Here is a 261,813-nt window from a genome sequence, read left to right on the forward strand (position 1 = left end):
ACTAATTATTTTACAATTATTTATAATTAATACTAAATTATTATTTTAAAAAATTAAAAAACATTATTAATGTATAAAAATTAGAAATTAAATATTATTATTATATTTAAAAATTATTTAATTTAAAAATAAAAATAATATTTTTTAATTCATTATCAAGATTTTATTGGTAAAAAAAAAAAAAAAAAAAAAAGTTTATTAACAAGGATGGTATTAATATATTTTTTTTATTTTCTTGAGAAGATGTTTAGTAGTCTTTTCTTTTCTCTTTTAAAAAAGTTAAGAATTATCTTTAAAAAAATTGATGAATGGACAATGATTATGTCCTAGAAAAAAAAACTTGGTTATTAATGATGAAAATTGGAGTGTTTGACATTTTTTTAATCTTTTTTATTTCCAGTCTTAACATTTATTAGATTTGGGAGAGATAAAATAATTTTTTGGATTAAGTTTGAGAGATAAAAGGTGAAATTTATCCACAACATTCTACTTACAATTTATCAGTATTATCTTAAATTAAAAAAAAAAAACACAAACTCAATAAAAAATACCAACATAATATTCTTGAGAAATAAATAGATCGGTAAAATATTACAAAACAATAAAGCATAGCAACCATACCCATGAAGTGAGCCTGGCACCTGTCGTCCAGGTCGACTTGGGTCAATGAACCAAAAGTTTATAGGCACCAATTTTTTTTATAATAAAAACTTTAATTTTTTTTTTTTTAACATAAAAACATATTTTTAATATCATTGTCTTGATTTTTTATAAATATTTTTTCTCCAATCGGGTTGAATAAATTAGTGGACCGACTTAATCGTATGAAACATAATTCTTAATTGGATAATAGTTATAATCTCAATTTTAAAAAAAAATTTATAAAACAAACTTTTAAAAGTTTTGGTTCAAATTCATTAAAAAAGTATATTAAACAAACGGGTGTTTAAAAAATCGGCTACTTGTAATTAATTCAATAACCGGAATTTTGCATGCTGTAGACACAAATCTCAATCCCTATTTCATATTATAGGAATCATAAAATAGGGAAGTCTGATTTTACATCAACCTTTTGGTACGTCTAGAGTCTTTTTGGTACATAATTAGTCTCACTAAATTTTTTGTAAACTTCTTGTTAAACATACATTTTTTTTAAACATTTAATTTGATACTCAACATACATTCTTGAAGAGTTCAAATATTATTTAAAACATTCATATAATTTTTTTTGAAAAACAATTAAAATATTAATTACAATAATAAATTAATTAAATTAGAAATTAAACAATTTCTTCTCTATAGTGGTTAAAATTTAAACACAACTTCATTAATATAAATGTACAATAATATTTTTGGTAGTAATTAAACTCCTTCATTCAAACACCATTAACATTAAACCACAAATTATTATAAAAAAAAACAGAAATAAATAAATAAAATAATAATAAAATAAATAAATAAAAGTCAAAATCCACAATCAAACCCATCATCGAGCATATCGCCTATCAAAAGGCCACCGACTGCACCTCCAACGAGTCCTGCCCCCAAACCTAACCCCAAACCATTATTACTGCTTTGATGATGTGCTTGCTGACCCGGCGGGTATCCGTAACCCGCTTGAGGCGGCGGCGGTGGGTATCCGTAACCCGGATGCGGCGGCGGCGGCGGGTATCCGTACCCTGCTTGAGCCGGCGGCGGAGGCGGTGGGTATCCATATCCGGCTTGAGGCGGCGGCGGTGGGTATCCATATCCGGCTGGAGGCGGCGGCGGAGGAGGGTATCCGTATCCAGCTTGCGGCGGCGGATAACTATCATACCCGTATCCGGCCGTGGGCGGCGGCGGCTGCGGCTGATAATGATAACCTCCCGGAGGAGCTGCATAGGGAACTTCCGGTGCTGTCCCGCAAGGTTGTGGGTGGTAAGCGGCGGCGCTAGTCCCCGGATGAGCCAATAGCGGATCCGGCAGATTGTAACCCGGTGGAGGAGGAGGAGGTGGGTAAGAGATGTTGGTGGGACCCGACACGGATGGATAAGCCGTTACCGGATCCTCCAGTTTTTCCGGCGCCGGCTGCGGCAACGGAGCAGAGACTTTGTCTCCCCATTTGTAAGAAAAATTAAGTTCGCCTTTTGGCTTCCCAGAGGGCATTCTGACCTGGTAAGTGACGAATTGAGGCTTGTCCTCACCGGCGTGACCGAGAAGATCTGTAATCGGAACGGTTACCTCACCGATTTCTTTGTCCCCGAGGGCCCTATCACATCGGAGTTTAAAAACAAGGCTGAGGAGATTCCGACTGACTGAGGATTCATCGAGGATGAAGTTCATCGGGGAATTCCAGTTGGGATTCGTGTTGCCTTCCCTGTCGACGGGTGTTTTCTGACTGGCGGAGTATGAATCGCCGGCGATTGTTACGTGGACGTAGGCGTCCATCTTGGTTATGAAATTAACATTGTTGAGATGTTTGGCAGATCTTACGTTGATCTCTAACGTTCGGGAACCCATGTTGTTTTTCGATGAAAGAAATTTCTAGAGAGAAAAGGAAAATAGAAAGAAAATGGGGATCTTGATTTTGTTTGTAGAAAGAAGAAGAAGAAGAAAGGGTCAACTTTCTATGGCTGGCTGGCATATTCATTCTGACCAAGTGTGTAACCATATCTATCATAATTAGTGGGCTACACCATTCACATTTTAATTAAATTTAAATAAATAGTTCAAATTTAAATAGTATTTGTATACTTGTCATTTAGAAGCTTTCTTTCTTTTCATATGATGTCAACTTGACACCTACTTTAATAAATTTTATGTACCCTTTATATTTTAATGGTTTCTAATCAAACAAATATTAATTTTAAAAAAATGAAACAATAGACACATCATATTGCTCAATAAAAGATTGCCTTTTTATTTATTTTTTAAAATATTAAATTTTGTATTAATAAAATTTTGAGATTAAAACTTTATGTTATATAAACATTATAAAAGGAAAGAAATTGATTGATCTAATAAGTTATAGTTAAAAGTCATAATCAGAAAGCACAATATAATTTCTAACTTGAAAACCATGTCATATTATCTAAAAAAATATCAACTTACTTTCTTCTTAGCTTAGTTTAAAATTTTATAAAAAGTTTGATAGAATGAAATCAAACATTTTCTATCAAATCAAATACAGATATGATCACTGTGATCTTTTTATTTTGTTTGATAATTTAATAATTATGATTGAATGTTAATGTATTGTTTGATCATCACATTCATATGTTGGGTAATTTTTTTTTACTTTACTTGTTATAATTAAACATGTGTTTTCTTAAATAGAACTGTAAGTCGTTATTACGAGGTATCATTCTAATTTTATACATTAAAATAAAAAACAAATTTGCATACTAGTTTAGATCAATTCAGGTTAACTTTATATATATCAAACACACACAAGTTTAATTATAGTACATTACAAGATAGTTATATTTTTACAAATCTCTAACTCTGAATATATTAATTATTGTTAACGACATATCGCATATGGAACTGAGGAAGGTTTGGTTCGTTGTAGCAGTGCTCCGACCCGAGTGAGAGGCCAACTTCTTCTCAAGAGCCTCTATATGATGTATGATTGAATACTAGTAAAAGAAAAAGAAAAAAACAACTTTATGGTTGATGTAACTATATCAGCATGGTCCAATTTGTTGTCCGGGATTGAAGTGAGACAAATAGATTTTAATTGTATGGTCCTTTGAATGATCATTGTCATTTGCCTTGGACCATTAATTATTTAATTTCTTAGCCAGGTTGGAAATTCATTTTATTACTTTAAATGATGGACCACATGATATAATAACATATATATATCTGAATTTGCATTTGCTTTAGAGAATAAGAACCTACCTAGCGTGATCATCTATCTAATCTCCCAACAATAATATATATATATATATATATATATATATATGATTATGATTTAAAACTGTAAATAAGAAAAGTCTATAAATATATAGCACTTCATCGCATCCAAAATTCATACATTATAACTAAAAATATGAAATAAAATCCTCTTAACTTAAACAAAATATTCACAATTCTAGAATGCCCACTTTAGACCAGGAAAAGTCTGTCACAAATTAAGGAATGAAGAAATTTAGGTGAAAGTTAGTTTAGATTTGATGGTAGGACGGCCTGCTGTTATCAAAGACCCATCAACTAAAGCTTCCATTACTCTTGCAGTTGGAGGACTCCTCCTACCACTCTTCCTCTGCCCACACCATTCTCAATAGCCTGCACCGTCGTCGTCTGCTCCTCCTCATCCGATGGTTTCTTTGGTTCATTACAATCCAAGCCGTCTTCATCCTTCGTCAAAAAAATGCCACATGGATCGAAACCGTCTGGCACTGGAGGAGGATAATTAAGGTCAAACAACACTGGAGGAGGATAATTAAGGTCAAACAATGGACGCGGTTCTTCTGACATCTTCTTCTGTTGTTTCTTAGCAGGCTCAGGCTCAGAACTGCTCCCATCAACCTCCTCTAGAAGGATAGGATCCATTCCGTTTTCAGAATCTATATGATTAATAGTGTCCACCACATTACAAAACAGGCTAATCGAATCATGATTTTCACACTCTTTTAGTGGCTCCTCCTCCTCCTTAACAGCCTCTAGAAGGCTAGGATCCGAGAAAACCTTGTTCAAGACATCCAGAGCTGAATCAAAATAGTGCATTCCTTTTACTAATCCCCCTCTTCTCGAGAACTTTGCAACCCCTGGAACTAAAAATACTAGAGATTCTGTTTTGGTATACCATGATCTCAGCTGTTCCGAATGCCACCCTCGTGCAAGCAAAAGAGGCCAAACAGCTTCCCAAAATAAACCATCATTCTGCGCACCCTTCCTTTTATGGATATCTGATCCACTTAAAAATTCAATAATTTGGGCAGGCGTAAGAGAAGAAAAACATGTTAGTCCATCCGGGAGATCAAGTTTTCTTTTCCGAGGCCCTCTCATCATTCTTGTTAGATCTTTCTTTCCTTTTCCTATCGCCACTGCTTCTACCAAATTCTTCGTACCAGTAATATCTTTTAAGGTTAAGACGAATTCTACCAATGTCATCTTCCTATCTTTGAACAATTTAGAAGCCTGTTGTTTGTTTCACAACCAAAATTAGAAACTAGAATAATCCAATAAAAACAAGCATGAGAATGTAAATATTACCTGGGATATAGATTTTTCACCTTCTTCTGACACATGCGTAGACAAACGATTCAACAGTTCTTCCAATCTGAAGCCGTTGAAAATCCATTTCCCTAAAAATATCGTCCCCTTTACAGCTTTCTTGCAATCTGACCATTTACGATATTCATCGCTCTCATAGAATTTATTTCCATAGTAGAATGAGATTATGTCGCATCCTAGAAACTTCTTTACATGCTTAAAATCTTTCCCAAATATACAGAGACTGAGGAGGAGACTCCCCTTTTCTATTTTTCCTGAAAAACCATCGTTAATTGAGTCCAAATCAAGAACCTTTGTATTAAATTTATTCTTAATTTCACTAATATATTTGGATCGTGATATTAGTGAAGGGATTTCAGTTTGGTAATTATATCCAACTCGAGGAGACTTTTCTTCATGATCAGCAATGATAGTCATGTTGATCTGCAATGATTATGAAAATATCTTAATATTCAATCAATGATAAAATGTGATTAGCATTATATTCTATCAGATGTGACGAAGATGATGATAAAATCTGAAATATTAAAAGATATAGAAATCAGATTGCAGGTAATTGAAAGAGATGATAACACATGCATGAGTTATTGAATTCTTCTAATTATGATCTTCAAAAGTGAGAATAGATTCTACCCATCAAATATTGTAAAGAAGAACCCTGTCCTAAACCCTAACAGCTAAATCCGGCACAAAATGCAGAATCACTTTTCATAGAAAAACCTTTTTTACCAAACAGACAAGAGAATTATCGGATGATACGATCAAACTCGACTAGTACAATTGAAGGAGAATATAAGGATTATATGTGAATTAATGTATTAAAGAAAGATTACATTAGATGTAAGATATACATATATAATTAAATGGGATTAAACCTGATTTAGAAAAGATTTGAATTAACCGTGAACTTGTGAAGAGGGAATATGATACTCTGTCGCTTCTCTCTTTGTTTACTACTAGTCGAGAGGGCAGAGGAGGGATATTGGACCATATATGAATAGATATTTATAATTAACAAAACCCCTTTATTATCTTAGATTTGTTTTATTATTTATACTCAAGGCATACACGGTCTTGTTAGGATTAGGGTTTTAAAAAAAATATGATTATTTAAAATTTGATGATTGGTGATAATTCTAATAATGTAGAGATTTATTTGGTAAAAATACTTAAAATGTATTAATATAAAATAAAAATAATAATTTAAAATAGAAGATTTTAGATGAATTAGAGGGAAAATGAGATAGATGTTTTTGAATTGAGTTATTTAAATAACTCAAAAACCGAAAATGCCCCTGAAACAATAAGCCCTTATTTTTTTTTTATGTACATTCATTCATCCATCAATGGATTAAACATTATAATCATGAAAACTAGAATGCAAAAATGTTGTGATGAATCAAGTAATTGAAATAGGCATCGATCAAATGATTACTGAGGGGTATAAGGAATACCTGATCGATCATCTTCCCAGCAATTTAACAACACGATCCTTATATAGAAATTCTCCATCATCGGATTTATTAATTACAAGATCTATTTTGAATTCAGAATTGAATTGAAAATCCTATTTTGAATTCAGAATTGAATTGAAAATCCTATTTTGAATTCAGAATTGAATTGAAAATCCTAAGGATTGATGGAAAGTCTGTCAACCAGATCTGCAGCAATTAAACAAAAATAATCTAGGATAGTAATTAAATCGAATTGTACCTGTAAGTGATTGGAATTGAATTGTATCGGATTGAAGAAGTTCAATCCCTACAGCACAATCGAATTGGCTGGCCAACCGTAAGCTATCGTTCGTATCCTCCATAATCCTAATCAACATGAGCCAAAGTTCATTGTTCAACTACAACGATGATGAAGATTCACGTATTTAAGCAGCAGCGAGATATCGATTACCTTGTAGAAGAAGATTAAGCCTCCAGACTTGTTGATAATGTAAATAGAAATCTTCTTCTTCTTCTTCTTCTTCGTCTAACACAGAGAAGACAGACCTCAAGATCGTGAAGTCTACTTGTTCCAAACCCTAGCCAACAACTTGTGGGCATGGATAACAGTTATAACCACCGCCGCCATCACTTTCTGGCCGGGAACTAATACAGCCACCACCGCCTCCTCTGCTTCTCCACAAGACCTTCCCCCGACCACTACGGTGCCGGATGAGCGCAGTACCGCCGCCGGTTGGCTTCCACCTCTGCACCTCCTCCGACATCAATTTTCTCTGCCGGAGACACGATCGGAAGGACGAATTGCCGTCTATTTCGCCGTCGAGGAGGAAGAAGAACGGGAGAGTTGGCCGGATTCATCGTCTAAAGAAGGAATGGGGCCGGAATGGGAGAATGAGAATGGATTTTAGTTTTCAGGATTTGACGGTTATAGACGGTAACGTCGTGAAGGTGTGGGGAAGAGGAGCAAATGACATGAGACGCTGTTAATTATTTAATAGTTCCATTCTCCATTTGTGATACCTTAATTTATTAAATTTAATTATTAAGTAGTAGTATTAAGTAATAACACCTTGTAAACAACTTTTATTGCACCAGATTCACAATTGGAATTATGAGCAGTATCAGTTATTTTACTCATTACATTATAATTAATTAATTTTAATTAATTGCACATATAACTAATTAAACCCTTAAATCTCAAATTATGGATGGACCATTTCTAGTTTATGTCATGAAATGCTAATAAAATAAAATAAAAAATAAATTATCTTCATCCCCAGTAGGTTATTGTTTATATAAGCCTAATAAGTTCATGGGCTAGGTAGATTTATCTTAAAATCTATTAAAAATTTGTGTATGGTGTGTTTAGTGAGGAGGAATTGTCATTAGAATTAAAATTGGATGCTATATATACAATAGTTTATTATTTTTATTTTCTTAAAAGGAATGTTTTATTAAAGTTTGCAATAGTTTTATTCTTATGTTTTGCACTTGTAATGCTTACCATCACTCTTTTGTGATCCTATTAGGCTTCATTCCACTCTGTTAAGTAAACAAATCCCGGATGAAAATATCCATCACAAATTTGTCTGTAACCTTGTACATCAAATTTCGATTGCCGCAGTAATTCAGACTTATCTTCTATTCAAAATGACAACTAAAATCCGGGTGATCCGATCAAACTTAACTAGTACAATCGAAGGAGAATACACCGAGGATTCTTAATGTATTAAATAAAGAAAACGCTACACTCAAGACAAGGTAGAGCAGATCTTAAAGCACGTCAAGATACAAATCTGGCTAGAAATTGCTTATATAAGGCTCTCAGTTTGGTTTGAATATTATTTTTATATTTTCTATTATATATATATATATATATATATATATATATATATATAATGTTTTCAAAAGTTCATCTCTTAATTTATTTATTTTTGTATAAACCTTTTTTGGAATTTATTTTTATATAATATATGAATATCTTGCATGCGAGTAAGTGTTATTATTTACCCATTGAAATCATTTTGGTAAATTAGGTTTCTATGTCACTTTTTGTAAAAAAAAAATCTAGGAATTTGGTTCACATGATAATAATAATGGACTATAAAGCTTTCTACAATCTATAACTAGAAAGGAATCTCGAATCCTGTTTTTCAGGAAAAGTATAGGATTTGTGTAGGTGAGGCTCATGTGACCACCTTGCACGGTGAACGACAATCTAGGACAAATGTAAAAATGTTCTACATGTCAAAACAAAGCTCCCTGTGCATTCGGTTTCGGTTTGGTGGTTTGAAACAAAATTGAAAAAATTGGTCGCTAAAATGACGATTACGAGAATTGCATATTTTATTCCAAATCTGTACCCAATTTCGAGTTATAAGAAATAGATCCAAATTGAAAAATGATAATATATTGTCAAGAAAGTTTGAAAATCAAATATGAGAAATTTTTTATTCAAATAATCAACAATGAAATATCATTCTAAAAAAATTAATAATAATTAATTAAGTCAAATTATTAAATATATATTAAAAACATTTTATATAAATATAATTTGAATTGCCTTAATAGTTTTGAAAGTCAAAAGTCTTGCAGATTGAGGGGAAATATTAAAAATAAAATAAAAATCAATTTATATCCTTCCTACCTTTCAAAATTCCAAAAAAATAATTTATCATTCTTTAAAATTGAAACATGTGGTTTAAAAAGACGTTCGTTGTACATCCTGTGACCATGAAGAAGCTCTTTACTCTAGTGTCTTTTACATTTCATCAATATTTATTTTCGAAAAATTCGAGCAATTATTAAAAGATTTTATATCATTCCTTCAAACTATTTTTTTTTTTAAACTTTTTTTTTTTTTGTTAATGGTGGAGCTATTGTGAAACTGAAGGAGGTTTGGATCATCGTCATCGTAGTAGTATTCCCACCCGAGGGATGTCAATTTCTTCGCAAGAACAGAGTATGAAATGATTACTTTATCCGTCGAAATGTGAACAACACTTTCCTCTTCTGCATATACATAATAACCCTAATTTGATTCGTTATCAACTAAATGAATCACTCCATTTTCCAATGAAATGTTTAATAATTAATTAAGTCAAATTATTAAATAAATATATATATATATATATATATATATATATATATAAAACATTTTATATAAATATAATTTGAGTTGCCATAATGGTTTTGAAAGTCAAAAGTCACTTGCAAATTGAGGAAAAATACTTAAAAAAAATAAAAATCAATTTATATATAAATAAATTTTACAACTTAAAAAACAAAATTATCCTTGCCTAAAATTATCCTTGCTACCTTTCAAAATTCCAAAAAGTCAATTTATCATGCTTTAAAAATGAAACAGGTGGTTTATTTAAAAACATATCTCTCATCAGATTATCCTAATTTAAATCATCTTACAAATTATTTAAAATTTATGTCATATAATACAAATAAGAAAAGGATTTTATATATTTAATTAATAAAAATTATTATGAATATTTTTATTTACAAAAATAGTACTAATCTCAATAAAATTTATGTCAAAAATTTTAAATAAGTAATTATTGATCCAAACTGATTATATATAAAAGAACACTTTAAATATTCACTTAAAATAATGAAATGGACAAAAATTAAAATTAAAAAGACCTTTATCAGCTTTTAAATATGTGCCGCAAATATAAATGTTGCAAGATTATTTATCGCCGCATAACTAAAAACAGGTAAAGAACACTTATAAGTGGTAAAATATTTCCAAATGAGCAGTTTTACTATTAAATTTCTTGAGGAATAAATTATAAATTTAACAATTTAATTTTAAATATTATCACTATTTAATTTTCACATTATTCTTTAGTAATTTTATAAAAAATAAAATAAAAATATTTATAATTTAAATACAACTAAAAAATCATAATAGTATTTTAAACACTGAACAATTTAAACATAATCATAAAATAAAGTGTAAAAGTTTATTTACCCTGCTATCTTCCCTGCTATTTTCTTAAAGATTTGTGCCAAATTACTTCCCTTAAAAATGCAGCTACTAGTTCTCTTGAGGGCCTCACTTACACAATTGGTGCAAGCTCCCTTCTCTTGAGGGCTTCACTTACATCGTTAGTGTAGGCCCATGTTAAGACCTGTTCTTCTAGGCTGCATAACTCTTTGCACATCTTAGCTAGTTTTGCACCACTGAAGACTTGACATAACTTCTCGTGGAGTCTAAAACTGCTCCATCTATCAAATGATTCGATCCTCTCTGCAACAACTTCTTCAATGTCCTCCATGATAAGATCGAACAAATTACTTACAAAGGATTTAGATTGAGGTTCAACACCCAAAAATTCTTTCTTGTGGAGCCTAAAACTGCTCCATATATTAAATGATTCGATCCTCTCTACATCAACTTCTTCAACGTCCTCCATGATAAGATCGAACAAATTCCTTACAAAGGATTTAGATTAAGGTTCAACACCCAAGAGTTCTTTCCCTTTACCTGCAACTTCGGTAAGTTTGGCAACGGGAACAAGTTCCGTAAAGATTATTCTTCTAACCGCTTGAAGTTGTCTGTAGACGGCTGCTACCGAGGAGCCAGAGATGGGAGCAACTACTTTAGATTGAACTACAACAACTATCTTTGCGGCAAATGAAATGACAACTTGCACAGCTGCCTCTGCTACTTTCTCAACAGCAGATTCATCAACAGATTGAGCGGCATATGAAATATTTTCAACAACAGGTCTCTCAAATACCTGTTCTACTGTAACTTCTTTCATAGCCTGAGCAACAGATTCCACAACTTGCTCTTGCTCTTCAACAGTTACTCCTGCTAAGTTTATAGTAACAGGCTCCTTAGCAGCCTAAACAACTGGTTCTATAATATTCTGAACTACAGGATTCTGAACAGTTTCGAAAACAAACTTTTCAATTACCTGCTCTACAGCACTAAGGAAGATACCAGAATCTTTCGCAGGTTCATCAGACACAATAAAGTCACATGCCTCAGCTACATGTGTTTCCAAATGTTCCACAATTGGAACTTTAGTAGGCACTACGCCCTCAGGCAATACAGAGGAAGTGAAAAGAGGTACCTCTAGAGTAGGAATGTCTGACAAATTGGTCTTCTTTAAGATGGAAGAGACCTCAGTTGTTTCACCAGGATAGCCATGCTTTTAACTATTGGAGCTAGCACCTAACTCCGTAGTTCCAACCCTTTGGCTTCTAGTTGGGCGTCTAGAGACGAATAGACGTCTAGACTGAGTAATCAATTGGCCACTCGCTTGGGTAGAGGAGACCGAATCAGCTTCTTTTGCAACCTTCATCCGTTTGATATAACTATCGACATTACTATTGGTCATCACCCGACTCGAGTGGATGGTAGCACCATTTCCCATTTCTACTTGCAGATCTTTGAGCAATCTGCTGGGTTAGACCGAGAATCCAATGTGTTATTTATTTGGCATTGTCACTATCGTCGTTAATGTGTAGAACAAAACCGATGACCAGTTGACGATAATTCCTTTGACGATTGAAGCCATTATTTCAAAGCGTTCCCTATGTAGGTGTCGAAAGAATTTACCTTGGCTTGGAGTGATTTTGCGACAATATCACACCACATACAAAACTCTGTCTTAATCAGCTTTTTTTCCCGTGAGTCTTAACGGTAGTGGGAGAATCAGAGAATAAGATCTGTATCTCGGAAATAACTTCATCCGGGATTTGATCAAATGATGTGAGCCCCTCCATCGGAAGCTCAAAAAACTGTGCAAATACGTCTTCAAGACAGAGTTCTCCTTGCCCATCATCTGCGATTGGATGATATCACCATTCATCTTGGCATTATCAAAGAACTCCCAAACCCATTCGTTGTGACATATGAACGGACCGCCTAAGAAATTCCTCAGGCCGGAAGTTTCTAAAAATTTGAATATTTTCACCATCATCGAAAATCTGAAAACATAGACCGATTCAAAATCCACCTACATAATGTTTTAAGCAAACGTATCATTATGATTAGAAGTAGATAACGATTTAGGGTTTTAGATGACGAAGAACGACAAATTTGTTTAGAGAGAAGATAGAGAACTAGTATAAGGTTTTGGTTTAGGGTTTTTAGAAACTCAAAATCTAGAATAAGGATAAAGAGAAAACGCGAAAATATAATGATTTAATTTAAACACATTGGACATGATAATGCCTTTATCTTTCTTTGACGATTGAAGCAATAATTTCAAAGCGTTCCCCTGTGTAGGTGTTGAAGGAACCTACCTTGACTTAGAGTGATTTGGGGACAATATCACACCTCATACAAAACTCCGTCTTAATCAACTTTTTCTTCACATGAGTCTTAATGGGAGTGGGAGAATCGGGGAATATGATTTGTATCTCGGAAATAACTTCGTCCGGGATTTGATCGAATGATGTAAGCCCCGCCGCCGCTGAAGATCAAAAGAATTGTGCAAATACGTCTTCGAAGACAGAGATCTCCTTGCCCATCACCTACGACTGGATAATATCGCCATTCATTTTGGCATTATCAAAGAACTCTCAAACCCCTTCGTCGTGACATATGAACGGACCACCTAAGATATTCCTCAGGCCGAAAGCTTCTAAGGATTTGAATATTTCCACCATCGCCGGAAATCCGGAAGAATAGACCGATTCAAAATTTATCTGCATAGTGTTATGAGCAAACATAGTCATCTTTAGGTTTAGAAATAGAGAATGACGGCTAACGATTTAGGGTTTTAGATGACGAAGAACGACAAATTTGTTTAGAGAGAAGGCATAGAACCATTATAGAGTTTTGGTTTAAGGTTTTTTGGAAAACTCAAAAACTAGAATAAGGATAAAAAAAGCACGAAAATATAATGATTTGATTTAGACGCATTAGACATATTAATGCCTTTATCTTTCTTTGACGATTGAAGCTATTATTTAAAAGCGTTCCTTGTGTAGGTGTCGAAGAAACCTACTTTGGCTTGGAGTGATTTGGCGACAATATCACACCGCATACAAAACTCATTTTTTATCAACTTTTTTCTTCTCATGAGTTTAATGGGAGTGGGAGAATTAGAGAATAAGATTTGTATCTCGGAAATAACTCATCCGGGATTTGATCGAATAATGTGAGCTCCTCCGCCGGAAGCTCAAAGGAACTGTACAAATATGTCTTCGAAGACAGAGATCTCCTTGCCCATCACCTACGACTAGATAATATCGCCATTCAACTTGACATTATCAAAGAACTCTCAAACCCCTTCGTCGTGACATATGAACGGATCACCTAAGATATTCCTCAGGCCGAAAGTTTCTAAGGATTTGAATATTTCCACCATTGCCGGAAATCCGGAAGCATAGATCGATTCAAAATTCACATGCATAGTGTTATGAGCAAACATAGTCATATTTAGGTTTAGAAATAAAGAACGACGGCTAACGATTTAGGGTTTTAAATGACGAAGAACGACAAATTTGTTTAGAGAGAAGGCATAGAACCATTATAGAGTTTTGGTTTAAGGTTTTTGGAAAACTCAAAAACTAGAATAAGGATAAAAAGAAAGCACGAAAATATAATGATTTGATTTAGACGCATTAGACATATTAATGCCTTTATCTTTCTTTGACGATTGAAGCTATTATTTAAAAGCGTTCCCTGTGTAGGTGTCGAAGAAACCTACTTTGGCTTGGAGTGATTTGGGGACAATATCACACCGCATACAAAACTCATTCTTTATCAACTTTTTCTTCCCATGAGTTTAATGGGAGTGGGAGAATCAGAGAATAAGATTTGTATCTCGGAAATAACTCATCCGGGATTTGATCGAATAATGTGAGCTCCTCCGCCGAAAGCTCAAAGGAATTGTACAAATATGTCTTCGAAGACAGAGATCTCCTTGCCCAACACCTGCGACTAGATAATATCGCCATTCAACTTGACATTATCAAAGAACTCTCAAACCCCTTCGTCGTGACATATGAACGGATCACCTAAGATATTCCTCAGGCCGAAAGTTTCTAAGGATTTGAATATTTCCACCATTGCCGGAAATCCGGAAGCATAGATCGATTCAAAATTCACATGCATAGTGTTATGAGCAAACATAGTCATATTTAGGTTTAGAAATAGAGAACGACGGCTAACGATTTAGAGTTTTAAATGACGAAGAATGAAAATTTTGTTTAGAGAGAAGACAAAGAACTAGTATAGGGTTTTGGTTTAGAGCTTTTAGAAAACTCAAAAGCTATAATAAGGATAAAGAGAAAACACGAAAATATAATGATTTGATTTATACGTATTGGACATTTTCATGCCTTTATCTTTTTTGACGATTGAAGCCATTATTTCAAAGCGTTCACCGGTGTAGGTGTCGAAGCAACCTACTTTGACTTGGAGTGATTTGACGACAATATCACACCTCATACAAAACTCCGTCTTAATCAGCTTTTTCTTCCCGTGAGTCTTAACGGGAGTGGGATAATCGGAGAATAAGATCTGTATCTCAGAAATAACTTCATCCGGGAATTGATCAAATGATGTAAGTGAGCCCCTCTACCGAAAGCTCAAAGAACTGTGCAAATATCTCTTCGGAGACAGAGATCTCATTGCCCATCACCTACGATTGGATGATATCGTCATTCATCTTGACATTATCAAAGAACTTCTAAACCCCTTCGTCGTGACATATGAACGGATTGCCTTAGAAATTCCTCATGCCAAAAGCTTCTAAGGATTTGAATATTTCCACCATCGCCGGAAATCCGGAAGCATAGATCGATTCGAAATCCACCTGCATAGTGTTATGAGAAAACATAATTATCTTTAGGTTTAGAAGCTGAGAACGAAGGCTAACGATTTAGAGTTTTAGATGACGAATAACGGAAAATTTGTTTAGAGAGAAGACAAAGAACCAATATAGGGTTTTGGTTTAGAGTTTTTAGAAAACTCAAAAGCTAGAATAAGGATAAAGAGAAAATGCGAAAATATAATGATTTGATTTAGACGCATTGGACATATTCATTCATTTATCTTTCTTTGACGATTGAAGCCATTATTTCAAATTGTTCCCCTGTGTAGGTGTCGAAGGAACCTACCTTGGCTTGGAGTGATTTGGCGACAATATCACATTGCATACAAAACTCCGTCTTAATTAGCTTTTTCTTCCCGTGGGTCTTAGCGAAAGTGGGAGAATCAGAGAATAAGATCTTTATCTCGGAAATAACTTCATCCGGGATTTGATCGAATGATGTGAGCCCCTCCGCCGGAAGCTCAAAGAACTATGCAAATACGTCTTTGAAGATAGAGATCTCCTTGCTCATCACCTGCGATTGAATGATATTTCCATTCATCTTGGCATTATCAAAGAACTCCTGAATCCTTCATCGTGACATATGAACGGACCGCCTAAGAAAAATTCCTCAAGTTGAAAGCTTCTAAAGATTTGAATATTTCCACCATCGCCAGAAATCCGGAAGCATAGACCAATTCAAAATCCACATGCATTATGTTTTGAGCAAACGTAGTCATATTTAGGTTTAGAAGCAGAGAACGAAGAATAATGATTTAGGGTTTTAGATGACGAAAAACGACAAATTTGTTTAGAGAGAAGGTAGAGAACCAATATAGGGTTTTTGTTTAGGTTTTTAAAAAACTCAAAAACTAGAATAAGGATAAAGAGAAAGCGTGAAAATATAATGATTTGATTTAGACGCATTAGACATATCAATGCATTTATCTTTCTTTGACGATTGAAGCCATTATTTCAAAACGTTTCCTGTGTAGGTGTCGAAGGAACCTACCTTGGCTTGGAGTGATTTGGCGACAATATAACACCTCATACAAAACTCTGTCTTAATCAACTTTTTCTTCCCAGAAGTCTTAAAGGGAGTGGGATAATCGGAAAATAATATCTATATCTCGGAAATAACTTTATCCGGGAATTGATCGAATGATGTGAGTGAGCCCCACCGCCGGAAGCTCAAAGAACTGTGCAAATACCTCTTCGGAGATAGAGACATCTTTGTCCATCACCTACGATTGGATGATATTGTCATTCATTTTGGCATTATCAAAGAACTCCCGAACCTCTTTGTCGTGACATATGAACAGACTGCCTAAGAAATTCCTCATGCCGAAAACTTTTAAGAATTTGAATATTTCCACCATCGCCAGAAATCCGGAAGTATAAACCGATTCAAAATCCACCTGCATAGTGTTATGAGCAAACATGGTCATCTTTAGGTTTAGAAGCGGAAAACGAAGGCTAACGATTTAGGGTTTTAGATGATGAAGAACCGAAAATTGCTTAAAGAGAAGGCAAAGAACCAATATAGGGTTTTGGTTTAGTGTTTTTAGAAAACTCAAAAACTATAATAAGGATATAGAGAAAGCGCGAAAATATAATGATTTGATTTAGACACATTGGACATATTCATGCCTTTATCTTTCTTTACCGATTGAAGTCATTATTTCAAAGCGTTCCCCTGTGTAGGTGTTGAAGGAACTTACCTTTGGCTTGGAGTGAATTGGCAACAATATCACACTGCATACAAAACTCCGTTTTAATCAACTTTTTCTTCCCATTAGTCTTAATGGGAGTGGGAGAATCGGAGAATAAGATTTGTATCTCAGAAATAAATTCATCCGGGATTTGATCGAATGATGTGAGCTCCTCCACCGGAAGCTCAAAGAAACTGTGCAAATACGTCTTCGTAGACAGAGATTTCCTTGCCCATCACATACGACTGGATAATATCGCCATTCATCTTGGCATTATCAAAGAACTCTCGAAATCCTTCGTCGTGACATATGAACGGACCACCTAAGATATTCCTCAGGCCGAAAAATTCTAAGGATTTGAATATTTCCACCATCGCCGGAAATCCGGAAGCGTAGACCGATTCAAAATCCACTTGCATAATGTTATAAGCAAACATAGTCATCTTTAGTTTAGAAGTAGAGAACGACGGCTAACAATTTAGGGTTTTAGATGACGAAGAATGAAAAATTTGTTTAGAGAAAAGGCAAAGAACCCTTATAGAGTTTTGGTTTAAAGTTTTAGAAAACTCAAAAACTAGAATAAAGATAAAAAGTAAGGTAAAAAATATAATGATTTGATTTAGACGTATTAGATATATTAATGCCTTTATCTTACTTTGATGATTGAAGACATTATTTAAAAGCTTTTTTTTTCTGTGTAGGTGTCGAAGGAACCTACCTTGGCTTGGAGTGATTTGGCGACAATATCACACCTTATACAAAACTCCGTCTTAATCAACTTTTTCTTCCCGTGAGTCTTAATGGGAGTGGGATAATCGGAGAATAAGATTTGTATCTCAGAAATAACTTCATCCAGGAATTGATCGAATGATGTGAGTGAGCCCCTCTGCCAAAAGCTCAAAGAAATGTGCAAATACCTCTTCAGAGACAGAGATCTCTTTGCCCATCACCTACGATTGGATGATATCGTCAATCATCTTGACATTATCAAAGAACTCCTGAACCCATTCGTCGTGACATATGAACGGACTGCCTAAGAAATTCCTCATGCCGAAAACTTTTAAGGATTTGAATATTTCTACCATTGTCGGAAATCCGGAAGCATAGATCGATTCGAAATCCACCTACATAGTGTTATGAGCAAACATAGTCATCTTTAGGTTTAGAAGTAGAGAACGAAGGCTAACGATTTAAGGTTTAGATGACGAAGAACGGAAAAATTGTTTAGAGAGAAGGCAAAGAACCAGTATAAAGTTTAGGTTTAGAGTTTTTAGAAAACTCAAAAGCTATAATAAGGATAAAGATAAAGCGCGATAATATAATAATTTGATTTAGACGCATTGGACATATTCATGCCTTTATTTTTTATAACGATTGAATCCATTATTTCAAAGCGTTCCCCAGTGTAGGTGTCGAAAGAACCTACCTTGGCTTGGAGTGATTTGGTGACAATATCTCACCGCATACAAAACTCCGTCTTAATCGGCTTTTTCATCTTGTGAGTCTTAATGGGATTGAGAGAATCGGAGAATAAGATATGTATCTCAGAAATAACTTCATCCGGGATTTGATCGAATGATGTGAGACCCTCTACTAGAAAATCAAAGAACTGTGCAAATACGTCTTCGGAGACAGAGATCTCTTTGTCCATCACCTACGATTAGATGATATCATCATTCATCTCGACATTATCAAAGAACTCCTGAACCCCTTCGTCGTGACATATGAACGAACTGCCTTAGAAGTTCCTCATGCCGAAAGCTTCTAAGGATTTGAATATTTCCACCCTCGCCGGAAATCCAGAAGCATGGACCTATTCAAAATCCACATGCATAGTGTTATGAACAAACGTAGTCATCTTTAGGTTTAGAAGCAGAAAACGACAACTAACGATTTAGTGTTTTAGATGACAAAGCACGGAAAATTTTTTTTAGAGATAAGACAGAGAACGGATATAGGGTTTTGGTTTAGAGTTTTTGAAAACTCAAAAACTAGAATAAGGATAAAGAGAAAGCGCGAAAATATAATGATTTGATTTATACGCATTGGACATATTAATGCCTTTATCTTTTTTGACGATTGAGGTCATTATTTCAAAGCGTTCCCCGGTGTAGGTGTCGAAGGAACCTACATTGCCTTGGAGTGATTTGGCGACAATATCACACCGCATACAAAACTTCATCTTAATCAGCTTTTTCTTCCCGTGGTTTTAATGGGAGTGGGAGAATCGGAGAATAAGATCTATATCTCGGAAATAACTTCATCTAGGATTTGATCGAATGATGTGAGCCCCTCCGCCGGAAACTCAAAGAACTGTGCAAATACGTCTTCGAAGATATAGTTCTCCTTGCCCATCATCTGCGACTAGATAATATCGTCATTCATTTTGACATTATCAAAGAACTCCCGAACCCCTTCATCGTGACATATAACAGACCACCTAAGATATTCCTCAGGCCGAAAGCTTCTAAGGATTTGAATATTTCCACAATCGCCGGAAATTCGGAAGCATAGACCGATTCAAAATCCACATGCATTGTGTTTTGAGCAAACGTAGTCATCTTTAAGTTTAGAAGCAGTGAACGACGAATAATGATTTAGGGTTTTAGATGACAAAGAACGACAAATTTGTTTAGAGAGAAGGTAGAGAACCAATATAGGGTTTTTTTATGTTTTAGAAAACTCAAAAACTAGAATAAGGATAAAGAGAAAACGCAAAAATATAATGATTTGATTTAGACGCATTAGACATATTAATGCATTTATCTATCTTTGACGATTGAAGCCATTATTTCAAAGCGTTCAACTATGTAGGTGTCGAATGAACCTACCTTGGCTTGAGTGATTTGGCGACAATATCACACCTCATATAAAACTTTGTCTTAATTAGTTTTTTTCCCGAGAGTCTTAAAGGAAGTGGGATAATCGGATAATAAGATTTGTATCTCGGAAATAACTTCATCCGGGATTTGATCGAATGATGTGAGTGAGCCCCTCCTCCGGAAGCTCAAAGAACTGTGCAAATACCTCTTTGGAGATAGAGATCTCTTTGTCCATCACCTACGATTGGATGATATCGTCATTCATCTTGGCATTATCAAAAACTTCCAAACCCCTTCGTCGTGACATATGAACAGACTGCCTAAGAAATTCCTCAAGCCGAAATCTTTTAAGGATTTGAATATTTCCACCAAAGCCGGAAATCCGGAAGCATTGACCGATTCAAAATCCACTTGCATAGTGTTATGAGCAAACATAGTCATTTTTAGGTTTAGAAGCAGAGAACGAAAGCTAACGATTTAGGGTTTTAGATGACGAAGAACCAAAAATTTGTTTAGAGAGAAGGCAAAGAACTAGTATAAGGTTTTGGTTTAGAGTTTTAGAAAACTCAAAAGATAGAATAAGGATAAAGAGAAAGCACAAAAATATAATAATTTAATTTAGACACATTGGACATTCATGCCTTTATCTTTTTTGATGATTGAAGCCATTATTTCAAAGCGTTCCCCTGTGTAGGTGTCGAAGGAACTTACTTTGGCTTGGAGTGATTTGGCCGACAATATCACACCACATACAAAACTCCCTCTTAATCATCTTTTTCTTCCCATGAGTCTTAACGGGAGTGAGACATTCGGAGAATATGATCTATATCTCGGAAAAAACTTCATCTGGAAATTGATCGAATAATGTGAGTGAGCCCCTCTGCCGGAAGCTCAAAGAATTGTGCAAATACCTCTTCGGAGACAAAGTTCTCTTTGTCCGTCACCTACGATTGGATAATATCGCCATTCATCTTGGCATTATCAAAGAACTCCCGAACCCCTTCATTGTGACATATGAACGGACCACCTAAGATATTCCTCAGGCCGAAAGCTTATAAGGATTTGAATATTTCCACCATCACTGGAAATCCGGAAGCATAGACCGATTCAAAATCCACCTTCATAGTGTTATGAGCAAACATAGTCATATTTAGGTTTAGAAGTTGAGAACAACGGCTAAAGATGTAGGGTTTATATGACAAAAAACGAAAAATTTGTTTAGAGAGAAGGCAAAGAACTAGTATAGGGTTTTGGTTTAGAGTTTTTAGAAAACTGAAAAACTACATAAGGATAAAAAGAAAGTGCGAAAATATAATGATTTGATTTAGACGCATTGGACATATTCATGCTTTTATCTTTTTTGACGATTGAAGTTATTATTTCAAAGCGAAGTTATTATTTCAAAGCGTTCTAATGTGTAGGTGTTGAAGAAACCTACCTTGGCTTGGAGTGATTTGGCAACAATATCACACTGTAGACAAAACTTCGTCTTAATCAACTTTTTCTTCCCGTGAGTCTTAATGGGAGTGAGAGAATCGAAGAATAAGATCTGTATCTCGGAAATAACTTCATCCGGGATTTGATCAAATGATGTGAGACCCTCTGCCGGAAGCTCAAAGAACTGTGCAAATACGTCTTCGGAGACAGAGATCTCCTTGCCCATCACCTACGATTGGATGATATCGTCATTCATCTTGGCATTATCAAATAACTCTTGAACCTCTTCATCGTGACATATGAATAGACCGCCTAAGAAATTTCTTAAGTTGAAAGCTTTTAAGGATTTGAATATTTCCACAATCACCGGAAATCTGGAATCATAGACCTATTCAAAATCCACATGCATAGTGTTATTAGCAAACATAGTCATCTTCAGGTTTAGAAGTAGAGAACGACAACTAACGATTTAGTGTTTTAGATGACAAAGTACGGAAAATTTGTTTAGAGAGAAAGCAAAGAATCAGTATAGGATTTTGGTTTAGAGTTTTTAGAAAACTCAAAAGCTAGAATAAGGATAAAGATAAAGCGCGGAAATATAATGATTTGATTTAGACGCATTGAACATATTCATTCCTTTATCTTTTTTGACGATTGAAACCATTATTTCAAAGTGTTCCCCTGTGTAGGTGTCGAAGGAACCTACCTTGGCTTGGAGTGATTTGACGACAATATCACACCGCATACAAAACTCCGTCTTAATTAGCTTTTTCTTCCTGTAATTCTTAACGAAAGTGGGAGAATCGGAGAATAAGATCTGTATCTCGGAAATAAAGTCATCCGGGATTTGATCGAATGATGTGAGCCCCTCCGCCGGAAGCTCAAAGAACTGTGCAAATACGTCTTCAGAGACAAAGATTTCCTTGCCCATCACCTGCGATTGAATGATATTGTCATTCATCTTGGCATTATCAAAGAACTCCCGAACCCCTTCAACGTGACATATGAACGGACCGCCTAAGAAAAATTCCTCAAGCTGGAAATTTCTAAGGATTTGAATATTTCCACCATCGCCGGAAATTCGGAAGCATAGACCGATTCAAAAACTACTTGCATTGTGTTTTGAGCAAACGTAGTCATCTTTAGATTTAGAAGTAGAGAACGGCGGATAATGATTTAGGGTTTTAGATGACGAAGAACGACAAATTTGTTTAGAGAGAAGGTAGAGAACAAGTATAGGGTTTTTGTTTAGGGTTTTTAGAAAACTCAAAAACTAGAAAAAGGATAAAGAGAAAACGCGAAAATATAATGATTTGATTTAGACGCATTAGACATATCAATGCCTTTTATCTTTTTTTGACGATTGAAGCCATTATTTCAAAACGTTCCTGTGTAGGTGTCGAAGAAACATACCTTGGCTTGAAGTGATTTGGCTACAATATAATACCTTATACAAAACTCTATCTTAATCAGCTTTTTCTTCCCATGAGTCTTAAAGGGAGTGGGATGATCGGAGAATAAGATCTATATCTCGGAAATAACTTTATCCGGAAATTAATTGAATGATGTGAGTGAGCCCCTCCTCCGGAAGCTCAAAAACTGTGTAAATACCTCTTCGGAGACAGAGACCTCTTTGTCCATCATCTACGATTGGATGATATCGTATTTTCATTTTGGCATTATCCGCTTGAAGTTGTTTATAGACGGCTGCTACCGAGGAGCCAGAGATGGGAGCAGTTACTTTATATTGAACTACAACAACTGTCTTTGAGACAGATGAAATGACAGCTTACACAACTGCCTTTACTACTTTCTCAACAACAGATTCATCAACTGATTGAGCGACATATGAAATAGTTTCAACAGCAGGTCTCTCAAATACCTGCTCTACTGTAACTTCTTCTATAGCTTGAGCAGTAGATTCCACAACCTGCTCTTCAACAGTTGCTCTTGCTAAGTTTCCAGTAGAAGGCTCCTCAACATCCAAAACATTCGGTTCTATAATATTCTGAACTGCAGGATTCTCAACAGTTTCGACAACAAGTTTTTCAATTACCTGCTCTACAGCAGCAGAGAAGATACAAGAATCTTTTACAGGTTCATCAGACACAATAAAATCACCTACCTCAACCGTAAGTGTTTCCAAACGTTCCACAACAGGAACTTCAGTAGGCACTACGCCCTCAAGCAATACAGAGGAAGTCAAAAGAGATACCTCTAGAGTAAGAATGTCTGACAGTTTGGTCTTCTTCAAGATGGAAGAGACCTCAGCTGTTTCACTAGGATAGCCACGCTTTTGATTATTGGAGCTAGCACCTGACTCTGTAGTTTCAACCCTTTAGCTTCTGGTTGGGCGTCTAGAGACCGCTGGACGTCTACACTAAGTAATCGACTGGTCACTTCTATGGGTAAAGGAGCCCGACTCGGCTTCTTTTACGGCCTTCAACCGTTTGATGTAACTATCGACATTATTACTGGTCATCACCCGACTTGAGTGGATGGTCGCACCATTTCCCAATTCTACTAGTAGATGTTCGAGCAATTTGCTGGGTTGGACCAAGAATCCAATGTGTTGTTTATTTGGCATTGTCACCATCATCGTTAATGTGTAGAACAGAACCGATGACTAGTTGACGACAATTCTTTTGACGATGGACGTCATTATTTAAAAACGTTCCCCTATGTGGGCTTGGAGTGATTTGACAACAATATCACACCGCATACAAAACTCCGTCTTAATAAGTTTTTTCTTCCCGTGAGTCTTAACAGGAGTGGGAGAATCGAAGAATAAGATCTGCATCTCGGAAATAACTTCATCCGGGATTTGATCGAATGATGTGATCCCCTCCGTCGGAAGCTAAAAAAACAATGCAAATATGTCTTCGAAGGTAGAGATCTCCTTGCCCATCACCTAAGATTGGATGATATCGCCATTCATCTTGGCATTATCAAATAACTCCTGAACCCCTTCGTCGTGACATATGAACGGACCACCTAAGAAATTCTTCAGGCCGGAAGCTTCTAATGATTTGAATATTTCCACCATCGCCGGAAATCGGGAAGCATAGACCGATTCAAAACCCACCTGCATAGTATTATGAGTAAACGTAGTCATCTTTAGGTTTAGAAGTAGAGAACGACAGCTAACGATTTAGGGTTTTAGATGACGAAGAACGGAAAATTTGTTTAGAGAGAAATGATATAGGATTTTGGTTTAGAGTTTTTAGAAAACTCAAAAGCTAGAATAAGGATAAAGAAAAAGTAAGAAAATATAATGATTTTTTGGGGGGAGGGGGGAAACAGCTTAGTGTCATTTCATTAAAAAAACTCAAAAGAGGGGAAAAATACAAAAGTTTAAGATTAGATCTAGACAATTTCTAGATTTGACAATGAAACAATAATTGAATTATAGACAACAACAACAATCAATTAGCGCCTATAACGTTTTTACTTTTATTCTACTTGTGACTTTCTCAAACGAAATATCTCATATCTGGCAGAGCTTTTTATTCTCTTAATTCCTTTAGATTCTCTCCAAGATTGAATGAGTGTATTTCCATCTGAAGTTATATCTCTCCAAATATTTTCAGCGTTTCTACTTCTTCCAATGTGAGTTCTTGAATTTCTTTATTTACAGATATTGTAGATTACTGCTCCAAAGTAGAATTTCAACATACTTACATAGAAGGATCTTCCTTTTGATTTATTCTTCATCCACTCTTGAATTTCTTATCATATTCCTGGAAAGTTGATGATGTTCATGTTTGTAGCATACCTCCTCCAGATTTGTATTACAAAAGAGCATTCCCTAAATAAATGGTTTATGTTTTCCTTAACTCCCAAACATAGGACAAAGTTGATATCAGAAATGTTTATGTATTTTCGAATTCTGTCTTTTGTTGTCAACATTTTCCTGTATATCAGTTAGAGAATAAATTGGTGACGAGGAATAATCTTTGGAGACCATACCATATTATGTCAATTTATCTCCTGTCCTCTTGTTCTAACCATTTCTGTTAGATAAATTAGTAGTAAATAAATATCTAAACAAAATTAACTAAGTTAATTCTTGTGCAGATAAAGAAAAACCAGAAAATGCTCTTAAAGGAAAAATGTTCTGTCTTAAGAGGAAAAATGTTCTGTCTTAAAAGGAAAAATCGGCAAAATAAACTTCCGTATCGGCTTTATATTCAGTTTCATAAAGACGGCGCAAACCGGTAAAATGATCGGCTTTATGTTCGGTCATCGGTTATGAAAAAGACGCATGTATAAACTCTTCGGTTTTTATAAAAGAAGAAAACTTGTTTTATATTTCGGTAGTAAAAAGGCTGCGCGACCGATTTTATCTTCGGTTATATGATCGGTTTTATCCTCGGTTATATAATCGGTATTATCTCCGGTAATATCTTTTCGGTAGTAAAAAGGTTGCGCGACTAGTTTTTATCTTCGGTTATATGATCGGTTATTTAGCGAAATCGATTTTACACTTCGGTCATATCTTCGGCTATTTAGAGCGATTGGTTATATCTTCGGTAATATCTTCGGCTATTTGGTACGATTGGTCATATCTTCGGCTATTTTACACTTTGATCATATCTTCGGCTATTTAGCGCGATCGGTCATATCTTCGGCTATTTAGCGCGATCAGTCATATCTTCGGCTATTTAGCACGATCGGTTATATCTTCGGCCATTCATATGATCGGCTATTTAGCGCGATCGGTTATATCTTCGGTAATATAATTGTGTTATGCTTGGATATTCTTAAGAGGATTTTATTAGTTTGTTTTTTTTTTACTTTTTATCAGTATGAATTCAGGATTCTATGAAGTGTTATTTATAGACTTTTCTAGTTTATAATTTATAATCCTAAAGTATATATGATTTAGTGCAATATGTTTTGATTTGTTTTGCATATTGAAATGACATCTTCTTTTGACACATTTTGATTGGATTTTGCTTCAAGAAGTATTTAAGTTAGAAATAAATGAGCTATTAGCTACATATTTATTTAATTTGTAGTTATGTATAACTGTATAAGTATATAATATTATTTGCTATGTTTTAGTTACTTATCATAAATTTGTGTAACTTTTAGCTAATTTTTAGATTGGTTGAAATCTCAGATATAATTGGTTAATGTTAATTTACAAGAAAAACTTGATTTGCTATGCAATTTATTATATATGCAGGAGGGGTAAATTGAAACTTATCAAATATATTTAATATTTTGTGTTAATTTTAAAGATATGAAATAAATGGAGGTTGAATAGTCCAACACGTTTATTTATAATTAAAAAATTTTGAAAAACTCAACTAGTTGTTCCTATCATTCTTCTTTTTTTTTAAATTGATATTTTCAAAACTATTAATTATTCTTTTATATATATATATATATATATATATATATATATATATATATATATATATATATATATATATATATATATATATATATATATATATATATATATATGAAAAAATAAATTTATAATATATATATTAAACAAAAGACGGGAAATAAGAAAAATGTAAATAAAAATAAATTACAGAATTAAAAGGCTGAAATAAATCAATTAAAAACAATTATATTTAACTAATTTGTTAGTTTTTAAAATTAATGAAAATATTTAATATGTAAAGTTGGTGAAAGATGTACTTAATTTTTTTTCCCTAATTTCCAGTCAGATTATCCTAATTTAAATCATCGTACAAAAAAGTTTATTTAAAATTTATGTTATATAATACAAATATGAAATAAGAAAAGGCTTTTATATATTTAATTAATAAAAGTTATTATGAATATTTTTATTTACAAAAATAGTACTAATCTCATTAAAATTTATGTCAACATTTTTATTATTAATAATTTTTTAAAAATAAATAATTATTGATCCAAACAAATTTTATATAAAAGAACACTTTAAATATTCACTTAAAATAATGAAATTGAAATAAATTATCATTACAAAAAAAATAGTTTTACCTACACATAAAATACCTTATCGGCTAAACTAAAAACAGGTAAACAACACTTATAATTTACTGTTAAATTTCCTGAAGAATAAATTATAAATTTAACAATTTTCATTTTAAATATTATCAATATTTAATTTTAACATTATCCTTTAATATTTTTATAAAAAAATAAAATAAAAAATATTTATAATTTAAATAAAACAAAAATCATAATAGCAATTTTAAACACCGCACAATTTAAACATAAAATAAAAGTGTTGAACTAATCAACATCCATTTATTTTATATATAACTTTAAAATTAATACAAAATATTAAAATATTTGTTCTCAATTTGTCCACGGCATAATAAATTTCAAGTTTTCTTGTAAATTAACATCAACCAAACCAATTGTATACGAGATTTCAACGAATAAAAAAAAGTAGCTAAAAGTTATACAATTTTATGATAAGTAATTAAGGAAATTCAATTGAAAGATTTTTATGATTTGGTTCTAGATCGACCGGCAGTTATCAAAGACCCGTTAGCAAGAGCTTCCAATACCTTTGCGGTTGAAGGACTCTTCCTACTACTCTTCCTCGGGCCGCCACCATTCTCAATAGCCGACGCCACTGTTGTCTGCTCCTCCTCATTCGATGATCCACCATTCTCAATAGCCGACGCCACTGTTGCCTCCTCCTCCTCATTCGATGATTTCTTTGGTTCATTATAATCCAGACCGCCTTCTTCATTCGTCACAAAAAATTCATATGGATCGAAACCGGCTGGCAATGGAGGAGGATAATTAAGGTCAAACAATGGACGCGGTTCTTCTAATATCTTCTTTTGTCGTTTCTTAGTAGGCTCAGAACTGCTCCAATCAGTCTCTTTGGGCTCCTCATCAACCATTCCGTTTTCAGAATCTGTATGACTCGAGTTAATATTATTACTAACTTCTTCCACAGATGAATCAGTTTGTGATGATTCAGATTCACCTGAAAACAATCTCACATCCCGTGTACTAAACGTCTTCCCATTGCTCATCGAATCATGGTTCTCACGCTCTGTTTGCGGCTCCTCCCGAGTAGCAGCCTTTAGAAGGCTAGGATCCGACGAAACCTTGTTCAAGACTTCCGAAATTGAATCAAAATAGTGCATTCCTTTTACTAATCCACCTACTCTTGAGAACTTTGCAACTCCCGGAACTAGAAAGACATGAGATTGTGTTTTGGTATAACATGATCTCGGTTGTTCCAAGTGCCATCCTCGTGCAAGCAAAAGTGGCCAAACAGCTTCCCAGAATAAACTATTATTCGGCACATCCTTTCTCTTATGGATATCTGATCCATTTAGAAAGTCGAGAATTTGGGCAGGCGTGAGAGAAGAATAACATGTTATTCCATTTGAGAGATCTAATTTATTTTTCCGAGTCCCTCTCTTCATTCTCGTTAGATCTTTCTTTCCTTTTCCTATCGCCACTGCTTCTATCAAATTCTTCATACCAGCTATATCTTTTAAGGTTGTGACGAATTCTAACAATGTTATATTCCTATCCTTGAACAATTTAGAAACCTGGTGTATGTTTCATAACCAGAATTAGATACTAGAATAATCCAACAAAAACAAGTATGAGAATGTAAATATTACCTGAGATATAGATTTTTCACCATCTTCTGACATGTGCGTAGACAGACGAGTCAACAATAATTCCAGCCTAAAGCCGTTGAAAATCCATTTTCCTAAAAAAATCTCCCCTTTTTTGGTTTTCTTGCAGTCTAACCATTTACGATATTCATCACTCTTGTAGTATTTATTTTTATAGTAGAATGAGATTACGTCGCATCCTAGAAACTTCTTTATCTGGGTAAAATCTTTCTCAAATATACAGAGACTGAGGAGGAGACTCTCCCTTTCTATTTTGCTTGAAGAATCATCGCTAGTTGAGTCCAAATCAACAACCTTTGTATTAAATTTGTTCTTATTTTCACTAATATATTTGGATCGTGATATTAGTGAAGGAATTTCAATTTGGTACTCATCTCCAACTCGAGGGGACTTTTCTTCAATCATGTTTTCTTCAGAGACGGTCATGATCATCTGAAAACTGGATTATTAAAAGATGTTAAAATTCAATCAAAGAAAATAACAAAGTTGTACCTCTTAAAGGTATTTCAATTAATAATAAAAAAGAAATTGTTGCAATTAAGGTAATGAACAATTCCATTATATTCAATCATATGTAATCGAGAGGATAATGATAAAATCTGAAATAATATAACAGCCAACAACTAATGTTGGATTGGAAGGATAAGAGATAGAAATCAGACAGGAAATTCAAAGAGATGATGAACACATATATGATTTATGCAATTCATATTCTAATTCTGAACTAAACAAGTGATAATTGATTCTACCCATCAAATCTTTTAAAGAAGAACTAAACTTCAACAAAACTCTTAACACTAAATGCAGAATCACTAAAAAAAATTTTTTTTTTTTCAAATAAACAACAAAACTTTTGTAGGATCCGATCAAATTCGACTCGTACAATATTCGAAGTAAAATATGTAGAGAGGATTCTTACATATACGAATATATTAAAAGAAAGAAAACATTAATGGATTGTTAAAGCAAATGTTAAAGCACATGAAGATTATGGATTGCGATTTATGAAATATTTATAATAGATAGATTCATTGATGAGATAAAAGAGATTAAACCTGCTTAATGAAAACTTTGAATTCTTTAAGCTTGAGAAGAATGAATATGAATATGGGTTAATAACACAATTCAAAAAACATTATTTCATTCTCCCCTCATTCCTCACATTATAACTCAATTTAACAATAAAAATATTAAAATATTTTCTAAAATATTTTTATATATTAATATGTATTTTTACCAAAAAAATCTCCACTATTTTAAAATTATTACCAATCACTAATTTTTAAATAATCTAAGTTTTTATTTTTATTTTTATTTTTAAATCTCAATCCGAAAATGACTTTAACAAATTAATTTAGAGAGTAAAAAGAGGGGAGAGGTTAAACAAATATATGAAACTAATTTGTATAAACGAATCTATTTTATTATGATGAATGATAGGGGAGAAAATTTGAGGAAGAAAATGATGTGTCACTACATCATTAGTTGAAAAAAAGATAAAAGGTGAGAGAAAAAAAGAGAATTTTTTTTTTGGCTAATGAAATTGTGCCACATCATTTCTTCCATCAAATTCTCTCTCAATTATTTCTCTTTTATTATTTAGTCAATGCGTGTAAATAGAATCAATAAACAAATGCTCTTATCTAATTTTTTCTTTATAAGGCCCGCTAATATTGTTATTGTTTTCTAAAAGAAAAAATTAATTAAAAAGAGAAAGAAAATTATTTTTTTTTTAAATGGGAAAATTTAGATACATTTATATAGAATGAATAATCACAATTTTATTTTTTGTTAGCCATCCAAAAGAATTCAGAAAAAAAAACTTATATATGGGCCCTAATAATTAATATATTTTTTTATTAACTTTAATGAAATTTGTACTTAAATTAAATTGAAATTTTAAAAAGATAGATAGGGGTTAGAAGAAAAATCCAAAATGTTTGCATATCGAAAATTAATTTACAGATCAACCAAATTAAAACATTTAAATAAAAATATATGTTAAATAATATGACATATTTATAATAATTAAAATTCTAATATGAAAATTAAACAATCTTGTAATTTTTTAGGATAATTCTAAATATATGTAACGATCATTTATGAAGTAGAGTAAATCAATCAATCAGTGGCGGAAGAATCTCTACAAAATATTCTGAAACAGCGTCAAAGAAGGTCATGTCAAGTGATAACTGATCATTTAAATATATGATTTAAAAAATGAAAATTTCGTAGAAATAATGGGAAGGTACATGTAAGAGGGTCTTTGATTGAAATATTTTATTCGGTGACTATTTATTGGAAAAATGAAAAAACAACTCCAGATCCAGTAGCTTCATCTCTTTTATCTCTTTTGTTTTTAAAAAAAGAAAACATGTTATCTCCGATACTAAACAAATAAATCATCGGAAAAGTCAATAAGTGTCTTTTTCAAAAAAATTTAAAACATTTTGATAAAGAAAAAATACAAATTATTTTTAATTTTAATAACATAATCAATTAATACAGTTTTTTTATTACGATTCTAATATATATATATATATATATATATATATATATATATATATATATATATATATATATATATATATATATATATATATATATATATATATATATATATATATATATCTAAATTAAAAATATAACTAAATATCTCAATTAAAAATACAATTAGTTTTTAAAAAAATAAAAATTATTGATCAAAAAACAATGACCTAATTATAGGCTCAAATTTTGAAATGGTCTATTAGATAAGGATAGAACTTTCACACATTTAATTATTTGAGGCTTCGTGTTCATTAAGATTTAAAACTTGTCGTCTATTTTCAGGAAATGTTTGGAACTGAGAACTTTATTAGATAAAACGATTACACTTTTTTCGCCTATGACACGATGCCACCACCTCTTTCATTTTGCCCTCGTTGGGAGAATACCTTTTTCGCCTCCCCATTCATTTATCAAAGTCTAGTACTTATTTATGGCGCAAACCCTTTCAAGTAGAGTAAGGGCTCTGAAAATGGAAGCAATCATAGGGGTTCGAGCTCTCGCTTCTCGGCCCTCCCCGACATAGCATTTCCGTCGGGAGTGCGAATGAGAGAATGGAGGATTGAACTTTTTTATTGAAACTCAAAAGAGTCAAATGGTTAAATATGTGAAAGTGTGAGCCTCACGTGGACAATTTCAAAGTTCGAGCCTCATATGATAAAAACGTTTCAAGTTCGAGTCTCAAATGGTTGGAGAAAATTCGTCGAACCTTTAATAATCGTAGTCGTTCGACTTATATCATTCATAATGCTATTATTACGATGTTTTTTAAGATTCGTACTGAAAAGTTGGTGAAATCGGTCGAAAGTTAATCGTTCTTCTCGAAAACCTACGAGCTCGATAATCTATTAGATAACGTAGTTATATTGTTTTTCATATCATGTTTTTTTCTTTATAGATAAACGATTTTTATCATTTTTAATAAAAATCATTCCTTAAAAAAAATTAATTTAAATATACTTTTTCAATAACATAAATTATCATGAAAAAAAAAATCACTAATATATTTACTCTCTTAATTGTGGTAAAATTGGTTAGTGAAAGATATGATCAACTATATATCACGGGCCCACGCTGGAGACATCTATCTGATTTATTTATATATATTTAATATTTTAACCGTTTAAAAAATAATATAAATATTATTAATGTATTAAATTAAAATAATAATCATATAAAAAATGAGTTTTCAAATAGTCCAAATATCCCTTTTTTTTCTTTTGTACCAGAGCGGACGGGAAATTTGATGGAATAACCCTCATAAGAGGGGAATTTCCACTTCTAACATGTGATTACTAAATTTTTCATTTTTGACCTTTTGCCAATGCAAAAGGTCACTTTTGCCCTTTATTAAAAAAAAAAAAAAAAAAAAAAAAAAAAAAAAAAAATAAATCAGTAAGTGAGTGCGCATTTCAGTTATGAAATGTCACTTTCTTCTCCATTTCCCTCCTCTCCACCAACCGTCCTTTCTCCCCGTCCTTCCTTCATCAAGGTTCTTCATCATCAAGCTTCCTTCATCAAGGTTCTTCATCATCAACCTTCCTTCATCATCAACGGATCCTTCATTCATCATCATCGACGATCGTCTTCAACATTCAGGTTAGACGTTCGTCCTTTTAGGGTTTTGTTGTTTAGAGTCTAGGATGTAGGTTATGTCATGGAATAATGGTTTTAGAGCTTGGCTGATATGTTTTACAGTGAAATATACATCCGAAGAAGGTGACGAAGGCGACAGTGCATCTGTCGCAGACGACAGTGCATCTGTCGCAGGCGACAGTGCATCTGTCGCAGGCGGGAAATGCATCTGGCGCATGCGCCAGTTCATCTGTCGCATGCGACAGATGCATTTCCCGCCTGCGACAGATGCACTGTCGCCTGCGACAGATGCACTGTCGTCTGCGACAGATGCACTGTCGCCTGCGACAGATGCATTTTCCTCCTTGCATTTTCCTCCTTGCATTTTCCTCCTTTACCTGGTCACTGTCACTGACTTCTTTGAATTTTTTTCAATTGCAGATCACATGAGTGTTGGTGTTTTTCTACTCTTTGATGGAGACTGGAAAACTGATGATTGTGGGGTTAGTTCTTTTGTCTCAAGTTCGTGTCGTGGTGTGAATGTACCCCGAAATGCTACATATGAAGAGTTAGCTTCAATTGTCTATAATGCTACATGTGTGGACAAACTAAGATATGACTTAGTGTTCAAGGTAAAGTATAATATGCTAATGATCAATTCTCCTCCTGCAACAATCATTGGAGATAGCGATGTGGCGTTCTATTTACAAGAACTCTCGTCTTCACTGCCCAATCATCGCGCCCCTCTATGTGTCTCCTTAGTAGAGAAGTCAATATCTTCAACTCAACAAAGTGAAAGACCAGAAAATGACATATTTGAGCAGCAAGATATCTTACCAAGGCATCGAGATGTGTTTGAGCAGCAAGATGTATTCCCAAGTCAACAAGATGTATTCCCAAGTCAACAAGATGTATTCCCAAGTCAACAAGATGTATTCCCAAGTCAACAAGATGTATTCCCAAGTCAACAAGATGTATCTGAGCATGTGTTTGAGCAGCAGGATGTGTTTGAGCAGCGAGATATATTTGAGCAGCAAGATGTTTTTGAGCAGAGAGATGTATGTGAGGAGCAAAATGTCTTCCCAAGTCAACCAAGCACTTCCCATGTTAGGAATACATTCAGCCATACTGAGGGAACCAAGCACTACTTCTCATATGAACCACTCGAGATCGAAACTCCTGCTCCATTAATTGAAAATTCATTGGAAGTGGGTACGTTCTTTGATAACAAAAAAGAAATACAATTGAGGTTGCATAGACATGCGATGTCTAATCACTTTGTCCTTAAAGTGGTGAAGTCAACAAAAAATCTTTGGTTTGTAAAATGCATGGCTGAGAACTGCAAGTGGAAATTGCGTGCTATGAAAGGAAAATTCTCGGAGATGTTTGAGATCAGAAAATTTGTAAAAGAACACACATGCTCAATTTTGACGAGACAGGACAATGTGAGGCAAGCACCATCATGGGTAATTGCGGAGTGCATCAAACGTAAATACATGGACCATCACCATGACCACATGCCTAAAAAAATAATGGAAGACATGCATACAAGTTATGGGTTAACTTTGACATATAATAAGGCTTGGAGGTCAAGGGAAAAGGCCTTAATGGCGGTGCGAGGAACTGTGGAGGATTCCTATGGTGAATTGCCATCCTACCTGTTCATGTTGCAGAAGAAGAACCCGGGTACCATAACTGACATCCAGACGGATGAGGAAGGACACTTCAGGTATATGTTCATGTCTTTAGGGGTTTCAATTAGGGGTTTCATAGGATGTTGTCGTCCTGTATTGTGCATCGATGCCAGCTTCCTTAAGCATAAAGTTGGAGGTCAACTACTGGTTGCGATAGCATTGGATGCGAACGAGCAACTATATCCCGTTGCTTTTGGTGTCGTTGATTCAGAGAATAATAACTCTTGGACATATTTCATGCAACAACTAAGGTTGGCAATTGGATCAGTCCCGGATCTCGTCTTCATATCCGATAGACACCCAAGTATTGCCAACGCCTTGTCCGCGGTTTTCCCAGAAGCACATCACGGGGCATGCACATACCACATCAAAATGAATATAATGGCCAAATTTAAAACTGATAACTGTCATGTTGAGTTTGATTTGGCTTCTCGTGCATACACCGAGACCACGTTTCAGAAGCATTTTGACAAGATCAGAACTAAAGACCCTAGGATTGCTCAATATTTGGAACAAATTGGAGTGGAGAGATGGAGTCGTGCTTTTTTCCCCGGTTCGCGATACAATCAAATGACAAGTAATTACGCTGAGAGTTTTAATAGTCAGTGCAGAGAAGCTAGGAAATATCCCATAACAACATTAGCTGACTATTTAAGATTCACAATACAAGATTGGTTTTATCATAGAAGAGAAAAATCATCCAACCACAACGAACATTTATCTCCATATTATGAAAAGTTATTACGTGAGGAAGGTGAAAATGCTAGATTCTACAGTGTTTATCCACTTAATCGATTTCAGTTCCATGTGCATGACGGTGAATTTGATTTTCAAGTTGACGTCAAGGGTCGAACATGTACTTGTAGGGTATTTGATGTATCCGGTCTTCCTTGTACGCATGCCCTAGCTGCTGCCCGTTTCCGGAAATCGGTTCCATATGAGTTGTGCGCAAGGTTAGAGAATTTTTGTTCCATAAGTTATGTTCAATTTATGTTGTGTTGAATATATGTTATGTTGAATTTATGTTATCACTGTATAATTTTGCAGGTTTTACTCAACTGAATCATGGTGCATGGCTTATGCGGAGACATGTTATCCAGTTTTTCAACATAATGAAGCTTGGGACATTCCCGAACATATCAAGAAACGAGTCTGCCTAAAACCCCCCGTGAAGATTAAGAAAGGACGACCAACAACAAAACGTAGATCATCACAAGGTGAGGTTCGTAAAGAACGGAGACGGTGCGGCTCATGTGGCGGTCTAGGTCATAACAGAGCAACATGCTCAGCAGTGATGCCTGCACCATCTACTGCAAGACCTTCACAATCAAGTGCCCAATCTACACAACCTTCACAATCAAGTGCCCAATCTTTGGCATGAAACTGTTTTAGAGTTTTGATCAAACCGTTTTTGTATTGTATGTACATCAAACTGTTTTAGGGTTTTGATCAAACTGTTTTTGGGGTAGGGTTTTGAACATCTGTTTTTGGGGTAGGGTTTTGATCTTCTGTTTTTGGGGTAGGGTGTTGATCAAACTGTTTTTTGGGTAGGGTTTTGATCATCTTCATATTTCATCTGTTTAAGTGTTGTCAAAGAGAAATAGCAGGATTGATTTCAGGAATGCAGGAATGCATCTGTCGCAGGACAAATAGAAGTAGCAGGGATGCATTTGTCGCATGCGACGGTGCATCTGTCGCATGCGACGGTGCATCTGTCGCAGGCGAGAAATGCATCTGGTGCATGCGCCAGATGCATTTCCCGCCTGCGACAGATGCACCGTCGCCTGCGACAGATGCACCGTCGCATGCGACAAATGCATTTCATTTATGTTTTGTGCTTAATTATATATATATATACTATATTATATTTGAATTCAAAATAGCAAACCACATTACATTCAAAAATAAATACATAAGGTTTACATTCAAAAATAAATACATAAGGTTTACATTCAAGTCAGAATAATTAAACTTGACTCTTCATAGCCCTTTCCATAAGACCAAAGTGATTAAACTTGTCCTTGGTCTTTAACAAGCAGGTGCCATCTGCAAAAAATCAATAAGTCAGAATAATGAAAGTAAATACCACTAATTTAAAGGAAATATGACATTTTTCGCAGACGACAGTGCATCTGTCGCAGGCGACAGTGCATCTGTCGCAGACGACAGTGCATCTGTCGCAGACGACAGTGCATCTGTCGTAGACGACAGATGCATCTGTCGCAGGAAGAATACACTATTCTCCTGCGACAGATGCATCTGTCGTCTACGACAGATGCACTGTCGTCTGCGACAGATGCACTGTCGTCTGCGACAGATGCACTGTCGCCTGCGAAAATGCATCGTCGCCATCGACAATAAACCCAAAACCCTGCAACAGCCTTCCAGCATTTTAAACCCAAAACTAAACCTAAACAATAAAACGGAGAACTAGGATAGAAACGGGGAAGATTGTCGGGGGCTCTTGTTTGTCGTCGGAGCTCGTCGGGGTTCGAGGGAGGGTTGAGGGAGAGGACGTCGTCGAAGTTGGAAACGAGAGACGGAGTGAAAGGAGAACTGGGAAAGGAAGACGGGGGAGTGAAAGGAGAACTGGGTTCGAGGGAAAGGAAGACGGGGGAGAATGAAAATCAAATTTTTTTTTTTTTTTTTTTTTAGTAAAGGGCAAAAGTGACCTTTTGCCTTGGCAAAAGGTCAAAAATGAAAAATTTATTAACCACATGTTAAAAGTGGAAATTCCCCTCTTATGAGGGTTATTCCATCAAATTTCCCGAGCGGACGGTGGCGTTGAAGAAGAGAGGACGAAAGACAGAGAAAGCACGAACTTCCTATTCTGCCCTCAAAACCCTTCAATTCGACCACCATCATTCACTGCTACTACATTCCTATTCAGGACCTTAACCTTCTCCTTCTTCAACCTCTGAACCATCATAATTCGCTAGTCATTTTACCGGAACCATTTTTCCAGAGCTCCGTTTCCTAGGGTTTGAAGGAGGGCAAGTGTTATTTGATCTTCATGCTCTCGTGTCGCTTCAATTCCGTGTTTGGATTGTTGGAGATTGTTTCCTGCAATTCAGTACATTTCAGCGCTTGATTATTTTACACTTGATCAGTTAGATACAGCGGTAGCTGTTTTCTTCTACAGCTGGATTCGAAGAGGTGAATTAATCTGAGGTGAAAAGTGGGTCAATTGTGTTTGGATTTGGATTGTAAAGTAATTATCAGGTTTTCAGGTGCTTTTTGGAATTAATTAACTGAAGAATATATTATTTAGCTTTGTGAGAATGGACTTTACTCGACAAACTGGAAACGAAGTGGGGATACCTATAATAATAATCCCAATCCGATTTGTGTGGCCTTATGGCGGAAAAAACATATCTTTGTGCGGATCATTTACTGGGTGAGTCTCAATCTATGAGATTGTTGTGTATATTTTGCATGCAGTGTAATTAGATGCTATATTACCGAATTTGAATTTGAATTTTCTTAAGGTGGTCGGGTCACTACCAGATGATTCCAGCTGAAGGGTGCCCATCAGTGTTTCAGACTACTTGCAACTTGTCTCCTGGCTATCACGAGGTCTGTTTATTCTAGCTTTCTTCAATACCACTGAGTAAGGTGGTTGTCGTGTTTTCAATGTTCGTGAGATTGGAGTGCTCATAAGAGAGTAGGAGAACTAATAAAGCAGAGTAACAATATGCTGCAATCTCTTTCACATTTATAAATGTTAAGAATTTCTACAGCTGTATCACCTTGATCCATTTGGTAGTTTAATTTAGTTTGTATCTAGTTAAGGACCCAATGACTTATATAATTATTAGCCTATTTGGATCAGTTTTCCAAAAAAAAAAAAATAAAAAAAAATTAGCCTATTAGGAAACTTTTATGATGTTTCAATTTCTCAATTTTTTTATGAAAGCTCTAATTTATATTCACTTTATCTGCATCAGCGTTTTCTCAAATCCAAAGTAAGGCACTCATCAGATCAAAATAAAGTTGAGTTTGGTGATTCCTACCCATTTCGAAATAATAGGCTTTGTTTGTAGTTGAACGAGGTGTTCTATCATTAGGGTGAAATTTTCTAAGCTCATTGGTGTCAATACCACTATCTTCTTCTCACACTTATTGCTTTGTTTGATTTGAATTTGAATTTGGAGGTTTTCTCTTTATCCGCATCTATTTGATTTTTTGGTGCCAACTTATAAATTGAATGAATTTGTTGTTATATTACTCATCTGTTACAATCTCCTATTCTTCCTGTTCATCTAGATTCAGATTGTGTCCAAAGCTTAATTTGGGTCTTTAATGTATGCAGTATAAATTCTATGTTGATGGAGAATGGCGCTATGATGAACGTCAACCTTTTGTTAATGGGAACTACGGGACAGTAAACACTGTCCTTTTGGCTAAGGAATCTGATTATGTTACTGCCAATCCTACTTTGCCAATGAGTTCCGGTTCTAGCATGGATGTGGATAATGAAGCCTTTCAGCGTTTGGTATCTAACTGCTAGCATTTTCATTAACTGTTGATTAATTTAGTGAATTTGTATTCATCTTTATTTTCTTTCACTTTCTTGTTTTGAACAACATGCTAGTGCTGCCACTTCTGTTTCCAGTTTTCATTGATGGTCTCCATTATGGAGAGGGCATTATATTGGATGCTATATATACAATAGTTTATTATTTTTTTTTTTTCTTAAAAGGAAAGTTTTAATAAAACCACGATAAACACGGGCATTTGCAATAGTTTTGTTCTCTGACATCACCGCACCTATTTGATACAAACATTTAAATGTTTGGATTGCCATGATCTGAGGTCTTCAACATGTAATTCTTAGGCCTATTTAGAGTAATAATCTCATTTCTGGAAGGCACACTCTGTTTCAAGTCTGTTATGATCTACCATCTATGTTTCATTCTCTTCTCTTATGTAACATAATAATAAACGATGAACTGTTTATATATCACTTCTTCCACCTTTTCAGCTGTAGCATGACTTGTATGGTTTAAAAACAATTACCATATTGATAACATGCCAAATAAGGAGTATACAACAATAATTATGCAAAAAAATCATATGATTACCTAATGATATGTTTTGATGTTAAATAGACTGTGGACATTAACGTTATGTTTTGCACTTGTAATGCTTACCAATCATTATCACTCTTTTGTAATCCTGTTAGGCTTCATTCCACTCTGTTAAGTAAACAAGTCCTGGAAGAAAAGATCCATGACGAATTTATCTTACACCTTGTACATCAATTTTCAATTGCCACAGTTTGGTACTTATCTTCTGTTAAAATGACAACTACAAATTCTACTAACTAGAAGTTATATTAGTTTTCTTGTATTGTTACATATTATCTTCATTATTAGTGGTCCGCTTAACATAACTAGATAGTTATTAGTATAAATATGGAGTTAGCTTACATTAATGTTATGCTTATTGATAGACTATTGCTTCTAAAATCTTATCTATAATATTTTCTAGTTTCTCATCTCCCTTCTTGGTATATGAAACCTTAAGCGTTCCGCCTTATTGGTATCAGAGCATAATCCTCTCCCCTGTGCCCTTTTTATCAATCTATCTTATTTTCAATTCAATCTTATTTTTATATGTATATTATTATTATTATTCAATCCCTTGTCTTCACTCCATCTTCCATAACCTGTTACATCATTATTGGAGTCAATCCTCTACCTTCCCTTTACCATACAAGACCTAGTATGCAACATTAAATGTTTTAATGTTACATACTAGGGCTTCTTTATTAGTGAGATGGACCGGCTAGCCTAATTAGATAGCAATTAGTAAAAATAGAGCAGTTAGCTTATATGTTTATTGATTGACCTTGCTTCTGAACATGTATAATATCTTCTGGTTTCTCATATACCTTATGGAATATGAAACCCTAATCCTAAGGGCTCGCCTCATTTAAACATAGCAGAATGATACACCCCGACTCATTGAATATCCCGTGTTATTGTAAATATGGAAAGAACCTTATTTGGTGAAAAAAGTGAGAGAATTGAGTGTCCTATACTTGGTAAAATTGCAAATCTAACACATTAGAATGGAAAAAGACTGCATCTATTTTGTAATACTGTTAGATTACCCTTGAACCATATGGATTTGAGAATTGGGCTCAAACTATCCTTCTCTATGATGTTAGCATGTTATGTGCATGAGAGTTAGTAGTTTCACATGGTCCATTCTTTGACTAGCTTTTGGTATATATAGTCTTAACAATTTTCTGTATGTTTATTTGATAGTTCAGAATTTGTCATTGAATACATTTTTGCGGTAACTCATAGATTACTATACATGCATGTTATTACTATAATGGATTTACTTTTCCATATGGGGTAAAACAACCTTTTAAGATTTCTGCAAGCCTTGTAGATTTGTTTTGGGACCCATGAATTTATCAATCTCTTGTCTGCATGTGCAGCAGGTTAGAGTTTCACATGGTGCATTTCGTGATATTTTGCCTAGGATTTCAGAAGCTGATTTAGAATCCTCCTGTCGTCGAATATCTGATTTCTTGTCTTCACGAACAGCTTATGAATTGCTTCCTGAGTCAGGCAAGGTTTGATTGATCACCCCTTTCTTCTTTTCTAAATCATGTACTTGAATTTTCATACCCTGTTAGTCTTTAGATGCTTCTTGTTCTCAATTCTCATATCTGTAGACCTGATTCGCAGGTGGTTGCTCTAGATATTGATTTACCTGTGAAACAAGCCTTTCATATCCTGCATGAACAGGTAAATCTTTTTGATTGATGCATAGTTTACCTTATCCTTGAAAGATTGAGTCTGTATAGCTCTATGATAGAATATTAGATTGCACTTGTGGTAAAAGTGTTTTATCTCTTATTTTTTCTTCTCAATTTTGCATTTCCTTGTCATTACACAAAAAATGTCAGTCTCTTGTATCGCTTCGATTGTTCTCACATATAGGCCTTGTTTGATGACTAACACCTTATCCCATTATCAATCAAATCATCAATACTAAAAACTCTTACATTGTTCATAACATTTAAAATATTAAATACAAAGGATGTTTAGTCATTAACCCAAATAATAACTTTTTCATCAAACAAGTTTTTCTCTTCCAATAAATCGGTTTATTTCAGAAAAACCTTACATCATACAAGCTCTTAGTGTCTGTATGGACATTTTCTTATGCATTTTATTTTTTTCTTCATTTACCAGGGAATTTCAGTGGCTCCTCTTTGGGATGTTTCCAAAGGCCAGTTTGTTGGAGTTCTTAGTGCCTTGGATTTTATTTTGATCACAAAAGAGGTGGTGCCTCTGAAGCTCATTTTCTTCTCTTCTCTTCTCTTCTCCCCTTCCCAACCTTTCCCTGTCTTAGTAAAAGGCTTAGGAATCAAGAAATAGAAAAATGAACCTATGCTTGGTAAACAACTTTGCAGCTTGGTAGGCATGGATCTAATCTTACCGAGGAGGAACTTGAGACATATACTATATCTTCATGGAAAGAAGCAAAAGCGAACTCCAAGAGACAGATTGATGGTAATGACGGTAGATCACTAGAAATGCAACTCATACATGTGAGTATTTCTTTGCAGCTTTCTTCTATGTGGCCTTGTTTCTGAATTTGGATTCAGATATAAAAGAGAAACAACATTCAACAAAGTCTTAAATATGAGTCATTTATATTGCACTAAAGTATCAAATAATATTAAAAATCTGAATTTGAGCCGTACTAAATTCAGATACACCTGGATGAGAAATCTTAAATGAATGTTGTTTCCAAATGAAGTTGCTAGTGCTAACGCAATCCATTTGTTTGCAGGCTGGACCAGATGAGAATTTGAAGGATGTTGCCTTAAAGATCATGCGTAGTAGGGTATCTACGGTTCCTATTATTCATTCATCCTCGGGAGATGGAACAGCTCATCAGTTATTACATCTTAGCTCGCTTTCTGGAATTCTAAAATGTAATAAGAGACTTATCTAGTTTGTATTTATTTTATTTTGTTACTGACTAAGGGTTTTATAATTTCAGGTATTTGTAGGTACTTCAGACATTGTTCTGACATATTACCTCTACTCCAATTGCCAATTGGTACAATTCCTCTGGGCACTTGGGTTCCAAAAATCGGAGAACCAAATAGACAACCATTAGCTATGTTGAGACCATCGGCTTCTCTTGGTTCTGCTTTAGATTTGTTAGTTCAAGGTAATAAGCCCACCACAGACATGGATGGACACAGCCTCGAGGGGGTATATATATAGGGGCATCTAGTGGACTCATTTGATACTTTTTTTGTTGTCAAATATCGAGATCCAGATGAGATCACTTTTGAAAACAGGACTTAGTAAGACAGAATAAAAAATTTATAGGCGCTTTCTCATTTTCCAAATGGACCCTACTACCTATTAAGGGCATTTTAACTAAATTTAATTGTTTTGGCTACACCACCATTGATTTGGCTAAATATCTTAATATTTCCTCACATGTTTATTTTTCTCTTTTTTGTTTTTGGTAGCGGAAGTTAGTTCCTTACCCATTGTTGACGACAATGACTCGTTGTTGGACATATATTGTCGAAGGTAAGATCACCCACCGTGTTTATATTCTCTGAGGTGTGTTCAGGACTTTTAGATTTTAGTTGTTTGATGGTGTTTAAGAATGTTTATTTTTCTTCCAGTGATATTACAGCTTTGGCGAAAAACAAAGTTTATATCCATATTAAACTGGAGGAGATGACAATTAATCAAGTAAGCTGTGAAATTATGCAAAATATGAAGTATGAAGTAATTAATTTTAATGTTGAACAAAACAGGTTTTGCAGTTGGGACAAGATTCATCTCATAGCTTCAGTAGTAGAAACCAAAGATGTCACATGTGTTTGCGATCCGATCCACTTCATCATGTTATGGAACGGTTAACAAAACCAGGTCGATTGTCTTCTTCTTCTTCTCTGTTCCCTCTCTTCTTTTAAGAAAATTAAAATAATTTTATATGAAAACCCTCTGTTGTCATTGGTTTTGCACAACAGGAGTGCGACAGCTTATTGTTGTAGAGGCTGGAAGTAAACATGTAGAAGGTATCATAACTTTGAGCGACGTTTTCAGATTCTTACTCGCCTAGACCAGACCAGGCTAGACTAGGCTAGGCTAGACCAGACGTGGGAGAGAAATGGCTGAAGATGATTTGTCAAGATTATTTATTGTTGTACTGGTGGGGTAGTGGATCCACCACCTGCTTGCTTTCTTTCCTGATCTTTTATGATGTTAGGCAGAAGGAAGGAGGAGGAGGTTGGATTAGTTTTCTTTTTTATTTGTTCAAATGTTCTTCTTCTGCCATGTTTATTTATTGGACATCATCATCTAATAATAATGGATATTCTGTATTTCTATTTGCCTCATCTTCTTATTCTGTTTTGTATCAGTAGTAGATATTGTGGATCTATTTATAAATTATTGCATTTGTTTGGTTATATAACTTAGAATGACAACGGGTAGTGAATTATTCGTCGGTTTTTATTTTACTACCCGACCCCGAATTCAACGGGTATCTATCATATTCTCGTTTTGTCGGATACCTGATTTTCAATTGGTATTTTATTACCCGAATAAAATATAAATTTATATTTTTTATTTTTTAAATATACTAAATATTAAAAACATAAATAAAAATATTATTTGTATTGTATACCTATAAAAAAAAAATTGAAAGATTATTGAAGTGAGAAATGAAAGTTAGAGTATTAATGTAATTGTAACCATTTGAATTTGAAAAGTAACTTTAAACTTTTAATATTAATATTACATCGAGTTTTGCACGCTCCTTATTCCTCATCCCCGAACTCAACCATCGAGTTCCCACAAGTATCGAATATATGAGTTTCCCACAAGTATCGAATATACGAGTATTCTTGACATTTAACTTTTATTATATTTTTCTCTAGTGAATATTTTATAATAAAAAATGATTGTGATTAAGTTTTGTAAATTCAAAAAAAAATTAAAAATAAATAAAGGAACGAGAAATGAAGGGAGGAAGGGGTAATAATCACTTTCTTTCTTTCATTCTACACATATATTTTTGGTGAAGACGACGGCGGGTAGAGAGAGAGAAGATGGAAGGATTGACGGAGGAGGAGCGCAAGGCTCTTCGTGGAAGCAAGTTCGCGCCGCTTCCTTCTGCGTCACGCCCTACGCCAAGGTTCATATCTTCTTCTTGCATTCCTATTTATTTATTTATATAACACGTCTCTTAAGTGAATCGATCTGATCATAGTATCGAGAGATTCTTCTTGCTCGATTTATTAACTCCACAACATATGCCAAGAACAGTTGAGAATCTTCTAGTGAATCAATCATAACGATAGCAACCAAATGCGTTATCATTTGATTTACATCTTCTTGAATTTGATCCAAGTTAATTAGTTGTTGGAGCTAGAAAACACTTTAGTTTGACCTAACTAACTAACTAACTGATTTCCTCCTCATCTTCAAAAGGGGGATGTTGTTGTTCTTTGAAAAGATCATGCATCTTTTTTAAGTTACATTCATTCTGTCTGTCATTTAACAGGATTGGATTGTAACCCAACAGTTGTTCTGTCATTTAACTTTGTTCTTTTCAACTTTGATGTGTTGTTGAAATATGTGTATGCTTTTTGTTAGGGTAGCTCATGCTGGTGGACCATTGACAACAAATAAGGCTGCTGCATTAGCAAAGTTTCTTGAAAGAAAACTTCAGGATCCTAATGGATTGGCCTCTTTGAATCCTAAGCTCATTGAAATGGCTGTCAAGCGCGCAAAGAATACTGTTGTTGCGAGTAACCAAGGAGGTTGCTCCCTTTCTTTCTTTCTTTTATATTGAATGCAATTCAAAGATTTTATGTCATTTCCCTTATTTAATGCTGCTATCTGAGGTGTTGGATCTTCATATTCAGGTACAAAAGTGCGACATGTGGACAAGTTTGATGATGTTGAGGTTTGTTAGGTTTCCCTTTGAGTTCAGAACTTCTTTTTTCTTCTTCTTCCTAATAGCTACAAAATCATTCAGGTTAGTCTAGAAGAAGAGGAAGCAGAAACAACCAACCAGACTAAACAAAAGAAGATGAAGAAAAAGAACAAGAACAAGAAGAAGAAAAAAGAAAAGGTTTCATTCTTCATCCCATCTGCATCATCCATATCCACATCCTGATGAGAAATCTGATAGGAAATGTGTTTTTCTTCTTCTTCTTGATCTGCAGCAGGTTCTTGGGGTGGTTCCTGGTGATGCTGTTTGCAAAGTGCCTAAAAAGAAGAAGAAATTATTGTGATCTATTTGACTATATATATAAATATAATGGTATGTAATTCTATTAATTGTAAACATTTTCTTAGATTTGATTAATCTTTTTGAAGGTTGTTCAAACAAATATAGTTTTTAAGCTGAGATTATTACTTCTTCAAACCTTGAAAACTGTTTGTAGTATTAATTGATGATCTGCTTACACCAAATATGTCAATATTTGAAGTTTTAAGTTTTAACGTTAAAAGGAAATGTAGTAAAGGTGCTACTACTATTTATCTATATATACAACAGAAGATATGCTAAAATTGCAACTTCATAACGTTCAGATATTTGTAAAGGAGCCTATTTGAAACTATTATTCTTGCTTAACATAAATTTATGAACTATTTCTTGAATTATTTTTAAATATATCCCATTTTACAAATTATGGGTATATTGATCTTAACCGTTTGGCGATCAAACGAGGATCCCGATTAAATAATCTGTGACTTTTGTCAATAACCTATTGGCCATAATTCTTAATTGAATACAATTCCTGAAATATGATCATTTAAAAATTTTCAGAAACTGACTAATGGTGTTTTTCGATAGTAAAACATAAAAAGACTTCATTTAAGTAACAAATAACTTCAAAAAAAATTGTGCAACACCATAATCCCAATTCTTGGTTGAGATATTCTAAAGTGCATAATATGAACTTAAAGGCAGTTAACCAAAAGAATGAATATGAATTAGTATTAACAGGTTTTAAATATTCAGGAAACAAAATGAGTATAAAGCATAACTAGTATTTGATGCAAATTGAGGAAACAAAATCTAACTCTTGTAAAAAAAATATTTAAAAGGCAAGACAAAAAAATTATGCAAATCTTCAAGGAAAATGAGGATTTTCCACTATCAAATTCCCAAAATTTTCAAAATTACCAGTAAAAATCAATTTCAATCACAATACACAATCTACAAATTTGGAATGCTAACAGAAAAATACATTAAAAAACACTAATTATTCTAAAAAAAACAAGTGAAATTTTGGTAATGATGATGATGAACATAGTATATATTATAAATAAGTATCCAATCCAAATAACCCAAAATCCAAATTATGGTCCAAATTGGAAGCAACCCAAATTTAGAAGAATTGAAAAACTGGAGGAAACCCAAAAACAACAAAAACCTGTGACAGATACCATTTTCATCTCTACGTTATTGATTCATGTACAAAAAAAGAAGATGAAGAGATCAAATGGTTAAAGTGGGTATGAGAGCCAATATTTGGTTTCTGATGATTCCCATGCACTTTTGAATCTCAGAATATACTGGAAGGTTCTGAGAACAACATGGCTGCAAACTAGTAACAGCTGAATCCAATATCTCAGCCACATCAGCAGGTGGAAACTGCCTTTCAGTGCATTTCTGCAAAATTATGTTTTATTAAAAATTAATAATAAAAATATATATATATATATATATATATATATATATATATATATATATATTTGCTTTTTTACCTGAATCATTAGTAGAGTTGCAAGGCAGTGACTAATGAGCTGTGATGGAATTTGAGAATCCTTCTTCTTTTCTTCTTCTTGCATACTATTATTATTATTATTAATATTATGATTATTATTATTATTCAACTTATCTTCATCTATTGTTGTTGTATTGGAATTAGACTGTTCCTGAGAAGAACTTGATCTTCCATTTGTAGTAACATCTACTGGAATAATGGCTCCCGATTCATCCAGTGGAAGACAATTACTTACGTAATCTATCGCTTCTTCAATCCTCTCTATGCTATTATTCTCCCTTCCGTTCAATGATAACATTGCCTGTCATGTATGTATATATATCCCATCATCAACACAAATAATCGTGTTTTATAAACAACCAAATTAGGAACTAAAACCTTTTAGAACTGGGTTATGACAATATGAGAACATCAGATCACAACACATACAGAATATCTACCTTGGTAACTAAAGGGTTGATTGTTATAAAAAGAGATTGTTATTTTGGTTAAATGACCAAAATATCCTTAATATTTTAAAATGTTATAAAGGTTAAATAAGGGTATTTTGGTTGATGATAGGATCGTAAGTTGTTTGGATTTTAAATCCAAGGGCTTTGATGTGAGTTATTTTGAACTATTCTATAGGAAGGTCGCGGGTTCGACCCTTACTTTGCGTGTTTCACTGTTTTATATATATAATGGGCCCATATCTAACAAACCCTGAGCCCCCCAAAAAAAATTAGTAATGATTGTTGTTCTTACCCGAATAGCTGCATCTACCATTGCCCTAGCTTTTTCTCTAGAGCTTTCAACAATGTCCTTAACATGAGATCCAGAGTCCTGTCCAGGGTTGACAGGATTATCACACAAGCTCAAGGAGCCACAAGAGTCCCCTACATTTGCTATGGGATGCGGCCAAACAACTAAAGAGTTGCGCTGATAGGTATTCCTTTGCCTCAAGCAGAAAAGAGCTGAAGATACCTGAAGTAAACTTGAAATATATATATATATAACTGAACTAAAAAAGGCTCACAACGAAACTACTTTCACTTTGAGTTTGAAACATATACCTGTTCATTGATTTCGTTTAGCTGCACTAATACAGCAGCATATTGCTTTTTAAATGTTTCTGAATTCTCCAAAGCATTATCATCATTGCTTCGATTCTCTACTACATCATCGTTCATGAGCCTCAGTTCAGATACCAATGCATCCTGCAAGTTCCAAAAATATATAACGCCTTTTCAGAGATATTTGTTTGCAAAAGTATTAAAGTGCGTATGAAATCCTGTTAAAACCTTTTTGTCAAGAGCACGGGTAAGGTCCGCAAGTGCTTGGACGTCAGCTTCCTTTGCTTGAATCTGCGCAAGTACAGATGGTTGGCTTCCGTTGCTGGTTTCCTTAGATCCTACTTTACCCTCCACATTAACATTTACAAGAGCTCCCTGACAGGAAAAGGATCACATATTGTCACCATCCCGAATTGTGAAACCATCCAAAACCTTTACTATTTCAAACTATGGTCATATCAATATAGACCTATAGTAATAAAGTGCAAACTAAGTGACGGAGCCATTTGGTTTAAAAAAATCACTTTTCTTAGAATGCGTCAAATTATTGTGGAAATTGTCAAACTAAGTTATTTTATTTTATTTTATTTTATTCTAGCTTATTTCTATATATATTAGAATAAAGCAGTTGAGATATTGAATAAATTGTAATATTTTAGGAATTCTGATTTATATTGAGAAAAATCAGCTCCTACAATTGTATAAATAGGTATTACCTATATGAAAACAATATATCAAAACCATATCTTGCTCTACATTCAAAACTTCCATAACTATTATGCACCATAATGCTGTAAAGCTTTTTATTATGAACTATTAAGTGCACAATGCATCAAAGGGTGGTACAAGTCCTTAAGATAGAAAATTAAAAGTACGGAAAACAATGGTCTAAGTTTTGAACTATTACTTGTCTACTCAAACCATGTTGATCAAGTGATCAGGAGCTTTTTGATGTAGTTTTTTTAAAATAAACCAGCTCTTGGAAGAAAAAGAACCTCGTCTAATGAAACTATTTGGAGCTATTTAATATCTTTGTATTTTATATTATAAAAATAAATAAATGAAGGATTTTTTAGTATTTTAGTTGATGATTTAAAAGATTGATTGATGAAGTGATTTATTGATGGGATAAGGGGTTATTTGGATTAAATCATATACACTTCATCAAACAAGGCCCTGGTGTCCAGGCAATCCTGTTATAATTAAAAGAAAGAACAAAAAAAAAATCTCATGACAGGGAAGATTGATGTAGGTTCAAAAAACAAATAACAATAATTCAATAGCTTCATCTAAAGAAACTACATAAATGGTCTTTCAATATCCACAAACTGCAAAATAATTTTTCTCACCTAGAAAAAGCACTAATTGTATAGATACCACAGGAAGCCAACAGATATGGAAGACAAATAAAAGAAGATTGGAAATTGTGGAGTTTGCTGACAATAGAATATATAGACCAGGGTTTATTTCTTAGAGAAGACTACCACAACATCTCACCATCATGACCCTCCACTTCAATTAAGGTGTTTTCAGTGACAATCTAACTTGAGACCTCACATCTCAAGTTCAATATTTTTCTACTTGACCTATCTTGGGACTTGGGAGGGTAAAAAATATAATATATATATATCATGCAATGTAATGAATGCTCTTGAAAAGTTTTCTCAAAAAAAAAAGAAATGTTCTTGAATTTTTTTACAAGAATCGATATACAAACCTTAGATTGCTTCAGATTAATCCCAGCATAGCTTGATAGAGACAGAGAACCACCACCATTTTGTGAATTTTCACCTGAAGAGAACTTCACAATTTGTTCTGGTTTCTGGTCTTTTAGCCAACCAGAGACTTTCAGTTCATTGTAGTTCTCTAGAATTTTATTCATGGGAACTGCAGACCTTGCCATGCCAGCTGGCATATTCTCCAACGGAATCTGTGGCATGCAGTCAATGTCCTGCATTGTTGAAGAATTAAATAAATGGCCACTGAAACAGTAAAGCACACGAAAATCTCTACTTTCCAAATTGACAGAAAAAGAAATGGATATGGCACCAGCAGCAAGGACATCAAATATAGAAACCATACTACTCCTAACATTCTACCACACAAACCAAAACGGAGTATTTTAGATCAGGTTTCTTTCTCTTGAAGGAGGCTGTACAGCACCCCACCGCCATAATCCCCACTAATCAAGGTGATTTCAGTGATAATTGAACCTGAGACCTCAGTCTCTTAGTTCAAGATTACCAATTGAGCTAACTTAGGTGGGTAAACCTACACGGATTTAAGTCACCTATGTCAAAAAGTGATGGAAACAGTCTACCATGTGTTGTGAAATTCACAAAAATCATAACCTATCATGTCTTTATGACATTTAAAAGCAAAGAAGCAAAGACCTAATGTATTTGACTCAACGAATGAAAAATAAAAAAGAAGTAGGGTAAGTATCATGTTGGTGATGAATTGACTCTATTAAAGAAAATGCAACAAACATCAACCATACATGAATAAACTGAGAAATAAATTAACCCAGTACAGAACAAAGATCACAACAAATAAAAACAACAAAGATGACAGTCTCTACAATGTGTGGACAAATACCTATAATACCACTTCTTTTCAACAGTATCCCTTTTTCAGTAAACGCATAATAACATGCATATAATTCAAAAGTTTGTAGTTCTTTCATAAACAACAGATGGAGAAAAACATTACCATGACAAATTCAACCCCTAGTTCAGGTCGGTCAAACTGAACACGACACCTTGCACGATCAACTGTAAGTATACTTCCGTCGTGAATCTCTCTTGTTCTGGGATGAATGGCTGCAACACGTTGCCCAACTGATAAAGGCCTTGCAAGATCTGAAGGAATCCCTTCGGTTGTTCCGGTACGAAACTCTGTATATTGTGTTCTGACAGAATCACGATATTGGTTAAGTTTATCCTTTTCTTCCCTCAGAAACTCCTCTGAGAATCTTCTAGGTTTGCCAAGAGAACTGCACAAATGAAGAATAACAAACAAGCATGTGTATTAGTCTAATGAATGTCTCAGAAAAAACAAAAAATAACAAACTGAGAAAAGTGTATTTGTTTCTTTCTTGCATATCATTCTTGATTCATTTTTGGGTTGGGAAAGGATCTTCTACAGTAGAAAAAGAGATACAACGAGACTAGAAAATTGCCAAAATTAAAATTGAAATTGATTTTTTTTGTTTGGTATGAGAATTTTTCTCGATCATGATCCAAATTATTGTAATTTTTGTAGCTTCATTTTGTATACGAAATTATAGTGTAAACTTTTCAACAGATTATTTTTTACATTAGGAAGCATTATTTTCAAGATAGTGGTTTTTGGCAAACATAACAAATGTCGATTTTTCCAGATCATGATCAACATTATTAATGGTATGCCAAACCAGCCAATATCTGTGCTTCAGAATACAATATAACTTCAACCATAAGTTATCAATCTGAGACTCAACACAACAAACATATGAGAAGATAATGACTCCAATTAATCTGGGTTGATTCAAAAACTAGGCCAATTCATGGAATACTCTTCTCATATGTTTGTTGTGTTGAGTCTCAGATTGATGTCCAATATAGGATAGAATCCAATTAGTAGCCATGCAGGTTTTGGGGTTTATGCTTAGCAAAAGCGTTCGAAAATGTATTTTGAGATGAGGGTAAGATGCGAGTGGACCCCTCCAAACCATAGCTTGTATGTCCAAGATAGGATAGAAATGTATTTTTTTTTACTTGGAGGAAACAAGTGAGAAAGAATCCATACCTTCTTATGACACCCCATTCAACACGTGTCAATCTTGGGACATGACCCAAACCAACATGATTCAAGTATTCAACAAATTCTCTTTTAGAAAACCATGGGTAATCAACTCCACTGTAGAACCACTCCAAAGCACACCATCTCCTTAACTGGTGATTTGACAAGCAATTTGAAAGCTTTTCCTGAAGCAAAAGGCACATTTAGTACCACCAAATCTTACTATAGCTAAGCATACAAAGAAATTGTTAACAAAGACCTTAATATTAAGAGCCTCACTGAGCTCTGGTAGAATGAGCATATTAGATGGATCATTTGAAAGTTCATCAGAATATTTCAGATGAAGTTTTTGTGGTTCCTTTAGTTCTGATTTGCGCCTGCTTCTAACTTTGCTTGTTCGGTAAGCTTGACTTGGCATGTTAATTTGCATAGTTGATAGGGCAGAATCTTCTTTTTCTCCCTTTTGTTCAGTACTTGAAGAAGAATGCTCAGGATACTTAACTGGTTTCCCATGCTTTTGCTGCGAAGAATTATTGGAAGACCATTTACCTTTAATAATGAATTTCTTCCCAGTATCCAAAGCCTAGAAACAAGCAAAAGTGATCAACACCGCAAGATTAGGTTTTATAACAATGCTCAACAGTGTTATCAAGAAAATATGAAAAAAGCAATCAGGCAAGCTACACACTGATAACAGGTCATGTATTTGGCGAATTATGCTAATTGATTCAAATACAGCAAAGGTCAATTTTTTTTCTGAAATAAATGGCTGTCCAAACAATGTTGCTAGCATGTACATTCGACAAACAAGAAGTAGAATGGAAATTCACGTAGAATAATATAAAAGGGCAAAGCAAGCAAGACCTCCGCTTCCCGAGATTCATTAGGATGACTATCAATATCAACTTCATCTGGAGGAGTCTGCAAAATTGAAACTCATTATTAGCTCGTGAAAAGACCTTTATCTAGCACATTGATATATATTTTAGACACATTTATCTAACAATCTGACACATTGTATATGGAATCATAATAATGTAGTGTAGAAACATACTTTAGATGTCATGGCCTTCTGCTTCTTGGAAGCTTTAGAAATAAAATGATGAACTTGACGAACGCTACCAATGTCAGTAACTGGAGATTTTCCAGTTCTAGAATTCTTAGGCCCGGCACTTTCATATCCAGATGTCAACCGGTTTCCTTTCGTCTTAACCCTCGAGGACTTGGACCTCTCTTTCTGGTGTTTGGGAGGCAGAATCTCAGGTGGATTATCAGCTAGATCATCACCATCTTCTTTTACATGAATTGCTGACCATGAAAACAAAAGGACCATGAATTACACACAAACTTTCATCGACAACAAAGAGCAGTAGCAGAGAAGCCGGCTTCATTGTTAATATTTATTTTCATTCTTCAACAGGAATGTGCAATATGGGAACTTCTTCAAGATGGTAAAAGAACTCCAAGCATATAATCATACAGGACTATAATCAGAGTATTTCCTGTCTCTTTTAAATAAAATAAGCTCCCAAAAAGATTAACATAAACAAAGATCTGATTGCACAATCCAGAAGTTCAAATAAATAATGAATTATTTCAACCATAAAATAGATAGAAGAGTAGCAAAAATATCTATTGAAAATAATATTGGAGATTTTGACAGGACACGTCTCACAATGAACTGACAAAAAGGCAACAGGTAGATCAAGAGGCCAAAGCTTTAACAGCAACATCATTTCATTTCTACAGATCTCTAGAGCTTTTCTTACTTTAAAATCTTAGTAAAGCATATTTCTAGAACTTCAGAAAATAATGGGTTGGTTCATGACAAAGCAGGTTCCACAAGACTTGATTTTGGATCACTCTGGAATTGATGAACTTTCTTTAGCTTTTTCCCTTAACTCAAAGTATAGTTCATCTACTGTCATTACATTTGCATCTTCGTAATGCATGTACTATTGCATCTTGCTATAGGAACTAAAACTCTCTTTTTTTCGAGAAAATGAATTTTAACTCATTAATATGGACCATACCTCATTAAGTTCATATAGCGCTTATCGTGGACACCTAAAATGGAAATACATGATATTGAATACCCATGCTCATTTTCGGTTGCATCTAAACAATTTCACATGCTTTGTTTCAAAAAGATTTTGGAAATGCATAAGTTCAACTTTTACCTGTTCTTTTGAAATGACATAAGCAGCAAGTATTATCAATATATGGGAATGAGAGTACAAGGTTTCTTTTTTTCCTTTTTCGTATATAATGCATTTAACTCTAAGGAAGAATGAAGAGTCCAGCAACTCTACAAACCATAGGAACCACCAAATGCCTATGCCATTGTACAATATCATGTGAAGTAATTTACTGTTTAGTATATTTCACGTGACTAAATATGTGAAGCCCAGGAAATAATAAGAAGATAAAAAAAATCCATAGTGCTTACCATTTTCAGTGGCCAAATCAGCCAAAGCTTGCAACGCATCAAATGGAGATCCTTCATCTAAATAATGAAATGCATAAAAGATTATCATGAACACGGAATATGCATCATAAACGAAAAAATGTTACAACAATCAAACAAATCAGCATGTCAACCAAATTTATTTAAAAAAATGTTGGTAATGAATTTATTTATTTTTGAGAAAAAAAATGTATTAAAATTGATTCATAATAGAATAGATCCCTCAATAAAACTCAAATGAAAATGGCACCATCTATCTTAAATCATATCAAAACAACAAAGAGACGTTAGACAAGAATCGTATAGCAAACCTTTTCCAAAAAGAACCTTCTTGCTTTTCTTTTTTGGCATGTGAAAAGAAGATCTTGCAGCTTTTCCTTCTGCAACCCCAGATTCAACTTTTCCCCTAAAGGAACTGAGATTTTGTCCTTCGGTTCCACTGCAAGCTTCCTTGACATCATCCAAACCATCATTTCCACTGCACTCAGCTTCTATATTCTTTTCAAGAATTTTTTTTCCTTTCCTACCATCTGCGTTACGGACATCTCTCAAGTAACTTCTATCCCTGGCAAGATCTCCATTGTCAGCTTCAGTGCTTCCTAAACTTCCTTCTAAAACATCCTCATCTACTTCATTGTCAACTTCTTTACCAGTATGCTATATAAAAGACACATTGACAACTCATTAGTTTGTTCCTTAATGTTATGTATACCAATGCCTCAACAATTATTTGCAGAGATAGACTATTACCATTCTTTTACCCTTCCATGCAGGTGATAACATAATGCTGTCTTTTCCTCTATTTGGTGTACGAGATACTTGAGGAGAACCACCTCTCTGTGAAGCCTCGGCAAGCGCTAATGCTACCTCATGAGCTACATCATCATCTGTGGCATCTACCTTGAATTTGAGTCCCTGCCTAGTCGGGGAGAAAATTTTGTCCCCGTTAATCCTCTCATAAGAATATGAAACAGGGTACCGAGGTGTCCGTTTTCCAACAGCTCGTGGACCACTGCCTAAAAGAACCCAAAGAAAGTGTCAAAATAAATCAAATTATACAATTTAATACAAATGCTACACTTCTCAGCATTAAAATTCATACCATTTGGACGTCCCTTCTTCAAAGTTGACAGGCAGCCAGATGTTGATGTTCCTAGTTGGAGATGTGGAAGAGTACGGCTTTCATTTCCTTTTAAAGTACCAGAATGCAATTTCCCTCGGCTACGCTTTTGAGGTTTCCGAGATATCGCTACTCCGTCATTGCTTTCTTGCTCACTATCACTTCCGTCCTGTCAAAACATGATATATATGTAAACAAGCATTAATTGTAGTACACTAAACAATTGATTCTACAAAACGTAGCAAAGAGCATACATTTGGTATTTAACCAATTATTGATGGTATTCTGCTAACTCAAAACAATTAATTACATGATTTTCACTTTCTGTACATTACCTTACATCAAACACAAACTAATGTTTACCCTTATATAAAAATAAAATAAAATCTGACTATCATGTCAATACCACAGCATGATTTAAAATAAAGGTTAGGATAGTTGAGATTAAAATCAGTGATTTGAGATAATATGTATACCACTATACCCTTAGAAGAAAAAATAAGCTAACATCTCACCATATTACAGTAGTGATCAGTCATCATTGCAATTAGCCCTACTACAGAGGCAGTCCCCTCCGGAAGTGATAAGTAAGCCTGTAGAAAGGTGCTTAAGTTAATTTAGATGTGTATTAAACAGAACATTAATGTACATGTAGATACGACATTTAGTTACCAAAACTCCTACAATCTAGCGTGCTCATTGACCATATTATAAAAGGGATGAATCAGATATTTAACAGCTTGAATATTCAGAAACCAAAGACTTTCAATGTGAGGAAATGAAAGTCTTTGGTTTCTTTCTTTTTTTCTTTAAAAATAAATCAGAGACTTTCATTTCTTCACATTGACATTCTTTTTATATTTAGTGAAATGTTATGTTTCCTAAGACACATTCTTTCTATATGTGTAAATGATATGTTATATTATATTAACACATTTACAACAAGCGTACAAGCTGAAGAGGAGATTGGGGTTACCCTATTCATTGTGTAAAGAGCCTCGACCATTTCCACAGATCGGTTTTTCACTGCAGCAGCTACCTAGAATCATAAGATGTTGAGAAGACTTTAAATTGTAGGTGGTAGATGGAAAAAAGATTATCTAGACTAATTTCATGTAGTGAAACATAAAGCAGCTGCATTCTTGTAACAGAGAGGATATATTAGCACAAAGCTTTAAGAATTTTCAATGTGAAACAGAGATCAAAAATGCATTGCAAGATTGTAAGAAACCTTTTTCCAGTCTTTTCCATGTTTCCGGTATGCATCATAGAAACGTTCAAGCTCTCCCTTTGTCCACTGTGACCCTAACATGTCAGACAATTTCCTTTTCTGCAATATGACAACAATGTAAGTGTAGGATAATTTCCTAATTTGTGGTGTAACATATGAAGTTCAGTTCAAACAAGTCAGCAAAAAGAATTAGGCAAATAAAAGGACAAGTCAGCAAATATAATCTGAAAATTTTGAAACCAAGTACAAAAGAAACTCGCATAAATTAGAACTCAGGTAAAACAATTTTGGAAAAGAATCTCACTTTTATAAAAAAAAAAAAAAGCATGTTGGGAGAGTAAGAACTAACCCGCAGTAAGCTTTTCTTTGTATTATCCCCATCTTTACTAGGAGATGCCTCATCAACCTGAGGTAATTGCTTACTTACACCTCTAGATTTTCTTGTTGGGGCCATAAGTGAACTGAATTCCTCAATCACCTGAAGATTAAGAACCTAGAAAGTAGTTAGCATAATAATAAATTTTCATACATAGTTCCTCGATGCCACACCATTGAAAATTTAGTTCTTAGCACTATTTGGTTCCTTCAGTGTATAAGGAACCATGCCTTCTTCTAGCTACACAGCCTGTATCTAACTCTGAACCCTTGTTTCCAGAAGTTGTTCGGGATAATTCAAATCCCAATCTATCACACTAATATCTATTTTTCCAAATCACATTGTAATTACAAGCGATATGCAAACATCTTAGGATCTATACGCAATGAAATCGATCATAGCAAAAAATTTAAAAATCAACTGTCAAGCACATACTTGATTCCAAAGAATAGACGAATTCAAAGTAAATCCGTGAACATATTGATAGTAAGGACACATGTAGAGTAGCATTTACTTCACATTACAAAAATTAACTCGCAAAAGAAAACAAATGAAAGCAAAGTGATAGATCGATGTTCCGTCCACTGAAACAGGAAATAAATTCAAAAACATCATGGCATGCAAGCACATCAATATGCTAATCTACTGTGACGAGATAGGTTAAAATGAGTGAATACCTGAGAACCTAGATGATCTTACAGTAATTGAGGAGTAAATCAATGATACAACCACCAGAGCTCTCTACCACGCATTGCAAATGCAAACGAGTGTTGTATCAATCTCAGACCTCCGATGTCAGGAAGCTGAGTGATGAACAACTGTATCCAGACAAAGTCCACAACTCCGAGCTAAATCAGCATGAAATCTACAGCTGAAAAGCCAAAATTCTGAAGAGACGATGAGATCAATCAAAATCAGCTGAAAAGAGATAGATCAGCAGAAACGGCTGAGGTAATAATTTGAATCAAAGAAGTAGATGTATTTTGTGGCGAAATCAATCGAACGGAGAATCAAATCGTACACGGAATTGACAAAGGCGATGAAGATGACGACTGAATAAATGGCGCAGGTAGAGAGAGAGAGAGTGTGTGTGGATTCTTGGGGCACAACCGCGAAACTTGAAAACGAAGAAGGCGAAAGGCTAGCGTTTCTGTTTCCGTGCGATAAATCCTTTTTTTTTTCTTTTTTTTAGTTCTTCGCTAAATTGGCATGAGTTATATAAGTTTTGTAACGCCCTAATAATATATTTAAATTTTTATTTCCAATTCAACTTATTAGCATCCTAAGTACTTAAATTAGTTATGGGAAAACTAGTTTAAACTGGTTTTTGATGTCTACAAACTTTTAATTCATAATTTATTGTCGCTAATTAGTTTATTGATGTTTTACCAAAATCGTGAAATCGTAAACAATCTATATTTGGTAAGCAACCATGGATATGGCTTTTAAAAATTTGACATCGGTTAGTACTTTCTTTAATAGTTTGACATTAGTTTCTTATTTTGCTTGTAACTAATTAAGTTATTAAAAGTATTTAAAAAATTACCTTATTTCATCTATTCAAAAGCACATTAAGTAAAACATTAGGTAATTCATTAAAATAGGCAATTACTGTCCTTTCAAACTATGTTCAATTCTCAAACATATTTTAAATTTTAAGTATAAGTATTTACACTTTTTTCTTCTCGTTATTATTTTTAATTTTTTCATATTAATTATCACAATTTCACACCTTTACTATGTATGTAGGTTAGTTCATATATGAAAATAAATTTAAAAATCCTTTTAGAAATTTTCTAAAATAATAAAAAATATAATAGATGAAAAGTCTCAAATTCAGACCCAACCTAAATGAAACCCAACAAGTTAATAATTTAGGGCAGAATGGCAGATTATATTGGTAGCACAAAATGAATAAATAAATAAAATTAGTATATAAAGAAAAGACAGACCAATATCACAAGGCCGGCCCAATAAACCAGCAAGGAAGACCAATTAACAAATGCTCAATAAGATCCATTATTCATAAGTTTTATGAAAATGAGGTTTATTTAACCCAAAAACCCATTATTCATACCAGTTTAATTTTAAAATTAATAATAATTAAAATATATATATATATATTTAAGAGAAAGATTAAAGATATATTTTTTATTAAATGAATAATGTTAGAATAATTTATATATTTATAAAATTAGTATATTTTTTAACAGAAAAGCTAATGACTTTTTTTTAAGTAATAGCTGAAAAGTTAATTTATAGAAAAATATTAATAAAATATATTTAAACTTATTAATTAATTTATATTTTTCTTAATTTTTGTTTGAATTACGACAACTTTAACTAATTGTTTGAAATCTATTCTTAATATTTTATTAATACAGTAAATGCACCAACAAAAAGTTTAGAATAAAAGACTATACTTCTATGGTTATGCATGTTACCATTCTTAATTTATTTATGATCACATATACTAAGAAATTATAAAAATAGTTTAAACACGACAATAAAGTATATAACATATATAATAAATTACAAAAACATGGAAATAAGACAAATGATACCAACAAAAACTTGTATATATAAGTAAACTTTCATTATCTTACAATAATTATCCAAAACATTCAAAATCTCTCAATATCTAGGAGTAAATTAAAAATATAAGAGCTAGCCATGCACTCCAAAAAGAATACAATAAACAACAAATCACAAGACACAAAAATAAGCTCCATTAAGGAGGAAAAGAAGATCACCCACATCAGCCAGTTCTAGACTCATTATTGCAGTACTAGTAGTAAGTACCATAGTTCCCATCATCATAATAATTATTATGATCATCTTCATTCATATGAGAATCCCCCGCCATTGTAGGGCTATTGATCACCGCCGACAGTTCGCAAGAGTAATTCTGATATTGATGATCACTTGATGATGATGATGATCCCCAGTATGATGTTCCATAGTTATAATTACCAAATTCTCCAATATTATTATTATTATCATTCCCCATACTCGAAGAACCAATATTTTCATCTTTGTAATTGGCTGGTGGTACTACATGGGCTGGCCTCAGGCAGCTATCCGGGACTATGCATCCCAGATAGCCAGAATTAGCATTATGATCGACAATATTTTCTGGGAAGAACAAACTGGTCTCATTAGGTGACGAACCGTACGAGGTTTGAGAACACGTGTCACTTTCAGTTTGGTGTTGCCACGTGGGTTGTTTGGTATTCTGGGTAGTAGTAATCAAGAACTCAGTAGTTGGTTGTTGCTGCTGATGGACTAGTTCTGGTTGTACAATATCATAAATATTATTATTAGGATAATTGAATGCTCGGTTTGGTTCAGTGTAAACAAAGTTTGTCCTGGCTTGAATACCCTTCATAGAAAGTGCGGCCCTATCATAAGCAAGGGCAGCTTCATGAGCAGTATCAAATGTTCCTAACCAATGTCTTTCCTTTGTGGTCGGGTCTCTAATTTCGGCGGCATATCTTCCCCACGGTCTCCTCCTTACTCCGAGGAACCGACCTGGTTCTGCCGGATTCCGCCTGCCCCTCCTCTCCCCCGGCTGAGGCGGTGAGTTGTTGCGTTGGAGGAGAGAAAATGTAATTTGAGTAGTATCAGGATTTTTTGAAGTGGACATGATAATTAAGGGAATGTTGAAACTAGCTTATAGCTACACTGTGAACAAAGTGTGTTTTGATGATGGAACTAATTGGAAGACATTTTGAGGTCCTTTTAAAGGCTTACCACATGTATAATGTCTTACATCATATGTTTTTTACACTTTTTCAATGCCTCACTTTACATATTTTAGGCCTTGTTTGATTTGGACCTTATAATATAAATAACCTTGTTCATATATATATTGGGTTATGATAAAGTGAGTTCTTTGACATCCCTCTTTTAGTTAGTCTAGACAAAAATATGTGAATATCTCCCATCTCCGTGAGGTACTAACATATTTGGATAAATTAGTTGAGTGAGTTTGTGAATGATGTGTTTAATTCGTGAAAAAAATAGTGATGATTTTAAATAATTTTGTTTTATGTAACAAAAGAATTTAAGTTATTTTAAATTATCTAAGTAAAATATATAGTATTTAATTAAGGTGATTTATAAGTACTATATATAAATCCAAAAAAAAAGGTTTAAATTGATACCAATATGAGTATAATTAAGGATGTTGTCAATCTAAAACAACATGAACTATATTAAATATAATGTTTTGTTGTAACTAAAAGATTCCCCTACACTAATCAAGAACATGGGACTGTTGTTCCGTGACTACTAGTTTTTATTTCTTAATTTTTTCAATCATCACTTTCATCTAGTTTGAGTAAAGTCCATTTCCATCTTTTTGAGTGGGGAGAGTCTATTTAATAAAATCGTTGAGAAAATATTAAGACGGTTTAAATTGTAACTATTGTTGAAATGAAAAAGTTCTTAAATAGTCTTTGTTTATTGTAAGACGGTTTAAATTGTAACTATTGTTGAAATGAAAAAGTTCTTAAATAGTCTTTGTTTATTGTGAAAGAGAATATAATTAATGTCAATGAATAGGAGTAATAAAGGATAGTCACAACAAGTATTTATTTAATTATGATGATAATGGGTAATTAGAAAACTTAATCATAGAGGGAATATATATAGATATATATTTTTGGGAAGGTTTGTATTGTAGCAAAAAGGGGTTGGGGGAATGTAAGAAGCATGTATATTATCAAATAATAATAATAATACGATTGAATGTTTATAAAGGGATAAGTCATGAAAAAGAAGCTCAATACATTGAAATATTTTTGTCTCCATGTTCCTAGAAAACCACAAATATTTGAATGTGAACAACCTACTGTTAATCCACATAATTATGTCTGGTTTTGCACATGTAAATCCGCATTTTCTGCAAATCTAGAAGAAGAAAAAAAAAAGAATGGCCAAAATAATTTTACTTTCAAACTTCAAAACCAGCTCCATTAGTCCCACCTGTCTATTTCATTTCATGCATTTTCAAAGGGAATGGAGAAAATTTTCAAAATTGAAATGATCAATGCCTTGTTTGAAGCCAGTGAAATTTTGAAAATTAAATATGAAAATAATAACACCCCACAATCATGGCATCTCGTTAAACTGGGACAACAAATTAAACCGAACATATCGTTCTGATGGGCTCGAACTCAAGACCTCAGGCTGAAAATATCTAAGTATGATTGAAGAGGAGATGAAACCAGTTAAATTATTGTCCCCATGACCAGTTTGGGTGGGTTTCAAACCAAACAAGTCCCAAGATTCAAGGTATTATTTGTCTTTGGTCAGCAGTTCCAACAAATGGAACATATCCGTGGCCAACATTTGATTAAATTTCACATGAATACGGCATTGGGAAGTGCATAAAAGTAATAATGATGAAATGGGTCAACCCCTTTTTCTTGTTTTTTTCTCGTTTTTAGCATTTGTGTTAGAGTCCACTGTTATGGTCTAATATTAATCTTTCTTTTTTTAATTTAATGAAATGTGACAGGAAAGGTTGAATATTTGCATTAAATTTCGAGTAATTTGAGTGTGATATGGACTTATAGTCTTCTCCATGACTACCGAGACCCTTGACCCCTACCTAGCTAAAGTTTTATAAAATAAGCAAAATTTGCTTAATAACACCAAATTAAATAGTGTTCAAATTAAATAGACAGACAGATTAATTAGTTAATGTTAGTCTAGTTGCATTAGTTAATGTTAGTCTAGTTGCGAACTATTTACTTTTTTATGTCAATTAATTTAAATTAATCACAACCTCCCTGTGTAAATTAATTCGAGTTTTAGAATAAAAAGTATTTGCAAAATTGGCTCAATAGTACAAATTTATGGGGACTTAAAAAAAATAAGAAACTGGGAAAGTAGGAAGACAAGAAATTCGAACCTTTTTGTTTTTCCCAAAAAAAGGAGCCCCAAAAAATGGCACATCTTTGACTATCATTTTTACAATTTCTTCATTATTTTTTTTTTCATTTTACTAGATTGTGCTCAGTGATTAAATACTAGCAAAAAAAAAATAATAATAAAAAATAATAGTGAGTAAAAAAGGAGGATTTGCTACTAAATATTTCAAATATTTGAATTAACGATCATATATATTAATTCAAATATTTCAGCAACTATCACGTTAATTCAAATATTTTAACCACTACCGAAAAACTCAAACACAACTCGTTAGATCAAATCATTCTTCAAATGTCCATCACACCAAAAAAATCTAAATACTCTTCATCCCCCAATTTGGCCATTACTAGGACAAACCATCATGTTACGGTGATTCAATTAAGTTAAGGTCACCATTTATATTATAACCCTTAGTTTAAGTGACAAAAATTATTTCTAATAAGTAATAGATCATGACTTCGATTTTCACTTAAATTATATTAAATATTAATCCAGAATTTATTTTAAATTACGGTGGATTTAAAAACTTAGAATGGACTTAAAGAAATAAAAGAAAAAAACTAAATAAATATTTCATCAAAAAAAATTTAAAAAATAGAAAACTAAAGAGTAATTTCACTTTATTTTATAAAAAAATTGAAAAAATTGTTGGCTCGAGCCCAATTAATCGTGTAGATCCTCCGGTAAAAAGTTTAGCAAGTGAGAATCATGCTAGGTTTTAACATAAAAATAAAATATAATTATGAAAAAAAGAAAAGAAATATAATTAAAAATTAATTTTAACTTGGTAAGAAAGTTTTATATTTAAATGTTTAATGTACAGTACACTATTTTCTTTTAATTGAACCTAATCTGAGAAACAGATATTTAATTATTAAAACTAATTCAAATTGAAGTGCATCAAATAGTCATAAAATATTTCGAACAAGGATGCAGAGTGTATCATAAGTGAAAAGAAAATTTGATATGACAAAAATATATGTTCTCCACTCAAAATTCACTTAATGAATGAGTTTCGATTTTTTTTTTCAAAAATTATTCTTTTTAAGATAACTTACGTAACTATAACGAACAAAAAATGAGAGAGTGAATCACCCTGTCCCCTTAGGAGCTCTAAAAAAATCCTTTAGAACTTCCATTAACAATGACATAAAACTTAACTAACAAGAGACAAAATCAAATACAACAAATTCATTTCGCACTTATTACCATTATATTCATTACATCAAATAAGAACTCTGAATTAACGTGGTCATAAATTTTTTCAATGTTTAACTTAACAAAAACACATTTGTCATATATTAAATTAGTTGAGTTAATGCACATTGACTATTAATACGACATCATAAATTTGATTTGATTATATTTTATGAACGTCATCTAATTACTATATATGACATTTTTTAACACACACCTCAATCTATTGCCAAATATTTTGCTACAGTTTTATAGAACGACAAAACTAGACTAATAGATATGGACGAATTCAGGAATTCGAGTTGGGTGGGGCTTAAAAAAATTTGGGAGGGACTTAAAAATTAAAAAAAAAAAATTATGAATAAAACGAGAATAGATAAATGTAAGTTTTGTATTATTTTTAATTAAATAAAATAATGTATTAAATTAAAAAATTTAAGTAATAAGGATAATTTCTCATCTGTATCATAAAAATGATATATATATATATATATATTTATTTATTTATTTATTTATTTATTCATTCTCATGAATCAACCCGGTCCCTTTATAGATTCGCCTTGTTAATGGGCCTAAAGTTTTCAACAGTCTCTAGAACTTTACTACTCACCCTCTTGATATAAATTATTATTCTGTTAGGATGTTTAGCCATAAATTTGTAATATTAATATATAAATATATATATATTAATAATAGAATAAGAGTGAAAGTTCTTGTGATTTTTTATTTTTTGTATGGAAGTTTAATTTTGATTTGGCTACACCATCCCACATTCATTATCCTCTTAGAGTTTTTTTTTTCTAAATCAAAATATTTAATCTTAAGAGTAAAACTAGTGACACATTTTTTTATCCTACCTTAAGTGTTAAAATGTTTTAACTAGTAGATGAAACACCTATTAAGTTTAATTTTGACTAAAAATGCAATAATTTTAACAAAAATAAAGGTAGTAAAATCTTAATAAACCTTAAAATCAAAAATCATTTTTTTTTTTTTTGTAAGGTATTAAACTGTAAGATATTTTTAATAATTTACAAATTATATCTTACAATTTTAACTCGTACTAATGAATTATTAAGATTGATAAATTTTAACAATTTCATACTGATACCAAAATTTTGAAATTGTTTTTCAATACATTGCCACTTTTGAAATAAACTTTTTTTTTTCACACTTTTTCTTAAAATTGTGGAACACCTATCATGATTTTGTTTTAGATTGTCATCTTTTAAAAAAATGCATAATTTCTCTTTTATTTATATACAATATTTTTTTATTAAATATTACAAAAATAAATCATGTATTATAAAATTTTAGACTATTTAATTACAACCAAACTAAATATAAAATAAATAAATTCTATTTTTTTTTATGAATGTATCTACTTTTATTATTTTAAAGATATTAAAATAGAAAGTAACCAGATAACTGGCCAAGAAAGAAACAAATGTTTTTTTTATTGCATCTAGTTAATTTTTTATTGACAACTTGATACTTGTCTTTTTTTTTTTTCTTTGTGTCTCTAATATTTGTTTTTAATAATTTGGGTTGTGTATTTATTACATGAAAAAATAATATCTCTTTTCAATTGCTTGTGAAATATAATATTCAATTTTATTTTAAAAACATGAATTATAAGATGCAAGCACAATTAGTTAATTAGTTGTTATTTAACCCTTATAAATTGGACTAGGTGTGGGTAATAATAAAATTTTAAATTTCTTATTAGATTAATTACTAATAATTCATTAATTAATATTATATTTTCAATACTTTAAAATTTAAATATCATTTTAATTGCAAATTAAATTTTAAAAAAAATATTCATTAAAAGAATTGTTATTTAAATGATCAATTAAAATATTAAATAAGGTTTATTTTTTGTTATATTTTTTTTTTCAAAAGAAGAGAAACCCTAGATGCTCTAGTTCTAGCGCTAAAAGGTCCAGGAGATATGGAGCCGAGCATCGAACATCCACAAACCGGCTAGGTTGGGGATGGTAGAGAGCGAGCAAATGAATTGCTGTTATCGGTTCATTTCAACCCAAATCGAGCTGAATCTGAAGATAAACTTGGATCAATTTTTGTTTTTAGCTCAAACTGGCAGTAATTAGTGTCAATGTACAGTGGTTCAGTCGATGGCGAAGGCAATGAATCTGATCTGTTCAGAGGAAGATTCCGCCTGCCTCTTCTATGTTATCGGTTCGAAACTTGAGGAGATTTATTGGATCCAGTGCTGATCTCGGTTCCAAAGCTTTAATAGGTGTGTTTTCTCAAAATTTCATTCGATATCTACATAACTAAAGCATGTTCTTATCGATTTGAATTAGTTTTTTTTTTCAATGACTATTAGATATGCTGTAGATGAATTTGTATGCTGGTCTTTCTCCACTGCTCGAATAGATAAAGAAAGACCAATTTGGTAGGTTACCGTGTACAAAATGTTCTTATTATTGTTGATCTGAGAATGGTACATGAAATTGAACTGTGTTTTAGTGAAGTTAGGTATATCAATTGAAAGTTTATGAAAGATCAGTAGAATTGTGAGTGGATCAAGGGTTTTATTTGGTCTTTATATTGTAGAATCAAAGCTTGATTTCCATGCTTTTTGTGAATTAATATCATTCAAGAATATAGTGTATTATGATCTTGTGCTTTTAAGCTGTTTCAGGAATGAGGAGGATATTGATCTATAGTTTCTGAATCAGTGGTTATTTTTAAGGATGTTTTTGAAGTGATAAAAAAGGATTACTATATTTTGGCATTTCAATTTTTGTTGATTTATATGCTTTGGTTTTGAACTGGGTAAGTCTAAATCAAGCTGAAACTGAATTTCATTGACATCTGCTCAAAGGATATGTGGTGTGTTATCTCAAAATTTCCCATGCTAATTGAACTTGTGATTAATTTTCCAAATGGATTACAGACTTACAGTTTGTTCTTCAAGAATCATCTTCACCAGTACAATAAACCTATGATTTCAGAACATATCTTAATGGGCGGCTGATATTCAAACACTTTTCAGGTCAGATCTTCATTTGTAGTATATCATGTTTTTAGTTTTGTCTTTCTGAACATGGAAGTGAAAGAAGGGGAACATCCAGAAGTTGAGATGTTGCCCGATACATTCTTCCTAGAGAATTACAGCTTCCCTATTTTCCTACTTGTGGTACTTGAAGAAAAACCATAGGTCTCATACTGGGAGATACATGAATTCATAAAAAGTATATCTTGTGGGCCAATTTGAAACCTCCATTCACCATTCATAATTTTTTTAATCTGTTTCAGAGGAAGATCAATTTCCAAATATGATCCCTACATTTGAAATGACGCCAATATTTCTTCTTTTCCCCCAGCTTAGTAAATGACAATACAGCTGTGTTGCATACGAAATGGATAGAAGACATAATGGGGACGAGATTACGGGGCATGGCGAAACAAGCAAGAAGAAAGTGCACATAATAGAGAAACACATTTAGTTAGTTGTATGCTTGCTGAATCTGTTGTATATAAAATAAATCTAACATCTAATTGTAAATTTTTAACTATTGTTAGAGATCTGTAACTTAATTATGAGTTGAGTGCATTTGATCAACATAAAAGCAAAATATAAAGAAATAATATACTTTGTTGCCAGTGTAATCTCATCTGTATGTTGTATGTACTTGCAAAAGTTTTCGTTCACTTAAGAAGAAAAATTAATTATTTTAGCAGAAAATTGAATAAAAATGCAAAATAAACAAATTCATTGTTGGTTGTTTGGTAGAATCTATATGAATTAAGATAAATATAATGAAAACAAAACTAGTTATTTTATAAAATAATAACAATAAAATTATTAACACAAGCTGGAATAGCTCAGTTGGTTAGAGCGTGTGGCTGTTAACCACAAGGTCGGAGGTTCAAGCCCTCCTTCTAGCGATAATTTTTTTTTTTTCTTCTGATTTCAAACAAGGCCATAATTATGTTTCTTTTTCACACAAGAATATAAAAGCCTAAAAATGCATTAAGAAGTAATAAATAAAGATTGGAACTTTTAATTAGTAGTCCATTTATTACCAAAACTTGAGGAGGTTACAACTCAGATATTGATAAAGAGAAAAACAAAGGTGGATTGAGACATTTATTTAAGTTTAGATAGCTATTTATAGCACCCTAAGCAAAAAACCGTGGGAGTGTATAGCTATATATATATTAAGTGCATGCATGCTTTTTTTAATTATATGAAATTATAATATATATGAAAGTATATATAGTATATCTGTATATGTAGCTAGAGCCATAGAGCACCGGCACGTTTGAGCATGGGGATTAAGGCGCGTTTAAGGTGGAGACTCATGATTTCAGAGGCGCCGCCGACAAGCTCTCCACCGATAAAGACTGCGGGAAAGGAAGGGTTGCATCCTAAGCGGGTGAGGGCTTGCTCTATTTCACGTCCACGTGGGATCTCGTCAAGCTCATGGATGGCCGGATTGACACCGAATTCGGAGAGAAGGGTCTTAACGGTGTAGCACATGCAGCAACTGCTCTTGCTGAAGATCACCACCGGCCTCTCCGCCACCATCTTGGTCACTCTTTCCATAATGAATTATTGATGGAGTTGGTTTTCCTTTGAATGTTTGGTTGGTTGGTTGGGTTGATTGTGAATTGTGATGAAATTGGGTGCATGTGAATTGGGTTTATATAGAAACGGGGGCATGCAATTGGATTGGATGGAGAATAATAATGTACAAGTGGACCACATGAGCAATATGGCATGTAGGATCGTACGTACAGATTGAGATGAGAATTAAGAAATTCGATGATCAATATGTTGATTTGGAAAGATCATCAAGTAGTAGTAGTAGAAGTGAAGTGTACAAGTACGGAGGAGGATCGAATTATTCATGATTAATGGAGAATGAATTAATTAGTAATTATATATTAAGACACCCTTTAAATTTTTTGATTTCGGTGGAGGATAAGATGATATTACAGTTCCATTCATCTCAAGTCTCATCACTCACTTCATGGATCATGACACAGAATCTTAATTTGCATACCCAAAAAAAAAAAAAAAAAAAAAGAAGAAGAAAAGAAAAAAGTCAATGTATGGTTTCTGCCTTCATGTTTTAAGTTTTAATTTGTTTCGTTATGTTATTTTTTTTTTTAAATGATCAATGTTATTTTTTATATCATATTTGTTAGTATTTTTTCTATGATGTTTGAGTTGGACATGATCAGATATGAACTCATGATTTAGAGGTAGAGTAGCTTTAAAAAAAATTAAGGTGGACTTAAATAAATAACGAATTTTTTTTTGAATAAAATGAATAAATAAAGATAAATTTTATCATTTTTTTAATAATAAGATAAACAAAATAGTAAATTATATTAAATTTAAAAAAAAAATTAAGGAGTAATGTAACATTTATACCGTAAAAAACAAATTAAATTTTGAGAAAGATTTCAGCCACTCAAGTCTTTCCTATATCACCCCTGGTCATGATCCTCTATCACAAAATAATATCATAACTTAACTTGAAATAAACTGTTTTTTTATAAACTTTTTAAAAATAGTTTATAATTTTTTATAAAATAGAAAATATTTTGTAAATTAATGCTAACTTTCACCTCCTTTAACAAAAATATATATATATTTTATTTGTGATATCCACAAAATTAAAGGCTATATCTATTTTATGTTTTCTAGAGAGGGCATCTGATGAGCTGTGAGAAACAAGGATTTATCCAGCCGGGACCTCAATATTCATGAGAATCCAATTCACTAAATTAAATGTAAACAATTATTAAATTTGACGTATATATATATATATATATATTAAAAAAAAAAAAAGAAGAAAAGAGAAAGTGGAAGTGAGAATGTGGATAAAATACTGCTTTCATGATTTGTTAATCATTTCAAACATGTTAAAATCGATCGGTACTGTTCTAGAATAATCTTATGATTTTAATTAATTTCATATATATTATCTCATTAATTTAATCATGAGGTCGACACAACACTAACGTATGCATCCATTACATAAGCTATTTATTTATAATTCCATGCATGCATCAAATCACTTCAAGGAATCTTTATATATTTTGGCATATATACTATCGTTCAGCTAATTAAGTTAAGGTTGAAATATTTGATACATTTAACAGTTTTATTTTATTTATTTTCGATGATTTAACTTATTCACTAAACTTTTATGTACATTTGATTTTGTTTATTCGCGATAACTTATTTAGCAATTATGATTTCTTATCCCAAATCAAGTTACTTTTTTTCAAGTCTATATATATGTAGATGAATAATTAACATAAAAATAATCTATAGATAGATCAGTTGAAACAACACAGGTTCGAAAGATCTAACAATCACAATTAGTTTTGTCGAAGTGATTTTAATGAGTTGCAATCTAGAGCATCGTTCTAACTATGAAAAAAAAAATCATTGATTGAGAAAATTAATAATTTAACTAAAATTTTAACATTTAAAAGAATTTGGCTGGAATATAATATATGGATGATACTCCAAATTGTGCATACAAAAGTCAAAAGTAAGTGAAAATTTCAGTAAATATTGAACTTTTGATAAGAATATGATTAATAGAATATATTTTTTTTTCTTGATTAAGTGACATTTTGATTTCTTTGTTATTTGACTTGTCACATTTAAACTGAATTATGTTCTATTTAATCTACCTTTTAATATAAGGTTTATGGAATTTTATATTTATTTTTCACTTTCAAATCGGTAATCTTAATTAACTTGTACTTTTGAGTATTTTATTTAAAAATAAGGTTGATTATTTAATATTTAAAAAAATTATACTAAATAAATATGATAATTAGTTATTTTAGTTTATTATTTGAACAATAAATTAAAACTGAAAAATAATCGTAAATGAATTTGATTTCAAATAATTCACATAAAAGACGGTATATTTAAATAAAAATAATAATGTTATATATATATAAGCAGCGTCGAGAAAAACCTAGCAAGAGTTATCAAGAACAAAAGTAAGCCTACTTTTCTATAGTATAGGCTTGTCGTCAACAAAGATTCGGTCGAATCTTCAGAAAACTGTTGCATTAAACAATTTATATATACTATTTTTATTTGTTTTTTTTGGACAATTAATAATGTTCTGTCTCATTGATTTAAAATATTTTAAAAGTAGTTAGTATCTTATTTTAAGAAAATTAAATATATTTATGTTTATATATAAAAAAATAATAATTTTTTTTATGACTTTTTTCAATATAGGTTATTTAAATAACCATAATCCAAAAATATTATATATTTCTTTCATTATATTACTTAATTTATTATTCAAAATATTCAAAATATTATTTATTTAATTTAACTTAATATTTTTTATTTAACCAATTATTATTTTCTAAATAACCCGATTATTTGAATAACTAGTGATCCAAACTAGCCCTAAAAATTAATTTTTAGAAAGATAGTAATTATTTTTTTCTTTCATTTATAAATTCAGGCTACTAAATAGTAAAATTGATTGCAATAAGTATAAAGACTAATATTAAAAAAAGAATAAAGTTGAGTAAAATATGGACCACAAAATAAACTGATTAAAATAGTTATAAGAAAACAATATATTAGGACTATGTTGTCATTTATGTATTGACTTTTTTTTTCTTTTTAAAATTTAATTATTTTTAATTATGAATAATAATAATAATAATAATAACAATAATAATAATTGTATTGAGAAAGTAGAAAGTGTATATATTTTAATTATTTATATATTAGAAAGTTAGAACATCATGCCATACATTATTGGCCTTCCTTCAAGTCGAAAGGCTGGTTTTACACTTGAATTAATTGCCTCTTTTTTTTTTTCTTTTTTTTCTTTCTTGATAAGAGTATATATTGTATCAGTCTTATCATTCTGCCCAAGATAAGAGCTAAACTATAGATACCTTTTTATTTATTCCAATTTATTAACACAATTTTATAAAAAATAAAAATAACTGCCATATTCAATTATTCATAATCGAGTCTTGACAAGGGAATGGAGTTGGGAACGATAAGAATATGATTGTCACGGATAAAGGAGAGAGAAATTGAAAAAAAAAAATTGAAAACATAGTTTTTTTTTTCTTTCTCAAATTATCATGTTTGAGACAAAAATATTGGTCATGCCCAAAACAAAAATAATGTTCAGTACAAAAAACCTTCTAACATGATAATGTTCGGGACATTTGTCCTGAACGTTATAATATTTTCGAAAAAAAAAAATTTCCCTCTTCTGTACATGGTCATGTTCGGGACAAAAATTTCTCGAACATGGTCATTTTTCCAAAAAAAATTGTTTTTTTTTTCCTCCTACATATATGATATGCCACGTCAAATTCGTGATCTTTTTTTCGTTATAATTGTTACTCAAAACATTTCTCATATTTATATTTATTATCGTATCATTATATATATATATATATATATATATATATATATATATATATATATATATATATATATATATATTTCCTTTTCCTTTTCCTTGATTTTCATGGTATTTTGGAGCTCTATATGTAATTATTAGTCTATTATAATTATAATTTGATTGATCTTGACCCATTAAGACTATAATTTGATTCATCTTAACCCATTAAGATAGAAAAAAGTTGGTTATGCTTTGTTGGATGTGATTAAATGATTTTTTTCAATTTTAATATACATTAATCATTTTAGAAAAGATAGTTAAGTTGTGTTTAAACGATTAAGAGTCATGATAAATTAAATTAAATAAAACAACTTAAATTTATATAGATGTACATTAATGAGTAATGAGATATGATCAGAAGAACCAATCCTTGTAAAAAAACAAATATTAGAGCTGAAGTTTCAAATAAATTGAATTGGTCAAACATTATGATTTTACCAACAACATTAATAATATAATAATTAAATAAAAAAAATATTATTATCATGAAAATCATATAATTTGTATTAAATATTATTATAATTTGATAATTATAATAGGTATAAAATTTAAACTGAATTAGTTCAAATAGTAAGATAAAAAAGATAAAGAGTTTGTTCGATTACCATGTCTCAAATATTAGGGACCGATCTTTGTATTTATTATTTTTTTTAAGTACAAATGTGACATTCACATAATTTTTTAAAATTTTAATTTAATGCTATATTTTATCTAATTTTATTTAGAAAAAAAGACAAAACTTACTTTTATCTATTCTCGTTTTATTCATAACTTTTTCTCATTATATTTTGAAGTTCACACTAATTTTTTCCTTTAAAATCACTCTAAGTAGATACAACAATTGAGAAGAGAATATCGTAAATAAATAAATATTATAAAAAAGTTATATTTTTTGAAAAAGTATTTTTTCTAAATATATTAGCCAATTAGGAAATGAGAGCATCAGATAAAGAAGAACGCGAGGGCGGTTCATGGCATATGTACTTGATGCTAAGGAATTAATTTACAAGGGATATGTGATTTAATTTAAATAATTTAATAATCTTACAAATCTAGGCCCAAATCTATTGGGCCCAATATACTAGGGGATCACTATTGTACATAAGAAACACAGACTATAGAGTAAATTGATCACAATCAATTATTTTTCGGCCCAATAGTATTAATTATTTCTCAGTATATTATCAGACTATTTAAATAATATAATTAAAAAATTATTTCAATTATTCTCTCATTTTGTACATGATTCAATTTATTAAAAAAATTATTAAAATACATTTTATTTTAAATTATTAATTTTATCTTTATATATTAATATTTTAACTTTTTTTCCCTACGAAATATCATATTTTATCAAAATAATTTTCAATAATTTATTTTTAAATATGTCAATTTATTTAAAAAATAAATTGAAAAAGTCTCATGATTTGACATTCTCTATTTAAAGTATAAATTAAGAGTATATTTATTTATGAGTGGTACGTACTATATGATCTTCTTTCGGCCATATAATTTCTCTTTATATACAGTTAATTAGATTCTGAAAAAACACGAAACAATTAATTAAACATGTGTTAATTAATTAAGTTTAATTAAATTAGAGAATATGTGGTGCGCTATATTTCATCACTCTCTCACTATATAAATTCAAATATATATATATATATATATATATATATCAGATCAAAAACCTCAATCGTCTTAATTAATTCCATCAATTTACTCACTTTTATTGATTCTGTAACATTATTATATTATTATTATTATCAATTAAATGCATGTAATTGATTGTAAACATAGATAATTAGTGTATCATTCATCACAATTAAGCTAAGTATGTGCCGATCGACTTAAATGAAGATTTGAGTTAATGGATATGATCAACTAAGAAGTTGATGTTGTTGATACACGAGACTTGGATAATTGATGAAAAATTTAGACAAATTCACGGCATATTTGAGTCACTATCCGTAGATTACCTTGTTGAAGATAAATTTTTGAGCTTTTAACGACAATAATTATTTTACGTATCATTTATAATGTTATTATTATCGTTTTATGAGGTTCATTTTAGAAAGTCGATGGAATCAGTCGAAGATTTTGTTAATCGCTTCTCGAAAACCTACGATTTCACTTATTAAGTAACGTGGTTGTACTCTACTTTTTTTTTTCAATGTCATGTTTTTTCGTGGTACTAGCACAATTTTATTATTTTAGTTTAAACAACCATTTGAAAAAATGATGTTGCAAGGTTATAAAATTCAACTAGAGCTCTTGTATCGTACATTGCATGTGCCATGCATTAAGAAGGAAGACCCAAAAATGGTTATCTGAATAAAAACACATTATAAAATAAAATAAATTTGTCTGACTTTAGCTAATAAACTATAAATAACTAAATATAATTATGGTTTGGTTGTTGAAATTGTTGTATAAGATATGGGTATTTTTGACTTTTTACATATATTGGAGTGTTGGTTCTTCTAACACTTATTCTATTACTTAAATTATATCAAATAATTTTATTTTATCACCTAAGTTTCTAATTTCTTTGCTTAATCTAATCTAGTTGTTTCTATTCCTGATATTTGAAAACGATTTCCTAACCTACATCATTATTAAATTTGGTTAATAAAAAATTCCCTATATAAATAAGAAATAATAATCTCTTACAATATTTTTGTGCATTTTAAAAATATAAAGGTGTATTTGAATTGAAACAAAGGCAATAGAAACTAGGTCAAAAGAACCTGTCATCTAATGATGACTTTTAAGAAAAAATGATTCTAAACGTGGAACTTATGTTATGAGTGAGTTCTCTAACTAATTTTATTTCTTATTTAAAAATAAAAATTGTTTAGGTTGTATTTAATTGATTTAGTGATAATTATAATACATAATAAATCAAAATAGTACGGGATTATATCAATGATGTGTCGCTACAGTCTAAGTCAAAAATAAATGAAGAACATAAAAAATAAATCACTTCACATAACATGTATTTTTTTAATAGTTTTTAAGATTATGATCTTACAATTTGAACTAAATTTTCATATATTTTTTTTTTTTATCTTTTCTTTTGGGATATTTAAATCAAAAGGAGATATAATAATTTGGGCTTTCAAATTTTCACTGTGGAGATAGTCTAAACTCTAAAAGTCCATCAATGTCAACAATTCAGTCAATGTCGGTTACATATATAATATATTTTATTTATTTTTAACTTTTGGATTTAATAATTTAGTATATATACCAAAATAATAATTGAGAGTAAAGCACTCTATATTTGACCTAAATCACTTTTTTTTCCCTCTAACTTAAAGGCCATCCCCTTGATTTAAGCCCCTTGCTTGTCATTCTTTTTATTTTTTATTCTTAAATGGTAACATAAAAAAGCCATATTTTAAATAATATTATCCATTACTTGTTATGCTCCATCTATTTCAATTTCAACTTCTAATTGTCTCTAGGCATCTGGGATCTTAAAAAAAATAGAAGAAAGAACATAAAACCGAGATCTAATCTACTCGAAGAGATAATTGAGAACACTTTTTAAAATTAATATGCATTTACGTTTAAACGAGAAAATATCAATAAATTTATAAATATTATTTCATAATTAAAGCAACATAAATTACATATGAGATATTTAATAAAGAATTTCATCAACATTTTCTAGTTTAAATTAAAACTCATTCTTGAATTTAGCTCAAGAAATTGTTTTAAAAATTTTCATTAAATTTATGAATAGTTCATCTATAATCACTTAATTTTAATTCTGAAAAACACAAAGTAATAAATAAAATATCAAATTAAATGATTATAATATAATGAAGAAGAAATTTGGATAAATATTTTATTATTACATTTTTCCATTTGAAAATGAACCAAATTAAGTAATCAGTTATCATTAATCATACTTTTAAATATATTTGATCAAAATTAATGTCAATGGAGACATCGAGTCAAAGATCAATCCTAGATTATGTCACTTTACATTTAAACCCTCATTTGACCATGTTTGATTTATTAAACATAAAATGATTAATTTGTTTGGTACATGGTAATATTAATCTTAAATATAATTAAGAATATATATATATATATATATATATATATATTTTTAATCATTTTGTTATTTATTACCTTTAATTCATATATTTAATCCTGGATTTTTTGTATTCAAATATTAAAATAATTTGTATGCACAAAGTTATATATATATAAATAATGGGTTGAGAAAAAAGGAAAATCCTCATCACACCAAGTTACATTATTGAAATGATAATGTATATGATCAAATTTAGAAGTAATTATTATTCTTGTTATTTACATACATTTGAAAGTTTAAGAATTCTATTAAAAAAAATTCTCTAATAAATTTACATGTCATGATTATGTTGGGTTTCAACCATATTATTATTATTATTGTTTTTTTATTATACCTAAATTATTTTTTAAAAGTATTAATATGAGTCATCTCTAAACATATAAACATTATATACATAATTTTAAAACAGTTGACAATAATTTTACTTAAGAAATTAAATATTAAGAATTTTATTTTTATTAAAAAATATTTTAAGTTGATGTGAGATACTAATTGAAAATGTTATTTTAATTGTTAGTAAAATTTTGTTTGTTATTATATATTTTATTTTGTATAAGATGTTTAATATTTTCCCTTAAATTAGTACTCACTAAGATAGTTACTTGTGTGATTTTTAAGAGATTAAATGTTATATATATTCAATTTTTTACTTAATTACCAAGGATAAGTATTTGTTATTATAATATCTCTTAGTCTGTTGTGGTTTAAGAAAACAAAATTAGTTTACTATTTGCTTGATAACTTAAATAAAAAATTATAATTATAATCATTTTTAAAATTTGTGATTTCATCCATCTTATTTCAAAATTATAATTATTATATAATTTTAGTTTTGAAACCAGAGATTATTCATTGACCACACTTTAATTTAATGTTTTTAATAGAAAATGAATATAAAATTATTATTTTTTTTATACATAATCTTATAATTCAATGAAGCAAGTCCACTCCAATGATAGTATTGTAAAAGCATTTGTTTGAGTTTGAACTTTGAAGTCATGAATTTAACTTTAATACCAAAAAAATGAAGATTATAGTGTTAATAAATCTGACATTAATTATGAAAAGATTTCATACATCTGAAACAAAACAAGATTTGATAAATCAAATTGAATAAATGATCTAAGTAATCTGAAACAAAACTATTTTCCCACCATAATAATAATAATAATATGATATTAAGCTTTAGAGTTTGTCTTATTGTTTTTACAAAAAAAAAAACGTGGGTTAAGAATGTCCATCAATGGTGTTGAAGCAGCATCAGAGAGTGGGACCCTCAGTCCGACATTATGATGATTCTTACGCAAAGCCGTAAACTTTAGAGAGAGAAACGAATTACCCACAAAAACAAAAGTAAAGCGCCATTAACGTAGATTCCCAGAAGATTACGTTTTACTGATTCATGTAATTACCATGAATTCTTCTTCTCTTCTTCTGTTGAAAAATATATAACACTGACAGCTATTTCTTCCTTCCTTCCTTCCTTCCTTCCTTCCTTCCCTTTTTACCTCATCATCCCTCTAAATTCGTTAGTAGAAGATTTGCCCTGTTTCTTCTTTAATTTGGTGATCTGCTCTCTTTCTCTCTCTTTCTCTGTGAGCCAATTGGGTTTTCTCCAGTAAAGCAAAAGAGTAGTAGTTAGTATAGTAGTGGTTGGAGGAGGAGGAGAATTCGTACTGGGGTTTTTAGAGAGAGTGATTGAATTTAGGGTTTTTTTTTTAAAAAAAATTAACTTGTTTTATGAAGATGTACAGTTAGGTGATGATGTTAATCGACTTTTGAAGGGTTTCGATTTGAGTCGCCGTCTATTGGGTTTCATCATTTTGAGTCGATTTGACATGGGTGGGTGTTTTCCGTGTTTTGGATCATTATCATCATCAGCAGCAGCAGTAGCAGATAAACAAGGAAATGGCGTGAAGGCAGTTGGGAAGACGGCTACTGATTCATTGAAGGAAAGTTCAACTCCTCATTCTCGTCCTGTTAGTCGAACCACTTCAGGTAACAAAAAGCTCACGTTTGATTCTTTCTATATATGGTGATTACATCTTTACTTCAGTTAGTCTGATCTGATGATGATTATTGAGTTATATGAATTTTCTTGTTTATTGAGTTATATCAGACACCCTAGTTAGGTTGATTAATAATGTGGTTGATATCTATCTATCTGGGTAATAAGATTTTCATATATATCTCATTGTTACCCTAAGCAAGGTCTTAGGTTTGATTCTCATTGATTATGATTGAGAGGTCATGATGGTGAGTTGTTGTTGTTACAGAAACAAGATTCATATGATATATATTGACAATTTATTGCGTTTGATTGATTTCCTTGGTAAATGTTTGGCTTTTGTAGAAAAATCTAGATCTCGTAATAGTTCTGATTCTAAGAAAGATCCCAAGAAGGAAGTAGTAGTAATTCCAAAAGAAGGAGCCTCTGCACATATTGCAGCTCAGACCTTCGCATTTCGAGAGCTTGCTGCTGCCACAAAGAACTTTAGGCCCGAGAGCCTTTTAGGAGAAGGTGGTTTTGGACGTGTTTATAAGGGTCGTTTGGAGAGTACTGGACAAGTAAGTATTCGTCTGTAATAATGTTTCTTTTGGTTGGTATTCACCTTTGTTTGAGAAAACCTTTCCTTTTTTTCTTTTGAATGTTGTTGTAGGTTGTTGCTGTGAAACAGCTTGATAGAAATGGTCTTCAAGGAAACAGAGAGTTTCTCGTGGAGGTTCTCATGCTAAGCCTTTTGCATCACGAGAATCTAGTGAATTTGATAGGTTATTGTGCTGATGGAGACCAACGCCTCCTTGTTTACGAGTTTATGCCACTTGGATCATTGGAGGATCATTTACATGGTGCAACTACAATCTAATGTTTTTTAAATTTTATATGACAGCTGATTTGCCCTAAGATAAGATTAAATAACATGTGTAAAATGTTTTGTAAGTTTCAGATCTAGCACCAAATAAAGAAGCTTTAGACTGGAATACCCGAATGAAAATAGCAGCAGGAGCTGCGAAAGGATTGGAGTATTTACACGACAAGGCAAACCCACCAGTTATATATAGAGATTTGAAGTCATCCAATATCCTTCTGGACGAGGGATATCACCCGAAGTTGTCTGATTTCGGGCTTGCAAAACTTGGTCCAGTTGGTGATAAGACTCACGTCTCCACTAGAGTGATGGGAACTTACGGTTACTGTGCTCCTGAATACGCCATGACAGGACAACTCACACTTAAATCTGATGTCTATAGTTTTGGAGTCGTCTTTCTTGAAATTATTACAGGACGAAAGGCGATAGACAACACCCGACCCCAAGGAGAGCATAATCTCGTTGCTTGGGTAAGTAACAGTAGTAGTAATTCCCGCAAATCTGTTTAGTTCTTTCTGATTTATTTATTTATTTAATTTTTGTAAATGGCAGGCGAGGCCACTTTTCAGAGACAGGAGGAAATTTCCAAAAATGGCGGATCCCCTATTGCAAGGGAGATACCCGATGAGAGGCCTTTATCAAGCACTTGCGGTTGCAGCCATGTGTCTGCAGGAACAGGCTGCGACCAGGCCTTTGATAGGAGATGTAGTAACTGCTTTGACATACTTAGCCTCTCAAACGTTTGATCCAAACGCGGTCTCGTCTCATCAGAGCAATAATAATAACAGGGTTGGTCCATCTACACCTAGACATAGGGAGAGGCATATGTCGGATGGAGTGGATGGATCTCCTTCCAATAATTACAAGAACTCTCCTGATTTTAGAAAACGAGAATCATTTGGTGCCTCGGAGTTAAGGAGGATAGATACTGGTGGGAGCGGGTCAGGAAGGAAATGGAGTAATGCAGATGAAATGGAGGACCTTCAGGATTCTTCGAGAATGAGAGACAGCCCTGCAAGTGCTGGGAGAGCGAGGAATCAAAATCAGCAGCAGCAGAGAGATCTCGATAGAGAAAGAGCAGTGGCGGAGGCCAAAGTGTGGGGGGAGAATTGGAGGGAGAAGAAACGAGGGAATAGTATAATGGGCAGCTTTGACAGCACAAATGGATGATGAAAGGTTCGGAATTGTCTCAGCTCTATTGGTTTTGATGTCTGTTGGTATATATTATAATAGTCTCTTTTCTTATGTATGGATTCCAAAAGAGATGGTTTGGTTTTATGTTTTCGGCTTATTGTATTTATAATACAAGAGGGTTTTTGGTTCAAGTCTAAATTGTATTCAAAGATGAAGAAACAAAAGTGGAATAGGATTTGGTTGAAAAGATCATCCATCTAAAATGTTTTTCAAATCCTAAATGTGACAATATATTATATAAAAATTGTTTCAGAGTTTCAGTTGGACACTTGCTTCCTCTTCTTCTTTGTTGGCGGGCTATCAGCAGCTGATGGTCGTTTTGAAGACGTCGAGCTCTGAAAATGAAACAAGAGGAACACTATTTAGAGAGACTGATTAACTTTTTCTTACCAAAAAAACAAAACTACGACCTTTTTATCTCTGCGTGATTGTCTATCTCGATCATCAATTTCTTGGTTTTCCTTCTCCACTAATCGAATAAGGGTATCGCATCTCCTTGCAAGCTCTTGTGTGGAGCGAGACTTTATGAACCAATCGAAATGAAACAATGGGGCTTTCCTTAGTGCTGTCTTTAGCTCTTCCCAGTTTCCATACCCTAGCTTTCGAACCATGCAAATCTGCACCACCATTTATTTATCTAATGCAACAGACAGACAGCAGCCTAATTACGCATATCATTCAATTTTTTAAGTTACCATGAAACGGTCACATTCTTCGTTATAAAGCTTCCCTTTATTCTGACCATACTGAATCTTCAATTCCAGCCAAGGGTTCTTATAGCGATCCATCTTCTTCTTAATTGCTTTAACTATTTCATCTTTACGAGAAATTCTAGCCTCCCCTCTTTCTATGTTCTTCGTTATCCTATCATAATCTGTAAGCATGTAACAAGACATTCATTAGGTCTCTCTCAAGTCTCATGGCTTTTACAATGTCTGACCGAAACTTCTTACCATTCAACTCTGTGTACCGTTCTTTAAATGCTTGAGCATATCTTTTAACTTCCTCTTCTGATTTTCCATCAATTTCAGAAGCTATGCTTTTTATATCATTTCGTCCATACTTCTCGCAACCTCTAATGAAAGAGTTGAAGTCCCTTTTGCTCCATGTAGAAAATCCCTGCAGTGTCAATAACACCAACCTTGTATATAAATACAGTAAATAACTAAAAAATGGTGAAATAGCATTTATGTTAGTTTTATATACAAACCTCTTCTAGTAGGCTCTCCTTCTCATCCTGTTCTTCAGCAGTCAGGGGGGCTCCTAAAGCTGCACAGGCAATTGTCAGTGGGAACAAAGAACACAGCTCTGAAGGAAAAGCATAAAAAAAGTATACCTTCCGACTCATCATCCATTTCAATACTGTCCTTTGATTGATCCCTTTGATATATTTGCTGCCATTAGTTAAAAGACAACCAATTGGTAAGTAAAAAAATACTTCGTGCCAAGGAAAATGGAAAAGAGATGACATGTCTCACGCACCATGAGGTACCGAACTTCTTTCTCAAACAGCTCACGTAGCCTTTGTAGATTGAAAAACTGGAAATCGTGTCTGGAAAAAGTAAAATCAGGATCAGAACGACAGTTCGGTATAATACATCTTTGCAAGCAAACAGATTAATTAAGATCCTTACAATTGAGGCATCCTTGGAATTCGAGCCTCTTTTATTTTGGGAGGGCCACTTGGGCGCAAAGTTTGTTTAAAGTACTCTGCCTCTGAATAACTAGTGGGAGAGCATGGAAGAACAAACGGTTAGTAAGAAAAACAAGCAAATGGAAAAGCATGAAGATAGAATTTTCAAGAATGAAAATTACTTGCGCTTTCTCTCCCTTTTTGGAGGTTCAATCCAGTTCTCACTCACAATTTTCTTCAGGTCCAACTTGTTTTCATCCTTCATAAAAAGAGACAGCTTTATGTTATTTAATTAATCAGGATGGAGGAAAATTATCAAACAGACATAATAATGCCCACTACCTTTTCATCATCAAAATCATACAACTCAGCAGCTGCAAAATGAAGACATGGTTATAGTTAAACCATAATTAATTGCACTGGTCAAGCAAGAAGGAGATCACAAATTGGCATAGTATTACATACTGTCATTCATTTTAAATTTAATGGCATCTTCAGTGAACTTTTTCATCTTGGCATCAAGTTCAGCTGTTGCCTCTTCTCCTTTAGCAATAATTCTATCTATATCTTCATCAGTAATTGTGCTATCCTTGGCACTAAAAACCATTTCAGCACCAAATCGAACCATTTGAAGTAGCTCATCTTTATTAACAGCTGCACCAGATTAGAGAGGAAGACAAAAAAATAATGAGATACAATCCATATGCTGATGATTCTAATAATGGAAATATAGGAAAAGCCACACAAACTTTTTTGTTCTGCCAGTCGTCCTTGTTGGATCACCAGGGCATCAAGAGCAAGCTTTTTATATGCCCTTTCAATAACCTTTTCCTCAATGGTGTACTATAAACAGTCAATGTACAAAAGACATTACCATTAACAAGAAGCAACTTTAAATAGACTATAATCTTGTAATCCAACAAGAACAAGCATACCTCAGTACAGAAACGGAAGACTTGAACTTCTTTCTTCTGCCCAATCCTGTGAGCACGGTCCTGCGCCTGTAAATCCACTTGCGGGTTCCTGCAACATGACAATAGAAAAGTTTGTCCAGCATTGTAACACTAAAATCTTGAGCACCATCTAGTCTGAAAAAGGAAACAGAAAGAACTATAGAGTCCTGACCAGTCACTATCATAAAGGATGACAACATCAGCAGTAGCAAGATTGATTCCAAGCCCTCCAGCTCTAGTTGAAAGCAAGAAAACAAATTTCTCACTTCCTGGTTTATTAAATACTTCAATCGAAGCATCACGATCATCTCCTCCAGTGTTTCCATCTATGCGACAATATTGGTGTCCACGATAGAGTAAATAATCTTCCAGAATATCCAGCAACCTTGTCATCTGAATATACCAAAAATAAGAACATCTTCACATTATCAATCACAGTATAGAGAGGAAAATATTAATTGCCGAAGAATACATGAATGACAATTAAAAGATGAAAATAAGAATACAGACAAATTAAGCACAACGAACAAATTTACCTGTGAAAATATTAGGACTCTGGAATCACGTTCTTTTAGTTTGGGAAGCAGTTTGTCCAGAAGAACCATTTTTCCTGAATTTATAACACTTAAAAATCAAAATTTCATTGTAAAAAACTGTATACTTTTGAATGTATTTAATAGAAAGAGACTTACCAGCACTAGTAATAATATGCTCTCCCGTAGTATAAGGAGGGCCAGGTTCAGCACCTTGAAAGAGATAAGGGTGGTTGCAGCATTTACGCAGTTGCATTGCAATATTCAAAAGACGCTTGCGCTCCCCACCAGCATTTACTACCTCCAGATCTTTCTGCAACAGACCTTTGTAAAACTGTTTCTGAATCTGGGACATACCAACCTTGAGTATTGTTTCTTTCTTAGGAGGCAAACCCTTCTCAACATCTGATTTCAATCTCCTTATAAGGAATGGCCGGAGAACCTAAAAAGCCCACAAGATATAAAGTTTTGAGAAAGCAAAAATAAAAATTAAAAGCAACAATTTAGTTTCAGGATTTTACTAATTTACCTTGTGAAGTTGCTGAACAACCTCTTGCTGATCGTTATCAGCAGATATCTGGAACCACTCGTCAAACGTCTCCGATGAACTAAATATCTCTGGCAGAAGGAAGTTCAGAAGAGACCAGAGTTCATGAAGATTGTTCTGCAAATTCAACTCTGCAGTTAGTAGAACTCTTAAAAAAATAAGCCATTGGATAAAATCCAATAGCAACAAGCAACATAACTCGATGCTAACAAGAGGATACTTTTTTATGGGAAAATACCAAGAGGATACTTGATACATACCTGGAGAGGTGTACCAGTGATAAGAAGACGGTAGTTAGTCTTGTAAAGCCTCATTGTTTTAGAGAGAAGTGAATTCTCATTCTTGATTCTGTGTGCTTCATCAATGATAATGTAGCGCCAGCTAAACTGCCTCAAGGTAGCTTTCTCCTTAATTGCCATTTCAAAGCTAGTGACACATACATCAAACTTCCCCGCAACTAAAAGATTCTCTCTTATATGTTTCTGTTCATAAGAATCATGTACAGGAAAAATAAAAGCAATTAGTAACATGCGGTAACGGATATCAGCTGGAAAAAAACTAGAGGACTTAAAGATAATCTCACTCTTTCATCAGGATTTCCTAGAAACTTGATAGCTCGGAGAACTGGGCAAAAACGTTTTATTTCTTTCATCCAATTGCCAAGTGTAGATTTGGGAGAAACTACCATATGAGGGCCAGTTATCCCTCTGAACTCATGTAGGTAGCCCAACAAGGAGATTGTTTGTAATGTCTTTCCTAAACCCTGCATGTAGAAAATGGCAATTCAAAATTCGAGAATCAAAACACTGTGTAACAGGAAAAATACACTCAAGTGCAACAATTATCTAATAAATTAGATCACACACCATTTCATCTGCAAGTATTCCATTTATGCCATTTTCATATAGTCGAATCAGCCAATTAAGACCTGCCAGTTGGTAGTCCCTCATCTTTCCTTGAATGCCTACAAAATGAATGAGACAAATCCGTCACGATATAAAGAGTAGTCTAGGATTAGCAGTATTCTTGTAAATATCAGTAGAGGACAAAATTGTAAATATTGTGTAAGTAGGTATATAAATAAATAGTGTTGTGGACTTGTATCAGATGGTGTTGAACGAAATGAAAAACTGACTCTGTTCCTCGATCTTCCTGCTTCTCTTCTCCTATCAACTTTAAAAACCCTAAGCTTCTTCCTTTTTTTTCCTCTCTGATACTCAACACTAAATTGCTGGTCTGCTACAAAATTATGCTTATTTTGAACGTTATTCCTAATTACTATTGATGCTACCCCTCATAATAGTGATTGGAAGGATGGTCATATTCCATGGAAAGGGAACCACAAACAATTTAATGGAAATAATGCTGCAGTAGAAAATTGGGATGATAAAAAATGCCTTACATACAATGATAAAAGCTGTAATGATTACTGAATCAAAGACGCACAAAAGAATGGAATCCATTTTATTTTCTTTATGACGTGAACCAAGAAAGGAGAAGTAAATTTTTTAACTGATGTGCATGGGAAGATGTGAAGAAGGTGACACTTAAAAAGTGAAGCATATACAATTCAAGTCAACGCCTGAAACACGTGTAAAAGCACACAGACATTTGCAAGTGATCAATAAAGGGATGCAAAAAGAAACATACAAGATGGTTGAGAGACCAGTCTAGTACTGTTTGTTCCAGACAGACCGTCTTCTTCGTCCTTTAAGCACTCTTCATCCTCTTCTTCTTCAGTCCTCTTTGATGCATGCCGGCCCCTGAATGTTGTTTAACATTGGTTTAAAACAATATGATCTCCAAATATTGGTTTAGCAACATACGGAATTAGAATTTTAAGCCCAGTCCTATCAAGAACATTGCATAGGTCAATAGAGAACAGTTAAATAATTCTCAATTTTCTAGGAAAGAAAAATTCACCAAGATGTGTGAACGAAAACAAAACTGTCAATTTACATGAAAGTAAAATAAACATTTCTTGTTTATTCCCTAACTGTACTTGGTTTCTCTTATCACCAAAGAGATGATACAGTTTTTTACTATATTCATTGATGAAAAAAGTAAGAAAAATAGGCCAGTTCCCTACCGGTAATGCTGTTTCCTGTGCTGAGTTTCCCATCACTAGTTACCATAAAAAATCGCATAAAAGACACATGAAAATTACCTTTGTAAAATGACTAAAGCTGCAAAAGACCCGTGACCAACAGTTCGGTCATGAGTATAAGCTTTCATATAAGTATGTTTTCTGTAAGTGCATGCATGCTAAATTGACCAAATCAGGCAGAAACTTATGCACGGATCTCCAGTGCATACAAAACTTTTTCAGTAAATAATAACGTGTTACCCCCAAAAGAGCATTGTATCCTACCTTCCTCTAGACTTTTTCTGGGAAGCAGCTTGACCACTTTTAGCAAAATGAGCAAATATTTCTGTCTGTTGGAGAAGATATTTCAGGCGACCATTTCCTTTATTGTTCTGACATTAAAAGAACAATTAGTTAGCCCTCTGGATCCTTATCAAACAATATGATTATTCAAAAGTATATATAGAAATATCTTCTCTGTAAAACAGACCATGTCAGCATCAATGGACGAATTTTGAGCATCCAGTATTTCTTGAATCTTCTGTTTCTTTAGATTCTCCATTTCTTTTAGTCTTGCCTTCTCACGCTTCCCAACTTCTGCATTAGCCAAACCATTATCCTCCTGACAATACACAAGAACAGCAAGAATTGTTACAAAAGATCTCAACTAATACCATAGATGTATGTGTAGATATTAGTCACCATCCAGCAGATGTGACCAGATTACACATTCTCCACTTACAGTTTGACTATGTTACTAGTAAGTTGCCTTCTCTAATTGAGTGTGTGTACAGGTCATACACATAAAAAAACCTGCTTTAAGTTATACTATTGGATCAGATATGGTAATATGCATTTATCTAGGACTAGGAGGAAACACTTAGTGTTATCCATCTGAATATGTCCTTTTTTTAGAGTTAGGAAACACAGGTCTATAAACTGTGAAAAACTAGCACCCATGCTACATGAGTTGATTGATGCTACATCAGTGCATATCCAGCCTTAATCCAACTTTGGCCAGCAGACAACTTGATATAAGTAACCATTTCTAGTTTGGAATCAAACTTCTCTCTAATCAGTTATTCAGTGATAAGAAGGCTCCCAACTCATGATCAACGAAGTCATATAATGGTCCATTAATTGAGTATTCTAAAATCTAAAAAACGGAAGTGAGACAGTCAAACAAATACAGCTTAGTGTTATGTTTATTCAAGCATGTCTATAACACTACAACAAAGCCATGTAAACATAATATGTCAAAAGCTGCAACATTAATTAGAAAGAAGGCATGTCTAATACAATGAACTAAATAAAAGATCTGGTAATTGAGAAAAGTTCTAGAAAATGATCAATGCATTAAAGTTCTCAGGAATGGGTTCACAACAATGAGTACAATTAATCTAAATCCTCCAATTCATAAGATCCGTATGATCTTGTAATGTTCATCTCCTAAACGATTTTGATGGTGAAAAATGCATCTAAATAACCTGTAAATATCACAGTTGGAATTTTATATAAAATGCAATTTTGGCTCATATTCTATGGTTTAATCGTGTCAGTGTCAAAGCTAACAGAGAAAGCCACAATTTCATGCTAAATAACCTAAATATTGGTCCGTGTCCGTAGACACATTGAACTAAAGGACAAGAACTCTTGGTCATCTTGAGTAACTTATGACAAATAATCTCATAACTTGATTTGTATGTTTTTCACAATGTCCCAATTTTCATGACGAAGTACTGATTAATAAAATCAAGAATAAAAGATGTAACTAGAGCAGAATGACGCCCTAAGAGAACCGATAAAAGTAAACGTATTCGACAAGCAACACAAACCAACAAATCATACAGATATATCGCCTTGAATCAAACAGCAACTAACCTCTTCGGTTTCTTCTTCCTCTTGTTGATGTCCGGGATCATCATCCGTCGACAGCGACTTATCTCCAGTTTCATCCGAATCAGCCGGTCTATCAACGGCCTCAATCTCCTCATCCTCATCAGCCGACTCGTTAATCTGATCCTGTTGCTCATCATTCTCCTCTTCGTCAGACGACTCGTTAGTCTGCTCCTGTTGCTCCTCATCGTCAACCGATTCGTTAATCTGCTCTTCCTCTGAATTAGATCCGCTTGAAAGATCCTCTTCGGATGAAACCTGCGAATTCGACGGCTTCCCCATAGATTCAGCAGCGAGGGTTTGCACAAGATGGAGGCAATGAAGAGTCGAAAGATTCGGCTGTTTATGTATTATGTAATGCAGAAAATAACAATGAACTACTGCCCAGATATTTATAGGTTTACAGATTTGTTTACAAAAAAATAGGGTATTTTTTTTTTGTGAAATAAAATATATTTTTTTTAACGAACTGAAGCTATTTTCCCGCCAGTGTTAAATATGCAGTTGCGAAATTGGCCCAATTAACAGTAGATGCTAATAGTCCACTGCCAACCGAGTCAGTCATCAAAAAAATTGGAATACTAATTATATTTATTGACTAAAGATCACTTTTTTTTCATTAATTATTTTTTTATATTTCTTTTATTTATTAATTTTTAAATATATATTTTATATTAACTAATGTATTTTGTAGAATAATTGGTATAGTGCATGCATAAATAAATTAACAAATATATATTAAATTATAAATAAATCTATATATAAATAGGGTAGGATTGAACATGAAAAAATCATGTTAGGATCATGTATTTTTTGTTCGGTTCAAAATCAGATCTTGTTTAACCTAATTAATAAATAGGTCAAAATTGGATCGACCTGAAATGACTAAAAGTATATCCAATAATTCATTTACAAGTTTTTTTTTTTTTTTTATTGAGTCTTGTGTTATTCTTTCATATTAACTCACTTATTTTTTATTTTTTTTTATTTTTCTTATAAGTGAATTTTTGATTTAGCTTAATTCTTATTTTGTGTTGATGCCATTTTAATTTGAAACATAAAGATGTGAATTAATTACATCGGGTTTAGTTCGAATTGAGTTAGGTAAATCAGATCAAACGAGTTAGATTTAGGTCAATCATATTAAACAGGTTATGTTCAGGTTAGAGATTTTGACCCAAATTATTAAACAGATCAAATTCAGGTTAGTATTGTTCAACCCGTTCACTTATCAAGCCAAACCCACCAACCTGAAATTGAGCAAAGAAAATCAAATATTAAATATAAAAATTAATATTTGTTTTTTATTCTAATTAGATTTTTTTTTATTCTCTTATTTATTAATTTTTAAATATATATAATATATTTTGATTTAATTAATTAAATTATTTATATATTTTTAAAATAAATAATAATGAAAAGTGTGGATAAATAAAATTAATAAAATATATAATATATATTTTTAAATGTATATATTATTTAATATATAAATTAAATTATAAATAAATATATAAAGAGAATAAAAATATATATATTCCAAGAATTGTTCTCTCCTTTTGCTCTCTATTAATTGTTTTCTTATTTTATTCTCTTACAAATGGTTCGTCTCTTTTATTAGTTAACGACCCCGGTTATACAATAGTCGGATTCAAGTTCAGATATTTAAAATTGTTAAAATTGTGGTCGAGAATGAGAAGTGAAAATGATTACCAAATCAGATTTGGAGTCGAGATAAGTAGTATGTGGTACTCAAAATATATATATATATATATATTATATATATATATTTCTTAAAATTTAAAATGTCTTTTCAAATTCCATTATTATTATTCAATGTCATTGTCATTTTAATTTCTTTTCCCATTATTCTTAATTTTTAATTTATTTAATAAAAAAATATTTTATCTTTCTACACCTTCATTTCTTATTTCAAGTTTAACGTTCATTAAAATTCTTTAACTTCTCTCTAATTTTTCAAATTTAAATTCATTTAACTTTCTTAACCTCTATCCGGTTTATATTGAACTTTAAACAACAAAGTTGTTATATTTTTACAATATAACGATACAAGTAAGTAATATTTTTATTTCTGTTTTTAATATCTACTCTTTAGAAAACAATAAATATAAATTTATATTTTCATCGAGTAATGGGTCGGGATCAGGTACCCAATAAATCGGGAATGAAGATACAACTAGAGATACATGTCGAGTTCAGGGTCGGGTAATAAAATTAAAAAGGTTCGAGAATGTGTACTTAACTACCCAACAAGTAGGGTACCATTGTCATTGTTGCCATCCTTGGTCCTATCTAAATTTTTTTGCCTAATTTTTTTTTTTTTTTTTTTGATAAAAACATAATTTTTTGTGAGATTAGAATTCATGACAAAATAATAATTTTAAATTTTCATCATAAACATAAGATTTTTTATTTTTATATATCATTTGTTTGATTAAATGGACTCTCCTAGGCCTAGCTTGTAAGCTCGTTGAACTTATCATAAGGCTCTATGATAATTTAAGGTAACTAATTAAATCTGATTTTCCCTATTTAATTAGGGATCAAAACGGATCGGAAAAAAATCAAAAGATGCTAAGAGGAGATCGGGACGAAGATGGTAGTGACAAGTATTAACTTCCATTTCTGCCCCGAATTCTTAAAAATTACAATAATGTCATTCTTTATATATAATAATTTTATTTAAATATAGCATAATCTTATTATTTTAAAAGGAAAAAGTTACGGTAAATTACAAGATAAAAATCGTATCTGAATAAAATCGTATCTTAAATATACGGAGAGAAGATACAAAGTTAATCATACACCTCTATATAATAATCACCATATTTCTTTTCTATATCATTCTATTCTATGTTGTCCCTCTATATGCCTTAATTTTATTTATCTATAGTAACTTTCTCCATCCTTCTCCTTTATCCTACTTTTACACTGTTCCATTAAATTGTGTCTCGCTTCCATAGAGCAGTCGCATATCGAGAGGCTATACTTCAATAGCGACGGTATATTTTGAGTGCCGGTCATAAATTCCATCTCTGATCGGACGGGATGATACATTATAAAAATTATCATTCGGGGATCGGGGATCTTGTTGGAGTGACAGATGTCCGGAGGAATCATAGCAGAGTTTCTATTCTTCGATTCCGAACAGCTCCATTACCATTTTAACTATTTCATTTAATTTTTTATTATATATTTTGAATATTAGTATTTGATGGTTTAAATTTTATATTTGTAAGGTTATATATATAATATAAAATTAAAGAGAGAAAAATTGTTAAACATAAATATATTTGTAGGACATTGTATATGTCACCCTACTAATATATGGTTAACAATTTTTCTATCTTTAATTTTGTATTTCATAGGTCACTTTACAAATAATTAATTTCTTTTTTTACAAATTTTTTATTAAATTATTTAATATTTTTAATAAAAAACACAAAAACAATATTATCTTTTAAACTTATTTGTAAGGTGAGATATACAATACAAAATTGAAGAGAGAAAAATTGTTACACATAAATATATTTGTAAAACATTATACAAGTCACCCTACAAATATAGGCTTAACAATTTTTCTCTTTTTAATTTTGCATTTTACTTATCACATTATAAATAATCAATTTATATTTTTATAATCTTTTTAATTAAATTATTTATTCTTTTAAATAAAAAATACAAAAACATTATTCTCTCTTAAAATTTTAATTATTAAAATATCTTAATTTTTTAATTATATACATAATTAAATTAAAATATATATACATGTAACATTTTAAAATTATTAAAATGTTATATATATATACAGTATTGATTTAAATTTATTATTATATATATATTAAGTTTGTTATATATATAAAACTTTATTAAAATTTTAAAAATGTTAAATATATATATTTAAAAAAGATATAAAAATTATTAAATATTTTTCTTCTTTTCCCTAATAACTTATTCTCTTATTTATTAAAAAGACCAAAAAAGTGAAATTACAATAAGCATCTCCCCGGCTAAAGTTATTGACTACTTTGGGACCAAAACCAAATGTTGCATTTGCTTCTACACGGTTAGCTACCAGTCTTCCAATAGTATGTTTAAAGTCATTTCTGTTTGTCTTAGTATTTCTTTTTATGTCTTAGTGCTGATCATGATGTTATATATAATGTTGCGATGATCAGACGGAGGGAAGTGATGTTGGATTAGTACTCAAACTCGAGAAATAATACATCTATATCTATTGGTATGGAATGAGCCTATTTGAAAACCGATAATTTCTTAACTAGAATCATCATCATCTAGATTATAATGTGATATTTTTACTTGCTATACAAATAATTTTTATAGGTTAAGTTTTGCTTCAATTGATATAGTGATTCATGATGTCTTTTTGGTGTATTTACTGTTTCCTCTTAATTATTACTATTATTGCGTTTTGTAATTAATTTGTATATTTATTTGAGATATATTTTTCATAATGCAGTTTTTGAAGGAGAATATGACCAATTATTCATCTTTTATGCAAACGGAAGGCATAACCGATGATTTTGGATTTGGTGGGAGTAAATTTTTGTTAATATAATTTTGTTTGCGAACATTTTTTCTGCTTAGGAATTGGAAAAGACAGAAGGATTCTCCATAACTGGAGGATTAAGGTTTTGATGGTGTAAATGTAGCAAATGAATGATGATGGTGTCTAGCTATTTATCTTAATTTTTTATTTATTGGCATTATATAAAATATTGTTATATTCATATTGACTTGTGAATTGCATAAATTAATGTCCTCAATGTTTTTTTAAATAGTCTTGATTTTAAGAATAGAATCACGACTTTGAGCACACAAGTAACCATGATTTTTAAATTTATTTAGCCGAAATCCCACTACTGAAGCTGGTCATGAAGCGATGAAAAATCAATTGAAACATTAATCCAGTTCTTACATGTATAGGGGGAAATTCTACGAAATGACCTATTAATTCATTTGTTTGACTTTTTTATTTTTAAAATAAAAAGTTTTTTTTTCTTTCGATTTTACCCATGTCGCGAGACGGAACCGGCATTCGCGAGACGAATTTTTTTTCTTTCAAAAAAATAAAAAATAACAAATTTTCACATGGCATCCGGTTGTGTCTTACAACGGACACATTTTCGTCTTAAAAAAAGTGTCACCAACACATTTATTTTATGCGCTGAAAAAAAGTCAAATAAGCTGATCTTCATGGTGAATTATATTTAAATAATTTATTACAATTTTATTTACAATAATATTTATCAATTTTTAAATTTTTTTTATAAGAAATTAATTTTCATTAAATTTATATAGGAGTTACATATGATAAATTAATTATTTTATTTATTTTTATTAATGAATTAGTTTTTCATTATTTATATTATATTTTTATATTTTTTTCTTAATTCTTCAACTATTAAACTAATTAACATACTAATGCACACTTGAGAAAGGTGGTTATTTTGAATAAATAATACCACAAACAAATATCTGATAAAAGTTTTGTATTTAAAATGATATATTGTGATTTGAGCTATAAAAGTAACAAATTACGAAATCAAATAGGACAATATATATATATATATTTTAAAATAAATGAGAATTAGCATTGTATCCCATATCCATAACCCGTTTAAATTCATGATATTTTAGTCTAAGCCGATGTTACTTTTATATATATATATATATATTTAAAGAAGAAGAAAGAAGAATTATTTTATACATTTAAAGAAGAAGAAGAGAGAAGGATTATTTGAAAAGGCATCCTTGAATACTACTTCTACATGAAATGGTATGAAAAGATAGTACAGTAGAACAATAAGAGTAAATGGCAAAGACAAGCAGGCAGGTATATATCAACTTCTATGTAAAGTTTTGGCAGTCAGGAATCTTAATCTGGATGATACATTACAATAGGATATTAAACGTCTTCATCATCTTCATCTTCATCACCATCAAGCACAAAACGTACCAAGCAAATACCAGTAGGGCGACAAAGTGATGGTGTTATATTCAAGTGAGTGAGCGTATTATGTAAATTAACCAGAAGTTTCCCTCTCCCTTTTGTTTTCTAATGGTTTCCATCTCTCTGTCATCAATCCAGGTATTCTTCTCCAAGCTGCTATTATCAGTCGCCTTCGTCGTCCTCTCCACAACTTATCATCTATCATCTATTTAAAATTCCTTTCTAATTATTCCATCTATTTCATTTCAATTTACCAGCCTTCCGTCGCCGCCGCCGCCGTCAATTTCACGTCCGGATGCTATCTTCTCTTCTCCGACCTCGTCGGTGCGTTTTTACTCCTAATTCCTATTTTATGAAGAATATTAGGTCATTATTGTTCAATGCGCTATCTCTTAATATTGCATTTCTCGCAGATCATGAAGGAGATGAGATGGATCAAGATAGTCGTTTTTATGACTTTCTTCATTTTAGCTGCCGGCAGAGGTAATTTTTATGCAATTTTTGTTTGTTTGATTGAACAAGGACATCTGTAAGTTGTGCATTACTGAAATTATGTTTTGGATTAAAAGATGAAAGGCTTGGATTAACAGGAAACAATGTTTTTATCATTTGAATGTGTTAAAAGTTTCCTTAATTTGGCTTCAACTGACCCCCTCTCCTAAAAAAAGAGTTACTATCATGTTCTTCATTTGGAAATGTGTTGCAGCTTCTAAACTCAACTGTCCAAAACTCAAGATCAAGCAACCGGATCACTCCGATGTCTACAACCACACTCTTGCGACAATAATAGCTGAATATGCGTCTGCAGTAAGTCCTGTTCACGATTCAGTAGAAACATTGTGCTTAGTTGTTCATGAATTATGTGCCCCTCAATTCTCCTAACTCTGCTAATGGATAATCAATTTCTCATAATCCACAATGTATCTCTTTTTTACACGTGTCTAATGAATAAATAAGGGACAGCCTTTTCAATCATGGCAGGTTTACCTCACAGACTTAACAGCACTATTTACATGGACATGTTCGAGATGCAATGGCTTGACCAAGGTATGGTATGATAATGTGTATTTCATTTGTTTGACGCAGTCACCGAAGGGCTTCTTTGGTTAGTGTTAAAAGATTTGACAAGGTGTTAGACTAATTTGTGAACTGATACCGTCACCTCCTTATAAATTACTCTGAAGTTTGTCCGGGATAAAAAAGAGCTTTAGCCTTATAAAAGATGGATTAGGGGAATTAGACACGGGTTGCATCATTAGTTTAATTCCTAGCTGGTCTTGGTAACTGTCTCTATACATTTGGACTTTGGAACAGGGGTTTGAAGTTATTGAGTTGATCGTTGATGTTAAGCATTGCTTACAGGTTCATCTCACTTCCACCATTTTTTGTATCTTTTCAGGATAAACTCTTACAGCATTGTTCCAAGATTGTGATATTTATTATGAATATGCTGTGCAGGCATATGTAGGATTTGCAAAGAATTTGAATGCTGCTGTTGTAGCTTTTAGAGGAACTCAGTGGAATAGGTTGCTAACTTTTGACTTTTGTTGTGTAGATTTAATGTTACTTTCATAACTTGATTAGTTTTCTGCATTCAAGTCATGTCTACGAATGACTTTTTAATGGATGAAGGTGCCTGCATACAGCGTACAGAATTGGGTTCAAGATCTATACTGGACGCAGCTCGACTTACCTTACCCTGACATGTCTAGTGCAATGGTATCGAAACTTTTTCCCCCCTTCTTCCATTTGGTCAAATATTAAGCAATAAGGGTAGAAGATGAAGACGAGAACATGTATAAATCAATGTATGTATATTTATTCTATTGCTGCTTCAGGTGCACCATGGGTTTTATTTCGCTTATCACAATACAACTGTACGCCCTGCGGTTATAAATGCCATCAAAAGAGCAAAGGAGCTATATGGGAACATTGATGTTGTGGTTGCAGGCCATTCAATGGGAGGAGCCATGGCTGCCTTTTGCGCACTGGATCTTACGGTATTCATAATTTTGATAATGCTGCATTGTAATTCAAGTGTCCAATTCTTAAAAGATGAATGAATCTTGATCATGACTGAATGAATTGACTTGTAAATTGCTCTTCATATCCGATTGCATTATTGAATCATTTAACCCTATCCTCAGATCAGCGGAGTAGCTACAGATATTCAAGTGATGACATTTGGACAACCTAGAATAGGAAACTCTGCGTTTGTAGCTCACTATAGCCAACGTGTGCCAAGAACAATAAGGGTCACACATGAACATGATATTGTGCCTCATTTACCTCCATATTATCACTATTTTTCTCAAAAGACGTATCATCACTTTCCAAGAGAGGTATATATATATAAACAAATAGGTCTGTCTGTCTGTAATAATAATAATAAATCTTGTGTATGAACCCCATTGTGTAGGTATGGATTCATTCAATCGATGATGGTTGCTTAATTTACACACTTGAGGAGCTATGTGATACTTCGGGTGAAGACCCTTCTTGTAGCAAGTAAGTAGTGGTGATGCTTGTTCTCAATTTGAAGTGTTTTTATTAGTTGATAAGAACATATAAATGGTATTTTGATTACAGATCTGTGCTAGGACACAGCATTTCAGACCATTTGAGATATTATGGGCTGGATATGGGATGTTATGATCTACGGACTTGCAAGATCGTGGTTGATCCTGGTCTGGATGCATTCAGCACGCGAGATAGTGATGGAAATTTGATATTCTCAAGGGATCCTATTATTCCTTTTTCAAAATTTGAATCCAATATTGGCGGTTTAAGTGACTTGAGATAGATTTGAATTCCAATGGTTTTTAAGTTATACACAATTCTTTGTCTTGTAACCAAAGATGAATAAGTGAGATCTAGATTCGTTGAGCAGATCATCATGGCTTAGCAGTCTTAGGATTCCAAATATATATAACATGTATTTGAATGTACATAATATTCATATATTCATTTGTGTAAAGTACATTTATCTAATTAAATTAATAAATAAAAAGTAACATTTACTCACATGAGCCAATTTGTTTTTGCTTCATCTCCTCTAGTACTCTTCTTCCTCTATCTTTATTCTTTTTAATTTATATATTCTATTGGAAATACATTAATAGGTATTTGTGATTTTTTTTTTAAAAAAAATTCAAAATAACACCTTGAAAACTGACAATAATTAATTTATTCTTCTAACAAACTCATTGTTAACCATATGATTTTCATTATTAGATTTTCATTTTTTGCATTTGTTATTTTGGTTGTTTAATATTCAGAATAAATGATAAAAACAATAAAAGGTCTAAGATAAACTAATGAAACAAAGTTTCATTTTCCTTTTTATTAATCATACTTCATAGAGATATGATTCATAAAATTCGTAAACCAATATAAGAAAACACGCAAATGACACAATAATGTAAATCAATAACTAAATATTCTCTTACTTACAAACTCAAATAATTATTTAAAATATTGTCGAAATGAGCTAAATTTGAATTTTGATAATGAATTAGGTTCAAATCCAAATTAAAATACGAGTGTTAATCCGTTTTCAACTCAACACATAGACTCGTAAAGTTAAACCTTACATTTCTAATCATGTTAATGTTCTTTTATGTTATTTGGTTGTAGTATATTTGAGTTTGGACTCATTTACATTCTAAGTTTTCCTTTCATCTGTTTGACATGTTTTATTGTAAGATTATTTTTCATATTATTATTCATAGACAATTAAAAAATAAAATAAAATCAATACTGTGTGTAATACGTAGATAAAAACTAATTAGATTCCAAACAATACTTAATTAAGTAGTATACTTAACTTTAACGTAAAAATAATTTAATAACTGCCTCCTCACGCAAGCTTCCATTCTTTTAATTCTCTACCCATGACGTCATATATATAAAGAGTTTTATTTATTTTCATATTTTAAACTATTCTATATTATTCTGCATGAAAAAAAATTAAAACCACTATTTTTTTTTTCGCATCTTCACATTCAAAACATAATTTTTAGTACTAATTATTTATATGAGTTTGAATTGTTTCCAAATTTGATGTAATTATTATTTATATTTTAAAAACAGTCGTCACAGTCACAGAATAATAATAATAGTAATAAGTCATTTTTAAGACTCAAAAGATTTTAATCTATACATGCACTCATTTTGCGTGACAGATAATAAAGAAAAGAAAGCCTAATACTAAATTATTAAGAAAAAAATAATAAAGGTTTGACTTTAAACCTATATTTATTATACAGTATTTAGCACAAGTGTAAAAATTACAAAAGTGGTTTATCACTCTTCAACTATACAATAACTATTTACTTCTCTCATTTTCTCAAAATAAAAATAAACTTTCTACTTCAATCTACCTCAATAAAATATCTCTCTTTTTCTCAAAATAAAATTAAACCTTGTACTTCAATCTACCTCAATAAAATGTCTCTTTTCTTAAAAAATAAAAATAAAAATAAACTTTCTACTTCAGTCTCCCTCAACAAAATACCTCCAATTGGTATTTACTATGCGTCTATGCCAATGTTTATTGTAAGGTTAAAACGACCCATATACAATATTTATTCCACTGTAACTATTTTATTAAATTTTAATTAATAATATATTTTGAGTTGACTATATATATATATATACCAGTAATAAAATTATTCAGGTGAATAATAAAAATATTTTATTTCGTTTAAATTTTTTATAACTCTAAGTAATAAAATCTTAAAAGGTAAGAAACTCATATTTTAATTTGGTCAAACTAATAAATTGGAGCTCCTTCTTGAGTATAATTGTGATTTTGATTTTTTTTTTTTTAAACTTTATAATTTGGAATCTTCTTGTTAAAATTAAAAAAAAAAACGACATTTTTTCTTTAACGGTTTTAAATGTCGTTAACTTATTATCCACTTGACATTTATAAATAAAATATTTATGTCACTAATTTAACTATCGAGTTATAGGTTTTGATTACATATTTTTTAAAATTCGATAGTCAAAATTCTTAATTTGCTGAAATTCGATAGTTAAATTAGAAACATTAATTTTTTTATTTATTTATAAATGTCACGTAAATAATAAGTTAACGATGTCTTAAATCATTAAGATAAAACCTCATTTATTTTGTATAACTTTAATAGTAAATAGCTTCAAATTATAAGGTTTAAAAGAAAATATTCGAAATCCAACTCAATAAAAAGCCATAATTTTACAATTTGATTATCACCTAAAATAATAAAATTGACCAATTTGTCAAATTAGGATCCTTATAAGGGTCAATTGAAATTCAAACATATTCTAAACCTTATCATTTATGACATATTAGTGTTAAAGTTATACTAAACGAGATTTTGTATTAACCGTTTTGAACACCGTTAACTTATTATTTACGTGCTATTTAACTACCGAATTTTAACAAATAAAACTAAATTCGATGAAATCTTTTAAATATATATATATATATATATTTTATTTATTTATTTATAAATATCACGTAAATTATAAGTTAATAACATTTCAAATTGTTAAGACAAAATCCCGTTAATAATAAGATGCCATAAATGATAGAATTTGATAAAAGATTTGCGAAATAACGATGCATACCGATAAAAATCCTAATTTCACAATTCTAATTATAAGTCAAATTCATATAAGAAAAAGAAATATAAGTCTTAAAAAAAGATAAATTAATTTAATTTAGTTTATTTTGCAAATGATAAATACTACTAGTTCATTACACATCACGCCTCAACTGCATTCTAATCCGGACAGAGTACACGTCATCAACATTTCAACATCGAAAATACCTACCACACACTTCATTTCCCGCGCCACGGCTCCATCGTAATTACGGAAATACCCTTAACAGAATGAAAAGAAGGGCCTTGTTTGTTTCCAGTATATTATTTAAAGTTGTTTACGTGATTTGCTAATTTATTTATTTAAACTGGAAACGACTGTAGTAGAGAAGGAGGGAAGGAGGAGCTCTGGAGTTCATCTCTCTTTCCATTGCGAATTCTCATAGTCTGGATTTGGTTCGTATTGATAATCGATAGAACTTGTTTAATTCTTGCTTTATCCTACTGTCTCCATTAATTATGTAGATTGTGAAAATGATTCTTTGTTTGTTTATAGTTTTGCATCTGCTGTTTCGCTGATTATGGATAAGAAACAGCTGATGAAGGCGTCGTTGTTGATCATTTTGTTTGCGTTATCCATCTGTACAGGTAAGGAATATGGAGTGTTAGTAATCATGTTTGTGTTTTTGGAGACTGTAGTGATGAATGAGGCCAAATCTTTAGCAATCAGCAGTACTGGAGTCACTATACAGTTTACTTCATTCCAAATTACATTAAAGAAATAGTTTAATCTATATATAGGATTACCTTATGCAAGTTAACTCTTATTAAATAGTATCTTAAAATGAAAATGTTCTACTTTTATTTAGTGTTTTACTCTTTGTTTTTGATATTTTTGTATCTTAGGAAAGGTAATTCAAAATTGTTAGATTCTAGATATGGAAAGAAGGTTTTGAGTCAATTGTAATGAAAATGTCATGGGAATTTGTACTTTGCTGTGACATTAAAGTTGCAGCAATGTTCCTTGGTGACATGCCTAGGTTGAGCCCAATTATTTGCAGGTAGAAATAATTGGTAAATGGAACCAGGCTTATTTGAAATTTAACTAGGAGAAGAGGTCATATGTCGATGATTATATGGGAATGTTGTCTGGTTAAATGTCTCAACATTTAATCGTTGAGGATTTGTTTACCGTGTCGAATTCATATCTAAGATTTTTAACTGGTCAAACAGCATATGTTTTTTCATTCCTCCGGGTATTTGTTTGTTGTCTGCTAATTGTGATAACAAAAGGTCTTAGTGTAAGTTGACCACATTTGGCTGAATGAATGTCCATTCTTGCATGTTTGGAAAATCTTTCGACGTAAACTTTCTTTCGACATGGGTGGGACACCATAGAAATGTTATAACTTTCAAATATTTGGCAGCTTGTAAGGCGAGCGATAAAAGACACAGGATCAAGGACAGGGGTCTCTCTGGTGTTTACAATCACACCCTTGCTAAAATATTAGCACAATATGCTTCTGCAGTAAGTCATGCTCTCAACTTAAGAATATCGATATTAATTGATTTCAAAGTCTGTGCCATCAAATTCTCGGGATGAAGGATAATACTACTAATATACATCTAGATTATAATTTTAATGCTTCAGATGTATATTTCTTTTCAAGTCACCAAATGATAAAATATAGGCAAATAGTACTTCTGATAGAATGCATCAACAAGCTATCCAGGCTAACTTCAATTAGGTGACACCAAGTTGTGTATTTGATAAGTCAACCCATATCTCATTTGATTTCTTTAATTGTGTCAGTATGAAATTTCATACAGGAGACTGACTACCTTTCTATTGAAGTAATCTATTTAGGGAATTAATTATTTTTTTCACTCTCGGCAGGCATACCTTGAAGAAACGACAGAACTATTTAGTTGGACATGTTCACGATGTAATGGCTTGACCATGGTATGGCTGCATCTACTTGACTTTTGATCCAGGAGAGAGCTTTTAATATGAAATGAATCATTTTATAAGATATGATCTTTGTTGGATGCAGGGATTTGAGATTGTTGAGCTGATTATTGATGTTGAGCACTGCCTGCAGGTGCATATAATTGGTCCTTCATGGATCTAGTAGTTGAAACAATTAAAATGGGAGGTAAAGGAAAATAAAATAAAGCTTATGGATTTGCTTTGCAGGCATATGTTGGGTTTGCAAACAACTTGAATTCTTTTGTTATTGCATTCAGAGGAACTCAAGGGAACAGGTTGGTTTTGTAAATAATATGAAAGTAAGAACATATAATATGTATTGAAGATTCGAAATACAGCATACAGAATTGGGTTGCAGATTTATACTATAAAAGGCTGGATTTACATTACCCTGACATGCCTGGTGCCATGGTATGCATAATATTAGTGAATTATATATCCTTATTAACCCAAAATAATGTATGATTGATTAGATTTTCTGCATGGTTGATCAGGTGCATCGTGGATTTTATTCTTCTTATCACAATACAACAATGCAACCTGCAGTCTTAAATGCTATTAAAAGGGCGAAGAAGGTTTATGGAAACGTTAGTATTATAGTAACTGGTCATTCATTGGGAGGAGCATTGGCTTCATTTTGTGCAATGGATCTCAAGATTAGAGGTGAAGCTAAGAACATTCAAGCTATCACATTTGGATTACCTCGAATTGGAAATGCCAAGTTTGCATCTTACTACGGTCGACTTATTCCTCAAACGATAAGGGTAGCCAATGGCCATGATATTGTACCTCATCTTCCTCCACACTATCGTTTTCTTCCTCGTAAAGCATATCATCATTTCCCAAGAGAGGTAATCAATCATGCATATTTTGTTAAATGAATTAAGTCCATGATTGATCATGATGGATTGATAAAAAAAAATGATAGATATGGATTCATAGCGTTCATAATGGCTGCTTAGTACACACAAAAGAGGAAGTCTGCGATGGATCTGGTGAAGACCCTCGTTGCAGTAGGTAATGAATTAAGTTGGTATTCTTTTCTTGTTTAAGTTTGTGATTTCAAATGATCAACTAATTATGATTTTGCATGGTGTTAAATGTTATTAATTGTAGATCTGTGATGGGGTACAGTATAGCGGACCATTTGACGTATTATGGACAAGAAATGGCTTATTATGATTCAGGCAAATGTTACATTGTGGTTGATCCTCATTTCGCACAATTTGCCAATCAAGATAGCCGCGGAAATCTAGTCTTATCTCGAAGACTCCCTTCTTCTCCTATACATCCTTAGCATTTATTATAAGTAATTTAGTGCTCTAATCATCATGTAGCTGTTGGACCTAATAATTATTTTTTCACGTTTATACTATAAAATGAAAGTATTTAAAACTGGAGTGTCGAAATTCTAATCATAACAAAGTTTTATGGCAAAATTATAATGTTTTCTTTTGGTGGTGACTTTGTGACTGGTGCATTAACATTTAACAGTCACATGTGGGCCTTAAAATACGGGCAGATAGATAGATAGATGTTAATTTTATAATAAAGTTAATAATAACTATTAACCACTCTTTTCTGGTCTTGGCGTGATATTTGAGAAAGATAAAAAAGAAAAATAAAAATAAAGGGAAGATCCCATTTATTGTATCAAGACCCATATGAAAAATAATCAATAAATATATATATTCAGTCATTGGCTTGTTTGAATATTTTTAATAATAAGGTATGTGGGTTGAGTTTTGACAGTAATTTGTAAGTAAATAAAGAAAAAAGTAATATTTAATTGCGGCAGACAAAAGCAAAGAAAGCTCTGGTTAGTTACTTAGGTCTGGTCATACCTTCCAACTGTTTGTGTAAATGCCAAAGAAAGGTTGCTTCTTTGGTGGGGGTTAATAATTTTATCTTTTTAGTTATCCATTTTTTTTTATGTTTCACTTTCATAGCCATTCCCATTTCAACCAACCTTATCCATTTCCTTTCTTTATTCTTTCCATTATTATTATTATTATGGCTACAAAATCAAGAAATATATATAATATATATTCGATCAGCAGTACATCTCTACCCTACCCACTTGATACACACTATTTTCACTCCTTCCTGGATATCTTCTTCTGCATCTCCCCAAATCAAGTTCCATCTTCCTCTTTCCTTTTTTCTGGTAAATGGAGGCCTCCAAGAACGAACGTCTTGATTTTGGGAAGATGGGTTATGGGTATCTCTTCTCTTCTATTATCCTATTTCTATTATCCCACTTTCAAGCTTTGATCTTTTTAAGTTTTGAAACCATGGGTTTTGTTTTGTTTTTTGTAGCTGCAAGCATTATAGAAGGAGATGCAGGATTAGAGCTCCCTGTTGTAACGAAGTTTACGATTGTCGCCACTGTCACAATGAAGAAGCGGTAGTTGTCTCCCTCAATTCATTCTTACTTACTTTTGATTTCTAATTCTACCCAACAACTGATCATTCACTTTTCTCTTCAATGGAATCTCAGAGTCTGTTGAAGTACTACGCCGATCGCCATGAAGTTAACAGATATGACGTCGACCGTGTATGCTATTTTTTTAATGAAAATCTAGATTCAGATTGATTTTGACTACTGTTCATCCGTTTTCCTTTTTTGTTTCAGATCATTTGTTCAGTCTGTGATACAGAGCAGCCGGTATATATTATGTTGAATGTTCTTCTGCTTTGAATTATGACCAATTCAATTCAATTCTGATGTCTAAACAAACCTACATGTATGTTGATTGATACAGGTCGCCCATGTCTGCACCAACTGTGGAGTTAGAATGGGAGAATACTTCTGTGATATCTGCAAGTTTTATGATGATGATGTAATTCTTTCAGATCATCATTTGTTTGTTTCTTTGTTTGTTTGCTTCATGATTTTCAATTCCAATTTTATGTTTTATGGGCAGATTGAGAAAGAACAGTTCCATTGCAATGAGTGTGGAATCTGCAGGTTTCATGTTTCTTTCAAGATCATCACATTTTTTCTTTCAATTCAAAGTTCAAGTTCTTATCAAAGTATGGTTAATTTTGCTTGCAAACAGGGTTGGTGGTCGAGACAACTATTTCCACTGCAAAAAATGCGGTATTATTCAGTTGATTGAAAATTTCACCACAAATTTTGTTTTAATTTTGATTGATTGAATGAATGAATGATGAACAGGATCGTGTTATTCGGTGGGATTGTTGGGCAACCACTCGTGTGTTGAAGATTCAATGAGGCACCACTGTCCAATATGCTACGAGGTTTGTTGTTTTTTTATTGCATTCTCGTTTAGATTTCATTAATTCATAATAATAATGCAATTTCGCTGTTTGTTTTTGGCAGTATCTCTTTGATTCGTTGAAAGACACAACTGTAATGAGATGTGGGCATACAATGCATTACGAATGTTATCTGGAGATGATAAAACGAGACAAGTGAGTGAGCGATATAATGAAACTCTCAAATTCATTCATTCATTCATATGGCAATTTAGAAATTTATTTTGTTTGATTTTTGCAGTTACTGCTGTCCTATTTGCTCGAAATCGGTTCTTGACATGTCAAAAACCTGGAAAAGGATAGACGAGGAGGTGATTAAAAAGTGCCATAGCTTATAAGATTTTTTTGAAATTTGAATTATCTTACAATTTTACTCTTCTTTTTCTTAGATTGAAGCAACTGTCATGCCTGATGATTATCGCGATAAAAAGGTATTAATTTCTTCTTTTTTGACTAGATTGAAAGCTGAAACAGCAGCGAGTAATGTTTTGGTTGTTAGGTGTGGGTTTTGTGCAACGATTGTAACGACACGACGCAAGTAATGTTCCACATAATCGGGCACAAATGCGGTCACTGCAAATCCTACAATACGAGGACAATCGAACCTCCTGTCCTTCCCCAATGATTACAAAACAAAACATACAAAGATTGTTTTGTTTTGTTGTTTAAAAACATCATATCTCTAATGAGGAGAGAATTCCTTGTTTGCATTTTACTACTCCAATTATTATTATTATTGGTATAGAATTGAACTTTGTTATATTTATTCCAAGCTTGAATGTAATTTGTTGTATCAGTATTTTGAAATTTCCAATGTTATTTGTAAATGTCTATTAAATTCTCTATATTACAATTTTTATTTTTAACAGCCATACCTCAAGCCCCTCAATTGCTTTCAATTCTAATTAAATGGTTGCACAATATACATAATTATTCAAGCTATCAAATTTTAATAATTATTTAATTAAAATCGTAACCTTATTTCTTCTTTATTCACAATAATCAAACAAGGCTGAACTCATTTGCCTCGCTCGGCCCGGCCCACAATTATATAATGGGCTAAAGAAAGAACACTTTTTTTCAAAAAAAAAAAATCTGTTTATGAGTCGCTTAGTAATGGTGGTGCTGAAAGAGAAAGAACAAAAAAAACCGTTTCGATGAATCAATCGGAGGGTTTCCTTTTATCATTGCCGGATGATATTGTGCTGAAAATCGTGAATTTGCTTCAGGTTTCTTGCCGGTTTTTTCTTTCGATTATCATTTACGTTGTTGATTACTTTTCTTTGTTTTTGTTTTTGTAGTTTTCGGATGTTTGTTCTCTAAGCAGTTGCTGTCGAGCGTTGAAAAACCTGTGCGGTTTGGATTCTGTGTGGTTGGATCTATGTAATGATAGATGGCCAAACCTAGAAATTGTCCAAAACACTTTAGGATCTCTCAATAATGGTGAATTACCTGTGATTATTTCGGCGGATGATGCTGTCTTGAAGGTAATCCTTCTTTTTCAATTGTTTTCGATAAATTAGAAATCGATCAATCAATGAATTGTAGTGTATTTTGAAGGGATGGAAGGAATTTTATATATACAAACACATGGAGATAAGTATGCAATCACAAATTGTGATTGGATCTATGAAGTATGATTCTAATGAATTTGTCAAGGTCAAGCATTATCAAACTACTATGGAGAAACTGTGGCGATTCGAGTTTGAATTCAAAGATGTGGAGATATTCTTTTTCAAACCAAATTTAAGTGGGATCATTAATTTGGTTGGATTACATTACTGCATTGATTGTCTTGAAATACCTGTAAGTATTATCTTCCTAATTGAGAGTCATTTCATACTCTACAATTCCATTTGAATTGCGATGATCATTTGTTGTTATTGTTGTTGTTGTTGACAGTGTGATGAATTGATTGAAGCACTTAGCCGCAACAAGATTATAGACAGGGATGTGATTGCTAGATGGTGGAAATATGGAGAACATTTTCAAGACATTTTGGAGGGGTTTGATAATGAGTTTTATTTTCATGGGGTGTCATTGGAGGATATCGCATTGAGTGAAGTAGATTTATTTATGGATCTTGTTCGAACTCGAAACAGCTCGCTAACTATTCGTCTTTCTTCTTGTTCAGATATTTGATTTTCGGTTTATTTAGATTCATGAATATATTAGGAAGTTTTAGTATTTATCATATTCTTTTCAACTTATTAATTATTACCTTATTTTGTAAGTATGCAAATGGGTAAAATTGACTCTACAACAGTTCTAGTTTGGATTTAAAAATGTCTTTTTTAAGAACTAATCAACCACTTGGGTATTAAGTCTTGAGTCTGGATTCAACTAAGTGGGTGCATATATTCATTTTTAAACAAGATGTGAATGTGACATATTTGATTTTTCACTCAAAAGATATTTCATAAATTTATATTTAAGAAAATTAGAAACTTGAGTAATAATCACAATATTCTTAAAAATTCATCAAGATAGTCTAGTGGTAAAAGTTGATTTAAACGTTTATCAAAGACTTCGTATTAGGTGTATTAGGTAAAGAAGATAAAATTACGGAGTTCTTTTTCTTCACATGTTTGAATTTCCAAAATTACTCAAAATCAAAAATTTATTAAAATGGTAGGCCATTTCTATGAAATGAAATAGTAAGAGTTTAGGGAAATGAAATAAAATAAGAAAAGAAAAGAAGTGTTATTTCTTTGAAAGGGTGAAGTCAAAAGAAGAAGGGAGAAGGATAATGAAGAGGTTTCAGATAACTTTGTCTGTTTCTTGTGTTCTGCTAACGGACAAATCTGTAACGTCTGTTGTTTTCCAAGAATGACGGGCACCACACCGATCAATTCGTGGAGTAAAGATTGACATAGACACTGCTAACAAGCAAGAAAGAACACCACAGAAAGTCTACTGACAGTTCTGCACCAGATTCACATGTAAATTACAAACTCATATTTTTATTCCTTTTCCATTGATAATTAATCATCAATTCATAACCAGAGATGAATCAATCGGACCCATGTTTCCTTACCTCCTTGCCGGATGATATTGCCCACAAAATCGTCTTCTTGCTTCAGGTTTCTTAACTTTTACATTCGAAACATACCCATCGTCTTCTTAACTTGTTCCTGTTTTTTGCAGGCACCGGACGTGTCTTCTCTAGGTAGTTGCTCTCGCACTTTTCGAGACCTGTGCGGTTTGGATTCTGTGTGGTTGGGTCTATGTAGAGATAGATGGCCATCACAGGAAATCGTCCAAGATTCTCTCAAGGTATGCCGGGTTTGATTATTATTTTTGGTTTCCTTAATTGGTTTGTGGGTTTTTGAGTTAATTCAATTTTGGTGACACAATTGAAGGGATGGAAGGGATCTTACATAAACAAGCACATGGAGATGACTGAAAAAGCAAAAATTGTGGTTAAGTTCGTTGATCAATGTTTCTCTAACGAATCAATCGAAGTTGGGTATTATCTAGCCGCTATTGAGAACCTGAGGATGTTCAGGTTTGGATTCAAAGATGTGGAGATATTGTTTTTCAAACCAGATATGAATGTGATTCTTAATTTGGTTGGTTTACATTATTGCATTGGTTGGCTTGGAGTACCTGTAAGTTTCTCATCATTAGAGTTTAATTAAATTCAATACAATTGAAATTCAATACAATTGAAATTTAATCGTTTGAATTGCTGTTGTTGATGGTAGGTTGAGGATGTGATTGAAGCGCTTAGGTGCACCAAGATTCCAGACAGGGAAGTTTGTGTTCGATGGTGGAAGCTTGGGAGATGGTTTTATGGATTTCGTATGCATGATGAATCTCGGTTTCGTCAGATCTCATTGAAGGATCTCATAAAGGGTGGAGAAGATGAAGTTATGAGAGTTCTTCACCGTGGTGCTCTTCATGAAGTCATGCGTGTACAGATTTCAGTTACTAAACTCATTCCAGTTTCATCTTGGGCAACATACTAATATGAACAACTTAATAATATTGAATAAATTGTAAATTTGTGTGTGTATGTATATTCTCATTCAGTCATTCATTTCTTTCATTGAACTTGAAATTGCTTGCGTGTACAGAAAACTTGAAATGAAACCGTATTTGTCTTGTAAATTGATTGATTGATAATAATATACATGATGAATGATTTGGGTATATCAAGAAAATACCTTTTGCATTAGAAATTTTGAATCTTTAACAAAAGAGTATAGCCCTTCTTCTTGGCTGTTGTTGTGGCTTGATGCAGGTTAAGAGGAAGACTAAGGCGATGACAAGGGCCATGAGGAAGCCGGACAGGTCTATACTTAGACCGTCGTCTGATTCCGAAGAACAGCACATCTTTCCCATGGCAAATTGCTGATGATTGTGAGTTGAGAATTATAGTTCTTCTTCTTCTCTGTTTTATAAGGTTGTTCTCAAACATAAACATTATATTATTAAGAAACAAGTTGACTTAGTCTATTACAATTTGTTTGGTCAGTATGAATATAAGACAATTGGTGGGCAGGTAGCTTCAACTAATCCTCATTAAAATTATGTTTTTGTTTCATTATTGTGTTTTTTTATAACAAGTCTTTTTTTTTATTCATTATAAAAAACCCATAAAAGATAAAAGAAAGGATTCCATTCTTAGCTCAAGAAATATAAAAAAATTTGTTCTTTACAGAGCTGAGAACTCTTTTCATTCGAGCCCGCCTCTCTCCCCTTCTCCATAAAGAACTTGTATTTCTCTCTCTATATGTTTCTTCTTTTACTTGTTCTAATATCAAAGTGTTGGTTTGTTTCATCTTCGTCCTCACAGATCAACCAGAAGAAGAACCATCGGGGAAGAAGAAGAAAGGAAGACGGCTGCTTGATTCCGGTTAGTTTCCTTGTTCAGCCTCTGCTAATCCATGGGGTCTATGTGGGCTTTATGTAAAAAGCTAGTAAATGGGCATGGAATCTTCGTTACACAGATTAGGGTTAGGGTTAGGGTTTTTTCAGCATCATACTCAACTGAGCAATGTAACAGTGATTCAAAACAATCATTTACAGAGTCTTATCTAATGTCAAATTTTGGGTTATCTTCAAAAGAAGCTCAATCTATATCTCGAAAGGTACAATTCCAATCAGAAAACCTACCAAATTCCGTCACTGTACTTCTTAGAAGCCATGGATTTACAGACACCCATATCCTCAAACTCGTCAAGACATGTCCTGAGCTTTTCAATTGGACCGAGAAAACCATTTTACCCAAATTAAATTTCTTTACTTCATTAGGAGTATCAAGTATAAAACTCCCATCTTTCTTGTCTTCCAATCCAAATGTGCTGAAAATGAGCGTCGAGAAACGTCTTCTCCCTTTTCATGAATTCCTTAAAGACGAATTTGGATTAGATGATTTGAAAATCGCAGGAACAATTAAAGGAGCAGCATGGGCAACTCGCAAAGACAGTATCAAAATTCTTGCAACCAATATTGCACTTCTGAATGAACATGATGTACCAAAATCCAATTGGGTAAATCTTGTTTCGAATTCAACTGCAGTACTTCTGAGGAAACCCGATCTTTTCGTAGAGAAAGTTAACGAGGTTATTCGAATGGGATTCGATACCAAGAAAGTATCTTTTTGCGATGCATTGCGAATCTTATCTCAATTGAGTAAGGACAAATGGGAAAATAAGGTTAGAACTTATTCAAAGTATGGATGGTCTGAAAACATGTTTCAAATGGCTTTCAAGAAGAATCCACTTTGTATGGGGATATCAGAGAAGAACATAAGCAGAAAGATGGAATTTTTGGTGAACAAAGTGGGGGTAAATCCGGTAGAGATATCAAGGTGTCCGACAGTTCTTCTATTCAGTATGGAGAAAAGGGTAATTCCTAGATGTTCGGTTGTGAAAGTTCTGATGTTGAAAGGATTGTTGGAGAAAGATTTTGCAATTTCCTATGTGTTGACACCTACAGACAAGGCCTTTGTAAACAGGTTTATTGACAAGTACGAGGAAGATGTTCCTGAATTAGTCAATGTTTTTCATGGCAAAATTCAATTTTCTGAAATTCCCAGATTCATCACTGGGTGACTTCACTTTACAAGGAGTTTTTGCTTTACAACCATTAGATTTTCACATGGAACAAGAGTATTTCATTAAGTTTTATTTAGATTTTTTGTGTTTTTTTCTATGAAATTGTGTCATTTTTTACAGTTAATGTGTCATCTTATTCTTATCAAGTTTGAAAAAGAAATTGATAATCAGTTAAAGAAGGTTGCTTTTACTTAAAAGTACATCAACAACAAGAAGATCATACATGATTAGAAAAAAACGGTTATCCTTTTATAGTCAAAAAGTTAATTGCTTATTAGTTTCACCTAACAATGCTACCAATCAAGCTAATACTATGTTTAACCTCAGAATGGGATTACCTAACTTAACTACTAAACAGTAGTGTTACATTAAACTTGTGCATCTTTCCGGAAGAATGAAAACTCGGAAAATACAAGGCGGGACTTGAGTTTGAAGATTATACGGAGAAAGAAATAAAATATAGATAGAATTATTTTAGCCGTAAATAAATTTTGGCTATTTTGCTTGATGAGAATGTGTGGTTACAATACATGATTAAATACATAATATAATGATCAATAAATATACATACATTAATCAATGCGACCTTTGATATACTCAAGTAAGTAACTACAGATAAATTAACTCTTGTGATTAATTTCTGTTGTTGATACCGATGAAGAGTTTTGTTGTTTAACATCCTCCCGCAAGCGAAACGGTGTTGCACAGACTGTGAGCTTGTCACGAAAAAGTGAAAAGCATTTAGATGAAAGACCTTTAGTAAGGATATCTGCAATCTGATCACGAGTTGATATGTATTGAATGATAAGTGTCTTACGAGCAACACGTTCACGAACAAAATGAAAATCAATCTCAATGTGTTTGGTACGAGCATGAAAGACAGGGTTTGCAGAGAGAAATGCAGCACCAATGTTGTCACACCATAGAATAGGAGGACGATTCAGAGTGACGTGAAGTTCTCCTAGAAGAGATTGGAGCCAACAAAGTTCAGCAGTAGCATGAGCCAAGGCACGATATTCAGACTCTGTACTAGAACGAGCAACAACCTGTTGCTTTTTGGAATTTCAGGAAATGAGATTGTCTCCAAGAAATACACAATATCCAGTGGTGGATCGACGATCATCAGGACATCCGGCCCAATCAGCATCAGAATATGCTGTAAGAGAAAGTTGTGACGATGACCGAATTTGTAATCCATGATACGGTGTATGCCGAAGATAACGTAATATTCGTTTTACAGCTGCCCAATGAGTAGTGGTGGGAGAGTGCATAAACTGACACGCTCGATTAACTGCAAAGGCGAGCTCAGGACGTGTGAGAGTAAGATATTGAAGAGCGCCAACAATGCTTCGATAGAGAAGTGGGTCACTCAAGGGTTCACCATCATGTTTGGAAAGAGAAGACCCAGTGTGAAGTGGCTTTGCATCCACCATATTAGCTCTCTTAAGGATTGTGGAAATATAATTAACTTGACTAAGAAACAAACCGGTGGGAGTTCGAGTAGCTTCAACTCCAAGAAAATAATGAATATCACCCATGTCTTTAATAGGAAATAGTTTACACAATTTAGATATCGTAGACATAAGATGGGGTGAAGAGTTTCCCGTAAATATAATATCATCCACATAAACTAGTAGATAAGCCAAAATATCGCCTTTGTGATAAATAAAAAGCGATGTATCGGATTTGGATTCAATAAAGCCAATGGATAATAAAGCCTTACATAATGTGGAGTGCCAAGTACGCGGGGCTTGCTTTAGTCCATAAATGGCCTTTTGTAGACGACATACATGATGTGGAAAATCAGGATGTATAAATCCAGGCGGTTGAGCCATATAAACTTCTTCAAGTAATGTGCCATGAAGAAAAGCATTACTCACATCAAGTTGGTGGATAGGCCACTGTCGTGTAACAGCGAGTGAGAGAATGGTTCGGATAGTAGTTGGTTTGACAACCGGACTAAAGGTTTCCTCATAATCAATTCCAGATTGTTGATGAAAACCTTTTGCAACAAGTCGTGCTTTGTGTCGTTCAATTGACCCATCAATTTTCCGTTTAAGTTTAAAAACCCATTTGCATCCAACCACATTGCGAGCCTGAGTTCGCGGAACAAGAGTCCATGTGTTGTTCTGTAGTAGTGAATTATACTCAGATGTCATGGCAGCCCTCCAAGCAGGGTCTTTATTAGCCGATGAAACACATGTAGGTTCAACACTAAAGGCAAAGTTAATATTTAAGGAATGAATCCGGTTTTTGGCTCGAGTGACCATGGGATGAATGGAGCATGTAGGGGCACGAACAGGTGAAGTACGAGGAAGAGGATTTCTAGGAATAGGTGTGGATTCAACCAATGTAGGAGTAGATGAGTTAGAAAAAGATTGAGGTGGGGTAGTGATTGGATTAATTGGATTATTAGGAGGGATAGATGTGGTAGGTGTGGTAGGTGTGGTAGGTGTGGTTGGTTGTGCAGTAATAACGGTTGAGGTTGTAGATGGAACAGAATATGTGAGGATAGATAACGATGGTTGTTGGGTTGTGTGAGTAGGTGCCGAAGGTGATATTGTAGAAAAGGGAAATATTTGTTCATTGAAGGTAACATGTCGAGAGATGTATATACGACCGGTTGGTAGGTGGAGACATTTATAGCCTTTGTGAACCGAGCTATACCCAAGAAAAATACATCGGGTGGACCGAAAATCTATCTTGTGTTGGTTGTAGGGTCTTATAAGAGGGTAACAAGCACACCCAAAAGTCTTCAAAGAAATATAGTCAGGCACACACCGAAATAATATTTCATATGGAGAGCGATGATCTAAAGAAGGTGATGGTTGTCGGTTGATAAGATATATTGCAGTGAGAGACGCATCATCCCAATATTGAGGAGGTACTGATGCATGTGCCCTTAAGGTGAGGCTAATCTCAGTGATATGCCGTAATTTCCGTTCAGCAACTCCATTTTGTTCGCTCGTATATGGGCACGAGAGTCGGTGCTGTATACCATGAAGTTCTGTCAATGAGCCAAGATTACGATATTCTCCACCCCAATCAGTCTGAAGCATTTTTATACTCCGGTTGAATTGGTTTTCAACAAGTGCCTTAAATTTCACAAATATAGATAACACATCCGATTTCTTTTGAAGTGGGTATAACCACGTATACCGACTATAATCATCAACAAAAATAACCATATAACGAAAACCATTTGTAGAGAAAACGGGAGCCGGTCCCCAAACATCAGAATGAATTAAATCAAGTGGAGCAAAAGTTTTTGATATAGAAATTGGAAAAGGTAATTTGTGAGCTTTTCCAATCTGACATTCTTCACAAACATTAAAGTTCTTGTTTCCTAACATAGGTAACTGAAAATGAGAAATAACATAAGATGTGGTGGCAGCACAAGGGTGTCCAAAACGATGATGCCAAGTAGACGCTGAAGCTCGAGAGGTTGTAAGAGCATGTTTAGGGATTGTTGATGGAGAAATATAGTATAACCCGTCTTTAAGTCTGCCTCGAAGAACTTCCATCTTCGTAGAGCGATCCTTTACCAAACAGTAAGAAGGATGAAATTCAAAGAATACATTATTATCAGCGGTAAATCGAGCAACACTCATCAAATTCTTGACAATTTGTGGAACATGCAAAATATTTCGTAGATGTAGAGTTTGATTTCCACTATTAATAATAGAATTGCCAATGTGAGATATGGATAGAGGGTTACCGTTACCAACTGAAATCCGTTCAGTACCTTGATATGCCGAGTGAGTTTGGAGATTTTCTAAGTCAGCCGTAATATGATCAGTAGCACCCGAGTCTGGATACCAAGCAGGATCTGAGATCACTGATGGGCTGGCCATCATAGCTGCAGGCGGAGCCGAAGGTTGAAAGTTATGATCAAACCTACGCCGACAAGTATTGACAAGATGCCCAATACCATTACAAAGTTGACATTGTTGGTGAGAGCGACAATTATCCGATGAATGTCCAATTCGATCACAATTGGTACATTTCGGACGTTGATTACCACCATTATTATTTCTACGACGGTTCCCGTCACGAGAAAATAAATTGTTTCCAAATTGAAGATTATTGGGCCCATAATTCGATCCAACTCGACTCGAATTATTATTTATGTTATTGTTGGACCTATATAAAGGCGTCCCGCTCCAGCATCCACCGGACTCGGACTCAGGTCCATTGACATAAGAATTTTTAGCCATATAATATTCAGAGGATCCTGAATTTGATCCCCTTCCTCGCGGCGATGGATTCCCGCGAGAGTTTCTTCCACCTCCTCTATGTCGTCCGAAAGCAATATTGGCTGAGGCATTGTTGGCAACAGAATGTGCCAGTTCTAGCCGTTGTTCGTGGTTGAGCAGAAGTCCAGTGAGTTCCTCGACACTCACCGGTTCGAAACGGGTGGTTACAGCAACCACTAAGGCCTCGTATTCTGGTCCAAGGCCACTCAAGGTATGAGTGAACAAATCGAGTTCAGAAACTCTCTCACCAATTGCTGCAAGCGAATCTGCTATAGATTTTATAGATTGAAGGTATTCATTCATTGATTTATTACCTTTCTTCTAAGTCTGGAGTTGTAGTCGCAACTGAACCAAACGAGCTCTAGATTGTGTTGCGAACATTCTTTCAAGTGTAGCCCAAAGACGCGAAGAGGTCTCACATGCGTCGCCAACAACTTGAGCAAGAATGGAATCTGATAAGGTAGAGAGGAGCCAACTTATGATTCGCTGATCTTTCTCCTCCCATGCTTCAAACTCAGGATTTGCGACGACGGTGGGTTTCTCTTCGTCATCGTCAACAACAGTTTCATCGTCCTGTACAGAAGTAATCGTTGCACAGGGGGCTGGGTGGGATTCAGTAACAAATCGGAAAAGACGGTTGCCTTTAAGAACCGGTATAACTTGACTTTTCCAGATTACAAAGTTGTGCTGATCAAGTTTAACAGAGATCGATTGAAGAAAGTTAGGAAACAACTGATTTTTGTTTGAATCAGCCATAGGATCGAAAAAGAAAGGAGTAGTCCAAGAGATGCTCTGATACCAAGAAAGAAATAAAATATAGATAGAATTATTTTAGCCGTAAATAAATTTTGGCTATTTTCCTTGATGAGAATGTGTGGTTACAATACATGATTAAATACATAATATAATGATCAATAAATATACATACATTAATCAATGCGACCTTTGATATACTCAAGTAAAGTAACTACAGATAAATTAACTCTTGTGATTAATTTCTGTTGTTGATACCGATGAAGAGTTTTGTTGTTTAACATACGGGTAATAGTCAAAATAGATTGAAAATAAATTGAATGTTGTGTCATAATTCGAACAAAATAGTATTCAAATATGATGTTGAACATTAAGAAGAAGACACAATGGCAATTCCACTTGTATTTGTGGTCCATCTCTCCTTCATTGTTTATCAAACCCCAAGAGACTCAACACTTGTCTTAGTTTGGTATGTGTGTATATGTTTAATAATTGAATTGTGATTTTGTGGCACCATAATATTAATAATGCATTTTCTTTATAAGAGAATAATTGAATTTACTATTAAATAATTGAACATGTGACCTCTCAACTCAATCTCTTTTATCAATCTATCCTCAACTCAATCTCTTTTATCAATCTATCCTCACTTGAAAGTTTAGATCTGAATAATAAAAAAAGAAAAGAAAAAGAATGGTCCAAATCTCAATAAATAGTGGTTTGAATCAAAGGGGAAAAAAAAAATCCAAAACAGTCACTAATAAATTAGGAGGGGCAAAGGACAATGAGAGATTTTTGTTATTCATTATTATCAACAAAATGAAGGCAACAAAAATCCTCACATCTCAACATTCAAAAATTGGTCCAAATTAATCATGGATGGGATACTCCGATCTTCATTTACTACTTCTCTTTTGGTCTACTTTTGGTCCCCAAATTAGCAAAATCTTCTAGTATTTCAAAGACTCCGATTTCAAATATATTTTTATTTGTTTATGTTTTTTCTTTTTAAATAAAGGAGTATTAGCATGACACTATCACAATCATGGCCACCGCTTAAATTTTTTAAGAATTAAAAGAGAACTAGAATGACACCCCACAACTATAGTCTCCACTTAAACTCAAAGCGCTTCCAGATGAAATCGAACCTGTAACATTTTGGTCTCTTAAACCGACTCTTACCACTGAACAGGATCTCTGTTTAAATTTTATTTGTTTATCTTTTAAAATATAAAAATTCAAAAACTTGAACTCATCAACTTAAATCAATTTGCATTCGATGATATTCAAAATAACTAAAATGTTATCAATTTTTTTAATAGTAAATATATTATTATTGTGGTATAACAAAATCATAATAGGTTTCAACATAAAATCATGTCTCATATCAAACAATAATATATTATACTACCTAATGAAGTTAATTATTAATGCTTAGCTCAAGCATTAATTTTGCTTAGCAAAATAAATATCTTGTATTCAATTATTAATTAAAGACACATCAAATCAAGATGAAGAGTAATAATTATAAAGATATTATTAACCTTCTATCTAATAATTTTTTCTAAATAATTCATTTTGTTGGGTGCATGTTTTTGTCAATATAATTAAACTCTTATAATATCATTTAAAAAAAAAACTATGGCTTAAAATTGTAAAATATGGGTTTTATTCAATGGTTTATTAATTTTGAAATAAAAAAATGAAATGGGTATTTATGAAGTGTCAGGATATGAATGGTTGTAGTTGTAAAATTTTCTTGTGAATGAAAAAGAAAAAGGAAAGAAAGGTCCGTTTGTACACTCTCTCTTGCTCTGCGCACAGACAAAAAAGATAGCAGCAAGCAGCAGCTCAGAGAGAGAGAGAGAGAGAGAGAGAAAAAGACTCTTCTTTTCTTCTTCTTCTCTTTCTCTTCTCATATGGGTCTTCAATCTTTCTCTCCATCTCTTTCTAAAATCCCAACTTTCTGATTCAGGAGTCAAAAAAGTGTGCTTTTATTAAGAACATTCAACATAACCATGTAAAATCTTCAACTTTATAGAGTAAGTTAGTTCATCTCAACTTAATCTTGAGTCATCATCAACAATCAGCACCATTAACACCAGCAAAACACATAAGATTAAGAAATAACAATTATTTTTCTTTATATTTATTGATTTTCTTCTATAGTTGATTTCTGAATCTTGTTGTGACCCTTGTTCAGCTAATGCTATTAGGGTTCTTTTAGATTTTGAACATTTTGATTGATGAATGCTTCTTATCTACATTTCAGGGTTCATGTTTTTGTAAGTGAAAAATGGGGTGTGTAGTTGGGAAAGAGAAGAGGCCATTGAGCTCCGAGAAGAAGAAGAATAAGAAGGATTTACCTGTTTCTTCTTCAATAGTGGGTAGAAAAGAGAAAGTTCAGAATGATGATGAAGATCAATATCAGAAAGATGATTCAACAACAAAAGAAGACGGAACTATGCAGCCAAGGAGATTTAAACCCAATCCAAGAAATAGTAACCCGCCAAACAATATTCACGGCGAGCAAGTCGCCGCCGGTTGGCCTTCTTGGCTATCTGAAGTCGCCGGCGAAGCAATCAACGGTTTAACGCCTCGAAGAGCAGATACTTTCGAGAAACTTGATAAGGTAAGTAGTGCGGATTCAATCTCTATTTCTTTCTTTATTTGGATTGTTGATTTGTTTGATTGGTTTGAACCAGATTGGGCAAGGAACCTATAGTAATGTGTATAAAGCTAGAGACAATATAACTGGAAAAATTGTAGCTCTGAAAAAGGTTCGATTTGATAATGCTGAACCGGAAAGTGTAAGATTCATGGCTCGTGAGATTCTGATTCTTCGAAGGTTAGATCATCCGAATGTCGTCAAATTGGAAGGATTAGTCACTTCCAGAATGTCCTGTAGTTTATACCTTGTTTTCGAATATATGGAACACGATTTAGCTGGACTTGCATCAAACTCAGCTATCAAATTCACAGAATCTCAGGTGGGTAACTCCTGTTTCGTCGATTTTGTTGGGGTTATGTTGAATTTGATCATGTTTCTTCACTGTTTTAATGCAGGTGAAGTGTTACATGAATCAGCTATTGTCTGGGCTGGAACATTGCCACAAACGATACGTTCTTCATCGCGATATTAAAGGATCGAATCTACTAATTGATAACGATGGTGTTCTTAAGATTGCGGATTTTGGGCTGGCCACTTATTTCGATCCTCATCATCGACAGCCAATGACGAGTAGAGTTGTTACTCTGTGGTATCGCCCGCCGGAGCTTCTCTTGGGGGCTACTGAATATGGTGTTGGTGTGGACTTATGGAGCTCCGGTTGCATTCTCGCCGAGCTTTTGGCTCGTAAACCTATCTTGCCCGGTCGAACTGAGGTTAATTTCTTGAAAAAGTTTCGTGCATGAACATGAGAAAGTTTAAGATTAAAGAGTTTTTTCTTTTAATGTTGTTTAGGTCGAACAGCTGCACAAGATATTCAAGCTTTGTGGGTCGCCTTCTGAAGAATACTGGAAAAAGTCGAAACTGCCACACGCAACCATATTCAAGCCTCAACATGCGTACAAACGATGCATTTCCGAGATGTTTAAGGATTTTCCATCATCGTCATTGTCGTTAATCGATACCCTTCTCTCGATTGATCCTTCTGATCGTCGAACAGCCTCAGCAGCTTTGAGGAGCGAAGTGAGTTTTCTTTATTAAATATAAATAGTCTGTTTTTTTCTCATCATTTTGTTGTACGATGATTGTTGCAGTTTTTCACTACTAAACCGCATGCTTGCGATCCATCCACGCTTCCAAAGTACCCTCCTTGTAAGGAAATGGATGCTAAACGGCGAGAGGAAGAAGCAAGAAGGTATGTAATAAACAGTTCGCGAATTCTTGAAAAGTAATGAAACAAAACTGTGTTCATTTTTTAGGTTAAGAGCTGCCGGAAAAGTCCTTGGTGGTGATGTGGCAAAGAAAAACAGAAACCGCGATCGATCAGCTGCTGCAAAAGCGGTTCCTGCTCCGGAAGCCAATGCCGAGTTACAAGCCAATATAGATGTAATGTTCCTTATTAGCACATTTGGTTCTATTGGCCATACTTTTTGTGTTCTGATAATAAACCTAAACCGTGTTAAATGAAAACAGAAACGGCGAATGATAACACACTCAAATGCGAAGAGCAAGAGCGAAAAGTTCCCTCCTCCACACGAGGATGGAAAGCTTGGATATCCTATAGAAGATTCAAACAAAATTGAGGTGCCTATTGTATCGTTCAGCTCGACAAACTTCTCGCTGACAAAAGCCTCGGTTCAGACTTGGTCTGGTCCTTTGATGGATCCTGGAGCAATAGGGGCTCCGAAAAGGAAGAAACATAAGGAGAAGAACTCGGCTCGGATAAGGGATAAAGACATCTCATAAGCTGCTGCACGAAATCGAGTGGATCCATCCAATGTTGTTTTTGTTATATTGCAATTTTCATTCCATTAGAAGAAGAATAGAATTCATTTGTTCAGTAATAAATAATAATAGTGTATTTTTGATTGACATTATTTCTATCTCTTTTGTTATTTTCATCATTATTGAGACTCAAAACTTTATTATTATTATTATTGCTTTCTTTCTATTCTATTGTGGTGGCCCAACTTAATTCAATCTTGTCTCTTTTCAACCTATGAATCATGATCTATTGATCACTGTCAAGTTAAAGTGGGATCCGCTCTTAACCACTCCCAAATAACAATTTCAATCTGTCCCATGGAATCAATCGAACTGTTTTGGGTGGATTTAAACGGTTTATGGGCTGTTTTCAGAAGAAGATAACTGTCATGTATTTGTCTGATAATGAGACCAGATGTCTCCCTTCATCTATTGTTTGAGAAGAGCTGGATCTATTTGTCTGATCTGATAATGAGGGATGGTGATATTTTGATGTTACTCATATTTCAATTACATTTAATTTGTTTAGGATTATTTCTTTTGTCAATTATTTAACATATATATATATATTTTAACATTTTAATTATTAATTTTTATAGAAATATCCACGAGAACATAAGAATTCATTTATTCTATCAAGGCATTAGTACCCTAAATTTTGGGATACCAAGGAAAATAAATAAATTTGTTATTTTTTTATTTGATTATATGCATTTTAAGTTATATCGAATAATAAATACAATAATTTTGTATTATGATTAATAAAATTATCCTAACTAGTTGATAAATATCATGTTAATATATAGTATTGTTCATGAAATGTCATGATCTGATTTTCGAATTATTATCGCTTTAAGAAAAGAAAAAGGAGAAAAAGTTGATTAATAATGTTTTCTAATTTGATCCTTAAATCTAACAGAAAAATGTGCTTAAAAATAAAGTCATAGGTGTTGTTTTCATGTTCATAATGATTTTATATTTGTTATACCCAACAACTCAAAACAATAATAGTGACTATAAAAATTATAGAAAATGTAAAAAATAATTTAGATTTTCCATTTTGACCAGTAACAAATTACTCATTTTCCAAATAGGTTAATTATTATATGATACAAAGAGTATGGCTACAGCCTGCATATGTGCTTTGCTTCTTCTGGTCTCCCAAAACCCCATTACCATAATAATAATAAGAAGAATAAGAATAAAAGCATGCATTAATAATTAATGCAACCATATATAGATGGACCCTGATCAATTTACACCGCATCTCTTGCCTTGATATCCTGTCAATTAAAGCATATAATTAGACAAGATAAACAATCATGTGATCAATCTTCTATTATTAATTCTTAAACTTACTGTATAAATGAATTAGACCAAAAACAACATAATCAGAACCTGCAAAAATTACTGCGTAGTTCATATCATTCACAAGCAATCTTGGTGTCAAAGCTGGTGAGTGAAATCGCAAATGCCTGAAATGCTGAAATTGGGTATCTGTAATCCATGGTGAAAACGTCCTTCCCAACTTTTCCAAACTGAAGTATAACTTCCTCTTGTTGTTGTTGTGGACCATTATTCTCATCGACTGAAGCCACCAACTGAAAATTTTTCACCGAAGCAACAGTTACCCTTCCGTGAAAATTCAAACACCAACATTGAAGCTGTTCATGCCATCTTGGAGACTTGTTTTTCAAAACAAGTGGTTTCTTGTCTCCTAGAAGATGTCCACCAGAAGAGTAGTTGTAGTTCTCCATTGAGCTTGACTTTGTTAAGGAAAACGGTAATGGCAGCGAATCAATTGCAGCAGCAGTAGCAGAAGAAGAAGCAGGAATAGAATCCATCACACAGTTCATTTTTCTTGGACCCCTATTATATAATAACAACACAGACAAGAATATGGGTAAAGGTAAAAGGAAAAAATAGTGTACATGTTTCTTGTTTTACCTTGAACCTAACATATTCAACTCATAGGAGATGTGAGCCACTTGATAGTTGCCTCCTCCTGCAGGTGGAGTTCTAGGGGACACTTGTTTTAAACCTACAAGTCTAGCCGAGCAACTCTTTGACATTTTCGCTCCAATATGAGGTGGAGTAATATTATTGCCATCATATATAGTGAACTTGGTTCCCAAGAAATTTGTTCTAACAAAAAGAAAAATCAAATCTAAGAAAGGCCAAACCAATGATGAACATGATTGAAGATATACCTTATTTTCCCAACATAAGTACTACTTCCTCTTGACATATCCTCGCTATGGAGAGATATCATGTAATCTGTGCAGGTGGCATGTCTGAATTTTCGAGAAGCAAGAAGGAACTTCCCATCATCTGCAAGTGCTGTCAAACAGAGGAAAATAAACTTCCTTCATTTTTTGTCTTTTAGAAACACCAGCATGTGTAAATTGTAATCAATCACCTTGAGTTAAATTAAGGTAAAGACGGTATGTTTGTGCAGATGGATTTCGTCTTATAAAACACTGAAGGATTGATTCTCTTGGACCGGGCTGAAAATCAAATTAAATCAAATCAATTCATTAAAGGGCACAAACTTGAAATAAAAATCTTACACAGGTTCATTCATAAGATTAAGCTAAGCTTTGAAAGAAAATTCATGGTATTGTCAGTCCATGATTGTTCATAATATTAAGCCAGATTATGAAGTTATCATCCATAAATCTAACCCATACATCCTTGGTTCATTGAATTTTGTCAGTTAGCCTTCAAATATTGGCTAAAAACCTTTCAATCTCATATGATATTAAAGTATCTCAAATGGTTAGGATTTTGACATTTCAAATAAGGTTCAAAATGCGAAGACTCGAACCTATAATCTTTACTAGTTTCCCTCCCTCGTGTGATTAACGAGAGAATGAATATCATAAACCAATTCACGCTAAACAAGTCCAATAACTGATAAGATAAAGATAACAAAATGCATAAATTTCAAACGAATAGCCAAGAATTTGACCTGTTTAACGGAAATTGGGAAGGTTAACTTTCCACAGATCTCCGGCATCCTCACAATCTCTTTCATAATCCCTCTCCAATTCCGGCACACTCCTGCACAGGCCACCACATTCTTTCTCAAAGGCCAACTGCTTTCCGAAGCCTCGATCCTCACTAACACCTCTCTCAACAGCTCCTGCGGAATATTCGACCAACAACAGCTCTTCCTCATCCAGTCCTTCTCCTCCTCCTTCAGAGTTGATGATAACGGACAATCCTGAACTACCTTGATTGAGTTCGACCTATATCTAAAATCAAATTTCATATTCCAATTTCCTTACGAACAAAGAATCATCATCAAACTTCACCAAATCTTGTAAACTCTAGTCTCGTAAATCATAAACGATGCGATTCTAAACGAAAATAGACAACAGAGTCAGATAATTTACTATTTACAGTGACAATTCATACAAAAACAAGTATAGAATCATAATAACCTGAATCGATAACAACGAACGAGAAGAATACGAAGCAGATGAAGAACAGTTTTCAGTCTTGAGATGATAATTTAATGGAGTTTACAGTAGACAGCAGCGCCTCCATGGACCCTGAATCATGAGAACCAAACGATAGAAATCTTCTTCTTGGATTTATTTAGTTTGTTTGTTTAGAATAACTGCAATCAGTTTCATAAACTGTTATTTACCAAAATTTAAATTTGTTCAAATTTCTAATCACAAGTAGATTCCAAACAAGCCCGAGAAATTAGTTGGAATTCTTAACGACAAATTGAACCATGTGGTTTGTTTGGTTGATTAGATCAATTTGTTTTTCTTAAAATATATATATATATATATATATATTTTTAAATAATTCATCCAAATCAATACATAAAATACCACATTAAAATTATTAAAATTAAGGAAATGTGATTCAACCACTTATTATAGTCTTACAAGATAAAGGATGGTTACTTCTTCTATTAATAGTTTTTTTATTTATTTAGTTTTTTATGAAAATTTTCTTTTATCTCATTACTATTATTTTAATTATCAAATCATTTATAATATTTTTATTAAATTTAAATTTTAAATATAAAAAAAATGATCAACTAAGTAACATAAAACTTTAGAAAATAAGTTTTTTTAATAAAAAAATTCTTAAAGATTAGATCAACCCGGTTCTAAAAGATACACAAAAAAATCTCATAAATTCAAAAATAAAATAATTATTTGAAATCATCTTTTAAATAATGGCAAATAAAATAATAGATTTTAAGGCAACTAGCATGTATCCCGTGCATTTGCACGAATAATAATATAAAAAACCATGAAAAAAATATTACGGTAAAAATTTTATGGGCGGATCAACCCACAATCCGACCCAAATATCAATTTACTCTCACATATATTCAAATTAACCACAGCTCTCGACTCGACAATCCGGACACTTTAAAAATTAAACATCATTATATATATATATAGATTAATTAGTTAAAAAGTTGAACTTATATTGTTAAAATGTCACGCGTTTATCAAATTTTAGGTTGAATTTAAAATATAAAGTATTATTAGCCGAGTTGGTTAAAAGGTTGTATTTGTTTTGTTAGGTTGCAAGTTCGAACCATACCTATTTACTCTCACATATATCTAAATTAACCACAACTCTCGACCCGACAATCCGGACACTTTAAAAATTAAACATCATATTATATATATATATATTATAAGTGTATATATCTCATTAGTATTAATAATTGAATATCATTTAAAAAGAAGAAGAAAAATCAATTAAAAGACATAACATGTAAAATTAAAAATACAAAATTAAAATAGAGGAATCTCTCCCCACTATCGTGGCTGTCAGGTGTCAACAACAGAATGCTTAGCTGGTTTCTATGTGGGTCCCATGCTTTTGCTACCTATCATTATATACGTGTCAATCTGTTTTATAAATATTTTATTGAATTTAAAACAAGTTTACTTTTACATGTTAAACTGGAAATATATATGAAAGTAAAAATAATAGTACGATGGTTTTACTTTTTCTTTTAAATAGTTACAATAGTATTTTTCATTAAATTATTTTTTAAAATCAGTTCACAAACCAAACAAGGCAAATAAAACTCATATCCAAATGATTAGAAGCAAATCCTTATCTTCTCCACGCACACAAGTATGTTGAAATTAATTAGGGACTGTTTGGCAAAAAGCTACTGTCAGCATAAAAGTTGTAATCCGCTCAACCATAAAATAATCAAATAATATTCTAGTGCTGAAACATCTATATTACATTGATACTTTATTTTGGATGAGCATAACCAAACCTCAATTCGAAAAATATGAAAAAAAAAAAGAAAAAAGAAAGCTGATATAAGCACAAGGCACTTCAAAAATAGTTATTAATCCAAACAAGGCCTTACAAGTCATCGTAATGGGCCTTCACTATTTAGCCCATACAAATTGTCTCACAAGTCACTAAAAGTGGGCCTTAAAATACTAAAATGTGTAATTTAATGAGATTAGTTACACCTTGATCTTATTTTATTATTGAATTACACTTCAATTTGACAAATGAAATTATGAAACTATATTTAAATTATGATCTCATCTTTTCAACAAACATGCATTATATTTGCTTGGTAAACAATTATATTGTTTTTTTAGTACAATTATAAACTAAATAAATTGAATAAGATAAGGTATCAAAATTCAGTAAAGCTTTCATCTTATTTTAAGAAATCCTTCCAATTTTATTGTTAAAATTGTATGGAAAAACTATTCAAAAACACAGACAAAAAAAAATAGAGGGGGATAGATTACAATAATACTAAAAAGATATTTTAATAAGTCAAAATAACTTAAATATATAATTGTATATGAATTTTTCAGGTTTAAGAATTAGGATTGTCATCATTTTGATTAGTGGAGGAATGAAATCACATCTTCTGATTTCTGGCGAAATCTTTTCTTCATTTATCTTCTTGCACCAATTATTTTCAATGCCGGGTATGCATATCAATATTGGGTTAATTCAAGAACAAGGAGTAGCACTTCTGAAAGCTATTGTCTTATGCATTGATAATAAACATGAGAAGAATATTTGCATTTGAGTACATATTTCCTATATTTTATTGTTTGTTCATCAGATTCCAGGTGAAAGAAGCAATTTATATGGAAAAAGGGGGATTATGGACTTATAGTTAATATTTATATTCTCATTTTTTGCTGCAATTGGAGCAATATTTTCAGCTACAGATTCAGTTTGAACTTTGCAGGTACCAATTTTTGTTTCTATGATCTTCCATGACTAAAGTTGATCTGAATATGTTAAATTTGTTTTAAGTAGTTCTAATCCTGCCCTTTACCGTCTTGTAATTTTGAGAAGGGGTTGTGAATGATGCAACATCCGTCGTTCTTTTCAATACAATTCAGAACTTTGACCTAACTCATATAGACTCGAGCATCCTTTTGCAATTTGCGTCAAACATTTTATACTTGTTTCTCGCAAGCACTGCTCTCGGGGTTATTGTAAGCTCTATTTCTCTCTTTAAATTTGTCACATATTTGTTATTTCTTAGACAGGATTACTTAGTGCATACATCATTAAGAAGCTCTATTTTGGAAGGTTTGTAAAATGACCCAAGTTTTATATATGGTTCAAGCTTTTTTCCTTTTCAATAATTACAATATCTGAAACGGGCAGGCATTCTACTGACCGCAAAGTTGGTCTTATGATGCTAATGGCTTAGCTTTCATAAAAGGTCTCAGAGTTGGGTTTTGACTAAAAATTGTATTTTCAAATAAGTTTTCAAGGGCAGGACAAACACAATTATGATCAAACCGTGCATCAGTTGCAATAAGATTTAGGGTTTGGGGACTGAAAACGATGCAATGTTATTCGGATGATAGCCTTTCACATGGAGGGAAATGTCGCTAATGTTGAAATTTCAGGGAGAAAGAAAGGCGGGAAACCTCACTAAATGAAATTTACATCTTAATTTTGAAAATATTTAAATTTTTTCAAATTATCCGCCAAGATATATAATTTCATTGACTGAATTTGTTTTCAAATTTAATGTTAGAAATTAACAAAACTCAGTAGCTGAAATTTCAAAGATTTGAATTTTTTAGTTATAAAAACATTAAAAAATGCAATATCGTGCAAAACTCCTCCAATATTAAACTTTTGTTAAATTATGTTATAATTAATCAAAATTAATATTTTAATATTCATATATCTAGTAAATTTAACTTTTGTTTTTTCAGACACAACTTATATATATATATATATATTTTTTTTTTTAAATGAGATGTAATTATTTAAAAATTCCTTATTTATAATTGATTTAATTATTTTTATACAATCATATTGTCAATTAGCTCATCTGATTTAAGGTTTTTAGAAAAACACTTGGTTGATTTTTTTTTATATATATTACTTAATACCCTTATATTTTTTTTAATGAATTGTACTATTTGATTTTATAGTTGAGTTTTTGGATAAAATTCTCAAATAATATACTGTGTGAGAGTATTTTTAAAAGTTAATTAGCTTAAATCCAATATAAATTAATTATTAAAAAAATCAGATATTTAAATAAAATATTGTAAAAACTTGTTAAAACAATTTTCTGTTTCATCTGTTGAAATCAAACAGAGCCTTGGGGTGAGCGGAGTTTAAGCGTGATGTCCATTTGAGGCCATTTCGGAAGAGAGAGAGAGAGAGGGGATCAGAAAAAGGGGTTTTTTTTGGATTCAATTTGACGAGCCGCCTAGAGCCATTTTGGGGGCGGTGGTTCTTCGGCCGCAAGAACCAGGAGCCCTTAGAAGGGGACCCATCCAGTTTTCGTGTTTTAGGGTAGACTAGCCGGAGTGGAAGAACACAGCTGAAACATTCCTCCGTTCTCAGGTACATACTCTTCCTTCTGTTGCTAGATTATTATTGAACTTTAGTTCATAAACATTTTGTCTGATATTTGTTTGATTCCTTTTGATGTTGGATTAAAATCTCTTGACTTTGTTTTGGAATTTGAAACTGTTGGATTAAATCCCTAATGAAATTAGAACATTGTTGGTTTCTATTTGATTGCATGATAATCTGGGATCTGGTAAATATGATTTGTTTTATGAATAAATTAAACTTTGAGGCTAAATAACATTTGGGCATCTGTTTTCTGCAAATATATATATATGTTATTAACGACAGTAGAAAATGATTCCTTTTCTGTAGGAGGGTTATTTAGGGTTTTCTATTTCAGACATGGAGTGCAATAAGCAAGAAGCGATTAGGGCAAAAGAGATTGCAGAGAAAAAGATGCAATTGAAGGATTATAGTAGTGCCCATAAGTTTGCTTTGAAGGCTCAAGTTCTCTATCCTGATCTAGAGAACATTTCTCAGATCATAACTGTTTGTGAAGTACACTGCTCTTCCGAAAAAAATATTTTTGGAAACGAAAAGGATTGGTATAGTATTCTAAAGATTGAACACACAGCAGACGAAACTTCGATTAAGAAGCAATATAAGAAATTGGCCCTGCTTCTTCATCCTGACAAGAACAACTTTGCTGGTGCGACTGATGCTTTCAAGTTAATTGGCGAAGCTCAGAGAGTCTTGTTAGACTCTGAGAAACGTAAGTCTCATGACTTCAAACATAGAGCTTCGAGAAGTTTTGTACCAATCCGGCCTCAACATCAACATCCTAACAATAACTCAAATGCTGCTGCTTCAATGAATAGAACGAATGCAAATGTTTCGTTTTCTCAAGGCCAACAACAAACAACTTCATCTGTCTTTAAAGAGACATTTTGGACGGCCTGCCCTTTTTGTTGTATACGCTACCAATATTACAAAGATCTGGTCAACAGACTTCTACAATGCCAACAGTGCAAAAAATCTTTCACAGCATTAGAGGTCAAGGGTCGCACAGCACCATCAGAAGCCAATCAGACTCGGATGTCGGATTATCTCAAGAAGGAAAACACTTCTAATCCTAAAACTGAAGCCGCCAATTCCAAAGTCCAACCCAAAAGAAAAAATGTCAGTCAAAACGGAACGACATCAAGCCAGACTAAATCTAGTAAAGCCAAAAAACCGGTTGGGAGTCCGAAGAAAGAAGATAAAGCTGCTGGTAAGAGTAAAACTGAATCCAGCGGCACTACTGAGTCTGAAAGCAGTGCTGATTCAGTAGAAACACTTGAAGACGATTTGTCAAAGCAAAATGTTGAAGACGATCCGCTCTCTCGGAGGAGATCATCTCGATCTAAAAGTAACATTTCATACAAGGTTGATATTAGTGATGATGATGATGATTACGAAGGGGGTCCTAGAAAAAAGATGAAACAGCAACCCCAACCAGAAGAGGATGGGAGCCACCCGATCGAAAATCTAAGCTCAGAGGAAAGCCAACAATCGAAAAAATCGGTTGATTCAGAAGAGAATGCGAGCCAGACTGTGAAGGAAGATAATGATGGGAAAGACTCTACAGAAACGAGCTCCGATGAGATGGAGGATCCACAAGTGTATACGTGTCCCGATCCAGAATTCAACGACTTTGACAGTATTCGTAAGGAAGATTGCTTTGCAGTTGGGCAACTGTGGGCTTGTTATGACGATGTTGATGCGATGCCTCGGTTTTACTGTCGTATCGCCAAAGTTATCTCCCCTGGGTTTAAGGTGAGGATAATGTGGTTAGAACCAGATTCTTCGCATGATGAAGGAAATCCGGGTAACGATGAGTTGCCCGTTTCTTGTGGAATGTTCAAACGAGGTAATTACGAATTCACAGAAGAACTTTTTATGTTCTCTCATTTGATTCACATAGAAAAGGGTAGCAGAAGTGACAGATATAAGGTATACCCAAGGAAAGGCGAAACTTGGGCGTTGTTCAAGAACTGGGAACCAAATACTATTGTTACTGGAAACAAGTTCGAGTATGAATTCGTTGAAGTTTTGTCGGATTATGATAGAGAGTCTGGCGTTTCTGTGGCACCTTTGGAAAAGGTGCAAGGATTTACATGTCTGTTTAATCGCACAACAACAACGAATGAAGGATCAAATTCGTTTCAGGTAGTTCCTAGTGAGTTATACAGATTCTCCCATATGGTTCCTTCGTTTAAAATGAACGGTACAGAGCGGGAAGATGTCCCGAATGGATCTTTTGAACTTGACCCTGCATCACTTTCCACCACCCGCGAAGAGGATGTTTCTTGAGGAAGGAGAGGGGTGAGCTGTGAAACATCCTGGTTTTGAATTATAGATAGAAAATGCAGCTTTGACCATTTAAAAGTTTTTCTATATTTTTCTGTAACTTTGAAAAGACTGAATGGAATTAAAAGGGTGATATTGTTAGATGGAACTTGTACTTTGTTGTCTAACTTGTAGTAGTAGTTGTAGGAAAGGAAGTAGTACTGTATGTTTCTTATCTTGGATGCTGGTTAACGGTTATCAATGGCATTTGCTGTCCTTTTCATCTTCAAAATCTTTGTTTTGTTTTCCTTTTATGTTCTGTTCTGTTCTGTCTTCATTATGGAAACATCATGTTTTCTTACATTTCTGCAAATAGGATTACATTATTGATTATATCTGGAATCTTAAAGTAGTTTGCTAATGTTAATTATTATTTGAGGGGATTTATTATTTTCCCTATATGGTTAGTGCACAAACCCCACCTCATTGAAATTTTAGTGTAATTAGTGTCAATTATAAGATGTTAATTATTGTTTGATTCTTTCATACAGTATTACAGTTCTTATGCAATAAAAGAATCAATAATTTATCATATAACTTTATATTTTAGTGAAACATTCTATTATTTGATTGAGTTTTTATGAGGTTAGCTAATCTGACTTCATTTTCACAACCTAATTTAAAGTAAAATATTCTTAGTAAAAATTAAATTAAAGTATTTTTGTAAGCAAAAGTGCAATATACTAAGGTGTAAGTAAATTGAACCAAAACCATGAAACCAAATCAAACTAATCTAAATGGTTTTGAACCAAATCAAACTAATCTAAACATCAAACCTACCAAAACCGAATTCATTAAGGTTTTTCTTTTATCAAACCGATCTCAACCGTTCGACAAAGTTTGTCGGTTAAGTGACACTGAAACCGTTCAAATATTTAAATAAGACGGAAATAATAATCAAACCTTATAATGATAATAATAAATAATCTATTATAACTATTAGATCATAAAACACTTTTAAAGTAATACTAATGAGAAAATATTATGAACCTAAAAACTAGACTATCAAATATATTAACTATTATTAATATTATATTAATTTAATTTCAAAATTATTGATTCATTTTTAGTGTAATGTTTAGTTAAAAAAAGTTCTTAATGCAATGAATTTGTGTTTTTGAAAATTATATTATCGGATCTAATTCATATTATATGTATTTGTTCATTTATATGAAAAAAATTGTATGAGTTATTATTAATATATATATTTAATCTATTTTAATAAATTTGTAAATGAATCAAAAATTTAATAAACCGACGTCAATTATTTGAATATACATATTGGTCAAGAAACCGACCAAATCGAACTGTTTACGTCCTTATAATATAGTTCTTATTATAGATAAAAAAATATTTTTTTTTTAGCACATCCTTACTTTATCAAATAAAATGAAGAAAAAAATTAGGTATATTTAGGGTGTTGGATAAGTCAATTTAAATATGACCCTATTATTATAATGGTCGACATTTAACAATAAATCTTTATTGAATGTTCTTCTACATTTAACAACTTTTCATCTTTTCCTCTTCTTTCCCATTCCAGGAAGAAGAGGAGAAGGAAATTCATCAGGAATTACGATTAATTTGCAATGATGATGGGTAAGGAGATACTGCGGCGACCGCAGGATTGTCGTCTGATCAAACGGACTGTATTTTCTCCGGCGGTCATTCATCATCGTAAGAGGGGATGTTATAGAAACCCTAGATTCATCGGTAACAAGAAATCGCCGGCAAATGAGAGGAGATTCGAGAACGGTGTAAAGAACAGTAATGATCTCGTGATCGGACGGGTTAGGATTCTGAAGAGAGGCGAATCGCCGCAGACGAAGGCCGCGGTAGAAATTGAGCGGAAGGCAAGGAGGATCTCTGCCGACGATGTAATTACGTCTAGGATCAATAGGGTAGGTTCAGATACGTTGATGATGGAGGACGACGACGACGGCGGCGTTGGCGGCGGCGTAGAAATGAATATGTATGCCGGATCTGCGTTCTCGATGTCACCGTCGCCGAAATCTCTTCCTCTTCCATCGTTTTTTAATAAGACAGTCGACGATTCCGCCACCAGAGGTCTCCGGCGATTGTTGCGATTGGATTAATTACAACCCAACTACCGTCTTTAAACCTAAACGCTGCGTTTATTATCATCGCAGAAAGAATAACATTTTTCTATCAATTTTCCACCTGAATTACTGTGTATCTATTTATATTAAATTAAATAGTACAATTTAATCTAATATTTGGGATTAATCTTATTTTTTAAAACTGAAAAAAATACAAATATCACGTCAATTAATTAGTTATTAATAAACTGTAATATTAGTTTTTACAAATAACTTGTCCAATATAAAAAATTAAATTTAAATATACACAAACTTGTATGTAATACCAGCCTAAAAAAAATCAATATTATTATTTTAAATGGTTCATTTATATTAAATATAATAAGATCGTTTAAGCATGACGACAAAATATGAAATAGAAAAAAAAATTACTTAATTGGTTATCGAGCTCGTATATTTTCGATAAACCTATTAAATCTTCCATCGATTTTACCGGCCTTTCAAAAACAAATCTCGGAAAGCGTCATAATAATAACATTATGAATGGTACGAATAAGACGACTACAATTATTAAAAACTTGACAATTCCTTTTCAACCAAATAGTATACCAAAAAACAATTTAGATGATAACCCAATTATGTAACATATAAACCACACTAACATGTATCAATCCAAATTTATTATTATTATTATTATTATTATTATTATTATTATAATTAATATAATCTAATTAAATCTTTGTAGAGTATGTTTTTTGTGGTGACCTGCAAAAAGGCAGCTACTCTAGGGTCGGCCTTTTGTCACGGTCCATTGGTATGGGGTGCACATGTCAAGCCCTCAAGGTGCATTTTTCTAGAATATTCTAGGTTTTGTGGTCATTTCTGGAACTCTCTAGAATCCTCTAGGAGTTCCTGGATTTTGGTTGGTCATTAAACTCTCTAGATTTCTCTAGGAGTTCCCTTTTATGAGTGAGGTCATGGAACTCTCTAGAATTCTCTAGGAGTTCCTCTTTTTGTAAGTAGGGTCATGGAACTTTCTAGAATTCTCTAGGAAGTCCCTTTTGTATGTAAGGTGGGAGAACTCTCTAAAATTCTCTAGGAGTTCTCATGTATAGGTGCTAGTACAATTCTCTAGAAACCTCTAAGAATTCTTAGGATTAGATTAATAATAAAAGAGTATAGAAATGTCTAGGACAAGGAAGATCTAGAATGATCTTCTCACTTGTATATAAACAAGTCTAGGTCATAACACTCAACTCAACCGATGTTAAAAACACTCAACACTTGTAATACCTCACTCTTGTAAGTAATAAACAAGATATTCTCCAAACTCTTTCTCTCTCAAGTACTATTCCATCTTCTTGTATCTTTTAGAAAGCTGACTAGCTAGGATTGTGGCAATCTAGTCTAATACCGCGCGGGAGGAGAGAATATTCGGTGACCGAGTTTCTGCCCATAACACTTTGCTCTGAATCAACTAGTCCGATATGAATAAAATCAAAAAGTATTACCATTATAATTTCTTGGACAGGGTTTTCCCAAATAAAGCAAGCCTTATTAATAAATAATTTCTTACTTTTACTGAATTTAATATGTAAATTAAATAAATAAGATAAAGTCATGTATTCTTTTTGAAAACAAAATTATTATTAATTTAACTTATTTTACAATGACACAAACATTTACACTAATAAAAGCAAACCCTTACATCCAATTCAATTCAAAATAAAATCAGCAACACAAATCTTAATTTTTTTTAAACAAATCACTTGCTAGTAGAAGGGTACCCTATCCCATTGCGTTCATTAGGAAAAACAACAAAAACAAATCCAGAAAGAGCACCTATCACAGGAGGAAGTGCCTTAAGTATCTTCTCCCCATCAACCTCAAAGGTCGGATAAAAACACCTAACAACATTCGGATTCAAGAGAGCCAAGACAGCAAACACAGCCAATGCCAACGAGGCACGAACAATATCCCCAATCCTCATCTTATAATCCTCCATCTTCACCGAGTCGTCTTCCTTAGATGGAGTTGGCCAAAGTCCATTGCAAGTAACAAAGGCGTAGTGTGTTTTTCCGTCTTTTCCTTTGTAGCTGTCCGTGAAGGAGGAGATTAAACAAGAAAGGCCACAAAGTGCGATGAGGATTGAAGTGAGGTACTTATGGACAAGGCGACACCTACCATCGTTTGATAAGACAGGATTGAGAAACTCAAAAGTAAAGACCGTGCCGGTTGGGAGGAGCTTTAGGAGGCTCCCGAGTCCAGCCAGTGTGGTTTCTTTAGCTTGGGCCATTTTATTTTAGATACGAGTTAGGCTTCTTAATTAATTTAAACGGGACTTTGCCATTTTTGTTTAGGGTATATATAGAGGAAAAACAAAGGAGAATCACTCATTTTTTATTTGAAAACCAATAATGGTTGTGGACTCAATAATTATCTCAAACATTATCCTATTATTCACATATATATATATATATATATATATATATATATATATATATATATATATATATATATATATATATATATATTGACTAAGAAACAAAATTAATACGTAATCAAGTTTGGTGGCTAAATGTCCAATTGACTCAAGTCAAGAGAAAAAATTGTTATCGGAGAAATTAATGTCATTTATGATGATATTATATTGGTAGGTCTAATCGTTTAATTTTCAAACCAAACCAGTTAAATATATTATTAATATTGGGATTTACCAATAAGACTTTTGTTTTCTTTAGATGATTTTTTACATTTTATCCTATTATTTATTGACTAATTAAGGGCCAAATTCCAAATCTGATTTTAGTGGCTAATTAATTAATGTACAATTTGAGTATGAGCTGTTCATATACCATGGTCTATTTTTCAATTAAAATGGTCCCTTGAGGGGGGAATTTGAGCAAATGGCCCTAAAAAGGGCCTAAATGCATACGGTGTAGGCCACTAAATTTAATAGCGTTGATGACCCCTTTTTTTTTGACGAAAATGTCCCTACTGCGTCACGCATCCTCAGGTTGCGTGACACAATTTTTTATTTTTCAAAAAATTTTAATTATGAAATTTTTTGACGAAAATGCCCAGATGCGTCACGCAACCCCAGTTGCGTTACGCAATCGCGTCACGCACCCCAGTTGCGTTACGCAATCGCGTCACGCAACCCCCGATGCGTCACGCACCCGCGAGACAAAAAAAAAAAAAAATCAATTGCGTCACGCAACTGGAGTTGAGTTACGCAAGGGTACAATTGTCATTAAAAAAAAAATAGGATCACCAGCGCTATTTAAATTAGTGACACACCATATGCATTTAGGCCCCTTTTTAGGGCCATTTGCTCAAATTTCCCCCTTGAGGTCCTTGACATGTTTTTATTTATTTATTTATGTACCATGATTGTTTGGTAATAAGTGACAAAATTAATTTTGTGACAGACTGTCTAACCATTTGTAAGTTATTTTATTTTGTAAAATAAACTTTTTTAAAACTAGACAACATGTGAATATATATTACATGATTATTTAATAATTGTGTATATATTTATAGCTATTACAACTGTTTTTGACAAATGACATATTTTTGCTTATATAGTAAGTAAACCATGATTTAACAAATTAACTAACACCAAATTTCAATACATCTAATTACTTACCCTAGGTGGTTGGTATTATCGGAGAACTTGTTTGAATTAGAAGGGTACCCTATACCTTGTCGGTTCTTAGGAAATAAAACAGCTAAAATGATTGCGGAAGACGCTCCAATGACGGGAGGCAGTGCCATGAGTAACTTCTTCTGGTTCGACCGAAAGCTCGGATATAAACATCCTACCGTATTCGAGTCCAAGAGAGCCAAGACAGCGAAAACAGTCAACGAGAAAAAGGCGTGAAAAAAATCCACAAACTTGATTTTGTAACTGGCTGAATTTATAGCAATATCTTGAGGAGAAGGCCAAATTCCTTTGAAAGTTGCAAAGACATAATGGATTTTACCATTGCTTAATTTGTAACTGTCGGTGAAAGTTGAGATGAAACAAAAGAGACCGAAGAGGGTAATGAAGACGACAATGAAGTATTTTTGGAGGGGACGACAGTTTCCATTGTTGGAAAGGACGGGGCTTAGTGACTCGAAGGCGATGACGGTTCCGGTCGGGAGGAGCTTGAGCAAGTTGCCGACACTACCAAATGTGATTTCCATCTTGCTTCTTTTGCTTATATGGATAATGTTAGCCATATTTTTTTTTATATAGTTTTACTAATTTCTTAACATAATTAAATACTATGTAGGTATATATATATATAGAGGAAATGAGAACTTATAAAAAAGAGAGAACATTATTCCAAACGTTAGTCTTAACTTATCCAACACTTATTTTTTATGTCATGCATGGCTAATTAATTACTTAGACGTTTTCTCTACCTATATATATATATATATATATATGCACTTAAACAATTCTTTTTTTTAAGATTTATCTTAAAAATATTATTGTATTAAAAAATTTGAGACATATTTTACTTTTGTTGGGTTTAAACCTAATACATTTTTGTATAGATCCGTAGTAGATTCATGCATGGTGTCATGACTTCATACTTTTAAAACTTACAACATATTTTGAACATTAATTATTTGGCTAAATCAATGATTTTGTAACATTTTTTTTGTCTCAATGGTCACCTTAATATTTCTATGTTTATAGTTATGTATTTACATACATAAACATCCTTTATTGACTTATAATATATATTATATAAGTACTAAAATAAAATTCACTAGGTAATTAATTAGCTATATGTCTCAAAAGTTAGATATTGATGACCTATACAATTTTTTATAAAGTTTTTTACAATAATATAGAGATTTATAGTAGTTTGATGTTAAACTAATAAAATAATTTAGTTTAGTTGATGATTACAAGTGAATCGATTCAAATCTTAGGACAAATATTTTTTTTAAGTGACTTCCTGAGGGATGGTTTTATGCAAATGCATATGTTATACGTTGTATCATATAATTAGGGGTGGAATGGATGGAGATTAACTCAAATAACAAGAGTTGATGTTTAAGAGATAAAAATCACGAATTCACTCTAGGTGGACCTATGCAAATGAATATGTTACATCACTTTAAGATTGGAGTAACTCAAATGACCAGAGTCCGTGTCTAAAAAATCAGATGTCGACGAACTTGACAGAGGGATCCAGAATAGTCGGAAGCGACTGGGCTAAACTAAACTGCTAGCTGATCTTTTGGGACGGTGGTTTACCCTGTCGGCTGATGCTCGACAACTCATGACGTTGACAGTGAAAGAAACGTTTATCACGTCGTTCAATAACACCGCGGACACCGTGTCATCGCTTTAAGATAAAAGGATGAATTTGCTCCAAGCACCTAAAAAAGAGTATATTTTTTTTTATGTTGGAGTGGAATAGTCAAGTTTACTGTTTAAGAAAAAAATCAAATTAAATATTGACTTTAATATATTAAATTGAGCTGTTTGAAATTGTTGGGCCCAGGAGTTAAATTTAACGTTAATGCTGGCCTGGGCTGTGAAAATGGAACCGTGTGGGGCCGAATCAGTATGACACAAATGCCCACCTTTTTTTATATACATAATAATTGTTTTAGTATATATTAATTTAATGCTAAATAAATTACATCTTTTATTCATTTGATATATGTTTTGATCATGTATTTCAGTTAAAACCTTCTAATAATTACAAATCCATTCAAATTATTACATTTATACTTAATATAAAATATATTTATTTATATTATAAAATGGACAATTTGATAAAAAAAAAAAAATACTATTTCATTTCCAAATTACAATAGACTAGGTAAGTACACTTTAAAAATATATATATAAACAAATGTATTTAAATATATATTTTAAAATTAAAATACATTAAACAAATTGTAGGAGGTTAAGTGTATTTTACTTTTGTCTGACCTAAAAGCCGATTGTAAGATTTTGGGCCTTTATAACCCATTAAACCGTGAGGCCCTTGAACAATGTCTGAACGTGAGGCCCTTTTATCACATCAAAATAACCGTCGCTATTGATATTTTTATACCGTAGTTAAAAGTACCCATTGCTTTTTATATGTAATGATGAATTAGTTATCTTTTGCCGTATCATATAATTTTACTTTTTTTAAAAAAAAAAATATTATAAACACTTTTTATAATTTTATAAAGACGAGAAAAAACAAAACTATACTTTACAAAGTTAAAAGAGAAACAAATAATTAAAAAAAACATGAAAAATGAAGTTAAAAATTTATAAGGAAACGGTTGAACACTAAAATCAGTCAAAAGAAAACTCGAACAAGTTGACATTTTTGAACTTTTAATTGAACACAATCAAATATTCGAAATTCGTGTGATCGATTTAGTTGTGATCAAATTGTTAAATTTAACTATTCTTAGTTTGATTTTAGATAATGATCAATAAATATTTAAAATATAGATAATGATAGTAGATTTTTTTAAAATGTAAAAAATTAATTGTATGCTAAACCAATTTATATTTTTTTTAATTATAATTTTTGTTGTTACTTTAGAAAAACAAAATTTATGTTATTTAATAGTTTATGGTACAAACAAAATCAGTTGAAAACGACGATCTGTTTATATATATTGCTGGACAAATCGAACTGACCAGTGAATCCAATGAATTTGATAAAAATAACCAATAAACAAGATAAAAAATTCAATTAATAAACCGATATATTTGAATAATTAATAAAGAAAGTTTAGAACTGGTTGATTTACAACAATTGATAATGCATGGTTTATATAGATAGATATTTAGGTTTTATTAATAACATTGGTAACAGAGGAGGAGGAATTAGCTGCAGCAGGATAGCCTATGCCATGGCGGTTGTTAGGGAAAACCGCGAAAATGAAGCCTGAAAGCGCTCCGATAACCGGAGGCAAAGCCATCATCAACTTCTTCCCATTTGATTGAAAACTTGGATAAAAACAAGCCACTGTATTTGAATCCAAGAGAGCCAACACTGCAAAGATTGACACCGCCAACAAAGCGTGAACAAAATCCCCAATCTTGATCTTATACTTTGACGAATCCACCTCAGAATCCTGTTGGTTAAAGTGTTACTTATATTGTTATGTTTGCAAATTTTATATATGACTAAAACAAAAACAAAACAAAAAACCTGGTCGGCAGAAGGCCAAAAGCCTTTGAAGGTGGCAAAAACATAGCGAATTTTGCCATCTTTGGTTTTGTAACTGTCGGTGAAAGAGGAAAAGAAACAGGATAAGCCACAAATGGCGATGAGGATGGAAGTGAGATATTTGTAGACGGGGCTACTAGTGCTGCAGGTTCCATTGTTGGAAAGAACCGGGTTTAGGAACTCGAATGTGAACACGGTTCCTGTTGGGAGAAGCTTCAACAAGCTCCCAATCCCAGCCATGGTGTTTTCCTTGGTGCTGGTCGAGGTTTTTGTGCTAATCATGTTTGACATGTTTTTTTTGGTAATTGGTTTCTTTTCTTACCTTATTCTCTCATCCTACATATATATACATGGATAAGGGGTGTTGAGATAGATCTTTGATTATTTGAAACGTTAGCCATAACTTATTGAACATGTTTTCATTTGTCACCTGTCAATAAAGGTTGCCCATGAAACCTCTAAAATACCAGTAAAAAGAGTAAAAGTACAAAACTGAAACACACTGATAACAACTGGAAAGATGCAAACTCTTCTTTAGTAGTTTCTTTTCACATGTTCTTTTAAATAATGTTTTTTTTACTACTTTTCTTAATTTGAAAGTTATTTGGGATTTAATAATAATAATTTTATTTTTTGTCATCTTGGATTAATTATATTTTTTTAAAAGGATTTATACATTTTTGAAAGGGGTATAAATTATATTGATCAATAGATAAGATTAGTCATAATGATTACTTATAAAATTAATGAATATGAAGTGTGTAAAAATCAATTAGGATTAATTGAATAATTTTTTTAAAATTTCTTAGCATTTATTAATTTCACACATATTTTAAAAGGAATTATACATTTTTGAAAGGGGTATAAATTATATTGATCTATAGATAAGATTAGTCATAATGATTACTTATAAAATTAATTAATATAGTGTGTAAAAATCAATTAGGATTAATTTGATATATTTTTTAAAAAAAAAATTAGTAAAGTTTAGCTAAATCATTCATTTGATACATATTTTATATTTTAAGATAGAAAACTAGTCAAACACATGATATCCATTTCAAATTAAGACGTTCTAAATGAGAATTTAATTAACATTTTTATTATATTTAGAATAATAGTATTTATTAACATTTTTAAAAGAAAAATAATAAAGTTGTTATATGTGTGGACACACAAATTGCAACTTGATTGTACTTAATTAGAACGTGTATTGCAATATATCCATTTTAACTAAGTTAAGAAGAATTGACGACCAATTTGGCAAACCAATTATTCTTTTCAATGTGTGACTGGTAGGCAAGAATATATAAGTCAATATGTATGAATTCAACATGATATCATCAGAACTCATTATTATAAATTTGTAACCCAATGCTTATTTGAAATGGTCAGTCTTACCTTTTAAAAACGAGAATTGATGACATTGAGTTATTGTGCTACCATACTTCTTAGATTAGTTGGAGGTTTGCGAAAAATTAGATCATACACTTTAGTAAAAAATATAGCGCACTAAAGTTTATTATCGGGAGACAATGATAAAGAGTAGCCTTGTTTATATATGAAAAATAGAAATTAGCTTAATTTTGAAATTGAAAAAAGTCTAAATTATAATGCCTAATACGTAGATTCATTAGTTGATCATATGTTGAATTAAGGATGGAATTGCAGGTGAGAATTATAGTTTTTTTTTTATATAATTAAACTCAATTGGAATATATGAAGGAAGAAAAAACATGACTTAGTTTGATTATTATTTATACGAATTGAATGAGATGTTATCTTAGGATTTAAATATTTTATTTTAATTGGTCAAAATAACTATAAACATTCAAAATGAATCATTTACTAGATTTAAATATGTGGGGAAGTGATTGATTTAAATAGAAAATGTTGATTTGTCACTATCATCCTCCTCCTCCTGCTGATTTATAATATAGAGAACCCATTAGAAGTTTTTATCTGGGGAAGGAATATCTAGTAAAAAAAAGTGACGTTATATAGAAAATTTGAGAAAAGTGATTTATTTTTAGTGGATAAAAATAATATTTATTAATTTGTTTGTGTAACGCCACAATATGATGAGACAAAGAAGGTAACAAAAAGCGTGATAAATATTTCTTTTTATTTGATTCATCTCAACTCAAGACTCAAAGTGCAGTACTAATGTATTATTAACGTGCACTCAAAACATGTACATTATTTACCCAGATTAACACTTCATTCAGTTTAAATAAACTCTATTGAAAATATTAAGCCATTAGTCATTACAACAAACAATATAAATGAAGAACGAGAGCTTATTTCGGCTTCATGAAAACATCAATTTGGATTTGGATATAGACGACATCTCTTTATTCTTCGTGATATTGACTACATATCTTATCCATATTTGCATAATTTTAGTAAGTTGGTCTGGGTAGCTTACTTAATGAAATAAAAATATTATATCAAGAATCCATACAAAAGATTGAGAATAGTATATATATATTTAGTCAAGTTATGTCATTTCTTATATATATTTGATTTCCCTAACCTAACTTAGTATAGTTTTCCTAAAAAAAAACTCAATTGATATTTACTAATTTGTAGCTTTTTTTCTACACGGGATTATTTCCAGAGTGACTAGCATGAACAAATGTCATATATCCTTTTAGATCAGAATCGAACATGGAACCTACTAGTTTGTACTTTAATCGTGTTCTAAAGAATATTTGTGAAATTTTGTTTGATTTGTATCTACAGTAAGTAAGTACTTGGGACCTAACAGAAATTCAAACAACAAACATATAAGAGCTATTTTTCTTTTCTTAAATTGGTGCATCGGACGATTATGGAGTGTTCTTAGTGGTATGGAACTTGAGATTTGGACCAAGGGGTTTGGCTACCCTCAAGTAACAAATTTGATTATTATTTAAAGGTTACAAAAATAGAAGAAAAAAAAGTAGGAATGAAACATGTGACCTCAAATCCTAGATGGGTCAAACTCATAATAGCTAATGTGTGTGTGTGTTTAATAACATAAAGTGGAAAAAAAAGAAGAAAAATAATATCATTTTTATTAAAAACCAGTTTATAGAACAACCTGGACACAACCATGTTTTGAATGAAGAAAAGCAACATGAAGTATATTTGAAAGACTCCTCTTTTCATCCATGTTAATCAAAAGAGCATTATTTTAGCACACTGCAGCAAGACTTAGAAGCAAAATCAAGATTATATATATATAAAGGGTGTTTGGTGGTTAAGTATGAGCAAAACGTACAGAAATCCGTTGCTGAATGGGGCTCCTGCAGGAAGGGCATTCATTCATTCCTTGCTTTTTGTGGAGTTCATTACATGTTGCGCACACTACTTGATGAGCACACGGAAGAAAGACCACTACCATTTCCTCGCAAAGGCACATTACGCATTCTCTGTCCCTTTCCACACCACCTCCAGTACTGTATTCCTCTTCATGATCTTGATCATCTTCCTCCAACAACTGCATCATCCCAATCCCCGATGATAACAAATCCACCATTTCATATTGTTCCTTGGAAACTACTGACTTACTTCCATCTATGCCCCTTCTTAAAGCTTCTATTTTTGATGAATTACTCTTCAACCTCAGTTGTGATATTTCTTTCTCAAGCTCTTCAGTCTCTTCTTTGTACTTTTGCATATTGTTAGCTATTTTCAAATTCATCTCATCTTCCTTCAATCTAAACAATCTTCTTGCTTCCTCTATTTCTTTTCTAGTTGAACTGACATGGCTGAGTAATTCTTCATTTGTCTGCTCTTCCTGTTTCCATCGTGCCTATAGTATTTCAAATGCCCATGAAACTCATATTTTTATTAATATCAAATTATTGGAGAACTCATTTATCAAAAAGTATAAAAATAAAGCATTATCTCATTTTCCAGTAGTTGTTGTCTTGTCTCTAAAGATCAAATAACTCAAGTGATGATTGGAAACCTATACCCCTCATAATGTGGTGGACAATTTGGAAAGAAAGAAATAGAATAACATTCCAAGAGAAAAGTTTTGGAGCTGAAAGAATCAAAGGCTTTATGCTCCACGCGTTTGCTTCTATTCGTAAAAATGGATTTTGTACGGGTTGACAATTTTTTGAACTTATTGGCATTTAGTCTTTTTCTTCTCCTTCTGTTCTTCTGTTTTTGTTTCTCTTCTCCCTCTCGTTTGTAATTCACTAAACGCATCTTGCGTTTTACTTTCAATGAAAAGTTGACCTTTTTCAAAAAATAGATCAAATAACTCAAGTTTAAATAAATTTTGATATATCTACATACATACCTCATGTTTATCTTGGTCTTCTTTAGCTTGTTCAACTTTTCGTAGAAGTTGAGCCAACTTGTGCTTATCAGTTGTAAGTTCTTCATGAAGCAAGGTCCTTTGCTTATCACGTGCTTGAAATTTCAGCAGTGCCGTTTTCTCCCTCTTTAATAACTCTATATAGCTCGTAGCACAGTCTGCAGCTTGCAGTTTAGCAGCCTCCATGTTCCGCATCAAAGCTGCATTTTGAATTTCAAGTCTCCGAACAGTAGCATTAACTCTTTCTACCTGTCCATCAGCTTTTCCTAATGCTTTCTCCATTTCAGGGAACTTCTTCATTGTGTTTTCCTCCAAAGTTTGCTTCTCTTTCTTATGTCTCTCCACTTCTTCTTTCTCTTGCCTTAGTGTTTTGAACTCTGCTTTATCTTTACCCAACCTACGAGTCACCTGCATAACCTTCTGATTGGCCCATTCTGTCCATTCCTGGAGCTGATTTTGCAGTTCCCTGACTTTTGGAATCAACTTAAAAATCATCTCATCCTTCTTGCCATGTTCTATCCAGTTTTTGATGCTCTGCTCATTAGGAAACCCAGAATTTCCATTTCCATGTGTATAGTTTCCCATAGGTAATGAAAGTGAAAGGTCTGTAATGGCTAATGGTAAAGAAGTTGTGCTGCTAGTAGTTAAAGGTGCAAACAATGGTATATTCGAACTACTATATGAGGTAGAAACGACTTTAACTGCTTCTGGACTATTAAATGTTGCAGATAAGTTGTGGGGTTTGTTATCCTGAAGGGCATCAACCCCAACTGTCTTGATTGCATTTAATGATGCGTGTTTCAGGTTATGAGATGTAGAATCTAACAAAGGCTTCACTTTCTTATCCAAAATCGAACCTCCAAAACCATGTGCCTTCCTTGAACCGCTACTCCCTTTAGAACTATATGTACGACTGTTTTTTTCCATATGAAGTGATTTTTGCCGAAGTATATGATCTCTCTTAGAAATACCCGAAGTTTTTCTACTACTAGTTGCAATCTTTTGACCGGGGGCAGTATCGCCAGAAACAAAGGATTTATCCATGCCATCAAAAGAACTCTTAGGTGCTACAAAGTCTGGAGCAGAAAGAACACCGGGATAAGAATTATCAACTATAGGAGTTGAAGAACATGTCATGGCAGACTCACACTGACAAGTAACATTGCCAACAAATGAAGGATTTTTTGAACATTCTGAGACTCCCATGACTTCACTTCCCAATTGAGACTGAATAGGAGGAGTAGAGTCACATTGATTTGGTTCAACATTAGTGACTAAACTATTTGATGTTTCAATATCCATTGCACAAGCCTGTGAAACATTCATGTCACAGATTAACAAGCACCACAAGGCATTCCCAATGCTGTAGGAAGGTTTGACCTCGCGTATAATACAGACCAGTTCAGCCAATGTATACTTCTCCATTTGTTCTAAAGAATCAAAGTAGTGATCTCTAGTTGGATCAATTACCTGGCCATTTTGAAGGAATGTTACAGTATTCTCAACTATATTCGAGACAGTGTCTTTACATCCATAGTATATGCCAGACCTCAATACAGCTTTTGTAGAAACTTCTTTGTTGTAACCAAAAGCGATTATCTTCTTGATTGCACTCTTGAACATGCTGTCAAGGTTAATCAAGACAAGCTCTTCGAGTTGTGATTCTGTAAGATCACTCCAATCAGTAATACCATGTAGCTCATCATATGCCTCTATTTCATCTCTGGGTGGGTTTGTAGTTGTACTAACCTCAAACGATCCAAGGTTTAATTTCAAAGCATCTGAATGGTCATGAATAATGCCACACCCATCACATCCATTGGTATACCCACCTTGGTTTTGGGTTATCTCCATTTTGTTAGCTGAGAACTCATAACTCGGCCACTCAGATACAGGAGCCACTGCCTTATTCAGGTCTCCAGAAGAAGTATCAGGCTGAAATTTTCGCTTATTCCTTGTTCCATTTTCTTGGTTTGACATCATAGAGAAGACTTGAGTACTGCTATCCACCTTGGCCAACATTGAAGCCATATTATGTCCCTGCATAACATCGAACTTTCAATCAAAACAAATGAAACAACAAACATGATTCTTATTCGTATGCAGGTGGGAATTACTTTCAAAACCCGCAAAATCTATTAAAGGAAGAACAGCAGCTCAAAGTCCAGCTACTTAAGAGTGAATGCAAATTGAGTAGAGATACATCGATAAGCTCGCTGTGAGAAATCATACCTTATAATTAATCAGAATCAATCAGAATTGATCAGATGGTCTGCAATCTGAATCGAGAATTATATCCGATCAAAGGAATGCGAAAAGACTATTAGATTCTGTAACGATTCAAGATTTTGATTTATCGAATGGAGACGAAAAGAGAAGAACAGAGAAGATAGGAAGAAGAAGAAGAATAGAGAGGGTTCCCAATTTTTTTCACGTAATCGATGATTACATTATTGTGAATTTTATTTATAGTTGAGTAAATAACAAAACTATTTTCAACTATTACAACACTTCCATATAGACCTCTTTACTTTTCTCTTTTACAATTTACTCCTAGAAGACTTTATATATATATATATATTTACTCTTTTACAACATTATTAATATACCTTTTTAAAAAGTATTATTTTGTTATAATTAATTAATGAAAGTAAAAGTGCTTTGTATTTGATATGAAAATTATCATTAAAATAAATAAAAGTTTTTTAAGTAAAGAATTGATAAAAATAAAAATTGATAAATTTGTGGATCATATTACTTAGAATTGTATTGATAAATAGGATTTTTTTTTTCAATGAAAATAAAATCATGTATCTAATTGTAAAAAAATATATATGTATTATTAACAATTATAATATATATGTTTATCTTCTTTTTTTTTATCAAAAGTTATAATATTTTTTTTCTTAATTTTTTAATATGAATAAAGTTTAAATCGGTCAACACTATTTAAATTTAAATTCATTTATATTTTAAATATTATTTTATTTAATATTGTAATTATTTTTTTAATAAATTAAGTAGTTGAGAAAGTATAAATAAAATAATTTTAAAAATGGCACATTAATAATTAATTTTAAATATATTTTATTATTAATTAGCTTTTGAGTTATTTTATTATTAGTTAAATTTATAGTTATATAAATACTTTCAAATTATAATTATTAATATATATATATATATATATATATATATAATCTTAAAAAATATTTATTTAATTTATAATGTAAAATGTTAATAACTAGTAAAAACAATTTGGTTATAAAAATTGAGATGACAAATATATATTGTTGTTATAGTTATAGTTATAGTTATAGTTATTTTTAAAATTATATAATTTTTTATTTTTTTACTAATTATTTATTTTATAAACTATAAATTAATATATATTTTTAAAATTATATACATTAAGTATATATATATTAATAATTATAATTTTAAAATATATAATTATAATTTTAAAATATAATCAAATAAATTTAAAACTTAATAATTAATATGTCATGACTTCTATTGATTTTTATTTAGATTGTAATGATATTCTGATTATTATAAAAGTTGTTAATAATTGATAAAAAAAAATTTTATAATATTAAATTTTATAATATTAAAAAAATTGGGTTAAACTTAAATAATTTAAAAATGTAAGATTAAATATTTTTAATGAGTGAATAAAAAATTGTTCATATTAAATAAAAAATCTAAAAAAAAATATATTTTGATAAATTTTTTAATCACGTTACTTAGAATTGTATTTATATATAGTTTTTTCTTCAATGAAAATAATCATGTATCTAACTGTAAAGAATTTATTTAGACTTATGTATTATTAATAAATATAATATTTATTAATATTTATTTTTTCACTTTTTTCTTATAATAGTCATGTAATTATTTAAATATGTTCTTCTTTCTTTCTTATTTTTCTTATCAAAATTAGGTTATAATATTTTTTATTTAATTTTTTAATATGAATAAAGTTTTTTAATATAATATGTTTTATATAATTTCATAAATATTAATATAATTGTTTTTATTAGTTATTAACATTTAACATTATAAATTAATAAATATTTTTTAAGATTATATATATATATATATATATTAATAATTATAATTTGAAATTATTAATGTTTAAGGTTAAAAAACCAACAATGACAATATCGCAGTACATTAAGAACAAATCGTCCGTTCAGTCTGAAAGGTGTCAATTTTTTTACGAAAAACCTATTTTCAAAATTTCATTTCGAAAAGTTGATGCAATTCCAGTAACAATATAATGAAATATGATGTGGAAATCCCTCTCGTGTGAATTTTACTACATTAATTTTTTTAGACGGAACTTGATGATGTAGAAGATTTTTATTGGGAGTTGGTACAAATGTGCAAATGTTCACAAAAATGTTGAGTTATAGTGCATATGTTTTAAGAGTTTTTTGATTGGAGCAGATGACAATGTGCATATTCGAAAGAAAATGTTTCGAAATGTCCCAAAAATGTGTAAGTTCAAGACATAAATGTCCCAAAACCTCCCAAAATGTGCATATTTGGGATAAAATTGTCCTGAAAATGTGCATATTCAGGACATAAACGTCCCGAATTGTGAAAGTTCGGGAGAAAACGTCACGAAAATGTGAAAATTGGGGGAAAAAATGTCTTGAAAATTCGGGAGAAAACTTCCCAAAAATGGAAATATTTGAGAGAAAACTTCTCGAAAATTGACACTTTCGAGACGTTTTGTCCCAAAAATTGTTATTTTTTCAGTTACAATTAGTTTCAGTTCAAAATGACCAATTTGGAATGACATTGCGCATTCAAAATCCCAATGTTGGAATGTCATTTTCCTTCGAAGAAGAAGTTTGTGATTTCTGGACATCATATGCCCGCTCAACTGAATTTGACGTCATTAAGTTAGGGACAAAAAATGTATGTGGTAAACAGAAATACTTCATAATTGGTTGTGCCAAATATTGTATGAAAGAATCGAGGGCCAAAACTAATTTCAACTTAGACCTATAACTAAGACAAATTGTAAAGTTAAGATTAATGTAGTTGTTCAGAATGAAGGGGAGTATGTAATAACAAGTGTATGTCTTGAGTACAACCATATATTAAGCTCTGAGAAGATACACTATATTAGATCTTACAAAGTAGTAGATGAAAATACAAATTGGAGATTTGATACAAACGATGAAATTGGAATAATTTTGGCCAAAACATATCAATCCCTTGTAGTGGAAGCTGGAGTGTATGATAACATGTTTTTCGATGAAAGAACATGTAAAAATTACATTATAGAAGCACGGAGGTTGAAGTCAAGGAGTGGGGATGTCGAAATACTCACTAATTATTTTTTAAAAATACAAACTAAGAATTATAACTTTTTCTACTTGATTGATTTAGACGAATAATCTCAAATTAGAAACGTGTTTTGGACAGTTGAAATGTGCAATGCTGCCTATGAGTATTTATCCTTTTGTTCAATTTGTCGGAATCAATGATCATGATCAATCTATTTTACTTGGTTATGCCTTATTGTCAAGTGAAACACAACTTGGTTAAAATGTATGTTTAATCGACTTCCATGCTTTTCAATTGGGATACTATGTTACCAAATAACCCATGTGCCTTATAAGAAATCTACAAAACTCTGAATCTTAGGTTTGGAGATTGAGAAACCGTTTGAGAAAAAAAGTAATAGCTCCTAGGGTGCCATTTACCCCTTTTGTATATTATTAACAAATGTTAAAATAGTCCTTAAACTCTTACAAAAAAAATAATTTGACTATAAAATTATTTAACATACTAATTAACTAATTACAAACTCAATATAATTAGATATTCCCAACTTATATATAATTTACATTTTAACCCTTAAAGATATAAATATAATATATTTTTGACTCGTGTTTTTAAGTACATGAATTTATTATATTAATAAATAAGAGAAATTATCTTAAAATTGAAAATTATTACATGAATTTTCATGTAATATTAATTAATAAAAAATAGATTTATTATTTATTAATATTTAAAAGTTATTGAATACTATTTATTGTCTATGCTATATTTATATTCCGTATTTTTTGTGGGCAATGAATGAATCACTGGCTATATATTTTCCCGGAAATGTGATCGTCTCCGGCAAGCAGAACATATAGGATAGCCAGAGGTCATTTATTCCGGTAAGAACTTTTAATCTTTTCCTCTTCCTTCCGATTTCAGGAAGAAAGAGGAGAAGGAAATTATTTGTTAACTAATTAAGATCAATCAATCTCAATCTCTCAATCACAATCCAATTCGTTTTCCGGCGAGATCTCTCTCTTCTTTCTCTTTCGTCCCCCTTTTATTTTTGTAACAATGGGTACGGAGATACTGCGACCGCAGGATTGTCTGATCAAACAGACTATATTTTCTCCGGCGACCATTAATCAATATCGTAAGAGGGGAAATGGATATATGAACCCTCGATTCGGTAACAAGAAGTCGCCGGTAAAGGAGAGGAGATTCGACAACAACGGTGTGAATAATAATAATAATAATAATAATTGTAATCTCGTAATCGGACGGGTGAGGATTCTGAAGAGAGGCGAGTCGCCGCAGATTGACCGGAGGATCAATATGTTAAGCACGGATCCATTGATTGTTCAAAAGAAAATCCGATTGGAAGATCTCAAGGATGACGGAGGAAGCGTAAACATCGAATTTATGGCTGATATTTATGCCGGATCGGCGTTTTCGATGTCGCCGTCGCCGAGATCTCTACCTTTGCCATCGTTTTTCAATAAGATTCAAGCTTCGGAGACAGTCGACGATTCCGCCACCAGAGATCTCCGGCGATTGCTGCGATTGGAGTGATTATTATTATTATTATTATAAACCCTAACCCTAAATGGTACGTTTAGAGGTCTGCTGATCCGTACATATTTAAGCATTAAGCACTAGCAACCACTATCTTTTTTTCTCTAATGTCAATTTTCCGTCCGAGTTACTGTATTTATTTATATTTAAAATAGTATATATTATTATTAACCTAAACAGAATAATTGAAAATTACATTTACTTATATTTTTCAAAATAAATTAATTAGTGGTGGTGGGTGAGTCTTCAGGCCAAATTGTAAAAATATTGGGGCTGGATTGCAAGCATATGACTAAATTAAATGTGAATTTTATGTCACATCTCATTGACTTTTTCCGATTAAGAAAATATGACAAAGAACAGAGATTTTTTTTAGAGAAATATCATCTATTTGCATTATTTCAAAATCTTATTTGATATATATTTTAAAAATGTGGGTTTATATGTAAAATTTTGTAAGATAAATAATTTTAAAAAAAATTAGAGAGTTTCAATATTTAATAAAATAATGTAAATTCTATCAAATTACATATAAAACTGAAAATTGGTGGCCCAAATGTAGGTCAGCAAGTCTATGAACTAAGTAGGTACATTCATAATATAATGAGTAAATATAATACGTCAAAGTCAGCACAATATATGCCATTTTTTTTTTTAATTTGTTATCTATAAAAGTTCAATTAAAAACAACTTATTGATATAAGATATTTATAAAAATATGTCGATTAAACAATTATGTGTAAAATATATTTGAATTGTTGTGTCATTTTTTCTATATTTTTTTTTGGTAAATAATTCTGTTAAAAATGAGTAAAATACTTTGTAATAATGATATTTGATCGATATGTGACAAATTTATATAGGGTTTAATCTAAATAGTTTCATTAAAAACACTTTGAGTTGGATTATTTTTATTATATACCAAGTTTGTATATATCCCCACCTTTAAAAAATTATTATTATCATATTAGTTGTATAGTAATTAGTGTAACATTTTTTTTAAATCACTATTAAATTATTTCCCCTTTTATTTTATTAAGTCCACAAAAAATAAATCTTATTATGCCAAAGGTTAGATCTAATTTTTAGATTTGTCTATGTACGATACTTTCTGAAATTCATTATAAAAATCTCGTTAAATTGATTTGAGAATTCATTGCACTTTTTACAAATCTTCATCATCGTTAATTTCTTAAATTTTCATTAATTTAATTTTATTCTGATTTCATATTTAATTTGGTTGGGTTTAATTAATATATATATATATATATATATATTAACAAATATACAATTCTCATTGTTTTCCTTGTTCATTTTAATTTAATTTTTTATTTTTATAAAAACTAAATAAATAAAAATTAAAATTATGTAATGAAGTGCTACAAGTTGAAAATGAAGTATTAAACACATCAAATATTTTCTAAATATAATTTTAAAATATTAAATAGATAAGAAAAGTTGACTTCACTTAGAATTTGCAGTCAGCTCTACTTAATTAGTTATGTGGTTTACTAAATTATATTCTCTAAGGAATTTAATTTAAAACAAAACATATTAAACTAAGAGATAGATGATATTATTAAAAATATTATATTGAGATATTTGGTTGGTGAAACTTCCTATTTTTTTTTTTTTTATATGGATTTGTATCCAAACATATCAAATCAAAATGTATATTTTAAAGTTGATACTGTGAATTGTGAACTCAAAACATATCCCACGTCTTTATTTAACATATAAAAGTAGTTTGATTTAAATTTTTTTAAAACATGTCAATTATTCTGTAACTCAAATACATAGAACCCTAATTTGAGGTCGCCTGGTTTTTATAGGCCGGCGATTGAACGTTGAGTCATCATCATCAGTGGGTAAAAGAAAAAGGGGGTAAAGGAAGAAGTAGACCTTTATTGACTTATTTTAGTTCAACTTCTTCATAAAGGAAAAAAATAAAAATGTAATCTTTTTTGTCGGGTGAAGAAACGCGTAATTCATTGAAAACACGGGATCGTAGGTCTGGAAATTAATTACCCATTAAACAGAAACCCTCAATTTCTTCCTTCTTCACAATTTCATAAATCTCATCTTCAACCTTATATACGAGTGACTCTCTCTCTCTCTCTAACATTTACTATTTACGATTGACTGTTTATCGTGATTCGTTGTTCAGAGAACCGGGTGAGTTTTTGTTTTCGATTATCTGCATCTTTCTTTGATTACTGTTAGGTTTCAAATATGTTTTCAGCTTTTTTTGAGTCATGAGATTTAGGATGATTATAGATTGCGAGTTGGTAGAGCAGACATCCTGTTTGCTTGTTGTTTAGATTGTGTAATTTGTAAGTTAACCTAATTTATTGCAGTTTTTTATACCCTGATCTTTGTTATAGATTACAGACTGCAAGTGGGTTTGGGGAAAAAATGGTGTCTGAAACATGGTTTCGCAATTTATGGAGAACGAATCGAAGTCGGGAGAGTAACAATCCATTAACAGTAGGAGTATTGACGTTTGAGATTGCAAATTTGATGGCAAAGCTTAATCATTTATGGAAGTGTTTGAGCGATAAACATGTTGCAATTTTACGAAAGGAAATACTGAATTCGAATGGCATTAAGAATCTCATTTCGGAAGATGATGATTATATCGCCGGTTTAATATGCGGTGAGATGATGGACAACTTGAATCTCATCGCTAAAGCCGTGTCCAGGTTTGCGGTTAAGTGCGATGACTCGAATTTGAGGAGATTTGAGATTGCGTTTGGTGAGCTTGTTAAGTCTGGTAGTAGAGATTTGTTTGGATGGCAGTTATCATATAGGGAAATGGAGAAGAATGTTAAGAAAATAGAAAGGTTCGTCGATGTGAACTCGAGTTTGCATCGAGAATTGGAACTGATATCGGAGATTGAATACAGTTTGAAGAGAACGAAGAACAGTGATTTTGAGAAAAAATTGGCTTGGAAGAAACGAGAGGTGAAACAATTAAAGGATATTTCGTTTTGGAACAAATCTTATGATTATGTTCTTATTCTTTTGGCCAGAAGCATCTTCACTGTATTCAGGAGGATTGGATTCGTTTTCGGAATGAATCACGATATCATCAAAGATTCTGGATCTATACTGGATTTTGATATCATCGATCGCAGCCATTCCATTTCCGCGTCGTCTATTCATCCCTCTGAGACCGCCGGCGCAGGCGTTCCTAGATTCTCTTCCGGTCCCTTAGACAAATGGGTGGGCAAGAGAACAAATTTTTATTCAGGTCCATTGGTAAGATCTGACAAAACAGGGTCGAGGAAGGAAAAAACTCCTGTTTTTCTTTCCGGTCCACTGGAGAAATCGACTTTGGGATCGGTTATATCAACAAGTAAATCCGGTTTTAAGTTATGGCCTTTCAAAGGTAAGAAGAAGAGCTCAAAGTCAAAGCAGAATCTTCGTGTTAATGGCGATGACATACAGAGAATCAATCAGATGAGCAATCAAAGTATAGTTTCAAATGCAACTCCTCCTCCTGGAAGTCTAGGCGCAGCTGCTTTGGGCTGGCATTACGCAAACATTATAATCGCGATCGAGAGGCTAGCCATTTCTCCTTACTTAATAGGTCAAGATGCTAGAGATGATTTGTACAGTATGTTGCCTGTTAACGTTCGATCTACATTAAGGGAGAAGTTAAAGCCACATGGAAATAAATTGGTTTGTGATACTGGTCTTGGTCAGGATTGGAGTGAGTATATTGCGGAAATGTTAGAATGGTTAGGTCCTCTTGCACATAACATGATAAGATGGCAATCGGAAAGGAGCTTGGATCCTGGGAGTAGTAATGGCGTTTGGCAGAGAAATGTTTTCCTTGTACAGACACTTCATTTTGCAGATCAAGAGAAGACTGAAGATACAATTGTAGAGCTGTTGATGGGGTTGAACTATATTTGGAGGCTTGGTCGTGAACTTAGTACTAATGGGTGATAGAATGCTGATCAATTCTCTCAATCTAGAAGAAGGCCTATCATAGAAATTAAACATCATTCAAGTAAGCTTTTTCATCTCATAATTCAATTTACTATATAGAATTTGTGTATATTTTCTTCATCACTGGATTTTTTTTATTATTATACTTAAACATGTAAAGAAATTTTTCTTAACATGTAATATCTCTCAAATCTACAACACAAAAACTAAGAATTATACAATTTCATTCCATTTTGTCCATTTTTTTTATATTTCTTCATATGTTGCATCAATAATAAGGTGTCACAATTAGTCATTATTCCGAAGTTTGGGGAGAAGGGGATGACCATTGGGACTGCCTATCTAGCCTCGTTCACTCATTCGAGGAATGCCTTTTTGGCCTCACTTACCCAACTCGAGGGATTGCCTAAATTTGTGTTTGCTTGTTAACAAATGTTATTTTATCTATATTGATATTGGGAAAAAATGTTTGGCAAAGAATATTTTTTAAAGAAAATTATTTATGTTTTCTTGTATAAATTCATACTGTAATTTAATTCCATAAAGTGTTTTCAAATCGATTTGGGAAAGCATGTATTTAAATTGTTTTGTGCATGATATCACAAATTTAAAAAAATTATTTGTAAAAACTTTAGTAATTTAGAGCTTCATTTATGTTGGATTATTTATAATTTTTTTTAATTTTTTTTTAGAAAATATATTGTTTGATAAATAATTTTTTTATTTAGATTTTTAATTAGTTGATTTATAATATTTTATTTATTTAATTTTTTTTATAATAAATTAGTAATATTTTGATTTATTGAAAAAAACAAGTTCTGTTTTTTTTTTATAAATAAAAACAAAAAAAATGTGTAACTTATTATTATTATTATTATGTATTTAGGACCTACCATGGTAATGGTAGTTACTAATAACACTTAAGAGATTAAAATTATTCCATGTAATAGCTTTTTGTGTTGAAGCGAAGTAGGTTCATGGTGGGTAAAATAAAAAAAAATGTTGTGTTTAAGTTAAAATGTGAATGTTTGGGCTTTTTATAGTTTTATATTTAAAAATGCACATAAAAATACAATAAATTATGTGGTATTTAATATGTGGAATTCATTTTGAAATGTACATATTTATTTTATTTATTTTTTTTAATCTTTTTACCACACAACCAATTAATTAGTCTTTTATCATAATTTTAAAATTAATTAAAAAAAAAACAGTAAGTTAATAAGGGATACAATATTTATTATCGTGAAGGGATGGAGGAAGAGCACATACAATAAACAAATATAAATTACAACAAAATTTTAAAATAAAAATATTCTACAATTACTTTTTAAAATTATATAATTATCAATAAAACCCACCTAGCTTCAAATATGCAATAATACGATAAAATTACGTTAAGACAAGACAAAAACATAAATATTATTTTCAAACACATTAATCAACATCTCTCCCAATGTGGACCTATACATGGGTTCATCAATCAACGATGATGAACAACAAGAACAATGATCTAGAAACCACAAATGATTACAAAATATTGATAAAAAAAGAAAATTAAAGTTATTAAAGAATTCAAATAAGTCTTCTAACTATGTTTAATATTTTTATTTTCTTTTGAATAAAGTATGAAAAAATATATTTTAACCAAAGAAACTAATAAATTTAAAGTTAATAACTCAAACAAATTTAAAAATAAAATAATTTTTATTTGACAAATAAATCAAATAGAATAATTAATTAAGTTAAAAATATAAAATTGTTTTGATTTGATCCATATAAATTTTTATATAGATAACTTTTTTTTATATATGTTGATGATTGTACTAGATTTATATTATTATTATTTTTTAAGAAAATTAAGATTTGTATTCTTGTTATTTTAATATTAAAATAATGAAAAGTGATAATATGACTTTAATAGAGAACGTTTTTATCTTATTAATCTAAAAATTCTTATAAAAATGATTTATTAACTAATACATCTTTTAGGTTAACTATATTATATTTATATAAATATTTCTTCTAAAAAAACAAGTATTTTTTTGATAAAATAAAAAAAAACACTCACACTAATCAATATAAAAAAAACACTTCTCAATTTTTTTAGGATTTAAACATCTTTAATCTAAACTTTTCTTCAAAATTTTCATATCTTGAAGAAGAATATATGAGATATTATATAGATTTTCATATCTTGAAGAAGATATGAGAGATATTATATAGTTAGGAATATTTTATTTAACTATTAGAATAGATATTAAGATATTATATATTTAGGAAATATTTTATTTAAAATATAGAGTATCTAATAAATATTGAGATATTATATATTAAAGAAATACTTTATTTAAATTATAGAATATTATTAATTAAGGATTTTCCTAAATTTATGTATATATACATTAATTAGGTCATTAATTTCCATCGCTCCCTACTATCTCTATAGTCTTAACTTTATTATCGTTTTTCATCGGTTTTGGAATAAGGTTTAATAATCTTCAGCATAAACTCGTATGATCTCCGCCGGATTATTACTGTCTTCTCCGGCGAACGCTATGACTCCGTCCGTTGTTCGTCACCGTATTGCAGGAGCATATCATGCTCTTCCGAATTCGAGAACTGGAGCCTTCTCTCTTTGCACGAACAGGGATGAAATAGGAAGATTTTTCTGATGGAAGGACAAACAGGGATGAAATTGGTTTGGCAGGCCGTCCGTTACCTTTCCTTAATCATTAACCGGAGGATCGTTGGCGAAAGCTATTGTCATGACTTCTTCAAATTGGAGTCGGCCTTCAAACTGATTTTTTTATTTGGGGGAGAGACTTGAAACTGGAGCTTGAATGTAATACGTACTGGTTCTTAATTATATTATCTGTGAATTTCATATTCTGACTAGACAAATATTACAAGTGAAACAATGATTATATATTTGGTTATACAAGCATATTCATGTGTTCAACATTATAATTAGCTTTTCGTTTTAATTTGATAGTGAAATTTAAAGAGTTTATCATTATACAGATGATTAACCTATCCCCACTTTGGAACAGCGGCTAAATAGTTGGTAAAATTAACCAAAACCCTTTTAACTGGGTGATGGCCCTCATGGTTTCAGGCATAACAGAGATCAATGACAATGATCTTAGCCAGCAATGCGAAGGTGATAAAGTTGTTCAAGAGAAGAAAGTGTTGTTATGAAAGGGATGCAATATGGCCAAAAGATTACATTCCCTGGAGAAGCTGATGAATCACCCAATACAGTCATTGGAGATATCGTCTTTTTCTTGCAACAGAAAGAACACCCCAAGTTTAATACCTGCAACAATAATTTCTAACATGCTCCTTTGATCCTGGCTAGTGCCCTTATTTGTTTTAAATATTTAGAATATTTGAAAGCAGTAAATGGAGCAGCGTAGTGAGTTTGGATGTTAGGCATATGTGATGTGAGTGTATTATCTCAAATCCCAAAGTGGCAAGAGCATGCCTTGGCTTTCTTCCAAATGAAACGATTGATTTGTAGCAGTTGAAATAGTTTCTCTTCAATTTGTTATATTTATCTCATTTTCTGGTAATAAAAGATGCTTTTGCTTATGTTGTTTATATATGTTCTTATTTCTGTATTTTATTAGTCTTTCATACCATATGGACTATCCGTTTTAAAATTCAGTTATGCATATGGTCAGTGTTAACATAGTTTATTTGTTTGAAGACGCCGACAGAAGCAAAAGAAAGAAGCTGATGATCTTCATTTAGAGAACACAGAGTTGGTTGCAACAAACCAGTTGTTGAAGAATAAGTACGAGGGCTTTCAGAAGCAGGCGTTACATCTAGTATCAGCAAAGAGAGCTACTCATCCTGATCTAAAAAATGTATGATCAAATTCATCGTTATTATCACCATTTAGTGTTTCCGGCTGTCATTGTGTTTTTCTATAGGATAGAATCTGAAAGTAACCAGTGAACTTGGCACAGTGCCTTAATTGACTCATTTTGCTTTCAAGTGTCCGAGATTCCATTATTGATCAGGTCACTTTGTTTAACTTGGTATTTTTTGTCGTTCCATTCTACCATCATTATGCAGATTGTGTCTACTTTTAACTATGAGTCTATGTCCAACTTTGTTTCTCTGTTGTCTCAAAGCACGCAGGTCATCATATCTCAGTTTAAAATGCTCTTTGTTTTATTTTGTTTGTCAACAATTTCTCCATTTAAAACATGTCCGGTTCTGATCAGACTGGTCAATACTTGACACTACTGATTAAATTACACAAAGAAGTGTCTTGAATACTGGAAATACATTTGTTCTAACATTTGCATGACTATCTTATAGTTTCAGTTTCACTGACAATATGTTGTACATTAGGATGTTAAGATATGTTTCAGTTTAGAAAATCCTTGCTACCATCTATAATAATATTGGTAAGGACTATTTGGTTTTTCAGTAACACTGCATTAGCTGCGTTTAAATACCAAAAAGTACAGTCATCACAAATGCAGTGGGGGCAAATTTCAACTTGCTCAATTTGAACCGGTTTCAAAAGGATTTTGATAATTGACATTTGGAGGATAAAGAGATTTGTAATGAAATCTATTTTTATTTTATTTGACAGCACAGTTATAGTTGGTTGCATGACAAATGAAAGTTTCTTCCTATCCGTCATTTTCTTCTTGTGTAATATACAATATTACCGCAATCGTGTTATTATTGATGATATTAATAATGGTGCTTTTCTTTACTAATTTAATTAGCATGATAACTTATTTAGGTGATTCTTTAATGAGTTAAAATTTAATGTAATTACAGATGTACCAAAAAGAGGGGGTATCTTTGATACCATCCTAATTTGGCATTTGAGATGAATTGTTATATGGTGCAATTTTAGGCTCAAACAAACAAGGAGTTTTTGTTTTCGTAACTGACCATCGAAATATGTTTTTCATGCCTTGATTCCGAAACATATTAGCCGTTGATTGTTTTACAATCACTTTGATCTAACCGTGAGTGGAGACTAAGTTAATCTTTAACCCTAAGAAGTTTTTCTGTAAGTATTTATTTCTGAACTTTTCTACTTAGCCACTTTTAGTTTTTACCATAGAATCAGGTTTCTGAGGTCGGGATGGAAATGATTGAGACTTCACAGGGAAAGATCAGCCGCAAAGGTAAAGACAATGCTAATAGCTATCTGCAGGAATACTCTGGAAAATACACTAGATACAATGCAGAGCAGGTCGAAATCCTTGAGAATGAATTTAGGGAGTGCACAAACCCTAAATTATTCCGTCGGCAGCAAATGATCTCTCATTTTACTGTCCTTGCCAACCTTGGCCCACATCAGATTAATGCGTGGTTTCAGAACCGCAGGCAATCTGTCTAAACTGAAAATGGTTTAGCCTGATTCTTTTTTATTTTTTTCTCTTTGAGTATTTTCTTAAATCGAATGAATCCACATGTGCTCTGCGTACTTGATTTGGTTTACAAAACAGTTTGGTGAGAGCATTTTCTTGGTTTGGTATTATTTTGACTACTGAAGCTTGACTTTGCTCATTACAATAACTTGCCTATGATGCTTGCATCATCTTTATGAAATGTTGTGAACTTTGAGCTGAAGAAGGAATATAATGAAAGCAATAACCATATTTGTTTGTAAAATATTAATTGTGAGTGGTTTATTTAGAAAGGTCAAATTATTTCTGCCTTCTTATTAATGCATGAGCTGATCTATACTAGGAATACAATGGTGGTCTGTAGTTTCTAGATAAGTAAAAAGTTAGAAACATAAGTGTGCTTTATTTATGAAGTATTGTAATGATTGTTGGAGGTTTGATTATTGTTTCATGCACATGCAAGGAGTGTTTCTCCTTTTTCATGAATTGCGACCCTTGTCTAGTTTAATACCTGCAACAATAATTTCTAACATGCTCCTTTGATCTTGGCTAGTGCCCTTATTTGTTTTAAATATTTAGCATATTTGAAAGCAGTAAATGGAGCAGCGTAGTGAGTTTGGATGTTAGGTATATGTGATGTGAGTGTATTATCTCAAATCCCAAAGTTGCAAGAGCATGCCTTGGCCTTCTTCCAAATGAAACGTTTGATTTCTAGCAGTTGAAATAGTTTCTCTTCAATTTGCTATATTTATTTCATTTTCTGGTAATAAAAGATGCTTTTGCTTATGTTGTTTATATCTGTTCTTATTTCTGTATTTTATTAGTCTTTCATACAATATGGACTATCCGTTTTAAAGTTCAGTTATGCATATGGTCAGTGTTAACATAGTTTATTTATTTGAAGACGCCGACAGAAGCAAAAGAAAGAAGCTGATGATCTTCATTTAGAGAACACAGAGTTGGTAGCAACAAACCAGTTGTTGAAGAATAAGTACGAGGGCTTTCAGAAGCAGGCGTTACATCTAGTATCAGCAAAGAGAGCTACTCATCCTGATCTAAAAAATGTATGATCAAATTCATCGTTATTATCACCATTTAGTGTTTCCGGCTGTCATTGTGTTTTTCTATAGGATAGAATCTGAAAGTTACCAGTGAACTTGGCACAGTGCCTTAAATGACTCATTTTGCTTTCAAGTGTCCGAGATTCCCTTATTGATCAGGTCACTTTGTTTAACTTGGTATTTTTTGTCGTTCCATTCTACCATCATTATGCAGATTGTGTCTACTTTTAACTATGAGTCTATGTCCAACTTTGTTTCTCTGTTGTCTCAAAGCACGCAGGTCATCATATCTCAGTTTAAAATGCTCTTTGTTTTATTTTGTTTGTCAACAATTTCTCCATTTAAAACATGTTCGGTTCTGATCAGACTGGTCAATACTTGACACTACTGATTAAATTATACAAAGAAGTGTCTTGAATACTGGAAATACGTTTGTTCTAACATTTGCATGACTATCTTATAGTTTCAGTTTCACTGACAATATGTTGTACATTAGGATGTTAAGATATGTTTCAGTTTAGAAAATCCTTGCTACCATCTATTATAATATTGGTAAGGACTATTTGGTTTTGCAGTAACACTGCATTAGCTGCGTTTAAATACCAAAAAGTACAGTCATCACACATGCAGTGGGGGCAAATTTCAACTTGCTCAATTTGAACCGGTTTCAAAAGTGCTTTGATAATTGACATTTGGAGGATAAAGAGATTTGTAATGAAATCTATTTTTATTTTATATGACAGCACAGTTATAGTTGGTTGCATGACAAATGAAAGTTTCTTCCTATCCGTCATTTTCTTCTTGTGTAATATACAATATTACCGCAATCGTGTTATTATTGATGATATTAATAATGGTGCTTTTCTTTACTAATTTAATTAGCATGATAACTTATTTAGGTGATTCTTTAATGAGTTAAAATTTAATGTAATTACAGATGTACCAAAAAGAGGGGTATCTTTGATACCATCCTAATTTGGCATTTGAGATGAATCGTTATATGGTGCAATTTTAGGCTCAAACAAACAAGGAGTTTTTGTTTTCGTAACTGACCATCGAAATATGTTTTTCATGCCTTGATTCCGAAACATATTAGCCGTTGATTGTTTTACAATCACTTTGATCTAACCGTGAGTGGAGACTAAGTTAATCTTTAACCCTAAGAAGTTTTTCTGTAAGTATTTAGCTCTGAACTTTTCTACTTAGCCACTTTTAGTTTTTACCATAGAATCAGGTTTCTGAGGTCGGGATGGAAATGATTGAGACTTCACAGGGAAAGATCAGCCACAAAGGTAAAGACAATGCTAATAGCTATCTGCAGGAATACTCTGGAAAATACACTAGATACAATGCAGAGCAGGTCAAAATCCTTGAGAATGAATTTAGGGAGTGCACAAACCCTAAATTATTCCGTCGGCAGCAAATGATCTCTCATTTTACTGTCCTTGCCAACCTTGGCCCACATCAGATTAATGCGTGGTTTCAGAACCGCAGGCAATCTGTCTAAACTGAAAATGGTTTAGCCTGATTCTTTTTTATTTTTTTCTCTTTGAGTATTTTCTTAAATCGAATGAATCCACATGTGCTCTGCGTACTTGATTTGGTTTACAAAACAGTTTGGTGAGAGCATTTTCTTGGTTTGGTATTATTTTGACTACTGAAGCTTGACTTTGCTCATTACAATAACTTGCCTATGATGCTTGCATCATCTTTATGAAATGTTGTGAACTTTGAGCTGAAGAAGGAATATAATGAAAGCAATAACCATATTTGTTTGTAAAATATTAATTGTGAGTGGTTTATTTAGAAAGGTCAAATTATTTCTGCCTTCTTATTAATGCATGAGCTGATCTATACTAGGAATACAATGGTGGTCTGTAGTTTCTAGATAAGTAAAAAGTTAGAAACATAAGTGTGCTTTATTTATGAAGTATTGTAATGATTGTTGGAGGTTTGATTATTGTTTCATGCACATGCAAGGAGTGTTTCTTCTTTTTCATGAATTGCGACCTTTGTCTAGTTTAATAACTGCAACAATAATTTCTAACATGCTCCTTTGATCCTGGCTAGTGCCCTTATTTGTTTTAAATATTTAGCATATTTGAAAGCAGTAAATGGAGCAGCGTAGTGAGTTTGGATGTTAGGCATATGTGATGTGAGTGTATTATCTCAAATCCCAAAGTTGCAAGAGCATGCCTTGGCCTTCTTCCAAATGAAACGATTGATTTGTAGCAGTTGAAATAGTTTCTCTTCAATTTGCTATATTTATCTCATTTTCTGGTAATAAAAGATGCTTTTGCTTATGTTGTTTATATCTGTTCTTATTTCTGTATTTTATTAGTCTTTCATACAATATGGACTATCCGTTTTAAAGTTCAGTTATGCATATGGTCAGTGTTAACATAGTTTATTTGTTTGAAGACGCCGACAGAAGCAAAAGAAAGAAGCTGATGATCTTCATTTAGAGAACACAGAGTTGGTAGCAACAAACCAGTTGTTGAAGAATAAGTAAGAGGGCTTTCAGAAGCAGGCGTTACATCTAGTATCAGCAAGTGTCCGAGATTCCCTTATTGATCAGGTCACTTTGTTAACTTGGTATTTTTTTTGTCGTTCCATTCTACCATCATTATATGCTCTGGTGGGTGCCACATCTGCAATAGAAGGTGGGATGGCATGTCAAGCTAAATGGAAACTTGTGCTAGCAAGTAGAGTGCTTGAATATTTTGGGGAAAAAGTAGTGTGCTTGAATTAAGCTATTGTGCTAAGTTTTGTGGATCATTTTAGAGTTTTATTGTTTTCTTAGTTGCTTCTTCCTTTTCTTCCTCATCTTTTCCTGTTTCTTCTCTTTTCCATAAAAACCTATCCTTCCAGACAACAATCTATTAGCAATTGTGGAATATAACAACCTTTCTACACTGTTCATAGTCTGGAGTGAAGCATTTGAGTTATTTTAGGGCTATATTATGAGCAATTACAATTTGGGAATCCTTAATCAGTACGGAAGAACTGTATGTTGAGGTTAATCTAAACTTTTTTTCTTCTTCTTGTAAATACCTTTTGATAGTTAACAATAAGCTCTAATTTTATTTTCTCAACCATTATATCCTAGTCTAAAATTGGTAAAAGCTTGTATATTACAAATTTCAGTAGCTGTACATAATCTTCATGTTTTAGGAGGTTATTGGCGTGGCTTCTTGTGATGGCACTTACCTATTTACTACTAAATCCTTCCATCATATCAATGTTTTATCTCCACATTTCGTTGTTACTGAATATTTTGTAATCACATTCAGAAGATGCATATCAAGTATCTAATTTAAGTGATTGTCATGCTTTATTTCATTTTTTGGAAAACACACAAATACCTGATTTGATTTCTTATTCAATGTCATAGGATGTTTACTAGACACTGTTGAGATGGATCAAATTTAGAGCTGTATTAGTTATTTCAATAGATGGATGTTTTGTTGCAGGTGTGTCCAACATCTCCAGGTGATGTCAGTGGTAGCTGTGATAGTGGTACTGGTAGCTGTGATTCGGCAGGCTTTCCTCATCATTCTTTGAGGGATGTTACTGACCCTTTGGAGTAATTTACTTTCCATTGTAGAGGAACAACGCCCTAGTCACTTATACAATCAAATTTAAATAAATTGTTGATTTTGTTATTTCCAGGTTTCTCTTAATAGTAGAGGAGACTTTGGTAGAGTTTCTTTCTAAAGCTACTGGAACTGCAATTGAATGGATTAAGATTCCGAAGATCAAGGTATAAGGCTTTAATTACGGCTACCATTTGGTTGTTCTGTGCTTCCTTTGCATCCTAAGACTTTCATTACCACAATCGGTTGAGTCCTCATTTGATAATTCAACATTTTGTTTTCCCTTGTTTCTGTAGCATTCTGTAATGTTCAATTGTTTTAATTGTTTGTTGGCCTCCACTTGTTCCAGCTTGCTACAATATGATATTTGCTACTGTTAGCATTTCATACAATTGTGATGGGGTTGCTGCACGAGCTTGGGGTTTGTTGTTTCTTGAGCCTAACATAGTAAGAAAATATTATTATGGTTGTGCCTGAATGGTGCTTTAAAATATATTCATGTTTGTAGTCACGGAAATTATACACATAGGAAATGGATTATTTTTTCATAATATTTTCAGTGTCTTCCACATTCCAAGTTGTAATTAATGTAGATATTGGAGATCCTCAAGGATAGACTATCATGGCTACTTGATTGTTGGAAGCTGGAGGGGTTCGGCAAGTTTCCTGCTAAAATTGGGGGAATTATTGAATTGATATACATACAAGTAAGCAAAATTTTCAATTTTTACCATGAAGTAATATTACACTATTTATTTGTATTCATCTACTTCATATTGCTGTAGTTTTTTTATTTATTCACATTTTATCTTACAATTCATTATAAGGTAATATAATATTTTGCTTTCAGTTCTATGCTTCTACGACAGTGGATCCTGCTAGTGACTTCTGGATGCTAAGATACACATCAACTTTGGATTATGGTACCATTGTGGTAAAGTCTCATTTGCCTTCTAGTTTATTTTTCCAAGAGGTATTCAAATGGAACCTATCATATATGGTCTGTTAGTTAGTTCTGGTGTCCAAATTATATTGTTGTGTTTTATTCAGCACACTTTGTGTTCTTTCGTGGTTGAGTCTGGGACACTAGTCACTCTACGGTTGTGGGGAACACTTCTGACTGGCCAGAGAAAACCCAGCTTTATTTGGACAAATCTATTCTAGAAATTACCTGTCAAATAACTTGCATGCTTTTGACCTTGACTTTGCTTGCTGATTGTGGTCTGGAATTAGAACATAGATTATTAAGCAGAATGGTTTGGTGGCGACCTTACATAACATTGTTGTTACATAAAATATATCCATAAGCCACTGTTGCACATCCTGAAATACCAGTTTTAAGCTACTTTCTTTTATTGTAAGAACTTATTAATGTATTAGAAATATGTCCTCTTCTCTTTACCATCATTTTAACCAGAACTACATTAGAAAAGAATGGTGCATATGATTGGCTAATATTTGAACAAACTGAATTATGCTAATGCTTATGTTTATTAATACATGTGACTAGTGAAGTCTTTATATCATTCAAAGTCATACTCAACAGTTGGATGCTGCGGCCAAACTGATCGAATTTAGTTAAGTTGATTTATTTTGTGAATTCGGAAGAAAATTGTTGGTTTGGTTCTAACAAATTTTCAACATCACCATCTGAAGGTCTGTGATAAATCATTAGCTTCTTCTTGAAAATAGTCCTGGTCAAGTTGCTGATCCACAATTCACAAGAGCCATGATTATGACCAGTGGCTATATAATTGGGCCAATTGCAGGGGCAGGCTCAAGCATTCATATTGTTGACCATCTGGACCTTGAGGTTATAGTTCTTTTAGTATTCCTGAAATTTTCTTACTTTTCAATAATTGACCGTGTATTTTCCTTGTAGACACCAATTATTCCTGACATACTGAAGCCTCTCTGTGAATCATCCAATCTAGTGGCTCAGAAGTTGACCTATGCTGTAAGTATAAATTATTATGTCTTCCTTGGAAGACAATTTACATGAAGGTATTATGTATAGATCCATAATTTTGTGAGCTATCTCCAAACTATTAATACTATATATTGTGTGCAATCGGTTGGATCCTCATTTGATAATTCAACATTTTGTTTTCCCTTGTTTCTGTAGCATTCTGTAATGTTCAATTGTTTTAACTGTTTGTTGGCCTTCACTTGTTCCAGCTTGCTACATATGATATTGCTACTGTTAGCATTTCATTCTATTGTGATGTGGTTGCTGCACGAGCTTGGGGTTTGTTGTTTCTTGAGCCTAACGTAGTAAGAAAATATTATTATGGTTGTGCCTGAATGGTGCTTGAAAATATTTTCATGTTTGTAGTCACGGAAATTAGACACATAGGAAATAGATTATTTTTTTATAATATTTTCAGTTTCTTTCACATTCCAAGTTGTAATTAATGTAGATATTGGAGATCCTCAAGGATAGACTATCATGGCTTCGAGATTGTTGGAAGCTGGAGGTGTTCGGTAAGTTTCCTGCTAAAATTGGGGGAATTATTGAATTGATATACATGCAAGTAAGCAAAACTGCAATATTCAATCTTTACCATGAAGTAATATTACAATATTTATTTGTATTCATCTACTTGACATATTGCTGTAGTTTTTTTTATTCACATTTTATCTTACAATTGATTATAAGGTAATATAATGCTTTGCTTTCAGTTCTATGCTTCAACGATAGTTGATCCTGCTCGCGACTTCTGGCTGCTAAGATACACATCAACTTTGGTTGATGGTACCATTGTGGTAAAGTCTCCTTTGCCTTCTAGTTTATTTTTCCAAGAGGTATTCAAATGGAACCTATCATATATGGTCTTTTAATTAGTTCTGGTGTCCAAATTATATTATTGTGTTTTATTCAGCACACTTTGTGTTCTTTCTTGGTTGAGTCTGGGACACTAGTCACTCTACGGTTGTGGGGAACACTTCTGATTGGCCAGAGAAAAACCAGCTTTATTTGGACAAATCTATTCTATAAATTACCTATCAAATAACTTGCATGCTTTTGACCTTGACTTTGCTTTCTGATTGTGGTCTGGAATTAGAACATAGATTATTAATCATAATGGTTTGGTGGCGACCTTACATAACATTGTTGTTACATAAAATATATCCATAAGCCACTGTAGCACATCCTGAAAGACCAGTTTTAAGCTACTTTCATTTATTGTAAGAACTTATTAATGTATTAGAAATATGTCCTCTACTATTTACCATCATTTTAACCAAACTACAATAGAAAAGAATGGTGCATATGATTGGCTAATATTTGAACAAACTGACTTATGCTAATGCTTATGTTTATTAATACATGTGACTAGTGAAGTCTTTATATCATTCAAAGTCATACTCTTCAGCTGGATGCTGCGGCCAAACTGCGGCCAAACTGATCCAATTTAGTAAAGTTGAAATATTTTGTGAATTCAGAAGAAAATTGTTGGTGTGGTTCTAACAAATTTTCAACATCACCATCTGAAGGTCTGTGAGAAATCATTAGCTTCTTCTTGAAAATAGTCCTGGACAAGTTGCAGATCCACAATTCATAAGAGCCATGATTATGTCCAGTGGCTATATAATTCGACCAATTGCAGGGGCAGGCTCAAGCATTCTTATTGTTGACCATCTGGACCTTGAGGTTATAGTTCTTTCAGTATTCCTGAAATTTTCTTACTTTTCAATAATTGACCGTGTATTTTCCTTGTAGACACCAATTATTCCTGACATACTGAAGCCACTCTGTGAATCATCCAGTCTAGTGGCTCAGAAGTTGACCTATGCTGTAAGTATAAATTATTATGTCTTCCTTGGAAGACAATTTCCATGAAGGTATTATGTATAGATCCATAATTTTGTGAGCTATCTCCAAACTATTAATACTATATATTGTGTGCAATCGGTTGAGTCCTCATTTGATAATTCAACATTTTGTTTTCCCTTGTTTCTGTAGCATTCTGTAATGTTCAATTGTTTTAATTGTTTGTTGGCCTCCACTTGTTCCAGCTTGCTACAATATGATATTTGCTACTGTTAGCATTTCATACAATTGTGATGGGGTTGCTGCACGAGCTTGGGGTTTGTTGTTTCTTGAGCCTAACATAGTAAGAAAATATTATTATGGTTGTGCCTGAATGGTGCTTTAAAATATATTCATGTTTGTAGTCACGGAAATTATACACATAGGAAATGGATTATTTTTTCATAATATTTTCAGTGTCTTCCACATTCCAAGTTGTAATTAATGTAGATATTGGAGATCCTCAAGGATAGACTATCATGGCTACTTGATTGTTGGAAGCTGGAGGGGTTCGGCAAGTTTCCTGCTAAAATTGGGGGAATTATTGAATTGATATACATACAAGTAAGCAAAATTTTCAATTTTTACCATGAAGTAATATTACACTATTTATTTGTATTCATCTACTTCATATTGCTGTAGTTTTTTTATTTATTCACATTTTATCTTACAATTCATTATAAGGTAATATAATATTTTGCTTTCAGTTCTATGCTTCTACGACAGTGGATCCTGCTAGTGACTTCTGGATGCTAAGATACACATCAACTTTGGATTATGGTACCATTGTGGTAAAGTCTCATTTGCCTTCTAGTTTATTTTTCCAAGAGGTATTCAAATGGAACCTATCATATATGGTCTGTTAGTTAGTTCTGGTGTCCAAATTATATTGTTGTGTTTTATTCAGCACACTTTGTGTTCTTTCGTGGTTGAGTCTGGGACACTAGTCACTCTACGGTTGTGGGGAACACTTCTGACTGGCCAGAGAAAACCCAGCTTTATTTGGACAAATCTATTCTAGAAATTACCTGTCAAATAACTTGCATGCTTTTGACCTTGACTTTGCTTGCTGATTGTGGTCTGGAATTAGAACATAGATTATTAATCATAATGGTTTGGTGGCGACCTTACATAACATTGTTGTTACATAAAATATATCCATAAGCCACTGTAGCACATCCTGAAAGACCAGTTTTAAGCTACTTTCTTTTATTGTAAGAACTTATTAATGTATTAGAAATATGTCCTCTACTATTTACCATCATTTTAACCAAACTACAATAGAAAAGAATGGTGCATATGATTGGCTAATATTTGAACAAACTGACTTATGCTAATGCTTATGTTTATTAATACATGTGACTAGTGAAGTCTTTATATCATTCAAAGTCATACTCTTCAGCTGGATGCTGCGGCCAAACTGATCCAATTTAGTAAAGTTGAAATATTTTGTGAATTCAGAAGAAAATTGTTGGTGTGGTTCTAACAAATTTTAAACATCACCATCTGAAGGTCTGTGAGAAATCATTAGCTTCTTCTTGAAAATAGTCCTGGACAAGTTGCAGATCCACAATTCATAAGAGCCATGATTATGTCCAGTGGCTATATAATTCGACCAATTGCAGGGGCAGGCTCAAGCATTCTTATTGTTGACCATCTGGACCTTGAGGTTATAGTTCTTTCAGTATTCCTGAAATTTTCTTACTTTTCAATAATTGACCGTGTATTTTCCTTGTAGACACCAATTATTCCTGACATACTGAAGCCACTCTGTGAATCATCCAGTCTAGTGCCTCAGAAGTTGACCTATGCTGTAAGTATAAATTATTATGTCTTCCTTGGAAGACAATTTCCATGAAGGTATTATGTATAGATCCATAATTTTGTGAGCTATCTCCAAACTATTAATACTATATATTGTGTGCAATCGGTTGGGTACTCATTTGATAATTCAACATTTTGTTTTCCCTTGTTTCTGTAGCATTCTGTAATGTTCAATTGTTTTAACTGTTTGTTGGCCTCCACTTGTTCCAGCTTGCTACAAATGATATTGCTAATGTTAGCATTTCATACAATTGTGATGTGGTTGCTGCACGAGCTTGGGTTTGTTGTTTCTTGAGCCTAACGTAGTAAGAAAATATTATTATGGTTGTGCCTGAATGGTGCTTGAAAATATATTCATGTTTGTAGTCACGGAAATTATACACATAGGAAATAGATTATTTTTTCATAATATTTTCAGTTTCTTTCACATTCCAAGTTGTAATTAATGTAGATATTGGAGATCCTCAAGGATAGACTATCATGGCTTCGAAATTCTTGGAAGCTGGAGGTGTTCGGCATGTTTCCTGCTAAAATTGGGGCAATTATTGAATTGATATACATGCAAGTAAGCAAAACTGCAATCTTCAATCTTTACCATGAAGTAATATTACAATATTTATTTGTATTCATCTACTTGACATATTGCTGTAGTTTTTTTTTATTCACATTTTATCTTACAATTGATTATAAGGTAATATAATGTTTTGCTTTCAGTTCTATGCTTCAACGATAGTTGATCCTGCTCGCGACTTCTGGCTGCTAAGATACACATCAACTTTGGATGATGGTACCATTCCTTTGCCTTCTAGTTTATTTTTCCAAGAGGTATTCAAATGGAACCTATCATATATGGTCTGTTAATTAGTTCTGGTGTCCAAATTAAATTGTTGTGTTTTATTCAGAAAACTTTGTGTTCTTTCTTGGTTGAGTCTGGGACACTAGTCACTCTACGGTTGTGGGGAACACTTCTGACTGGCCAGAGAAAATCCAGCTTTATTTGGACAAATCTATTCTAGAAATTACCTATCAAATAACTTGCATGCTTTTGACCTTGACTTTGTTTGCTGATTGTGGTCTGGAATTAGAACATAGATTATTAAGCAGAATGGTTTGGTGGCCACCTTACATAACATTGTTGTTACGTAAAATATATCCATAAGCCACTGTAGCACATCCTGAAATACCAGTTTTAAGCTACTTTCTTTTATTGTAAGAACTTATTAATGTATTAGAAATATGCCCTCTTCTATTTACCATCATTTTAACCAAAACTACAATAGAAAAGAATAGTGCATATGATTGGCTAATATTTGAACAAACTGAATTATGCTAATGCTTATGTTTATTAATACATGTGACTAGTGAAGTCTTTATATCATTCAAAGTCATACTTAACAGTTGGATGCTGCAGCCAAACTGATCCAATTTTGTAAAGGTTAAATATTTTGTGAATTCGGAAGAAAATTGTTGGTGTGGTTCTAACAAATTTTCAACATCACCATCTGAAGGTCTGTGAGAAATCATTAGCTTCTTCTTGAAAATAGTCCTGGTCAAGTTGCGGATCCACAATTCATAAGAGCCATGATTATGTCCAGTGGCTATACAATTCGACCAATTGCAGGGGCAGGCTCAAGCATTCTTATTGTTGACCATCTGGACCTTGAGGTTATAGTTCTTTCAGTATTCCTGAAATTTTCTTACTTTTCAATAATTGACCGTGTATTTTCCTTGTAGACACCAATTATTCCTGACATACTGAAGCCTTTCTGTGGCTCAGAAGTTGACCTATGCTGTAAGTATAAATTATTATGTCTTCCTTGGAAGACAATTTACATGAAGGTATTATGTATAGATCCATAATTTTGTGAGCTATCTCCAAACTATTAATACTATATATTGTGTGCAATCGGTTGGGTACTCATTTGATAATTCAACATTTTGTTTTCCCTTGTTTCTGTAGCATTCTGTAATGTTCAATTGTTTTAACTGTTTGTTGGCCTCCACTTGTTCCAGCTTGCTACAAATGATATTGCTACTGTTAGCATTTCATTCAATTGTGATGTGGTTGCTGCACGAGCTTGGGTTTGTTGTTTCTTGAGCCTAACGTAGTAAGAAAATATTATTATGGTTGTGCCTGAATGGTGCTTGAAAATATATTCATGTTTGTAGTCACGGAAATTATACACATAGGAAATAGATTATTTTTTCATAATATTTTCAGTTTCTTTCACATTCCAAGTTGTAATTAATGTAGATATTGGAGATCCTCAAGGATAGACTATCATTGGCTTCGAGATTGTTGGAAGCTGGAGGTGTTCGGCATGTTTCCTGCTAAAATTGGGGGAATTATTGAATTGATATACATGCAAGTAAGCAAAACTGCAATCTTCAATCTTTACCATGAAGTAATATTACAATATTTATTTGTATTCATCTACTTGACATATTGCTGTAGTTTTTTTTATTCACATTTTATCTTACAATTGATTATAAGGTAATATAATGTTTTGCTTTCAGTTCTATGCTTCAACGATCATTGATCCTGCTCGCGACTTCTGGCTGCTAAGATACACATCAACTTTGGATGATGGTACCATTGTGGTAAAGTCTCCTTTGCCTTCTAGTTTATTTTTCCAAGAGGTATTAAAATGGAACCTATCATATATGGTCTGTTAATTAGTTCTGGTGTCCAAATTATATTGTTGTGTTTTATTCAGCACACTTTGTGTTCTTTCTTGGTTGAGTCTGGGACACTAGTCACTCTACGGTTGTGGGGAACACTTCTGACTGGCCAGAGAAAATCCAGCTTTATTTGGACAAATCTATTCTAGAAATTACCTATCAAATAACTTGCATGCTTTTGACCTTGACTTTGCTTGCTGATTGTGGTCTGGAATCAGAACATAGATTATTAATCATAATGGTTTGGTGGCGACCTTACATAACATTGTTGTTACATAAAATATATCCATAAGCCACTGTAGCACATCCTGAAAGACCAGTTTTAAGCTACTTTCTATTATTGTAAGAACTTATTAATGTATTAGAAATATGTCCTCTTCTATTTACCATCATTTTAACCAGAACTACAATAGAAAAGAATGGTGCATATGATTGGCTAATATTTAAACAAACTGACTTATGCTAATGCTTATGTTTATTAATACATGTGACTAGTGAAGTCTTTATATCATTCAAAGTCATAATCAACAGCTGGATGCTGCGGCCAAACTGATCCAATTTAGTAAAGTTGAAATATTTTGTGAATTCAGATGAAAATTGTTGGTGTGGTTCTAACAAATTTTCAACATCACCATCTGAAGGTCTGTGAGAAATCATTAGCTTCTTCTTGAAAATAGTCCTGGACAAGTTGCGGATCCACAATTCATAAGAGCCATGATTATGTCCAGTGGCTATATAATTCGACCAATTGCAGGGGCAGGCTCAAGCATTCTTATTGTTGACCATCTGGACCTTGAGGTTATAGTTCTTTCAGTATTCCTGAAATTTTCTTACTTTTCAATAATTGACCGTGTATTTTCCTTGTAGACACCAATTATTCCTGACATACTGAAGCCTCTCTGTGAATCATCCAGTCTAGTGGCTCAGAAGTTGACCTATGCTGTAAGTATAAATTATTATGTCTTCCTTGGAAGACAATTTCCATGAAGGTATTATGTATAGATCCATAATTTTGTGAGCTATCTCCAAACTATTAATACTATATATTGTGTGCAATCGGTTGCGTACTCATTTGATAATTCAACATTTTGTTTTCCCTTGTTTCTGTAGCATTCTGTAATGTTCAATTGTTTTAACTGTTTGTTGGCCTCCACTTGTTCCAGCTTGCTACATATGATATTGCTACTGTTAGCATTTCATTCAATTGTGATGTGGTTGCTGCACGAGCTTGGGGTTTGTTGTTTCTTGAGCCTAACATAGTAAGAAAATATTATTATGGTTGTGCCTGAATGGCGCTTTAAAATATATTCATGTTTGTAGTCACGGAAATTATACACATAGGAAATGGATTATTTTTTCATAATATTTTCAGTTTCTTTCACATTCCAAGTTGTAATTAATGTAGATATTGGAGATCCTCAAGAATAGACTATCATGGCTTCGAGATTGTTGGAAGCTGGAGGTGTTCGACAAGTTTCCTGCTAAAATTGGGGGAATTATTGAATTGATATACATGCAAGTAAGCAAAACTGCAATCTTCAATCTTTACCATGAAGTAATATTACAATATTTATTTGTATTCATCTACTTGACATATTGCTGTAGTTTTTTTTATTCACATTTTATCTTACAATTGATTATAAGGTAATATAATGTTTTGCTTTCAGTTCTATACTTCAACGACAGTGGATCCTTCTCGCGACTTCTGGCTGCTAAGATACACATCAACTTTGGATGGTGGTACCATTGTGGTAAAGTCTCCTTTGCCTTCTAGTTTATTTTTCCAAGAGGTATTAAAATGGAACCTATCATATATGGTCTGTTAATTAGTTCTGGTGTCCAAATTATATTGTTGTGTTTTATTCAGCACACTTTGTGTTCTTTCTTGGTTGAGTCTGGGACACTAGTCACTCTAGTGTTGTGGGGAACACTTCTGATTGGCCAGAGAAAAACCAGCTATATTTGGACAAATCTATTCTAGAAATTACCTATCAAATAACTTGCATGCTTTTGACCTTGACTTTGCTTGCTGATTGTGCTCTGGAATTAGAACATAGATTATTAATCATAATGGTTTGGTGTCGACCTTACATAACATTGTTGTTACATAAAATATATCCATAAGCCACTGTAGCACATCCTGAAAGACCAGTTTTAAGCTACTTTCTTTTATTGTAAGAACTTATTAATGTATTAGAAATATGTCCTCTACTATTTACCATCATTTTAACCAAACTACAATAGAAAAGAATGGTGCATATGATTGGCTAATATTTGAACAAACTGACTTATGCTAATGCTTATGTTTATTAATACATGTGACTAGTGAAGTCTTTATATCATTCAAAGTCATACTCTTCAGCTGGATGCTGCGGCCAAACTGATCCAATTTAGTAAAGTTGAAATATTTTGTGAATTCAGAAGAAAATTGTTGGTGTGGTTCTAACAAATTTTCAACATCACCATCTGAAGGTCTGTGAGAAATCATTAGCTTCTTCTTGAAAATAGTCCTGGACAAGTTGCTGATCCACAATTCACAAGAGCCATGATTATGTCCAGTGGCTATATAATTCGACCAATTGCAGGGGCAGGCTCAAGCATTCTTATTGTTGACCATCTGGACCTTGAGGTTATAGTTCTGTCAGTATTCCTGAAATTTTCTTACTTTTCAATAATTGACCGTGTATTTTCCTTGTAGACACCAATTATTCCTGACATACTGAGTCCTCTCTGTGAATCATCCAGTCTAGTGGCTCAGAAGTTGACCTATGCTGTAAGTATAAATTATTATGTCTTCCTTGGAAGACAATTTACATGAAGGTATTATGTATAGATCCATAATTTTGTGAGCTATCTCCAAACTATTAATACTATATATTGTGTGCAATCGGTTGAGTCCTCATTTGATAATTCAACATTTTGTTTTCCCTTGTTTCTGTAGCATTCTGTAATGTTCAATTGTTTTAATTGTTTATTGGCCTCCACTTGTTCCAGCTTGCTACAATATGATATTTGCTACTGTTAGCATTTCATACAATTGTGATGGGGTTGCTGCACGAGCTTGGGGTTTGTTGTTTCTTGAGCCTAACATAGTAAGAAAATATTATTATGGTTGTGCCTGAATGGTGCTTTAAAATATATTCATGTTTGTAGTCACGGAAATTATACACATAGGAAATGGATTATTTTTTCATAATATTTTCAGTGTCTTCCACATTCCAAGTTGTAATTAATGTAGATATTGGAGATCCTCAAGGATAGACTATCATGGCTACTTGATTGTTGGAAGCTGGAGGGGTTCGGCAAGTTTCCTGCTAAAATTGGGGGAATTATTGAATTGATATACATACAAGTAAGCAAAATTTTCAATTTTTACCATGAAGTAATATTACACTATTTATTTGTATTCATCTACTTCATATTGCTGTAGTTTTTTTATTTATTCACATTTTATCTTACAATTCATTATAAGGTAATATAATATTTTGCTTTCAGTTCTATGCTTCTACGACAGTGGATCCTGCTAGTGACTTCTGGATGCTAAGATACACATCAACTTTGGATTATGGTACCATTGTGGTAAAGTCTCATTTGCCTTCTAGTTTATTTTTCCAAGAGGTATTCAAATGGAACCTATCATATATGGTCTGTTAGTTAGTTCTGGTGTCCAAATTATATTGTTGTGTTTTATTCAGCACACTTTGTGTTCTTTCGTGGTTGAGTCTGGGACACTAGTCACTCTACGGTTGTGGGGAACACTTCTGACTGGCCAGAGAAAACCCAGCTTTATTTGGACAAATCTATTCTAGAAATTACCTGTCAAATAACTTGCATGCTTTTGACCTTGACTTTGCTTGCTGATTGTGGTCTGAAATTAGAACATAGATTATTAAGCAGAATGGTTTGGTGGCGACCTTACATAACATTGTTGTTACATAAAATATATCCATAAGCCACTGTTGCACATCCTGAAATACCAGTTTTAAGCTACTTTCTTTTATTGTAAGAACTTATTAATGTATTAGAAATATGTCCTCTTCTCTTTACCATCATTTTAACCAGAACTACATTAGAAAAGAATGGTGCATATGATTGGCTAATATTTGAACAAACTGAATTATGCTAATGCTTATGTTTATTAATACATGTGACTAGTGAAGTCTTTATATCATTCAAAGTCATACTCAACAGTTGGATGCTGCGGCCAAACTGATCGAATTTAGTTAAGTTGATTTATTTTGTGAATTCGGAAGAAAATTGTTGGTTTGGTTCTAACAAATTTTCAACATCACCATCTGAAGGTCTGTGATAAATCATTAGCTTCTTCTTGAAAATAGTCCTGGTCAAGTTGCTGATCCACAATTCACAAGAGCCATGATTATGACCAGTGGCTATATAATTCGGCCAATTGCAGGGGCAGGCTCAAGCATTCATATTGTTGACCATCTGGACCTTGAGGTTATAGTTCTTTTAGTATTCCTGAATTTTTCTTACTTTTCAATAATTGACCGTGTATTTTCTTTGTAGACACCAATTATTCCTGACATACTGAAGCCTGTCTGTGAATCATCCAATCTAGTGGCTCAGAAGTTGACCTATGCTGTAAGTATAAATTATTATGTCTTCCTTGGAAGACAATTTACATGAAGGTATTATGTATAGATCCATAATTTTGTGAGCTATCTCCAAACTATTAATACTATATATTGTGTGCAATGCTGACTGTATTTCAAGCTACAGACTACTGTAGGAATTGTGTAATAGAGCTCCCGAATTGTTTTCCTATAACCGAGGAGAAAGCTAAATACCTTGTCAATCATTTGCATGGTATAGCACATGTATATAAGTACATATAGTATTGATTTTGTTTAAAGAGGAAGACAATGAGACTGCTTGTAAAAGGTGGAATTGGGTTTATGAGAGTTAGTTCGTTGGTTGTCCAATCTTGTAAAGTACTTAGGTTTGTGTTCCTTGTGTCACTCTTCTTCTATCACAAGTCAACTCAAACTGATTGTTCCAAAGCTTAGGAGAGAGTAGGGAGAGAAGAGAAAGAGAGGAGGGGCAAGTGTATTGATAAAAAAGAGGAGGGGAAGAGAATTTAAGTTATTAGAATTTAATAGCTTAAGTGGTAGGTTGTTTCTATCTCTTTGTCATATCTCTTTGGTTATTTTTCACTTTTAAAAGTTCAAGGGCGCATTTAAATCGCGAGCTAAACTTTTAATAGCTTATTAAAGGTGGGATAATTGGGAAATTTGATGAAATGACCCTCAAAAGAGGTTTAATTTTAAAAATAACCTACTCCTAATATTCTTTGCAAAAATAACCTTTTTCCCTTGGTAAAAGACCAAATTACCCTTAATAAAGTTTCCCCTTTTCCCTCTCTCCTTCCCTCGACCGTTGGGTTCCCTTTCCTTCATCTTCTTTCTCTCTTCTTCTCCCCCGTTCGTGATCCCGACCAGCGCCCCCAATCAACGCAACAACCCCTAGTGTGGACCTATACATGGGTTCGCATTAGCCTTCCAAGTGTGGACCTATGAGGTTATTGAGACATTTGTCCCTAAATTTGCTGATAGGACCGAGCGGGAAGAGCCTATATGCCCAAGGATATTGCTCTATAAAGCCTCCAGAAGCATCTCCGTCCAGGAGGTAGTCACTGCCCTCTTGAAGTGCAATGTTTTCACCAAGATTGATGAGTCTGTAAAGTTAAGTTTTAAATTAAAAAAAGAAAAGAAAAAGAAGTGGCTGATAGTGGGCCACGTAGGTGGCAGAATTTTAAAAGGCGTATATTAATTCAGTAGTCAATCTTTCTCTCTCTACACTTCCAGCAGCTTCTCCATCTTCAACTTTAGCAGCGGCATTCCAACTCAGCAAGCTTCCTACCTTACCCTTCTTCAGCCGATCCACTTCAGCAGCTCAACTCATCCGATCAACATCCTCATCTTCAACAGATTTTCATTAGTTCAGCATATATCATCTTCATCATCAACATTTCATTGGATTTAAAGGTAAGTAAGGATATTTGATAATGTTATGGATAATTTCGGGTTATAAATGAAATGGAGTTTGCTGGTAGGAATAATGAAGTTGATTTGTTTGAGATGATTGAATGATTTAAGGTTGTTTATTGTTTAGGAAAGAAGAAGAGAAAACAGAGAATGAAGGAATATGGATTATCTGGTTTTGGATGAACTTGAAGATGAGAAAAGGTATTTAGGGTTTATGTATAAATTTGAATGGTTATTGGAAGAGAATGAAAATGATTGTTGGATTTAAGGAAGTAAATTATATGGATTATTAGTAGGTGGAAATATAAAGACTGATTTGAGTTTAATTTGATAATTGAAGGAAGAAAGTGTCAAAGACCCATTTGAAAATAGCAAAGGATAGTTGGTAGAGCTTAAGAGTGGAAATAACTTGATATTGGGGGTTAGGTAAGAAATCATACATTCTTACAGTTTATTTTACTAAAATGTGATTATGTTGATAAAATGGTTTTATTAAAATGTATTTCTAAACTTATGGATCAAGTTGACATGGAAATGTTTTGATAAAATGTTTAATAAAAGGATTTGATAAAACGTTTGACAAAAATGACTTGATAATGTGATTTATAAAATGATTTGCGAAACTAGTTGATAAAGTATTTTTGATAAGCCTATGCTAAATACTTTGTGAAAGACTGATACATATGTATAGATTTGATTATGTGAATAATACAAGAATGATTTTATTACTCTGGATAGGATTTTGTACTTATTTATTTGATAATGGTTATTAATGCCTCGAGTGTTTATACCGGTAATGAGTCAACGCGTGACAGTCACGTCCGGTTGATGGTTAATGAGTCAATGCAGGACCCCCAGATCCTGATTGATGGCTAATGAGTCAATGTAGGACCCCCAAATCCTCGTTGATGGTTAATGAGTCAACGCAGGACATTAAAGTCTTGGTTGATGGTAATGAGTTATCATAATAATGTAGTCATTATCACTATCCCAGAGTTATATAGAAAAAGGTATATTGGTTATAAACAGTACGTATTATATTTTTTTTAGAAAGGTTTGATCTTTCTATACTTATATTAAATGTCTCTTGATCCAACTGTAATGAGATTATGATTTTCTTACTGGGCAAGTTTAGCTCACCCATTTTAATGGGTCCCCTTTTTAGAGAAGGATCCAAATTAAGACTTGGATATCGATATACTTTTGGTAAGAAAAGTTAGTCCTCTCTTTAGCGTAGTGTACTAAGGGAGAATTAGAACGATGTATTTTGTAATACTTAAGATGGTAGCAATGTCACCTTGTATTTTTGGACTTTTGATGAGGTGGCAAGAACATATTGTAGCTGAAAGGATTTTTGGTTAATGAAAGAAGGGCGAGATTTTGGATTAAGAAGTTAGTAAAGAATTATGTTAGCCTTTAATGTTATTTTTTTAAGTGTATTTCAGATAGATGACATGCGGCGGCTGGTCACGACTCGGTTCGGGGCGTGACAACTTTAGTGGTATCAGAGCATAAGGTTTAACAATGATATTAATGATGTAGGAATGGATGATGAAGTGCTTGCCGGTTTTGCACGACATACAAGGAAAAGACGTGATACCCATGAACCAAATGGACCTGTAAATCAAGAGGAGGGGGAGACCTCTAGAGCGGTAACAATTGAGGATATCGTTAGAGTTATGTCAGGAATAGCACAACAGCATACACCGACAAATAAGTTTGCTGAATTCAAGAAATTGGCTCCACCATACTTTGATGGTAGCAGCGATCCGCTAAAAGCTGACAAGTGGATAAAAGAGTTAGAGAAGTTCTTCGATGTACTCAAATGTGACGATGCAGAAAAGATACGATTTACAATATTTCAGTTACAAGGAAATGCAAGCGACTGGTGGGAGTTGGAGAAGCAAACTTACGAGCGCGATACAAGTACACTCTCATGGGATACATTTAAGAAAGCTTTTTACAACACCTACTTTTCCAAGAGTTTGAGGTAAGAGAAAGAGATGGAATTCATAAATCTGAAGCAGGGGAATATGACTGTTACTGAATATCAAGCTCGGTTTGTGGAATTAGCAAAGTTTGCTCAATCATGGATGGGAAGTGAGACTACGAAGGCGAGAAAGTTTGAAATGGGGTTGAGTCCCCACATAAGCAATTTGTGGTTCCTTTTGAGCTTAACACTTTAATTGAGGTGGTTGATAAGGCACGATTGATTGAAAGGGAGTTGGGTATTACGAGAAGGATGGATGAGGCGAACTCGAAGAAAAAGAAGTCATCAAAGTGCCATTGAAGGAAGTCGAAACTCATTCCAGAATATAAGGCCCTTTTCTGCGAGTAGTCCAGCTCAAGCCTCTAGAAATGTGCCTTCACATAATTCATCGTCGTCTGTGAAATGTTCGCATTGTTCTGGAAACCATCGCATGGAAGATTGTCGCTGGCTATCGGGAACATGTGTTTTATGTGGGCAGCATGGTCACTTGAGAACAAATTGTCCACGCTTTAGAAAGCCATTCACTCAGCCTAATGCGCGCGAGACAGAAATTCTATGAATCGAAAACCCTTTCCCAATAAGAATCAGAAAGTGGGACAGACTTCAGGAGGCCAAACTAGAGTGTTTTCTACAATGAATGTCGAGCAAGCGCGTGCGTCTAACGCGGTGGTCTCAGGTACTCTTTATGTTTCTTCCGCTTATGTTTTAGTGTTATTTGATTCTGGTGCTACTGATTCTTTTATTTCTCAAACTTTTATCAAAAAGCTTGATTGGAACCTGAACCTCGAGACGTGAGTATAAGTGTAGAAACTCCATTGGGTGATAAAATAATTGCAAACCTAATTTGTAAGTCTCGAGAAGTACATATAAGAGATAAAGTGTTACTAGTAGATCTTACAGTACTAGATATGCATGGTTTCGATATCATTTTGGGATGGATTGGTTAGCTCACAACTTTGCTACAGTTGATTGTCATGAAAAGAGGATAATATTTCAAATTCCCGAGCAACCTATATTCTCTTTTATGGGAAGTAAAATTGTTATTCCTCCAAAGATGATATGCTCTTTAGAAGCGAAACGCATGATTAGAAAGGGTTGTGAATGTTATCTGGTGGTGTTATGGGGTACCGAAAAGAATGAAAAATCCTTAGAAACTGTTCCGATCATAAATGAATATCCAGATGTGTTTCCAGATGAATTGCAAGGTTTACCTCCTGATAGAGGTAGAATTTGCTATTGATGTAGTGCCTGGAACAGCTCCAATAACGAAGAATCCGTATCGTATGGCTCCGGCAGAATTGAAAGAATTACGAGATCAATTGGAAGAACTATTGCAAAAGGGTTACATCAGGCCAAGTGTTTCCCCATGGGGAGCTCCTGTTCTTTTCGTGAAAAAAAAGGATGGAACAATGAGGCTTTGCATTGATTACCGAGGGCTTAATAAGGTAACTATTAAGAACAAATATCCGTTACCAAGAATTGACGACTTGTTTGATCAGTTGAAAGGAGCACAAGTTTTTAGCAAGGTTGATCTCCGATCAGGTTATCATCAGTTAAAGATTAAACCGGCTGATATTGCCAAGACAGCATTTCGAACAAGATATGGACATTATGAGTACGTGGTAATGCCTTTTGGTTTGACGAATGCTCCAGCTGCTTTTATGAATCTTATGAATAGAGTATTCAAACCATTTCTAGATGAATTCGTGATAATCTTTATTGATGACATATTGGTGTATTCAAAATCTGAAGAACACGAGAAACATCTCAGAATAGTACTCCAAACTTTGAGAGAAAATTAGTTGTATGCTAAATTTTCAAAGTGTGAGTTTTGGTTGAATAGTATCGCATTTCTAGGACACATTATATCTAAGGATGGAATATGTGTTGATCCTAAAAAGGTGGAAGCGGTATCTGAATGGCGTAGACCATCTACTGTTTCAGAGATACGTAGTTTCTTGGGTTTGACAGGTTACTACAGGAGATTTGTTAAAGGGTTTTCTCAAATAGCATCGCCATTTACTCGCTTGACACACAAAAAGGCGTAAAATTTGAATGGTCAACAGAATGTGAAAAGAGTTTTCAAGAACTCAAAAGACGATTGACTACGGCTCCTGTTCTAGCCATACCTTCTGAAAGTGAAGATTTTTCTGTGTATTGTGATGCTTCAAATTAAGGTTTGGGATGTGTGTTAATGCAAAATAAGCATGTCATTGCTTATGCATCTCGGCAGTTAAAACCACATGAACGTAAGTATCCTACCCATGATCTGGAATTAGCAGCGATAGTATTTGCATTAGTATTTGCATTGAAGATTTGGCGACATTTCTTGTATGGTCCAAAAGTCGAGATTTATACCGATCACAAGAGTTTGAAGTATATATTCACCCAAAGTGAATTGAATATGCGGCAGAGGAGGTGGCTGGATCTAATTCAAGATTATAATTTGACGATAAGTTACCATCCCGGAAAAGCTAATGCCGTAGCTGATGCTTTGAGTAGGCAGCCATCAAGAGAAGAGCCAAGTTTGATTTCAAATATTGTGATTCGTCCTATGTTAATTGAGAAGGTTAAAAGCTCTCAACAAGATGATTCTCAAATTATTAAAATCAAAGGAGATATGGAATCTGAGGCTGCGAATGGATTTCAGCTTGATAAAGATGGAGTTTTGCGTTTTCACAACCGGTTATGTGTTCCTCAAAATGATGTTTTAAAGAAAGAGATATTAGAGGAAGCGCATTACTCTAGATATACTGTTCATCCCGGTAGTACCAAGATGTATCGAGACTTAAAGGAGCATTATTGGTGGAACAACATGAAGAGAGAAATTGCTCAATATGTCTCGGAATGTTTGACATGTCAACAAGTGAAAGCAGAACATCAACGACCCGCAGGCTTACTACACCCTTTACCCATTCCGCAGTGGAAATGGGAAGATATCTCTATGGACTTTGTATCCGGAATGCCGAGGACAAAGAGGAATAATTCAGTTATATGGGTAATTGTTGATAGGTTGACAAAATCTGCTTACTTTCTAGCAATTCCAACCGGATTCTCGATGGCCAATTTAGCACGACTGTATGTCAAAGAAATATTGAGGTTGTAGGGAATTTCCCTCCTAATCAATCAAAGAACTTAAGAAATATAACAACAAGAAACCAATAAAACAACGCAAGATTTGATATCGGAGTTCGACCCAAAAAAGATGGTCTACGTCTCCGTCGAGCTCTGTTACGAACTCGATTCCACTATCACAATTAAACGTTTCAGTTACACCTCGTTTTTTATATATATCACTCACACCTCTAAAATCTCTTACACTCTTGTGTGAATTACTCATATATATATATAAACAACTTGTCCTAACTAACTTAACAAACTTAAGCCTTTGACACTTTAGTTAGTTGGGCCTATTAAATTTGGGCCTGACCCATCAACTCAATTTCAACAATCTCCACCTTGAGTTGAAGGGTCCTTCTCTTGTTCTAGTGAAATTGAATATGTTCATCACTTCATTGCTCGAAGTCTTCATTGCACTAAATCTCTTGAACTCTAAGCAAATCCAAACAATGCCTGAATTTACTTAGAGGTAGTACCTTGGTTCCAACATCAGCCGGGTTATCTTCTGTTCCAACCTTGTTGATTGAAACCACCCCTTGTGCTATCTTCTCTCGAATGAAATGGTGCTTGATATCCACGTGTTTTGTTCTGTCATGAAACACGGGATTCTTGCACAAGTGTAGTGCACTTTGGCTATCTGTGAACACCGTCGCAGGTCCTTCGAACACCTTCTGTTCTTGCAGCAGACCTTGAATCCACATTGCTTCCTTTACAGCTTCAGTTGCTGTGATATATTCGGCTTCTGTTGTTGATAAGGCCACTACTGATTGCAACTGGCTCTTCCAACTGATACAGTTACCGTTCACCAAAAAATAGAAAGCCGAAGTTGATTTCCTTGAGTCTTTATCTCCTGCATAGTCTGAGTCCACGTAACCAATTACACTAACCTCTTCTCCACTTCTTTTCTTGTAACATATCCCCACATTAGTAGTCGAGGCTATGTATCTTAGTAACCACTTCATTGCGAGCCAATGTTCACGGCCTGGACTCGCCATAAACCTGCTCAAGACACTAATCGCATGTGCCAAGTCTGGCCTGGTACAGACCATTGAGTACATCACAGACCCAACTGCACTTGAATACGGAATCTTTTCCATGTAAGTCTGATCTGACCTGGTTTTTGCCGAGTTCACAGACGACATCAGATACTGATTCGTGATCGGCAACTTTGCTGGCTTGGCTCCTCGAATTTCGAACTTGTCAATCACCTTCTCAAGATACCCTTGCTGGCTGAGAGTCATTACACCAATCTTCCTGTCTCTCTTAATCCTTATCCCAAGAATCTTAGCAGCTTTGCCTAAGTCCTTCATATCGAACTCGGAACTTAGAACAATTTTCAACTTCTTCACACTTGAAGCTTCTTTGCTGATTAGTAGCATATCATCTACATATAGCAGAAGATAATCAGCTTCAATTATATTCTTCCTTCTAAAGTATAAACAAGTATCATAGCTACTCCTCATAAAGCCTTGTTGAGTAATAAACGCATCAAACCGTAAATACCACTGCCTTGGTGATTGTTTGAGTCCATACAACGACTTCCTAAGCAAACACACCATGTTCTTCTCTTGCTGAACTTTGAACCCTTCTGGCTGCTCCATGTAGATGGTTTCCTCTAAATTTTCATGAAGAAACGCAGTCTTAACATCCATCTGTTCTAACTCAAGATCGAACTGAGTTACCAGCGAGAGCATTATCCGAATAGTTTTGTACTTAACAACTGGTGAAAAGATCTCATTATAGTCCACTCCTTCCTTTTGAGAGAACCCTTTAGCAACTAATCTTGCTTTGTACTTGACCCTCTCCTGAATCGAAATACCTTCCTTGATCTTATAGATCCACCTGCACTTGATTACAGATTGTTTGACAGGCCTTGGAACAATCTCCCAAGTTGAATTCTTATAAAGTGAATTCATTTCTTCCTTCATAGCTTCCATGCACTTGGATCTATCACTAGAACTTAAAGCCTCTTTGAAATCTTCCGGCTCAGTTTTGTCTAACTCAACTGCTGTCATAAACGCATATGCCAACATATCGGTATAAGCTGAGAACCCATACCTCTGGATGGGTTTTGGTTGCCCTTTCCCTGTCCCTTGCGAGTTGATAACTAGCTTCCGACTGAGCTGTAATTTCCTCGTCTTGTGCCACAACAGGTTCAACATCTGTACCAGTAAATTCCTCCTGATTATCAGCAACCATTTCAGTGTTTTGGTCTGAAATCAATGGCTCCACCTGACCATGATCCCCTGCATTACTCTCCACTTGACCAGTCCCCTGCTCGCTTTTACCCAAGTCACCTTGATTAGATTGATTCTGAGAGAGACACACAAACTCATCTTCATTGAATACTACGTCCCTGCTGTTTATGGTTTAAAACCATCAGACTGTTTTAACCACAGCCTATAACCTTTCATTCCTTGAGGATACCCAAGAAACACACATTTCACACTTCTTGGCTCTAACTTGCCTTCTTTTTGATTAGCGAAGGCTGTACATCCAAATGGTCTAAGATGAGACAAATCTGGAGGCTTACCTGTCCACATTTCTTCAGGAGTTTTGAACTCAATTGCTGTCGACGGACATCGATTCACCAAATATGCTGCTGTCATTACAGCTTCTCCCCAGAAGGACTTGGACAAACCTGCCCCGAAAAGCATGCATCGAGACTTATCTAACAAAGTCCGATTCATTCGCTCAGCAACTCCGTTTTGCTGGGGTGTGGATCGAACTGTTCTATGTCTTTGAACCCCTAGCTCACGACAATGACTATCAAACACTTCGTTGCAAAACTCTAACCCATTATCTGTTCTAAGGATCTTTAATTTTTTACCTGTCAGATTCTCAACCAAAGTCTGCCATGTTTTGAACTTCTCAAAAGCATCACTTTTGTGTTTCAGAAGATAAACCCATACTTTACGAGAATAATCATCTACGATTGACAAGAAGTACGAGTTACCTCCATGCGTCGATGTTTTCTCAGGACCCCATAAGTCTGAATAGACATACTCCAACACGCCCTTAGACTTGTGAACCCCGGTCTTAAATTTCTGCCGATGCTGTTTACCTAACACGCAATGCTCGCAAAAGCTTAGACCCTTGACTCTATCTGAGCCTAATATATTCTTGTCGCTGAGAATCTGCAAACCCTTCTCACTGATGTGACCGAGCCTCCGATGCCATATCGTGGCCTTCTTGTCTTCATCTGAAACTACAAGTGCAGACTGTCTCGACACAGTTTCACCAATCAGCTGATACAAACCTTCTTGCTTGATACCTTGCATCATTAACCTGTTTTCCTTCATTATCTTCATCTTCCCCGACACTATCTGATTTGTGTATCCTAAGTCATCAAGAATCCCGAGAGAGACGAGGTTTCGTGACAGCTGAGGCACAAACCTGACTTGTTTCAGAACCCTTACAACACCATCGAACATTTTTATGCTGACATCTCCAATACCTTCTACTTGACATGCATTGCTATTTCCCATCAGCACCTTGCAACCACTCAGTTTCTGGAAATTAGAGATCCAATCTTTTCTGTACGTCATGTTGAAAGTACAACCGAAATCAAGAACCCAATCCCTTCTACCATCTTCCATTGACGCCATCAAGACCTCTCCACTGTCATAGCCATCACCATAATTCGCAGATTCTTTAGTCTCCACTTGTTTTTTTTTGTTATCTTTCAGCCAACTATAGCAGTGGTTTCGAAGATGACCAACCTTTCCACAATGATAGCATTTTCTTGTTTCCGCAGATTCCAATTGTGATGTTTTGCTTTTCTTATCTTTCGATTTGTTATTGGTACAAGGTTGCCCTTTGTAGAAGTTTTTCCCTTTGGCCATGTAATTCTCGCCATTTGAACTCGCTTTCTTTTCTGTCCTTAATTCCAACTCTCTCGACTTCAATGCCGAAATCACCTCTTCAAGAGTGATACTTGTTCGTCCATATTTGATCGCATTACGGACTTCTTTGTAGGATTCGGGAAGAGAGTTGAGGATGATTATTGCCTGGTTTTCATTGCTCATTGCTTTGTTCTCGCCTGAGTTTGCCAACTCGATATTGAGTTTCAAAAACTCATCAAGATTTTGAGTAAGAGTCTTTTCTTGCATCATCTTGTAACTGAACAGCCTTTCCTTCAAGTAAATCTTGTTAATCAAAGATTTGGATTGGAACAGCTCGTCTAGACGCCTCCACATCGATGCCGGAGTCTTCTCATTGTCTATCAACCGAATTACAGAATCTGAGAGATGGAAAATGATTGTACCAATCGCTGTCTCTGTCATCTCGATCTTTTGATCTTTATTCATCTCCATTGGCCACGAGACTGGTTCTTCTAGAGTTCGCAGAAGATGCTGCTGTGCCAAGAGAGCCCTGATTTTCCGCTGCCAAATGCGAAAATCTCCATTGCCATCGAACTTGTCAATGTCAGTCTTCATGCTTGAGATGGACTGCCACTGGAATTCCCAAGGTGCCGTTTTCTGTGTTGATCTCTTTCTTGTATAATATTGAACCTTGTCCACTTTGTCTCTTTCTGCGCCTGAGCCGGAATCTTCCTTATCCGTATCACTAGCCAGCATTAAAGACCTTTCCAAGATTCTTCAAGATTCTTCAAGATTGATTCTAATCTTGTCCAAACCGAGCTCTGATACCACTGTAGGGAATTTCCTTCCTAATCAATCAAAGAACTTAAGAAATATAACAGCAAGAAACCAATAAAACAACACAAGATTTGATATCGGAGTTCGACCCAAAAAAGATGGTCTACGTCTCCGTCGAGCTCTGTTACGAACTCGATTCCACTATCACAATTAAACGTTTCAGTTACACCTCGTTCTTTATATATATCACTCACACCTCTAAAATCTCTTACACTCTTGTGTGAATTACTCATATATATATATATAAACAACTTGTCCTAACTAACTTAACAAACTTAACAAACTTAAGCCTTTGACACTTTAGTTAGTTGGGCTTATTAAATTTGGGCCTGACCCATCAACTCAATTTCAACAGAGGTTGCATGGGATACCGGTTACTATTGTCTCGGATAGAGATAGCAGATTTGTATCACATTTCTGGAAGAATTTGCATCGATAGAATTTGCTTACAATAATAGCTATCAAACAAGTATTCAAATGGCTCCTTATGAAGCATTGTACGGTCGCAAATGTCGTTCACCTTTGTGTTGGGATGAAATAGGTGAAAGAAGATTAATGGGACCAGAGATTGTGCAAGAAACGACTGACAAGATCCGAAAAATTAGAGAGAATTTAATCATTGCACAAAGCAGACAGAAGAGTTATGCGGACAATCGAAGAAGATCTTTAGAGTTTAATGTGGGAGATCATGTATTCCTAAAGGTGTCTCCGATGAGAGGTGTTATGCGATTTGGAAAGCGTGGAAACTGAGTCCCAGGTTCGTTGGACCGTTTGAAGTGTTAAAGAAAGTTGGCAGCGTGGCTTATGAAATTGCATTACCTCCAAATTTATCGGAAGTGCATAATGTCTTTCATGTGTTCATGTTAAGAAAATATGTTCCTTCCAACGACCATATAATAGAATCCATTCCACTAGAACTTGGGAAGAACTTAGCATACGAAGAGATCCCACTTCGAATTATTGATAGAAAAGAACAGATTCTACGTCGACGAACTATTAAATATGTTAAAGTTCAATGGAGTAATCATTCTGAGAGGGAAGCAACGTGGGAACTTGAAGATGATATGAAAAACAAGTATCCTTCACTTTTTGAAAGCTGAATCAAGTTTGGGGACCAAACTTCTTTTAAGGAGGTAAGATTGTAAAGTTAAGTTTTAAATAAAAAAAAATAAAAAAAAAAGAAGTGGCTGATAGTAGGCCATGTAGGTGGCAGAATTTTAAAAGGCGTATATTAATTCAGTAGTCCATCTTTCTCTCTCTCTACACTTCCAGCAGCTTCTCCATCTTCTCAGCATCTTCTCCATCTTCAACTTTAGCAGCGGCATTCCAACCCAGCAAGCTTTCTACCTTACCCTTCTTCAGCCGATCCACTTCAGCAGCTCAACTCATCCGATCAACATCCTCATCTTTAATAGATCTTCATTAGTTCAGCAACAAATCATCTTCATCATCAACATTTCATTGGATTTAAAGGTAAGTAAGGATATTTAATAATGTTATGGATAATTTCGGGTTATAAATGAAATGGAGTTTGCTGGTAGGAATAATGAAGTTGATTTGTTTGATATGGTTGAATGATTTAAGATTGTTTATTGTTTAGGAAAGAAGAAGAGAAAACAGATAATGAAGGAATATGGATTATCTGGTTTTGGATGAACTTGAAGATGAGAAAAGGTATTTAGGGTTTATGTATAAATTTGAATGGTTATTGGAAGAGAATGAAAATGATTGTTGGATTTAAGGAAGTAAATTATATGGATTATTAGTAGGTGGAAATATAAAGACTGATTTGAGTTTAATTTGATAATTGAAGGAAGAAAGTGTCAAAGACCCATTTGAAAATAGCAAAGGATAGTTGGTAGAGCTTAAGAGTGGAAATAACTTGATATTGGGGGTTAGGTAAGAAATCATACATTCTTACAGTTTATTTTACTAAAATGTGATTATGTTGATACTTTGACATGAAAATGTTTTGATAAAATGTTTAATAAAAGGATTTGATAAAACGTTTGACAAAAATGACTTGATAATGTGATTTATAAAATGATTTGCGAAACTAGTTGATAAAGTATTTTTGATAAGCCTATGCTAAATACTTTGTGAAAGACTGATACATATGTATAGATTTGATTATGTGAATAATACAAGAATGATTTTATTACTCTGGATAGGATTTTGTACTTATTTATTTGATAATGGTTATTAATGCCTCGAGTGTTTATACCGGTAATGAGTCAACGCGTGACAGTCACGTCCGGTTGATGGTTAATGAGTCAATGCAGGACCCCCAGATCCTGATTGATGGCTAATGAGTCAATGTAGGACCCCCAAATCTTCATTGATGGTTAATGAGTCAACGCAGGACATTAAAGTCTTGGTTGATGGTAATGAGTTATCATAATAATGTAGTCATTATCACTATCCCAGAGTTATATAGAAAAAGTTATATTGGTTATAAACAGTACGTATTATATTTTTTTTATAAAGGTTTGATCTTTCTATACTTATATTAAATGTCTCTTGATCCAACTGTAATGAGATTATGATTTTCTTACTGGGCAAGTTTAGCTCACCCATTTTAATGGGTCCCCTTTTCAGAGAAGGATCCAAATCAAGTAACTAAAGCTACTGGACAGTGAAGACTTGGATATCGATATACTTTTGGTAAGAAAAGTTAGTCCTCTCCTTAGCGTAGTGTATTAAGGGAGAGTTAGAACGATGTATTTTGTAATACTTAAGATGGTAGCAATGTCACCTTGTATTTTTGGACTTTTGATGAGGTGGCAAGAACATATTGTAGCTGAAAGGATTTTTGGTTAATGAAAGAAGGGCGAAATTTTGGATTAAAAAGTTAGTAAAGAATTATGTTAGCCTTGCATGTTATTTTTTTAAGTGTATTTCAGATAGATGACATGCGGCGGCTGGTCACGACTCGGTTCGGGGCGTGACAGAGTCTGAGGAGGAGAAGAGGAAGTACTGTGGGGAGGACTTTGAAGATATCGGAGTCTACATTTATGATGAATTCTTTGAATTAGATGGAGTCTACATTTATGATGAATTCTTTAAACTAGATGGGAGAAAAGGAATTAATCATAAATGTAGCCTCTCATATCTTCAAAATCCCCCCATAGTACTTCATCTTCTCCTCCTCAGACTCATCAATCTCGGTGAAAACATTGCACTTCAGGAGGGCAGGAGGGCAGTGACTACCTCCTAGACGGAGATGCTTCTGGAGGCTTTATAGAGCAATATCCTTGGGCATATGAACTCTTCCCGCTCGGTCATATCTGCAAATTTAGGGACAAATGTTTTGATAACCTAATAGGTCCACACTTGGAAGGTTAGTGCGAACCCATGTATAGGTCCACACTCAGAGGAGTTGTTGCGTTGGTTGGGGCGCTGGTCGGGATCACAGACGGGGGAGTAAGAAGATGTATAAGAGGGAGCCCAACGGTTGGGGGAGGGAAAATGAAAGGAAGGGGAAATTTTATTAAGAACAATTTGGTCTTATCAGGAGCAAAATATTATTTTTTCAAAGAATATTTGGGGTAGGTTATTTTTAAAATTAACCCTCTTTTGAGGGTCATTTAATCAAATTTCCCCTTCTGTGTGCATGTTCTTACTTTTTGAAAAGTTTGAACTTGTATATATTATCATTGTCTTGAAATGCGATCTCTTGCATAAATATAACTTAGTTGCATAGAAGTAACGATGCAAGGGAAAATAAATGGGGGAAGGGAAGAAAGTCCTCTGAACAATAGGCCAAAAAGCTTCCAGGGATGGAGGTTATGGACAATAAAACCCAAAGGAAACACCCAAGAAATCAAAAGAAAATGAAATAACTCATCCTCAAAGGCCTCCACAAGACCTTTCGGGATCACCCAAGTGCCCATGCCAACAATATCTTGTGCCCCAAACCTTCTTGCACATAGGAACATGCAAATATATTGTCTGTTATGACTGCAATCATTGTCCATTCTTGGTGCATATGTTAGAGACTTCATTACTCATTTGGATAACCTTTGCTACATTTATAAAAGGCGGGAATATGAACTGCGTTCACAAGTTACAAGCAAATGAAAGAAAAGAAAAAGTAAAAACAAAAACAAAGCCAATAAAAAGAGACATTAGGTCCTATCAGGTCAAAGAAATCTCATCCTAAGCAGGTCCTTTATCTTTCTTGATTGTAGCAAAGGAGTGAAGAAAAAGCCCATTATCTTTTGCTCCTAAACCATTTTCCTTCAACCTGTGCTTGAAGGAGAGTGTAGAAAATGTTAATCAACATGATTCTATCCCTAATTATCGGAATGTCATACATACATATCCCTTGTTACCTATACCCAACCCTTCCTTAAAAACACAGAATATTTGATATGGTCAATTAGAATATTTAGAGATTCTGTAATATCTCTACATTCCTTAATTAGTCTCCTAATTAGGCTTCACTTTTGTGTGCCTATTTAAGGCATATCCATTATCTGATTTATCCAATAATATATACACTTTTCTTCAATATTATTCAACTATTTTAATGGACGGATTTTTAAATTATGACTAGAAGGTTGGTAACTCAATAGATTTATGATTCAAGTATGCTTGTGGAAACACTAGTATCATATATGCACAGCCAGCAATATATTTATTGTATATACTCAGTATAATGTTTGTTGTGGATTTACTGATTTCTTCATATCTGAATTTGTTCCCATTACTGCGATTCTTTTTTCCTATTGCAGCTGTTGGCGGGGATTGATTTGAAACTCATGGGCTGAGCCAGAAGGACAGTATCATATTTCAGGATGTATCACTTTTGCAGGTTTGTTCTTCTACATGCTAAGCAAAAACTCATTGAACATAATGAGTGTAAATTACTGCTTCTGTGGATTATATTATTTACAAAGGTATGAATCAAAGAAATTTGATTAATATCGTGTGCTTTACCTAGTGAACCTGGTCATGAGGTCCTCCATGAATGCTATAGAGGGATGTAGATAATAATGTCCCAGAATCTCTCATACAACAGATTGGTGGTTCTAAAACCCTTTGCTCAATCTCTAAGTGAAAACTGGGATGCAAGTGCTTCCATATATGTCCATAAAGAGACTATGTTTCCTTACAATCTTTTAGAAATAATGGTGAATGTCCAAAAGCTCAACTTTCCTGTAATAACAATCTTGACTCAACAAGACTTATTTATTTTGGATGAAACTCATTTATTTTTTTCAATTATGGTGCAGATGTGTAATGGTTTGACCGATAAAGCTATTGGAGCTTGCTCCGAACTAATTTTTGCTCCCATTGCATCAAAAGCTTCCGGAAAATGCTGCACTTCTATCTTCTGGGTTTCGCATATTTCCACTAGATTCTAATTGTATCAAGGTTTGACAAGTTCTTTTGTGAAATTTTAGTTAAACAATCTGGAGAGCAATTTTTATTCAATCTTCCTTTTATCATATACCTTCCTCTATTGACAATTCACAAACATTGAGTTACAAGTTCACATTATTGATTTACAGAATATGATTTGTGATCCCTAATTTCATCATAGCAAGCTAAATCTATCATGTGGAACTTATACATTTGTTTATCAAGTCAATTGATAATGAGCTCCAAGTGGAATTTTTAGACGGATTAATGACCTATATGCCATTTGATATAAAAACAATTTAGATAATTTGAAAAAATGAAAAAAGTTTTGTAATTCAGTGAAATTTTCATGCCTTGATTCAATTATAGCTTGTTTCGCAGATTGGCACAAAAGATGTGGTTCGAGATAGAGGTGGAGGATGGTACTCATCAGGCGATTCAAAATTATTGTTGGTTACTGTTTTTCAGTTCCCATTTGAGAGCCATCTTCAGGAAAATGTTGCGTCAATGGCTAAAGAATATGTCAGAAAGGTGATTTCCTTTGTGCGAACTATTGCGTGTACACTAAGATCATCCGAGTTGATCCCTGTTGTAGGGATGAAACTAACTGTAGGCTCCCCTGAAGCTATGACCCTTGCTGCTTGGATTTACAAAAGCTACAGGCAAGTTTAGTGTTCTAACTACTAACGTGAATAATTGCCACCAAACATAACCTTTTGTTATCATGAACTCGTCTTATATGAAAAGTGTTGATATTTCATTGGAAAATAATTCATTATAGGCGATCTTGAAAAGTGTTCTTTAACAGCTGTAGTTTATAATCTTAGTCCTATAGTTTTCTGCTTAGTGTTTAATAGTATTGGTTAGTATGTAAATAGAGTACACAAGTTAGTGAAGATACAATTGGTATTCTTGATTAATGATGTGTATGTATAGATAATGATAGACTTGTAGAGGATTCATGCATGAAATAGAAAGTTAGTCCATACCCTCTCATCCCCAATTCTCTCTAGTTCTTCCCTAATTCTCTCATTTATGATTATGAATCGTAACAGATAATTGAAATATTTTATTTAGTATTTATGGTTAATTTTTTGTTGAATATTATTAGAGGTTAAGAATTGAGCTGAAATGTAAGATGGATGTGGTCAGAGTTGGTTGCTAAAATAATTTTTTTGAAAAAGGTCAACTTTTATTAAAAAGAATGCAAGATGCGTTCAAACGTAGTTAGTTGCTAGAATAATTGAAAACAAGTGTTCCATTTTACTTCTATTATTGAGTTCACACTTTTCTGGTGATGTTTGTTTTGTCCAATTTGGTGACAAAATGCCCTCTATCTTATACCGGGGAGGTGTAGCAAGTGTAGATTATTTTTTATGATGTAGAGCATGTTCGTCATTGTATACATAAAAGGGCTATGATTTGAGCCAAGAAACTAACTAATTTGTGAAAGAACAATATTTGGGATAAAACAAAGAGATTGGAAGCAGTATATGAAGTTGGTCTACCATATTTACTCTAGACATACATAGGGTTGTGTAGGAATGGGATTGGCCAATTGGTAAATGAACAAATGCTTTATTTGTCGTTTACTCTTGTTTATTTAGAAATCAGTATCTTGTTACCTTTTGCAGTTCTTGAGACCCCCCGGTTTTCTGGATAGTGATTTGGTGTTTCGCGAGCTGTGGAATCACTGTGATTCCATATTACGTTTCTCATTCAAGGTATACACTTACAGCTCATTTTGATTATGAACTTGCATAAAAACTCGTTTTGCTTCCTCAAATTGTGTCGGGTTCATTTTGCTTCCTGAAACTTTAAATAATGGCTTAAATTACTTCTTGCCTTCATTTTTTGATTAACTTAGTTAATTTCTTAAATCATCTGTTCCCAATTTCGGTATCTTCTTAATCTTAATCCTTGACTATTTTTTTCTTTTCTAAAATACTGCATATTAACATATTAACTGTGTTAACCGGAAAATGATGACAAAGTAATTTGTACCATTTTAAAAAATCTGAAATTATTGTATGTATAAGATCAGTAACAAGAATTCATTCCTTTTGTAGACTCCAATGGTTTGCTTATTTGCCAACCAAACCGCACTTGCGATGCTTGAGACCTCTCTAGAAGCAATACAGGAGATGACTATAGCCAGAATAATTGGTCAATCCAACCTGAAAGAGGTGATGATCTCCAATATCCACATGATAATGGAACAGGTAAATGCAGCAAGAAGCTAATAACATAAATATAACTTGTTTTAATTGCTGAAGCCTGATGATAAAACAGGGGCATGGTACAACTCTATCAGGTGGAACATTCATGTTATTTTTGGGCCATCCTGTTTTGTATCAGAAAATTATTGCCTGGAGAGTCCTATCAGTTCAGATCTTCTGCTACCGATTGCCGTGTTCCCCTGTGGCGGACCAATCAGATTGCAGCATTATTAATTTAATAATAAATCAATCAGAGCAGGAGACGGAGGGAGGGAGAATCTGGAATCCGGGTTTAGGCCCGGGTTCACACCAGACGCCGTTAACGGAAGCGCCTGTTAACGCCAGGAAATAATATAATATTCAGATGATAAACAGATAAGATATCTTCGCTCCGGGACCGTGTCAGAGGGAAGGGTGAGATGCGATGGGAGCGAAGATCTACACGCCCGTTGCCATGACCCTCATGTAAACCCCTCATACCCACCCATGAGAAGACCGCCTGCCTTCCATGAAAATACACTTACACGTCTATGTAAAGACCGAATTGACAGGGATTTAATATTTACGTTTATTAAATATTAATTTAATTTATTAAAATACACATGCAGCGATATAATATTCGCTTCAATTAATTCATTCAATTTTTTTCTAGGAATTTTATTTAATTTTTTATTTCATTTTTTGGGCTTGGAGAACCTCAGGAGCGAAGATATATTTGCTTCAATTAATTTTAATAATTATATTTCCGTTTATTACATATTAATTCAATTAATTTATATTTTTTTTAATTAACTTTATTTAATTTTGTTATTTAATTTTTTTTGCCTCGAGACACTCTGGAGCGAAGATATATTTGCTTCAATTAATTTAAATCAAAACATCATGTAAACCCCCCAATCCACCCATGAGAAGACCGCCTGCCTGCCATGGAAAGACACTTACCCGTCTATGTAAAGACCAAAATGACCGGGATTTTATATTTCCATTTATTAAATATTAATTCAATTAATTGAAGATGACATGCAGCAACCGAACAAATCTTCGCTTCAATTCCTTGACTATTTTTTTTTTTTTTTTTTTATTTAAGTTTTTTGGCTGGAGACCCTCATGAGCGAAGATATATTTGCTTAAATTAATTTTAATAAAAACCTCATGTAAAACCCCCATACCCACCCATGAGAAGACCGCTTGCCTACCATGTAAAGACACTTACCCGTCTATGTAAAGACCAAAATGACATGGATTTTATTTTTCCGTTTATTAAATATTAATTCAATTAATTGAAGATGACATGCAGCAACCGAACAATTCTTCGCCTCAATTACCGGCTAGATTTTTTTTAATATTTTTTTTTTCCGTTTATTAATAAATGTTAATTTAATTAATTTAAAATGACATGCAGCGATATAATATTCGCTTCAATTAATTCATTACTTTTTTTATTTATTTAAATTTTTTTCTGGAAAAGAATATTTGTTCGCCTAGACCATGTTCCATGTGAAATGGATTGAATAGTCGCTTCTCGAGAGAATACTTATTCGCCCCTGGTCCCTGTGTCATGTTACATGGAATGAATAGTCGTTTTTCGAAAGAAGACATGTTCGCCCCGGTTACATGAATATATATACCCCCTAATATGATTATTTTATAATCATTTCCGCCCGATTCATCTCTCTCTCTTCCTGCCTCCTTTTCACGGTGATTCGTAACCGGCTCCCCGTCGACCGAACCTGAATCCACATCTTCACGACTCCACAATGGTACGTATTCCTGAACAGTAACTTTTCATATTTAGGATTATGGAACTACTACACTAGATTCTGTTATGTGATGTTGTTGTCTCTTTAATCTTTAGGAAACCCTACTCTCAAAATGTCACCTTCACTGTAAATCAATGTTATTTAGGATAAATTTCCTATTGTTATGTTTTGGGATATTATTTCCCTGAAACCCTAGTACATACTAACAAAGACCATTTTTTTTTTCATGCACGTGCAGGCAACTGCCTCAGCATCCGTCCAAAACTTTGGCAAAGACTGGATTTTATGCCCAAATCAATTAACAAGTGAAGAGATAGTACTCTTCGTGACATTTCTCCCTTTTTTTTCCATATTGTTTAAGTTTTCATCCTGTTTAACTGAAATATTTATGATTGTTCTTAAACAGCACTTGATTCAACAATATGCTAACACATGTGGTGCCACGGTGTCAATGAGGTGGAGAGACGATGTGACCCACGTCATAGCATCCACCGATTCTAATGGTGGATGCGGTCGCACTATCAAAGTATTGAAGGGCATATTGAACGGGAGTTGGGTCCTTACCATTGATTGTGAGACTCTGTTATTCTTAACCCTTTACTGTTAACTCAATATTCCTTTTAACATATATGAAACTAAAAACACCTATTGCTTTTATACAGGGATAAAATCATCAATCAGATTTAACTGTTACGTGGACGAGGAACCATACGAGGTGCAGCGAGATAATCATGGGACTGTGGGCGGTCCAAGAGCTGGCAGAATGCGGTATTTGAACAATGTAAGTTTTGTCTTATTCCTACTCCTCCATATGATATTCAATTGTCCATGATTACTAATAATGTTTTGTATTTTCTTTCAGCTGCCCAAACTCTTCGACAGTTACACCTTCATATTTGCAGGGGAATTCATCCCGGCTTACAAACTTGATCTTATGGGGTTTGTAATTGCTGGAGGAGGTACAACTAAAGAAATGGAGAATCCATTTGTCGAGCCCGAGGACGACAAAACTATAGTTGTATACGACAAGTCTCGGCACGATGTTAATGAACTTGTTTGGGTATTTGAGGCAGAGAATCCTCTGAAGACATATTTGGATGTGTTTGGTGTTCCTCACACAAGCTTTCTAGAATCCATTGCTGCTTGTGATTTGCAGCCTTTGTTTTTGTAATAGACATGTGTTGGTTTAATTTGTTACTTAATATTTGAATATTTTGCATTCTTGAAAATTCAATGTCATATTTGATTTCAGAATTATCTTTTTTGTTCTTCGAATTGTTTTTTTTTAAAAGATGAGCCTTATATTTAACTAAATCTTGAAACATTAAGAAATACTGTATAACTTGAAGTATAAATTTGATAAATAATTAATATTTTTTAAAACTACTGTCAAAATAATATTTGTAAAACAATTGTGAAAATAATAATGTGAAGAAATCTTCGCTTACTGATTGATTGATTGATTTATTAATTTAATTTCATAATAATTTTTGTCATTTAATTATTAAAATGAAATAATTTTTTTAACAAGTCACCTCACCGCCACCTAACACCTGCCACCTTTTCATTAAATGCTGCATGCAGCAAGCCATGCTGCTAAGCTAGACAACTTTGTACTCTTCTCTCTCTCTACTGTACGACCATTTCTTCGCCGGAGTTATACTACATTGTCTACCATCGACCTCTCCTTCGCCGGAGACTTCATTATAATATCAATCCATCTTCCTAAATTATAAAATGGTATGTTTTTGAATGTCATCTATACCTTCTTTACTTTTCTTCCCAACCTTTTCTATGTTTTTTGAATACTCGACATGAAATGTTCTGTTCTGTTTGATTATCAGGAAGGAATACGTATCAGCGAGAATGATATGGACGAGAATGATATTATTGATTTAAGGTAACATTGTTTAACTTCTCCAATTTTTGTAGTGCACATGTAAGCGAAGATCTCTTCACTAATATATTATTAGATAATATCTTATAAAGCGAAACTATATTCGCCTAATATTACAATCTTCATACTGTTGAAGTGAAGCTTTCTTCGCTTATATTGTTTTCATTTTCCAATAATCTACAAGTTCTGGTTAGTTGAACCTTTATTTTCCACTTGTTCAAACTGAACAGCGAATCTGCTACTTGTCGTCGTCAATTGAATTTCAATGGAAACGGCCAACCTTTGGAGGACATCGAATCCAACTTAATTCCACTTTTAGGTAGAGAATTTGAGAGTGAAGAAGAAGGCTACGTATTCTACTTAGCATACGCTAAACTAATAGGATTTGGTATAAGGCGCAGTTCAAAACATGTAGACAAGGAGGGTAAAATACTGGATAGAGTTTTTTGTTGTAGTGCACAGGGTGAACGGGGAAAGGACAAACGTGATGTCTATGTGAAACGTAGACGTTCTGTGACTCGGTTCTGTTGTGAAGCGAAATTGAGGATAAAGAGGGCAGACAATGGAAAGTTCCAAGTGGTAAATTTTATTAGTGATCATAGTCATCCTCTTGCAAGTCCAAAGAAAACTCACCTGTATAGATGCCATAGGAATATTTCTGCAGTTGCAGGCTTACATATCGAGATGGCCACTAACGTGGGAATTCCTCCTAAGTCATCACATGCTCTAATGTCTAAACAAATCGGTGGAAGGGAGAATCTAGGTTTTTTTCCTGAGGATTACAAAAATTACCTGCGCACGAAAAGAACCAGAGAGTGTAATTTTGGGGAAATAGGGGGTGTATTAGAGTATTTGCAGAAAAAACAATCCAATGATCCTGGTTTTTATAATGCTTTTCAACTTGATGCGGACGATTTGATAACGAATATTTTTTGGTGTGATTCCAACATGCGGTCCGATTATTCATACTTCGGAGACGTGGTCAGTTTTGACACCACATACAAGAAGAATAATGAAGGTCGTCCAGTTGCGCTTTTTGTAGGTGTCAATCATCACAAACAATCAATTCTTTTTGGAGCAGCTCTATTATACGATGAAACTGCGATGACTTTTGATTGGTTGTTTGAGACTTTCACCAAAGCTATGCATGGGAAAAAACCAAAAACCATTCTTACAGATCAAGACGCGGCCATGGCTAAGGCCTTGGCATCTCAATGGCCCGAAACAAATCATCGTCTCTGTATTTGGCACATATTTCAAAATGCAGCCATACATCTTAGCTCGGTGTTCCATAATTTCAGAGATTTTTCTAAGGATTTTTCTTCGTGTATATATGATTTTGAAGAAGAGATAGAGTTTGTTGAAGCTTGGAATCAAATGTTGACAAACTACGGGCTTGAAAACAACGATTGGTTGAAACGCATGTTTAGCATCAGGCGAAAGTGGGCATTAGTGTATGGACGACAAATGTGTTGTGCTGATATGACGACAACACAGAGAAATGAGAGTATGAACAATATGTTGAAAAGGTACTGCTCCTACAAACACAAGTATTTAGAATTTTTCAAACACTTTGAAAGACTACTCGATGAAAGAATATATGATGTGTTGAAGGCTGATTTCAAATCAATTACCAGCCAACCAAGTCTTAACTATCCAGTTTTGATCTTAAAGGATGCCTGCAAAGTTTACACCCCAGAGGTCTTTAAGTGCTTTGAACAACAATGGTTTATGTCGCATGATTGTGGTGTAGAAATGTTAGAGGATGTCGACACACACAGAAAATACAAGGTAACACCCCACACTAGGAGATGCTCTCATACAGTTACAGTTCATAAGAATGACGATAAGAATATCGAGTGTAGCTGCTGTAAATTTGAATTTGGAGGGATTTTGTGTGCTCACATCCTAAAGATTTTCACAACGATTGACGTGTTGAAGATTCCTCCGGCGTTGATACTGAAGAGGTGGACAAGAACAGCCAAAGATGGAATATTTGGAACTGATCCAATCGTGGACAGTACTAATGTTGATCCGAGTGAGCTTCATAACATAAGATACAGAGATTTGTGTGGGTTGTCCATGCATTTATTTACCAAGGCAGCCGAAAGAGATGACACTTACAATCATGTCAAAGAAATCATGCTGAGCCAGTGCACGTTTGTGGATAAAAAATTGCAGGAGAGTATAAATATGCAAACTCCACCAACCGGTTTATCACGTTCTGCCGAGGGTGCCCCTGTTCAAGCAAAAGGAATGAAAACTAAGAAGCCAACAAAGTCTGGTAAGAGAAGGAAAGGTGGACTGGAGAAGAACTCAAGAAAACGAAAATCAACAAGAATAACTAGTGAATCACATATTCCGGTATGAAATTGCTGACTTACCTTCTTTACTAATAATTGTGTTATTAATATTCATATAATAACATACTTTTAAATAAATTTGATATTCCTTTCCAGCCATCAAGTGCAATGCCAACGACAACTCCTCAGTTCTCAACTCCTCAACAATGGGACGAAAGTTTCAGCATGGACGCCAATACTCCGTTCACTGTTCTTTTGTCATCTCAACTATCGAATTCCAGTTTCATGTGAAATCTGATATGTATATAGTATTGTATGTACGTTGGATTTGAAACAAAGAATAAGGTCGAATGTATGCATTCGAAGTTTTATGAAATACCAAATGAATGACCACACTAATTCATTTCTAAAAAATTACAAACACCTAAATCAATCGAATATTTATTCGCCCCCAGTCAACTAATATTAAGTATCCTTTTAGTTACAAATTGAGAAAATGAAACATAAAACTGAGGCGAATATGTGTTCGCTTCAACCTCACCATGTATCTCGGGCGAATATTTATTCTCCTCATATTTGTCTGATGAAATTGATCTTTATGTTGAAACTGGTATTTACAAGTCTGGGTAAGTGCAGTGACATGACAAGTCATCCCGCTTCTCATGGATGAGATGGTGGCTTTACATTATCAATAATTTGAGGCGAATATGTATTCGCTTCATCGAAAATATGTATTAGAGGCGAATATTTATTCTCTTCATATTTCTTTCATGAAATTCGAGGCTTCACATACATATTTTATGAAGAGAAGGTCTTTGAAGCGAATATTTATGCGGCTCATGTTTATTTCACTTAATTTATTCATTTAACACATAATTGAACAAGTATTTGAAAATCAAATTTCATAAAAAACACACTTCATGTATACACGTTCATTAGTGTGAGGATGTGAAGTAACAATTTTTGAGAATTGAAATTACACAACATATTCTTTATTGTAACAATAAATCATTAAAATTATAGGAATAGTTTAATTACCCCATCTGTCTATGAGTACATTATTGTACTCATGTGAACTAAAATTCTTTGTAAAATTTAATTACACAATATGTATACAGTTCCTAATTCATTGACTTATCCATTTACGGCAGGAATTGTAGACCTCGCTCCTGGCCTTGTTGAGCTCCGAGCCAATGACACGCCAACAGTATTCCATCCTCAATGTCTTTATTTGGTTCCTCACATTTCTTTTAACTCCAAAGCCAGTTTTCCACCCCTTCACCTCACCTTCATACGTCTCCATGTGTCTCATGTAAAAAATGCCGCAGTCAGTGTAATTCTTTGAATCCTGCCATGGCAATTTCAGACATATCTTTTCCAAACCGCCATACTTTTTAGCAAGAACGGGGTCTACGTCGTTCATATATTGTTGAATGTAGTCATCCTGATACATCATTACAAACAACATTATGTAATGTATTTTAGTGCTACTAGAATTCCAAAATTGAACTATTTAAAATTTTAATTGTAGTGTCATACCAAGATTTGTGCATTCTTATATCTTCTTTCGAAGGGCGATTGCATAGGTGACTGCCGGTTATCAATTACTTGAAATTGCCTTTGTATGAAGTTATAGCAAACAAGGTAGAAATGTCTGTCATCAATGATTGGGAAAAACAACTGTGGATAGAATTAAAAAAGATTAGATTTGAACTGAGTGGTAAATGATATTATAAGGTATGACAGCCAGAGATGTACTTACGAGGTCCACTTCCCAGAGGTCCATTTTTGAAATTTGGAAAGCCCGACCTTCTAGACAGAACCTGTCATTGAATTTTTCTCGCGTAGTTATCCCACCTTCACGAAAAATCTGTTTACAGCAGTCTTTAGTCTCACAAGAATAACATAATTGATAAATAACAGTGCTAGTACAACTTACGGTGAGCACGGTTGTGTAGAAAATCTTCTTGTAACGACGTTTGACATTTTTCCTAGACAGGTCGTGCAAAATGTATGACCAAACGTCAATAATCATACTGTCTACCCAGGTTTGATCAGCCATTGTAAGCATGTCCCCGCGCGTCACGTGTAGACATAGGTTATCCGCAATAAATAACATTTCACTGCATGAAAACAGCAAAACATGTTTCAAAATGGTGTACAAATCCTATTTTTTAGGAATAATTAAGCATTTGCAGGAAACATTACCTTGGATCAAGTCCTCCAGCAAATACGAAACCCACAAAAATCTTCTGAAAGTTTGTTAGTTTTTTTTCATCCCTAAACATTTTATTGAAAAATGGGGTTTTCAAAGCTTGAGGCAATTCCAATGCTTTAAGCCATTCTTTGGTTTGCATGTTTGGACGAGAAGAGCCAGTTTGAAGTGGCGGTAGTAGACTGGAGATGCCTTCTTCCAGTTCATTCTTTACTATCTCCAAAGAAGAGGCCGTTTGAAGTGGCGGTGGTAGACTGGAGATGCATTCTTCAGGTTCCTTTTTAACTATCGCCAAAGAAGGGGATTTTTTGTTGGTTTCGTTTTTGATGACATCGGTTAACCAATCAGTTTTCAAATTTCGGGGGGCTTTTCTTTGGACATTTAAGGCCTTTGAAGGTCCTGCTTCCTCTTTATTTGGGATAATTTGAGTAGAAGGCAAGGCTGGGGTGGTTGGAGCGCTGGTGTTCGTGTTGGTTTCTGTTTTGGGAGTAATTGTGTTGGCTTTGGGTTTGGCTTGTGCCAGTGGAGGGGCTGGTGTTTTGAGTGGAGGAATGGGGTTGGCTTTGGCTTGTGCCATTGGAGGGGCTGGTGTTTTGAGTGGAGGAATGGGGTTGGCTTTGGCTTGTGCCATTGGAGGGGCTGGTGTTTTGAGTGGAGGAATGGGGTTGGCTTTGGCTTGTGCCATTGTAGGGGGTGTGGTTTTGAGTGGAGGAATGGGGTTGGCTTTGGCTTGTGCCATTGGAGGGGCTGGTGTTTTGAGTGGAGGAATGGGGTTTGCTTTGGGTTTGGCTTGTGCCATTGGAGGGGGTGTGGTTTTGAGTGGAGGAATGGGGTTTGCTTTGGCTTGTGCCACTGGAGGGGGTGTGGTTTTGATTGGAGGAAGGGGGTTGGCTTTGGCTTGTGCCATTGGAGGGGGTGGGGCTGGGGTTTTGGTATCTGTTTTGAGTGGAAGGGGGTTCTTGTGGGATTGGGGTGTTGGTGTTAGGGTGGGTTGTGTGTGGTCTAGGGTGTTTAGAGGATGGGTGTTGGATTTGGCTTGGTTGTCTGCGTTGATATTTTTTTGGATGTTGGGAGAAAGTGTGCTCTTGTTGGATGGGGCCGTTGGTGGGTGGTTGGCTTTTGTCTTCGTTTTGGTGGTGGGGGTGAATGTGTTCTTGTTCGATGGGGCCGTTGGATTGGTGTTGGCAGGGTTGTTGGTAGGAAGGGTGTTCCCTTTCCCTTGGGTGGTGGCTTCCGTGTTGGGGTTAATGCCACTTCCTCTGGGCTGCTGCTTTTTGTTTTGGTCCAGACTCCGCTGTAAGCCTTCCCTCAGGATTGCATTGGAGTTTAGCACCGTGGCCAATGGCTCAAATGCAGACTGTACAAGTTCCATGGCGTTTATCTGGTGCATCTCATTCAGATATTTAGCCCCTTGTGCCAATTCTTCGGCAACGGCAGCAACCTTCCTCAAACATGACGCCAGGTTTTGTGTAATTGGAGCATGCTTAGTTGGATGGTCATCTCCAGTTTGTGGTGGTGTTGGCTGCACATTTTGTTGCATCGGTGGTTGCTCATTCGGAATGGCTATGCGAGCAACCACCCTACCATGTCCAAACCCCCCCTGTGCAGCCTCATACTCAACCCTTTCGTACATCTTCTTCTCGTCCCAGCATCCTAAAATAGGAAAACTCCTTGAGATCTGACTGTTTACCTTGAACTCAACCACACGGTCCAAGTAGCACAACTGATACATTAGCATGAACAAATATATGTTACGTTCAAAGTCATCAAAAAATTATGAATGTACAACCTCCAGCAAATAGATTTCTACACTCACCAAAAGAAAGGTTAATGGTCCATGGAAATAGGATGTCTTCTTTGCTTTCCACTTATAAACACTGTCGACTAGCCCGTTTAACGTGAACTTGCACCAGTTGTAGTCTTTGATTTTAGATACATCCTGGAGGGATTTCAGTACTTTGAATCTGACAATAAAAAAGTAGTGACTCAAGCAATTTAAAATGATATTGAAGTTCTAAATGAGATCACAGAATTAATGCTAGGTTCTTTTGTTTTACCTGCACTGTGGATTTTGGGATGTCCACAAAAAACTGGATACAACAAACACCACGAAGTCCATCTTGAAGTTACTGTCTCCTTCTGTGTTCTGTAGAATTTTGTCAGGCATTTGGTAGGTTGAAGGACCTCCACTGTTCTCGAATCCCCATCTCCTTCTCCACGCCGTGAGATGGTCCTTGTACACCTTGTCGTCCGTGTGATTTCCTAAACACTCTGCCACTACTAATTCACCTCTGGGTATGTTCAATACACATTGAACATCCTCTTCATCAATCTGCATCTCCTCTCCACTGTGTAGGACGATGCTCCTCCTTCTGGGATTGAATAGACTCACAATGCACCATGAGAATTGAAGTGGGCATTTTGATATGCCAAGTGACAGAAGGGAACCAAATCCTATGTCCCTCACAGCCTGCTTCTGTTCTTCAGATAACCTGTTAATCAGGTGATGAAGGCCCGATGGAGAGGTTCTGCTCTTGAAATCGACATCAGGGTCACGAGTCCTTCTTCTTTTCTTCTGAACCTGGTTCTCACTAAGTGCTTCATTCGCCGCGTTGGCCAGAATATCCAGTGGTGTCGTGGGCGCGCCTGATGCATCTGGTTTTCGTTTCCTTTGTTGAACACTACATTATCATTAGCAAATTGGCTTACTTACCTAATCCAAATATAGTCAAATTTTAACAATTGTAACATTCGCGTAATTACCTTAGTGTGTTCACTTCAGTCGTGGATTCAGTATATGGAACTATTTGCATATCGGAATCCTGATTCTGAGATGTTAAAGTCACATTTAGATTCGAACGACCTAAACTAAGAAAACGAAATAGACACAAGCATGCAACCGTAAACACTTCTTACCATTTTCGCTGGAGCCGAAGATACTGACCGGAAGAGAAATGGATTCGTAGTCGAAATGCCGTAGACGACAACGCTAGGTCAGATGGTAGAATAACAAGGGTGTATGACGGCCGGATTCGGGCTTCAGATGTTTTACAGTTTTACTTTGCAAAGTGCACTGTTAGTGTGAATGTATTTTCATGAGGCCGTATCGGTTTTCACAAACATGAATAAGGAGTTTCTCATGAACTTCGAACGAGTCGAAGCGATATTCGCTCTTGAAGTGTGAAAGGTAATTATGCATTAGGAAAAGTAACATACTACAATAGTCGAGGATGTATTCGTGCAGAACTCCGCAATGTACGAATATATCTTCGCTTAATACATGTCTTTCTTGTTTCACATTATTTGAAAAAAAATTCCCACAAAATGAACAACTATTTGCTTCTCAATGCTGAATAAGCGAACAAATCTTCGCTTTGCCAATCTAACAGATCGTATCCAATCTACATGAATGACATTTGATTTGATGGTAGCGATTGACTGGCCGTCGTCATAAAGCCTGAGACTTTGTGACAGTTGACTTGACTTGTGGAAAAATTTTTGGCGCTTCATTGTATTAATTTAATTTTAAATTAAGCTGTGAATTAAATTTAATTAATTTATTTTTCAAATATAAATGACAATATATATATTTTACTTTGACAATGATATAATAAATATAATGTTTGTTATGTATGAACAATTTAATATTTCATATAATGTTAATTATAGTAAATGTAATTTTTTAATTTATGACCGTAGTATTCAGCATTTATTAATATAAATTTTTGGTTTCGATAATAAGTGTAACAAGATAAGATCAAACATCACCTAAACTTTTTAATTAACAATATATAAATTATGAATGATGCTTCCTATCTAAAATAATGAAGCCTGGTCCGATTCGATGTGTAATGATTACTTTAAGATATGATGTACCGTACAAAAATATGTCGGTAATGAATTATAAATAAAAATGAAATGTGATCCACGGGATAGAAATTGAAAAATGGTTTGTAGCGAAGATTTATTCGCGGCGTGTATTTTCCACCCACATTCATTCATCATTTTGGTCTTCACATACAAGGGTTGGTGTACTTACATCAGGTGTAAAGGGTCTTCTCATGTAAGGGTTGTGTGTTTCACATGTACGTCAAATTATAATTCATTGAAGCGAAGATTTATTCGCTTCAAATTAGCTCCTCATAATTTGCAATCTTCACTGAACACGGATATATGTTCGCTTCTTTTAATATATAATTAGAAATTACTATTTTTTACTTTTTGTGATGTGACAACACTAATGCACACTGTTCCGATTTGACATGTCATGACAGGCTTAATACTTTTACTGAATCCATAGATATGAAATGATTTCTTTATAGGGTTTTATACAAAAACACACTTCTTTTTCAATGATGACATATAATTTATATAGTATTATATTGAATATAATTTTATAATTATTCATGAAAATATTTTTATTCATGTTGAAATAAATTATTATCTAATATAAGTTGAATGACAATATTGAATTATTTATTTTATTTAATATTATTAAGTGTTATTACTTTTTCGTGAATGAAATTACTTTTTAATGATGTGACAAAGTGACTACACACTGTTCCGATTTGATATTTCATCACGGGAAATTTACTTTTTCTGAATCAATAGATTTAAATATTTTATGAAGAAAACAGATTTTCTGTTTGCTATAAATGTAGGGATTACATGAACAATCTTCGTCGGCAGCATGAAATATCTATTGAGCGTTGTTGTTCAGAGTGTGTGTTTTTTTCATATAGTATGTTGGGATGTATCATTTGGGAGATTCTCTGTGATGGAAAACTTGTACAATGAAGATCAACTGGTGGAAAACATCTTCAGTTGCCACGAATGCTTGGTAACTCAAGTAGAAACTACCGATCAAATGAAGATCATTCGTGTACACTGCTGGTGGGAAGAGCCAGCTTTGGGAGATTCCCTGGGATGGAAAACATCTCAAGAGATAACTCAACAGGTGTATGACCCCAGTTATGCGTGAGAGATCCGCTGTGGTTGCTTCAATGGAGATGCCTTGAAGCTGGAGATGCAGATGAATATTGTTAAAATGTACAATTGTTTATGAAACGGGGAAATGTTTATGAAACTTGTAATGAAAATTTGTACGTCGAATTATAATAATTATTTGTTATTTATATTTTAATGCACATGTCATTAAACATTAATAAAATAACGAATTTGTTAGAAATATTAAAGTATTATCTTATCTAATCTTCTGGCTAAGTATACGTTGCCCATAAGTCATATCATTGCCATAATTTTAAATGTACGTTTTGGTCCGATTCGATGTGTAACGATTATAAATAAAAATCAAATGTGCTTAAGGGATATCAATTGAAAAATTGTTCGTAGCGAAGATTTATTCGCTTCTTTTAATATATAATTAGATGAATTCATGTGTTTACAAATTGAAAAAAAAAACATAATTTGCAACTTTATTAAAATATAATATTTATTAATGTTTGTGATGTGACAACAATACTGCACACTGTTCCGATTTGATATGTCATGACAGGCTTAATACAGTAATCCATAGATATGAAATGATTTCTTTATAGGGTTTTATACGAAAACACACTTCTTTTTTTCAATGATGAAATATAATTTCAATACATTTCCGTTCAATGTGGTCGAACTCAAATATGAAGATCAAGCGAATAGTATTTCGTTTCGTAACAATGTTGTGTTTAATATAGAAACTTACAGTCGAATGATTCTTCGTTTTCAAATTCATTAGAGTATGACATGAAAGTGTCAACAATAATATGTAACTTCAAAGATTGGAAGCGACATCATCTTTGTTTTCAAGGGTTTTACAGGCGAAGAAATATCCGTTCGATTTACTGATTAGATACTGTGTAAGGAAGCGAGCAACCAATCGATGGATCAATCTGAGGGGTTTACATGAACAGATCAGTTGTTTTACATTATACTTTGAATTGATCATGACATCCAAATTGCAATCAAAGAATCAAACATAACGACAATGAGTCGATTTATATCACTCCAGAATAAACTCACTACATAATGTAAAATATAACTTCAGACCATAATCAAACATAACTTCATAATATTGTTGAATACACAAAAACATTCCATAATCCGTTTACATAAGTACTACACGGATTAACCAACAATATAGCTGTTCAACAATACAAATGAAGCTCTAGTCTGATTCATGAGAGGATGACTCGTCTATCGGTCCTGTCAGCGACACGACCTCATGTTCGATGACGGGTGGCATGTATAGCTGAATGGCTTCGTTCACAGCATTGATCCATCGGTTGGGGATGAAAACCGTCAAAGAATTTTCAATTATTGATGCGTACTCTAAGTAAAGATGGTGAGGAGTAAACATGAAGTCCTCCGGAGGATTGTGTACATTTGAAGGTAGGGGATTCCGTAGGCCAAATTGTCTGTATATGACAGTTGTGCAGTAGGAGGTAGTTCCCTGAAGGCCCAACAAAATGATGAATGGAGAACCCCTCATCTCGTACATCATTTCAGTAAACAGATACCACGGAACAATGAACCTAATTGGGTGAATATCCGAAATAAAATTCGGAGGCACGAGTCCATTGACCCTTTGCACTTGTAGATTGGCAAAGGAAGTGTATGGAATTGAAGGACGGGGCAACCAATGCAACTTGTCTAACAACCAGAGGTATAGAACCAAAGGTGATCCACGGCGAGAATAGTTGTTTTCCTCTGGAACAAATTCGTTGAGACCAAGTAATGTCTCAGCAAGTACCAGGCTAGCCAGGTTTGGGGCGTTTCCCATCAGTGCAGGAACTACCCGCAGGATCCTTTCCGAAGGCCGGCGTCCTGCAGCCGGACATAAAAAAAAATGAGCCAGAACCACAAGCATGATCAGTTTGCTTTGTGTGTGGTTGATGGTCCTATCAGCTCCCTGGACACGCCAAATGTACTCGTCTATGTTTGTCATATTCAGAAATCCATGTTGGAGGGTAAACAAAAGAGCATCAAACATTGTACATCCATAGAAGCTGTCGCAAATGTGGACGGCCATATGAGGATCTTGATGGGCAGGCAAGATCATGAGTGCAAGACTACCACACTTAAGGATTGAAGCAAAGTCCTCTAACGTCGGGCATATGTGCATTTCCCCAATAACAAAAGAACGAGAGTCCGTATTCTATCTGCTTTGCATGTGGGCCATCAGTCCGTCGTTAACGTTTATTTGTAATAGAGGAAGAATCTCATCTACATGATAGACACTAAAAGGGACAGGGTCATCGTTGATCAGACTTAAGTATCGCTCCAGTTGTTGCTGCGATAAAACCAGCATGTCTGGGTCCATCTCTACATCCATCTTATGAGTTTTACACTAAATGACTGAAGGAAAGACAACGGTAGATAGAGATTTGGGAAGGAGTGAGAGTGTAGTGAGAGTGAGAGTGAGAGTGAGGGTATGAGAGTGATGATCTTGATACAACAGTAGTTGAAGTAATAAATGAGTTTTCATTCTTGAATTGACATCAATACATACCACAGGTAGGGGCATTACATGTTGCGAGGATATCTTCGTTTATGAATTGGCAAACATATAGTGAAGAAGATATCTTCGTCTCGGATATTAAAAATATGGATTGCACCAAAAAATAACATAAGAAGATATCTTCGTCTAGGATTTTGAAAATGTATAGTTGCGAGGATATCTTCGTTTATGAATTGGCAAACATATAGTGAAGAAGATATCTTCGTCTCGGATATTAAAAATATGGATTGCACCAAAAAATAACATAAGAAGATATCTTCGTTAAGGATTTTGAAAATGTATAGTTGCGAGGATATCTTCGTTTATGAATTTAAAAACATATAGTGAAGAAGATATCTTCGTCTCGGATTTCCAAAACATGGATTGCACCAAAAATGAACATAAGAAGATATCTTCGTTTATGAATTTCAAAAATTTCAGTTAAGAAGATATTACGGTTGCAAGTTTTTCAGTTTCATGATGTTGACAATATATCTTCGTTTAAGAATATTAAAACACACAGTTAAGAAAATATCCTCGTTTATGATTTTAAAAAAATCGGTACAAGAAGACACATCAAACATCAATACATTATAACTCCATACATTAACATCTGAATTGCAGTCCATACATTAAAATCTGAATTGCATTATAATTTATAATTCACTATCAAACATCCATACATTAAAGAAATGTGAATTGACCTGTGTAAACATAAGAATAACTGTACAAGTATAATTCCGTGTAAGACATACGAATACCTAATATCTTGATCTAATTGCAGTCTTTAACTTGAACCTATTAGCATTGTGCTCAGACATAAGAATTCTGTATAAATATTTTATCCTCAACGTACTCAAAGCTTCTTCGGCCTTCAAAAGAACAAGAGAAAGTATAAGAACATCTAAAATTGTTCAATGTCATCTACTAAAATATGGTATAACACTTACATTATTTTCGTTGATGTCAATAGACCAATTCTTCGCCGTTCCTCTATATGTTTCCATATGTCTCATTAAGTATACACCACAGTCTGTCTTGTTTGTTCTGTCTTGCCAGTCCAGCTTTGGGGCCGTTATCCTGTATTTTTTAACCTTGGCAGCCATTCTTTCCATGCCTTGACTTAACAAGAATTTCACAAAACAATCGAGTTGTTTACTCAAAGTGACATACTTGTCCAAAATTTTCATTCCATGAGGACGGCCGGAGTTGTCAAGTACAACGATTTTGGAGTCCTTAATATTCACACAAACAAGGAAGAAATGTCGGGAAAAGACAACGGGTAGGAATATCTGCAAAAAGAACACAAACATTTATTACTTTATTGCATATTCTTTACTTGGAATTGAGGGATATGTACAGACCACGTCAGCGAAGATGAGGTCTTCTTTTGTGACTTGGTAGTTTCTCATGTCTTCTTCAATGGATTGGGAAAATAAGGTGGCATCATGCTGCATATTAACCTGCAAAATAAGGGCAGAGCATCAAAGTCATGAACATTGAAGGATACATAGCAAAAAAAAAGCAGTTCATGCACTTACATGTGAACATGATGAGAAACAAATTATTCTTGGTTCATGCCTTGGCAACCTACGGCATTTGAAGTGCACAATTATGGACCAAGCGTCAATCACTTCGCTCGAAATTTCGCGACCCATTTTCATTGAACGAAGTAATTCACGGGTAATATTACCAGGTGCACCTTCGTACAGAACGTCACTGCAAAATACATTCATTTAGAAGACCATAACTAAATAATTTCATTTTTAAAATTTCTAAAAAAAGGCGAACTAACTTACAATCCATGCAGGTCTTCATCAAACACAAAATCGGCTAATCTCTGCTCCTTGTTGGTTATTTTGTGGTCCAACATATCCGCAACCTGTTGCATGTAAGGGGATCGAAGGTGCACAGGAATTTTTGAGATCTTCCTCTTAGGATATTCTTTAATGTTGATGCGTCCCCCCCCATCACCTTCATCTTCATCTTCAGAAGATTCAACGGCCTTAGAAGCCTCAACCTGTTGCTTGCCTTCACCCTGATCAGTTGGTGCAACAGACTGAGCTTGGGGTTCCTCAACATTTTCCTTCCCTACACCATGATCATTTTGTTCAAAATGATGAGATTTGGGTTCCTCAACTTGTTGCTTGCCTTCACCATGATCACTTGGTGCAACAGACTGAGCTAGGGGTTCCTCAACATTTTCCTTCCCTGCCCCCTGATCATTTGGATTTTCAGGCGGAGATTTTGGTTCATCAACCTGTTCCTTCCCTTCAACCTGATCATCGTCTTCAACAGTGGTTGTCTGCACTTTGTGTGCCCCATCCGGTTCCTTGCATTCACCCTCATGATCAGTTGGTTCAACACTGGGTGAGTCATCTTTGTTGGGCAGAAATGAATCCTCATGTTCGTCCTACTGAGGAGGGGGTGACTTGGCTTGACTGTGCTGAAATACAGCCTCTACATCTTCCGGTTCAACGAGGAGTGATTCATCTTCAATGTCCTCACGTACATCCTCAACAGATTTCGGTTGAACAGGGGGTGACGGAGCTTCATTGGGCAGAACGGCAACATCGAGATCATTCTGTTCAACGTGATCTGATGAATTTTCTTGATTTGACATCACTGAATCCTCAAAATCATTCAGTTCAGCCAGTGCTGGTTGATTGTCTGCATGGTCATCCACTGCAGTCCGACATGTGTAATCAACCCGGGGACTATTGACTTTCAAGCCCGCACACTGTAAAGTGTCCCCAAGTGCATCCCTTGTAGGATCTTCCACACCTACATGAACCGGACCATCGATCACCACCTTCAAGTGTTTCATGAAGCCTTCAGACTCTCTGAGGTTCAGGAAACCGGCCTCAAAAAAGGGCTTCAGATCGATGTTGCGTTTCTCCAACTCCCCTGATAGGTAATTCAGCTGTTGGGCTGTATCTTTAAAAGTTTGCAGGATTTTGGATGTCAACATCTGTACATTATGAAAAAAAGAGTTCAGTAATCTTGAAAACAGGATAATAAAGAACAATGGGAGTCAATTTATAGTTTCCACATACCTCATTATCGTCTTCTTTTAGTTCAACCGAGTCAACTGGATTCTCGGGTTGTTTAACTGCTAGGCGCGCCCTTGCCCTGCCCAGCCCAAAACCACCGGCACGACCTTCTAAGTTGGTAAACTCTAACACGCTGACGTCATCCCAACAGGAGATAATTGGAAATTTTCTTTCGTAGGGGATACGTTCACCTTCCACAAAAACACCATCTAGGTAGCAAATCTGGAGTAAAGGAGTGGGAAACATGTTAGAAAATATTACATATCTATAAATCATGTATAAGAGAGGCAACAATACTTACCGATAAAAGGGTTATAGGTCCATCGAAATATGGATTTTTATCTTTACTTGCTTTTTCTTTCCAACTTCTTACACTGTCAACCAATCGTTGTAGTGTAAAGTGGCACCAGTTCAGTTCCTTTATGTTATCAACCTCCATTAAGGATTTGAGAATTTTGAACCTGAAATGAAAAAAATACATTTGTCAGTATTCAAAAATACAATTAGATATATAATAGGTTTGAATACATGTTTACCTGGCTCGTGAATTTTGAACAGGACATAAAAAACTAGAGACAACAAAGACAACGAAGTCTATTTTGAAATCGTTGTCTGCACTTGTGTTACTTAATATCTTGGGGATCATAGAAAGTGTTTCGGGAGCTTTTGAGTCTCCCCCGGTCCATCTGGTCTTCCAATCCCTCAAGAAATTAAAATAATCAGGGTCCTTAGTCTTGTCCAACCCAACGGACTCGACTACGTTCATTGCCCCTCTAGGGAGGTTCATCACGAGCTGTACGAGATCTTCATCGATACGGATCTCATCACCGTTGGCCAATACCAGAGAACTCTTATCCGGGTCAAAACATTGGATTACGTGTCTGGAAAAATGAGCCAGGCACTTGGAGACGCCCATTGTAAGAAGAGAACCAAACCCGATTTCCTTCACGGCTTCCCTCTGTTCTACGCTCAATTGAGGAATGAGTTGAGCGAGGCCATGAGGTGATGATCTGGTTAGAAATGTCAGTTTACGTTTCTTGCGGGTTTTGGTTGTTTGGGGAGATGGGGGAAACTCTTCATCGAATGGGGTAGTAGACGGAGAAATATTAGTGGTTTCTGGGGGTGGTTCTGGTAACTCTTCATCGACTGTTGGAGTGGAGGTAGGAATAACATTTGTTTTTTTTTAGGGGGAAAAGGTGGTGGTAAAATCTCATCAGTACCTGCAGCAACATCAGTAGCTTCGACAGCAACTGTGGAAACTGATTCAGCAGTCGATGACGACTTAGTATTCGTCTTCGGATTTCTCTTCCTCTTCCTTTCATAGGTCCTCGAAGTCATTAATTTTGGTGGGATAGCATAAATCAGTATTATACGAAATAAATTTAATAAACATGTGTAAAATTAGTATAAACACAATAAGATGAACATACCTCTCTGGTTTAGTGCTGGGATTGACGTTAGATGCCGGAGTGGGTGCAGTTTCGTTTTCGTTTATGCTCCTACAAACTTGCAAGACAACCTCTCGGGAGTCGATGGGATGATCCACTTCCGTGTTGTTGCCTTGGTTACCCGACATGTTCAGAAGAAATCCTTGTAGTATAAACGAAATATCTAGGGTTTCGACGTTCAGTGTTTGGATTATCGCCGGGAGATAGAGAGAGAAGAATATGAACAGTTGCTTATGAAAATGAAATTGAGGGAGAGTCGGCTTGTAGCGGGAAATTGAAATTATATCAACTAGTCATGGAAGCGAATAAATATTCGTTCGATATCGTAAATTCATAAAAAAATATGAAAAATAAATGTAAAATAAAAACTATTCATAGAAGCGAAGATTTATTCGCGGAATGTAAATGCACGGGTAAGTGAATTTACATGACAGGCAAGTTGGCTTCTCATGGGAGGGGAGGTGGTTTTACATGAAAGTCAGGCTAAAATTATTTGAAAATAAGAAATCTTCGCTTTCAATCGTCTACTCGAAAAACAAAATTCAAGCGAATATTTGGTCGTTTACTGATTGTCAATTTCAATTAATTACATTAACATTTATTAATAAACGGAAAAAAAAAATAGCCAAGGAATTGAAGCGAAGATTTGTTCGGTTGCTGCATGTCATCTACAATTAATTGAATTAATATTTAATAATCGGAAATATAAAATCCATGTCAGTTTGGTCTTTACATAGACGGGTAAATGTGTTTACATGGTAGGCAAGTGGTCTTCTCATGGGTGGGTAGGGGGGTTTTACATGATGTTTTCATTAGAATTAATTGAAGCAAATATATCTTCGCTCATGAAGGTCTCCAGCCAAAAAAATTAAAATAAAAAAAAAAGGAAAAAAATAGAAAAGTAATTGAGGCGAAGATTTGTTCGGTTGCTGCATGTCATCTTCAATTAATTGAATTTATATTTCATAAATGGAAATGTGAAATCCATGTCATTTTGGTATTTACATAAACGGGTAATTGTCTTTCCATGGCAGGCAGGCGGTCTTCTCATGGGTGGGTTGGGGGGTTTACATGAGTTTTTAATTAAAATTAATTGAAGCAAATATATCTTCGCTCCTGAGGTTCTCCAAGCCCAAAAAATGAAATAAAAATTTAAATAAAATTCCTAGAAAAAAATTGAATGAATTAATTGAAGCGAATATTATATCGCTGCATGTGTTTTTTAATAAATTAAATTAATATTTAATAAACGTAAATATAAAATCCCTGTCAATTCGGTCTTTACATAGACGTGTAAGTGTATTTTCATGGAAGGCAGGCGGTCTTCTCATGGGTGGGTATGGGGGGTTTACATGAGGGTCATGGCAACGGGCGTGTAGATCTTCGCTCCCATCGCATCTCACCCTTCCCTCTGACACGGTCCCGGAGCGAAGATATCTTATTTGTTTATCATCTGAATATTATATTATTTCCTGGCGTTAACAGGCGCTTCCGTTAACGGCGTCTGGTGTGAACCCGGGCCTAAACCCGGATTCCGGATTCTCCCTCCCTCCGTCTCCTACCCAGATTGATTTATTATTAAAATAATAATGCTGCAATCTGATTGGTCCGCCACAGAGGAACACGGCAATCGGTAGCAGAAGATCTGAACTGGAAAGATGTGATGATCTCCAATATCCACATGATAATGGAACAGGTAAATGCAGCAAGAAGCTAATAACATAAATATAACTTGTTTTAATTGCTGAAGCCTGATGATAAAACAGGGGCATGGTACAACTCTATCAGGTGGAACATTCATGTTATTTTTGGGCCATCCTGTTTTGTATCAGAAAATTATTGCCTGGAGAGTCCTTAAAAATACGAGATCTCCTCTTTGTGTCATATTCGCATTTGAATGTTAGCTATCTTTATCGGTGGTTTTGTTAGAATTATCCTAATTAGATACTAATTTAATGTGTGAGAAATTAAAATTTGAATGCGGAGAAAGCGTACCTTAATTAATCGCATGAATCTTCTCTTTCTTTGTAATAGAAAAAGTTTTTAATCTTCTATTTCTTAGGACTTTCTTTATGTGGAATGGTTCTTCCATTTGATGAGTAAGTCAAAATGTTTCTCTTTCAATTGACTGAATTCGAATGGCATTAAGAATCTCATTTCGGAAGATGATGATTATATTGCCGGTTTAATATGCGGTGAGATGATGGACAACTTGAATCTCATCGCTAAAGCCGTGTCCAGGTTTGCGGTTAAGTGTGATGAGTCGAATTTGAGGAGATTTGAGATTGCGTTTGGTGAGCTTGTTAAGTCTGGTAGTAGAGATTTGTTTGGATGGCAGTTATCATATAGGGAAATGGAGAAGAATGTTAAGAAAATAGAAAGGTTCGTCGATGTGAACTCGAGTTTGCATCGAGAATTGGAACTGATATCGGAGATTGAATACAGTTTGAAGAGAACGAAGAACAGTGATTTTGAGAAAAAATTGGCTTGGAAGAAACGAGAGGTGAAACAATTAAAGGATATTTCGTTTTGGAACAAATCTTATGATTATGTTCTTATTCTTTTGGCCAGAAGCATCTTCACTGTATTCAGGAGGATTGGATTCGTTTTCGGAATGAATCACGATATCATCAAAGATTCTGGATCTATACTGGATTTTGATATCATCGATCGCAGCCATTCCATTTCCGCGTCATCTATTCATCCCTCTGAGACCGCCGGCGCAGGCGTTCCTAGATTCTCTTCCGGTCCCTTAGACAAATGGGTGGGCAAGAGAACAAATTTTTATTCAGGTCCATTGGTAAGATCTGACAAAACAGGGTCGAGGAAGGAAAAAACTCCTGTTTTTCTTTCCGGTCCACTGGAGAAATCGACTTTGGGATCGGTTATATCAACAAGTAAATCCGGTTTTAAGTTATGGCCTTTCAAAGGTAAGAAGAAGAGCTCAAAGTCAAAGCAGAATCTTCGTGTTAATGGCGATGACATACAGAGAATCAATCAGATGAGCAATCAAAGTATAGTTTCAAATGCAACTCCTCCTCCTGGAAGTCTAGGCGCAGCTGCTTTGGGCTGGCATTACGCAAACATTATAATCGCGATCGAGAGGCTAGCCATTTCTCCTTACTTAATAGGTCAAGATGCTAGAGATGATTTGTACAGTATGTTGCCTGTTAACGTTCGATCTACATTAAGGGAGAAGTTAAAGCCACATGGAAATAAATTGGTTTGTGATACTGGTCTTGGTCAGGATTGGAGTGAGTATATTGCGGAAATGTTAGAATGGTTAGGTCCTCTTGCACATAACATGATAAGATGGCAATCGGAAAGGAGCTTGGATCCTGGGAGTAGTAATGGCGTTTGGCAGAGAAATGTTTTCCTTGTACAGACACTTCATTTTGCAGATCAAGAGAAGACTGAAGATACAATTGTAGAGCTGTTGATGGGGTTGAACTATATTTGGAGGCTTGGTCGTGAACTTAGTACTAATGGGTGATAGAATGCTGATCAATTCTCTCAATCTAGAAGAAGGCCTATCATAGAAATTAAACATCATTCAAGTAAGCTTTTTCATCTCATAATTCAATTTACTATATAGAATTTGTGTATATTTTCTTCATCACTGGATTTTTATTATTATTATACTTAAACATGTAAAGAAAATTTTCTTAACATGTAATATCTCTCAAATCTACAACACAAAAACTAAGAATTATACAATTTCATTCCATTTTGTCCATTTTTTTTTTATATTTCTTCATATGTTGCATCAATAATAAGGTGTCACAATTAGTCATTATTCCGAAGTTTGGGGAGAAGGGGATGACCATTGGCGACTGCCTATCTAGCCCCGTTCACTCATTCGAGGAATCGCCTTTTTGGCCTCACTTACCCAACTCGAGGGATTGCCTAAATTAGTGTTTGCTTGTTAACAAATGTTATTTTATCTATATTGATATTTGGAAAAAATGTTTGGCAAAGAATATTTTTTAAAGAAAATTATTTATGTTTTCTTGTATAAATTCATACTGTAATTTAATTCCATAAAGTGTTTTCAAATCGATTTGGGAAAGCATGTATTTAAATTGTTTTGTGTGTGATATCACAAATTTAAAAAAATTATTTGTAAAAACTTTAGTAATTTAGAGCTTCATTTATGTTGGATTATTTATAAATTTTTTTTATTTTTTTTTAGAAAATATATTGTTTGATAAATAATTTTTTTATTTAGATTTTTAATTAGTTGATTTATAATATTTTATTTATTTAATTTTTTTTATAATAAATTAGTAATATTTTGATTTATTGAAAAAAACAAGTTCTGTTTTTTTTTATAAATAAAAACAAAAAAAATGTGTAACTTATTATTATTATTATTATTATTATTATTATTATTATTATTATGTATTTAGGACCTACCATGGTAATGGTAGTTACTAATAATACTTAAGAGATTAAAATTATTCCATGTAATAGCTTTTTGTGTTGAAGCGAAGTAGGTTCATGGTGGGTAAAATAAAAAAAAAAATGTTGTGTTTAAGTTAAAATGTGAATGTTTGGGCTTTTTATAGTTTTATATTTAAAAATGCACATAAAAATACAATAAATTATGTGGTATTTAATATGTGGAATTCATTTTGAAATGTATATATTTATTTTTTTTATTTTTTTTAATCTTTTTACCACACAACCAATTAATTAGTCTTTTATCATAATTTTAAAATTAATTAAAAAAAAACAGTAAGTTAATAAGGGATACAATATTTATTATCGTGAAGGGATGGAGGAAGAGCACATACAATAAGCAAATATAAATTACAACAAAATTTTAAAATAAAAATATTCTACAATTACTTTTTAAAATTATATAATTATCAATAAAACCCACCTAGCTTCAAATATGCAATAATACGATAAAATTACGTTAGGACAAGACAAAAACATAAATATTATTTTCAAACACATTAATCAACCACTCTCCCAATGTGGACCTATACATGGGTTCATCAATCAACGATGATGAACAACAAGAACAATATCTAGAAACCACAAATGATTACAAAATATTGATAGAAAAAGAAAATAAAAGTTATTAAAGAATTCAAATAAGTCTTTTAACTATGTTTAATATTTTTATTTTCTTTTGAATAAAGTATGAAAAAATATATTTTAACCAACGAAACTAATAAATTTAAAGTTAATAACTCAAACAAATTTGAAAATAAAATAATTTTTATTTGACAAATAAATCAAATAGAATAATTAATTAAGTTAAAAATATAAAATTGTTTTGATTTGATTCATATAAATTTTTATATAGATAACTTTTTTTATATATGTTGATGATTGTACTAGATTTATATTATTTTTTTTTTTTAAGAAAATTAAGATTTGTATTCTTGTTATTTTAATATTAAAATAATGAAAAGTGATAATATAACTTTAATAGAGAACGTTTTTATCTTATTAATCTAAAAATTCTTATAAAAATGATTTATTAACTAATACATCTTTTAGGTTAACTATATTATATTTATATAAATATTTCTTCTAAAAAAACAAGTATTTTTTTTGATAAAATAAAAAAAAAACACTCACACTAATCAATATAAAAAAAACACTTCTCAATTTTTTAGGATTTAAACATCTTTAATCTAAATTTTTCTTCAAAATTTTCATATCTTGAAGAAGAAGATATGAGATATTATATAGATTTTCATATCTTGAAGAAGATAGGAGACATATTATATAGTTAGGAATATTTTATTTAACTATTAGAATAGATATTAAGATATTATATATTTAGGAAATATTTTATTTAAAATATAGAATATCTAATAAATATTAAGATATTATATATTAAAGAAATACTTTATTTAAATTATAGAATATTATTAATTAAGGATTTTCCTAAATTTATGTATATATACATTAATTAGGTCATTAATTTCCATCGCTCCCTACTATCTCTATAGTCTTAACTTTATTATCGTTTTTCATCGGTTTTGGAATAAGGTTTAATAATCTTCAGCATAAACTCGTATGATCTCCGCCGGATTATTACTGTCTTCTCCGGCGAACGCTATGACTCCGTCCGTTGTTCGTCACCGTATTGCAGGAGCATATCATGCTCTTCCGAATTCGAGAACTGGAGCCTTCTCTCTTTGCACGAACAGGGATGAAATAGGAAGATTTTTCTGATGGAAGGACAAACAGGGATGAAATTGGTTTGGCAGGCCGTCCGTTACCTTTCCTTAATCATTAACCGGAGGATCGTTGGCGAAAGCTATTGTCATGACTTCTTCAAATTGGAGTCGGCCTTCAAACTGATTTTTTTATTTGGGGGAGAGACTTGAAACTGGAGCTTGAATGTAATACGTACTGGTTCTTAATTATATTATCTGTGAATTTCATATTCTGACTAGACAAATATTACAAGTGAAACAATGATTATATATTTGGTTGTACAAGCATATTCATGTGTTCAACATTATAATTAGCTTTTCGTTTTAATTTGATAGTGAAATTTAAAGAGTTTATCATTATACAGATGATTAACCTATCCCCCCTTTGGAACAGCGGCTAAATAGTTGGTAAAATTAACCAAAACCCTTTTAACTGGGTGATGGCCCTCATGGTTTCAGGCACAACAGAGATCAATGACAATGATCTTAGCCAGCAATGCGAAGGTGATAAAGTTGTTCAAGAGAAGAAAGTGTTGTTATGAAAGGGATGCAATATGGCCAAAAGATTACATTCCCTGGAGAAGCTGATGAATCACTCAATACAGTCATTGGAGATATCGTCTTTTTCTTGCAACAGAAAGAACACCCCAAGTTGAAACCTGCAACAATAATTTCTAACATGCTCCTTTGATCCTGGCTAGTGCCCTTATTAGTTTTAAATATTTAGAATATTTGAAAGCAGTAAATGGAGCAGCGTAGTGAGTTTGGATATTAGGCATATGTGATGTGAGTGTATTATCTCAAATCCCAAAGTGGCAAGAGCATGCCTTGGCCTTCTTCCAAATGAAACGATTGATTTGTAGCAGTTGAAATAGTTTCTCTTCAATTTGTTATATTTATCTCATTTTCTGGTAATAAAAGATGCTTTTGCTTATGTTGTTTATATATGTTCTTATTTCTGTATTTTATTAGTCTTTCATACCATATGGACTATCCGTTTTAAAATTCAGTTATGCATATGGTCAGTGTTAACATAGTTTATTTGTTTGAAGACGCCGACAGAAGCAAAAGAAAGAAGCTGATGATCTTCATTTAGAGAACACAGAGTTGGTTGCAACAAACCAGTTGTTGAAGAATAAGTACGAGGGCTTTCAGAAGCAGGCGTTACATCTAGTATCAGCAAAGAGAGCTACTCATCCTGATCTAAAAAATGTATGATCAAATTCATCGTTATTATCACCATTTAGTGTTTCCGGCTGTCATTGTGTTTTTCTATAGGATAGAATCTGAAAGTAACCAGTGAACTTGGCACAGTGCCTTAATTGACTCATTTTGCTTTCAAGTGTCCGAGATTCCCTTATTGATCAGGTCACTTTGTTTAACTTGGTATTTTTTGTCGTTCCATTCTACCATCATTATGCAGATTGTGTCTACTTTTAACTATGAGTCTATGTCCAACTTTGTTTCTCTGTTGTCTCAAAGCATGCAGGTCATCATATCTCAGTTTAAAATGCTCTTTGTTTTATTTTGTTTGTCAACAATTTCTCCATTTAAAACATGTCCGGTTCTGATCAGACTGGTCAATACTTGACACTACTGATTAAATTACACAAAGAAGTGTCTTGAATACTGGAAATACATTTGTTCTAACATTTGCATGACTATCTTATAGTTTCAGTTTCACTGACAATATGTTGTACATTAGGATGTTAAGATATGTTTCAGTTTAGAAAATCCTTGCTACCATCTATAATAATATTGGTAAGGACTATTTGGTTTTTCAGTAACACTGCATTAGCTGCGTTTAAATACCAAAAAGTACAGTCATCACAAATGCAGTGGGGGCAAATTTCAACTTGCTCAATTTGAACCGGTTTCAAAAGGATTTTGATAATTGACATTTGGAGGATAAAGAGATTTGTAATGAAATCTATTTTTATTTTATTTGACAGCACAGTTATAGTTGGTTGCATGACAAATGAAAGTTTCTTCCTATCCGTCATTTTCTTCTTGTGTAATATACAATATTACCGCAATCGTGTTATTATTGATGATATTAATAATGGTGCTTTTCTTTACTAATTTAATTAGCATGATAACTTATTTAGGTGATTCTTTAATGAGTTAAAATTTAATGTAATTACAGATGTACCAAAAAGAGGGGTATCTTTGATACCATCCTAATTTGGCATTTGAGATGAATCGTTATATGGTGCAATTTTAGGCTCAAACAAACAAGGAGTTTTTGTTTTCGTAACTGACCATCGAAATATGTTTTTCATGCCTTGATTCCGAAACATATTAGCCGTTGATTGTTTTACAATCACTTTGATCTAACCGTGAGTGGAGACTAAGTTAATCTTTAACCCTAAGAAGTTTTTCTGTAAGTATTTAGCTCTGAACTTTTCTACTTAGCCACTTTTAGTTTTTACCATAGAATCAGGTTTCTGAGGTCGGGATGGAAATGATTGAGACTTCACAGGGAAAGATCAGCCACAAAGGTAAAGACAATGCTAATAGCTATCTGCAGGAATACTCTGGAAAATACACTAGATACAATGCAGAGCAGGTCAAAATCCTTGAGAATGAATTTAGGGAGTGCACAAACCCTAAATTATTCCGTCGGCAGCAAATGATCTCTCATTTTACTGTCCTTGCCAACCTTGGCCCACATCAGATTAATGCGTGGTTTCAGAACCGCAGGCAATCTGTCTAAACTGAAAATGGTTTAGCCTGATTCTTTTTTATTTTTTTCTCTTTGAGTATTTTCTTAAATTGAATGAATCCACATGTGCTCTGCGTACTTGATTTGGTTTACAAAACAGTTTGGTGAGAGCATTTTCTTGGTTTGGTATTATTTTGACTACTGAAGCTTGACTTTGCTCATTACAATAACTTGCCTATGATGCTTGCATCATCTTTATGAAATGTTGTGAACTTTGAGCTGAAGAAGGAATATAATGAAAGCAATAACCATATTTGTTTGTAAAATATTAATTGTGAGTGGTTTATTTAGAAAGGTCAAATTATTTCTGCCTTCTTATTAATGCATGAGCTGATCTATACTAGGAATACAATGGTGGTCTGTAGTTTCTAGATAAGTAAAAAGTTAGAAACATAAGTGTGCTTTATTTATGAAGTATTGTAATGATTGTTGGAGGTTTGATTATTGTTTCATGCACATGCAAGGAGTGTTTCTCCTTTTTCATGAATTGCGACCCTTGTCTAGTTTAATACCTGCAACAATAATTTCTAACATGCTCCTTTGATCTTGGCTAGTGCCCTTATTTGTTTTAAATATTTAGCATATTTGAAAGCAGTAAATGGAGCAGCGTAGTGAGTTTGGATGTTAGGTATATGTGATTTGAGTGTATTATCTCAAATCCCAAAGTTGCAAGAGCATGCCTTGGCCTTCTTCCAAATGAAACGATTGATTTGTAGCAGTTGAAATAGTTTCTCTTCAATTTGCTATATTTATCTCATTTTCTGGTAATAAAAGATGCTTTTGCTTATGTTGTTTATATCTGTTCTTATTTCTGTATTTTATTAGTCTTTCATACAATATGGACTATCCGTTTTAAAGTTCAGTTATGCATATGGTCAGTGTTAACATAGTTTATTTGTTTGAAGACGCCGACAGAAGCAAAAGAAAGAAGCTGATGATCTTCATTTAGAGAACACAGAGTTGGTAGCAACAAACCAGTTGTTGAAGAATAAGTAAGAGGGCTTTCAGAAGCAGGCGTTACATCTAGTATCAGCAAGTGTCCGAGATTCCCTTATTGATCAGGTCACTTTGTTAACTTGGTATTTTTTTTGTCGTTCCATTCTACCATCATTATATGCTCTGGTGGGTGCCACATCTGCAATAGAAGGTGGGATGGCATGTCAAGCTAAATGGAAACTTGTGCTAGCAAGTAGAGTGCTTGAATATTTTGGGGGAAAAAGTAGTGTGCTTGAATTAAGCTATTGTGCTAAGTTTTGTGGATCATTTTAGAGTTTTATTGTTTTCTTAGTTGCTTCTTCCTTTTCTTCCTCATCTTTTCCTGTTTCTTCTCTTTTCCATAAAAACCTATCCTTCCAGACAACAATCTATTAGCAATTGTGGAATATAACAACCTTTCTACACTGTTCATAGTCTGGAGTGAAGCATTTGAGTTATTTTAGGGCTATATTATGAGCAATTACAATTTGGGAATCCTTAATCAGTACAGAAGAACTGTATGTTGAGGTTAATCTAAACTTTTTTTCTTCTTCTTGTAAATACCTTTTGATAGTTAACAATAAGCTCTAATTTTATTTTCTCAACCATTATATCCTAGTCTAAAATTGGTAAAAGCTTGTATATTACAAATTTCAGTAGCTGTACATAATCTTCATGTTTTAGGAGGTTATTGGCGTGGCTTCTTGTGATGGCACTTACCTATTTACTACTAAATCCTTCCATCATATCAATGTTTTATCTCCACATTTCGTTGTTACTGAATATTTTGTAATCACATTCAGAAGATGCATATCAAGTATCTAATTTAAGTGATTGTCATGCTTTATTTCATTTTTGGAAAACACACAAATACCTGATTTGATTTCTTATTCAATGTCATAGGATGTTTACTAGACACTGTTGAGATGGATCAAATTTAGAGCTGTATTAGTTATTTCAATAGATGGATGTTTTGTTGCAGGTGTGTCCAACATCTCCAGGTGATGTCAGTGGTAGCTGTGATAGTGGTACTGGTAGCTGTGATTCGGCAGGCTTTCCTCATCATTCTTTGAGGGATGTTACTGACCCTTTGGAGTAATTTACTTTCCATTGTAGAGGAACAACGCCCTAGTCACTTATACAATCAAATTTAAATAAATTGTTGATTTTGTTATTTCCAGGTTTCTCTTAATAGTAGAGGAGACTTTGGTAGAGTTTCTTTCTAAAGCTACTGGAACTGCAATTGAATGGATTAAGATTCCGAAGATCAAGGTATAAGGCTTTAATTACGGCTACCATTTGGTTGTTCTGTGCTTCCTTTGCATCCTAAGACTTTCATTACCACAATCGGTTGAGTCCTCATTTGATAATTCAACATTTTGTTTTCCCTTGTTTCTGTAGCATTCTGTAATGTTTAATTGTTTTAATTGTTTGTTGGCCTCCACTTGTTCCAGCTTGCTACAATATGATATTTGCTACTGTTAGCATTTCATACAATTGTGATGGGGTTGCTGCACGAGCTTGGGGTTTGTTGTTTCTTGAGCCTAACATAGTAAGAAAATATTATTATGGTTGTGCCTGAATGGTGCTTTAAAATATATTCATGTTTGTAGTCACGGAAATTATACACATAGGAAATGGATTATTTTTTCATAATATTTTCAGTGTCTTCCACATTCCAAGTTGTAATTAATGTAGATATTGGAGATCCTCAAGGATAGACTATCATGGCTACTTGATTGTTGGAAGCTGGAGGGGTTCGGCAAGTTTCCTGCTAAAATTGGGGGAATTATTGAATTGATATACATACAAGTAAGCAAAATTTTCAATTTTTACCATGAAGTAATATTACACTATTTATTTGTATTCATCTACTTCATATTGCTGTAGTTTTTTTATTTATTCACATTTTATCTTACAATTCATTATAAGGTAATATAATATTTTGCTTTCAGTTCTATGCTTCTACGACAGTGGATCCTGCTAGTGACTTCTGGATGCTAAGATACACATCAACTTTGGATTATGGTACCATTGTGGTAAAGTCTCATTTGCCTTCTAGTTTATTTTTCCAAGAGGTATTCAAATGGAACCTATCATATATGGTCTGTTAGTTAGTTCTGGTGTCCAAATTATATTGTTGTGTTTTATTCAGCACACTTTGTGTTCTTTCGTGGTTGAGTCTGGGACACTAGTCACTCTACGGTTGTGGGGAACACTTCTGACTGGCCAGAGAAAACCCAGCTTTATTTGGACAAATCTATTCTAGAAATTACCTGTCAAATAACTTGCATGCTTTTGACCTTGACTTTGCTTGCTGATTGTGGTCTGGAATTAGAACATAGATTATTAAGCAGAATGGTTTGGTGGCGACCTTACATAACATTGTTGTTACATAAAATATATCCATAAGCCACTGTTGCACATCCTGAAATACCAGTTTTAAGCTACTTTCTTTTATTGTAAGAACTTATTAATGTATTAGAAATATGTCCTCTTCTCTTTACCATCATTTTAACCAGAACTACATTAGAAAAGAATGGTGCATATGATTGGCTAATATTTGAACAAACTGAATTATGCTAATGCTTATGTTTATTAATACATGTGACTAGTGAAGTCTTTATATCATTCAAAGTCATACTCAACAGTTGGATGCTGCGGCCAAACTGATCGAATTTAGTTAAGTTGATTTATTTTGTGAATTCGGAAGAAAATTGTTGGTTTGGTTCTAACAAATTTTCAACATCACCATCTGAAGGTCTGTGATAAATCATTAGCTTCTTCTTGAAAATAGTCCTGGTCAAGTTGCTGATCCACAATTCACAAGAGCCATGATTATGACCAGTGGCTATATAATTGGGCCAATTGCAGGGGCAGGCTCAAGCATTCATATTGTTGACCATCTGGACCTTGAGGTTATAGTTCTTTTAGTATTCCTGAATTTTTCTTACTTTTCAATAATTGACCGTGTATTTTCCTTGTAGACACCAATTATTCCTGACATACTGAAGCCTCTCTGTGAATCATCCAATCTAGTGGCTCAGAAGTTGACCTATGCTGTAAGTATAAATTATTATGTCTTCCTTGGAAGACAATTTACATGAAGGTATTATGTATAGATCCATAATTTTGTGAGCTATCTCCAAACTATTAATACTATATATTGTGTGCAATCGGTTGGATCCTCATTTGATAATTCAACATTTTGTTTTCCCTTGTTTCTGTAGCATTCTGTAATGTTCAATTGTTTTAACTGTTTGTTGGCCTTCACTTGTTCCAGCTTGCTACAAATGATATTGCTACTGTTAGCATTTCATTCTATTGTGATGTGGTTGCTGCACGAGCTTGGGGTTTGTTGTTTCTTGAGCCTAACGTAGTAAGAAAATATTATTATGGTTGTGCCTGAATGGTGCTTGAAAATATTTTCATGTTTGTAGTCACGGAAATTAGACACATAGGAAATAGATTATTTTTTTATAATATTTTCAGTTTCTTTCACATTCCAAGTTGTAATTAATGTAGATATTGGAGATCCTCAAGGATAGACTATCATGGCTTCGAGATTGTTGGAAGCTGGAGGTGTTCGGTAAGTTTCCTGCTAAAATTGGGGGAATTATTGAATTGATATACATGCAAGTAAGCAAAACTGCAATCTTCAATCTTTACCATGAAGTAATATTACAATATTTATTTGTATTCATCTACTTGACATATTGCTGTAGTTTTTTTTTATTCACATTTTATCTTACAATTGATTATAAGGTAATATAATGCTTTGCTTTCAGTTCTATGCTTCAACGATAGTTGATCCTGCTCGCGACTTCTGGCTGCTAAGATACACATCAACTTTGGTTGATGGTACCATTATGGTAAAGTCTCCTTTGCCTTCTAGTTTATTTTTCCAAGAGGTATTCAAATGGAACCTATCATATATGGTCTTTTAATTAGTTCTGGTGTCCAAATTATATTGTTGTGTTTTATTCAGCACACTTTGTGTTCTTTCTTGGTTGAGTCTGGGACACTAGTCACTCTACGGTTGTGGGGAACACTTCTGATTGGCCAGAGAAAAACCAGCTTTATTTGGACAAATCTATTCTAGAAATTACCTATCAAATAACTTGCATGCTTTTGACCTTGACTTTGCTTTCTGATTGTGGTCTGGAATTAGAACATAGATTATTAATCATAATGGTTTGGTGGCGACCTTACATAACATTGTTGTTACATAAAATACATCCATAAGCCACTGTAGCACATCCTGAAAGACCAGTTTTAAGCTACTTTCTTTTATTGTAAGAACTTATTAATGTATTAGAAATATGTCCTCTACTATTTACCATCATTTTAATCAAACTACAATAGAAATGAATGGTGCATATGATTGGCTAATATTTGAACAAACTGACTTATGCTAATGCTTATGTTTATTAATACATGTGACTAGTGAATTCTTTATATCATTCAAAGTCATACTCTTCAGCTGGATGCTGCGGCCAAACTGATCCAATTTAGTAAAGTTGAAATATTTTGTGAATTCAGAAGAAAATTGTTGGTGTGGTTCTAACAAATTTTCAACATCACCATCTGAAGGTCTGTGAGAAATCATTAGCTTCTTCTTGAAAATAGTCCTGGACAAGTTGCAGATCCACAATTCATAAGAGCCATGATTATGTCCAGTGGCTATATAATTCGACCAATTGCAGGGGCAGGCTCAAGCATTCTTATTGTTGACCATCTGGACCTTGAGATTATAGTTCTTTTAGTATTCCTGAATTTTTCTTACTTTTCAATAATTGACCGTGTATTTTCCTTGTAGACACCAATTATTCCTGACATACTGAAGCCTCTCTGTGAATCATCCAGTCTAGTGGCTCAGAAGTTGACCTATGCTGTAAGTATAAATTATTATGTCTTCCTTGGAAGACAATTTCCATGAAGGTATTATGTATAGATCCATAATTTTGTGAGCTATCTCCAAACTATTAATACTATATATTGTGTGCAATCGGTTGAGTCCTCATTTGATAATTCAACATTTTGTTTTCCCTTGTTTCTGTAGCATTCTGTAATGTTCAATTGTTTTAATTGTTTGTTGGCCTCCACTTGTTCCAGCTTGCTACAATATGATATTTGCTACTGTTAGCATTTCATACAATTGTGATGGGGTTGCTGCACGAGCTTGGGGTTTGTTGTTTCTTGAGCCTAACATAGTAAGAAAATATTATTATGGTTGTGCCTGAATGGTGCTTTAAAATATATTCATGTTTGTAGTCACGGAAATTATACACATAGGAAATGGATTATTTTTTCATAATATTTTCAGTGTCTTCCACATTCCAAGTTGTAATTAATGTAGCTATTGGAGATCCTCAAGGATAGACTATCATGGCTACTTGATTGTTGGAAGCTGGAGGGGTTCGGCAAGTTTCCTGCTAAAATTGGGGGAATTATTGAATTGATATACATACAAGTAAGCAAAATTTTCAATTTTTACCATGAAGTAATATTACACTATTTATTTGTATTCATCTACTTCATATTGCTGTAGTTTTTTTATTTATTCACATTTTATCTTACAATTCATTATAAGGTAATATAATATTTTGCTTTCAGTTCTATGCTTCTACGACAGTGGATCCTGCTAGTGACTTCTGGATGCTAAGATACACATCAACTTTGGATTATGGTACCATTGTGGTAAAGTCTCATTTGCCTTCTAGTTTATTTTTCCAAGAGGTATTCAAATGGAACCTATCATATATGGTCTGTTAGTTAGTTCTGGTGTCCAAATTATATTGTTGTGTTTTATTCAGCACACTTTGTGTTCTTTCGTGGTTGAGTCTGGGACACTAGTCACTCTACGGTTGTGGGGAACACTTCTGACTGGCCAGAGAAAACCCAGCTTTATTTGGACAAATCTATTCTAGAAATTACCTGTCAAATAACTTGCATGCTTTTGACCTTGACTTTGCTTGCTGATTGTGGTCTGGAATTAGAACATAGATTATTAATCATAATGGTTTGGTGGCGACCTTACATAACATTGTTGTTACATAAAATATATCCATAAGCCACTGTAGCACATCCTGAAAGACCAGTTTTAAGCTACTTTCTTTTATTGTAAGAACTTATTAATGTATTAGAAATATGTCCTCTACTATTTACCATCATTTTAACCAAACTACAATAGAAAAGAATGGTGCATATGATTGGCTAATATTTGAACAAACTGACTTATGCTAATGCTTATGTTTATTAATACATGTGACTAGTGAAGTCTTTATATCATTCAAAGTCATACTCAACAGTTGGATGCTGCGGCCAAACTGATCGAATTTAGTTAAGTTGATTTATTTTGTGAATTCGGAAGAAAATTGTTGGTTTGGTTCTAACAAATTTTCAACATCACCATCTGAAGGTCTGTGATAAATCATTAGCTTCTTCTTGAAAATAGTCCTGGTCAAGTTGCTGATCCACAATTCACAAGAGCCATGATTATGACCAGTGGCTATATAATTGGGCCAATTGCAGGGGCAGGCTCAAGCATTCATATTGTTGACCATCTGGACCTTGAGGTTATAGTTCTTTTAGTATTCCTGAAATTTCCTTACTTTTCAATAATTGACCGTTTATTTTCCTTGTAGACACCAATTATTCCTGACATACTGAAGCCTCTCTGTGAATCATCCAATCTAGTGGCTCAGAAGTTGACCTATGCTGTAAGTATAAATTATTATGTCTTCCTTGGAAGACAATTTCCATGAAGGTATTATGTATAGATCCATAATTTTGTGAGCTATCTCCAAACTATTAATACTATATATTGTTTGCAATCGGTTGGATCCTCATTTGAAAATTCAACATTTTGTTTTCCCTTGTTTCTGTAGCATTCTGTAATGTTCAATTGTTTTAACTGTTTGTTGGCCTTCACTTGTTCCAGCTTGCTACATATGATATTGCTACTGTTAGCATTTCATTCAATTGTGATGTGGTTGCTGCACGAGCTTGGGGTTTGTTGTTTCTTGAGCCTAACATAGTAAGAAAATATTATTATGGTTGTGCCTGAATGGCGCTTTAAAATATATTCATGTTTGTAGTCACGGAAATTATACACATAGGAAATGGATTATTTTTTTATAATATTTTCAGTTTCTTTCACATTCCAAGTTGTAATTAATGTAGATATTGGAGATCCTCAAGGATAGACTATCATGGCTTCGAGATTGTTGGAAGCTGGAGGTGTTCGACAAGTTTCCTGCTAAAATTGGGGGAATTATTGAATTGATATACATGCAAGTAAGCAAAACTGCAATCTTCAATCTTTACCATGAAGTAATATTACAATATTTATTTGTATTCATCTACTTGACATATTGCTGTAGTTTTTTTTATTCACATTTTATCTTACAATTGATTATAAGGTAATATAATGTTTTGCTTTCAGTTCTATACTTCAACGACAGTGGATCCTTCTCGCGACTTCTGGCTGCTAAGATACACATCAACTTTGGATGATGGTACCATTGTGGTAAAGTCTCCTTTGCCTTCTAGTTTATTTTTCCAAGAGGTATTAAAATGGAACCTATCATATATGGTCTGTTAATTAGTTCTGGTGTCCAAATTATATTGTTGTGTTTTATTCAGCACACTTTGTGTTCTTTCTTGGTTGATTCTGGGACACTAGTCACTCTACGGTTGTGGGGAACACTTCTGATTGGCCAGAGAAAAACCAGCTTTATTTGGACAAATCTATTCTAGAAATTACCTATCAAATAACTTGCATGCTTTTGAACTTGACTTTGCTTGCTGATTGTGGTCTGGAATTAGAACATAGATTATTAAGCAGAATGGTTTGGTGGCGACCTTACATAACATTGTTGTTACATAAAATATATCCATAAGCCACTGTAGCACATCCTGAAAGACCAGTTTTAAGCTACTTTCTTTTATTGTAAGAACTTATTAATGTATTAGAAATATGTCCTCTACTATTTACCATCATTTTAACCAAACTACAATAGAAAAGAATGGTGCATATGATTGTCTAATATTTGAACAAACTGACTTATGCTAATGCTTATGTTTATTAATACATGTGACTAGTGAAGTCTTTATATCATTCAAAGTCATACTCTTCAGCTGGATGCTGCGGCCAAACTGATCCAATTTAGTAAAGTTGAAATATTTTGTGAATTCAGAAGAAAATTGTTGGTGTGGTTCTAACAAATTTTCAACATCACCATCTGAAGGTCTGTGAGAAATCATTAGCTTCTTCTTGAAAATAGTCCCGGACAAGTTGCAGATCCACAATTCATAAGAGCCATGATTATGTCCAGTGGCTATATAATTCGACCAATTGCAGGGGCAGGCTCAAGCATTCTTATTGTTGACCATCTGGACCTTGAGGTTATAGTTCTTTCAGTATTCCTGAAATTTTCTTACTTTTCAATAATTGACCGTGTATTTTCCTTGTAGACACCAATTATTCCTGACATACTGAAGCCTCTCTGTGAATCATCCAGTCTAGTGGCTCAGAAGTTGACCTATGCTGTAAGTATAAATTATTATGTCTTCCTTGGAAGACAATTTCCATGAAGGTATTATGTATAGATCCATAATTTTGTGAGCTATCTCCAAACTATTAATACTATATATTGTGTGCAATCGGTTGGGTACTCATTTGATAATTCAACATTTTGTTTTCCCTTGTTTCTGTAGCATTCTGTAATGTTCAATTGTTTTAACTGTTTGTTGGCCTCCACTTTTTCCAGCTTGCTACAAATGATATTGCTACTGTTAGCATTTCATTCAATTGTGATGTGGTTGCTGCACGAGCTTGGGTTTGTTGTTTCTTGAGCCTAACGTAGTAAGAAAATATTATTATGGTTGTGCCTGAATGGTGCTTGAAAATATATTCATGTTTGTAGTCACGGAAATTATACACATAGGAAATAGATTATTTTTTCATAATATTTTCAGTTTCTTTCACATTCCAAGTTGTAATTAATGTAGATATTGGAGATCCTCAAGGATAGACTATCATGGCTTCGAGATTCTTGGAAGCTGGAGGTGTTCGGCATGTTTCCTGCTAAAATTGGGGCAATTATTGAATTGATATACATGCAAGTAAGCAAAACTGCAATCTTCAATCTTTACCATGAAGTAATATTACAATATTTATTTGTATTCATCTACTTGACATATTGCTGTATTTTTTTTTATTCACATTTTATCTTACAATTGATTATAAGGTAATATAATGTTTTGCTTTCAGTTCTATGCTTCAACTATAGTTGATCCTGCTCGCGACTTCTGGCTGCTAAGATACACATCAACTTTGGATGATGGTACCATTCCTTTGCCTTCTAGTTTATTTTTCCAAGAGGTATTCAAATGGAACCTATCATATATGGTCTGTTAATTAGTTCTGGTGTCCAAATTAAATTGTTGTGTTTTATTCAGCAAACTTTGTGTTCTTTCTTGGTTGAGTCTGGGACACTAGTCACTCTACGGTTGTGGGGAACACTTCTGACTGGCCAGAGAAAATCCAGCTTTATTTGGACAAATCTATTCTAGAAATTACCTATCAAATAACTTGCATGCTTTTGACCTTGACTTTGTTTGCTGATTGTGGTATGGAATTAGAACATAGATTATTAAGCAGAATGGTTTGGTGGCTACCTTACATAACATTGTTGTTACATAAAATATATCCATAAGCCACTGTAGCACATCCTGAAATACCAGTTTTAAGCTACTTTCTTTTATTGTAAGAACTTATTAATGTATTAGAAATATGCCCTCTTCTATTTACCATCATTTTAACCAAAACTACAATAGAAAAGAATAGTGCATATGATTGGCTAATATTTGAACAAACTGAATTATGCTAATGCTTATGTTTATTAATACATGTGACTAGTGAAGTCTTTATATCATTCAAAGTCATACTTAACAGTTGGATGCTGCGGCCAAACTGATCCAATTTAGTAAAGGTTAAATATTTTGTGAATTCGGAAGAAAATTGTTGGTGTGGTTCTAACAAATTTTCAACATCACCATCTGAAGGTCTTTGATAAATCATTAGCTTCTTCTTGAAAATAGTCCTGGACAAGTTGCTGATCCACAATTCACAAGAGCCATGATTATGTCTAGTGGCTATATAATTCGGCCAATTGCAGGGGCAGGCTCAAGCATTCATATTGTTGACCATCTGGACCTTGAGGTTATAGTTCTTTTAGTATTCCTGAAATTTCCTTACTTTTCAATAATTGACCGTTTATTTTCCTTGTAGACACCAATTATTCCTGACATACTGAAGCCTCTCTGTGAATCATCCAATCTAGTGGCTCAGAAGTTGACCTATGCTGTAAGTATAAATTATTATGTCTTCCTTGGAAGACAATTTCCATGAAGGTATTATGTATAGATCCATAATTTTGTGAGCTATCTCCAAACTATTAATACTATATATTGTTTGCAATCGGTTGGATCCTCATTTGAAAATTCAACATTTTGTTTTCCCTTGTTTCTGTAGCATTCTGTAATGTTCAATTGTTTTAACTGTTTGTTGGCCTTCACTTGTTCCAGCTTGCTACATATGATATTGCTACTGTTAGCATTTCATTCAATTGTGATGTGGTTGCTGCACGAGCTTGGGGTTTGTTGTTTCTTGAGCCTAACATAGTAAGAAAATATTATTATGGTTGTGCCTGAATGGCGCTTTAAAATATATTCATGTTTGTAGTCACGGAAATTATACACATAGGAAATGGATTATTTTTTCATAATATTTTCAGTTTCTTTCACATTCCAAGTTGTAATTAATGTAGATATTGGAGATCCTCAAGAATAGACTATCATGGCTTCGAGATTGTTGGAAGCTGGAGGTGTTCGACATGTTTCCTGCTAAAATTGGGGCAATTATTGAATTGATATACATGCAAGTAAGCAAAACTGCAATCTTCAATCTTTACCATGAAGTAATATTACAATATTTATTTGTATTCATCTACTTGACATATTGCTGTAGTTTTTTTTATTCACATTTTATCTTACAATTGATTATAAGGTAATATAATGTTTTGCTTTCAGTTCTATACTTCAACGACAGTGGATCCTTCTCGCGACTTCTGGCTGCTAAGATACACATTAACTTTGGATGATGGTACCATTGTGGTAAAGTCTCCTTTGCCTTCTAGTTTATTTTTCCAAGAGGTATTAAAATGGAACCTATCATATATGGTCTGTTAATTAGTTCTGGTGTCCAAATTATATTGTTGTGTTTTATTCAGCACACTTTGTGTTCTTTCTTGGTTGATTCTGGGACACTAGTCACTCTACGGTTGTGGGGAACACTTCTGATTGGCCAGAGAAAAACCAGCTTTATTTGGACAAATCTATTCTAGAAATTACCTATCAAATAACTTGCATGCTTTTGAACTTGACTTTGCTTGCTGATTGTGGTCTGGAATTAGAACATAGATTATTAAGCAGAATGGTTTGGTGGCGACCTTACATAACATTGTTGTTACATAAAATATATCCATAAGCCACTGTAGCACATCCTGAAAGACCAGTTTTAAGCTACTTTCTTTTATTGTAAGAACTTATTAATGTATTAGAAATATGTCCTCTACTATTTACCATCATTTTAACCAAACTACAATAGAAAAGAATGGTGCATATGATTGTCTAATATTTGAACAAACTGACTTATGCTAATGCTTATGTTTATTAATACATGTGACTAGTGAAGTCTTTATATCATTCAAAGTCATACTCTTCAGCTGGATGCTGCGGCCAAACTGATCCAATTTAGTAAAGTTGAAATATTTTGTGAATTCAGAAGAAAATTGTTGGTGTGGTTCTAACAAATTTTCAACATCACCATCTGAAGGTCTGTGAGAAATCATTAGCTTCTTCTTGAAAATAGTCCCGGACAAGTTGCAGATCCACAATTCATAAGAGCCATGATTATGTCCAGTGGCTATATAATTCGACCAATTGCAGGGGCAGGCTCAAGCATTCTTATTGTTGACCATCTGGACCTTGAGGTTATAGTTCTTTCAGTATTCCTGAAATTTTCTTACTTTTCAATAATTGACCGTGTATTTTCCTTGTAGACACCAATTATTCCTGACATACTGAAGCCACTCTGTGAATCATCCAGTCTAGTGGCTCAGAAGTTGACCTATGCTGTAAGTATAAATTATTATGTCTTCCTTGGAAGACAATTTCCATGAAGGTATTATGTATAGATCCATAATTTTGTGAGCTATCTCCAAACTATTAATACTATATATTGTGTGCAATCGGTTGGGTACTCATTTGATAATTCAACATTTTGTTTTCCCTTGTTTCTGTAGCATTCTGTAATGTTCAATTGTTTTAACTGTTTGTTGGCCTCCACTTTTTCCAGCTTGCTACAAATGATATTGCTACTGTTAGCATTTCATTCAATTGTGATGTGGTTGCTGCACGAGCTTGGGTTTGTTGTTTCTTGAGCCTAACGTAGTAAGAAAATATTATTATGGTTGTGCCTGAATGGTGCTTGAAAATATATTCATGTTTGTAGTCACGGAAATTATACACATAGGAAATAGATTATTTTTTCATAATATTTTCAGTTTCTTTCACATTCCAAGTTGTAATTAATGTAGATATTGGAGATCCTCAAGGATAGACTATCATGGCTTCGAGATTCTTGGAAGCTGGAGGTGTTCGGCATGTTTCCTGCTAAAATTGGGGCAATTATTGAATTGATATACATGCAAGTAAGCAAAACTGCAATCTTCAATCTTTACCATGAAGTAATATTACAATATTTATTTGTATTCATCTACTTGACATATTGCTGTATTTTTTTTTATTCACATTTTATCTTACAATTGATTATAAGGTAATATAATGTTTTGCTTTCAGTTCTATGCTTCAACTATAGTTGATCCTGCTCGCGACTTCTGGCTGCTAAGATACACATCAACTTTGGATGATGGTACCATTCCTTTGCCTTCTAGTTTATTTTTCCAAGAGGTATTCAAATGGAACCTATCATATATGGTCTGTTAATTAGTTCTGGTGTCCAAATTAAATTGTTGTGTTTTATTCAGCAAACTTTGTGTTCTTTCTTGGTTGAGTCTGGGACACTAGTCACTCTACGGTTGTGGGGAACACTTCTGACTGGCCAGAGAAAATCCAGCTTTATTTGGACAAATCTATTCTAGAAATTACCTATCAAATAACTTGCATGCTTTTGACCTTGACTTTGTTTGCTGATTGTGGTCTGGAATTAGAACATAGATTATTAATCAGAATGGTTTGGTGGCTACCTTACATAACATTGTTGTTACATAAAATATATCCATAAGCCACTGTAGCACATCCTGAAATACCAGTTTTAAGCTACTTTCTTTTATTGTAAGAACTTATTAATGTATTAGAAATATGCCCTCTTCTATTTACCATCATTTTAACCAAAACTACAATAGAAAAGAATAGTGCATATGATTGGCTAATATTTGAACAAACTGAATTATGCTAATGCTTATGTTTATTAATACATGTGACTAGTGAAGTCTTTATATCATTCAAAGTCATACTTAACAGTTGGATGCTGCGGCCAAACTGATCCAATTTAGTAAAGGTTAAATATTTTGTGAATTCGGAAGAAAATTGTTGGTGTGGTTCTAACAAATTTTCAACATCACCATCTGAAGGTCTTTGATAAATCATTAGCTTCTTCTTGAAAATAGTCCTGGACAAGTTGCTGATCCACAATTCACAAGAGCCATGATTATGTCCAGTGGCTATATAATTCGGCCAATTGCAGGGGCAGGCTCAAGCATTCATATTGTTGACCATCTGGACCTTGAGGTTATAGTTCTTTTAGTATTCCTGAAATTTCCTTACTTTTCAATAATTGACCGTTTATTTTCATTGTAGACACCAATTATTCCTGACATACTGAAGCCTCTCTGTGAATCATCCAATCTAGTGGCTCAGAAGTTGACCTATGCTGTAAGTATAAATTATTATGTCTTCCTTGGAAGACAATTTCCATGAAGGTATTATGTATAGATCCATAATTTTGTGAGCTATCTCCAAACTATTAATACTATATATTGTTTGCAATGCTGACTGTATTTCAAGCTACAGACTACTGTAGGAATTGTGTAATAGAGCTCCCGAATTGTTTTCCTATAACCGAGGAGAAAGCTAAATACCTTGTCAATCATTTGCATGGTATAGCACATGTATATAAGTACATATAGTATTGATTTTGTTTAAAGAGGAAGACAATGAGACTGCTTGTAAAAGGTGGAATTGGGTTTATGAGAGTTAGTTCGTTGGTTGTCCAATCTTGTAAAGTACTTAGGTTTGTGTTCCTTGTGTCACTCTTCTTCTATCACAAGTCAACTCAAACTGATTGTTCCAAAGCTTAGGAGAGAGTAGGGAGAGAAGAGAAAGAGAGGAGGGGCAAGTGTATTGATAAAAAAGGAGGGGAAGAGAATTTAAGTTATTAGAATTTAATAGCTTAAGTGGTAGGTTGTTTCTATCTCTTTGTCATATCTCTTTGGTTATTTTTCACTTTTAAAAGTTCAAGGGCGCATTTAAATCGCGAGCTAAACTTTTAATAGCTTATTAAAGGTGGGATAATTGGGAAATTTGATGAAATGACCCTCAAAAGAGGTTTAATTTTAAAAATAACCTACTCCTAATATTCTTTGCAAAAATAACCTTTTTCCCTTGGTAAAAGACCAAATTACCCTTAATAAAGTTTCCCCTTTTCCCTCTCTCCTTCCCTCGACCGTTGGGTTCCCTTTCCTTCATCTTCTTTCTCTCTTCTTCTCCCCCGTTCGTGATCCCGACCACGCCCCCAATCAACGCAACAACCCCTAGTGTGGACCTATACATGGGTTCGCATTAGCCTTCCAAGTGTGGACCTATGAGGTTATTGAGACATTTGTCCCTAAATTTGCTGATAGGACCGAGCGGGAAGAGCCTATATGCCCAAGGATATTGCTCTATAAAGCCTCCAGAAGCATCTCCGTCCAGGAGGTAGTCACTGCCCTCTTGAAGTGCAATGTTTTCACCAAGATTGATGAGTCTGTAAAGTTAAGTTTTAAATTAAAAAAGAAAAGAAAAAGAAGTGGCTGATAGTGGGCCACGTAGGTGGCAGAATTTAAAAGGCGTATATTAATTCAGTAGTCAATCTTTCTCCTCTACACTTCCAGCAGCTTCTTCCATCTTCAACTTTGCAGCGCATTCCAACTCAGCAAGCTTCCTACCTTACCCTTCTTCAGCCGATCCACTTCAGCAGCTCAACTCATCCGATCAACATCCTCATCTTCAACAGATTTTCATTAGTTCAGCATATATCATCTTCATCTCAACATTTCATTGGATTTAAAGTAAGTAAGGATATTTGATAATGTTATGGATAATGTCGGGTTATAAATGAAATGGAGTTTGCTGGTAGGAATAATGAAGTTGATTTGTTTGAGATGATTGAATGATTTAATGTTGTTTATTGTTTAGGAAAGAAGAAGAGAAACAGAGAATGAAGGAATATGGATTATCTGGTTTTGGATGAACTTGAAGTATGAGAAAAGGTATTAGGGTTTATGTATAAATTTGAATGGTTATTGGAAGAGAATGAAAATGATTGTTGGATTTAAGGAAGTAAATTATATGGATTATTAGTAGGTGGAAATATAAAGACTGATTTGAGTTTAATTTGATAATTGAAGGAAGAAAGTGTCAAGACCCATTTGAAAATAGCAAAGGATAGTTGTAGAGCTTAAGAGTGGAAATAACTTGATATTGGGGGTTAGGTAAGAAATCATACATTCTTACAGTTTATTTACTAAAATGTGATTATGTTGATAAAATGGTTTTATTAAAATGTATTTCTAAACTTATGGATCAAGTTGACATGGAAATGTTTTGATAAAATGTTTAATAAAAGGATTTGATAAAACGTTTGACAAAAATGACTTGATAATGTGATTTATAAAATGATTTGCGAAACTAGTTGATAAAGTATTTTTGATAAGCCTATGCTAAATACCTTTGTGAAAGACTGATACATATGTATAGATTTGATTATGTGAATAATACAAGAATGATTTTATTACTCTGGATAGGATTTTGTACTTATTTATTTGATAATGGTTATTAATGCCTCGAGTGTTTATACCGGTAATGAGTCAACGCGTGACAGTCACGTCCGGTTGATGGTTAATGAGTCAATGCAGGACCCCCAGATCCTGATGATGGCTAATGAGTCAATGTAGGACCCCCCAAATCCTCGTTGATGGTTAATGAGTCAACGCAGGACATTAAAGTCTTGGTTGATGGTAATGAGTTATCATAATAATGTAGTCATTATCACTATCCCAGAGTTATATAGAAAAAGGTATATTGGTTATAAACAGTACGTATTATATTTTTTTTAGAAAGGTTTGATCTTTCTATACTTATATTAAATGTCTCTTGATCCAACTGTAATGAGATTATGATTTTCTATACTGGGCAAGTTTAGCTCACCCATTTAAATGGGTCCCCTTTTTAGAGAAGGATCCAAATTAAGACTTGGATATCGATATACTTTTGGTAAGAAAAGTTAGTCCTCTCTTAGCGTAGTGTACTAGGGAGAATTAGAACGATGTATTTTGTAATACTTAAGATGGTAGCAATGTCACCTTGTATTTTTGGACTTTTGATGAGGTGGCAAGAACATATTGTAGCTGAAAGGATTTTTGGTTAATGAAAGAAGGGCGAGATTTTGGATTAAGAAGTTAGTAAAGAATTATGTTAGCCTTTAATGTTATTTTTTTAAGTGTATTTCAGATAGATGACATGCGGCGGCTGGTCACGACTCGGTTCGGGGCGTGACAACTTTAGTGGTATCAGAGCATAAGGTTTAACAATGATATTAATGATGTAGGAATGGATGATGAAGTGCTTGCCGGTTTTGCACGACATACAAGGAAAAGACGTGATACCCATGAACCAAATGGACCTGTAAATCAAGAGGAGGGGGAGACCTCTAGAGCGGTAACAATTGAGGATATCGTTAGAGTTATGTCAGGAATAGCACAACAGCATACACCGACAAATAAGTTTGCTGAATTCAAGAAATTGGCTCCACCATACTTGATGGTAGAAGCGATCCGCTAAAAGCTGACAAGTGGATAAAAGAGTTAGAGAAGTTCTTCGATGTACTCAAATGTGACGATGCAGAAAAGATACGATTTACAATATTTCAGTTACAAGGAAATGCAAGCGACTGGTGGGAGTTGGAGAAGCAAACTTACGAGCGCGATACAAGTACACTCTCATGGGATACATTTAAGAAAGCTTTTTTACAACACCTACTTTTCCAAGAGTTTGAGGTAAGAGAAAGAGATGGAATTCATAAATCTGAAGCAGGGGAATATGACTGTTACTGAATATCAAGCTCGTTTGTGGAATTAGCAAAGTTTGCTCAATCATGGATGGGAAGTGAGACTACGAAGGCGAGAAAGTTTGAAATGGGGTTGAGTCCCCACATAAGCAATTTGTGGTTCCTTTGAGCTTAACACTTTAATTGAGGTGGTTGATAAGGCACGATTGATTGAAAGGGAGTTGGGTATTACGAGAAGGATGGATGAGGCGAACTCGAAGAAAAAGAAGTCATCAAAGTGCCATTGAAGGAAGTCGAAACTCATTCCAGAATATAAGGCCCTTTTCTGCGAGTAGTCCAGCTCAAGCCTCTAGAAATGTGCCTTCACATAATTCATCGTCGTCTGTGAAATGTTCGCATTGTTCTGGAAACCATCGCATGGAAGATTGTCCGCTGGCTATCGGGAACATGTGTTTTATGTGGGCAGCATGGTCACTTGAGAACAAATTGGTCCACGCTTTAGAAAGCCATTCACTCAGCCTAATGCGCGCGAGACAGAAATTCTATGAATCGAAAACCCTTTCCCAATAAGAATCAGAAAGTGGGACAGACTTCAGAGGCCAACTAGAGTGTTTTCTACAATGAATGTCGAGCAAGCGCGTGCGTCTAACGCGGTGGTCTCAGGTACTCATTATGTTTCTTCCGCTTATGTTTAGTGTTATTTGATTCTGGTGCTACTGATTCTTTTATTTCTCAAACTTTTATCAAAAAGCTTGATTGGAACCTGAACCTCGAGACGTGAGTATAAGTGTAGAAACTCCCATTGGGTGATAAAATAATGCAAACCTAATTTGTAAGTCTCGAGAAGTACATATAAGAGATAAAGTGTTACTAGTAGATCTTACAGTACTAGATATGCATGGTTTCGTATCATTTTGGGATGGATTGGTTTAGCTCACAGACTTTGCTACAGTTGATTGTCATGAAAAGAGGATAATATTTCAAATTCCCGAGCAACCTATATTCTCTTTTATGGGAAGTAAAATTGTTATTCCTCCAAAGATGATATGCTCTTTAGAAGCGAAACGCATGATTAGAAAGGGTTGTGAATGTTACTGGTGGTGGTTATGGGTACCGAAAAGAATGAAAAATCCTTAGAAACTGTTCCGATCATAAATGAATATCCAGATGTGTTTCCAGATGAATTGCAAGGTTTACCTCCTGATAGAGGTAGAATTTGCTATTGATGTAGTGCCTGGAACAGCTCCATACACGAAGAATCCGTATCGTATGGCTCCGCAGAATTGAAAGAATTACGAGATCAATTGGAAGAACTATTGCAAAAGGGTTACATCAGGCCAGTGTTTCCCCATGGGGAGCTCCTGTTCTTTTCGTGGAAAAAAAAGGATGGAACAATGAGCTTTGCATTTATTACCGAGGGCTTAATAAGGTAACATTAAGAACAAATACCGTTACCAAGAATGACGACTTGGTTGATCAGTTGAAAGGAGCACAAGTTTTTAGCAAGGTTGATCTCCGATCAGGTTATCATCAGTTAAAGATTAAACCGCTGATATTGCCAAGGACAGCATTTCGAACAGATATGGACATTATGAGTACGTGGTAATGCCTTTTGGTTTGACGAATGCTCCAGCTCTTTTATGAATCTTATGAATAGAGTATCAACCATTTCTAGATGAATTCGTGATAATCTTTATTGATGACTATTGGTGTATTCAAAGATCTGAAGACACGAGAAACATCTCAGAATAGTACTCCAAACTTTGAGAGAAAATTAGTTGTATGCTAAATTTTCAAAGTGTGAGTTGTGGTTGAATAGTATCGCATTTCGAGGACACATTATATCTAAGGATGAATATGTGTTGATCCTAAAAAGGTGTAAGCGGTATCTGAATGGCCGTAGAACCATCTACTGTTTCAGAGATACGTAGTGTCTTGGGTTTGACAGGTTACTACAGGAGATTTGTTAAAGGGTTTTCTCAAATAGCATCGCCATTTACTCGCTTGACACACAAAAAGGCGTAAAATTTGAATGGTCAACAGAATGTGAAAAGAGTTTTCAAGAACTCAAAAGACGATTGACTACGGCTCCTGTTCTAGCCATACCTTCTGAAAGTGAAGATTTTTCTGTGTATTGTGATGCTTCAAATTAAGGTTTGGGATGTGTGTTAATGCAAAATAAGCATGTCATTGCTTATGCATCTCGGCAGTTAAAACCACATGAACGTAAGTATCCTACCCATGATCTGGAATTAGCAGCGATAGTATTTGCATTAGTATTTGCATTGAAGATTTGGCGACATTTCTTGTATGGTCCAAAAGTCGAGATTTATACCGATCACAAGAGTTTGAAGTATATATTCACCCAAAGTGAATTGAATATGCGGCAGAGGAGGTGGCTGGATCTAATTCAAGATTATAATTTGACGATAAGTTACCATCCCGGAAAAGCTAATGCCGTAGCTGATGCTTTGAGTAGGCAGCCATCAAGAGAAGAGCCAAGTTTGATTTCAAATATTGTGATTCGTCCTATGTTAATTGAGAAGGTTAAAAGCTCTCAACAAGATGATTCTCAAATTATTAAAATCAAAGGAGATATGGAATCTGAGGCTGCGAATGGATTCAGCTTGATAAAGATGGAGTTTTGCGTTTTCACAACCGGTTATGTGTTCCTCAAAATGATGTTTTAAAGAAGAGATATTAGAGGAAGCGCATTACTCTAGATATACTGTTCATCCCGGTAGTACCAAGATGTATCGAGACTTAAAGGAGCATTATTGGTGGAACAACATGAAGAGAGAAATTGCTCAATATGTCTCGGAATGTTTGACATGTCAACAAGTGAAAGCAGAACATCAACGACCCGCAGGCTTACTACACCCTTTACCCATTCCGCAGTGAAATGGGAAGATATCTCTATGGACTTTGTATCCGGAATGCCGAGGACAAAGAGGAATAATTCAGTTATATGGTAATTGTTGATAGGTTGACAAAATCTGCTTACTTTCTAGCAATTCCAACCGGATTCTCGATGGCCAATTTAGCACGACTGTATGTCAAAGAAATATTGAGGTTGTGTAGGGAATTTCCCTCCTAATCAATCAAAGAACTTAAGAAATATAACAACAAGAAACCAAATAAAACAACGCAAGATTTGATATCGGAGTTCGACCCAAAAAAAGATGGTCTACGTCTCCGTCGAGCTCTGTTACGAAACTCGATTCCACTATCACAATTAAACGTTTTCAGTTACACCTCGTTTTCTTATATATATCACTACACCTCTAAAATCTCTTACACTCGTGTGTGAATTACTCATATATATATAAACAACTTGGTCCAACTAACTTAACAAACTTAAGCCTTTTGACACTTTAGTTAGTTGGCCCTATTAAATTTGGGCCTGACCATCAAATCAATTTCAAAATCTCCACCTTGAGTTGAAGGGTCCTTCTCTTGTTCTAGTGAAATTGAATATGTTCATCACTTCATTGCTCGAAGTCTTCATTGCACTAAATCTCTGAACTCTAAGCAAATCCAAACAATGCCTGAATTTACTTAGAGGTAGTACCTTGGTTCCAACATCAGCCGGGTTATCTTCTGTTCCAACCTTGTTGATTGAAACCACCCCTTGTGCTATCTTCTCTCGAATGAAATGGTGCTTGATATCCACGTGTTTTGTTCTGTCATGAAACACGGGATTCTTGCACAAGTGTAGTGCACTTTGGCTATCTGTGAACACCGTCGCAGGTCCTTTCGAACACCTTCTGTTCTTGCAGCAGACCTTGAATCCACATTGCTTCCTTTACAGCTTCAGTTGCTGTGATATATTCGGCTTCTGTTGTGATAAGGCCACTACTGATGCAACTGGCTCTTCCAACTGATACAGTTACGTTCACCAAAAATAGAAAGCCGAAGTTGATTTCCTTGAGTCTTTATCTCTTGCATAGTCTGAGTCCACGTAACCAATTACACTAACCTCTGCTCCACTTCTTTTCTTGTAACATATCCCCACATTAGTAGTCGAGGCTATGTATCTTAGTAACCACTTCATTGCGAGCCAATGTTCACGGCCTGGACTCGCCATAAACCTGCTCAAGACACTAATCGCATGTGCCAAGTCTGGCCTGGTACAGACCATTGAGTACATCACAGACCCAACTGCACTTGAATACGGAATCTTTTCCATGTAAGTCTGATCTGACCTGGTTTTTGCCGAGTTCACAGACGACATCAGATACTGATTCGTGATCGGCAACTTTGCTGGCTTGGCTCCTCGAATTTCGAACTTGTCAATCACCTTCTCAAGATACCCTTGCTGGCTGAGAGTCATTACACCAATCTTCCTGTCTCTCTTAATCCTTATCCCAAGAATCTTAGCAGCTTTGCCTAAGTCCTTCATATCGAACTCGGAACTTAGAACAATTTTCAACTTCTTCACACTTGAAGCTTCTTTGCTGATTAGTAGCATATCATCTACATATAGCAGAAGATAATCAGCTTCAATTATATTCTTCCTTCTAAAGTATAAACAAGTATCATAGCTACTCCTCATAAAGCCTTGTTGAGTAATAAACGCATCAAACCGTAAATACCACTGCCTTGGTGATTGTTTGAGTCCATACAACGACTTCCTAAGCAAACACACCATGTTCTTCTCTTGCTGAACTTTGAACCCTTCTGGCTGCTCCATGTAGATGGTTTCCTCTAAATTTTCATGAAGAAACGCAGTCTTAACATCCATCTGTTCTAACTCAAGATCGAACTGAGTTACCAGCGAGAGCATTATCCGAATAGTTTTGTACTTAACAACTGGTGAAAAGATCTCATTATAGTCCACTCCTTCCTTTTGAGAGAACCCTTTAGCAACTAATCTTGCTTTGTACTTGACCCTCTCCTGAATCGAAATACCTTCCTTGATCTTATAGATCCACCTGCACTTGATTACAGATTGTTTGACAGGCCTTGGAACAATCTCCCAAGTTGAATTCTTATAAAGTGAATTCATTTCTTCCTTCATAGCTTCCATGCACTTGGATCTATCACTAGAACTTAAAGCCTCTTTGAAATCTTCCGGCTCAGTTTTGTCTAACTCAACTGCTGTCATAAACGCATATGCCAACATATCGGTATAAGCTGAGAACCCATACCTCTGGATGGGTTTTGGTTGCCCTTTCCCTGTCCCTTGCGAGTTGATAACTAGCTTCCGACTGAGCTGTAATTTCCTCGTCTTGTGCCACAACAGGTTCAACATCTGTACCAGTAAATTCCTCCTGATTATCAGCAACCATTTCAGTGTTTTGGTCTGAAATCAATGGCTCCACCTGACCATGATCCCCTGCATTACTCTCCACTTGACCAGTCCCCTGCTCGCTTTTACCCAAGTCACCTTGATTAGATTGATTCTGAGAGAGACACACAAACTCATCTTCATTGAATACTACGTCCCTGCTGTTTATGGTTTAAAACCATCAGACTGTTTTAACCACAGCCTATAACCTTTCATTCCTTGAGGATACCCAAGAAACACACATTTCACACTTCTTGGCTCTAACTTGCCTTCTTTTTGATTAGCGAAGGCTGTACATCCAAATGGTCTAAGATGAGACAAATCTGGAGGCTTACCTGTCCACATTTCTTCAGGAGTTTTGAACTCAATTGCTGTCGACGGACATCGATTCACCAAATATGCTGCTGTCATTACAGCTTCTCCCCAGAAGGACTTGGACAAACCTGCCCCGAAAAGCATGCATCGAGACTTATCTAACAAAGTCCGATTCATTCGCTCAGCAACTCCGTTTTGCTGGGGTGTGGATCGAACTGTTCTATGTCTTTGAACCCCTAGCTCACGACAATGACTATCAAACACTTCGTTGCAAAACTCTAACCCATTATCTGTTCTAAGGATCTTTAATTTTTTACCTGTCAGATTCTCAACCAAAGTCTGCCATGTTTGAACTTCTCAAAAGCATCACTTTTGTGTTTCAGAAGATAAACCCATACTTTACGAGAATAATCATCTACGATTGACAAGAAGTACGAGTTACCTCCATGCGTCGATGTTTTCTCAGGACCCCATAAGTCTGAATAGACATACTCCAACACGCCCTTAGACTTGTGAACCCCGGTCTTAAATTTCTGCCGATGCTGTTTACCTAACACGCAATGCTCGCAAAAGCTTAGACCCTTGACTCTATCTGAGCCTAATATATTCTTGTCGCTGAGAATCTGCAAACCCTTCTCACTGATGTGACCGAGCCTCCGATGCCATATCGTGGCCTTCTTGTCTTCATCTGAAACTACAAGTGCAGACTGTCTCGACACAGTTTCACCAATCAGCTGATACAAACCTTCTTGCTTGATACCTTGCATCATTAACCTGTTTTCCTTCATTATCTTCATCTTCCCCGACACTATCTGATTTGTGTATCCTAAGTCATCAAGAATCCCGAGAGAGACGAGGTTTCGTGACAGCTGAGGCACAAACCTGACTTGTTTCAGAACCCTTACAACACCATCGAACATTTTTATGCTGACATCTCCAATACCTTCTACTTGACATGCATTGCTATTTCCCATCAGCACCTTGCAACCACTCAGTTTCTGGAAATTAGAGATCCAATCTTTTCTGTACGTCATGTTGAAAGTACAACCGAAATCAAGAACCCAATCCCTTCTACCATCTTCCATTGACGCCATCAAGACCTCTCCACTGTCATAGCCATCACCATAATTCGCAGATTCTTTAGTCTCCACTTGTTTTTTTTTGTTATCTTTCAGCCAACTATAGCAGTGGTTTCGAAGATGACCAACCTTTCCACAATGATAGCATTTTCTTGTTTCCGCAGATTCCAATTGTGATGTTTTGCTTTTCTTATCTTTCGATTTGTTATTGGTACAAGGTTGCCCTTTGTAGAAGTTTTTCCCTTTGGCCATGTAATTCTCGCCATTTGAACTCGCTTTCTTTTCTGTCCTTAATTCCAACTCTCTCGACTTCAATGCCGAAATCACCTCTTCAAGAGTGATACTTGTTCGTCCATATTTGATCGCATTACGGACTTCTTTGTAGGATTCGGGAAGAGAGTTGAGGATGATTATTGCCTGGTTTTCATTGCTCATTGCTTTGTTCTCGCCTGAGTTTGCCAACTCGATATTGAGTTTCAAAAACTCATCAAGATTTTGAGTAAGAGTCTTTTCTTGCATCATCTTGTAACTGAACAGCCTTTCCTTCAAGTAAATCTTGTTAATCAAAGATTTGGATTGGAACAGCTCGTCTAGACGCCTCCACATCGATGCCGGAGTCTTCTCATTGTCTATCAACCGAATTACAGAATCTGAGAGATGGAAAATGATTGTACCAATCGCTGTCTCTGTCATCTCGATCTTTTGATCTTTATTCATCTCCATTGGCCACGAGACTGGTTCTTCTAGAGTTCGCAGAAGATGCTGCTGTGCCAAGAGAGCCCTGATTTTCCGCTGCCAAATGCGAAAATCTCCATTGCCATCGAACTTGTCAATGTCAGTCTTCATGCTTGAGATGGACTGCCACTGGAATTCCCAAGGTGCCGTTTTCTGTGTTGATCTCTTTCTTGTATAATATTGAACCTTGTCCACTTTGTCTCTTTCTGCGCCTGAGCCGGAATCTTCCTTATCCGTATCACTAGCCAGCATTAAAGACCTTCCAAGATTCTTCAAGATTCTTCAAGATTGATTCTAATCTTGTCCAAACCGAGCTCTGATACCACTGTAGGGAATTTCCTTCCTAATCAATCAAAGAACTTAAGAAATATAGCAGCAAGAAACCAATAAAACAACACAAGATTTGATATCGGAGTTCGACCCAAAAAAGATGGTCTACGTCTCCGTCGAGCTCTGTTACGAACTCGATTCCACTATCACAAATAAACGTTTCAGTTACACCTCGTTCTTTATATATATCACTCACACCTTTTAAATCTCTTACACTCTTGTGTGAATTACTCATATATATATATATAAACAACTTGTCCTAACTAACTTAACAAACTTAACAAACTTAAGCCTTTGACACTTTAGTTAGTTGGGCCTATTAAATTTGGGCCTGACCCATCAACTCAATTTCAACAGAGGTTGCATGGGATACCGGTTACTATTGTCTCGGATAGAGATAGCAGATTTGTATCACATTTCTGGAAGAATTTGCATCGATAGAATTTGCTTACAATAATAGCTATCAACAAGTATTCAAATGGCTCCTTAGAAGCATTGTACGGTCGCAAATGTCGTTCACCTTTGTGTTGGGATGAAATAGGTGAAAGAAGATTAATGGGACCAGAGATTGTGCAAGAAACGACTGACAAGATCCGAAAAATTAGAGAGAATTTAATCATTGCACAAAGCAGACAGAAGAGTTATGCGGACAATCGAAGAAGATCTTTAGAGTTTAATGTGGGAGATCATGTATTCCTAAAGGTGTCTCCGATGAGAGGTGTTATGCGATTTGGAAAGCGTGGAAACTGAGTCCCAGGTTCGTTGGACCGTTTGAAGTGTTAAAGAAAGTTGGCAGCGTGGCTTATGAAATTGCATTACCTCCAAATTTATCGGAAGTGCATAATGTCTTTCATGTGTTCATGTTAAGAAAATATGTTCCTTCCAACGACCATATAATAGAATCCATTCCACTAGAACTTGGGAAGAACTTAGCATACGAAGAGATCCCACTTCGAATTATTGATAGAAAAGAACAGATTCTACGTCGACGAACTATTAAATATGTTAAAGTTCAATGGAGTAATCATTCTGAGAGGGAAGCAACGTGGGAACTTGAAGATGATATGAAAAACAAGTATCCTTCACTTTTTGAAAGCTGAATCAAGTTTGGGACCAACTTCTTTTAAGGAGGTAAGATTGTAAAGTTAAGTTTTAAATAAAAAAAATAAAAAAAAAAGAAGTGGCTGATAGTAGGCCATGTAGGTGGCAGAATTTTAAAAGGCGTATATTAATTCAGTAGTCCATCTTTCTCTCTCTCTACACTTCCAGCAGCTTCTCCATCTTCTCAGCATCTTCTCCATCTTCAACTTTAGCAGCGGCATTCCAACCCAGCAAGCTTTCTACCTTACCCTTCTTCAGCCGATCCACTTCAGCAGCTCAACTCATCCGATCAACATCCTCATCTTTAAGAGATCTTCATTAGTTCAGCAACAAATCATCTTCATCATCAACATTTCATTGGATTTAAAGGTAAGTACGGATATTTAATAATGTTATGGATAATTTCGGGTTATAAATGAAATGGAGTTTGCTGGTAGGAATAATGAAGTTGATTTGTTTGATATGGTTGAATGATTTAAGATTGTTTATTGTTTAGGAAAGAAGAAGAGAAAACAGATAATGAAGGAATATGGATTATCTGGTTTTGGATGAACTTGAAGATGAGAAAAGGTATTTAGGGTTTATGTATAAATTTGAATGGTTATTGGAAGAGAATGAAAATGATTGTTGGATTTAAGGAAGTAAATTATATGGATTATTAGTAGGTGGAATATAAAGACTGATTTGAGTTTAATTTGATAATTGAAGGAAGAAAGTGTCAAAGACCCATTTGAAAATAGCAAAGGATAGTTGGTAGAGCTTAAGAGTGGAAATAACTTGATATTGGGGGTTAGGTAAGAAATCATACATTCTTACAGTTTATTTTACTAAAATGTGATTATGTTGATACTTTGACATGAAAATGTTTTGATAAAATGTTTAATAAAAGGATTTGATAAAACGTTTGACAAAAATGACTTGATAATGTGATTTATAAAATGATTTGCGAAACTAGTTGATAAAGTATTTTTGATAAGCCTATGCTAAATACTTTGTGAAAGACTGATACATATGTATAGATTTGATTATGTGAATAATACAAGAATGATTTTATTACTCTGGATAGGATTTTGTACTTATTTATTTGATAATGGTTATTAATGCCTCGAGTGTTTATACCGGTAATGAGTCAACGCGTGACAGTCACGTCCGGTTGATGGTTAATGAGTCAATGCAGGACCCCCAGATCCTGATTGATGGCTAATGAGTCAATGTAGGACCCCCAAATCTTCATTGATGGTTAATGAGTCAACGCAGGACATTAAAGTCTTGGTTGATGGTAATGAGTTATCATAATAATGTAGTCATTATCACTATCCCAGAGTTATATAGAAAAAGTTATATTGGTTATAAACAGTACGTATTATATTTTTTTTATAAAGGTTTGATCTTTCTATACTTATATTAAATGTCTCTTGATCCAACTGTAATGAGATTATGATTTTCTTACTGGGCAAGTTTAGCTCACCCATTTTAATGGGTCCCCTTTTCAGAGAAGGATCCAAATCAAGTAACTAAAGCTACTGGACAGTGAAGACTTGGATATCGATATACTTTTGGTAAGAAAAGTTAGTCCTCTCCTTAGCGTAGTGTATTAAGGGAGAGTTAGAACGATGTATTTTGTAATACTTAAGATGGTAGCAATGTCACCTTGTATTTTTGGACTTTTGATGAGGTGGCAAGAACATATTGTAGCTGAAAGGATTTTGGTTAATGAAAGAAGGGCGAAATTTTGGATTAAAAAGTTAGTAAAGAATTATGTTAGCCTTGCATGTTATTTTTTAAGTGTATTTCAGATAGATGACATGCGGCGGCTGGTCACGACTCGGTTCGGGGCGTGACAGAGTCTGAGGAGGAGAAGAGGAAGTACTGTGGGGAGGACTTTGAAGATATCGGAGTCTACATTTATGATGAATTCTTTGAATTAGATGGAGTCTACATTTATGATGAATTCTTTAAACTAGATGGGAGAAAAGGAATTAATCATAAATGTAGCCTCTCATATCTTCAAAATCCCCCCATAGTACTTCATCTTCTCCTCCTCAGACTCATCAATCTCGGTGAAAACATTGCACTTCAGGAGGGCAGGAGGGCAGTGACTACCTCCTAGACGGAGATGCTTCTGGAGGCTTTATAGAGCAATATCCTTGGGCATATGAACTCTTCCCGCTCGGTCATATCTGCAAATTTAGGGACAAATGTTTTGATAACCTAATAGGTCCACACTTGGAAGGTTAGTGCGAACCCATGTATAGGTCCACACTCAGAGGAGTTGTTGCGTTGGTTGGGGCGCTGGTCGGGATCACAGACGGGGGAGTAAGAAGATGTATAAGAGGGAGCCCAACGGTTGGGGGAGGGAAAATGAAAGGAAGGGGAAATTTTATTAAGAACAATTTGGTCTTATCAGGAGCAAAATATTATTTTTTCAAAGAATATTTGGGGTAGGTTATTTTTAAAATTAACCCTCTTTTGAGGGTCATTTAATCAAATTTCCCCTTCTGTGTGCATGTTCTTACTTTTTGAAAAGTTTGAACTTGTATATATTATCATTGTCTTGAAATGCGATCTCTTGCATAAATATAACTTAGTTGCATAGAAGTAACGATGCAAGGGAAAATAAATGGGGGAAGGGAAGAAAGTCCTCTGAACAATAGGCCAAAAAGCTTCCAGGGATGGAGGTTATGGACAATAAAACCCAAAGGAAACACCCAAGAAATCAAAAGAAAATGAAATAACTCATCCTCAAAGGCCTCCACAAGACCTTTCGGGATCACCCAAGTGCCCATGCCAACAATATCTTGTGCCCCAAACCTTCTTGCACATAGGAACATGCAAATATATTGTCTGTTATGACTGCAATCATTGTCCATTCTTGGTGCATATGTTAGAGACTTCATTACTCATTTGGATAACCTTTGCTACATTTATAAAAGGCGGGAATATGAACTGCGTTCACAAGTTACAAGCAAATGAAAGAAAAGAAAAAGTAAAAACAAAAACAAAGCCAATAAAAGAGACATTAGGTCCTATCAGGTCAAAGAAATCTCATCCTAAGCAGGTCCTTTATCTTTCTTGATTGTAGCAAAGGAGTGAAGAAAAAGCCCATTATCTTTTGCTCCTAAACCATTTTCCTTCAACCTGTGCTTGAAGGAGAGTGTAGAAAATGTTAATCAACATGATTCTATCCCTAATTATCGGAATGTCATACATACATATCCCTTGTTACCTATACCCAACCCTTCCTTAAAACACAGAATATTTGATATGGTCAATTAGAATATTTAGAGATTCTGTAATATCTCTACATTCCTTAATTAGTCTCCTAATTAGGCTTCACTTTTGTGTGCCTATTTAAGGCATATCCATTATCTGATTTATCAATAATATATACACTTTTCTTCAATATTATTCAACTATTTTAATGGACGGATTTTTAAATTATGACTAGAAGGTTGGTAACTCAATAGATTTATGATTCAAGTATGCTTGTGGAAACACTAGTATCATATATGCACAGCCAGCAATATATTTATTGTATATACTCATAATGTTTGTTGTGGATTTACTGATTTCTTCATATCTGAATTTGTTCCCATTACTGCGATTCTTTTTTCCTATTGCAGCTGTTGGCGGGGATTGATTTGAAACTCATGGGCTGAGCCAGAAGGACAGTATCATATTTCAGGATGTATCACTTTTGCAGGTTTGTTCTTCTACATGCTAAGCAAAAACTCATTGAACATAATGAGTGTAAATTACTGCTTCTGTGGATTATTATTTACAAAGGTATGAATCAAAGAAATTTGATTAATATCGTGTGCTTTACCTAGTGAACCTGGTCATGAGGTCCTCCATGAATGCTATAGAGGGATGTAGATAATAATGTCCCAGAATCTCTCATACAACAGATTGGTGGTTCTAAAACCCTTTGCTCAATCTCTAAGTGAAAACTGGGATGCAAGTGCTTCCATATATGTCCATAAAGAGACTATGTTTCCTTACAATCTTTTAGAAATAATGGTGAATGTCCAAAAGCTCAACTTTCCTGTAATAACAATCTTGACTCAACAAGACTTATTTATTTTGGATGAAACTCATTTATTTTTTTCAATTATGGTGCAGATGTGTAATGGTTTGACCGATAAAGCTATTGGAGCTTGCTCCGAACTAATTTTTGCTCCCATTGCATCAAAAGCTTCCGGAAAATGCTGCACTTCTATCTTCTGGGTTTCGCATATTTCCACTAGATTCTAATTGTATCAAGGTTTGACAAGTTCTTTTGTGAAATTTTAGTTAAACAATCTGGAGAGCAATTTTTATTCAATCTTCCTTTTATCATATACCTTCCTCTATTGACAATTCACAAACATTGAGTTACAAGTTCACATTATTGATTTACAGAATATGATTTGTGATCCCTAATTTCATCATAGCAAGCTAAATCTATCATGTGGAACTTATACATTTGTTTATCAAGTCAATTGATAATGAGCTCCAAGTGGAATTTTTAGACGGATTAATGACCTATATGCCATTTGATATAAAAACAATTTAGATAATTTGAAAAAATGAAAAAAGTTTTGTAATTCAGTGAAATTTTCATGCCTTGATTCAATTATAGCTTGTTTCGCAGATTGGCACAAAAGATGTGGTTCGAGATAGAGGTGGAGGATGGTACTCATCAGGCGATTCAAAATTATTGTTGGTTACTGTTTTTCAGTTCCCATTTGAGAGCCATCTTCAGGAAAATGTTGCGTCAATGGCTAAAGAATATGTCAGAAAGGTGATTTCCTTTGTGCGAACTATTGCGTGTACACTAAGATCATCCGAGTTGATCCCTGTTGTAGGGATGAAACTAACTGTAGGCTCCCCTGAAGCTATGACCCTTGCTGCTTGGATTTACAAAAGCTACAGGCAAGTTTAGTGTTCTAACTACTAACGTGAATAATTGCCACCAAACATAACCTTTTGTTATCATGAACTCGTCTTATATGAAAAGTGTTGATATTTCATTGGAAAATAATTCATTATAGGCGATCTTGAAAAGTGTTCTTTAACAGCTGTAGTTTATAATCTTAGTCCTATAGTTTTCTGCTTAGTGTTTAATAGTATTGGTTAGTATGTAAATAGAGTACACAAGTTAGTGAAGATACAATTGGTATTCTTGATTAATGATGTGTATGTATAGATAATGATAGACTTGTAGAGGATTCATGCATGAAATAGAAAGTTAGTCCATACCCTCTCATCCCCAATTCTCTCTAGTTCTTCCCTAATTCTCTCATTTATGATTATGAATCGTAACAGATAATTGAAATATTTTATTTAGTATTTATGGTTAATTTTTTGTTGAATATTATTAGAGGTTAAGAATTGAGCTGAAATGTAAGATGGATGTGGTCAGAGTTGGTTGCTAAAATAATTTTTTTGAAAAAGGTCAACTTTTATTAAAAAGAATGCAAGATGCGTTCAAACGTAGTTAGTTGCTAGAATAATTGAAAACAAGTGTTCCATTTTACTTCTATTATTGAGTTCACACTTTTCTGGTGATGTTTGTTTTGTCCAATTTGGTGACAAAATGCCCTCTATCTTATACCGGGGGTGTAGCAAGTGTAGATTATTTTTTATGATGTAGAGCATGTTCGTCATTGTATACATAAAAGGGCTATGATTTGAGCCAAGAAACTAACTAATTTGTGAAAGAACAATATTTGGGATAAAACAAAGAGATTGGAAGCAGTATATGAAGTTGGTCTACCATATTTACTCTAGACATACATAGGGTTGTGTAGGAATGGGATTGGCCAATTGGTAAATGAACAAATGCTTTATTGTCGTTTACTCTTGTTTATTTAGAAATCAGTATCTTGTTACCTTTTGCAGTTCTTGAGACCCCCCGGTTTTCTGGATAGTGATTTGGTGTTTCGCGAGCTGTGGAATCACTGTGATTCCATATTACGTTTCTCATTCAAGGTATACACTTACAGCTCATTTTGATTATGAACTTGCATAAAAACTCGTTTTGCTTCCTCAAATTGTGTCGGGTTCATTTTGCTTCCTGAAACTTTAAATAATGGCTTAAATTACTTCTTGCCTTCATTTTTTGATTAACTTAGTTAATTTCTTAAATCATCTGTTCCCAATTTCGGTATCTTCTTAATCTTAATCCTTGACTATTTTTTTTTTCTAAAATACTGCATATTAACATATTAACTGTGTTAACCGGAAAATGATGACAAAGTAATTTGTACCATTTTAAAAAATCTGAAATTATTGTATGTATAAGATCAGTAACAAGAATTCATTCCTTTTGTAGACTCCAATGGTTTGCTTATTTGCCAACCAAACCGCACTTGCGATGCTTGAGACCTCTCTAGAAGCAATACAGGAGATGACTATAGCCAGAATAATTGGTCAATCCAACCTGAAAGAGGTGATGATCTCCAATATCCACATGATAATGGAACAGGTAAATGCAGCAAGAAGCTAATAACATAAATATAACTTGTTTTAATTGCTGAAGCCTGATGATAAAACAGGGGCATGGTACAACTCTATCAGGTGGAACATTCATGTTATTTTTGGGCCATCCTGTTTTGTATCAGAAAATTATTGCCTGGAGAGTCCTATCAGTTCAGATCTTCTGCTACCGATTGCCGTGTTCCCCTGTGGCGGACCAATCAGATTGCAGCATTATTAATTTAATAATAAATCAATCAGAGCAGGAGACGGAGGGAGGGAGAATCTGGAATCCGGGTTTAGGCCCGGGTTCACACCAGACGCCGTTAACGGAAGCGCCTGTTAACGCCAGGAAATAATATAATATTCAGATGATAAACAGATAAGATATCTTCGCTCCGGGACCGTGTCAGAGGGAAGGGTGAGATGCGATGGGAGCGAAGATCTACACGCCCGTTGCCATGACCCTCATGTAAACCCCTCATACCCACCCATGAGAAGACCGCCTGCCTTCCATGAAAATACACTTACACGTCTATGTAAAGACCGAATTGACAGGGATTTAATATTTACGTTTATTAAATATTAATTTATTATTAAAATACACATGCAGCGATATAATATTCGCTTCAATTAATTCATTCAATTTTTTTCTAGGAATTTTTTTAATTTTTTATTTCATTTTTTGGGCTTGGAGAACCTCAGGAGCGAAGATATATTTGCTTCAATTAATTTTAATAATTATATTTCCGTTTATTACATATTAATTCAATTAATTTATATTTTTTTAATTAACTTTATTTAATTTTGTTATTTAATTTTTTTTGCCTCGAGACACTCTGGAGCGAAGATATATTTGCTTCAATTAATTTAAATCAAAACATCATGTAAACCCCCCAATCCACCCATGAGAAGACCGCCTGCCTGCCATGGAAAGACACTTACCCGTCTATGTAAAGACCAAAATGACCGGGATTTTATATTTCCATTTATTAAATATTAATTCAATTAATTGAAGATGACATGCAGCAACCGAACAAATCTTCGCTTCAATTCCTTGACTATTTTTTTTTTTTTTTTTTTTATTTAAGTTTTTTGGCTGGAGACCCTCATGAGCGAAGATATATTTGCTTAAATTAATTTTAATAAAAACCTCATGTAAAACCCCCATACCCACCCATGAGAAGACCGCTTGCCTACCATGTAAACACTTACCCGTCTATGTAAAGAC

At 33.6% G+C, this 261,813-nt stretch overlaps 28 protein-coding genes, 5 long non-coding RNA genes and 2 other non-coding genes across 46 annotated transcripts; 24 read left to right on the plus strand and 11 right to left on the minus strand.

Annotated features, from left to right (window-relative positions):
• Positions 1–1,304: 1,304 nt before the first annotated feature.
• Positions 1,305–2,606, minus strand: LOC124914685 (protein SRC2-like). Its single transcript, XM_047455279.1, has one exon. The coding sequence runs from the start codon at positions 2,497–2,499 to the stop codon at positions 1,465–1,467; it is 1,035 nt and encodes a 344-aa protein (XP_047311235.1). The 5' UTR covers positions 2,500–2,606; the 3' UTR covers positions 1,305–1,464.
• A 1,395-nt stretch (positions 2,607–4,001) lies between these two features.
• On the minus strand, positions 4,002–7,564 carry LOC124915607. Of its 2 annotated transcripts, XM_047456364.1 has the most exons (4): positions 7,126–7,564; positions 6,934–7,040; positions 5,200–5,474; positions 4,002–5,124 (listed from the first exon to the last, which is right to left on the minus strand). In XM_047456364.1, the coding sequence occupies exons 2-4, from the start codon at positions 7,034–7,036 to the stop codon at positions 4,207–4,209; spliced, it is 1,296 nt and encodes a 431-aa protein (XP_047312320.1). In that variant the 5' UTR covers positions 7,037–7,040; positions 7,126–7,564; the 3' UTR covers positions 4,002–4,206. The 2 variants fall into 2 exon arrangements, with proteins under 2 accessions (XP_047312320.1, XP_047312319.1); XM_047456363.1 differs by lacking the exons at positions 6,934–7,040; positions 7,126–7,564 and adding an exon at positions 6,675–6,808 and having other exon boundaries at positions 5,200–5,643.
• Positions 7,565–37,708: 30,144 nt separating this feature from the next.
• LOC124915012 (sucrose nonfermenting 4-like protein) lies at positions 37,709–44,268 on the plus strand. Of its 4 annotated transcripts, none has more exons than XM_047455651.1 (14): positions 37,709–38,053; positions 38,147–38,272; positions 38,364–38,451; positions 39,188–39,370; positions 41,330–41,467; positions 41,583–41,642; positions 42,093–42,182; positions 42,314–42,451; positions 42,697–42,841; positions 42,910–43,083; positions 43,394–43,457; positions 43,556–43,625; positions 43,691–43,805; positions 43,907–44,268. In XM_047455651.1, exons 2-14 carry the CDS (start codon positions 38,157–38,159, stop codon positions 43,996–43,998), a joined length of 1,473 nt encoding a protein of 490 aa, XP_047311607.1. In that variant the 5' UTR covers positions 37,709–38,053; positions 38,147–38,156; the 3' UTR covers positions 43,999–44,268. The 4 variants fall into 4 exon arrangements, with proteins under 4 accessions (XP_047311607.1, XP_047311606.1, XP_047311608.1 ...); XM_047455650.1 differs by having other exon boundaries at positions 37,709–38,046; XM_047455652.1 differs by having other exon boundaries at positions 37,709–38,031.
• Positions 44,269–44,935: 667 nt separating this feature from the next.
• On the plus strand, positions 44,936–46,368 carry LOC124915460. The gene is made up of 5 exons (XM_047456173.1): positions 44,936–45,075; positions 45,537–45,703; positions 45,809–45,849; positions 45,922–46,017; positions 46,112–46,368. The coding sequence occupies exons 1-5, from the start codon at positions 44,990–44,992 to the stop codon at positions 46,178–46,180; spliced, it is 459 nt and encodes a 152-aa protein (XP_047312129.1). The 5' UTR covers positions 44,936–44,989; the 3' UTR covers positions 46,181–46,368.
• Positions 46,369–47,216: 848 nt separating this feature from the next.
• LOC124913763 (protein ALWAYS EARLY 3-like) lies at positions 47,217–58,900 on the minus strand. 2 transcript variants are annotated; one of them, XM_047454180.1, is made up of 21 exons: positions 58,734–58,900; positions 58,390–58,599; positions 57,686–57,814; positions 57,337–57,435; positions 57,082–57,144; positions 56,621–56,698; positions 56,088–56,274; positions 55,736–56,001; positions 55,297–55,642; positions 54,968–55,024; positions 53,573–53,826; positions 53,383–53,439; positions 52,778–53,101; positions 52,525–52,703; positions 51,448–51,730; positions 50,453–50,686; positions 48,964–49,110; positions 48,736–48,879; positions 48,428–48,646; positions 47,664–47,984; positions 47,217–47,568 (listed from the first exon to the last, which is right to left on the minus strand). In XM_047454180.1, exons 3-21 carry the CDS (start codon positions 57,788–57,790, stop codon positions 47,395–47,397), a joined length of 3,537 nt encoding a protein of 1,178 aa, XP_047310136.1. In that variant the 5' UTR covers positions 57,791–57,814; positions 58,390–58,599; positions 58,734–58,900; the 3' UTR covers positions 47,217–47,394. The 2 variants fall into 2 exon arrangements, with proteins under 2 accessions (XP_047310136.1, XP_047310135.1); XM_047454179.1 differs by having other exon boundaries at positions 57,686–57,829; positions 58,390–58,900.
• Positions 58,901–60,500: 1,600 nt separating this feature from the next.
• Positions 60,501–61,358, minus strand: LOC124916404 (ethylene-responsive transcription factor ERF086-like). Its single transcript, XM_047457116.1, has one exon. It carries the CDS (start codon positions 61,356–61,358, stop codon positions 60,501–60,503), a length of 858 nt encoding a protein of 285 aa, XP_047313072.1.
• Positions 61,359–66,765: 5,407 nt separating this feature from the next.
• Positions 66,766–68,481, plus strand: LOC124916587. The gene is made up of 2 exons (XR_007096892.1): positions 66,766–67,112; positions 67,784–68,481. It is a non-coding gene; the product is annotated as an uncharacterized LOC124916587 (long non-coding RNA).
• On the plus strand, positions 67,941–68,062 carry LOC124916893. The gene has a single exon (XR_007096968.1). It is a non-coding gene; the product is annotated as a small nucleolar RNA snoR104 (small nucleolar RNA).
• A 215-nt stretch (positions 68,482–68,696) lies between the features above and the next one.
• TRNAN-GUU lies at positions 68,697–68,770 on the plus strand. The gene has a single exon. It is a non-coding gene; the product is annotated as a tRNA-Asn (tRNA).
• A 116-nt stretch (positions 68,771–68,886) lies between these two features.
• LOC124915716 (monothiol glutaredoxin-S2) lies at positions 68,887–69,470 on the minus strand. The gene has a single exon (XM_047456483.1). It carries the CDS (start codon positions 69,429–69,431, stop codon positions 69,123–69,125), a length of 309 nt encoding a protein of 102 aa, XP_047312439.1. The 5' UTR covers positions 69,432–69,470; the 3' UTR covers positions 68,887–69,122.
• Positions 69,471–78,904: 9,434 nt separating this feature from the next.
• LOC124915100 (probable serine/threonine-protein kinase PBL7) lies at positions 78,905–81,614 on the plus strand. Of its 2 annotated transcripts, none has more exons than XM_047455754.1 (5): positions 78,905–79,420; positions 79,776–79,990; positions 80,083–80,272; positions 80,365–80,762; positions 80,845–81,614. In XM_047455754.1, exons 1-5 carry the CDS (start codon positions 79,261–79,263, stop codon positions 81,460–81,462), a joined length of 1,581 nt encoding a protein of 526 aa, XP_047311710.1. In that variant the 5' UTR covers positions 78,905–79,260; the 3' UTR covers positions 81,463–81,614. The 2 variants fall into 2 exon arrangements, with proteins under 2 accessions (XP_047311710.1, XP_047311711.1); XM_047455755.1 differs by having other exon boundaries at positions 78,908–79,420; positions 80,371–80,762.
• Positions 81,615–81,634: 20 nt separating this feature from the next.
• On the minus strand, positions 81,635–89,477 carry LOC124915099 (ISWI chromatin-remodeling complex ATPase CHR11-like). The gene is made up of 24 exons (XM_047455753.1): positions 89,120–89,477; positions 87,729–87,860; positions 87,524–87,630; positions 86,803–86,915; positions 86,019–86,116; positions 85,736–85,915; positions 85,413–85,634; positions 85,135–85,269; positions 84,765–85,047; positions 84,609–84,682; positions 84,245–84,465; positions 84,055–84,142; positions 83,869–83,962; positions 83,585–83,773; positions 83,462–83,493; positions 83,302–83,378; positions 83,121–83,210; positions 82,969–83,038; positions 82,823–82,880; positions 82,697–82,755; positions 82,440–82,605; positions 82,182–82,360; positions 81,897–82,103; positions 81,635–81,821 (listed from the first exon to the last, which is right to left on the minus strand). Exons 1-24 carry the CDS (start codon positions 89,414–89,416, stop codon positions 81,744–81,746), a joined length of 3,249 nt encoding a protein of 1,082 aa, XP_047311709.1. The 5' UTR covers positions 89,417–89,477; the 3' UTR covers positions 81,635–81,743.
• Positions 89,478–94,991: 5,514 nt separating this feature from the next.
• Positions 94,992–98,128, plus strand: LOC124914457 (probable feruloyl esterase A). 3 transcript variants are annotated; one of them, XM_047455010.1, is made up of 12 exons: positions 94,992–95,177; positions 95,265–95,450; positions 95,540–95,609; positions 95,833–95,933; positions 96,108–96,173; positions 96,441–96,488; positions 96,585–96,652; positions 96,773–96,845; positions 96,965–97,126; positions 97,274–97,468; positions 97,546–97,634; positions 97,716–98,126. In XM_047455010.1, exons 3-12 carry the CDS (start codon positions 95,543–95,545, stop codon positions 97,927–97,929), a joined length of 1,083 nt encoding a protein of 360 aa, XP_047310966.1. In that variant the 5' UTR covers positions 94,992–95,177; positions 95,265–95,450; positions 95,540–95,542; the 3' UTR covers positions 97,930–98,126. The 3 variants fall into 3 exon arrangements, with proteins under 3 accessions (XP_047310966.1, XP_047310967.1, XP_047310969.1); XM_047455011.1 differs by lacking the exon at positions 94,992–95,177 and adding an exon at positions 95,221–95,264 and having other exon boundaries at positions 95,384–95,450; XM_047455013.1 differs by lacking the exon at positions 94,992–95,177 and having other exon boundaries at positions 95,347–95,450; positions 97,716–98,128.
• A 3,913-nt stretch (positions 98,129–102,041) lies between these two features.
• Positions 102,042–104,169, plus strand: LOC124916405 (lipase-like). The gene is made up of 8 exons (XM_047457117.1): positions 102,042–102,245; positions 102,615–102,680; positions 102,772–102,819; positions 102,915–102,982; positions 103,046–103,118; positions 103,202–103,558; positions 103,636–103,724; positions 103,824–104,169. The coding sequence occupies exons 1-8, from the start codon at positions 102,042–102,044 to the stop codon at positions 104,002–104,004; spliced, it is 1,086 nt and encodes a 361-aa protein (XP_047313073.1). The 3' UTR covers positions 104,005–104,169.
• Positions 104,170–104,767: 598 nt separating this feature from the next.
• LOC124914842 (E3 ubiquitin-protein ligase MIEL1-like) lies at positions 104,768–106,861 on the plus strand. The gene is made up of 12 exons (XM_047455455.1): positions 104,768–104,928; positions 105,027–105,114; positions 105,208–105,264; positions 105,343–105,375; positions 105,473–105,550; positions 105,635–105,678; positions 105,770–105,810; positions 105,889–105,971; positions 106,054–106,145; positions 106,231–106,300; positions 106,379–106,420; positions 106,489–106,861. The coding sequence occupies exons 1-12, from the start codon at positions 104,879–104,881 to the stop codon at positions 106,612–106,614; spliced, it is 804 nt and encodes a 267-aa protein (XP_047311411.1). The 5' UTR covers positions 104,768–104,878; the 3' UTR covers positions 106,615–106,861.
• A 261-nt stretch (positions 106,862–107,122) lies between these two features.
• On the plus strand, positions 107,123–108,156 carry LOC124916807. Its single transcript, XM_047457574.1, has 4 exons — positions 107,123–107,218; positions 107,291–107,476; positions 107,550–107,795; positions 107,892–108,156. Exons 1-4 carry the CDS (start codon positions 107,147–107,149, stop codon positions 108,129–108,131), a joined length of 744 nt encoding a protein of 247 aa, XP_047313530.1. The 5' UTR covers positions 107,123–107,146; the 3' UTR covers positions 108,132–108,156.
• A 630-nt stretch (positions 108,157–108,786) lies between these two features.
• On the plus strand, positions 108,787–110,146 carry LOC124915112. The gene is made up of 4 exons (XM_047455770.1): positions 108,787–109,072; positions 109,137–109,265; positions 109,352–109,600; positions 109,697–110,146. Exons 1-4 carry the CDS (start codon positions 108,998–109,000, stop codon positions 109,958–109,960), a joined length of 717 nt encoding a protein of 238 aa, XP_047311726.1. The 5' UTR covers positions 108,787–108,997; the 3' UTR covers positions 109,961–110,146.
• A 735-nt stretch (positions 110,147–110,881) lies between these two features.
• Positions 110,882–112,051, plus strand: LOC124916406 (transcription termination factor MTERF15, mitochondrial-like). The gene has a single exon (XM_047457118.1). The coding sequence runs from the start codon at positions 110,882–110,884 to the stop codon at positions 112,049–112,051; it is 1,170 nt and encodes a 389-aa protein (XP_047313074.1).
• A 6,815-nt stretch (positions 112,052–118,866) lies between these two features.
• Positions 118,867–121,623, plus strand: LOC124914257 (probable serine/threonine-protein kinase At1g54610). The gene is made up of 8 exons (XM_047454763.1): positions 118,867–119,105; positions 119,336–119,695; positions 119,769–120,053; positions 120,130–120,447; positions 120,527–120,754; positions 120,826–120,926; positions 120,991–121,117; positions 121,205–121,623. The coding sequence occupies exons 2-8, from the start codon at positions 119,360–119,362 to the stop codon at positions 121,475–121,477; spliced, it is 1,668 nt and encodes a 555-aa protein (XP_047310719.1). The 5' UTR covers positions 118,867–119,105; positions 119,336–119,359; the 3' UTR covers positions 121,478–121,623.
• Positions 121,624–122,525: 902 nt separating this feature from the next.
• LOC124914926 (tubby-like F-box protein 6) lies at positions 122,526–124,920 on the minus strand. Of its 2 annotated transcripts, none has more exons than XM_047455560.1 (6): positions 124,467–124,920; positions 123,915–124,002; positions 123,706–123,826; positions 123,443–123,640; positions 122,894–123,364; positions 122,526–122,778 (listed from the first exon to the last, which is right to left on the minus strand). In XM_047455560.1, the coding sequence occupies exons 1-5, from the start codon at positions 124,767–124,769 to the stop codon at positions 122,920–122,922; spliced, it is 1,155 nt and encodes a 384-aa protein (XP_047311516.1). In that variant the 5' UTR covers positions 124,770–124,920; the 3' UTR covers positions 122,526–122,778; positions 122,894–122,919. The 2 variants fall into 2 exon arrangements, with proteins under 2 accessions (XP_047311516.1, XP_047311515.1); XM_047455559.1 differs by having other exon boundaries at positions 123,706–123,835; positions 124,467–124,913.
• Positions 124,921–129,137: 4,217 nt separating this feature from the next.
• LOC124916590 (ER-phagy receptor 1) lies at positions 129,138–131,807 on the plus strand. Its single transcript, XM_047457322.1, has 2 exons — positions 129,138–129,355; positions 129,677–131,807. Exon 2 carries the CDS (start codon positions 129,707–129,709, stop codon positions 131,654–131,656), a length of 1,950 nt encoding a protein of 649 aa, XP_047313278.1. The 5' UTR covers positions 129,138–129,355; positions 129,677–129,706; the 3' UTR covers positions 131,657–131,807.
• Positions 131,808–133,179: 1,372 nt separating this feature from the next.
• On the plus strand, positions 133,180–133,885 carry LOC124916678. The gene has a single exon (XM_047457428.1). The coding sequence runs from the start codon at positions 133,282–133,284 to the stop codon at positions 133,786–133,788; it is 507 nt and encodes a 168-aa protein (XP_047313384.1). The 5' UTR covers positions 133,180–133,281; the 3' UTR covers positions 133,789–133,885.
• A 1,603-nt stretch (positions 133,886–135,488) lies between these two features.
• LOC124915671 (protein DMP2-like) lies at positions 135,489–136,050 on the minus strand. Its single transcript, XM_047456432.1, has one exon. The coding sequence runs from the start codon at positions 136,046–136,048 to the stop codon at positions 135,518–135,520; it is 531 nt and encodes a 176-aa protein (XP_047312388.1). The 5' UTR covers positions 136,049–136,050; the 3' UTR covers positions 135,489–135,517.
• A 1,347-nt stretch (positions 136,051–137,397) lies between these two features.
• Positions 137,398–137,979, minus strand: LOC124916407 (protein DMP2-like). The gene has a single exon (XM_047457120.1). It carries the CDS (start codon positions 137,977–137,979, stop codon positions 137,398–137,400), a length of 582 nt encoding a protein of 193 aa, XP_047313076.1.
• Positions 137,980–140,559: 2,580 nt separating this feature from the next.
• LOC124916408 (protein DMP2-like) lies at positions 140,560–141,185 on the minus strand. The gene is made up of 2 exons (XM_047457121.1): positions 140,928–141,185; positions 140,560–140,850 (listed from the first exon to the last, which is right to left on the minus strand). The coding sequence occupies exons 1-2, from the start codon at positions 141,183–141,185 to the stop codon at positions 140,560–140,562; spliced, it is 549 nt and encodes a 182-aa protein (XP_047313077.1).
• A 2,797-nt stretch (positions 141,186–143,982) lies between these two features.
• On the minus strand, positions 143,983–147,681 carry LOC124914475 (putative E3 ubiquitin-protein ligase RF298). Its single transcript, XM_047455032.1, has 3 exons — positions 147,493–147,681; positions 145,243–147,300; positions 143,983–144,744 (listed from the first exon to the last, which is right to left on the minus strand). Exons 2-3 carry the CDS (start codon positions 147,289–147,291, stop codon positions 144,190–144,192), a joined length of 2,604 nt encoding a protein of 867 aa, XP_047310988.1. The 5' UTR covers positions 147,292–147,300; positions 147,493–147,681; the 3' UTR covers positions 143,983–144,189.
• A 3,682-nt stretch (positions 147,682–151,363) lies between these two features.
• On the plus strand, positions 151,364–152,274 carry LOC124916529. The gene has a single exon (XM_047457260.1). The coding sequence runs from the start codon at positions 151,621–151,623 to the stop codon at positions 152,116–152,118; it is 498 nt and encodes a 165-aa protein (XP_047313216.1). The 5' UTR covers positions 151,364–151,620; the 3' UTR covers positions 152,119–152,274.
• Positions 152,275–154,055: 1,781 nt separating this feature from the next.
• LOC124914864 (protein PSK SIMULATOR 3-like) lies at positions 154,056–156,373 on the plus strand. Of its 3 annotated transcripts, XR_007096834.1 has the most exons (3): positions 154,056–154,296; positions 154,506–156,139; positions 156,358–156,373. XR_007096834.1 is itself a non-coding variant. In XM_047455482.1 (2 exons), exon 2 carries the CDS (start codon positions 154,537–154,539, stop codon positions 156,073–156,075), a length of 1,539 nt encoding a protein of 512 aa, XP_047311438.1. In that variant the 5' UTR covers positions 154,056–154,296; positions 154,506–154,536; the 3' UTR covers positions 156,076–156,337. The 3 variants fall into 3 exon arrangements, 2 of the variants coding, with proteins under 2 accessions (XP_047311438.1, XP_047311439.1); XM_047455482.1 differs by lacking the exon at positions 156,358–156,373 and having other exon boundaries at positions 154,506–156,337; XM_047455483.1 differs by lacking the exon at positions 156,358–156,373 and having other exon boundaries at positions 154,513–156,337.
• Positions 156,374–177,447: 21,074 nt separating this feature from the next.
• Positions 177,448–180,060, plus strand: LOC124916409 (homeobox-leucine zipper protein HOX9-like). The gene is made up of 6 exons (XM_047457122.1): positions 177,448–177,534; positions 177,681–177,794; positions 177,938–178,060; positions 178,763–178,900; positions 178,970–179,044; positions 180,016–180,060. Exons 1-6 carry the CDS (start codon positions 177,448–177,450, stop codon positions 180,058–180,060), a joined length of 582 nt encoding a protein of 193 aa, XP_047313078.1.
• Positions 180,061–180,413: 353 nt separating this feature from the next.
• Positions 180,414–181,617, plus strand: LOC124914645. The gene is made up of 3 exons (XR_007096824.1): positions 180,414–180,447; positions 180,575–180,648; positions 180,788–181,617. It is a non-coding gene; the product is annotated as an uncharacterized LOC124914645 (long non-coding RNA).
• A 374-nt stretch (positions 181,618–181,991) lies between these two features.
• LOC124916410 lies at positions 181,992–182,604 on the plus strand. Its single transcript, XM_047457123.1, has one exon. It carries the CDS (start codon positions 181,992–181,994, stop codon positions 182,439–182,441), a length of 450 nt encoding a protein of 149 aa, XP_047313079.1. The 3' UTR covers positions 182,442–182,604.
• Positions 182,605–194,952: 12,348 nt separating this feature from the next.
• On the plus strand, positions 194,953–196,241 carry LOC124914646. Its single transcript, XR_007096825.1, has 3 exons — positions 194,953–195,034; positions 195,456–195,597; positions 195,967–196,241. It is a non-coding gene; the product is annotated as an uncharacterized LOC124914646 (long non-coding RNA).
• A 975-nt stretch (positions 196,242–197,216) lies between these two features.
• Positions 197,217–197,966, plus strand: LOC124914649. Its single transcript, XR_007096827.1, has 3 exons — positions 197,217–197,309; positions 197,655–197,807; positions 197,878–197,966. It is a non-coding gene; the product is annotated as an uncharacterized LOC124914649 (long non-coding RNA).
• Positions 197,967–220,116: 22,150 nt separating this feature from the next.
• Positions 220,117–221,944, plus strand: LOC124914643. Its single transcript, XM_047455236.1, has 2 exons — positions 220,117–221,535; positions 221,756–221,944. Exon 1 carries the CDS (start codon positions 220,179–220,181, stop codon positions 221,469–221,471), a length of 1,293 nt encoding a protein of 430 aa, XP_047311192.1. The 5' UTR covers positions 220,117–220,178; the 3' UTR covers positions 221,472–221,535; positions 221,756–221,944.
• A 38,059-nt stretch (positions 221,945–260,003) lies between these two features.
• Positions 260,004–260,751, plus strand: LOC124914650. The gene is made up of 3 exons (XR_007096828.1): positions 260,004–260,096; positions 260,440–260,592; positions 260,663–260,751. It is a non-coding gene; the product is annotated as an uncharacterized LOC124914650 (long non-coding RNA).
• Positions 260,752–261,813: the final 1,062 nt, after the last annotated feature.

This window comes from Impatiens glandulifera, chromosome 9 (assembly GCF_907164915.1).
Source record: "Impatiens glandulifera chromosome 9, dImpGla2.1, whole genome shotgun sequence".
NCBI classification, from domain to species: domain Eukaryota; kingdom Viridiplantae; phylum Streptophyta; class Magnoliopsida; order Ericales; family Balsaminaceae; genus Impatiens; species Impatiens glandulifera.

What these genes read in the sequence shown, in the direction of transcription:
- LOC124914257 (XM_047454763.1), top strand. Translation starts at nt 119,360, where the DNA reads ATGGGGTGTGTAGTTGGGAAAGAGAAGAGGCCATTGAGCTCCGAGAAG. An exon ending in CTTTCGAGAAACTTGATAAG is followed by an intron (nt 119,696 to 119,768) that starts GTAAGTAGTGCG and finishes GGTTTGAACCAG; the next exon opens with ATTGGGCAAGGAACCTATAG. An exon ending in TCAAATTCACAGAATCTCAG is followed by an intron (nt 120,054 to 120,129) that starts GTGGGTAACTCC and finishes GTTTTAATGCAG; the next exon opens with GTGAAGTGTTACATGAATCA.
- LOC124914842 (XM_047455455.1), top strand. Translation starts at nt 104,879, where the DNA reads ATGGAGGCCTCCAAGAACGAACGTCTTGATTTTGGGAAGATGGGTTAT. An exon ending in AATGAGTGTGGAATCTGCAG is followed by an intron (nt 105,679 to 105,769) that starts GTTTCATGTTTC and finishes GCTTGCAAACAG; the next exon opens with GGTTGGTGGTCGAGACAACT. An exon ending in TTTCCACTGCAAAAAATGCG is followed by an intron (nt 105,811 to 105,888) that starts GTATTATTCAGT and finishes AATGATGAACAG; the next exon opens with GATCGTGTTATTCGGTGGGA.
- LOC124915671 (XM_047456432.1), bottom strand. Translation starts at nt 136,048, where the DNA reads ATGGCCCAAGCTAAAGAAACCACACTGGCTGGACTCGGGAGCCTCCTA.
- LOC124913763 (XM_047454180.1), bottom strand. Translation starts at nt 57,790, where the DNA reads ATGGCCCCAACAAGAAAATCTAGAGGTGTAAGTAAGCAATTACCTCAG. An exon ending in TGATTTGGCCACTGAAAATG is followed by an intron (nt 53,827 to 54,967) that starts GTAAGCACTATG and finishes TTTCATGGTCAG; the next exon opens with CAATTCATGTAAAAGAAGAT. An exon ending in TGGTAGATGCAGCTATTCGG is followed by an intron (nt 47,985 to 48,427) that starts GTAAGAACAACA and finishes CATACATGACAG; the next exon opens with GCAATGTTATCATTGAACGG.
- LOC124914643 (XM_047455236.1), top strand. Translation starts at nt 220,179, where the DNA reads ATGATGGACAACTTGAATCTCATCGCTAAAGCCGTGTCCAGGTTTGCG.
- LOC124914864 (XM_047455482.1), top strand. Translation starts at nt 154,537, where the DNA reads ATGGTGTCTGAAACATGGTTTCGCAATTTATGGAGAACGAATCGAAGT.
- LOC124916529 (XM_047457260.1), top strand. Translation starts at nt 151,621, where the DNA reads ATGGGTACGGAGATACTGCGACCGCAGGATTGTCTGATCAAACAGACT.
- LOC124916409 (XM_047457122.1), top strand. Translation starts at nt 177,448, where the DNA reads ATGATATTTGCTACTGTTAGCATTTCATACAATTGTGATGGGGTTGCT. An exon ending in CTAGTTTATTTTTCCAAGAG is followed by an intron (nt 178,061 to 178,762) that starts GTATTCAAATGG and finishes ATAAATCATTAG; the next exon opens with CTTCTTCTTGAAAATAGTCC. An exon ending in TTGACCATCTGGACCTTGAG is followed by an intron (nt 178,901 to 178,969) that starts GTTATAGTTCTT and finishes TTTTCTTTGTAG; the next exon opens with ACACCAATTATTCCTGACAT.
- LOC124915100 (XM_047455754.1), top strand. Translation starts at nt 79,261, where the DNA reads ATGGGTGGGTGTTTTCCGTGTTTTGGATCATTATCATCATCAGCAGCA. An exon ending in TGTTAGTCGAACCACTTCAG is followed by an intron (nt 79,421 to 79,775) that starts GTAACAAAAAGC and finishes TGGCTTTTGTAG; the next exon opens with AAAAATCTAGATCTCGTAAT. An exon ending in ATTGGAGGATCATTTACATG is followed by an intron (nt 80,273 to 80,364) that starts GTGCAACTACAA and finishes ATGTTTTGTAAG; the next exon opens with TTTCAGATCTAGCACCAAAT.
- LOC124916678 (XM_047457428.1), top strand. Translation starts at nt 133,282, where the DNA reads ATGATGATGGGTAAGGAGATACTGCGGCGACCGCAGGATTGTCGTCTG.
- LOC124916406 (XM_047457118.1), top strand. Translation starts at nt 110,882, where the DNA reads ATGGGGTCTATGTGGGCTTTATGTAAAAAGCTAGTAAATGGGCATGGA.
- LOC124916590 (XM_047457322.1), top strand. Translation starts at nt 129,707, where the DNA reads ATGGAGTGCAATAAGCAAGAAGCGATTAGGGCAAAAGAGATTGCAGAG.
- LOC124914926 (XM_047455559.1), bottom strand. Translation starts at nt 124,769, where the DNA reads ATGAAATTTGATTTTAGATATAGGTCGAACTCAATCAAGGTAGTTCAG. An exon ending in TTACCTTAATTTAACTCAAG is followed by an intron (nt 123,836 to 123,914) that starts GTGATTGATTAC and finishes TCTGTTTGACAG; the next exon opens with CACTTGCAGATGATGGGAAG. An exon ending in ACTTATGTTGGGAAAATAAG is followed by an intron (nt 123,641 to 123,705) that starts GTATATCTTCAA and finishes TCTTTTTGTTAG; the next exon opens with AACAAATTTCTTGGGAACCA.
- LOC124914475 (XM_047455032.1), bottom strand. Translation starts at nt 147,291, where the DNA reads ATGGCTTCAATGTTGGCCAAGGTGGATAGCAGTACTCAAGTCTTCTCT. An exon ending in AAGACCAAGATAAACATGAG is followed by an intron (nt 144,745 to 145,242) that starts GTATGTATGTAG and finishes GAAATACTATAG; the next exon opens with GCACGATGGAAACAGGAAGA.
- LOC124916807 (XM_047457574.1), top strand. Translation starts at nt 107,147, where the DNA reads ATGAATCAATCGGAGGGTTTCCTTTTATCATTGCCGGATGATATTGTG. An exon ending in AAATCGTGAATTTGCTTCAG is followed by an intron (nt 107,219 to 107,290) that starts GTTTCTTGCCGG and finishes TTGTTTTTGTAG; the next exon opens with TTTTCGGATGTTTGTTCTCT. An exon ending in TTGATTGTCTTGAAATACCT is followed by an intron (nt 107,796 to 107,891) that starts GTAAGTATTATC and finishes TGTTGTTGACAG; the next exon opens with TGTGATGAATTGATTGAAGC.
- LOC124914457 (XM_047455010.1), top strand. Translation starts at nt 95,543, where the DNA reads ATGAAGGAGATGAGATGGATCAAGATAGTCGTTTTTATGACTTTCTTC. An exon ending in GATGCAATGGCTTGACCAAG is followed by an intron (nt 96,174 to 96,440) that starts GTATGGTATGAT and finishes ACTTTGGAACAG; the next exon opens with GGGTTTGAAGTTATTGAGTT. An exon ending in TTTGCGCACTGGATCTTACG is followed by an intron (nt 97,127 to 97,273) that starts GTATTCATAATT and finishes CCCTATCCTCAG; the next exon opens with ATCAGCGGAGTAGCTACAGA.
- LOC124916410 (XM_047457123.1), top strand. Translation starts at nt 181,992, where the DNA reads ATGGATGATGAAGTGCTTGCCGGTTTTGCACGACATACAAGGAAAAGA.
- LOC124914685 (XM_047455279.1), bottom strand. Translation starts at nt 2,499, where the DNA reads ATGGGTTCCCGAACGTTAGAGATCAACGTAAGATCTGCCAAACATCTC.
- LOC124915716 (XM_047456483.1), bottom strand. Translation starts at nt 69,431, where the DNA reads ATGGAAAGAGTGACCAAGATGGTGGCGGAGAGGCCGGTGGTGATCTTC.
- LOC124915460 (XM_047456173.1), top strand. Translation starts at nt 44,990, where the DNA reads ATGGAAGGATTGACGGAGGAGGAGCGCAAGGCTCTTCGTGGAAGCAAG. An exon ending in TGTTGCGAGTAACCAAGGAG is followed by an intron (nt 45,704 to 45,808) that starts GTTGCTCCCTTT and finishes CTTCATATTCAG; the next exon opens with GTACAAAAGTGCGACATGTG. An exon ending in ACAAGTTTGATGATGTTGAG is followed by an intron (nt 45,850 to 45,921) that starts GTTTGTTAGGTT and finishes AAAATCATTCAG; the next exon opens with GTTAGTCTAGAAGAAGAGGA.
- LOC124915012 (XM_047455651.1), top strand. Translation starts at nt 38,157, where the DNA reads ATGGACTTTACTCGACAAACTGGAAACGAAGTGGGGATACCTATAATA. An exon ending in TAGAAATGCAACTCATACAT is followed by an intron (nt 42,452 to 42,696) that starts GTGAGTATTTCT and finishes ATTTGTTTGCAG; the next exon opens with GCTGGACCAGATGAGAATTT. An exon ending in TTTAGATTTGTTAGTTCAAG is followed by an intron (nt 43,084 to 43,393) that starts GTAATAAGCCCA and finishes TGTTTTTGGTAG; the next exon opens with CGGAAGTTAGTTCCTTACCC.
- LOC124916407 (XM_047457120.1), bottom strand. Translation starts at nt 137,979, where the DNA reads ATGGCTAACATTATCCATATAAGCAAAAGAAGCAAGATGGAAATCACA.
- LOC124915607 (XM_047456363.1), bottom strand. An exon ending in GTGAAAAATCTATATCCCAG is followed by an intron (nt 5,125 to 5,199) that starts GTAATATTTACA and finishes AACAAACAACAG; the next exon opens with GCTTCTAAATTGTTCAAAGA.
- LOC124916405 (XM_047457117.1), top strand. Translation starts at nt 102,042, where the DNA reads ATGAATGTCCATTCTTGCATGTTTGGAAAATCTTTCGACGTAAACTTT. An exon ending in TAGCACAATATGCTTCTGCA is followed by an intron (nt 102,246 to 102,614) that starts GTAAGTCATGCT and finishes CACTCTCGGCAG; the next exon opens with GCATACCTTGAAGAAACGAC. An exon ending in AGAGGAACTCAAGGGAACAG is followed by an intron (nt 102,983 to 103,045) that starts GTTGGTTTTGTA and finishes TTCGAAATACAG; the next exon opens with CATACAGAATTGGGTTGCAG.
- LOC124916404 (XM_047457116.1), bottom strand. Translation starts at nt 61,358, where the DNA reads ATGTCCACTTCAAAAAATCCTGATACTACTCAAATTACATTTTCTCTC.
- LOC124915112 (XM_047455770.1), top strand. Translation starts at nt 108,998, where the DNA reads ATGAATCAATCGGACCCATGTTTCCTTACCTCCTTGCCGGATGATATT. An exon ending in AAATCGTCTTCTTGCTTCAG is followed by an intron (nt 109,073 to 109,136) that starts GTTTCTTAACTT and finishes TGTTTTTTGCAG; the next exon opens with GCACCGGACGTGTCTTCTCT. An exon ending in TCGTCCAAGATTCTCTCAAG is followed by an intron (nt 109,266 to 109,351) that starts GTATGCCGGGTT and finishes ACACAATTGAAG; the next exon opens with GGATGGAAGGGATCTTACAT.
- LOC124916408 (XM_047457121.1), bottom strand. Translation starts at nt 141,185, where the DNA reads ATGGCTGGGATTGGGAGCTTGTTGAAGCTTCTCCCAACAGGAACCGTG. An exon ending in TTTGGCCTTCTGCCGACCAG is followed by an intron (nt 140,851 to 140,927) that starts GTTTTTTGTTTT and finishes TTTAACCAACAG; the next exon opens with GATTCTGAGGTGGATTCGTC.
- LOC124915099 (XM_047455753.1), bottom strand. Translation starts at nt 89,416, where the DNA reads ATGGGGAAGCCGTCGAATTCGCAGGTTTCATCCGAAGAGGATCTTTCA. An exon ending in GAGTCCTAATATTTTCACAG is followed by an intron (nt 84,466 to 84,608) that starts GTAAATTTGTTC and finishes TGGTATATTCAG; the next exon opens with ATGACAAGGTTGCTGGATAT. An exon ending in TCTTCCGTTTCTGTACTGAG is followed by an intron (nt 83,963 to 84,054) that starts GTATGCTTGTTC and finishes GACTGTTTATAG; the next exon opens with TACACCATTGAGGAAAAGGT.